Source organism: Ascidiella aspersa, chromosome 4 (assembly GCF_963924565.1).
Source record: "Ascidiella aspersa chromosome 4, kaAscAspe10.2, whole genome shotgun sequence".
NCBI classification, from domain to species: domain Eukaryota; kingdom Metazoa; phylum Chordata; class Ascidiacea; order Phlebobranchia; family Ascidiidae; genus Ascidiella; species Ascidiella aspersa.
This window is the reverse complement of record NC_139450.1, coordinates 6,940,189-7,221,950: the sequence shown is the minus strand read 5'-3', so window position 1 is coordinate 7,221,950 and position 281,762 is coordinate 6,940,189. Positions and strand designations below refer to the sequence as shown.

The 281,762-nt window shown below is 38.9% G+C and overlaps 13 protein-coding genes across 16 annotated transcripts; 10 read left to right on the top strand and 3 right to left on the bottom strand.

Annotated features, from left to right (window-relative positions):
• Positions 1 to 4,522: 4,522 nt before the first annotated feature.
• Positions 4,523 to 14,974, top strand: LOC146146922 (uncharacterized). Its single transcript, XM_083387775.1, has 3 exons — positions 4,523 to 5,773; positions 9,358 to 9,465; positions 13,677 to 14,974. The coding sequence occupies exons 1-3, from the start codon at positions 4,655 to 4,657 to the stop codon at positions 13,887 to 13,889; spliced, it is 1,440 nt and encodes a 479-aa protein (XP_083243901.1). The 5' UTR covers positions 4,523 to 4,654; the 3' UTR covers positions 13,890 to 14,974.
• A 4,106-nt stretch (positions 14,975 to 19,080) lies between these two features.
• Positions 19,081 to 27,702, top strand: LOC146146921 (dynein regulatory complex protein 9-like). Its single transcript, XM_083387524.1, has 10 exons — positions 19,081 to 19,252; positions 20,274 to 20,366; positions 20,830 to 20,927; positions 21,219 to 21,356; positions 21,874 to 21,997; positions 22,580 to 22,699; positions 23,513 to 23,587; positions 25,350 to 25,466; positions 26,381 to 26,497; positions 27,320 to 27,702. The coding sequence occupies exons 1-10, from the start codon at positions 19,124 to 19,126 to the stop codon at positions 27,434 to 27,436; spliced, it is 1,128 nt and encodes a 375-aa protein (XP_083243650.1). The 5' UTR covers positions 19,081 to 19,123; the 3' UTR covers positions 27,437 to 27,702.
• Positions 27,703 to 28,700: 998 nt separating this feature from the next.
• LOC146146919 (kelch-like protein 7) lies at positions 28,701 to 46,279 on the top strand. 2 transcript variants are annotated; one of them, XM_083387595.1, is made up of 12 exons: positions 39,529 to 39,667; positions 39,992 to 40,115; positions 40,297 to 40,447; positions 40,543 to 40,760; positions 41,422 to 41,565; positions 41,680 to 41,770; positions 43,236 to 43,321; positions 43,433 to 43,634; positions 44,408 to 44,551; positions 44,891 to 45,052; positions 45,160 to 45,292; positions 45,756 to 46,279. In XM_083387595.1, the coding sequence occupies exons 1-12, from the start codon at positions 39,591 to 39,593 to the stop codon at positions 45,859 to 45,861; spliced, it is 1,638 nt and encodes a 545-aa protein (XP_083243721.1). In that variant the 5' UTR covers positions 39,529 to 39,590; the 3' UTR covers positions 45,862 to 46,279. The 2 variants fall into 2 exon arrangements, with proteins under 2 accessions (XP_083243722.1, XP_083243721.1); XM_083387596.1 differs by lacking the exons at positions 39,529 to 39,667; positions 39,992 to 40,115; positions 40,297 to 40,447 and adding exons at positions 28,701 to 28,820; positions 29,003 to 29,153.
• LOC146146920 (kelch-like protein 7) lies at positions 29,275 to 35,765 on the top strand. Its single transcript, XM_083386751.1, has 8 exons — positions 29,275 to 29,466; positions 29,862 to 30,005; positions 30,540 to 30,627; positions 30,935 to 31,020; positions 32,047 to 32,248; positions 32,627 to 32,770; positions 35,029 to 35,161; positions 35,660 to 35,765. Exons 1-8 carry the CDS (start codon positions 29,275 to 29,277, stop codon positions 35,763 to 35,765), a joined length of 1,095 nt encoding a protein of 364 aa, XP_083242877.1.
• Positions 46,280 to 55,224: 8,945 nt separating the features above from the next.
• Positions 55,225 to 56,619, top strand: LOC146146918 (putative MFS-type transporter C09D4.1). Its single transcript, XM_083387873.1, has one exon. It carries the CDS (start codon positions 55,225 to 55,227, stop codon positions 56,617 to 56,619), a length of 1,395 nt encoding a protein of 464 aa, XP_083243999.1.
• A 6,492-nt stretch (positions 56,620 to 63,111) lies between these two features.
• On the top strand, positions 63,112 to 64,506 carry LOC146146917 (putative MFS-type transporter C09D4.1). The gene has a single exon (XM_083387871.1). The coding sequence runs from the start codon at positions 63,112 to 63,114 to the stop codon at positions 64,504 to 64,506; it is 1,395 nt and encodes a 464-aa protein (XP_083243997.1).
• A 5,524-nt stretch (positions 64,507 to 70,030) lies between these two features.
• LOC146146916 (putative MFS-type transporter C09D4.1) lies at positions 70,031 to 71,425 on the top strand. Its single transcript, XM_083387870.1, has one exon. It carries the CDS (start codon positions 70,031 to 70,033, stop codon positions 71,423 to 71,425), a length of 1,395 nt encoding a protein of 464 aa, XP_083243996.1.
• A 5,273-nt stretch (positions 71,426 to 76,698) lies between these two features.
• On the bottom strand, positions 76,699 to 136,173 carry LOC146146915 (uncharacterized). Its single transcript, XM_083386617.1, has 7 exons — positions 135,892 to 136,173; positions 127,652 to 127,741; positions 102,107 to 103,571; positions 93,127 to 93,691; positions 92,017 to 92,163; positions 88,735 to 89,215; positions 76,699 to 77,627 (listed from the first exon to the last, which is right to left on the bottom strand). The coding sequence occupies exons 1-7, from the start codon at positions 136,049 to 136,051 to the stop codon at positions 76,735 to 76,737; spliced, it is 3,801 nt and encodes a 1,266-aa protein (XP_083242743.1). The 5' UTR covers positions 136,052 to 136,173; the 3' UTR covers positions 76,699 to 76,734.
• A 14,849-nt stretch (positions 136,174 to 151,022) lies between these two features.
• LOC146146913 (regulator of nonsense transcripts 2-like) lies at positions 151,023 to 241,825 on the top strand. Its single transcript, XM_083388577.1, has 29 exons — positions 151,023 to 151,116; positions 151,297 to 151,358; positions 151,909 to 152,070; positions 152,635 to 152,715; positions 153,462 to 153,614; positions 154,799 to 154,852; positions 210,482 to 210,651; positions 213,333 to 213,375; positions 215,282 to 215,400; positions 217,195 to 217,300; positions 218,481 to 218,520; positions 219,088 to 219,239; positions 219,772 to 219,890; positions 222,850 to 223,040; positions 223,961 to 224,064; positions 224,687 to 224,881; positions 225,253 to 225,366; positions 226,022 to 226,240; positions 227,154 to 227,279; positions 227,923 to 228,084; positions 231,930 to 232,117; positions 233,566 to 233,656; positions 234,597 to 234,840; positions 235,725 to 235,915; positions 236,664 to 236,789; positions 238,749 to 238,864; positions 239,427 to 239,630; positions 240,654 to 240,749; positions 241,666 to 241,825. The coding sequence occupies exons 1-29, from the start codon at positions 151,062 to 151,064 to the stop codon at positions 241,670 to 241,672; spliced, it is 3,690 nt and encodes a 1,229-aa protein (XP_083244703.1). The 5' UTR covers positions 151,023 to 151,061; the 3' UTR covers positions 241,673 to 241,825.
• On the bottom strand, positions 161,272 to 197,255 carry LOC146146914 (uncharacterized). Of its 3 annotated transcripts, XM_083388578.1 has the most exons (16): positions 196,661 to 197,255; positions 188,281 to 188,412; positions 187,799 to 187,942; positions 185,827 to 185,950; positions 183,034 to 183,188; positions 182,129 to 182,303; positions 175,440 to 175,562; positions 173,436 to 173,558; positions 171,931 to 172,020; positions 171,117 to 171,338; positions 170,617 to 170,746; positions 168,361 to 168,516; positions 167,209 to 167,396; positions 164,366 to 164,495; positions 163,499 to 163,786; positions 161,272 to 161,765 (listed from the first exon to the last, which is right to left on the bottom strand). In XM_083388578.1, the coding sequence occupies exons 1-16, from the start codon at positions 197,023 to 197,025 to the stop codon at positions 161,551 to 161,553; spliced, it is 2,760 nt and encodes a 919-aa protein (XP_083244704.1). In that variant the 5' UTR covers positions 197,026 to 197,255; the 3' UTR covers positions 161,272 to 161,550. The 3 variants fall into 3 exon arrangements, with proteins under 3 accessions (XP_083244704.1, XP_083244705.1, XP_083244706.1); XM_083388579.1 differs by lacking the exon at positions 173,436 to 173,558; XM_083388580.1 differs by lacking the exons at positions 173,436 to 173,558; positions 175,440 to 175,562.
• Positions 241,826 to 256,864: 15,039 nt separating the features above from the next.
• Positions 256,865 to 257,952, bottom strand: LOC146146912 (methyltransferase-like protein 27). Its single transcript, XM_083387869.1, has 4 exons — positions 257,730 to 257,952; positions 257,408 to 257,525; positions 257,206 to 257,320; positions 256,865 to 257,071 (listed from the first exon to the last, which is right to left on the bottom strand). The coding sequence occupies exons 1-4, from the start codon at positions 257,950 to 257,952 to the stop codon at positions 256,865 to 256,867; spliced, it is 663 nt and encodes a 220-aa protein (XP_083243995.1).
• A 5,263-nt stretch (positions 257,953 to 263,215) lies between these two features.
• Positions 263,216 to 265,662, top strand: LOC146146911 (methyltransferase-like protein 27). The gene is made up of 4 exons (XM_083387868.1): positions 263,216 to 263,441; positions 263,791 to 263,908; positions 264,561 to 264,675; positions 265,459 to 265,662. The coding sequence occupies exons 1-4, from the start codon at positions 263,216 to 263,218 to the stop codon at positions 265,660 to 265,662; spliced, it is 663 nt and encodes a 220-aa protein (XP_083243994.1).
• Positions 265,663 to 272,804: 7,142 nt separating this feature from the next.
• On the top strand, positions 272,805 to 274,337 carry LOC146146910 (methyltransferase-like protein 27). The gene is made up of 4 exons (XM_083387867.1): positions 272,805 to 273,027; positions 273,244 to 273,361; positions 273,448 to 273,562; positions 274,131 to 274,337. Exons 1-4 carry the CDS (start codon positions 272,805 to 272,807, stop codon positions 274,335 to 274,337), a joined length of 663 nt encoding a protein of 220 aa, XP_083243993.1.
• The last annotated feature ends 7,425 nt before the right edge of the window (positions 274,338 to 281,762 follow it).

The window sequence follows — 281,762 nt, the reverse complement described above, 5'->3', positions numbered from 1 at the left end:
CGTCCGATTGTAAGGAATAACTCAATACCAAAAAAGTCTGAATTAGCCTACAATAAAATTGTTTCACTTGCAAAAATTGAGATCTATAACAATCTTATTGAGCAATATTTTATTTTAACCAAGTTATTTCATAAAATGCTCAAGTCAAACTTTTATCCAAAAGGCTCGAATCAACATCATTTTGGTCAACAGATTAAAGTCAAATCACGTATTTGGAAAACTCAAGTCAACACTGGAATAATATATCGCAACGTAATCAACACCGCAAATGACTTTGCGCGTTGTTTATTTCGCACCAAAATGAGCCAGCAACCGCCTGAGGCTAGCGCGCTTTCGCCTTCCAGCGGTTCAAAATGCGTCGAAACGCCACGGTTTCTTTCTCAAAACCCGCCAAATATACAGTCGAAAATACGAACCGGTTCCCCGGTTCCGCGAATATGGGCGCGCGGCCCGAAAGAGTTTTACAACCGCCCAGCGCCTTGTTGTTTTGCCGAAAAGGCGAACGCACGCGCGAGATCGTCGTTTGAGGGACGCCTTTTTTCAAGACGGTTTCCGTGCTCTGAATCATCGCCCGGGCTCCGCCGTCTAAGCTTTTTTCCCCCGATAGCTCGCCCCGGCTCGCGGCAGGCGGTGAAAAGAGCGGGAAAGCGTGGCGTTCCCTCCCCCTCCGATTGTGGCCCACTTCACGCAGGCCAGCCCTCGAAGAAATCCCGCCAAAAGGACGAGTTTCAAACTCGGTTCGGCTAAACAGTTGTTGCCCCTTGAACGTTTGGCGTTTGCCCATGCTTATCGTTGAGAATAGACTGGACGTTTTCGCGTTGAACTTTACAGCTCGGATGACCACCTTGGTCGATTTGATTTTGGTGAGATTATAGGGTGAGTAATCTAGGCGCTTGGTAAATCCGCAACATCAAAAAAACGCGGGAGAAAAGGACGCATTTTAGCCTTATCGCCTACGAATCGATACATTTTCGCACGAAATCAAAGTCAATCGACCGCACGCGATAAACTTCGCCGAAACTTGTTATTGATTAATTTGCCATACAGCGGGCGACGAGCGCACGTGCTTCGTCGTTTCGACAAAACATAGGCCAAGTTCGTAAAGCAGGGTGTTTTGCGGCATACTATACTCCACGCGTGGGTCACGAGAGTAAACGCGGCCAGTTCAATTGGCCGGCACCATTCTAGTCTCGCCCCATCCAACGCCATTTTGCTCCAGGTATCGTGCTACCGGCGCTAGCTGCTTTTGGATCTCAATCTATACGCACGAAGCGGGTCTGAGAAGTGCCACAATTTAGTAAAGTTGAGCTGAAAATGTGGTTCCGGCCGCTTTTAAAGAGGCTTTTAAACCGGCCTGTCCCATAGGCCAAATGAGTACGTCTCTAAGAGAGGCCATCACCGCCAGTCGCCCGCCGCCCGATTTTTGATGATTTCATCGGCTCCTGCCCGACAAATCGACCGACAGGACATTCTGATGTTTTGCGTCACCTAAACTAACAAGCGGCCGCGCGGGCAAATTCGCTCCGATCGAGGAGCACTGGTAGCAACTTAACTGAAAGGAATAAACTCCTGGGAAGCAGTTTAGCCGGAATGAACCCAACAACACGCAGCAGAAGATGGTTTTGTTTACTATTGTCAGAGGCAGGTTATTGCGGACGAGTTATGGCCGCGCTGGAGAACACGTGGGCGCGAAAATGTGTTCCGCCCATGCTCAGAATGCCTAGGTGTAGCTCAGTTCGTTGTGCCTGGTTGTTTGTTTCGGTTGCGCGAGTGTTGTGTTGTTTTGGGATTGGATGTCGTCCGGTGAAGGAAAATTGCCCGGCTATTACTTTTAATACCTATAGGAACGCACAAAAGAATGTCGTTAGGCTGACAGAAGGCAATGTGTTGTATACGACTTTTTACTTTAGTGATCACGAATATTTATATGTTTCGGTTAATAGCCGTATTGTTGTTATTCAAAAACTGAAAACAAGTGGCACTGTTGAATATTTATCAGATACAGTTTTGGTTATGTAACAAGCTTGACAAGTCGTTAGACCAGGTTTAGGACGATGCAGTTTTGCTGGTTTTCCTTAAAACTGACACAGCGAAGGACCAAGAATTGTGCTTTCACATTGAAATAACCACAAACAACAGGTTTAAACTACAACTGTATTGAGGCGACGTTTGGTTGCCAGCAAACCTATCCAGTGCCAGTGTGCGCCACCATTTTGTGCCCTTGTCTATGGCAGTTCCTGTATCGGCCAGCAGATATGGCGTAACGTACACAAAACAGCCCGTTCAATCGGCCTTCGTATAGCCAGTTGATCTTTTCTCCTTAGTGGCCCGAAAGCGAAATGAAGTGCCTTGGCTTTTGACGGGTGCTGTAGCTTTGATGATTCAACATCCCAGCTGACGAAATTCAACCGCGGCCTGTACTGCTTGGCTCGGTAACAGCGATTAGCGTTTCTATCCCGTTCAGGACACTGTAAGTGATTCACTGAAAGTCTGTCGTTTCAAGTAAATAAAAATCAAACGCGTTCGACTCCTAAATCTAATCGGTCATTTTGATTTGCCTTTCTGTGCAACCCAAAAATTAGCCTAATCTAGGTTTCCGGATAACAGAAAACACTTTGGAAAAAAACTTTGGAAAATATTTAGTTCTATTTTCGAAATGTAGGTGTGTAGCGCTTATTTTGGTAGTCTAAAACCACATATCCACGTGCATAACCAGTTTATTTAAATGTTTCAACTGTTCCGCCATTTTTTTTTGCCAACCTTGCCAGGCATGTAAAATATTCTGCCAACTTAATGGGTCTAAAAAAAGTTTAAACGCCTGTCTTGTTAACAGTCTATGTCCCCATGGACCCAGTTTAGTTGCAAAATCGATTTTTTTTCTAGTTTGGTTTTATACTAAAAAGATATTGCTATATTAAAATGAACTGATTTAAAAAAAACGTATATTAGGAACATATTCGGTGTGTCGTCTCAGGCTGTATGTTCACCTTATTCCATTGTTAAAGAAATTAATTCAACAATAAGTTGTAATTGGTAATTATGTGAACAACCTTTTAAAAGTCCAACAAAGAAAAATGTTTGGTGACTGTTTGGCTTTCATTAGTTAAAATTAAAAGAGTTGAAACGTTAAGTTGCTAAATATGGTGTTTATTGGACAAAAAAAATATTTTCCTGGCGTGATAAAAACGTGTATTTAGAAATTCAAAGCCTTTTACCGCTATCTGAATGTTACATTAAAAATAATGCCTGTATCTATTCTTGAAAACGTATGAGATATTTTTACCTTATCATATAAACATTTTGATGTTGTAATAATTGCCTTACAAGGCTTACTTACATTGACAATGGTAGCCAACAACTGATAGAAATAAACAACAGTTTTTTTGCGGATTTTAACTTTAAAATATCTTCTATAGAACAATAACGACCTCTCTCCATCAACTGAAATAGAACAAATGTGAAACGTCTCATATCAAGCATGTATTGCTGAAATAATTTCTATATCATTACATTTGATCTGGGTAAATATTCTGGTTTAGCATTTGATCTGATTTGGACGGATATTAACTTCAATAGACATGTACTTTAAAGAACAATAACGAGCGCTCTTTATCAACTAAAATAAAACATACTTAAAACTTCCCAAATAAAGCATGCGTTGCTGAAATAATATTCTATACGGTAATACATTTGGGTTAGTAAAAAATGGTCCATAGCCTTAAATATCAGCCTAAATTATGCGTGTGTGTGTGTGTGTGTGTGTATGCGTGTGTGTGTGTATGTGTGTGTGTGTGTGTGTGAACTTCATGGATTAAAACAAATCCATGAATAATGCAAAACAGATGATTCATATTTTCGCAGAACCCTCCCAGCAAAACCGAATTTTATCGATGCACGCACTATTTTTATACTGCATGTAAAAATCACCGCTGCCTGAAAATATATTACAGCCGGAGGCCTACTTTATCATTTTTTTCAATTGTGGCATTGTACAGCGAACAAACAATTAATAGAAAAATCTGTGTGACGTCAAATTCGTTTCTTAGCCTCTGTTGAACTCGTCTGTAAGAAAATGCGGTTATGCCTGAAACTGTGAATCATTCGCCGAATACACTATTATGGGAAGTTATTGTTCCGCCTGTCAGACAAACTTCCAGAGTGACCCACCTCACGATTTCCCTGTAGCGCAGTTAAGATATTTAATCAACAATGCATATATGTGGCATATGCATTATAGGTATATAATCCAACTCTATCGATTTGAAGCGAGAATCGAGTTACCATTTGCAATTTCGCATTTACCTTCATGCAAATGTAATATTTAAAATGTAAAGCAGTTGATGTCTTTACCGATTGCTCTAACTTCTTACTGTATATTACAGTTTACAATACACGATTATAGTTTGGTGAAGCTCATTATGATATGAGGTAACTAAAACCTAAACAAGGATTGTATAAGTTTAACAAGTAATTCGTTCGGTATTAATTACCGTCTGGTCGACAGTTTACAGAATTAGGAAAAGCTGCCTAACGGTATCATCATAACGCGGAAACCCACATTTGCACGCGAGAAAACGGCGCATTGCCGGGGCCATGTTATTAGGCACGACTTTGCACGGGAGGCGTCGCGGGATTTAGTGAGCGTCGTGATGCTATGGGTGTCAAACTGGATTCGATAGATCACACCGTGGCGGCCTCCTACCAAAAGTCGAGCCGCCAACTGTACGGCATCGAAGAGGTACAGCACCAAACAGGCGACAGACTGAACAGCAGAAGGCAGCAGCAACAGCATCACCACCATCTCCACCAGCAGCAGCAATATCAGCAACAGCAGCAGCTCCCGATAGCTAATGCGGATGTAGCCTATACGAGCTTGCGCGGGGGCGGGCGCCTGCCGGCCAGTGCGCTGACTCAAGAGCCCGCGAGCAGGAATTCGTGCAGCAGGGTAGCCTTCGAGCAACACCAGATGGAGCCTGGCGACTTCGGCAGCCAAGAGCCAGTCGCCTTCCACCACCAGCAGCAACAGCAGGCGTCAGCACTCCACGCCTGCATAAGTGCGAGCGTCAGCAGTAGACAACAACACCAGCAGCAGCACGACGAATACGCAATGGACGCGCGCCCTTCCTCGACTGCTTTGGAATACCAGGACTTGACGCAGTACAGCGACGCGGGAGCCCGGCTTCACGCGCACTGTGAGCAGCAAAGCAGCGGCACCGCCAAAGGTTTCCCGCACATTGTCCTGTCGTCGCGCGCCCGCCCTATGCACGACGACTGGGCGCTTCACCAGCACCAGCAGCACCACAACCAGCACCAGCACCAGCACCAGCTTCACCAGCTGCCGCCTGGGCATTTCTTCGACGAGCGCGATGACAAGGCAAAGGACGAAGGCGGCAGCAGCAGCAGCAGCTACGTTACAGGTCATCACAATGAAGGACACGCCGCCGATATGGACGCTTACAGCGCAACCTCGCTGCTACAGCAGTACAGAAAGCACCACGGCGCGATGCAGACGGGCGAGTCTTCTTCAGACGTTGCTAGCTTCCCGGCCGAGTATCACAGCCCGGGTCTTCTGCCCGCCGTGGCCGGCTACGGAGTATATCCAGGCCTGCTCAAGCAGCGTCAGTACCACGGCGCCGCGAAGCCGGAGAGCCCCTCGGAGCGCTTGCCCAACATCTGGGACCGCAAGTCCAGCGTCCTGCCGTCAAGCAGCAGCGCGGCCATGCGACTGGACCGCGACTCTTACCTCAAACCGCCCCCGGTCGACCTGGACGACGTAAGTACACTTTGCCATTACTTATTAGGTACAGTGCTAATTCAAATTTTGGGAGCTTAATGTGCAACAACAGTTTACTTTATGATTCGTTTGATGCCAGGCAACGTACGATTGATTCATTTACAGACTGAACACTTTGTGTCCTCGACAAGTTCATTTTGTCCATACCTCCGCTTAAGTCTACGATTGTTGCTTGAGATAACATCTATATCTGTGTGATATTTGCTATCATTCAAAATAAGTATAAACGCAGCCAAAATTATCAGCAACCATTATGGGCATAAAATGGGGAGAAACTTGAAAGCCACGGTGTGCTGTCTTGTCTATTGTTATCCACCAAAAACGTAATATTGGGCGAGTATGTCCTTCGGACCAAACATCTTATTTTTGTATGCGCTTAATAAAATTAAAGAAAAACGCCGCAAGAGACAATTCAATTTTTGGCAGAAATGATTACCTTTTTTATTCAAAATTATTAACAAGACTAGAGCATATTTTTGGTTCTTAACGCAATGGTGACTTAATTTTTCTCAGAGGTTTTCTAAATCTTATTCGGTCGCTGTAAATGTAGGGGTATTATCCAAGTACAACTGTAGTGTTTTTTAAATACGGCTGATGGGACAATAAAACAGAAACAGCTGGATGAATACAAGGAAAGAATTCCCCGTCTGGCGTCGCCGTATCTTACCAGGAAGCATTCTAGTCTATAACGCCATTATATTATCTTGGCGTATAAGCAGCAAGCAAGCAAGCAAGCGCAATAACATCAGAAGCATCAGCCCAACTGAAGCGGCTTCCGGCTTTGCCAACGCGTGGGCCCTGGCTCAGTGAAACGAACAATGTAGGATTGTATTGTTGCCTATCCACAGTCCGGGAATCCCGCTTTGCGAGTCCCTGAACAGAGATGCAAGTCGAACCCCGGACGCAGTTTCCTTGAAAATCTGCGCACGGCTATATGTAATTATACTAATCACCAACAGTGTATTTTGATATTCATACATCGCTGTAGACCAGGGGTTCTTGAACCTTTTTTCAACGCGGGCCCTTAATAAAAATATATTGTTTGTATTGACCAGGGGCGGCATGATTTTTTTCAGCTTACGTAATAAATCGACCTTATGAAACAAGTAGACCTGGATAACCTGCTGTTTTCCGTCCAAATTATGTAAAAATGAAACGTCTAAATACATCCAGTGCTAACACTTTTTTTTTAATTAACCTCTTGTTTTTTTTTTTGAAAAATTCAACCCTTTAAAATAATTCACTAATAATTTAATTGGGCCTTTAAAAAAAAACAGTTCATGTACCCCCAAGTAGGTTTTATTTTAGAATAATGAAAAAATAGTCTAAATGGTTTGTCGAGGCCAGTTTTTCTCTCTTCCTTTCTTTGATGTCTGTCACCCATTTTTAATCTTTTACATGGTTCAACGTGTTTTTGTAACAACGTGATTTTCCCAGCGAGTGTTTCAAACTGCATGTTGATGATTCAATCACTTTTGGTGACTAATACTCTTAATTCCCCATTAATACAGTCTTGAGAGACTTGCAATTGACAGGGATTATGTGTTAACGCAGAAAGGGTTTTTAATCATTTATTTTTTTATTGTTTTCATTAATCTTTAATCTTAGTGATTTTCAATTTTTTTTCACCAGACGGACCCCGCTTCTTTAAAAAGGGATGGAGCCCTAACCCACGGGTTTATAAATTCGAAATTGTTTAAATGCTACAATAAATATTCGCTCACAAATCCAAATCAAAACTCATACAAATAATAATTAACCATAATAAGTAGTTAACATTTATAAATCATTTTATTCGAAATATATTGCCCTTGAGACTTAATCACAGACCCCCAGGAATTCGTGGATCCCAGTTTTCAGGATGCAATAAGATCCAATGTCTTGCCGAACACACCAGTAAAGAAGAATACTTTTATTATTTTTTTTCCTTTTTGTGCAGAATATTGCACTATTAAATAGCAAACAGTAATTCGAAAGTAAAACTTGGCTCGGTAATATTAAACGAATAAAAACATTTTACAACATTTCAAAACCAATTTTTCTCCGCTTATTCAACATGTTTTTTTGTTTCCATCAATCACAAATTTGGACACTTTGGCAGTGATTTTCGATCGTACTTGCTTTGCCTCGACATTTATTAATTTTTTGGCAGAAGTAAGAATTTAATGTGGGGCGGAAAACAATTCCCAAACTAAAGAACAGTACAATTTTGTTATTATATGAAGCAGGTGTATAGCATCTTTAAAAATAAAACTGCTTTTGGCATGTACAATCAACAAAAAATAATTTATAATAAATTACATCAAATAAATTAAACCGTGTGTTCAGGATATTCTATAATTTACCTGAACTTAACTGGAAATAGCCCAGTAGAAAATTTATCACCACATAGAAGTGCTATGCGGCTGACCAATGGGGAAAGGGCGTGTCCAACAACTTATTTTTAGTTGGAATGCCCGTCCATCATGTCTAAAGCCTGTCGTTTGCCTAAATATAGAAGAGATGTGTTCTGATTTTAAGCCAATAACCTTAATTATTCACCAAAGGCAAATCTTTAGAATTTAAGATTTCGTAACCCGTTCACCAGACTTAATCGCCAAAACGCATTCTGTTTGGACTAATAAAAAGCTCTGTTGTCACCGAACTTTGGCAATTATGTAGAGTGCATGAATGTACCGACTAAGAGCTATTTACAGTAACTTTTATGATGTATTTGCTTATGTAAGAGAATTATTTTCTATGCGAAGCAACGCTACTCGCACCAAAGTGTTAAATGCTAAATGGCCTGTTCTGCGATTACCTCTGCAGTCAGCAGTTGGATTGTCTGTAGCTATTTAAGACCGCTTTCCGCTTGTAAACCAACTTCTTCTTTGTTAACGTCTTGTGCTGTTCGCAACTTTGACATTTGCAAGTAGCATCTCCTATATGCTAACTTGTCCGCTGACTATAGTTTAAACTGGGTGTTCGCTTATCAAATAATACAATTATTAATCACTAGAAGCATTGTGGTTGGCTAACGAGTTATAGGCACTCAACCTTCAAGTCAACTTAAAATTGAGTCAGGAGTTCAATAACTAAACTCGTGCCCCACAATTAGACAATTATAGTTGTCCAATTCGACAATTTAGAGCGAAATTTTGCTTTTTTTTCCAATATAGTTTTTAAATTCTTTGTTTGTTCAAGTTTCAGCTTAAAAGATTGTCGACTGATTAAAGGCAATTCTACTTCAGATTTTCGTTTAATTTCTAATTTCTGCTAATTTGCTAATTCTTACTTATAATCTAATTTGCTAATTCAAACCTATAATCTAATCAATAACCGACAAAGCTTTAAATTAGAGTCGACTTTTCAATTTTTAGTTTAATGTAGGCCTATAGATTCTATTTTCAGTTATATATTATTTTTGACCAAGTACAGCGGGTTTCTTTTGTCCACTTGTTTTCCGTCTACTTTGTTTTTTGCTATTTTTGTTACCCTTGTCCATGCGAACCCAAAAATATTTTAGGGTTTGGTGCAAAAAAAAAGTTTAAGAACCCCTATAATAGATGCTTGGTATGTTGCAGCTGTCCGATGACGAACGGGAACGGATGCGCGTGAAACGGGAAAGGAACCGAGTTGCAGCCGCCAAGTGCCGAAACAGGAGGAGAGAGCTACTGGAAAGACTAGAGAAGGTTCGTATAGGCCCGACATTTTTAGACTTGATAAGAACTTAGCCATAAAAGTAAAATTACTGAAATTAAGTTTCGAAAACGATTTGCTTTGCTGAACAATTTTCCAATTTCGCTCCACACAATAAATAAAAGTTAAAAAAGGACTAGGTCGCTTTTTTCAAGGTACATTGTGTACAAACATCCAATTTATAATGCAATAAATGCCTTGATATACAGGTTCACGAGAGTCGATGCATGCCATGCCGCACTGGCAATAATTCTTTGGGCAAAAATGGCAAAAAGAACTTTAAAAGCAAGTCTGGTCGCTTCTCATATATTTAATTAGTTTTGGGGGCATTTTCACTCAAGCATTATTCCAGAATAGCGCAGCGCTTTTCAAACGGTGCGCTATTGAATGTTTCCCGTTGCACAGATGAATTTTTTTTTAAATATGAAACATATATTTGCCTTAATTTCCAGAGGTCAAAATGGTTAGACAACAAGTGGTAAAAGTTTGTTCAAAATATAGAACAAGATGGGTACTTACCTGGTATATTGAAGTGTAATGTTGCTGGTCAAATGTTGTAAGTGCGTTGTTGTGTGATTAAGGGGTGGTGCTGTGACGTTCGCAATTAGTTAGGCGAGAAAATCAGGTATTTTTTAAATGGTCGGGCTAAAATCACCATTGCTGTCCACGTATTGCAAACTTTTTTAAAGTATTTTGTTCGTGTGGTAGACGTGAGTTTGAAACGAAACGCCTGTATTTATCACCATAGAAACTATGGTGATAACTAATTGGTTATTTGTATTTTAATACCTGAATAGAGAAAAGCTATGTGGTTCGACAAACCATCTTTTTATTGAGGCTAAATTAGGAATAATTATATACGTAAGAGTTCTGTTAAACCAAGCAAATCATGTCAAACGAAGCTACGGTTTAACAACAATGCTCATGGTTAAACAAATTAGCTTTTTTTTTTAAATCATAGCAGTATCATTTACATTAATGTGACAAAAACTGGTTTTCTAGCGTTATTTAAAAGCGTACAAAAGTAGTTATTTAATTTAGATTATTGTTTAACTAAATTGCAAAAATAGGCTACGCTTTTTACAAAGTGAATATAGTTTTTTATAAGTTTGACGTCAACCTTAAATGTCCCCCAAAATGTCATTTTTACCAAAAAAAATTCTTTACACACTATACGATCTCTTCAAGGCATGTCTATATTCGCATTCACTTGGAATTTTCTACTGATTTAGGTTATTGTCGCAAAGCAGTTTAGAAACTAAGATTGTCAGTTCAGGGCTATAGCTTGAGAACTTCAAAACGATTTAAATTTAACCAGGGTTCTATGTTCCTTAAAGGAAGTGACGTACATTAGGCGTCTTCCCAAACCGTATAAACGTGAGACACTTCTAGGGTGGCTATAACAATGGACGATTCTATTTAGGCCAACAAAATTGAGACAATCGTGCCCGCCTCTGAATAGGCTTTGGACCATTTTTCTCTTGTTAAGCGGGGAATCTAAAACAAAGAATTGTATAAGTTGTCATTTCAAAACCTTAGTAAAAAACTTTAGTCAATATGTCGATCATTAGACAGTTCCAATTAATTATGTTTACGTTGTTTGAAAGGTAAAGTTTTATCAATCAAGTCCAATCAAACTCGTTTCGCTCGGGTTATAAAGGTTTTTGGTTTATGCAACAAGCACACGCGTAAACGGTTAATTACCTGTACTGTTAGCAAACATCAAAACTAAAGGCCTTTGTATTTTTCCTTTTTTGGCTTGACGGCATTCCAACTATCAATAGGATATTTTTATTTGTCCATTTGCCAACCTACGTCCAGACTTAAAATTTAGATAACTTTACTTGGGTATTTAAATTATATTTCTAATCTTTTTTGTGGTTGTAAAAGGCCGGTGTACTATAAATTTCAGTTCCAATCTAAATTCGAGTTTAACCCAAATCTTTGTTTGGAACTACTCGGAATTTACAGTTTAAACGTCGTTAGGCTATTCTTAAAAAATCTAATATTAACACGGGAATGTTTGCCATCGACATTCTCATAAGAATAAATTGTTAAATTAATTGTGAAATACTATTTAAATGAAATGCTAGTTCAAATTCCAGTTGAGTTTCTATTTTTCAACCTTTGGGCAAAGCTAATTCCAAACTAATTTGGAAAAAAGTGAAATGCCAGTTTTAATTCTAACCTAATTTTTCATGTTGTCGCAGTCTGCCTGAATGACTAACACGAAATCGCTGTTTAAAGATTCTTTTTTGTTAACGCTTGATGAATCATTTCGCTGTATGAATACACAATGGCTTTAATGTGAACAAAGGCTTTTTATAACAAACACTGTTCAGTTTTTCTCAAAAAGTAAACAAACACTTCATGGTAATGGCTTGAAATTTACTTTTTTATCAGCAATTACTGGCGTTGCATTCCGGTACAGTACAGTTATATAGCCTACTTATTTATCAACCAGCAATTATTTATCCATCAATCTAAAAATAACAACCTAAAAAGGCACTGTGATAGTAAAAAACTCTAATGGTCATTTAGTCATTGTTCCCCAAACATTAAAAAATATGAGGTAAATTAATAACCTTGATGGACCGCGTTTGTGAATCAATTTTGTTTTTTGATGCACTAAAAGTTTGTTTTTTATGGCAAGTATATATATTTCCACTCAAACAAGCGAATTCACTTTTCGACGCTTCTTGATTAGACCACGATTTTTGGGCTCAACCCACGCTGCCGCTAACTTTAACCATGGAACAATTCTTACGCTTACACCGGAAAAATCAATAAAGTCTATTCAGAGCGTATACCGACCGCTGCTCGCTCAAATCGAAGACAACTGCTAAATATATACTTGCTAACAGTACACCGGTGCACATAATAATAGAAAGAGGCGATCTACAGTAGTTTTCTTGAGTATGGACACTGACATAGTTGGATTTCGGCCATGTTTGTAGTTTAAACGAAAAAGTTTATTCAAGTTTTAAAATTCTACATTAAAAAAATATCAATATAATAACTAATGAGGTACAAAATATATTTTTAACTCTTGAAATCAGGGGTTACCAAACTTCAGCTTGCCGGTTTAATTTTTCCGGCCAGCGGTATATTATCTAAATAAGAATATTATTAGTTTATTTGACAGCAACGTTTGGCAAATACAAAACTAAACTAAACTTTGATGAAATTTCAAACGAAACTAAAATTTCATGTAGCTTACTTTAGATGTTTTTTATAAATATTTTTTTATTCTTGCTTTGTTTAACGATAATTATCCAGGTTTTCAATAACAAATTTTATATCAGGCCCGCGACCTTTAAATTTACTTTAACGGGCCCTTCATGAACGAAACCTGCCAAATAAAATTACGATGAAATTGCGATTTCGAAATCGTTTTTCATCTCATCGTTTTTTATCTTAAATCTAAAACAGTAATTTTTTCTACTTTAAAGAATTTCCCAAATTAAAAGTAATTCTAACTTTTAACTTAACAAGTAAAAAGCCGCTTACAAAATGGCGCTTTCTTTTGTTGTGTCGCACCTTGTTTGATTTCCGAACTTTGTCCTGTTGACATAAGTTGGACAAGGCAAACTTGTACAGCAGGGGTTCCTAAACTTTTTTTACCGTGGACCCCTAATTTTTTTTTGCTTCACGTGGACTATGGTGGTCAATTTTTTTTTAATGACGTCATAAATTAATGTCACAACAGAAATATACTTCATAAATCAGCAGGTTTCGGTCCACAAAATGTAAAAATATAATGTAGTCTAAGCAAATCCGGTACAAAACGTTTTATTTTCAATTAAATTATTTCTTTGAAACAATGATTGTTTCTTACACTATATTTCAATTTGGCTTCCTCGGAACCCCTATAACTTGTTCACGTACCCCCAAGTGGTCCATGGACCCCAGTTTAGGAACCCCTGCTCTAGCACTTCTTTGAACGGTAATTTGTTGGGAAGTTTGAATTAAACTTAATACTTATACACGTGTGTAGCTTGAAAAGAAACTACCCCCAAGTAGTCCATGGACCCCAATTTAAAAAAACCTGCTCTAGCATTTCTTTGAACGGTAATTTGTTGGTAAGTTTGAATTCAACTTAGTACTTACACGTGTGTAGCTTGGAAAGCAGCAGCAACCCGCAAGTGGTTCATGGACCCCAGTTTCCCTGTTGTACAGTAGTTTTCTTGCTTTTTTGCGCCAGGAAGCCGAAGTGCTGGAAAGGGAGCAGGAGGTGCTGCGCGACAGCGTCAAAAAGCTACAGGCGCAAAAGCGAAAGCTCGGCAACCTGTTGGACGAACACGAGGCTAGCTGCCCCACCGCCCCCGGCCCCAAGAGTACGGACAACAACCCCACCTCGGCCCCCAACCAAGACCAAAGCCCGTCGAAAGCCGCTACTGAGACAACGGTCGCGTAGCTTTTTGGCTTTCTCCCCTTGTTTGGCCGTGTTTGACTTGACGTGGCGCACCATTGTTGCGCCTGCTTTATGACGTCATCAGCGTGTGGGTTCCGGTCGAGATCGCGCCATGAAAACTCGTCAGAGGGCGCTGCGGCGCGGATCAAAGCTTCCACGCAGCGTCGCCTGGGAGTTCAGGAAGTCAGGAATTTTGCGGTGTGCTGGATTTTAGGGTAAAGTGATCATCGAAAGTTACTAATCGCATACACGGCAAAATACACAGATGCAGTGGTTTTTTCAAACTTTCAACCTTGCGGTTCCCAGTTTTGTTTTCGTAAATTTATGAGGACCCTATCAGTTTTTGAAACGAGGACTGCAAAAACTAATCGCGCTACTAAACTCACTATAAAACATTCAAAATATTACTTACTTTAAAGACTGATTAGGTCCTCAAAAAATTTTAAAATATTACTCAATGGGGCGGATTACATTCTGGTATTCTGCTAACATAGTTTATCAATTGATGAATTCGAAAGAAGTTGTGTCGACCTACTGAGACTTTCACACAGACCCGCGAACCCCAGTTTAAGAACCACTGCTTCAATGCATTTATTACTTTCTCTCTTTCTGACCTTCCACCATCCCACGAGAGTTTGTCGCACCTTATTAAATAAACTGGCTGAGTAACAACTTTTCATTTTTGTGCAGTATCGTTATTTATAAGATTTTTTTTTGTCAAACTTTATTTTTCCAACATCCCTGATTGTGTGTTTTTTGTCTATTAGTCCTACAGTAATATTTCGCCTTAAATCCCTCTTACCCAAATAGACCTAGGTAGATGCTCCTTTTCGCAAAAGTTATATTTCATACGTGCAACTGGTATATGCTAGAAAATTGTTTAGCAAAGTTTAGCCCAAATGGTTACACCCTACGCATTTCTCACGTCAAATCGTTCCTGTAGCTACATCCTATTGAATTTATTCGCATAGCTTTTTAAGTAGCCACTGTTACGCCAACATTGCAATTATTGAGGCGTAATGTACCGTATTGTAATCATGGAATGCCTTAAGTTTCAATGAATCAGGCCGAAACTTGATTTTCGAACATTTTTAAACTCACCATAACATTGTAGGCTATCTCCGTCAAAGAATGGCTGGTAAATATCAAAATGTTTTACATGGCTTATCGCCAGTAATAATTAAAGCATTAAAGGCAAACTTGGGGAAATTAATATAAAAAGGTGAAGCATACTCTTTTTTCATTCCTAATTATCCTGCAAAGATTTTGTTAGTCGTTCTTGTCTTAATCCTATCCACTCTCTAAACGTTTTTCATCGTTGCGGTTAATTTGTTATAGTTTAATTAATTTCGGTTTGTTTTTTTGTTCCTCTGAAAAGAGAACGTTGTCCGTTGTTATGATGCTTCCACACCTGCCTTACACAAGTCAGGAATTTTAATTACGCCACCCCAAAGTTGATCACACTTTTCCGAATAGTCTTCGCCTTTGGTAAAAGCAGTTAAACCTGACAAATTGGGCTTAGTCAAACCGATGACGTCATCAGCAACTCACCTAGTCGTAGACTGATTTCTGGGATTGTTGATCATTCACCCTTTTGTTCATCAGCGTGAGGGTACATACTGAACTCTGTTCGCTGCTTCAAGAAACTTGCGAAGAGTAAAAGTTTTTTTTTAATGTTCACATATTAAACAGCTGTTGCTTTAAACTTTTCCCATCAGGATGTTTCCCAGGTTAAAGTTACCGATAATTCCTGACGCTAAAAGTACCACTGCTGAATCGTGGTTACCTGTTAAATGCATTCCAAAAACTCTAAAAAACTAACTATTTGCATCGCACCAAAAATATGTTACTGTCAATTTTTGTATTATGTGTTTTTATTACTGTTTTAAATTTATTAAAAATCGCTGATTTTTAAAAGTTCATCAAACCTAAAACTCGCGACTGTACAATATGCAAACATTTGCTTCGACAAGTAACAACTGGTATACGTGGTTATACGTCTTTCATCTGTAGTGTAGCATTCCAGGCTTGTTCATGGTGCCGATATAACACAGCTAACAAAATACGCTTAAAAGTATATTATGATAGAATGTAGAGGCAAACTGTCAAATAATTTTCACTTTTTACCGAGGCTGACAAACGTTTTGACACAGCACTACCCACATTCGGTACAGTGCTTCCATTCTCCAAAATTCGTGAAACCGCACATACGTTTTTTATTTAATTTTTGACCGATGATAGCAGAGTATCGCTGACACCTATAATATGCACTTATGCGAGCCTATATTCAGTTCGGCAACACGCGTTTTGTTTGTACAAAATTCGATGATCAGAATTGTGAATTTTTTTACATCCAACTTTGTCACCCAAGGGCCACTGTATACGTTCGTATCGACTGCAAGTTTTTGCGCAACCGTGTGTGTATTTAATTTGACCTGTGTCGAAATTTTTAGCAATCCAAGAGTCGAAATGCTGTTTCGCTTGTACTACGTCGCGCACTAAAAACGACTTCAATCTAAGTCTTGGTTGAATAAAATGAGCAAAATCTTCAAATGATGCTTTGATATTTGAACAAGGTATGAGGCGAATACTCTCGTAAGGGGGTGGATTGTTTATATAGACACTTCGTTAATATATACAACTAAAGGGTAATTTTTTTTATAAATGTTCAATAAATCTAGATTTGTCCGTAAAAATACTCCCGTTCCCCCAAAAAATATATATCCAAATGGCGACTTCGAACAGTTAGATAAACCTTAAGACGACAATTGTGCTTACTCATATTACACAACTGAAAAGGAAGTTCGGACAAACAAGAAAACACTATTAAATCAGCAAAACAAATTGTGAAAATCTTAATCAGAAACACCTCGTCATAGACTACCGGAAAATGAAATCATTAAGGTCAATTACAGGTTATAATGAAATCACAGCTTATATTAAAAATATAGTAGAATCCTTATTTCGAGTGGCGTTAAACTAAACCCAAACAGCTTTTTAGTTATTTCTTACTGTAATCAAGTTTTTTTTAAACATGAATATTTGCGGACTTTAGACAGTTACGTTTCTTGCTTCAACCATTTGCATTTTAAAACGTTTTTTTTTAAATTAAAATTGGTAAAAATAAAAAAAAAACAGGCTACCCAAAAATACTTAAAGCTGTTTTAAAACTAAGATAACACAAAAAGCTAATAACTGGCTGGCGCTATCCCAGTTAGTTAAAGCAGGGTGTGAAGCGTAACGGGCGCTCTCTAGCAGCAACGAGTGGAGAATAAAAATATTGACAAAATCGTGACGTATCATGGTTCTTTTTATTCCTAGCGCAATTACACGGGCCACGTAATAGATAAAACCTCTAAAAACCTTGAAATAGCAACACAAAACGTTCTAAACACCCAAAGTAACCTTAACATCTGAAATCGTTCATCGCGGTGTGTTTGCCGCTAGTTCACTATTGCATTTGCGACTTGGTCGATACATAAACAGGGATTCAATTTCAAAAGTACAATGCATGCTTTCGGGTAGCGAAAGATTCACGGTGATCAGATCAGTCTCAAGTATCTCAGAATGATAAGAGGGATAACCAACAATATCAAAGAATAAATGAAAAGTGTCTACCCAAAAAAAAAGCAATTTTTCCAGCGTATAACCTTTCGGAAAACGTTTCAAAAAAAGATTTTTTTTCTGATTTAGCTACGTCATAAAGTTACGTTTTTTTGTTTGAAAACGACGGAAAGTACTCGCGTGCTGAGTGAACTATGACTTTGTATAGTTTAAGCTTCCCTTTCAATTTAGAAGGTGCGATGTGACACCTGGCACCTGTGGGGTAAATCAGTGCTCCGCCAACTTTTTCCACTTGCGGCACACCAACAGAGCTAAAACAATTTGGCGGCACACCTACGAAATGTATGTAGACCGACAATATACAATATCACCAAATATCGTATAGGCACTATAGGAAGCCAATAGAAAAACCAACGATTTATGATGAAACGCGTCCAAGCAAACGAACATTTTACGTACCATGACATTAGGCCTTTTTTGTCTGGCATTGCGGTTTTGTAGACTTTTTAAAATTTCTGAAGCCGGACAAAGTCATGAAAATTGTCCTCCCTTGTAGAAGCTGATTAGAGAACGGAGGGCTTTCAATAATATTCGTAAAATTAAACCTGACATTGGTGCTTTGTACTATTTTTGCTTAATTTATTGTTCGAAACAGCTGCCAAGACTAATTACACTCACATAATGCTAACAATATATTTACAATTATGTTCTATGGGTTTCGAACGTTTGGTAATCCCCCTTTTCACTTTGGCGTAAAGTTTAAAAACATTTGTTGCATGTTTGTACTCTTGATAATTCCAGGTAGTTGAGTTTGTAAAACAATATTTTGATATTTAAGTTCCGGTGATAGAAGGTGACAAAGGGGTAAAAAAAGTTTTACACGTCTGGATTTTGCATAAGATCAAAATACTTGCCTTGATGAGATATACATTTTTGCGTTGATTCGACTGACTATTAAAAAAATACCCTTAAAGGGCAAGTAACACACCTCCGGGAACGTCGCGGCACACCTGGCATGGTCTTGCGACACACCGGTTGCGGAGCACTGGGCTAAATGGCTAACTAACACACTCATAAACGAAGGGGAAATTACATAATTATCAACATTTATCCATGAGTTGCAACTATAGTTTTAAACCTACTTTATTGACACCTTAAACACTGCATGCGTCATCCGGCCAAAGTTTGATGTTTGAGCTTAAGAATTGGTTGTGTATGTCGATCTGCCTTTCTGTGGACAAAATTATTGGTGTACTGAGAAGATTGTCGAATTTATACCGCATTTTTTAAACTGATTTTATCACAATTTAACCGACATTAGTTTATAAATTTGTAATTCGGTCTGCTGTTTTATTTCAAAAATTGTGTACGCCGCTACGCAGTCAAATACAATTATAACGTTTTTTTTAACAGTCCAAAGATATTCTTTTTTTACCCCCAACCTTTACCAATTAAATGCATTGTATGTGGTATTATAGGCTATCATTAAATGCAAAGACCCGAATGAAAAATCTGTTTCAATATAGCGCCAGTGGTGGTACGAATCTTTTGTCATAACGACATAAGACGCTTTGTAACAACTTAAGTTACTATATTGATAAGACCCCCTTTTATATTATAAACGCTAAATTATAAATGTTTTTTTGTTATAGACTTTTTGATAAGGTTTAATAATGAATGCTGGCTTTGAGCATTCAGCCGCGGTAAATTTTGCCTCGGTTTTAGAGGATACCGTTTACCAGTTGTCGATTTTAGGCAGCATTCTGCCTGTTTCATTTCAAGCCAGAAGTGATGCTAAGCAAGTAAGTCGTACATTAAACACTGTATTTTTAACCTTACAGATTGTTCAGTGCTAAAAAGGGGAACGTTTAGATTTAAATTCAAATTGACGACTAATTTGGTTTCATTTTAATTGTTGTTTTTGTGCACTGAATGTAATTATGTTTACATGTTGGAAGTATCTTTTTAAACTTAAAATATAACAAGCTGTACCCGGATAACCAAGTGATTTAAATCAATATATATTCATGACTGGTAATATGTGTACTTCTAGATAAATAGCCTATAGGCACTTCCTGGTTAACTTAGCAATTCGGCGCTGCTCTAGAATCCTACCTGATGTTTTCGTTCAAGGGTTCCTATTGCTAACATTTGTCTGTTAGGCTGCGAGTTAGGGTTGGTCAAGTATTATTATATTTATTCTCCGATATTTATTTTAACTTGCAATTTCATTTTTAACAACTTGATTTGTTGCTGTAAAAAAGATGCACCAGTAATTGAAATAAATTGGGTAATAAATCAATTAAAAAATAAAAAACATTACCATCTTATAATAAACATTACCATCGGTTCCCAAATGCTAACCGCAACCCTACCCAAAGTCAATCTATAATCACTAAATTGGGAACCAAAGCATTCTGGGTAAATAGCCAATTCCAGCTTAAAATGTTACCGACATATATTTAGAAAAGCGTTTACTAACTATTAGTAGATATGTTATTTTTTTACAAACATGGAATTACAACAACAGGTTTATAAATAACAGGCCAGCTGGAAAGTATGGCAGATCTCAATAAAGTTTAGGGTTAATTTGGTTATGCAAATGTTGTAAATAATACAAAACAGAAAACTCTTTACAGGGTTGTAAACACCAAAGGTGTATAGAAGCAGACCTCAGGAAGTGTTTACTTTAGGTTTATTGCAAATGTAGATGATTGCCAAAAGTTTTCCTAAATTAAAAGAGGTCATTCTAAAAAGTTTGGGAAGCCATGTTATAACTAATATATTATAGCAGTCCGTTGTTAATTGTACCTGTTCTGACAGCTTGTTGGTGGAAACATTTCATCTGCTCTTGAGAGTCAACAAAACCTGGAGTTGAAATTGGAACAAAATCTAATTGATCATCTTGACAGTAAGGTAAACCATTAAAGTGTAAAATAGTTAACCTATCTTCCGATTTGGTACCTCAGGTTTTAAATTAACCACACTTGAATAGAAATTTTACCTTAACATTGTATTTAGTGTATTTAACAATTGGTTGCGCTCTGTGCAAATGCCTAACTTGGCTACTTTGATAAACAGGGATAATTAGGCAAATTCTGGTATCATGTTTGATGTTGTATACCAGTAATCACCAATGGTATATCACTTATTTATCCTAAGTCAACCATAATTCTGTGAGACAGACAAATTTTACTAATAAAAAGCAAGTATATCAGTGTTTGCAGTAAAAACATTAATTTTCGATAATATGCCCCTTGTTTATACCACTAAAATTGATGATAAGGCTAACTCAAAATATTATTGCATATAAACATACTTTAAAGTATGAGTTGGCTAAAACATTTTGTTTGCAAAAATGTCATTTGTGTTTTCGCAGACAATAGGTGGCCTCGTTACAAGCAACAAACTAGTCGACCAATCGATGCGACAAAGTCCCCTCACGAAAGATAACTTGTTTAAAGTCCAAGAGGACAGGTAATATGGAATGGTAGTAACAAATGCTTTATATATGCCTTTATATATTTATTATGAACTAACTCAAGTTCCATTCAAAAAAACATAAGTTGTCTTTTAAATCCATTTAAAAAGGCAATTACACACTATTTGTAAGGGTAACAACTTACAAACAGTTTTAGATGTTCTGTCATTTTACAAATGATGCAGTCTTTCATCTCCTAATTGAAAATTTAAAGTTCATTTTATGTTATCTAAAAATATGTGTAAGTTAAATTATATATATATAGTAATATTTTTGTCTCGATGCAGAAAATTCTGTGAAGATATTTTGGTTGAATTAAAAGATAACTTTCTGTCATCGAGACCGCGTCATGACTTTTCGTCACTGAAAAGAGCTGTACAGACTGAGAAGGAAAAGAAGCTGTCACTTCAAAACACCATTATTAAGTGTGTAAAACGCTATTTTTTTTTTATATATTTTTTGTAATAAATTTTAATTAGAATCATGTTATCACTGAAAATACAGTAAACTCATATTACTCACTCTTTTTTAAGTAGTAACCACAAATGTTATTTTGTGTATTACTAGGATTGCTAAAATTCTAGGATCACAAGCATAACACTGATCATAATCTAAATGAGCATTTTAAATTGAAATACTTTTATTTAGTAGTGCTTGCAAGACAAAACAATACACGGCCAACCTAAATCAAACGTATTGGGAAAGCAAGGACTGAGAAAGCTAAATAGTTTTCTATCAGGCATTTTTGCAAAAAAAAGCTCATAGCTAGAAGACGGAAAATTAAGGTCCTAGCTAAATAGGCCTTAATACACCCCCTAAAACTTGTTCACGGACCCCCAGGGGGTCCATGGACCCCAGTTTAAGAACCCCTGAACTAGATGGAAGCACATTAAAATATAAGAATATGCTAACTGTGGAGAATAATATCAAAATATTTTTCAGAGAGGAACAGGGAAGACGAAAAATCAAGCAGCTCCAGCGAGAACTGCTGGACATCAAGAAAGAAAAGGAACTCCAGATCCAGCAGCGAAACGAAATGATCGCCCATCTCAAGGACCAATTGCAGGTATTTTGCAACGAAAAATGACATTAACAAAGCTTCCACTGAAGAAAAACTTCGTAGTAAGCACTTAATTTTGTTCACGGTGTACCGCTTCCTGTAGAATTGCAATATTACGATTTGAAAAAATCGCCTTGGCTTTTATAATAAAACCCAGGTAGGACTTTTATATTTTTGTGAAAAATGTACTCCGTAACTGTGTTGCTGTTTTCTGGAACGGAAACTAGTAAAAACTGCCAATGAAGAAAAAATCGAATATTTTAGCAAAATAATATAAACGGGTGTATTTTTAGTTTAAAGTTTACAAAATCCGTTGTTTAGGCCTAAGGACACCAAACACTTTAGAAAATCCTAATTTTGCTTTTTTTGGCAAAAATTTAATTGTTTTTTTTATAAAAATTAAAGGATAAAATAATGAATAATTTTGACTATTTACGCTCTGGTGGGGATTTTTATCCCAAAAGTGCCATATTTAGAGCACCAAAAACTGCTGTCAAAACTTCTAGCACTGAAGTGTGCCCCCGAACTGTTTATCCGCTTTAAAACGGCGGAATTCTGTTTCAAACGTTTTTCGCGCGCGGCTTTTAGGAAATGAAGGCCAAGAGCAACATGGAGGGCAAGTACGTGAAGAAAAACGCCGAAAACCAGGTCCATCAAAACCAGCAGAGGTGTATGCTCAACGAACAGAGCACAAAGGAACACGTCGAGGTACCTAAATCTATAGTAGGCTATACGCTTCTAGCCGCATGCTTGCTGTCGAAGGCCTTTTATGCAGCAAAATATGATTTAATCAAGTATTTCTTAACTGTGGTTACTGCCTCCTTGGGGGGTCATGGAGCCATATTCCAGGGGGCATGAGCATATGCTATAATTTTAATTGTTAGCTAGTTAAACCCAAATTTCTGGTATTCATAAGGACCTCGTCTCGTAAACCCTTGTGACGTTCCTTTACATATTTTTATCAAACGTATTCGGACACAACACAAAGATACTTTACGTTTATTACAGGCTAATAAGAAAATTGAAAAAATATATTTTATTAGCATCTATATTCACTATAGTGTGCATTTAAGTCTTACATGCTTAACACGTATGTCTTTATATTTGTTATATAAATAGATTATTTTTAACTTGCAAGAACTTCTTCGGAGCACTCGAGAAATGAGGTTTAGCCTCCAAAGGTTCAAATATAGTTTGAAACTTGATGATATTTTTTTCAGGTAATGCAAAAACAACATGCTTTGGAAACAATTGTTTAAGTTTAGTGAAGAATACTTTTGTTCGGAAAAACTTTGTTTTAATTACAAATTTTACTTCGCTTTCTTCAAGTATAGATTCTTCCGAATAACAACTATCTTTGTTCTTTACATAGCGACATGTAGATACAACCCACAGTTGGCACGACTCAACTGTTTCAAGCTCTGCGTAAAATATATACTTTAATGCGCTTGCAATTTATTGTTTAAATCATCCGTATAACAAATCCATCTTAACTGCGACTAAAAATATAAAATTATGTAGAACTTGAGACGAAGCATCGACGAAGAAGTCAAGACCCACGTCGAGGTCGAAGATTACCTCAAAAAGCATCAGAAGGTAGGTTGTCTATGCGGAATCTTTTTTTCTAAAATTATATTGGAATTGTTCCTAGCTCACTGACATTGAATCAGTGCACACTACTCACTAAAAAAACAGAAATTGAACTTAAAAGGGGCAGAATTATTGGTTTTTTAAAATGCTTTTACTTTTGTTGTTTATTTGTTGTTGTAAAACTTATTCAGTAAAGCAGACTTTAAAATAGAGTTGGCCAAAATTATAATTGGTACCGAGTATTTATGGAAAGCAACGATGCTGATTTTTTCGAACCAAAGTATAGTTTCGGTGATGCTCCAAAAACTAGAAAAATAGGTATGTTAGCAAAACGGAAGGCACAATGATTATCTCACATCTAAACTTCATATTATTTATTGTTCGATGGATTCCTTTGTTTATTTGACCGATCTGTATATTATATCACCGATTGGACCAATATTTTCATGGCAAATTATATCACCGATTGGACGAATATTGGATATTTTTATCGAGTTGAAATCAATACCCCATAAAGGATGTAGTCTAGACAATTTTGTTTAGCGGTCTTACTTCGACGGTTGGTCATCAACCTGTCTGACTTTTTGGTGATTAACAGCGGCCTTTACCCTTGTTTTTCCTAAATTTCGTGGAACACTACAAAATCTTTGAACCGTACCGTAGTCGTAGTTGGAGTGTAGCACGGAATTTAAGAAACAACCCGTCTTTGTATTTTTCATGGTTTTCTATATTGAGCTATTTACCGGCCATAAATATGAACCCGGGTCCGACTGCCGATTTTGTCGAGAACCTAGTTCGGTTCCGACTCTACAGCCTGTATTCAACCAATTTACGTAACGCAAATAAGGTGGATATTCAGCAATCCAATCGTAGCGGTGTCATACTCACCCACCCACCTACAATACATGGTTGAAAAATCGTTCCCCAAATGCTATTCCGCCTTTACAATCTACAGTTGGCGGCCATATCAGTTTTAAAATTTAGATGCGCACGTCGGAGGTCAGGCTCGGGTAGTCTTACGTGGTCTTACTAGAGTCCCGAGTCCGACTACAGCCAAACAAACCGACTCCATCGAGTCCCGAGTCCCCGAGCCAGTGATTCTCAACCTTTTATGGCGTACGGCACCCCTCAAAAATAATTAAATAGATCCAGACTGAAATTTTTGTGATAAATATTTTCCTGAAATGTCAAGGAACTGGAACAACACAATCAACTTAGAGCATGCAGGAAAATGCCATTTGATATAATGGTCTCCATTCGTACACAAATAGTTTTATCTAGCAGAAGCTTACTAATTGAGCAAAAATCAGATTTTTAGAAATACTCGAATACCTATCGTCACCCTTGAGCATTAGAAATGGCACACCAGGGCGCCGCTGCACCCCGATTGACACCAACTGGCCTAACCAGTCGCACGGTTTAGCTCAGGGGTTCTTAAACTTTTTTTACCGCAGACCCCTAAATCTTCTTTCATCTTGTGTGGACCACTGTAGGCAAAAAATTTAACAAAATGACGTCATAAATTAACGCACAATACAAATAGACTTCATAAATTTGCTGATTTTGGTCCGAAAATGTGAAAGTGAAATGGAATCTAAATACATTCAGTGCAAAACCGTATTATTTTTGATTAAGTTGTTTTCTTTAAATATCAGATTACTTCTTAAATATACACTAATATTTCAATTATACCTTCATGGACCCCCTAAAACTAGTTTACGGACCCCCAAGGTGTCCATGGACCCCAATATAAGAACCCCTGGTTTAGATCCTGGAGGACAAGGTGGAAGACTGGATGGAGAAGTACGACAAGGACACGGAGGCCAAAGCACATGAGCTTAACGTTCTGAAAACATCCAAGGCCAACGACCTGGAAAGACTGCAGGTGATTCATCTGGCGTCGGCGGTTGGACTGAAATCTGGGCATGACTCATAGAGAAGAATTAATCATTTATGGCTCGGACACAAAACATCTACAGGGTTCGGACCTAAGCAGCCAGACAAGCCTAGTTTGCTAGTTCAACTACAGTAATATAATTAGGGCAATATGGTGTAAATTATGAAATGGCTTGTTGGAACTAATTTTAATTATATTTTAATTTCCGTTTATACCAAATTTGCTATTGTGTCCAACGGCGTTCTTCAGTTGCCCGTTCAGAGAATAATTTTCAGCCTGCTGTTGAATTATTAGGCCTAAAAAATGCAACCTTGATGAACTAATTTTTACCAATTACAAAAATAAAATGCGATGTAGCCACAAAATTCATGAAATTAAAAGTAATAGTTTAAATTTTAGCCTAATTTCGAGTTTCGCTGATTCGAATTCTAGTAAAATCTAATTTCGGCAAATCGAAATGCTTTAATTTGAATAACAATCTAATTTAGAAAAGCTGAACTAAAATCTAGATGTCCAAATCTGGTTGGGAAAAATACATCTCTATGATAAAGATAAACAGTCCTTAAGTAAAAATACGAGTTTCACGGATCTGATTATTTTTATTTTTTAAGGGTAAATTTATTATCGATCCAACACTTTTGTTGTTGTTTTTATAAGAAAGTTAGACTGGTGAAATTCACAAAATGTAGAAAATGTTATTATGATAGCATACAGATGTAAAAATCCAAAAATCGCGCAACATCAATTAGAAACTAACGAAAACAAAAGTAAAAACCAACACGTTGAAGATACACCAACCTCCAACCCACACAGATGTATTATGTTTACGATTAAGTAAATAAACTGTCTGAATAAGCTTGGGCGTTAAGGATGCTAAAAATTCCTCTTGTCAAATCCTACAGGAGCTGACCCGGAAGTACGCCGAGTACGAGCAGGTGGTAGTTGAGGATCGCATCGAGAAGGAGAAGGAGCGGAGAAAGAGAGAGCAGGAGGAAATAGAGCTCTTGTCCGCCGTCAGGGTCAGTATAGAGCGGCCGATGTATTGCTGTCTAAGTGTGCGTATGTGTGCGCGTGTGTGCGCGTGTGTGCGCGCGAGTTCGCATGCTTTCTCTTCCATGCTTTCTGGTGTGAGCGAATTATACAGCCATATAATGAAAAAGTGTTTGAATTCGTTTTCGCTTATATGTACGTTCGTTTCTGCTATAGGTATATCTCATAGTATTCGATCAATAGAAAAGTCAACTGAATTTGTGCATTTCAGCCTTGTATTGTGATCCCCATTAGCGTTTTCTACCCTGAAATGTAGGTTTATTAATATTTCATATCTAATTGTGATAATGATATATTATGTTAAAAAAGCTCCGTCAAGCAAAAGTGAATGTTGGCCTTATAGCCTTTAATCATGCTATTGAACTTTTCAATTAGGTCGTTTTTACTTACTTGGCGTAGTATTCGCGTAATTTTGTATCGGTTCGGCCGACGTACTATTAGTCCAAATATCGGGTGTCGCTAACGGAATCCAATTACAAATATCGGACATCCATAGTTTGTGCGTCTGTTCGTGCTGGTATGTGTGTGGACGCATATAAATGAATGTATACTCATTTTTATGACTATATAATATACTCGAACCAGTTAAAAAGGTAACCGAAATTTGGGTAATATAGTTATAAATTATTTAAATTGTGTATATTGAAACATGGTGTTTCCTTTTAAAGCAAGTTATCAGAGCACAGTTTTGTAATGCCAAACAAGTTACAAATAGGCCTAACTTTAAAGCTCTGTTGTGTTTACACTGCTGGCCTTTTAGTCTTATAATTCCACTTTGATTATTTTAACAGCTCCAGTCGTGGTGGCGAGGTACCATGGTCACCAAGCAAATCGGCCCCTTCAGTAAAAAGAAGAAGAAGGGGGGCAAAAAGGGAAAGAAGGGGGGCAAGAAAGGAAAGAAGAAATAAACTGCGTTTTTAAACTTATATGCTTGTCATTTCAATATATATATGTTCCGCTTTTGTGTAGATTTAAATAAAATAAGGTAAAACAAAGTTTGGGCATTGTTAAGGCAAATCAATACTAAACACAATAACCATTTTCAATTTTTAGTTACCTTATATTTATTTTTTTCTATGATTAAATTTGTGATTTAGTCTGCAATTTGTTATTGGTGCAAAAAAGTAAACACTAGCTTTGCCAATTTGCAATTAAAAAAAATGAAGTAAGTGTTTTTTTTGTTTTTTTTGTTTGTTTGCAGTCACTATTTGATAATGGTTCAAAGCTCTGCCAAAATCGTTGCGAAAAATTGCATTTTAAAGTAATTCACAAACTCAGTAAGATAGACCACATTTAAAGGCTGTATTAAACTATACATAACACAAAATGGTAGCGCAAACTAAGGTTAAGAGTGTCTGCTTGGTGAGACGTATGCTAAACAGCGCGATCCTGTAAAGGCTAATGTTACGCTTGAATAGTTCGATATTGCCTGACGCTTGCGAAAAGAGGAACTAAACTTACAACTTGATTGTTATGTGCTTTGAGCAAATAACCGAGCACATACAGCAAGTAAAATGCTGGTAAAGCGATGAGCAACGTATAGTGCGTGATTGGTGTATTGTTTAAGCAACACATTATTGTTAAAAAGGCAGGTTAAGTATTACTATTAATTTAAGGCAGGTTAAGTATTACTATTAATACACTTTCGCAGAAATACAGTAGAACCAAATAACGAATTGTGCCATCAAGATATTATTATCTCTCTTAAGTTATAAGTTGTGTAATTAGTACTACAACGAACCTGCAACCCCATCAAAATCAGCCACTATGACAACTGCAGCAAGTAACATTGGCGCAAAAGATGAATTGTCATTTGGTGATCAGGTTGTGAAGATGTTTAACAGGTAAGCTGTGTTGATGGTGGGCTTTTGTGTATGTTAACTTGATGATGAGTCATATTTTCATTGCACGCTTGTACGTATTTTCCTACCTGCAATTTGAAACCGTTCTGCGAAGTATTATTAGGTAGGCAACCTATCATATGACACCATTTGGTTTATAAGTGTAGCACTTTATATAAAAGTTTATACGGACTTACTCGCCAACACTTAAACTCGTTGAGTGACCTGCAGTTTCAGAAACCCTGCCCCAAGATATAGTATTTTACTTCTATGTAATTCTAGTTTTTCCACAAATGATAAACTTTTTGGTTTGCTTTTCATGTGAAGTGATCGATACGATAAGCGGTTGTTCTGTGACGTAACAATCCAAGCGAGAGAAAAGCGCTTCGCCGTTCACAGAGCAATGCTTGGACTGAGATCGAAATTCTTCGAGAAGTTATTCACTTCTGAGGTGGTTGGCGAAACAAGAAAGGAATTTTTCGAAAAAAATGAAGTTTATATATTTTGTAAACTTAGTAAATAATGCTATTCATTACAGAAATATTACATTGCACTAAAATGTTCACTGTCTTTGGTATTGTTCATTATTTACATAACTCCAACGTAATACTGTTTTTTTTTTTTTTTTTTCAGATGAAAGAAAAGTTCGCCGCAGTGGTGAAAATCGACATGGACGACGATAGATTGGAGAGAATTCTCGATTATGCTTACACTGGTGTCATGGATTTTTCGGGCGGTAACGCCACGGATATTCTTGAGGACGCTGAATACACAGAGCTTCTAGGTTGATTTTTTAAAAGTTTACGTTGTCTTATCATCTATTTTAAAAGTTTTAAACCTGTTAGATTCTGGACTTAAAGCACACTTTCGTTTATTTAGACCTAAAAACCGAATGTGAGACATCCATGTTCGAATCTGTTGACGTGGATAATTGCCTGAAACTTCGGTCTTACGCTCTGCGCTACAACCTCACCCAAGTTGCCGATAAAAGCACCCGAGTTATCGAGGACAACTTTGCTGAGATCGTGGAACAAGAAGACTTCAAACAACTAAAAGTCGACGAAATGTCTGCCATTATCGATCTGGAGAAAGTAAAGGTAATCCAACATACAGCACCTAAAGAGCATTAGTCATTATATCTTTATTCAGTCTTGATATTGATTTAAAATTTGCAATCGACAGTCAAATCAGAACTTAATTGGTTTTAACCGTTCACATAGACGTCTCGTTATAGCGTAACTTTGTGACGTCATTTCTGAAAATAAAAAAACAATTGTCGTTCCGCTAAGAAAATTATTCTACTTTTACCCCTGCACCTTTATAAGTTCGAATAGTACTAGTTAAACATAGTGTACTCATGTCTAATTTTCTTCAAAAAAGTTCATAGCATAAAATAAATGCACTATAACAACGCGACTGTCAGTTAATACTTTGACTTAATTTGCAATAAAAATAAGAGATTCATTCGAGTTAACACACAACACTCTTTCAGTTTCAAGGAGAAGTCGTTTACACTGGAATCGTCCGGTGGGTGAACCACAACACGACAAGCCGAAAACAACTGTTTGCTGCTCTTTTCGCTAGACTTGACCTTTCCACTTTGTCGGGAGAAGTTATGCGAATAGCTGCAACAGAGGTGACTATATGCAGTATAGGCGCTGCTTAAAAGTTAACTATATATTATTCATTGGCCTGCCGTATTTTTTAAAGCCGCAAAAAATTTCGCCCCAAACAATGACGAAAGGTATACAAATGGCGTTTTACTTTCAAATAATTTTTTACGTCTTGTTTGATCATAAAACCTATCAGGGCTACAGAAAAGTAAAATATCCCCCAAAATTGGCAGATTAACAATACGAATATTTGTTTGTTTTCTAATTTTTTCTTTAGGAAGCAATAATAAAACAAACGATTAGAATTCATTTTTGGTGGCTTAAAGTCACCTACTTAGGTATCTTGCCTAGAAAAGTCACACAAAAATATATTTGTTTAAAAGGTAAAGAATAAACACACAATGCTGAAAAGGAAGATATATGGTAATTTTTCATTTTCATCGGAGGACCATTCATTATTTTTTCATTTTCATCGGTGGACCATTCATTTTGTTTTTGGAAAATAGAACAAATCCTAAAGAGGACATATTTCAAACCTAATATTATGTTTTTCACAGGATTTGGTGCGCGAAGACCTCCAATGCACCAAGGCGCTATTGGACGCAACCATATGCTTTGTTCCGCAAAATTACAACGATTTGAAAGGTAAAAGCGTAACTATAGGCCTTGATAACCTGTTGACATCATATAACCCACCAGTAAGAATGACTGTATAAACTACAGACTGCGGTGTCTAATAAACGTTTATATTTGACCATCAATTCCGAAGCAGGGTTTAGTTTAATATGAAGCTTCGTTTTGAGTCATTCTCGTAATTTTACCATTTGTGAAGGAATATGATTTAAATAAAGCAATAGATTATACCAAATATTTTATTACAATTAGACAAACCGACAAAATCATCCGAACCGTTAATGCATGTAAATCATCATGTATAAATATTTCTGTTAAGGATGCATTCTGGCCATTGGAGGGGAAGGTGTCCCGAAACAGTGTGCCAAATATGACATCACAACGGGGAGCCGCGAAGTTTTGGCGGTAAAAATGCTGAAAATATTGTCAGGATAATTTATTGCTACGGAGTTTAAAAAAAACTCCAGTCTAGAGTCTACTCTAGATTAAAAAACTCAAGTCTGGACTCTAGATTGACGGTTTAATCATGTTACTGGAGTACTCTTCATTCGATAAGTTTCTGCTTGTATGCCTGTTTCTGTGGGGTGCACCAAGGTATAACCGGATTTTTTTCCTGCGCTTCTAAATTTATTTTTCCATTAGTGAGTGGAATTACTACGAGAAAGTGCATTTTAAATTTACGCGATAATTGAGGATTTAATAAGTGAAAATATCTAGTATCTACAAATCGTATAACCTTGAAAGCAATTAAAACAAACTTCTACAGGCTACCAAAGCGGAATCAATCCGCTCAGGACCTATATTTTATAATTGTATAAACATATGAATGTTTGTTCTTGCCATTGTGGGACACGAGATAATTTGTTGAAACTTATAATAGTTTATTCAACAGAAAGGCGTTTTAATTGACGCTTTCCTTTAGACTCCTTTCAAGGTTGCGTATCTATTTCGCGAGCCAGCCACAAGACGTACTGGTGATTATAATTGTATTAGTCGATAAATGAACAAACAGTTTCAAACTTTTTTTTTTTGCTTCTTAGCCTTGTTTAGCACTCTTCGGTATTATAATTAAATATGGCCTTGTCTGAAAAAAGCGACCCTAGATGACCTCATAATAACTTCATAATAACTGAGCTGCATCTTACTTTAGGCGTTTATACAGCGAGATTAACAAAATAATTTTATTCGCATCTATAGGCTATAAGAATTACCATACTTTCGTTGAAGTACCAGCTATGTTTAACATGTGAATGTACAACATGACAAAATATAAATTTTGTTCGATAGCATCTCAACAGCCACCGAGTTGCACGAAGTTCGGTGAAATAAAAAATTGACATAAAAATTTTATTCGCATCTACACTAAACATTATCATATTTCAGTTGAAGTATACCAGTTTAGGTTGCAACCGAATATAATTTGTTCGACAGCAACTTAACAGCAACCGAGTAGCCGCAAGTTCAGTGAAATGTGGTAACAAGATCATAACCTGTGGTGGTGCGGATGGGGTAAGGTGGTCAGCAAAAGCTTCAAACAAATGCGAAGTCCTAGATTTATCCGATACAATTGGGTGGGCACCGAGACCAGACATGCCAGAAACTCGAAAACTCGCTGCTGCTACAATGTTTAATGGTAGGCCAAATAGCAAATGAAACCGCAATCTTTCATGTCAGACTAAGTATTACTTAGTATGATTTGTATAACTTTTGGTCTAGGAGGAGTTGCGCGTGTTATTGAATAGGTTAAATAACCTTTACTTCATTTACCCTGTTACTTCTAAATTATTCAAGTTAGAACAATCGTGTATAGAACTAGCCTTTCCCGCACGTGTCAAATTATTTGACGTTATTACGCCTTTAACTTAACAAATGTAGAGATTTAGGTTTTAAATGTAACAAGTGTATATTGCTGTTGCTTTTATAATATTCCCAGTCAAAGAAAAATAGTCGCACTCAATATTTTGTCAGATTAGAGCAAATTATGTTTTAAAATCAAATCTGTTTTTTACAGGAATGATGTACGTGTCCGGTGGTCGAGATGTCGATGGCAAAGATTTATCGACGTGTTCAATTTATAGCATCGCCAACAACATTTGGAGGAGTGGACCTAGGTTGCTTTGTACTAAGCGTAGTCACGCAATGGTCGCTCTTAATGGTAAGCAGGGTAAAGGGTAGGTTCCCGCATGATTTGTTTTACTTTTGAGTAAAAGTGAGCCTTGTTTGCTTTCATAGTTTGCCAACTTGTTTTTCAGCTTTTTTTGATAATAGTACATGCAATCAGAATTTTCTTTCGAATAACAGAACCTGCCTGAATCCGAACGATGAAAACAAACGATTCTGGGTGCATATCAATGATAAAGACTAAACTAAGTACAGAACCTAGTAAACCGGAAATTAGTTTGTTTAGATCAGAGGTTCTCAACCAGTGGGCCATTGCTCACTGGTGGGCCATAAGAACATTTGAGGTCGGCCACAGACCAATTTAAAAAAGCTAGATTTAGTTTGTATTGTGTAACTATATTTAATTTTACAGGAATAATGGCTTGGGGAGCAATTAAAAAGGAGTTTAAATTTATACTTCAGCCACAAGCATCTTGCTAATGCACGGTTGAATAAATAATCTGCTTTGAAATATGTTCTCCTGTGTTTTGTTCTAGACCTATTTTACAGTTTTTTCTTTCATAAAAATTTATTGGGCCACAGAATTTTTTGGCAACGTACATGGGCCACGAAAGAAAAACGGTTGAGAACCACTGGTTTAGATCTTGTATTATGATAAATATAATTCGCTATTAAAAGCATTATCAGTGTCTTAATTGGAATGAATCTTTATTGCATGCATGTTGATTAAAGTTGCGACATGTTTAAATTACCTAGGCCACACTATGCACGGATCTGTAATGTAGCTTTGCGAAAAAAGTCGAGTAGATCTAAATCATCTCAATTAAGACGTTTCAATACGAGCTTGTATTATCTTCAGTTAATGTAAATTACCTTTTATGGAGTAAGTTAACTATCTCAGACGCAAATTTCTGCTCAGGCGAATTTGGCCGAAGCAATATAAATATTGCGCAACTAACTTGCAATAGTGGATATGCACTAAGTAAATCAAATGTTCATAGTATGTTAAAAACCTGAATTCATATAAAATTAAACAATTTTCGCAGACGCACTTTTCTGCCTGGGTGGATTTGGCGGAGACGATATGAACATGCGCTATGCCAATGATAGCTGGACGACCATTGCCTAAATGAAAACGACAAGGGGCGGTTTAGCTGCTGTTGCGTTCGAACGATGGATTTACGCTATTGGTGGCAATGATGGCAAGTATATCAGTTGACGTTAAAATTCAGTTATAACCTTATAATACACATCAATTGGAGTCTTCTCGAATGCTATGAAGCCTGCGTTTCTTCGGTGTAAAACAGTGATCGGCAAACTTTTTTTGTCGCGGCCCTAAGTACTTTTTTTAGAGCTATTAAATACCCACTATGTACAACCACTACGAAAACAGTGGCGCATTCAGGATATTTGTTTTTGAGGTGAAATATTACACGGCGCGAGGTGAAAAGAAGTGAAATATTACACGGCGCCTTGATGCCTAAAACGCTGCCATGCCATATGTAAAACAAACTAGAAAACGAGAATATACGCGCTAAGCGCGAAAATTTTGCATGTAGTTAAAGTTGCAAGAAATATAGTTCGACAGGCTCTCAGGACCGCATTTAGCACGGGGTCGGCAACGCTGATACGTATAAAGTTTCTAAGCCACACGAAATGTTTAAATTAACTTACCGCTACATCAGGCGGCCCACAACTGCATGATAACACTAATCTATTCAAAAGTAACTCGCGGCCCGCTAAAATGGCTCTGCGGCCCACAGTTTCCCGACCAGTGGTATAAAGCAATGTTTCTTAGCCCATGAGTCGCGACGCATTAAAACTTCCATACCGATAAGGAGACATGGCTAATATGAATTAAATTCGAAGGTATTAATGTTATTGCCTGATTTGTGTATTGTTCACCTTAAGCTTGCAAAATGTTTAGTGACGAGCATTTGATCGTCAAAGCTTCGCTATTATAGTGACCTTTAGCAATATGGCCGCCACGAAAACAGGTGGAGAAGCACTGGTTTAATAAAGGATGGTGACTAATGACTCGCTTTTGGGAAACTGCTCAAGAGTGAGTAGTAGTTTATGAAAACCCTAATGAGACTTTTATTAAGTATGCCATTAGTTGATCATTGCCACTTTTAATCGCTATAGTGGGGAACACAACGAACATACATATGGTATTTTGTATCACAATTTACTAGTTTATCAAAACAAGTCAAATACACGTTTATATCTATTTTTGCTCGGTTTCATCAAGTAACATTTAATTGAATTGTTTTTTTTTATGCATATGCGTAGGATCCAAAGACCTTGCTTCTGTTGAACGTTACGACCCCACTACGGACACGTGGTCCAATGTTCGACCAATGAATGTGGTGAGAAGCTACCACGGAGCTTTTGCCTTCCGAGGAAAAATCTATGTGGTTGCGGGGTTGGTAACAGTTTAGTACACTTATACGGCAATTGTTTTTTAACAGCATGAATCAGGGGTTCTTAACCTTTTTGTATCTTTTGTCCGTTTAACAAAGATAAATATCAGATTACTCCCAATATATAAAGTGGTGCTTATTTATTCAAAAAACGAAGGAACAAATTACATTAGTTATAATTAGTGAGACGGCTGCCATTGTTTTTTGACAATGAACTGTTTCGTTCTGTATATTTGATATGCAGAGAAGCCGCTTCGCATAGGTTAGTTGAAGAAAACGGAACCAGAATATTCAGAGCTTGAATACCTCTCCTTGGATTTACCCCCTGAAACGAGGAAATTTGCCCCTAGGGTAAATTTTCCCCAGGTTAAGAAAGGCTGACATAAATCAAAAACAAGATCAATATTATTTTTTACAGTGAACGAAAATCACATTACATCTGGGGAATAGAAGAAGCCAATAAGGTGTTAAACCTATGTTATTTATCCATTTTTTTATAGAGATGGCAAAAAATCGGTTGAGGTTTACGATCCCAAAGAAGAAACATGGACAACCTGCTTGGATCTAGAAGCTGTCAGCAACGACTGCAATTTCGTGGTTGTTTGATTCTCTTTGTGTTGTGCGGGGTTTAAAGACTGGAGGCGGGAATTCATAACAGGAACGTGATTGGCCAGGATGGGAGAAACTGAGGGACGACATTCCGCCAGGAACCACCACGGTTTTTTACCCTAATTTTATTTAGGTTAAGACAAGTAATTATATATCGTTATATCGATTTTTGTCGTTTATAGTTACTGTATAGCAATTACTTTAATCAATAGGTTTACTATTAACTGTTCTCTATGGTTCGTTAAAGTGGTTTAAATATGCTAGGATGACTACTTTATACACTGTCCATTGTCCAGGTGCCTTTACGTCCCTCTTGTCTCCTTTTTATTTCTTGCGCTTTTGTATATTTTGAGGCACCAGAACTACAAAAAAAATTGACAAGAATAATTAATCAAGCCAGGCTTGGGGTTGCTGTTTGATAATTTTTGGTCAGGTCGTCAACTTCACAAACTGGACTATAAGTTTAAAATGAGTGCCCAATTGACTTTGCATAATGTCTTTGGTAACTCAACTATGCCCTTAGAAAATGTTTTGTTTGATGCACAGCTTTATATACTTCAAGTATTTGTCTGTAACTCAACTTAACTATTCACATTAATGATGTCATTTCTTTGCACTATTTCTGTACTTCAATAATATTATGTATTTACTATACTGTAGTTTTTGAGCATATCACTCTAAGCCTAAAGTTACGGCGAATTCATATAGATTTCTAGCTAACAATCGAATACGTCAGGTTGGTTAACAAAAAAAAACGGGGTAAAAGTTTAAATGAATGATATGGATTTGATTGCGGCTCAAAAAGTTTAAAAACCCCGAATATAATACAAAAGTGTCACCTGTTTACTCCGCACAGTGAATTGACTTATTTTATTTATACTCTTTCGACTTATTTTGTAAAGGTCATTACAATTTAAAATTCGCTGCATACAATCTGACGAAAAACAGCTGCAAACCAAGTAATTTTTGCGGTCATAATTGTTTGTTGTCATTTTGCGGATAACGTGGGCTTTCTCACATAACCATGTAACATCGTCATGCTAGATCATAAAAACAAAAACTTTTTTGTTAGCCAGTATTTGCTAATTAAAGCCAGGACATGCACTGTTTAAAGAGACAACTTTTTAAGTTGTATATATATATATATAGAAATTGAGCAAGTTTAATCATCACTATAGAGCAATTCGTTTTAACCTGGCAAAAGAGTCAAAATTTTGTCCAAATTATTTTTAATTTAAAATAGTTTACAAAATGCACAAACATTGTTTACATAAACAACAAAAACTGTAGTTAGTTTTTTTGTAATGGTTGTTCAGTTTACAATGTTATCAAAATTTATTTTCAGATTACAAACAACGACGTTTTAATCAAATTATATGTTCGTTAGAGCAATATACGGTAACGCAAGCTGACAGAATTAACACCACAGGCCTAGTTTATCTCCTTTGGCTCAGCTCGAACTTCGTTTTTGCTTCAGATAGTTGTGCAACGCTGAATTGGATAAATGTATTGAACACTATTTGCCGTGTTTTTTTTTCGGTGTAGTGCTTGGCAATTATCCGATCTCCTATTTCGATAACATGCTAGTTAATATTTTTTCTTTGTTAGTTTTTTGCTGTTTGTCTTTTTAATATGCCAAAAATACTTCAAGAGTTTTACATAAACCCGACAAAAATACTGATTTGGGTTGCATTGGTCGCCAGTAAAACACCAAAAACAATTACTGAAGAGGGCGTGACATTAAATTTGAGCCAACCTATAGCGCTTACCACCAGTTATTCATTTTCTAAAAAAAGTAGGCTTCAGTAATTTAACTTTTAGCCAGTAAAGAGTTTTACTGAGATTAATTCTATAATCTATAACGTAGCAATATTTGTATGTGACACATTCGAAAGCTTGTGTGGCGTTTGTTAAACAAATTTAAGCAATATTGTGCTTTGGAAACTAGGTTGTACCAGTGCTGTAATGTTAAATCAATGATTTGATTTGAGCAAGGCTTAAATAATCCTGAACACAAAATGGAAGCAAACTGATGTATAACGTCTCTGCTTGGTGAAACCATGTGTTCAGCCTGATAGTCATTTCCTTTGTAGGCAACTGTTACGCTTGATTGGTTTCATATAGCCCGACGCTTGCGGAAAGAGGAACTATATTTACATGTTACAACTTGATATGTGATTTAAACAAAGAAGCGAGCACAAACAACAAGTAAAGTGCTGGTAAATCGACAGGCAACGTATAACAAGCGAATGTCCAACGTTTTGTAGTACAATATAAAATCTGTTGTTTAAAACAGGTGGTTTATAAAAAGTTTGTTTCGCAGAGAATAGTCTGAGACATCAAGCAGTTTACCAAAAGTATTCTTCCTATTAAGTTGTGTAATTACTCGGGCTGCAAATGCGCAAGCTTTTTCAATTTAGTCACTATGACAACTGCAGCAGGTGATATTGACGCAAAGGATGATTTTTCATTTGGTGATCAGGTAGTGAAAATGTTTTATAGGTAAGCTAAATATTGATAATAATTGTCATTTGTTGTTAATTACATGCGGAAAACAGAGGTTCTACAACACGCTTGTGTACAATGTTAACTTTTTTAGGAATAACGTCACAAAGTTAAGTCATAACACTTGTTCTGCAGCAACCTCGTGAACAAAACAAAAGCGTAATCCCAGTCCAAGTGCGCACAGAGCGAAAACATTTACTTTCAAAGGGGGCCACGGTGTAAAAAAGTTAGGAAACCTCTGCTGTAGAGTCATAACATTTCCAATTTACGTTTTATCCTGGTCGTAATGTATTCCCGTTCAACTAAGTATGTAAAGGTGTGTGACTTGCAAATGACGTCATCCTAAGTACCTTTTCCCGCAATTATGTGGCTATAAATCATTAGCTAAACTGGCTTTTGTACAGATTACGTAAAATTGTAACGCACATTTTTATATAACATTTTTTCCGTTTTGTTATGAATTATACCTGGGGATGATGATAAATGTTGTTAATTTTTTCAGAATCGGGAAATTTATGGTTGGATAATTAGGGATGTACGATAGTATCATGCTTCAACGCCGCGTAACTGTTTTTTTTTTCGCCTAACTGTTTTTTGTTTAGTACAAATGTACCTTTTTGGTGTCTATCTTTATATGTCATAAACTATATTTTTTAAGATTATTGGTGCAAAAAAGTAAACACTAGCTTTGCCAATTTGCAATTAAAAAAATGAAGTAAGTGTTTTTTTTTTTTTGTTTGTTTGTTTGCAGTCACTATTTGATAATGGTTCAAAGCTCTGCCAAAATCGTTGCGAAAAATTGCATTTTAAAGTAGTTCACAAACTCAGTAAGATAGACCACATTTAAAGGCTGTATTAAACTATACATAACACAAAATGGTAGCGCAAACTAAGGTTAAGAGTGTCTGCTTGGTGAGACGTATGCTAAACAGCGCGATCCTGTAAAGGCTAATGTTACGCTTGAATAGTTCGATATTGCCTGACGCTTGCGAAAAGAGGAACTAAACTTACAACTTGATTGTTATGTGCTTTGAGCAAATAACCGAGCACATACAGCAAGTAAAATGCTGGTAAAGCGACGAGCAACGTATAGTGCGTGATTGGTGTATTGTTTAAGCAACACATTATTGTCAAAAAGGAAGGTTAAGTATTACTATTAATTTAAGGCAGGTTAAGTATTACTATTAATACACTTTCGCAGAAATACAGTAGAACCAAATACCGAATTGTGCCATCAAGATATTATTATATCTCTTAAGTTATAAGTTGTGTAATTAGTACTACAACGAACCTGCAACCCTATCAAAATCAGCCACTATGACAACTGCAGCAAGTAACATTGGCGCAAAAGATGAATTGTCATTTGGCGATCAGGTTGTGAAGATGTTTAACAGGTAAGCTGTGTTGATGGTGGGCTTTTGTGTATGTTAACTTGATGATGAGTCATATTTTCATTGTACGCTTGTACGTATTTTCCTACCTGCAATTTGAAACCGTTCTGCGAAGTATTATTAGGTAGGCAACCTATCATATGACACCATTTGGTTTATAAGTGTAGCACTTTATATAAAAGTTTATACGGACTTACTCGCCAACACTTAAACTCGTTGAGTGACCTGCAGTTTCAGAAGCCCTGCCCCAAGATATAGTATTTTACTTCTATGTAATTCTAGTTTTTCCACAAATGATAAACTTTTTGGTTTGCTTTTCATGTGAAGTGATCGATGCGATAAGCGGTTGTTCTGTGACGTAACAATCCAAGCGAGAGAAAAGCGCTTCGCCGTTCACAGAGCAATGCTTGGACTGAGATCGAAATTCTTCGAGAAGTTATTCACTTCTGAGGTGGTTGGCGAAACAAGAAAGGAATTTTTCGAAAAAAATGAAGTTTATATATTTTGTAAACTTAGTAAATAATGCTATTCATTACAGAAATATTACATTGCACTAAAATGTTCACTGTCTTTGGTATTGTTCATTATTTACATAACTCCAACGTAATACTGTTTTGTTTGTTTTTTTTCAGATGAAAGAAAAGTTCGCCGCAGTGGTGAAAATCGACATGGACGACGATAGATTGGAGAGAATTCTCGATTATGCTTACACTGGTGTCGTGGATTTTTCGGGCGGTAACGCCACGGATATTCTTGACGACGCTGAATACACAGAGCTTCTAGGTTGGTTTTTCAAAAGTTTACGTCGTCTTATCATCTATTTTGAAAGTTTTAAACCTGTTATATTCTGGACTTAAAGCACACTTTCGTTTATTTAGACCTAAAAACCGAATGTGAGACATACATGTTCGAATCTGTGGACGTCGATAATTGCCTGAAACTTCGGTCTTACGCTCTGCGCTACAACCTAACTCAAGTTGCCGATAAAAGCAACCGAGTTATTGAGGACAACTTTGCTGAGATCGTGCAACAAGAAGACTTCAAACAACTGAAAGTTGACGAAATGTCTGCCATTATTAAGAGGGAAAGAGTGAAGGTAACTTTCTCATGCCATTAAATAAATAAGAATGAGTGATAACTTTAAAACGTAAGTGAAAATGCTGGATTTGTTATAGCAAAATCTGTATATAGATTTTCCAATAAATATAATTAAATTAGTGTTTCGCTTGAACGATTTCGCAAATTATGATAAAAAATTAGACAATAAACAACTTTTGCCATTGAGCAAACAACAAATTCCACTTTACCATAAAAAGCGCTCGCCTTGGTGTTAATCTACAACTTATTTGAATCTTACTAGAAGTCATTGACAGAGAAAATGCAAGAAACTGACAAGACATCGAATTTTACATTTTCAGTTACGTATGAGCACAAAATGGAACTTCGAAAAAAGCCGTATCTCCAGATATAGAAAGTATTTGGGTAAAATAAATAAGTCATATGTTTTAAAAAGTCTTGGTTTTTTCTACGCCATTCAAACTTTAAGCATCTCAAACCATAGTTTACCTGTTCTGGAGAACTGACATGGACGGGCCGTTCGTCGGTCGTTTTGAAAACTAAAAACGGCGGCTTTTTCCAGGCAGGAATTTCTGAAACTTTGTGTGGGTGATGTATACAAACCCCAAATTACACAAATCAGTTGAGAAACACTCATTTCCATTTTTTCTCAGACAAAGTAAAAATAGGGATACTTATAGTTTCAAGGAGAAGAAGTTTACACTGGCATCACCCAATGGGTCAAACACAATCCCACGGATCGGAGAGAACTATTTGCTCAGCTCTTTCTCCAACTAGACCTTGCGTCGTTTTCCAGTGACTACCTGAGAGCGGCAGCAAAAGAGGTAACGAAACAGTTCAGTTATTTTTATTCCAAATCAAAGCTTTTATTTCGGAAAAATAGTAGGCCTATGTGGGCAGGGTTTAAACCAAATTATATTACTATACCATTTTCTTAGGATTTGGTGCGGGAAGAGGTTCAGTGTAGCAATGCACTGTTGGACACAACGATGCAATGCTACATATCACATAAAGACAGCAATACGCAAGGTATTTATCATGCTATAGGTGTGGGTGGTTGGTAGGGATGCTCAAAGTAGAATATCGAATTCAATTCTGTCGTTTATTTCGGGTAATTGGAACCGATATAATTTAATGTTTTACCGCTGATTGTTTGCGCCTAATTGTACCAACGCGTGCGGTAAGTTGGCATGTCGCTGCGGCGACCAATTTATAGTGCTTGCTTTAATGTAACCTGGTAGTGCAGTGTCAGCGTTTTTTCGGGCGACCAATTACTTCGCGTCTGGCGATAACGTTCGTCTAATAATTAAGTGTCAATCAAGCGTTATTGGGCGAGCGACTAACGTGTAATGTCAGGAGCAGAGTTCGCAATTTCCCTAAATGCGTTAAGTTGCAAAAGTAATACGTGCTGGCCATCGAGAAAATGCGCTATAGGGTTACTTAAGGTCAACTTTAGGCCAATATTCAGCGAGGTTATGCAGTTATGCACAGCGTAAATTGTCAAGTATTTGTTATGTCAATAGTAACTTTGTATTCTTTGCAGTACATTATTTGACTGCATAACAGATCAATTAGTCAAAAAAGAAGCACTAAGACCCAACAATGCTTTTAAACACTGTACCGAATTGCTAAAGAGTTCTGTGTGCAGCGTTGAATTGTACTCACTATTGGCAAAAATATAAGTTTTGGCAACAACCTAAACAGTGGACATGTATTACAGTTTACACAACTGCTTTAAATGACAGTTGTTAAGAATGTAAAACATTTTTTATTATAATGTACACATGTTAGCAAATTGTTTGGGCGATTTATTGCTGTGATTGTGGGCCCTCTAGGGTAGAAAAAGATTAATCCATTCCCCAAACAAAATCGAGGTTAAATAATTTAATAAAAATATACTAGGATTCGCTATTCTGGATTCGTTATTCTAGATTCGAAACCTATTATTCTAGAATACCTTGGTATTCTACTTTGAACATCCCTAGTGGTTGGTTTAGACGCTGTGGTAAATAAACGGTCATTACATGCACCACAACGTACTGCTTTTTTTTTATCCTAAAAAAGAGCCGTCTTATTTTGGTGATATGTGTTGTTGCGAGAGCTATGGGTGCTTGATTGATTCTGTTAGTGTCGCATGTATGTTGAACAGACAGCCTGCCAAGCGAAGGCCTATGAGTTTACTCTCAATATATCAGGCAAATAAGTTTTATTTGTCCTAAAACGCAATATAATTAACGCACTAAAGTTGTGCCTTTCACGTAAGTTTACTTTCGGGGTTTAACGAATAAATGAATAACAGATCTTTTATTGGTTCCAAGCGGCAACTTAACATTAAAAATGTCCTAGCGCAGACGATTCTGAAACCTTATCACCTTGCCCCAAAGATGTTTTGCGTTACATTTTAAGCTTTTGTTTTATAGTTTATGTAAGTTTTACCAACGCCCCGCTGACGAAGTTTAATTAATTTCATTGGAAACTGCCTTATTTTTTTCAGTTGATTTTCTAACAATTGGAGGTGAGGGTGCAGCGAAACTATTTGTCAAGCATCACGTTAGGAGCGGAATAATTGAGATAATGCCGGTAAACTTTACATAACGCTACAATGCTGGAAATTAAGTACCACTTGGGGAACAACTTATCAGTGTATAATTTTTTCTCTTATTTCGTATGATTCATGCTTCTCCGCGACAGCAACTCAACGTGAATCGGATTGCATCAACTTCTGTAAAATGTGGAAACAAGGTAGTAATCTTTGGGGGTGCGGATGGAACCAACCAAGGTGCAAAGGCCACACAAAAATGTGAAATCCTTGACATTGCAAGCGGAACAAACTGGATACCAGCAGCTGATATGCCCGAGGCTCGAAAATTTTCAGCATCCTCAATTTTGGATGGTAATTGTTAAAAATTTTTAAATTAGCGCTTTTAGTCGGTAGTTGTAATTGCCGTTAGCTAAATTACGTATTTATGTTGTTTAATCCTAATTTTTTTGGTGCTTTAAATTAGCTTTTAATCGAGGTTCGCTAAAAAGTAAATTTAGTTATGCTCTTTTGGCTGATTCACTCTCGTTTTGTGGTTGCCGATGAAAAATAATCCAGCAGAAAATAATCGCATTTGAGCAAGACACGGATTTGAAAACGACTAACCTGCAGTGGGATTCTATCTCGCAACCTTTAACCGAGCGCAGAAGTCTTCATTTCGTTTGTTTACGTGTTTAACTATTTAAGATCCGAGTTTTGTGTAAACTGTCTGTGATTTGCTATTAACTGGGTTTAAATTTTTCGAAACGAAGTACCATCGCGCACCATTCCCCGCAGATGAGTTTGAAAACTACTGCTCTAGCGACTAAATTGTACAAGAAATATTTTTGTGTCCTGTCTAAAGAAGACACCTTATAGAAAGTGATGGAATCATTATAAACATGTATTATTTGTTATATTCAGAATCAAGAAACTCATATAGTCATCGATAACAGCATAGGTCAGTTTTTTTCTCTTCTGACTCAAGCTTTACAAAAGTTGAAGTCATATTTCCAATAAACAGATTTTTATTGAATGTTACAATACGGTACTATTATCCTTTATCAGGAACAAGCCATATTAAAGAAACAATTACAAAATTGGATTACTAGCGATATTGAAAATAAATTACCTCTGTTTTTGAGCAGGTATAATATACGTAACCGGTGGTCAGGATTTGAATAACAAAAGTTTGTCGACTATTGCCATGTATGACATCAACCTCGATTCCTGGAGTAAAGGACCGGACATGTTGTTCAGAAGATGTGTTCATGCCATGGTCAATTTTAATGGTCAGAAAATATTTTTTCACTTATTCTCCTCTATGTTGTATTTTTTTAGGCTGTCAGAAAGGCATTCCGTCCTACATAAAATGGTTCTTGTTGTGAACAGATTTAAGACCTTTTATAATAGTTTTACTAAACACCTAATTACTAATTGTTACTTTTTACTTGCGAGGTCTAAAAAGTTTCTCAATCAGGTATTTAACAGAGAAAAAGCTAAAGATCACCAAAGGTATAAAGGGCGGTAACATCAAAAATCATACTACATGACTTAAGCCGTTTCTATAGGGATAAATCGATCGTGTTGTTCAATAAAAATTGTATTTCACCTGAGTTCAAACATATTAGGTACACTTTACTGCCTTGGTGGATTTGACGACAAGGATCTTAATACGTGTGAGCGTTACACAAACAACCGATGGACGGCTGTTGCACCCATGATTGAGAAGCGCCGTGGATTATCTGCCGTTGTGTTTAAAAGATGGATTTACGCAATTGGTGGCTATACTGGCAAGTATACCTGGTTAAAAATCAATTGTTGTTCATTGAAATGTTTTATAGATCACGTTCATGGTTTAGTGTTTTGTTTATTTTTAATGTTTGTTTCCGTTTAATAGTATCAAAGCACCTAGCTTCCGTTGAACGTTACGACCCCAAGGTAGACCAGTGGTCGCAAGTGCGGACAATGAATGAGGCACGCTTTTGCCCCGGAGCTTTTGTAACACACGGAAAAATCTACGTGGTCGGGGGGTGAGTTAAACAAGGCCAGGAGGTTCTTAATCTCTTTGCCCTCGGGATATTAGATCTTGTGAAGTGTGTCGCAATACTTTAATGCAGTGGTTCTCAACCTTTTGATGGCTTCCAGGACCCCTCAGAAATATTAACTATATTGCGGCACCCCTACGAGATTTTTTCGTAGGTAAATCACTAGAATGTCACAATAAAATAACTTGAACAACACACATGAACTCTGCAAAACGTAGGAAGTTTGAAGTGGATTCATTTCATTTTAATCTTACACAAAAAATTGTAAGAGTTGAAAAGCAGCAAATTAATATTTTTTTATAAGAAAACTAAATTCAGGTTGATTCGAAAACTAAACATTTAAGTACTGAACACAAGCAAATATGAATCTAAATAATTAGCAAAATTGTTCATGAATCAAACAATTTTTATTGCTCTAAAATATATTCGACTTGTATACCTTGTGTAGGATGAGTAAGAAATCAGTGGAAGTTTACCACGAACAAGTTGACACGTGGACAACCTGCTTTGACTTGCAAGCTATAAAAAACTTCTGCAATGTTTTGGCTATTTAAACACCGCGGGGAAAATTCGCTCTCTTCATTGTTCTTTAAAAAGGTTTTTATGATAAGCCACGAAATAAGTCCTATTTTTTTTCTTCCGCAACAATAAACTGAGCCCTACCGAAGCACGAAAGTTGGCAACAGTATCTTTTTATAAATGTAATTGGTTGTTGAACTGTATTTTGACAAAAAATGGACAAATTTTTATTATTCATTTAATCTTTTTGGTTTAGTGATTGGTAGTTTTTACAATAGTTTAGGTTACAACTACCAGCAGTGACTAATGTATAATTTTAACAGTGGTTTATATACGCTTGTGATTTTTGCGATATTTTTTTGCTGTTTATTCAAAAAGTTAGTTTCATGCGTGCTTGCAAACTATGATTTTAACTGCACAAATAAAAAACTTTTCGCGATTCGCGCAAAATTTATTTGGCTTTGTGGCATGTCTAAGACCACTTTGGGGAGTAGGCTATGTCTAGCACAAAAGCGCTGTGGATAGTTTAGGCAGTGTAGCTTTGTATTGCAATTACAACGAAATTAAAATGACATTTGTGCCAAGTTACGATAGCTATCGGATAATCCAGCGTTATTTACTATGAATCCGGTCTTAAAACTTGCTTTCAGGTAAATCATATAATATAATAAATCCAGAATATGGAATGCTAGTATATTTTTAATTAACTATTTACCTTCTATTTTTCGGTGGAATAATTTATATATGAAAAAAAACAGCACTAAAGGTTACATAGGCGCCAGACATAGGTGTATATAGAGCAGGGTTTGTCAATCGTGGCCCTCGGGCCTCGGCCCCCTTGGGGGGGGGGGGGGGGGCACGGAGCGGTCATTGGGGGGCCACGGACATAACTCTGTAGCTATAGGTATTAGAAAAACAAAGTGTCACTGTGTTCGATATTTGCAAGTTAAATTAAATGGGTCATTTTTATTATGACTGTAAAACTTTGTTGTAACGTCTCGTAACATTTTTTTCCGACACGTTCTTTGACGCGTCAGTAGGAATGTTTAAAGTACAATATTGGATTCGTTTTATTGCGAAATACGCTTAAACGAACGTTCGCCATTGGCAAGTTTGGATAAAGGCCTGTCGCTATGGCTAAAAAATTACTTATCTGCTTATGTAGCCAAGTAGTGCCGAGCCAGCGATTTTTCAGGACGCCTAATCATTAGGTTTGCGTCCAATGCTGTTGGGCTAGCAACTAACGTGTAGCTCAGTGGTCGGCAAACTGTGGGCCGCGAGTTACTTTTGAATAGTTAGGTGTTATCACATAGTTGTGGGCCGCGTGATAGCCGTACATTCATTGCACTGTATTTTTAAAGTTGGTGCGGCTAATTATTTTTATATTGTATTCCAAATGTGGCTCTGAGAGTGCCAGTCAAACTATATTTTTTGCCAACTTTAACTATGTGAACGCAAAAATTTTCGTCGCGCTACGCGCGTAGCCTTTGTTCTTCGTTTTATAGTATTATTATGGCTTGCCGATGTTTTTGGTATTAAGGCGCCATGTAATACCTCACCTTTTCTTGGTGTTAACAACCTAACGCTATGTGAACTTAGACTCTCTCCAGCTAACAACATGCAATTTTTACAAAAATATATATAGTTGTATTTTTTTATTCAACTTTGTAATATAGGTATTGTATCATGAGTAAAATTTATTCCAATTTTTAAACAAGATTAACATATTGACTATTATGTCTTCCTTTTATGTGTTTCGTGCGAACTTTTGGGTGCCTTTTTAACTGTGGAGATGATTTTTTTGCGGTTTGTGCGATAAACTTGGTTTTGTTGTATAATACCACACCGATTACTTCGTTAACAACACGTCCCTTAAATTACTTGAACCATACGGCGTTACTTACGAAATGTAAGGATTTTTGTGCACTTTGAGAAGTTTTATGTTTAAACCTCTTCATACAAAGGGCGATATTTTGTGATTTCTTGCATCGTGTGAATTACAACTGTGGGCGTTAAAGAAAACTCATAAAACGAAAGTATGGTGCAGGGTTACGCAAAGTCAATTTTAGACATCTTCTTGAGATCAAGCAATATTACAAATTTTCTGCATTTTCAAGGACGCCGCAAGACGGTTCAAAGACGCCAAATTTAATTTGAAACGTGATTTCCTGTTTTAAACCAAAACAAAACCCTTTTTCTGCCAAGACCTGTTCAATGGAATATGAAGATTGGTGTGAGCCATTTGCAATAATCCGGCTTCAGAACGCTGATTTTTGAATAGTTTGTACATTTTTCTTTAAACATTTTAAATCGCAGTGTTAAAATCGGTAATATTATCTTATTTCAAAGGTAAGCGAGGATAAGCAGACCGATATACCAGTGAAAAGCTGATAGGCAAAACCAATTGTTTTACAGTAAACCATGTTTTACCTTTTACAGTAAAGTATGTTCATTGTTCATATACTGCAGATTAATATTTACAGTAAAGTATGTTCATTAAGAATACATTTTAAGTTACATAAAACTGGAAAATAGATTAGTAATGCTTTCTTGCCATTGTTTAATATAAAAATTACAAGGTTTCTGGGTTTTTTAAGAAAAACGTACAGTGCGTGTGAGGGGAAGTCCCAGATTTTAGCAATTTCAGTGTGCTAAGTTTGCGGTGTCTGCGGAGCCCCTAAATGTTGTCCAATTGTTTTGAAAACTTACGAAACTCATTTTTATGTGACACATAATGGGAAATCAAGCAGGAAGCACAAATTTTCAAAAAAAAGTTAAATCTGAACAACCCTAATGTTCATGTACTGAAGATTTTTTTTACAAGAAAGCATGTTTCATATACTGCAGAGATTAGTTTTGTAAATAATCAACTGTTTATAAAGCTATCGAAACATGTTGGACAAAATGGAGAATGGAGGCAGGAAACTTTACACAAGAAGATGGTTCTTTCTGATCGGGATCGCATTTTACGAGTTATATGGGGCCATCTCCTTCGTCAGTTTTGGGCAAATCAGCAATTTTTATTCGCAGTTCTTCGGCGTTGATTATACGATTGTGGATTGGCTTACAAATGTACGCAACATCAGTGCCGCTTCGTTCACCATGCCGTTGGCGTGGTTCATAGTTAAAGGCAAAGTGCAACTGAGAATGATGGTTCTTTTGATGATTTTGTCAAGCACATTAGGTGTGCTGTTTGTAACAGCCGGCCTTTTCAACCCTTCGCTGATTGCTCTGATATTTGTCGGACAGATTTTGTTAGGATTTGGTAAAATTTTCAATGTAGGTTTGCCTGCAGCATTTGCAGTACTGTGGTTTCCAGATAACCAGGTGGGCACTGCAATAGCCATCACCATGATCGGCTTTAATTTCGGTAGTATATTTTTTTACCTGCTGCCGCCAAGTATTTTGTTTTTGTCAGATACAAGTGCAAATGCTTCTTCGTATAGGTTGAGTGAAGCGACTTTGGAAAACGGCCGTAAATATCTTCAGATAATGTACGGGGCTGCTTCAGCCGTTTCTTGTATTCTTGGGTTGTTTTTTTACATTTTTATGACGGACAGGCCACCTACAGCTCCTACGGTAGCACAAGAAAGAAAACAACAAAACATTCAGGGCTTAAGGACAACAGAAATGTTCTTTAAAGAAACCAAAAATTTGTTCTCAAACTGGTCTTACAACACTATGATATTTGTCTTTGGTGTTTCCTATCAGCTGGTAATTCTTGAAAATCTTATGATGTCGGAGATAATTCACAGTTTGGACTTGTACCACCTTTCCTATTTACCTTCGGATATTGTCAGTGGTATCGTCATGTCTTTATGGTGCGCAGGTAACATACTCGGCCTGATGATATGTGGAAAACTTGTAGACAACTGTAAGCGCTACAAGGCTTTTCTAATAGTCGCCCTCCTTCTTAACTTTCTCGCAACAGTTGGTTTGGCTTTGGGCGTATATACAGCTCAACCAGTCGTTGTCTTTGTAACCAATTCCTTGTTTGGATTTTTTACTGGCTTTATAGATATTTCATCGATGGAGATCATAACGCAACTGACGTATCCTATTGACGAAACATTAGTTAATACATGGGCGACTGGATTAATCTCTGTAATATCAGTCCTTCTAGGTGTTTTCGGAAGGTTAGTTTATGACAAGTTTTGCGGCGTTGGGCTACTGGTGTTTATTAGCGTGATGCTTTTAATTTGTGCAATTGTGACATGCTTTATTTCGCCGAAAAACAAACGAATAGCTGCCGAGCAGAATGATTTGCCATGTACGGCATTGACGCCTCTCGTACCAAACCAATTTAAAACATCAGGTTAATATTGTCCATTCGCAAACGTGATTACAACCGAATTTTGGTGTATTTATTAATAATCACGCCTTACGCTCTAATAGTTTGCTTAAATTGTAAAAAGTTACTGCCAATTATGCACCATAAAGTAAATGTAACTATATATATTAATCGTTTAGACATTCGATATTAAATGAGAACACCGAGAAAATCTACAACTCACGGATTTGAGTTCATACTTTTCGTAGAAAAGCTTGCGACAGTTATATTGATTTATTCCTGACATATTCCATCGGCCAAGCTGTATTCGCGGAAGTGTAATGTCATCAATCGTTTTGTGAAGTCTGTTGAACATGCTACGATAAACTGAATTTAATTTGCAGAGCAAGGCCTATCCTTTTGCGTAAAGGCTTAGGTACCGAACAACCCTTGTAGAAAGTCAGTCCCCTCTTAATTCCGCACGTTAAACGTTTCTAACTTCGCTAATAAAGGCATTAATTTCCGTCCATTGCATTTCGGGTTTAACTTTCTCTTGAGTGCTTATTACAGTTTATTACCTTCAGAACCTTTGCAAATTTAACGAAAGTCGAGTGCTAGAATTGGCATAAATCAGTGGTGCTTCAACGTTTCGTTAAAAGTTTACGTGGCGGATTCCCTGCAGTTTAAGTGGTTCGCTTACTTTTAGAAACACCACCTTGAAAACGATTATAAAAACGGCAATGCATAAATACTGCTCTAAAATATCAACACAAACACAAAAAAGTGAATAATATGCACAAATATGAGGTGGGTTTACCTTTGCAGTTTTCAATATTCCTATTTTGGGTTGGGGACTAAAATTTTTAATCCGCGAATCACACAAAACCCCCTGACGGAGTTCAGTTGGATAACCACTGAGTTGTTCACTTTGAATCTGGAAGAACTGAACCAGAACCGTGATTTTATGAATTGGTTTGAACCATTTTTTCCGAACCGTAACCTGAACTTTTTTTTGTAAGAATTTGTCAAAACTGGAACTGAACCGAAAATTTTAAAAGAACCAGAGCCTTAACCGAAACTCAACCTGTCAAATAAAATAACATGACGTCACAATTGTATTTTATAGAGTCAATATCTCGTTTTCGAAATTTAAATATTCAATAAATGAAACGTTTCTTTTTAATTTTTCGAAATTTGACTAATGAGCTTGTTTTTAATGCGTATGATTAGATGTAATACGAGTTACAATTCAATTTTTTTCTAAATCTTTTACCAACATATTTAGGTTAAAAGCAACTCATATTGTATCCGAACCAGAACAAACTAAACTCAGTCGAACCAGAGCTGAACTGGATTCCAAACAAATTCTTAAACCCGTCGCGAACCTGAATCGGAAAAGTTAAACGATTTGATTCTCTGTTTCGAATCATATTTTGATTCGTCCTAGACATTAAGAAAAACACATTTTTATTTGATATATTTCCTGTGATAAGAACCGGAGTTGCATTGCGTCACTATCAGAGACAGCTGGTGACTGTGAATTTGAATTGACTTAAGTATCAGTCAAGTTAAATATACAAAAATTAACTCCAAGTTAAGTTTCAAAAATTAACCAGTCAAGGCCCAGTCCAAGTCATCAGTTTCCCAAGTCAAGTCCCAGTTCAAGAAATATTGCAAGTCAACCTTAATTCAGGTAAGTAACATCACAATAAAATTTTAACTATTACAATTGATAACATAGCGCGATTGTGAATAATAACTCAAATAAAAATATCAAAAACGCAACATATAGCAAGAAAATAGTTTTACATACAAAAATTCGAATAGATGGCTGAATTTTATTAAAAAATAATGAATGAAAACAATTAATTTACGCAATGTTATTTAAAAAAACTAGTAAACTGAAAAGTAGTTTCAGTTAAAAAACTCAAGCAATCTTCTTTGGTCCGATCCGAGATTTAGGTGCTATAACTATAGGAAGAAAGCGAATTGCGGTTAGGTTTGAACTCACAACCGTGGTCAAAGCAAAAGCGTAACAGGACCAAAGCAACGCAAAACAATGGAAACAAACCACGAGAACGTTTTTAGACGGCATTACAACTATTAGGTATTAGTCCTATTTTCGTCTTATTCCGACGTTGATAATGTTCTTATTTTGGTCTTATGGCAGTCCTCTTATTTTAACCCCAAAATAAAGAACAAAAAAATAACTAACATTCACTATTATTTGACGTAGTAAGCAAGTAGTGGGGGATTGCGTCAGACTGTTTGCCTGATGAAGATATTACGCTAACCGTAACATATTTTAAAGCGTGTTATGCCAGCAGATTGACACGAACATGTTGCCACGTAATCTGCAAAAGTGATAAAGATTGGACAGTTTGAACGTTTAAAAATAATACATACTTCTGTATGGACTTTGATTTTCTTACTAAGTCTTACCACAGCCCTCAACCATTATGCTCCAAAGTAGTGGTAAAGGCTGGATATGTTTGGAATTTCGAAGATATTTCTTGATCAGGTAGTAATAAACCGTTGCGACCAGCAGGAATATGGTTACAGATTGAGGAAGCAATATTTGTAGGTTTATTGGGTCTCCAATGCGTTGGCTACTGATACAAGCTAAAAGGTGTAAAGCTAATGTTAATGTTTCCTACAGGTCTTACATCGTACGATTACAACTTCCTTTGCCTTGTTACATATGCGACTTGGCCAAACTCTACATATCCTAGTGCTTTTTTATGTTAGTGCAAGTTACATACAGTGTCAAAGACAATAGACTTTTGAGCAGAGGGCCGTGAGAAATTTAGTTTTTATCGTCACATAAGAAGTATGATTTAACATTTTCAAACAGGTTTTCTCAGAGAAACTCACTGTTTCATTCAAACTCTTGCGCGGTTGTTCGTCTAAAAATGCACCCTGGTGGTTAATTGTGCCCAACCCCAAATGATTCAAACGTTGGATGACAAATATAGCGTAATTTACAGATATCGATCAAATAATAACTAACAGATTACGTTGGCAATAAGTTAGAAAGTGCAAACATACGTTTAAAAGGTTTACGTTGGAAATGTGTTTATTTCAAGTTAGTTCTGATCACATTATCAAGAAAAAATAAATTCGTGCGAAGCGCAAAAAAGATTGCTAGATTAAAGTTACGAATCTTTTATTTTCATATTTAAGGGAATATTCTGCAATCTACACCAGCTTGCTCTTCAACCTTTTTTGGTTTGGCGAACCCTTAAAGTTTTTGTGACACACTCATGCACCTTGTCCACTTGAAAGGTAAACTGAGGTAAAAAGCAACATAAAAAAATCATTATATTTAACAATATTATCATGTCACTTAAACCGAGCGGAGCTGCCGAAGTTGCAAACACCGTCGGTGAGAGTTCGATTATGGCTGCAGACTACTTGCAAGTACTATTGCATGTCGTAAAACAGCATTCGGTGTTAAATATTAATATTTCATTAAAAGTTTGTGACCCATATTTTGATGCCCCTAGGGTGCATCGTGTACACCGGTTGAAGAGCACTGTTCAACACCACCAGATAAGCGTTATGTACTGACAGGATGCAAGTAATGCTGCTATGATTGTTACTGGACTTGCCCACTTAGCATGTATAGCTCACTTAATAGAGCAACGGTCCCAGGATAGCTAAGGTCGTGCGTTCAAACCTCACAGAAGGTTGGCTGTTTTCTAGCGTGGCCTTGCTGATATAAATATACCTGATTCGGTTAGTTAGTTGAAGACATACGGTGTAAATATTATATATGTATACGTCGTTGCATTTTGTCATAAAAACACTTCACCGTTGGGCTAGATCACCGTTGTAGACATGTATGTATAAACTAAAGTTTTACACTAGCAAAACATGAAAACAATCCGGAAAAATAAATAAGCGTTTAGACTGAGAATCATTTTAGATCAGGGGATTTTAACCTTTTATGTATGTTTTACCCCTTTAAAACAGATATGTTTATTGTTTATTGTTTGGAAAGTAGATTCCCAGGGAGCAGCGAAAGACCGTTAGGTCATCAAAGTCAGCCGCTCCCAAGATCAAAGTCAGCCGCTCCCAGATGAATATCAGGTTTACCCCAATATATAAATTGAGCTCATTAATTGAAAAACAACGAAAGTACCAAATTACATTAGTTGTATATTCAATGCGACGACTGTCCTTGGTTTATGGCAGCGAGTTTTTCTATGTCTGGTAAAGTACTAGATAATGCACAACGAATATCAGATTCAACATGAAGACGGTTTAGTGCTTTATGTTAGTAAGCAATGGTGTGAGGCCGTAGCCACATTCGCATAGTTAAGTTAAAGAAAACGGAACCAGAATATTCATAGCTTGAATACCTATTCTTGGTAAATTTACCCCAGGTTAAGAAAGGCTGTTTTAGATATTTTGTTATCCCGGTAACTGCAAAAAATGCAAAAAATCCTCATTGTGTAATAAAAAATAACCAAAAATGAGCTGTTTCGTCGAATCTAGATTACTTCTCCAAATCTACAAACTATTTGACCCAATTAATCAACTAAAAATAATTTTAGCGGTCCACAAATATTCCACCATATGCTGTACCACCTTTACAATTTACAGTTTGCGTCCATTTTAAGTTCGATTGTGGTATTGCGCAATGCGCATGCGCACTTTGGACGATATCGACGACAGAAAAAAAACGACCTTGATTCTCGAGTTCCGAGGCCGACTTCGAGTCCGCAGCAATAAATGTATAACAAAGCAAATTCTATTTTTTTAGTTTTTTTCAACATTTCATTGGAGCACTTGACGCAATTTCGTTTGATTTTGATATAGATTAAAAATACTTTCGTAAAAAGTTCAAACCCTTTTTTTTTTTTTTAAGTTTTCCTACGTTATTTCCATTTCGAGCTTGGCCGAATTCATAGATTTTTTTTCATTAAAAGCTCTTTTCAAAACAAGCTGTTGATGCAAATGTTTGAAATTTTTTTTCAGCTTTTTTGAGGTAAGTGAAGCGTTGTGGTTATTTTAATCGTACCTGGGTTTTGGATGGTTTTTAGTTCGAAAATACCTACAAGCGAAACGTGTATAATTGCCCTTTACATTGTTATGACAGATCAAATAGAAACGTATAGTTGATATGGCAAAGTCGGAACTGGAAAACCTTGTTACGGGGAAAGCAAAAAATGAAGCACTTTCAACCAACAACTATAAAATCAAGTCATACAAGATGCGGTGGTTTGCCCTCTTCAATGTCACACTTACAATTATATTTCGTGGTTTCAACCAGGCCTGCTACGGATCGATTAACAGTATTTTGAGCAAGCACTTTAACGTCGCACCATGGCAGATCGACTGGTTCATTTTGTGTCAATCCGTCGTGTTCATTCTTCTTGCTCTTCCAATGTCTTTTTTAACCTCCAGAATGAAGCTAAAGACTGTCAACTTACTGATGACTGGTTGTCTAGCCGGTGGTATGCTGATTACGTCGGTTGCCTTTTTGATTTCCAATGGCTTTCTACTAGTTATTGTGGGTGAGCTGATTGCTGGAATGTGCAACCTTCTTTCGTCGTCTATAATCGGAGAAGTAGCCAACAGTTGGTTTCCCACAAACGAGAGATCAACAACCGTAGGGCTTATGTCAGTGTCGAAAAGTTTTGGAGAGGCAATTGGTGGCATTATACCACCACTGCTCGTCAATACTGATCAATCCGTTTTAGAAGTTGGCGGAAGAATGGCGGGACTTCTGGCAGGGTCATCTTCGTTTCTCATTATCTTGATGATCTTAGTCGCCGTATTTCTTCCAAATCGCCCGCCCTTACCACCCAGCTACGCCCAGGCAAAAATGCTAAAACAACAAGTTCAACAGCTGAAGCCAAAATATTTCTTAGAAGTTTTGAAAGAGTTGTTCAGTCAACGCGCATTCGTGGTACTGTGGATAAGTTTCGCTTTGGCTAACCCTGTGTTGCGCAATTTTACCATATTGCTTTCATCTATGTTGCATGCTGAATTTCCAAACGATTTAGATATCAATCGAAAGTCAGGATACGTGATTATGACAGCCTGGATTCTCTCGGCGGTTGGTGGAATTTCGATCGGACCCGTTTTGTCAAAAACAAGGAAGTTTAAAATAAATGCAGTGGCAGCAACAAGTATACTAAGTTTTGCTACCCTTTTGGCGTTAATTGGAGCGGCAACATCTGTCTTAAAGGTGATTTTCGCAGGCGTTATAATGGCGGGCTTGGTCAATGGGATGGCTGCCACCTGCATATTTGAACTTATTCTTGAAGTTACGTACCCGAGACCCCCTCTTCAAGCTGCAATGATAAACATGACTGCATCTGGAGCAACCAGATTTATTTATCCACTCATTGGAAGAGTACTTTTAAGCTATTTTAATGCCGCTGCTTCCATCGCCTTACCACTTACGCTGACTGCCATTACCAGTGTCCTGATGTGGTCAACAAAGATTCCGACCAATAGGTCGGATGCCGAAAAGGATGAAAAGAAACGTGTGTTACAGGAGCCAGATTAAACAAATTTGTATATTTCGTATAGTGTATATAAAATTCGAAACCCAACTATCCAATTTCATTATTTTCCTATCAAGCAATATTTTGCATGCTTTAAAAAACATCTATTGTGCAAACAATCAATCTTTCTTTTTCACCTCTTCCATCGTGTGAATTCACATTAAAACGTATACATTCAGGGCATTAGAGTATCTCGGCTGGGTGTGTAATATTCTGTGCAAATTTTGTGGCTATTCCATATGCTGTGCAAATTTAAAACGCGACTATTCTATATACTGGAAAAATATGGAGAAAGTTAAGTGTTGTTGTAATTGTGCCTCTTTGTGTCGGTTCCTCATCCTTCAATGGATGCATACGAGTGCCACTAAAAACGAAAACAGTCTATCTTGTTAGTAGCGTGGGTAATTGCCAGCGAGTGGAACCGGTTCAGTTCCTGTTTCGGTTTGGAGGAATTTAAAAGTTCCGGTTCAGCTCCGGTTCAACAATCGTTATTTCAAAACCGGTTCATAAAGTTCCGGTTCGGATACAATATAAGTTGCGTTGAATCTAAAAATATTTGTCAATAAATGTAGAGAATAATCTTTAAATTGTAAGTGATTTAATCTAAGTTACGTGACGTACTAAAGAACAGCATCTCATTATTGGAATATCTGAAAAATAAAAAGCAACATTTTATTTAATCAATATTCTTATTTTTTTTCATAAAATTTCGAACATAGCATAACTTGACTCTGTAAAATACAAGTTGTGACGTCATGCTGGAGTGAACGCTTTTTTGACAGGTTCGGGTTCGGTTCAGGTTCAAGTTCTTTAAAATATTCGATTCAGTTACGGTTCGGCTCCTTAAAATCTAACAAAAAACGGTTCAGGTTCGGTTACGGTTCGGAAAAAATTGACCCCAAACCGGTTTACAAAGTTCCGCTTCGGTTCCGGTTCGACTCCCTGGTAATTGCTGACATTAGTTTATAAAGATTTGTGATTGCCAATTACAAATTATTGGTTACATAGCAGGTTATTTGTTGATACATTAAGAATTTGATTTTAAATGGATGTAATTCAACCCATATGCCTGTTTGCATCTTAATCCTAGGTTTTAAGTTTAAAACGTTTTAAAGCAAAACACACACGTGAATAGCTATACTTCATTTACAACTATTTTCACTCCAAGTGACGATTCCCATGCGAAACAAAGCTTGTATACAATTTATTTACACCTAATATACGATAAAAAAATGTAAAACCGTTATTCCGGACGTTTTTCGTTGAATAGCAGTACGCTAATAACACTAAAACAAATTAGGTTTAATATTAGATTTTCGCTTTATATTGATCAAGTTGAAAATAGTTTGGCACTTTAGGTGATGTCGATTGTTAAAAAGTAGCGTTGTTAACTGCCGCTGCATTTCAGCTAAATAACTAATTTGTTTCATTACTTTAATTTCTTAAAAAAATTTTCATTTCGTTAACTACTGAACATCCTTTTTTTAAATATTTTTAATTCCAGTTTAACAACTGAAAAAACATTCAAATAGACAGTGTAATCTATAATAGAAAATCTATTTTTTTGGCTTAATTGTTTACGTTGACGGAATTTTACTTTCAGTTTTACGAGGATCACAGTACCGAAATAATACCAACAGGATGCAAGTAATGGTGTCATAATTGTTCTGTTATCTCAGTAGCTGCGAAAAAACGCAAAAAACCTACTAAAACATATTCCTAATGGCGTAATAAAACATGTGGAACAATAAAATTCGTTATCATAAATAATGAGGTTTTGGAGTGACTGAGTCGTTTTAGCATAATTTAGTTTACCTGTTTTAGTAAACTTGAAATGTGATTTTTTTGTTGCAGTCAAGCTCATAAGTTAAGTGGTTCCTGGATTGGGAGAACTCCGGAGAATAACAGAGTGATTTCTGAACGAATTATTTACTTTCATAATTGTTGCAATACCATGTTGTTTATGTAAATCAGGGGTGTCCAACAAGCGGCACGCGTGCCAAATGTGGCACGCGACCAAATAAAAAATGGCACGCAAGCCCCCCTAAACTAGTTTATTTGTTATTGCAGCCAATTGTAAAAAAATACCTAATGTTTTATACAGTAAATTGCCATTGTTTATTCAGAATATAAAACAATCGCTGCAATCACGACAACTAACAATTACTTTTAATGCTATAACATTATATTGTAGTGGAGGCTAGCATTCACATAACTATATAAAGTTTGGTGTGAAGAAACAAAACGTCAGCTCACCGACGGACATTTAGATGCAGTAATGCGCACTGCTAGCTACGCGTTTTTTTATTTGTAAAAAAACGCTTTTATTATTAGAAAGAATTATATTACTAAGCTTTGGCACGGGATGAAGTTGTAGGATAAAAATTGGCACGCCGGCATGTTTGAGTAGGACACTCCTGATGTAAATGAATAACTGAGTCCATAATAACCATTTTACTCGAAGACAACTTAGTAAGTGTTCAGTAAGATTTTTGTTACATTCTACTTAACAAGAGAAATATTAAATTACTGGATTATTGTAGGTTTTTTATGGGTTTGTGAAAGACTAACTAAAAACAGCAACAATTGTGGCGTGTGTGTGCAAACACTAATTCCCAGGGTGACTATAAGGCGTCGAAGTCAGGTAAAAAATCAACTCGCAATTTCGAAGTGTGATATAGATTGAGTTCGAAATTATAATTCGAAAAGACCTACAAGCGAAACGTGAATTAATGCCCAACATATTGTTATGGCAGATCAAATAGAAACATATAGTTGATATGACAAATTCAGAACAGAAAAAACGTGTCCAAGTGATGACAACATACGAAGAAAATGTTGCTGGCAACAATATAATCAAGTCATACAAGATACGGTGGTTTGCCCTGTCCAATGTCGTATTTACAATTTTATTTCGTGGTTTTAATCAGGCCTGCTACGGGTCGATTAACAATGTTTTAAGCAAGCACTTCAACGTCGCACCATGGCAGATCGACTGGTTCATTTTGTCTCAATCCGTCGTGTATGTCCTTCTTTCACTTCCAATGTCTTTTTTAACCTCCAGAATGAAGCTAAAGACTGTCAATTTACTGATGACTGGTTCTCTAGCCGGTGGTATGCTGATTACGTCGGTTGCCTTTTTGATTCCCAACGGGTTTCCACTTGTTATTGTTGGTGGCCTAATTGCTGGATTGTGCAACATTCTTTCTTTGTCTATTATCGGAGAAGTAGCCAACAGTTGGTTTCCCATAAACGAGAGATCAACAACCGTAGGGCTTATGTCAGTTTCGAAAGGTTTTGGAGAGGCGATTGGTGGCATTATACCACCACTGATCGTCAATATTGACCAATCTTTTTTAGAAGTTGGCGGACGAATGGCGGGAATTTTATCAGGGTCGTCTTTATTTCTCATTATCTTGATGATCTTAGTCGCCTTGTTTGTTCCAAATCGCCCACCCTTACCACCCAGCTACGCCCAGGCAAAAATGCTAAAACATCAAGTTGAACAGCTGAAACCCAGGGACTTCATATTAATTCTAACAGAACTGTTTAGTCAACGCGCATTCGTGGTGCTGTGGATAGGTTTCGCTTTGGTCAACCCAGTGTTACGCAATTTTACCGTATTGCTTTCATCTATGTTGCACGCAGAATTTCCAAACGATTCAGACATCAATCGAAAGTCAGGATACGTGATTATGACAGCCTGGATTCTCTCAGCGGTTGGTGGAATTTCGATCGGACCCGTTTTGTCAAAAACAAGGAAGTTTAAAATAAATGCAGTGGCAGCAACAAGTATACTAAGTTTTGCTACCCTTTTGGCGTTAATTGGAGCGGCAACATCAGTCTTAAATGTGATTTCTGCAGGCGTTCTAATGGCGGGCTTGTTCAATGGGATGGCTGCCACCTGCATATATGAACTTATTTTTGAAGTTACCTACCCGAGACCGCCTCTTCAAGCTACAATGATAAACATGACTGCAGTTGGAGTAACCAGGTTCTTTTATCCGCTGATTGGAAGAATTTTTTTGAGCTATTTTAATGCGGCTGCTTCCATCGCCTTACCACTTACTCTGACTGCCTTTACTAGTATCCTGTTGTTGACAACAAAGATTCCGACAAACAGATCAGATGCCGAAAAGGATGAAAGGAAACGTTTGTTACAGGAGCCAGATTAAATAACGTTGTATTTTTACGTATAATGTATTTATAATTCGGAACCCTACTATATAATTTCGCTAATTTGCTATGAAGCACTGTTTTGAATGTTTTGTAAAACATTGTCTGTTGTGCAAGCAACGAATATTCAAATTGTATAAAAAAGTATAAATATGGTTCCACTAACATTTAATTATTGTACTTGATGAGCAACATTATTTCCGACAACCTTTAGATTATATCGACTTATACCAGTATTGCGTATATCTAACAAGTATCCTTTTACATCATTGAGATTCTGACAAATACTGTATCAGCGTTTAATTTGATTTGTGCTTGCAAATTACAAGAAATACTTCATTGTTTTGAAAATACCCCTGATTGGCGATGCATTAAAATGAAACAGATGTTGGTAAACCGCAAAGTTGATTGATAGGCCAATAAATCTAAGTAAACAAAAGCCTAAACCTCAAACTTATCGCAACACAAGGTTTTATGTTGTTTTATTACAACAAATATGCCAGGAACTTCCACATAAGCCCCCCTCCCCCCCAAAAAAAAAAAAATCGTTTTCTGAAACGATCGAAAGTAGCACAATTTGCATGCTGAAGCACACAATGCCAAAAGCGACAGCATGCAAAGTATTTAGTCTAAGAATGATCTTTATAAATATTGGATGAAATTTCTGTTTACGTTCTAGAGCAGCGGATACCCAACATTAAAATCAATTTTACTTCGCAGTCTCGCGCAATAAAAATACTCCAAAAGTAAAACTCGACTACAGAACTATAAAGACCCGACAAAATACAGAAACACACAAGTTGTCTGGGTGGTCGCCGTGTACCAATTGTTAAAAGAAAAAACAAACAATATTTGCCAAAACTTAGAATTAGAAGAAGAAAGAACAGCCACCAGTCTAGAAGATGTGGTAATGAAGTTTGTTTCAGTAAATCAGTCATGATTATGGAGCCATGAATATAATACTTTTAATTAATGACTGAAGCGTAGCTAAGTTCAATGTACAAAGGAGCGGCCGTAAATAAAACTCTACATTTGAATTTGAATTTTCTTCAAAAACATTATTTCCCCACTTTAAGAACTCATAGAATACCAAAATAAAATAAAAACATACTTAAAATTGCTTCTATATAGCATATATCTTTTTAATCTACAGTATATTAAGATCACTCCAGTTGAAAAATGAAGTATTCGCTTTCTACTTTTTTTTAGGAGTTCATGTAAGGTCAATATACACAAAATATTTTTCTTCTTTAGGAAAAACATTCATTCTAACTTATATAAACTCTGGTTTATGTCTAATGTACCGAAATTGGAGGGTCGCGTAGGATTTCGAAAACTGGAAAAGGGTTCGCGACAACAAACAAGGTTGCGAACCGCTGGTATATATCCATAATTCATAATTAAGCAATAACTTAGCGTCTTAGCGTATTGCTGTAGTTTTGCATATTTATTTTAATCTTTGATTTGATCACAATTTTTTTGAACTTGTGTGATCTGTATTATATGTTTCCCGTAGGCCTTATATTATACTTTTACAGCTTCCTTTGGGTTGTGACATTTGTCATTCGATTAAGTTGTACGTCTATAATTGCTTTTCTTATTTTGTATCAGTACATTTCGAACAAGTGCCGCTGAGGTTCTTTGAAAAATACTTTGATGGGCATTATAAGTTATGTATAGGTTAACATTATTACTTTTAAGTTACTCATAGAGTGAAAGACAGTAGACCTTTTTGAGGGTACAGTGACAAATTTACGTTTTACTATTGATGGAAGTCAGCAACCAGGTAATTACGTTGAAAAAATGTGGTCACATTACTAAGTCAATATAGATTCGTGTGAAGCGAAAAAACTAAACTATATTGACTATTTTTTTAGTTCGAAGGGTTAAGTCTTTGTGTCGACTATTAGTAATAAAATTCAAATGAATAGGATAATTTGTATAATTTCTTTTGTGCAAATTGTAAATGATCTAAAATTGTTCATAGAACATTACGTCTATTACCAAGAAACGATGAAATATTTAAATCCCTACTTAAAATAATTTCAGAAAGTTTAGTTATTCCAAATCCAATCCCAAGAGAGCCGTTTTCCTGTTTAAGTAATAAAACTTATTCGATGGAAGAATTAAATTCTTTGACAGAAATAGGAATGTTTTTGGGGAGCTCGTTACTATAAAAAATATATTACCTTCAAATATAATTTGTCTGTTGTAGTCAACCCAGACTATAGCGCAGTGGTGCTCAACCTGAGTAAGCAAATCTGCTTTAATATTTTAAACATTATCTTAAAAGGCAATAGAAAATACATACACGTAATATGGCAAAGTCGGAATTGGAAAAGCTTGTTCCGGCGATGTCAAGCAATGAGGCACTTTCGGCTGAAAACAATATAATCAAGTCATACAAGATGCGTTGGTTTGCCCTCTCCAATGTCGTATTAACAATTTTATTTCGTGGGTTTAACCAGGCCTGCTACGGGTCGATTAACAATGTTTTAAGCAAGCACTTCAACGTTGCACCATGGCAGATCGACTGGTTCATATTGTCTCAATCCGTCGTGTTCATACTTCTTGCTCTTCCAATGTCTTTTTTAACCTCCAGAATGAAGCTGAAGACTGTCAATTTACTGATGACTGGTTCTCTAGCCGGTGGTATGCTGATTACGTCGGTTGCCTTTTTGATTCCGAACGGCTTTCCACTAGTTATTGTGGGTGAGCTGATTGCTGGAATGTGCAACATTCTTTCGTCGTCTATTATCGGAGACATAGCAAACAGTTGGTTTCCCACAAACGAGAGATCAACAACAGTAGGGGCGATGTCAGTGTCCAGAAGTTTTGGAGAGGCGATTGGTGGCATTATACCACCACTGATCGTCAATATTGATCAATCCTTCTTCGAAGTTGGCGGAAGAATGGCGGGACTTTTAACAGGGTCATCTTTGTTTCTCATTATCTTGATGATATTAGTCGCCGTGTTTCTTCCAAATAGACCACCCTTACCACCCAGCTACGCCCAGGCCAAAATGCTAGAACAACAAGTTCAACATCTGAAACCCAGGGACTTCATATTAATTCTAAAGGAACTGTTTAGTCAACGCGCATTCGTGGTACTGTGGATAGGTTTCGCTTTGGTCAACCCAGTTTTGCGCAATTTTACCGTATTGCTTTCATCTATGTTGCATGCTGAATTTCCAAACGATTCAGACATCAATCGAAAGTCAGGATACGTGATTATGACAGCCTGGATTCTATCAGCGGTTGGTGGGATTTCAATCGGACCCGTTTTATCGAAAACAAGAAAGTTTAAAATTTCTGCAGTTGTGGCCACAAGTTCGATTAGTCTTGCTACCCTGATGGCGTTAATTGGAGCGGTAACGTCAGTCTTAAAATTGATCGTTGCAGGCATTATAATGACTGGCATATTTAATGGAATGGCTACCACCTGCATATATGAACTTATTCTTGAAATTACGTACCCGAGACCCCCTCTTCTAACTACAATGATAACCGTGACTGCACTTGGAGTAACCAGATTTCTTTATCCGCTGATTGGAAGAATATTTTTGAGCTATTTTAATGCGGCTGCTTCCATTGCCTTACCACTTACTCTTACTGCCTTTACTAGTATCTTGTTGTTGACAACAAAGATTCCGACAAACAGATCGGATGCCGAAAAGGATGAAAGGAAACGTTTGTTACAGGAGCCAGACTAAAACGGATTTGTGGGTTTAACTGTTATTTGTGTGTTTAAGTCTTTATTTATACCTTAGAACTCTATAATTTTATTGTTGTAATATGTAGCATGCTTTTGTAATGCATTTGTTCTTTGCTTAAACAAGGAGTTTTCAAATCTATTCTATTTAGTTTGTTTTTTAGTTTATTGCTAATAATCGTACAAGTGTAACAATCATAATTCATTGCAGTTTAATGTTTTGTTTTTTGACAAGGGCGTGACTTAAAATTGGCTTGCATGACTTGTCTGGGGACCGATGACTTGGACTGTGCCTTGACTTTCTATTTATTTAAAAAAAACTTGACTCGGACTTCGGGTATTTTACAAATGACTTGACTGGGAATCAATTCAAAATGTCAAAAATGGGTCCATCCAAAAGTTATGACTTGAATACGGTACTTTCCTGAAACTTATATTAGCCTAAATATACTTGCTATAATAAAATTGTGGTGACCTAGGAATTGCTAGGCTTATATTAACTGCGTTTTAGGTAAACATGAAGCGCAACACAACAGAGCCACAAACAAACAAAGTGAGGATTAAGCAATAACATAAATATCATGAAGAAAGGCAACACAACACAAATTCACCTCAAACCTTCTCTTATATTTTAGAAAGTGAAAGGCCGTTTTTTAGGTCTAATTTAACACTTTATTGTTGAAGTCCCTGGTGGCACACAATAGTGCTAACTTCGAAAATACATTTTTCTTTTTTTTTCTTTTAAGGTTTCTAAAAGTAATTTTTTTTTCATTCTTTAGTATGTTTTACAGGAAATTGAGGAAGCCTTTAAGCCAACAGTGCCTTGCATAAAATGTCACAACATTGTCATCGTTTGCTAAATTTAACTGATAATTGCGTTTTTTCGAGGTATTATAGGCCTATGCGTAAATATTTAACGTTTTTGCAATATGATTATTATATTTTGGGCAACACGTTGTTATCCGATCTCAACATAATGTATAATTCTTGCGATTTGTCAAAAGTTTCACATGGTTTTATAAAGTTGTGGAAGTTATGGCCATTACAACTTGTAAACAAACATCCCTTTGGTAAAAGAATTGTTTTTGGTAATGTGAGAACCATTTAAATTTGCCTAGTAATGCGCTGCTTATCTTATGTAAATCTAATTCTAGGTAGAATGTTTTCTCGTTTTGCTAAAAGTTTCCTATTTGTGCACGGGATCGCGCGGGAATAACGTATTTTAGGAATTGAAATTACTCTGTTTGGAAGGTGACGTTACGACCTCGCTTAATAACGCCATGTCTAAATTTCTAACCCCTTTCCCTAACGAAAATCCTGGTTCCGCCCTGGCTGCAATGTAGGATATATCGAAAGCATTCAAGAGTTCATCAATGCAACTTCGATAAACAAGTCAGACGTTGTGCTTTATTATATGATAACGCTACAAAAGGTATGAGCAAAAATAGTTTTAACTAGCATTTGATTATCGCACTGAAGCAGTAACATTAACTGTGCTACATCCTCAATTTGGTTATATTAACTTAGATCAAACGTATTTTTCCGCGATTTATCTGTATGAGCTTTGATAGTCTTACTAGAGTTCATACTTTTGAATATATACTTGTTAGAGACCAATTTAAAAAAATGTTTTAACGTTTTTATAAAACCATGACTGAAGATGCATTAAAGAGCTGTGATAACAAGAACTTGACTAAGCAATATAAATGGTTCACGGCATTATAATATGCCTGTTAAAATTTACAGTGCAATGTGATTTTTAGACTACGCCATTATGTATTTAGCCTAAAATTCTTACGTTCAAATAGTGGATGCCAGCACCTTCAGAACACACTGGTCGGTAATAAGAGGATCTTTCGTTTAGGTGCTCTGGCTAGCGTGACTCAGATGCAAAAAGCTTATTTAATAAAACAAGATGGAAAAAATAATTGAGTTGGTAGTGCGACAATGTAATGAATTAAGCGTTTAGACTATTATAGAAGAATAATTTAGGCCAGTGGTCGGCAAACTTTTTTTGTCGCGGCCCAAAGCACTCTTTTCAGAGCTATTAAAGGCCCACTACGTAAAACCACTACGAAAACAGTGGCGGATTCAGGATATTTGATTTTAAGGTGAAATATTACACGCCGCCTAGAAAACATAGGCCTACTTTAAAAATATATTCGCGCATGGCGCTAAAAACTTTGCGTTCACAAATAATTAAAGTTGGCAAAAATATAGGTCGGCAGGCTCTCAGGACCATATTTGGCACGGGGGTCTAAGCCACGCCACACGTTTAGAATAAGGTGCAATAAATGTACGGCCAACAAGCGGCCCACAACTACATAATAACACTAAGCTATTTAAAAGTAACTCGCGGTCCACTTAAATTGGTTTGGCGGCCCACAGTTTGCCGACCACTGGTTTAGGCCGACGAGGAAAATCTTAAGAGCTATACCCTGTGATTAACTGTAAGCGGCCATAGTACCCAGGAAGTCGAAAGTTAAAGATACCCATGAGAGACAGACTTACTGTGCATGCTATACAAACTATAAATTCAACGACATTTCAGTTAACAGAAAAAAATGTGATTAAGGCAACAACAATATCGCGAATGATAAAACCAAATATGGCCCGTTCTTTAAAAAACGGTAATTTTTTGTTGTTTAGCGTTTTTAATAGTTAACTGCCCGTTTTTATAAGCAACTACCCATTTAAGATGTTTAACCCTTTTTGATATTTCATTTTTGCGCCTTACACTAAACATTGAAACGTAACTGGAACTTTATAACCCGTTTCTTGAAAAAGTTTGGTCAAACCGGAGTTGCATCGGAATTTTTAGAATGCTCCTAACCCAACCCGGATCGGAACCAGATTTTAAAAATATTGAACACGAACGAAGTTCCTGATATACGCAGAACAAGTTTTTTAAATTTAAAAAAATAAAGGTCCCTTGAAAAAAACCTAACTCAAAAACTTAGAACTAATTTTATTAGTTAAGTTTACTTGAAAAAAAGTTAATTCATTTACCCTATTCTGGATTGGTTTTAGGACTAAAAGCGTGTAAATCGAGGCCTCCTAAACTGCTTCATGAACCCCACTTGGGAAGCATATATTTTAAAATATCGATAAATTACGTTTGTTAATAATTAACAACCGGTTACAGGCTAATTTAAATAGCCCTTTTCTAAAATTTTAATCTTTGATTTTAAGAAAGATTCTTAAGATTCTTTTAAATGCATTTTTATATATTTTTTCTGGCGGATTAATCCGTAAAGGGTTTTAAGCCAATTTTAATGCTTCCTAAAGGTTTTCTATTGTCCTATTACAACTTCCTTTGTATCGTGAGTTAAACCATTCGTCTCAATTAGTGAAATTATATGTACATTTTATATTCAGTGCAGTTACAGCGTGGACGACAGTAGACCTACAAACAAAAGGCAGTTACAAAGTTATATATTTTTTTTGTTAAAAATACATAATCTAAAGTTTTACATCAACAACTCAAATAAACTGACTGATTTATTTAAGAAGCCTACTTATATAAGTGTTAAAATAAAAAGCTACAGCCTGGTTAGTGTCGATGACACTGCGCAACAGCAACTTTTAAACGGAGATGCGGAGATGTGATGCAAGTTTTAAACAGAGATGTGATAGATCTGTTTAAAGTGTTTTCGGCGCTTATTCCGAAAATGCCCTTATTTTTTTCTAGCACATCAGGTTTTAAATGTATGGCTGTATTGTTGACATTGGCACATTGCGAACTGTAACGTAATCCAACTTTGATGTGATTTACGTACCAATCTATATGGTTTTACTGAAAATATATAAAAGATCTTTTATTAATATTTTTGTAATTAAATCGTTAATTGTCATACGTTAAAACAGCTTCCGAGCTGACTATAAATGTATTTTAAACATGTAGTCTGTAGCACTACAGAACAAAAAATCAAAATAAATAAATGTTAGGCAATGCCAGATTTTAGTCAGTAATATTGTTACTCGTTGTTTTTCAAATTTGGGTGACCAAAGTATCATTCCAGATATCAGTAATTTGACAATTGTACTTCAAAGTTGAAGATGTTGGTGAATTGAGTTAATAAGAAGAAAACGAAAGTTCAAAAACAATTCTGTTTTCCAGACCGATTTAAACAGCCTTACTAAAGACATGTCCCTTTCAAAGGAGAAGTCAGAACTGCGTCTATTAGGATTAAAATAAAACAACTTACATGCGAGTGATAAGACATTACGGAATTGGACCTACAGTAGACAGACCTTTGTGCTACAACAGTCGTGCTACCAAATGCATTACTTGCAAAGAGATTTATAGGCATATTATTGGTGAACCGTAAGATGCTCATAACACAAACGTTACGCCCCTTCAAAAATTTTCTTGCTCGATAAATAGGAAAGTGGAGTTCTATGTTTAGCACTCCTCTACATTAAGTTTTCCATACTAAGCTAAGCAAAATGAAAGGAATCTTGAAGGGCCGATATATTAGTAAATTCTAAAGGATGCACATTGTAAAAAGGTACAATTGCGCGCTTGGCGGGCATTTAGTGACTGTGTGCTAACTTTTTTATAAAATGTAAATTGCATTATTTCACGGTAGTTGTTGATGATCTAGTAAGGTTTATACGTTTTTGGGTTATGCCTGTCACTCAAAATATATTTTCTGTACTCTTACTTAAACTTCTTTCCAGAGAACCTTCAGTTAGTGACGAACAAAAACGACATTTTAAGCTATGAAATCCCGTCACCAAGGATTTTAGGAGGGAATCATTGAAAATGCCCGATAGAAGTTCTATAGTGATGACCTAAGTTTTGTTAAAAAAAAATAGTTAATTATATGTTAAACGGTTTAAGGGCCATGTAGGATTGTTGTTAATGCGTTTTTGTTTTCGGGAAATTAAAATATCTTAAAAATGTTATGTGCTAGAGCACGATTTTCCAACTTTTTACACCATGGGCCCCCTTTGAAAATTTTGAAAAATCGATGGCCCCCCTATTTTTTTTTAACCTTTTAAATATACAGGTTGGAACCACTGTGCTAGAGAAAACTAAAGGCGCGGTTAAATCGAAACCAGTGTAAAAAATACATCTAATATTAAACACTCACATTCCTGTTTAAATAAAAGTTAAATTTTATTGACCAATGTAATTTGCACCGGGTTTCTAGGATTCTAGGAAATTTTATTAAACTCGATAGGCACCTATACTTAACATGAAAAATATTAATAAGCCATGCTTTAGGAGATTATTGTAAATTCATGCATAACTATTATCGACACTAACTGGGACAGGACAGGTATGTGCAAATATGAATGCCTGCAAACCACACTTATTCTATGATTTTTGAGTGTGGAACAGGTATGAAGCATGTTTCTGCTTATATTTTAAGGTGTTTGAAGCGTTGTGTTCTTTAAAATAGTGCCTGTGGTTTAATAACGTTTTTAGTTTGCAATTTTGTGCTTTAGAGACACATGCTTAATACTCAACATTTTATTTTGTCAGGTACTATAAACGAATTATGGGTATATGCGATATGACAAAGTCGGAACCGGAAAACCTTGTTACAGTGAAGGCAAAAAGTGAAGAACTTCCATCCAACAACTATAAAATCAAGTCATACAAGATACGGTGGTTTGCCCTCTTCAATGTCACACTTACAATTATATTTCGTGGTTTCAATCAGGCCTGCTACGGGTCGATTAACAATGTTTTAAGCAAGCATTTTAACGTCGCACCATGGCAGATCGACTGGTTCATTTTGTCTCAATCTGTCGCGTTCTTTCTTCTTGCTCTTCCAATGTCTTTTTCAACTTCCAGAATGAAGCTGAAGACTGTCAATTTAATGATGACTGGTTGTCTAGCCGGTGGTATGCTGATTACGTCGGTTGCCTTTTTGATTCCGAACAGCTTTCCACTAGTTATTGTGGGTGAGCTGATTGCTGGAATGTGCAATATTCTTTCGATATCAATAATCGGAGAAGTAGCCAACAGTTGGTTTCCCCCAAACGAGAGATCAACAGCAGTAGCGTTCATGTATGTTTCGATAAGTGTTGGAGAGGCGATAGGTGGTTCTGTACCACCACTACTCGTCAACAGTAATCAAACATTTTTTGAAGTTGGCGAAAGAATGGCGGGACTTCTAACAGGGTCATCTTTGTTTCTTATCATCTTGATGATATTTGTCGCCGTGTTTCTTCCAAATCGACCACCCTTACCACCAAGCTACGCCATGGCCAAAATGCTAGAACAACAAGTTGAACAGTTAAAGCCCGTAGATTTCCTACGGGATATAAAGCAGTTATTCAGTCAACGCGCGTTTGTGGTACTGTGGATAGGTTACGCTTTCGTGAGTCCTGTGTTGCGCAATTTCACGATCTTGCTTTCATCTATATTGCATGCAGAATTTCCAAACGATTCAGACATCAATCAAAAGTCAGGATACGTGATTACGACAGCTTGGTTCTTTTTGGCGGTTGGTGGAATTTCGATCGGACCGGTTTTATCAAAAACAAGGAAGTTTAAAACAATTGCAGTTGCAGCCACAAGTTTTCAAAGTCTTGCTACCCTGACAGCGTTAATTGGAGCGGTAACGTCAGTCTTAAATGTGATTTCTGCAGGCGTTCTAATGGCGGGCATGGCCAATGGAATGATTATTACCTCGATATATGAACTTATTCTTGAAATGACGTACCCGAGATCACCTCTTCAAGCTACAATGATAACCGTGACTGCACTTGCATTAACCAGGTTTCTTTATCCTCTGGTTGGAAGATTACTTTTAAGCTATTTTAATGCGGCTGCTTCCATTGCCTTACCATTTATGCTGACTGCCATTACCAGTGTCCTGATGATGTCAACAAAGTTTCCGACAAATAGGTCAGATGCCGAAAACGATGAAAGAAAACGTTTGTTACAGGAGCCAGACTAAACGAGTTTTTACGTTTCACTAAACTCGATTTGAAATTTACACAACCATTTAGATTCACTGTTGAGCTATAAAGTATTGTGTTGCATACTTTTGTAATACATTGTCCTTGCAAACAACCAATTTTGAATGATAAATTTACATTGAACCTGTAAACCTACATTTCCAATATACAGTGATGTACCCTGGTTTTGAAATGGCAAATCCTTAGGCCATAGCAGGAAACTTTCAAATGTATGTGTATGAGCTAACCGACGTCTCAAAATATATTCTTATATTTTGGGCACTCACGCAATTTTTATGAGAAATGTACATTAAAATACAAAAACCGCTACACAATCAACAAAAAGTGAAAACTCGCCATAACAAAATATATGAGTCTTTTACTATTCAAAAATGGAATATGGTAAAACAATCAGAAATCGACACGATTTGTTAAGCTTAATTATTCGTTTAACAAAACCAATCCAAATCAAACTGTGATGCTCACAAAACATAATTTAGCGGTGCATGGATGGAACATTTTTGTCTTGTCTTTGTTGCCAACGGACTACGGCCTTAAGACCGAAATTCGAACACCAACGTCGGAATAAAAACACATTTTGAAATAGGACTTAAATTGAACAGTCGTACAAACGTCTAAATAGACCTAAACCCGTCGGAATAAGGCCTTAATGGCCACAATGAGACGTATATAACCTTTTTTCCTATAATCAACAACCGCGACCTTGCTTTTATAACTAATTCCCCTAACCCTATTTCAAACCCAATTATTATCCGGTGCCAAAATAAGAGCTACCTAACGGCACCATTCAAACCAGGGCGCCCCAACGTCGACACTAGAACCGTCAGTGCCAGACGGGATCACCCAATAGTCCCATGTGCTCTCCCTACAATTGTAAGCCTTATTTCGTCCATTTAAGCCTTATTACAAAGTATATAGGACCTGTTATACCACAGGTATAGGATTAAGATCAAAAATCGCTTCAGGACGGTTTTAGGTCCTAATGTGTTGTGCTTATTACAACGTGTTTGGCTTTATGATGTTGTTGGAAGAAATACTATGGTAGGATATTACAGATTTTTTTCCCTTTAGATATTGTTACTTTGTTGGTCTTGTTGTGTCAAACTGTTGTCCTCGTATCTCTGGTTTACTTTGAAATGTATTTAGGACGCCCATTTTAATGAGTTTCAAACTGGATAAATAATTTACTATCTTGCAATATTTTTCTTGTTTAAAATGTGATGGGCCGCCATTACAGTACTAAGTAAACAAAATGGGCCTGTCAAGCGAAACACGAAAGCAACACTTCAATTAAGACTAAAAGGCTCTACAGATTACGCGTCTATTTCATTCTAAAGGGAACTATAAAATGTTATTTATTTCCTTTTCTACACAATAATTGTTCCCTCGTACCTAGCGGCGTTATAAAATCTTTGTCGCGCAACAAAAATCTAATTTTTCAACCTGCTTCTTTTAAATGGAATTTTTTCAACCTGCTTCTTTTGAATCGAATTTTTTCAACCTGCTTCTTTTGTTGGCGAAATGAGTTGCTTAGGACATTGCATTTATCTTCATCTGAGGTATACCCAATTTTGTTACACTTCCAGCCAATTTGAAACTCGACAGATTCGGTTAATTTGGTTTTATGTTTTCATTCGACTAGTTATTGAACCGAAACCAAGCTTCTCCCACAAGCGATCTATCGCAGCTCCAACTGACAAGCAAACAAAAACTATAAACTTACATTAATCCCAACATTGTCCACACTCTTTAAAACTCCAATATAATATAATAAAAAAGGTTTGAAGGTTGAAAAGCCCATGGAACGAAGTAAAGACCAGTCATGAGCAATTGCCATAAATAGGATTTTTACGCCACTTTCTCCTTTATAGCGTACGTCAGTGCTTTTCAACCTTTTTGTCGGAGTGGAACCCTATAAAAACATTCCACTGGCTCGAGGAATCACAGTTCAATAATTTCACTGGAGGAACCCCAGTGTAATAAAAACACCTCCATTAGCTAAAGAATTTAGAAATTGCGGAACCCCTGGACTGTACAAGCGGAACTCTAAGGTTCCGCGGAACCCTGGTTGAAAACCACTGGCGTACGTATAGTCGCGTTTTAAATCGTCTAAAATGGAAATGTATCTTCCGGCAAACGGCCCACGCGATTCGTCAAAATATAAAAACAAACAATCAAATCGCTGTATACTATAGGGTTCCTCTTTTTCCCGGATTTTTTCACTCCCGGGAAACGGGTTTAAACGTTTTTTTTCAAATCCCGGGAATCCCGGCGAAAAAAATAAAACCTAATTAGGTCATTATGATGTTTAAAATTATTTTATATTAGCTTGAAACATTTAATTAAGCTCATTTATGTTCTGTAGTATTGCTTCTACAATCTTACAAGGTATCCTCGTGTTAAAGGCTGCACCCTTGTTTTTATCTAAAAAAGCGCATTTTACTGGTAGAATACATTTAATTAGAATTTTCCGCTGGTAAGCGCAAATAAAGCAACTCAGGTAACTACTAAAATAGGATTGGTAATATTTTTTTCCTTTTATCAGTCAAAAAAGACAATTTTTTTTTAATTTTGCTAGGGACCTATGTTACCGACTAACCGGGATTATAAAAAAAAGATTCGGGAAGGTTAATTCGAGGGAAGTTCCAGGAATTTCCCGTCGAAACATTCCCGAAGAGGAATCCTACTTTGTACTAAGTTAAAGTTGAAACGGGCGTGCGACTGAAACACAAAGAAAGAAAAACGTCTGAAATTGAAAAAAACGTCAAAGGATCGGTCACTTAACACAGCTACAAAAACCTAATGAAATTTTGTAAACGATGGGTGCGATGGTGGTTCAACGACACAAGCACCGCCTAAATGTTCCTGTTTGCTATTCTGAAAATCTTGCATGTCATAAAGTTAAGTGGGCTGGCCTTTAGCCCAACCTGTCGCTTCTTAATAGGAGCTATTTTTTATTTCTCGTCCGCCTTTCTACTTTGTTGCGTAAGTGCAATAAAATATAAAAAATGTTCCTGTTTGCTTGTTACGTTGTTTTTCCCAACGCCCTCATCGGATGTATGAAGATACGTATCGAGCAATGGCGTTTTAACTCTTTAGTTTGTTTTTTCGCATGGTGAGAAATCGTTCAGAAATGTAACATATAAAGCTCATAGTTAAAATTGAGTAAAAAGAGGATCAGGCGTTTTGTTTAGAAGGAAAATATATTTCGCCAAGTGGCGCCGTCAGTTTCCTTAATTCGAATGAAAATGACGATGCCACTTGGCGAAATATATCTTCCTTTTAAACAAAACGTCTGATCCTGTTTTAAACTATGAGTTTTATTTATACGCGTCAACGGAAGAGTGATCGACTGGCTTAAACCTGCCGCCGATGGTCTTGGATTCTATAAAGATACACCCTAACGTTGAAATGTAACATACATCTTTATAAAAGCGCCTTTTATCTCCTAAAACTGCATTACCGTTGTATATTTGTGCACGAGACTTGTTTTCTGGCATCACGTTTTTACCACGCACCCTCAAAACAAAATTACTGCTTCCTTGATTTTTGTAGTACAGACTTTAGAAACTTTGACAGCGTGGCGACATTTACAGAGTGGGCCAAAAGTGGGCTTACAGTTATAAAAAGTAGGGTTTGGTTCTAAAAGTAAATTTATTGTTTTGGGTTTATTCTCATACACCTTGTTCTTCACAACACCCACAAAAAAAAGAAATCCATTGGTGTCAGGTCAGGTGAGCGTGGTGGCCATTCAATGCTACCTCAAAAAAATTAATAAAGTTCTGTAAGCCTATTTTGGCCCACCCTGTATTTACGAAGTCCTGCAATGTGAACGCGAATTGCTTTCCTGCGTTGGTCGTTTTCATTTATTGCGGATAATCGCGCCATGATCCACATTGGGCGGCGACAAAGCGGAGGAAGGCACACACAGTCCCGTCCGGCGACGCCAAGCAAAAGAGAGACGCCCAGGTTCGTTTTGCACGAACACAGCAACGAAGGGCGATTCGGGGGCGAAGGAAAAAACTTAACAAGAACGTCGAAAAAAAAAACAACGACAACGTACGACACATGACATCACGCGCACCGAACTATACACACGAACAAAACGGGACTCGACACAAAAAAAGGGGACCAGGTTTAGCTTCGGGATTGCAATGCGGCGCGTACAACTTAAACGAATTGAAAGCACGGTATTACCAGGAGATCTTTTTGATTAATATTATGTGGAAACAACGATTTATATATTAAAGTACGGTGTGTTTAGGGTCGTTTAGGCTATCGGGCTTTCGTAACCGACACACGCGCGTTGTCCTGTCGCCTTTGCTTCAAAAACATAAAACCACTCGAGACCAAATTCAGTCCGTTTTAATCTGGATCAAAATGGACATCCGATTAAGCGCCTTGTACACCTGCACCGGTCGCGGCATCTGTGCAGAGACGTCCGGTAATGTGTATCGCCGGCCGATTAGGAGGTGCCATCAAAGTCAAAAAAGGCCGTTGGCCGCTTTGGAGCCGAAAGCCTGTATCGAACAAACTTAAAATCTTTAGCATTTTAAAGCCGCAGTAAATGTTATAAGGTGTTAACACAATCTTAAGGGGCGACGTCGTCTCTGGCAAAAAACGTCCCGTACAATTCCGAGCCGGGTTTAGCCCCCATTTGGTCCCTGGATGCAAGCGGCCAGAAAAGCAGCGCGAGAAAGCGAAAAAACAGAAGGTCGAAAATGTGGAACTGTGGCGATTCGCAAAACAACAACAACAACAACAACAACAACGAATATAACCGACATACGAAAGCGTAAAAGCAGCAAAAGTAGAAAAATCTGGGTTGCCACGAATGGCGACATCTCAGGGTCCTGCGGAACGCAACCATCATGGCACTGAATAATTCCGCGTTTAATGCAATCGCGGTATAATTTAATTCCAACGGTGCCACGATTAAAAACGCCAAAAATGTTAAAAACCAAATGTTTTCGCGATGCTGCTACCACTCGGAGCGAAACCAAATTAAGACCCTTGTGTTAATAGTTCACCCCTGCGAATGGTAGGTCGTTTTTCTGTTTCGACACGAACTCCCATTTCGCGAAATAAAACCGCGAGGGTGGCGACCTCTAGCAGAAAGTTTCAGTGCAGTCCCGGGTCGAACCGAAACAAATGCCAGAACACATCTTCATCTTCTTCACGGCAACCGTTCCTTTTCGGGGCCAGGTAAATTGAATCCATTCAGCGTAACGCTCTGACGCCATCAGCTCTAACGTCATTAACTCTGACGTCATTAACTCTGACGTCATCAGCTCTGCACCGTCACGGGCACAGTGGCGCCCCCTTCCGACGAAACGCGCCCGTCGCGCGACATCTGGCGGGGAGGAGAGGGCCGCGACGCAGACCCCGATGAGCTTTGGGGCGAATGGGGGCCGGGGCTGGGGGGGTACGACCCGGGGCCGATGGCGTATGGGGGCGGCGCGTGCTTGGCGCCTAGGGGTGAGGGGGGCAGGCCTCGTGGGGCATCCTGGTCGGGCGGAACCTTGGCGTCCCTTTGAAGCGGCGAGTGTACGCTGTAGTTGATCGCGGTGGCGCCGGGCGCTTGGTACATTACCCTCCCTTTGGCATCCTGCTGAAATGCGCCCGAGTAAGAATGCATATCGAGCTTGCCAGGAGGTGATGAGCGATCGCTTCTTCCGCTGCTCGAAGTGCTGCTGTACGTTCTGGAGGCAGCAGCTGGCGGTTGCGGCGGCCCAGATTCAGCAGCGGACTCCGGGTATACGATACCCCGCGCCTTCACCATCTTACCACCGGTTGGTAGCGGCTTGGCGGCCAGCGCGGGGTGCATGGCGATCCTGCCGTCGCCCAAGTGAGAAAACATGCCCGGATAGGTGCCGGACACTGTCGGAGGCGGCGGTGGAGGTGGTGGAGGGGCAGGGTCGCTTCTGTGAGCGACTTCGCCGCTGTTGCTCGTAGCGCTGTTAATGTTGTTGGTCGAGTCGGGCGACTTGCTGCTCTTGAGTCGGCTCCACAGATCGCCGCCCAGCGCCATCTGGAAGTGGTCGTCCACAGAGCCTGTGATGCTGACCTTGTTGTTGGCTGACGAAGATACGGAAGACGCCGGAGGGTGCTCGGGCTCTTTCTTGTACTTTCCACCCAAAGAGCGACGGAAATGCTCCTCGATGTCCGGGGCGTTGGCGTCTGCGCGAAAAGGGTTAAATTTTAAGACGCTGCAGTTTGGTGGTTCTTAACCGTTTGTGTGTCGTTTGCCACTGCCAAGCATTAAAACGGATATCGATAAGCCCTTTGCACAATTTGTAAAGTTAAGTTCAAAATCAATAAATAAATAAAACAACATGAAACAAGATAACAATGAACAATAAAACTAAAATCTTCGAAAGGGTGATAAACCCTACTTTTTACATCTCATAACATTGTCAAAACTGCCCCCTTAAAATTAGCATATACCTCTTTGGGGGTAATCACCCTCAGGAGAAAATAGATAATCAGCGATGTAAAAGTAAAACTCGAACGCCACGATCTTGTTGGCCTTTTTTTTTAATTTTAAACCGCCGTCAACTAGCGAACACGCGTGAAATTGTTTTCACTTCAGCTGCAGTGAGCTGCGCTGGGCGTAAAAATCGCCCCAAACGTAACGTGTTTCTATAGCTGCACTGGGCTTGAGTTTAGCAAAGCGTGAAAATCGCTCCGAAGCATATTTTTAAGCTAGCTGCAGCTGCTGCACGGGGCTTGAGTTTAGCAAAGCTTGAAACTCTCGTCACAGTAGAATTTAAATGCAAATTACGCTTTGCTCAGCTCAGTGCAGCTGTAGTGTAAACGGGCCTTTAGACTGAGGAAGATAAGGGGTTAATGCGATCAACGAGACCTCACCACCTTATTATAGGCAATAAATTATGAGCTAGAGACAGCAATCCCTTGGCGATTTTCAGAAAGGTCTGTTGACACCCGTTCGAATTGGACACTTCTCCAGTATTCTGATTTGGCAGACTATCATTATCCGCTTAATGCTGTCGGTGGAAACCAATCTTAACTTGGAACAAGCAAAGAATATCGACTGACGGCGTTATTGTGGGACTTCAGCGTTGCGACTAAAGCAAGTCAGCTGTTGCAATAAACTAAACGTGGCTAAACTTGTTTTTGCAAACAACTTGGCTTCCCATACTGAACCTTGGCCACCCAAATTATGACCAGTCTACGCAAAAAAAAATTGACGACGTTATATTTTGTTTTGGCCTCGAAAAGAAATTCCTTTGAGTTCTACTAACCTTTGCTCTAATGTTAAGCTTTTTGATAAAATTTGTTGATGTACAATAAGAGTGCACTACATCGATAGATGTTTTGCTTATTTTCGGCATTATGCACTTTCGATGTGCGTTGTTTTAATTTCGTTTTGTAACATGACAGTAAACCACTCAGCCAAAACGCAAGTAGGGAGTGCATTCATGTTTTCCTTAGGGTGTCGTAAGATAAAAACGTTAATCGCCACCTACCAGTGAGAAACAAGAAAACACACTCTTAGTTCACATCGCTTTCGAATTGAAAATCAACTTACACACAAATGCACGCGCACTACACACAAATGCACGCGCACTACACACACATGCACACACACTACACACAAATGCACGCGCACTACACACAAATGCACGCGCACTACACACACATGCACGCGCACTACACACAAATGCACGCGCACTACACACACATGCACACACACTACACACAAATGCACGCGCGCTACACACAAATGCACGCGCACTACACACAAATGCACGCGCACTACACACACATGCACACACACTACACACAAATGCACGCGCGCTACACACAAATGCACGCGCACTACACACTACACACAAATGCACGCGCACTACACACACGGTCATTATCAGGGTCTTAAAAGATAAGCTAGGAGTCAAGGCGAGGCATTGTGTGGGGGGATTAAGTCGGTGGTTGGGATGGGCGGATTGTATATCTTCACAAACAGGGAGGCTGTGCTTTAAGGAAAGGTGGCGGTTTGTTTCAAAAGAAGCGGGTTAACTTTCGCCCGTTTGTAAACCGCACTTGGCGCTGGCGTTTTGTCGACAGCGATACTGGGGTCGTGGTTTAATCGGACCCCCAAAGGTTAGGGTTCAACCCCCTTTTTAAACACCCCCCCCCACCTTTATTATGGACCCTGTCAGGGTTAACCTGGTCGTGAGTGCTCCCAGCGACAAAAGCACAGGCGCCAGACTATTTACGGGCAAACTAAGGAAAGGCTAAGTAGTTTGCGGAAGGCTAAGTTTACGGGCCATTTTTGGCCACGAATATGCGGCTGTTTCTACACCTGTGCCAGTTTCCATGGCCTATATATTTTTTTTTCTTTTTTGAATTTTTGTTAACCCAAATCCGGTTCAGGTCGCGAACTTAAAAAAGACTAATCTTAAATGATCGAAGACAAGTATAGTAGAACTTTAAGTTACAACTTTAATTGATGTCGAGCCACCAAAAATCTACTGTCGTTTGATTCACCAAAAAAAAAACTTTTTACGGGAAACAAAAATTGCACCAAGGGAAACAGTTGACAAAAGGGAGCCGGCCGTAAAAGGCGGCCACGCGAATGGGCCAAAAAAGGTGCCGGGAACACCTGAAACCGGGCGAGGGCGTGGGAGGGTAGACATGAGAAACAGACACGGGCCAGGGACTTGAACTTGGCGGTTCGCCTTTTATTGGCCTCCTTTTTGATGGCGGCGTCAGGTCGTTTAAGGTTCCCTCGGCTTGTTTTTGCGATTTTCCCACAAAACGGGACCGAAGGGCGGGTTTACAGTAAACACGAAGCCCATGTAGGGAGGGTGGGTAACGCGTTGAGTGAAAGAGCACCGCAGTGTGAAGCTCCTGCCTATTCGCCAACACCGGATACGTCGAAAACGAACTTGGGGCATTATGACCCAAAGTGGCAAAGTGATTGTTGCAATAATAAAACTTCGAGAAGGGTCTCTCAAAGTTTTTTCTCTCGCAAACTTGGGTCTGATTTTAGGGAATTTTTCTTATACTTTTGGTGATTGCAGTTTATTTTAGCACCACTTGATTTGCGATTACTGATTATACTAATAGAATGAAAGAAAGCATTACAAAATATTTGTTAAGGTTGCAATGAAGTTTTTGTAAAAAAAAAACGATTAGGAGCATGTTGTTTTGTTACAATAAGTTTCCACATATGACAACCTAGGTGTAGCGGCATGAAATGGCTGAACATCAGCAAAATCTTCCTAAGCTTTATCCCATATAACTTATGACAAAAATTGGGGCGCTTAGGTCGACTTAGTTATAAGTTCAGGTTAGGAGAAACGTTGTCCAATGCGCTGCGAAAGTTTCAAAAGCTCAGAGCAACCTTGAAGCACTCTTAGCTAGTTTGCCGTGTAAGAGGAAAGGGTTGTTTGCCCTGATAACAGCGGTGCTCATTCAAGCGCGACCGATGACGACGGTCGCCCGATGGTCCGATGAGCGCAGCGTAAATTTGCGAAAAAAATACCCACGCAAACAAAAAAGCGCTCCATATAAGGGCACGGGAGTTGTAGCGAGAGCGCGCTTTGACGATTGATCTCACATGAGATATAAGGCAATAGCGCGGCGATAAAAATAGACTTGGTCCTCGCGGTAGCCAAGTACAGTGCCAGTCGTTTGTATCGAGCCGAGACGCTAGAAACTACTTGGCCTTGAAGTTGCTGCCAAGAACAACCGAACACGGATGGATGCGTAGCGTCACGGCCGAGCACACACGGGTCAAGCTGCCTCAACGAAGAAGGGAAAGCATTGGAGGCAAGCTTACACCACTTCTCTGTAAAAAGAACTACCGCGTTTGTTATGAGTGCTCATTAGCCTAAAGACCTTAGTAAGAGCGGTATGGGTACTCGTTATTTCAACCCGTTTTCCAATCGTCAAAATAAATGCCACAATGAAAATGTAGACAACTAGTTTACTTTTTGATGATAATCGCGTTTTGTAATGGAATGAGATCTTAGTTCTCGTTAGTCTTACGTTTGAAAACATCCGCTTTGTCTGCTGCCCGCTAAATAGCTATAATATATGTAGTAAGAATATCATCTGAAAATGAAAAAAAATAAAAAAAATTTCATTGAAAATGAATAAAGAGATATTCAAAACGACCAAAATGCTACCTATGTCTGTATGCGCTTTGGTATTCTTACTACGTCTCACTACAATCTCCAAGCTATAGCAAAAAATATGGAACGCAAATCCTTAAAACATCTGACAGCCTTTTTCTCCCTTACATCAAGTGGCACAGAATACCCACGTCAACGCGAATATGCGAACTATTATTTTAATTGTTTATTAAGAAATATATGCTTGTTTTACAAATGTCAATTTGCTTATCTTCTCTACATATGGTTAAATCACAAACCTTATAAGACCGAAAAACAACTCTAGTCAAAATCACAAAATACTGCAGTCAGGCCAGAAGTTGCATCAATATATCTTGCATATTGCGGCCAGAAATGTGGATGCGACTTTCAGCGTAAATACAGTATTATGTGTTTCGAAATAAGGTTTGTATTTAAACCAATGCGTCTTTTTGGCCCAAGCGAAAGTGATCAAATTGCCGCGACTGACATAACCTTATTCCAACGACTAATATAATTAAATCGAGCCAGCGAAGTGGCAAGTTTAACTGATCAAACGCTCTGCAACGATTTCCGCAGCTCCGTATCGAGCGCCGCCAATTTAGAGAGTCGGGTTTTAATTCCAATTAAAAACGAGGAAGGCGTTCGACGGAGAGGCACGCCAGAGCGAAGGGGGCTTTTCGCGGAGAGCGCGAAACTATACGTTTACGCAATTAAGGCGCCTGACTATCAGGTCTCGATACGTTGCGGGCGGTAAAGTGCGGCTATATACCGGGGCCGTCCGAAATCGGCGTAACCAGAAGGACAGAAGCCACAAGCCATTACCCGCGCACACACGCGTGCACGCGCACGAGACGCTCCAGCAGCAAAGGAAAACGTTCCGAAAATAGCGGCGTCGTCGCCGGACCAATCGAACGGGTAGAGAGGGTTTTCGCTACATCACTGAAAGGATGGCGATGTGCGGTCGCCTAAGATGTGGTGACCGTGTCTGCGGGGAACTCAGGGAGGCCAACTGCGCCGAGCACTGAAGAACGGCTAGATTGTGAGGCCACTGTTGACTAGATTTCCCGTTTTTAACTACGCTGTTCTTCTTAACAGAGTGTAAATCAAATTCTCAAAAGAGTGTTTGAAAATGGATGCGTTTGTCTTATTCTGAAAATGACATTGGGTGGCACTTTATCATTTCGACGTTGAAGAAGCACGGTTGTGCGAAAGCTTGTCGAGAATTGAATACAATTTGTCTTTATATAGTGCCGCCTGATTATCCCAACAGAGTGTTAATCACATTGCCGAAATTTTCCTCTTTGAATCTGTTGTTTTGTCAATCGCCGCAAGAACACAGCGTACAAAAACAACAAAAAAACAACAGCTGGCTGTTGCCTAGTAACCGTCTAGTGTAAACATACAATATGTCACGGTAGATACCTTTATATAAACTTCTTTTTAAACTCAATACTCAATATTAAAATCCAGCACGCTAAAACACATCAAGAGTTAATCCGTACCTAGCTCTTAAAGATAGAACGCTTCTTTTCTACATTACACACGTTAAAATTTACACGTGACAAGATAAAAATAATCTAAAAATTATATTTTCTCTACGGAGTTTCGTGGGGTAAATTCACGTTCGTCTATTCATTTTAGGGGAAATCAAGGTTTTCTTTGTTGTTTATCGCCTGCTTTTAATAAAAAAAGAACACAAAAATAAGAACACAGCGGAAAGAGGACGCTTTCCCACATGCAAGCCCTGCGAAAACGGGTCCGGGCCGAGCGAGCGGCTAGGTGGCGGCGACGTCTAGACGCGCAGCGAAAGAGACAGGTCGCCGAGGCGTGGGGGCGGAAGCTACCAGTTTGAAATACAATCACGGCACGATTGGCAGCGGCGGGCGGCCCGTACCGTAAGTGGGATCGCGCACAGCTGCGCCGCGGCGGCCTGGCGCGCTGCCAGGACGCGAAAAGCGCGACTCCTAATTCGGGGCAAGACGCGGCCGGCGGGCTGCGAGGCAATCTGCTTAATTTGTTTATGGAAAAAACGAGCACGGGTTTGGGGCGGAGAAGTTTTGTGCAGGTGATTTGGACGCAAGACGTCGTCTCAACTGACTGATAAGGTGCGAAGCTGGCCACACAGTTTAGTGGAAACTAAAGCCTTTACACTGGACTAGCGAACAAGCAGGCTTAATTGTCCAGCAGCAAAGCGTCAATAACCTAATGCTGACAGTCGTTATAAACGCGGGCAAGACGATAAGCCTCAGTAATGCCTTTTTTCAAATTACACTCAATCCGTTATTGCAATTAGGATGTCCGATACTTGACGTTTTATTTCGATACCGATAATCTAGTAAAAGTATCGCGATCCGATCCGATATTAAATGACGTCATTACTATGTTTAAACAGCAAATTAGACAAAATTGAAACGTTAAAAGGTCATTTTCCCGATTTATTAGACCCAAACTTGCTTTTGTGTTAAAAGTTCAGTTACATCCAACCTACTTTTTCTAAAAGATTACCTTTCACATTAAAATTGCGTTGCGTCACAAATCATGGATTAAATTCTTGTATTAATTAGGTATCGGATAGGCACTGCACCGATACCGCGCTAGTATCGGACCTGTACCGAAATTTTCATTGGGTATCGGCTCCCATTAGATATTATCTGACATCCTGGATTCTATTTTGTGTTTTGTAGTTTACGCCAGAGACCCGTAGGCGTGAAATTAGCAGCATCAGCCTTGTTGACACGAATTAGTCACCGTTGAGGGTGGCAAGGGTCACACATTTCACACACAGACCGATCTATTTCGGGAACTGCTGTTGACCTCGGATAAACACGACAGGCAAAAGAAACGAAAGCCGAAGGCAAATAACCGCAGAACGATTGCGTAACGCTCAGGCTTATAGGTAAATTTACACGGGCCAGGTCCGCTTAAAAAGGCAACCTTTTCAACCATTATTTCCACATTTGTACAGTTTAAAAGACCGTTTGGAACAACAGGCACTTTCCTGGAGTGCTGAGCTGTCAGAACCGCTAAAATGCAGTGGAGTGTGAAAAGCGGCCAAGATGTAGGGTTGAGTGTGTAAACTACTATAGGGGTCCTAGAAAAAAATACCCGGATCTTAAACCAAGGGGGCCATTGGCTACGCCGCTTGCCAACAGCGTAATCCGCAAGTTCATTATGTAATTTTCCTTACCGCTCACGTTCGAGCGGTATGTCGTACAATACATACGCGGGTGGCCCAAGTAAGATACGCTTTGGGCGGCTGCGGCTTTAATTTGGCAAAGCGTCAGTCAAATGCCATCGACTGTAGTGTACAAGTAACCGTCTAATGGCGATTGGCAAGTATGTCATGAGAAAGCGCTTCTATAGATGATGGAGTGGTTGGCTGCTCGCAATGGTTCGGTTTTTGAGGACGAGGCTTTTGTTATTGTAGAGGAGCGTCGCTAACACTTCCCAACATCGATTTTACAAGTAAACTGGGCCAGTGGTTCTAACCTTTTCTACAATATGCAGCCTATAAAAAAAAATTCAAAAAAATTCAACGGTTAATGTGAATGACACAGATATTTGTAATTTTTCTGCTACCGAAACCTTTCGTTGTGTAGCGTCATCCAACATTTTGACATAGGCTGCATATTTAAGAATATTTTAGGAAAAAGTCGGGATCAAAATTTACCTGATTAGGAAAATGACATTCTTCTTGAAATCTATTTCAACGAAAAGTTAATATTTATTAATAAGCAATAGTTAAGACAGCTGTTGGCCGTGCCTGTAAATACAACCTCGGCAGATTGTATGTTTTGCAAAAAATAAAAAATACGTATACGTGCGATTGAAAATTACTAATAAAAATGTTTTAAAACACGTTTTAAGGGTGAAAATGTTGGCGCCGTATTTAACAGAGTGTTCAAACGTGGTGACACAAAAAAGGGTTGACTTGTATTTTTAAAGACACTTAGCCACGTCGCCCAAGAAAAGCACACACACATAGAAAAAGGCGTCAACGCACAACTCCGCTACCTATGCCACTTTTGACAGGCTGTAATTTCCACAGCGCACGGTTTTGTAGCGGGCAACGTTGGCGTGCAAAAATCGCTCTGGCTTCCAGGAAGAGCGTCGCCGCTTTGACGAAAATCGCCAACATGAAAGAGCGTGTTGCCTCGTATCTGCCGCTATATTGCCGGCGACACCTCCCGTCCCGTTTCCCCCTTAAGACCACCCGCATCGGCAACACGCAGCGCTCGAATCCCATTTCCACCGGCGCCCTATTCATCAAAGGGGCGTGCGGCGAAAGACTGTTGCAATAAAAAGGCACGCCCGAGCGGTCGCACTTTCGCCGCCTAGTTTCGAGCGCTCGTTTCCGGCAAAAAATGCCGACGAGCCTCGATGTCAAAAACCCGGGTGGCGATTTGCCGGCGACCGAAGGCGCCCTTTCAACCCCGGCGTGACTCATCGGCGGCTTTTAAGTGCGCATGACGTCACAAAAGGTGCGCGCGCGTTGCAAACAGAGTGGCGCGATTCGATAGAGGCCAATGGAGAGCGGCGGCAAACACCGGCGACTGGGAGGCAAATATTTTTCCAAAGCCTTTTTTTGACAGGTTTTTTCGCGAAGAAAGCCGGCGGCGGGAAATTGACTGTTGAGAGCGCGAGACGCAACCATAGAGAGAGTGAATCCGGTCACAATAGGAGCGCGAGTTTAAAGTCAAATCCGAAGCGTGCTCTGGCCAAGAGCGGTCCGGATTAAGTTCTTATTTTCCCCTTTTTTTCCTGAAAGCAAATCGCAGGATTTGACCGGGCCCGCTTAATCCTAGAGTGAAGGGATGTCATTGTGCGACGAGAAAGCGACGAAATGACTTGTTTGCGCGCCCCAGAAAATAACAACGGTCTTTGGGCGCAACGCGATTAGGTAGGTTTAGGTAAGTGCGTCGCTAAACGTGGGCAATTTTAACAGAGGTACGCGCTTCCTTTTTGCGTCTCGTCTTTAATTGCACGCCCCTTTGACAAATTTCTTTTAGACTGCTTTAAACCGCCTTTTGCTTTTTTCTACCAGCAACAAATACGCAAAATAAAGTCAAAGTGCGGATTTTAAGATGTCACTACTAATAAAGGTTCACTGCGCTGAGAGATGTGCTGGCACAAACAACACACTTCGCATTCACTCTGCGTAGTGCTTTCCGCGCTCCATGGTGTATTTTACACAACCGGCCAACACAACATGGGATGACGGGTAGAAAAAATCACCAGGCCGCGGCGACCGAATTTAAACGGCAATTCACAGGTAAAGGAAACGAATTGTCACCCGTGACATCCTGTTCTGAGAAAAACACACGCAGCGGCGTAGCATCAGGCCACAATTGAGGGCTCTTTTGTAGGTCGTAACGAGTGGTCTTAACGGTAGAGAGGCGTCCATGGATTAGTTGTATTGGGATATGCTCGCGCAGGGCCTTATTTTTTTACCTAGTTGAAAATTCACCACGGATCGATTTAACAGGACCATGGCTGTATATCAATGGTTCTTTAACATTTTTTGCTAGTGGCACACTAAGCAAACGAAAAAGATTGGCGGCATACTTAGTACAAACAATAGTGTTATTGTGTGATAACTTGACCATCGCCACTTATAGACGGCAAGATAGTAGGTATATACAATAATTAATAATGTACAATGCGTATATCAGTCTAACATGCGTGCCGGTATGCCTATTTGTTATACGAAAAAGCTAATTTTTGAAATTACAAAACAATCGGCACCATTAAGTATCTCTTATAGGTAACTAAACTAGTTTGCCGCGGCATACAGTTTGACAATAACAATTTTGGGAATTGTAGAGGTTTTAAAATTGGATTGGTAGGACTGAGTGAAAAATAGAAATCAAGTTGAGTTAAAGCGATGTTTTTAAATTTTGTTCTTTAGCGGAGTTCCAATCGTAAGCTCTGCAATTTAGGCTGCAGCATTATCGTCCCACACACACAGAGAACAAACACCGTCATGGTGGCACAGCATAAAACCATGTAGCTAATATTATACAAATGCGTCGAAAATTGCACCACTCGTGGCAAATCAGGCACGCGATGCAGCAACGTACACACACAGCCCGAGGGTGTCAATAAACTATTGCAACACAACTCAAGAGATTACAACAAACCGACATGCGTTTTAGATATTAGACCAGAATTAGGAAGTAGCAGCGTATCGCCCCACCTCGCTAATTCTATCCAGACAGTTAAAATTATATAGTTGCCTGAGTATGCCAAACACACCACACACACAAAAGCCAGCCCGTGGCGCAATTCGCAAACAACCGGGTTCGTTTCGAAACGCGAAACGCGAAACGCAGTCGACGAAGACTCCCCTTCCCGCTTTGGTGTTTCAACAGACAACACACAACGCCTATAGGCTTGGCTGCGTTTGGCATAAGCCAGCAACAGCAGTGTGGGAGGAAAGCCGCTGTAGACTGCTTTATCTGAGTCCGGGACGTGTACTTGATACTGCGCAGGCGGCCGTAAATCCTGTTGCCAGAGCCGACTGAGCGTGGGCAGAAAGATTATAAGACGGGCTTGATATATGCGGCTCGCTTGCTGTCACTGTGTATAAGCGGTAACCTGTGGCGTTTTTTACCGAGTGTGTAAGCAAATCCGTTTGCGTTGGTGGGAAATTTCGCGCGTTAAAGTTTTTTTTTTTTTTTCTATGGTCATCTTACTACCGCGACGGCGCAGGAAAACGTAAAACAAACAAAAGTCGTGTTGGCTGCTGTTTGACCTTCTGATCCATCCAGAAGCGTTTGAGCAAGGTGCAAAACTAGGTCGAATTCGCCGTTAAAATTCGCATTAAAAGCCGTATACATACCCTACATTTACAAATATCCTTACGATTAAGGACATAAAAAGAAAAAAAGGGTCATGCACATAACCCGTTTTGTTTAAATATGAAGAGATGACCTGGCTCGCAATCCATTCATAAACAAACAACACCAGAACGATGGTTCTATTTTGATAACACTTTTGCTTTCTTTGATAAAAATAGCATCTCATTTGATTGCCAGACTTTTTGCCGAATATATCGGGTTTACTAGCACAATAAAATGTCAATTGCCGGACATTCCTATCCCAGGACTGAAAATTTGACAACCACTGAATTAAAGTGACAGAGGACGTCTCCTGATCCTTACCCGAGTTTACTTCTCTCTTTCTCTTCCCACCGGAGGTCGCCGCTGCCTCCTTGGCGGCCGCCATCCGCTCCAAGTCCTCATCGGCCGACTTCCTCTTGAGTCGGAGAGCGCGCTCCTCTTCGGAGGACCTCGGAGCAGAGGAGGAGGAGGACTTGTAAAGAGGGAGGTTGCTGGAGCGACGGTGAGGAGCAGGAGGAACTGGACTCGCCTCTCTCTTGATGCTCCTTGTGTCTAAGTGATCCTGGTAGGCCGGAGGAGTCCTCGCGCCAACGTATGCCCCGCCGGCGTAGGGGGCAAACTGGAGGGCGTAGGGCAACTTGGCCGCCTTGCCCGGTGCCGACGAAACCGGGGAATCCCGGGCGCTGGCCGGCATCTTGGCGCCGTTGGAACCCGGGCCGGGGTGCAGGTGGGGCCGGATTGCGAGCGAGGGGTTGGCACCCACCGGACTGGTGTGCTCCCGGTCGTTTCGGTCGGCGATGACCTGCGGAAAAATACGAGGTGATGTTTTTGATTTTAAGAAATGAGAAAAAGCTTCAATAAAAAATACTAAAACTATTATATTCGATATAGCGAACTTTAGTATTTCCATTGAAGCTATTAAAAATATTGTGTTCCAAAGAGACAAAGCTATTTTACAACACAGTGATCATCACACTCTTATGGCCCGAGGTTGTTTGCTTAATCAGGCTAAAATGAAGTTTGGAACATAATGATTTGAGGTTGTAATAAGACATAGAATATCAAAGCCCATACAGAACTTCAGGTAACATTTTTAACGTTTCAAACAACTCTTGATTCATTTTGAACATTTAAAGCTAAAATAACGTTAATAATTAGGTTTATTAACAGAAATGTCGGGTGCAAATCTTAGCCTTGCAAAAATGTGAACTTCACCACATTTTATAAAGCCATCTTTTTTTATATTCTGTTAGAATCAATTGAATACAACATAAACTGTTTAATCCAGCACAAAAAGTCCGGGGACTCCAGTTTGGTGAATTTCCGTGATTTAACGAACGTCTATCAGTTATTTTCATTCACAAACTTGACTTAGTAACCTTTAGCTAGGCTTAAAGAGAGATTTGGTGACGGGGGACGCGTGGTTAAAACACCTCGTCTGGTATAGGTCTTTCTATCGAGGTCCAGGAATACCTTTGTTACACACAAATGTAAATGACTTGACGCAAATGCAATAAAAGAGTCCGCGTCAGCGCGAAGAGTTAAGCTGGAATGTTTACAATTCTGCTTCCTGTGCGGTTCTTCGTCGCAGGCTGTATCGTATGAATCACACCTGGCCCTATAGAGACAACTGGCCCGTCGCCTCATGAATAAATAATAAGACTGTACCAGCTTGCCAGGGATTTATTCCAGTCTTAACATCAGAGCAATCCTATAGACTTGAATTAGTGTGATCAGAAACTATCCTATGTTAGGGCTACTGTGAGTTTTAGGCTGGTGTACGATATATCCGATGCGTGGTAATGCTCATACAAACTAAAGCTTTTCCGCGAGGGACAACTTCTTCAAAAGGTGCTTTGAAAACATCATTGTAGATTAAAATGGATGATAAAATGACACAATGGTTTTAGGCCAGTTCCAGTTTGCATTGCACTATTTAACACTAGGGTTAATTTTGAAAAGACAAATGGACTCATTGTGAAAAGCACCCGGGATTAATGTCCCAAAAAACCCAAAAGTCTAAAAAAAATCTGCGGTCAAATCGGTATGTAAATTAGATAGCCCTTCTGAGTGTTTCCTTCGAGCAGTAACGTTTTGCAATATTTGGAACAACAGAAAAGGTCGCCCGGCTCGAAAGACCTATAAGAAAAACCGCAGTCGAAAAGATCGTCTGCATTTTCATAAATGCGATGTCAGGTTCAGCCGCCAAATCAACGCCCACGCGATTATCGTAAGGCAGACCGCAGATTTTGTCATAATTTGGAGCTACGTGCGGTGCTCTATTCCAATGACTCGACTTGACGTCGTTTTGGTAAAGTGACTTGACTTGACTTTTTAGTATTTTGTACAAATAACTTGACTTAATGGTAAGTGATTCCATTCACCATTTTTTTATCATTTTTTTTTATTTTTTTTTTATGGTTATTGATTTCAATTGTTGTACGTAAAACAATTGGCTTTTAACATAGTTAAGTTTTTTGATAATTTTAGTTTAGTTATTGCTTATAAAAGATGGTTTTACAAATTTTATAGAGTAACGTTTTACTTTTTTATCATTGACTTGACTTGTAGTTGACTTGCTCTAGAAATCACTTGACTGGGTTTATTGACTTGGGCCGTTCATGACTTTGACTGAGCTAGACTTGTAATTTTAGAAAAAAACTTGACTTGAGATGTTCTACAAATTTGGCAGGCAGCAAAAGGGGTACGACAGCCGTACCTAAATACCCATTTTCGCAACCCTCATACCAACGTTGATGTAACCATTGGAGGTGTATTACAGTGATTCCAGATCTTTTATGGCATACGACACACCCCAGATATAATAAACAGGTTACGGCACACCTACCAGCATTTCTATTAGGTGGTTTACTGTAAGGTCACTATAAACAGGAACAACACAATGAACTCCACACACGTCGGAAAATGATAATTGGATCTATTCCATTCTAAACGTACACAAGAAAAGGCTTACCGATAGAGTTAAAATTGTTATTTTAAAGCGTCCAAAAATCTTACGGCACTTTCGGGCATTGTAAATCACACCCGGTTAGAAATATATAAACAATGCGATATAGTCGACTTGAAGAGATAGAAGAAGATAACTAAGGAAAACAACTGCCAAAACAGTCGTATTCGAAGTGACCAATATTGCCGCAATATCTTATTGTTGAGATCTCGCAATAGACAAACCAGCCCGCACTTAGTAAACCAAGCAAAAAACAGAAAAACGCCAGTTCAGTGGTTCTCAACCGGGGTGCCGCGGAACTCTAGGGTGCCATATTTAACGCTCAAGGGTGACGAGAGATATTTCAAATTCTTTAGGATTCCCATTTTTGCTTTATGGGTAAGCCTCTAAATTTTTGTGTACGATAAAAGTGCAATTAATTAAAAACTTACCTTGTTGCACACTTAATGTGCTGATTCAATCTCGTTTAGTGTAACGTTAGAGCTAACCACATAGTAAAAATACGAGCAAGGGTGCCGCAAACTATGTGTAATTTCTGTAGGGTGCCGCGAGCCAAAAAAGGTTGCGAAACACTGCGCCAGTACAACGTGGGCCACACTAAAAGGTTACGCGTGCCACAAAAACCCGATACTAACCTGCTGAGCGGTCGTGGGTGTAGCGTGGGCAATCACCGATTGGCGGAAGGCGGCCTGCTGCTGTTGCTGCTGCTGCTGGGGCATCATCAGGGCGATTGCGTAAGGGTGGATTCCAGTAAGACGCGAGTATTCGGCCAGGGCCGCCGCCTGCGTCAAAGCCACGTGTTTAGTTGGGTTAAGTAGCGCTGCGACTCATAGTCGGCCTATATAGTCCTTGCATTGGTTTTAGCAATCCAGCAAACCTATATTTAGCAAAACATATGAAAAATATGAACATTTATTTTTATAAACATTAATATTCAGGCATAATAAACACCTAATTGTTGAGCTTTCACGCTGATTTTTTCACAATATAAACTACAAGGCATATTCTTCAAAAACGAGCTATCGAAAACCGAGGCGTTCGTAAAACGATCAGGCGCCATTGTAAAACCAAGGCAGGTATAACAAATAAGTTTTGGACAAGTAAGGTAGTTATAGCGGTAATTCTGTAGGCCTTAGGTTCTTAATCTGTCCGTTGCGACGCCCTGGTGGGTCGTTTAAATTTTCCAAAGGGCGTCGCCTTAATTATTACGTTTCGCATCTAAACTCAATGCGGTAATGAAAGGTATATTATAAAATATATATTATTATCCCATGATTGCTGTTTTTTTTAAAGCATGCTGTTTTTTTTATAAAATATATATTATTATCCCATATATATTATTAGCCAATATATTATATTATTATCCTCATGACACATGTATTCTAACTAATTGACGAGAAAATTGCAGCGATAATTTTAATTCTTTGTGGCAAACGAAATAAGTGACAATTTTGAAATTACCATCGGTTTAGCTGGGTTACTGTTCCACTGCCATTAGGTTATGCAGGCTGAAGTTAAGTGAAAAAAACAAAAATATTTTGAGACATTTTATAAATGAGAAAAAAAAGCAAATATTTGTTCAGAGAAAAATGAGAGAAAGCCAGGAAGTCGGAAAATGTGTGGCAATCGAATCTAACAATTAAACTGTTAACGTAAACAGGTAAAACTGTTGGAGGCAAGTAAATAAAAACTATCAGCAAACGGTTAGAGGCAAGGGCATTTAAAAAGTACAAATATATACTCACGTCAGTCGGGGCCGGGGCACGGTACATTGCGGCAGCAGGCGCCGTGGAATAAGTGGGAGGAACAAAGCCAGCTACTGACGCCTTGGCGGCGGCCGACGACGCTTCGCTTTGGCGCAGGTAAGACTGCAGCGCGTAAGGTGAGGACAGACTTCCAATTCCTTGGGGGAACAGATAGGGGTGCGTTTGGGCCATTAGGGCCACTTGGGCCTCTTTTTCCGCGTGCCCCAGGCCCGGTTTCGAGCCCGGCGGCGCCAGGTACGGGTTGGCGGTCTGGCTGTGCCGCTGTCCGCCGCGCGAAAGAGGGCTTGAGCTTCGTCGGTGCGTCGGCGGGGATTTGGTGCTTCGATTCCCGTCGGATTGTTGAAGACTCGGGCTCCGGGACTTAATGTCGCCGAAGCCTTCGTGCGATCGCTTTTTGGCCGGCTTGTCCTGGGGAAGTCCCCGGAGGGGCGAACGCTCCCTGGAGACTCGGCGCCGGTCCGTGTAGGGGGAGGGAGAGCGGCGGTCGGTACGGTCGTGGGGTCCCTTGTATGGTGAACTGTACAAGTCCAACGGGTTGCGAGGTCTGCGAAATAATGGATTTTTTTTATTTTTTTTTCTAAAAGAAAGTAAAGAAACATTATATACGGATCTGTTCGTAAGTTTAATGGTGAAAATAACGGCCCAAATATCACTGATGATGGCATGAGCATTTGCCGAAACATTTGAACAATAAAGCATGTCGCTTTTTACGTCTATTAGGGCCGTTATTTTCACCATTGAAGTTAAGAAAGTAAATGTAAAAGAAGTGTAAAGGTGTAGTGGCGTATTCTTCCCATTGACGAAAAAGTAGGTCGGGGATGCCTGAAGTGTCAGTATTGTTCGAGCCCAGTCCTCAGGACATCCATTCTCCCAAAGGGAGACGGTGCCGCCACTTGGAGGTAGGGCTAGAGTTGAACTGCGCATCGGCAGAAGGTTAACATTTTTACCTTTTTGTTCATGGTGTAGACCGTGTAGGTAATGTGTCAGTGTAAATATTAATAATAGTTGTAGTATTTCTACTTGGTCGATACTAGGGTGGTTTCGGTGCCGATTACATACGAAATTAATACAGGAATTTCAGCCATGATTTGCAAACTAATTCAACAATTCTCCCTTAAAAGGTAAATTAGTGTAAAAACAATTGGTTAACATCTGAGTCAACTTTTTTTAACTTGTCAACCCCCGGCAAATTTTTACTTCAAAACTTGGACCGAGTGCCGTTGGACGTTTCGATTTCATCTATTTTGATTTTTTAGCATAGTTTTGACGTCTTTTGGTATCGGATCGGACAGATGTTGATTGCTCTCTCTTGTTGCTCTCTCTCTCTCTTTTTTTTTTTTTTTTTTTTTTTTGATTTTTTTGATGTTGCTCTCTCTCGCAAGAATCTGATTTTGTTTTAACTGTCTGTTTGTTTTGCGGGTCCACCTTCCGTTTGCTTTGTTGTTCTATTGATATATATTACTTTGCATGTTTACACAAAATATCAGTTATCGGTATTGGAATAAAATGTTAACCATCGGACCTCCAAACAAGGAAGTGTTTAAAGGGCGCTATAATAGGCAACGCGTTAATCTAATGAGTATAACTATTCTGGTTAACCCGGCATTGTTTTCTATTAGTAGTACGTTGGTTAATATTTCACTAGAGCAGGCCGAAAAATGTATCAATTTTGAATCAAATATTAAATATAGGTACAGTTTTTTTAGAAACTGCTAATAGTAACTTTTGACCGTCAGAACAGTGAAGAAACCGGCCAAGCACAAGACGTTAACGCGCTGTTGTCGGTATGACGTCAAAGAATGTGGCATTGACGTCATCGGTCGGAAAACGCGCGCGGAATGACTGTCGAGGCGAAGGCGAACAGCAGAACGCCAAGATAATCGCCAGGCCGTCAATCAAAGTGTGTTTGTTTTCTGACGGCAAAGAAACGCTAGCGTCAAAACAGTGAAGAAAAACGGCTGAAGTCGTAAAGTCGCGTCGCGATGCTTCCAGGTTGACTTTTTACTTTGTATCGCGTGGTGGGAGGCTGGCGTTTTTAATCGGCGTAAGCAAAACAGCAAACGACCTACAGCTGCGTCGTCACTTCTCAAAACAGACAGGGAGGTGCTAGGAAGTGGTGTGTGGTACCGCCTTGTTTAAATCTCTAAATATATATTTTTTGGGTGTGCTTAAGCTGGCCAGCCTATACAGGCCTGTTTTGCAAAGCGCCGATGGCCCTGTTTAAAAGCTTTTGCAAGCCATGCCGAAAGCCTCTAACAAATTTCGGCTAACGTCGCGATTAGGACAAATGGCAAACGAAAAGGTTACGGGAGGCGTAATTAAAAATTTCCAAAGCATCAGTGGTCTATTTTAACCGTGATCTTTGATGGCAAAACGCGCCAATGTTCGAAAAAATTAAGGTGGTGTGTTTTACCATATGGTTTGAAATAAACAGCTTAATTAACAGTTTAAAAGGGGCTAGTGGTCCAATTTCCAACGCGATTTTGCCATGAAAAAACAAAACTAATTTTAACGAGAACTTTCAATTTAATTTTTTTAATTTCGCACGTTTTCCCTGATTTTTCCAACAGTCAATTATTGTTTAAAATGTACTACGCATCGCCGTTCGATTTTTGACACATAAACCGGTGCGATTTGGAAAATACTGCGCTCGTTAACCCAGCCGACGCCGGGTTGATACAGCTGCGTGGTTGCCGAGAAATCTTCCCGGAATCACGCCGGTTTTCTTTCCATAATAAAACGTGCTGTGTTCAGCTACTAGACTCAACCGCGGGCTATTTGATGGATTCCGTGCTTACAAACGAGTTGCACTTTTTTGCGTCGCACAGCGCCCATTCTACAGCGTGCGCATGAAAAAAAGGAGCGCTTTGATTTGCGCCTGTTTAGCGATGTTTGTGCAGAAAGCGCTGCGCGTTGTAAAAGGTGACACTGTGTAAACGCATTAAAACAACTTTTAGGGGATTATATGTCGAGGTTTAGACCTATTTTCGCACAAAAACGTGCAGTTGAATTTTAGCAAATTGAATTTCACAAATCAAGCATTTTGACGAGTGGTGTTTAACTGTATATATGTATATCGACTAAATTTTAACAGCCAATGGTGAAACCCATCGGTCTTAACTCTTAACGCATTAAACAGACAATTTAACTATTTTTTTAGATTTGATGTGTTAAGTTTTGTCGAAATTACAATAACTAAGCTGCTAAACTTCAAACGCAACACTTGGAAAACGCAAACACATTTCAGACCTAAAAGGTTTGCCAGGATTTCGTAAAGAAGGTTGATGATCAGTTTTAACGCATAAAAAAAATAATTCAAAAAACATCTCGGATCTGAAGCTAAGTTTCAACAGACACATTTTAACTGCAAGAGTTTATTCCTACGGACAGAAAGACTATTACAACACGTGCCGGGTCAACAGTCGAAAACCCGTGCCACATTTTTTCCAGCAAAAAAAAGCTTCACCGTCATTTCTACGAAGGCGACCGATGCGTCCTTTAAGCGTTAAGCCGATTCGGCCGCTAAACGTTAGCTGGCCCGACGCCGACGACCGTACAGGAGGCTGCAGCAAGCGGCTGGGCGAAAAAGGTCGAAGCCAATACCCCGGGGGCACATTTAGCGCTGGCGTAATTTCCCGATCGTCGATGATCGAGCGAGATAAGCCGACGCGGAGATTCCGTCGCCGTTGAACGCCGCAAAAAATACGCTCATGTACGCAAAACTCACAACTTCCGCGCATTAATCCAGTACATGGCGGCGAGCGAAAGCTGTACGCCAGCATAAGGCGCTTTACTCATAGCAAAGGCGCAGAACCGAAGGTGTGTTGGACATATACGCGAACCAAGCGACTGGGGCTTGTTTGTGAAACTTTGACGATCTTTGCAGCTGCTACAGCGCACCGTGCTGTCGGACAGGTGTCCCGCATTATGCCTGCCAAGTCGTCATCGGAGCTTTTTTGCGCACGAAGCAAGCAAAACAAACAGCGGCGCTCGGGTTGGTCTTGCATCCCGCTGCTAGCACTGATGCTTATCTTGGCACCTCTCTATATTAAGCCAGGGCTTGTTATCTACGGGAGATTGCGCATTTTCTTTAATCTGCTTATAGAATTTTGGGTGGGAACAAAATCAGGGTTGGTGAAGTTTACAAAAATATTTATACACACAGCACACTAATCTATGCGAGTTTAAAATACGCTATAGCCATAGGCACCTAGTTTTCCCAATCCTTCTGATTTATTCACTTGTTTTTCCACGCCTGGGTCTGTTGGAATTGAGAAGTCTTTTAGACTTTAACTAGAAGTTTTTCCAGGCATTTTTTTCGGTGGAAGGTAAATCGGGATTGGTAAAGTTTACAAAAATATTTATACACCGCCATTCGTTTGTCGTTTTTTTGTCATGTTTTCTGTTATTTATCTAATTCTACACATGGAGGCTGCCGAGAAATTTGTTTTGCGATTTCAAAAGGGTGCAGAAAGGGTGAAAGGACAAGAACCACTTCTCAAAGCCGTGATTTGGCGGGCGACTAACAGCGATATAAGGACACGGTTTCGACTATATTTCGCACTTCACTTCTCTTCTGGAAATGGAAACAGGTGTAGGGGGAAGGCAACCGCCAATCGCCACCACCCAGGTCACTATTAAGGGCGGATGCCGCGGTATCCTCTGATAAAGTTGCTTGACGCCCCAGCGGCCTATTTCTACTTTCTCTCGCTCGACCAATAAACAACCGAAACTGATTTTTTTTTAATTTTTTAGTTGGAAGATCAACGTTAAAGTTTTTTTTTTAATATCCTCCCACAATGGGGGCTAGGTGGAGGTTTTAAATATAATGAAGGTTATTAGTTCGGAGTTCACAAATTTTCGATTTTTTTTACGAATTTTTCTTTTATTGAACTTCTAAATAAGACGCTAACCTAGAGGCGCAATTTGTTTTCTTTCAAGTTACACCTTGTTTAGATTTTATTTAAGATTCCCCAAATAAGGAATCCCAAAAAGGTTTAACACTGCCAATCTATTGATTTGGACGTCTCATAACTATAAGCAAGCTATATGGTACTCAGGCGAAGTTAATTTTCGCACTTTTCACAACGTATTAAATAACATTAGTGGCAACTTACGGCAAGAGGAATTTCACAAACAAAACTGGAAAATTAGTCAAGGGTTTTTCGTCAATCAAATCAAATCCATTTCGCTTTATATCGATTCCATAAACTCCAAATGCTCGGTAAAAAACGTGTGTTTGCATTTAGATCACAAGAATGGAGCGGCGTTTTTCTTTTTTCTTTCGTTTTTCATGGTCTCTGCGTATCGGAGATGCGGCATTTCAAATATGTGGTTAACCTGGACAAAAAACGGCTACTTTCCTGGAGATAAACACCTTCGAAGGCTATTTCTCACCAGGGCTCATGCGTATCAAGAGCACGACTTGCGCTAGTCGTTTCAAGGCCCGTGCGCCGGAATTTGGGCGCGTTTAAGCGAAAGTGCTGTTGAGAAACGCTCGCAATCTTATCGGGATTAAATTGCGGGCTTTGTTGTTATCGGAAAACTTTTCGAATATTTTGAAACTCTGCACAGGAATTTGCTTTCGGCCGCGTGAAAAAGCGCCGGCGTGTTTCAGACCTACGCAACTCTCGCACAGGATCGAAAAATATTTTCGAAGCGCGCATTCGCACATTTGTCTCTGCCTGGAACAAACTATTTTTTTTTATCTGTTTATTAGTTTTTTTGCCGCATCTTGGATAGCATTTTTTTCGTTTTTTTCCACCCTTTGACCTGCATTCTTTATTTTTGGAATTTTTCCCCCAAACCTCGCCCAGCATTGCTGCATTTCTTTGCTTAGCCAGCAGTTTGGAAATCGTAGAATGTTTTTACTCTTTCCGCGGCACAAACCCGACACGGCAATCAGCCATTCATCTAATTCTAACCTTGACACAGTGGTTATATCTCCCGATCGGGTAAAAAATCCCAAAGAACAGATGAGCGTAACGCTAATCGCCAGGCTACTGTAAACAAGCCGGGGGGGGCATGACCGGGGCGCGGCCAGGCCCGCCAAGAATGCCGGGGGACCTTAAGTCATGGCGGTCGCGGCTCGGGTTGGAGGAATGTTAATCGGCCTTCCCTCTCTCTCAATCGCGATTTGTTGGAGGTATTCTTTCAGCGTCTTGAAAAAAACGCAGGGATGGACAGGTAATAGTAGATGGGCACTGCTTACCGCGCATTAAGGCATTGCTGGAATGCTGGTCGACGAATACGGTTCGATTTCGCACAAATGTCGGAGCTAACAGCGTTTTGCCATTGTTTACTTTAGAGCAAAAACAGTTTGGCCCGGTTTCACTTTGACTCAGTCAAACACTTGGCTATACTCAATTATATTGAATAAGTTTAAATTAAACGTTGGAGCAGAATTATGTGGGTTGGAAGATGTAGTTACTCGTAAAATGCTTTGATAATATAACATGCGATTTAGGGGTTTGGAATTCATTTTAAGTTGAAATAAGTGTATTAAACAGGCGATGTTTTAAAAAATTATAATGAAATTAACGCGAGCAAACTGCGAACCCATACGAAAGCTTTACTATATCACGAAAAAAAAATAGTAAAAATCGACTGTTTTTTGAGCATATCGATCGGATTTGCGCTGGTGTTGCCTTTGCCGTTGCAAGATCGCCGTGATTCGACACAGCAAAGCCAGGTAACGATAAACAGTGTGCGATTACGGGCTGAGCACTCGGTCGATTGCGCCAAGCCCTCAGGCCTCGTGTTTCGCAAACACAATCGACAGCGAACGGTACAGTCGAATTGCATGGCCACGATCTGAGAAGCTTGCAATAACGCGTGGCGGCGAAAGTGACCTACTTTCGGCTGAGGTACAGCACACTAATTTAAGCGAGTTAAAATGTGCGGTATATTTTACACTTTTTCCTAATTTTAAACGACTTGTTTTTCCACGCCCAAGTCAGTTAGAATTGGGCAGTCTTTTAGACTACAACAAGTTTTTTTTGGCACTGGACAGGCAGCGTTGACGATTTTTAAAAAGCGACATAATACCATCTTAAAAAAAGTAAACTTTTTTTCTCCAAGGCTTGACTGTTTTAAAACCAGCTGCCCCTTTTCTAGCCGACCAAAAATAGCGCCACAGAAAAAAAAAACGAGACACGCCGTTTTTAAAGTGGCCATTTAAACCGCCCAGGTCGTGGAAAATTACAAGTGGTGGTTGAAAAAGGATGGCCTGTTGCTCTTTTGTAGTGGTAAAGCCAAAAAAATCGTTGCGAACATACCGGCCCGTTTTAACTAGCCATCAAAAACGGATGGTGAAAATACGCTAGTTATGGATGAGAAAATGTAACACGTTGCCACGACTGGCCTACATGGATTCTGCTGCGCCTCAGTAAAATAAAGCTGTGGCAGCGCGAATAACCACGGCCCAACATGCCAGAATGGCATTCTGCGCGAATTCCGCCTTGGCAATCCACAAAAGGACCTTGTCAAAACAGGGCGCGGGCGGCGAAACAACAAGCTTTCGAAGCGCGACAAAACAACGAAGCGAGCAGCGGCCTGCTCAAGACGTAAAAGTTACTCCCGAGGACAGGAGGACCAAACGGTCGCTCTGTAAACAAGTGGCCCAAGGATGAAGTGAGATAAAACCGGCGCGCCGACGCGGAACCGCGATGCCTACTGCTGCTGGCGTATACACGCTTTAATCAGTTGCCGTATCGCGAAAGCCGCGGCCTTCAGCGTAAAGCCGCTAGTGCTGCTTTTTTCGTCGAAGGCCGCGCAAAGTCCGTAAACAGGCTCTGTCACCGGCCAAGTCGACCGGAACTGGCTCGGAACAATGCAAGCCATTGATGACCGACAATGGCGGCGCGGCGTTGCGTCAGCGCTTTGCACGCGCGCCCGGCGCTGGTTTGTTGCCAAAACCCTACGCTTTTTCACTCAGATTTCGAATAGGACGCGCATACTGCGAGCTTCGAGGAATTGACAAGGCCCGGTTCTGCGCCTTGCAATTCATCTATTTGCGGCGGCGCGCGTAAAATGACCTGGACTTGTTTTTGGCCGTTTTGCAAATTACTCCCAGCTGCTTGTAGTTCAATGTTGTAAACAAGTCATTTTAAAATAACTCTAGTCCAAGTAAGTATTTTTGAACAATTAACAAGTCACGTCCCAGTCCAGTCATAATTAATTCCAAGTCCATGTCATGAAAATTGCATGTTAAGCTATTAAAATTGGGTAAATTCGCCCGATTATGAACAATACACTAACTAAAAAATACCAAAAACGCAATAGAAGGCAAGCAAATTGCTTTATGTACAAAAATATGGATAAATAAACCAATTTTACGAAAAATGTTACTGAAAACACTTAATTTCAACCTAAGTGCATTCAAGTCAAGTCATTGACTCAAGTCATTACAACGCCGACTGTACACTGCAAGCTGATTGCTCGGCGTGTAATCAACGGAAAAACTATAACACAAAACGCCATTATCCGTTCGCGAGACGAAAATGCGAAACGAGCAAAGCAACTAAGTGAGTTCGTAAAAGCAATGAGTTTTCAGAACAAAACTGAGCGCTCTATAACAAGTAATTTACGCATATTTTAAACCTTGAGCTTAGTGGATTTTAAGCCGGACAAAATGTGTGAACGCTTCGAACCATGTTTTTCCTATTCACTTCAACTTTAATATTTATTTTAATTTTTACAGTAACACGGTGTTACGCATTACTGCCCAGGCTTTTCTACTTGTCCTATAAGGAACTACACAAACTCCAGACAACATGCTAATATCAATAGATAGACATCGACCTTATGGTGTAAACAAAGTAGAACTTCATCAGGTCAGCTGGTATCTGCTGCCGAAACGTCGGTTTATACTTCGTTTTCACAAGAAGAGCGATTTCAATCTATTGATATGTTGCCTGGTGGAGCTAACTCTATTTGTAACATACTAACATAAAAATACCTTTGAGCAAGCGCCATAAGTCTTCGTCGCGCCTCGTCGCCATTCATTATGTCGTGGCTGTTCGGGTACCCAGATGGCCTGGCCGGTTCCTGGTGAGGGGATGGTCCCCCGGTGCCGTTCTTGTGCGCCGCGGCCATGTTCGGGGTAGAAGCTTTGCGCTCGGGAACGGGCGACTTGCTCAAGGCCGGGTTAGCCAGGTACGAGGGCAAGTAGGCCAGGGGGTAGCCGGGAATCGGCCCCGACTTTTTAGGGGCGTCGGGGGAGATCGAGCGTCGCGGCGCCGGGGAAGAGGACGACTGGGGGGACGACATCCCCTTTATTTTAAGCGCCTCGCTGTTCAGTGCCTCCTGGTACTTCAGCAGGAAGTCGACAGAGTATCCAGGCATTGCTGGCATGCCACTCGCAGCCGCTGCTGGTAGATGCTGGCTTGCCGCGGCCGCCGCTGCTGCTGCGTCCTTCGCCACAGCGGCGGCGTCCAGGCCTGGCGCGCAGAAGCTCTTGAAGTAGGGGTTTGCTAGGAGGTGAGCCGGCGTTTGGGCGAAGCCTGGCTGTAGGCTCTCATACAGCCGCTTCTCGTGCTCACTCAGACCGCCAAGGGCGCCCGGAAGCTGGCCTTGAAGCACGTTGGCGGCGCCGTACGCGGCCAGCTGCTGCGGCAGAAACATGGATAGGTCGGCCAGGCCGAATCCGGGTTGCTGTGCGCCCGACGCAGCTTGCCGCGCGCCCATCAGATAGCCCGGGTTAGCGGCGGCCGCCAGCGGGTACATGTAGCCTTGAAGTCCAGCTGGCAGAAAACCGGCGCTCGATGACGCGACGTTGGCCGGCGATCCTGGCGAATGCTGCTGTTGCTGCGGATTTTGCTGTTGTTTTTCGGCCTCGCCGCCGATAAGGTGCCCCTGCTGCCTCGCTAGGGTTTCAGCAAGGCCGGGATCAAAGGCGGGGTACATCATTGGGTGAATGAAGGGCAACATGGGGTTGGCGGGGTTGATGTGGGTGAGTGGGTGGCCCGCTACGCTCGCAAGCGAGGTCAGGGGGTGAGGTAGGACCATTGTCCTTTGCTGCTGGTCGCCGTCCATGGCCGCGTGGGGCGACTGGAGCCGCTTGCCGGGCGACAGGGGCGGCGAATCAGGGGTACGGTTCCTGGCGCCGGCGCCGTAGGCCGAGGCCAGGAGCTGCCGGTCGTCGGAGTAGAGTCTTTGCTGGGGAAGGCGCGGGTGCGGGTGGTGGTGACTTAGGCCGTTGTTGTTGTTTGTGGCGTGCTGGTGACTTGCAGGAATCGACAGGAGCGTTTCGTCGCTGGCCACGCGATCGTTCAGACGCATTCTTTCCGGGTTTGGCCTGGGATGGAGGTGTTGTTGCTGTTGCTGGTAATGGTGCTGTTGCTGCTGCTGGCTGTGGTGGTTCAGAGGGGCTTGACTGCTGCTTTTCGTGTGGCTGTTACTCGATACGGCGGCGCCCTGATCATCTGCGCGAAAACAGTTTTGCGTTTCAGGCATTTGTTTGGTGTTTTCTGGTAAAAGTCAGAGTTCGCCGCGATTTAAGACCGTTTCATAAATTGCAAGCAGTTTAACTGCTTTTGGTTCGTTAGTGTGGTAAACAAAAAAGTTAATGTATAATAACACAAACACTGATAAAAACTTGTAGTAGGCTGTAGCTGCCCTACGTCCGTGCTTTAAAGGCTGTGTTCACACGAAAGCCTAGCTTAAACAAAGTTAGCTAAATAAATGGCTTTGTAGTTGCAATGCATTTTCTGTAACATTACTAAGCTATGCTGGCCAACAAACGACTGCACACAAACTGGACGCAGCATTTTGACCTTTCACTATTTTAGTTTAGATTTGCACTTTAACCATTCTGCGCCAATCTCTCTTTCATTGGAATGAAGATTTCTAAGAGCGTACCTTGAGTGCAACAATTTCGAAAGCGAAAACACACATGGGACTTCAAACAAACAAATAAAGGAAACAACTGAGCGCAAAAATAAACACGCGTGCTAACATTTTTGCATTTACGTCGCGTGTATTCGGCTCTTTTGAAGTATAGGGCCACGCGAACTAAACAACTGGCCCGGCATGTTCGTGGTTTTTGCAACACGGCGGCGCCTTAAGGATCGATAGGCGGCGGAATTTGACAGGAGTCGTGCGACGGCCAGATGTTGTTTTTGACCTTTCTCAACGGCTCCCGAAAGTGGTAACGTGATTTGCAAAAAACGTCGCAGCAAAAAATCCTAAACTTTTCGCAAAACTAAACAACAAGCATAACGACGACACCAAAAGCATTACAACTGTATGCTTCAGCGTTTATCAGAGCGTGGTTAACCGAAGGCTGATCAAGTTAGTTGTTGCTGGAAGACGGTTTCGCGATTTCGATTTAACGGATGACATAAAATAGGAAATGAGATGCTGCACTTTTAAGGGTTTTTGTAACTTTACATTGGGCGATATGTGCATCAAACAACACGAGTTGGCAATTTAAAGAATGTGCTTCAAAAATACCGCTACATTAGCTTCACATTTTTAAGCGTCATTTTGCTAAACAGCAGTTTTAATCATCCAACAAGATAAAACCTCTTAACACGCATCTATCCTGCGAAAATCGCAGGCAATCGGGTTGTCCATTAAACTAAACCCTCGCCCAGTCACTTAAACGGCGACAAGGGCGTCTGAAAACGGCCGGAAAATCGCAAGGCAGCCAGGCTTCGGGTTTCAATTCGCGCCCCACGACCTAGAATTTCCCGGAGCCAAGGCGTCGGCAAAATTTTAAAGTGGTTGCGACAGAAGATCGGCGTTTGGCGCGCGCGCTTTTGTTTCCCTTAGCGCTGCTGAGGCCGCGCGGTCGCGTTTGTTTTTTAAAGACGCGTCGCGAGATATTGGAACGACCCCGGTGGCCCGACTTTGTTTTGGTACAGTTGACTGGGAAGCAGTCGGCAATCTATGGGGATTTTGAGCAGAAAAAAAGGGTGGTTTGTTGTGCAGTTGGGGTTAAAGTGGACTGGAAGGGCTAAAAATGCGATGTTTTTTTCGCGCTGATTTTTTAACGCAAAGCCCGCAAAAAAATGATACTTTTTTAGAGTAAGACCAAAATTAGTTGTACTGCAAAACTTGATTTTTCGCGAAAGATACCTTTTAAATCACGCGCATGACCTTGAACACGAATACTAAAGCGTTCCGTTAATGTGCAACTACAAGAAAAAAATATGATGTTAGTATACTAACGAGATGCTGTTTATTTTATGGCGAAAAAATAATTTTAAAACGCGGAGAATGTAACACGGTCGGTATAAAATTATGTCGCCAATGGGAGTTTAAGTTTTACAATAGACGCCGGGCGCGTGTGACCGATCTAAAAACAAAGCTAGGACCAGGTTAGCAGCTTCCTTCTAACACGGAAGTTGTCATTTCCCGCGCCTGCGCAAAAAATGCTCCCACAGGGAGGGCTGCAACGAGGGGAGGAAGGGGGATTAGCGAAGTGTGACGTCACAAGAGGCCGCTGCCTCTCGGGTTCGAGTCGACGAGGGGACGGCCTTTGTTTTGACTTGAAATCGAATTATTTTCGCACGCTCTTAGCGCGCCGAGCACTCGACACACCTGTCCACTCGATTCCTCCATCCTGTGCGCGCACTTGACTCGCCGCCAAAAACGGCCGCGACATCGACTCGATCGATCGTCAAACCGCGGGGATTCGAAGCGCAAATCCCGGCAAAACCCCAGTTCCGCCTAAACTGCCATGGAAAGCCGCACGACACTAGGAAACGCGATTTTTTAAAACGGCGAGCTGGAGAAGCATTGGTGTTTTAAAAAAAGCGTTTAACATCGAAATGACACTGCGTCGGTTGCTCACTATGATAAAACACAACTGTAATAAGACGTACGTTCGACGCTTGAACCTGGCTACGATTTTGATTTGCTTTGCTTTAACAATATATCAGCAAACAACTAAAATTCAAGCAACCTAATCCGAGAGTAAATTTAACTGACATGGCTGCGCCAAATCTTCGTTTCCCAGTCTGAGCTAACTTGTAATCAAAACCGCAGTAAATCCAGGAAAGAAAACGCAGTAGGAAAAAAAACGTGATGGCAACGCCAAGAAAACTCAGCTGACTGTAAAGCGAGGTGCAACATCCAGAGATCCCAAACTGAACTTTAAAACTGTACAAAACCGAACGCTGAAAATAGATACCTGGCTGACAAATAAAACAAGGCGAAAACTCGTCAAAGGCTAATAGTAACTGCCGACTAGTCGACTGCTAGCAGGCTGAAAAGCGGCGACGGGCGAACTGCTCTCCAGTCGCCGCCTCGGCTTTTTCGAGTCGGTCTCGCAAGGAGTGTGTTCCGCACACACAGCCCCGCTTGTAAACAGCGGCGGGCGCTGCGGAAACGGCCCGAGCGCGGCGGCACACCCACGAAGCTCGCGCGCGTGTGTGTATGTGCGCGAGCGCGCCCGCACGCAGCCTCGGCGAGGACTGAACTGGGCTGGGCCCAGGCTAAACCGCTTAGCCAAGAGAGCGGCGCGCGTAGCCGGCGGGCTCTTAGAGGAGATTGCAGTGACAAGGCTGAAGTTGGCGCGGGCGAAATTGAAGGTGCAAATGACGGGTTGGCGGGCCAGAGAACGGTGCGATCAATACACTTATAACCGGGGAATATCCGCGCCTGCCGGTGCAACGCCCGACGCTACTTGCTACTTAACCAGAGCAGGGCGGCGAACACGCGCACGAATTGGGATAAAACCAGCTCAAAAGCGGCATTATTTTGTAACGCTTGGGCGATGTACAAAAAGCTTCTGTCATTTTATTTACCACAGAAAGTTATTTCGAATTGCACCTTTCCCGACATTGACTTTCACATATTTCCCTATCCTGTAGTCTCTGGTCTACACAGCCACGTAATGGATTGCCTGTTTTTTACTACACGAGTTTCTATAGAACTTTACAGCAGGAATCGACCATTTCAATTTTTTACTTTAAAGGACTCAAGGCTTTGTGGGTTTAATTGTTAAACCTTTTTATGTGATTGACTGTCCATTTCGAACAATCACACTAAAGCTGGCGTATGGCAACACACTTGTTTAAAACCTAAGTCGCTATTGTAAAGACGACCTTACAGATAAACGACTTTGTCCAGAGAGTCGACCGCATTCATAGTACAGATGGCTGAATGCGCTGCAGTGGACAAACCTAGAACAAACGCCCCTATTCATATGCTGGCAGACCGCGCGAGATTTGTCGGTCTCGCCAGTTGGATATGGCAAAGTACAACTGAAACTGGACGGATTGACGCGCATGTACGATTTCTGTCAGTAGTGTTGTAATGACCAAGTAAATGTGACTTTTTTCAAATGACTTGACTTGATTTACGTCTTTTGCGCAAAATTACTTGACTTGAGTTAATTTTTTACACAAATGACTCGACTTAACTTAAATCCTTATAGAACAAATAACTTGGATTAAAATAAAGTGTTTTCATTTAAGCATTTTTTTTACTAATTCTAGAGCTAGCTGCCACCCATTATCTGTAAAATTTCTGCTGAGCCCCGAAATACGTTTTTTCACTACTACGATTCACATGTCTTCGTATTGCTTTTACGTTGTTCTTTTTTTCTTTGAGAAATTTCGCTCAGAGCTAATCCCAACAAATCCAACCGTGTGAACTACTGCAATCGGCGACCCAAACCAAATCAAACGGCAGTCCAAATTTCAGTGCGATAAAAACACTGGTATAATCCATAGGTTCTAGACATGGCGGCACGCTGCCCTTGCATTTCTCAAAACGTCTATTGATCGTAGTTGGCGCGCGCCCTAAGCGATTAGGCCAACGCCCCAGCCGAAAACAGCACACAGTAGCTCGCCCGTCAGATCGACACAGTCAGCCAGGCGATTTGCGAGTGAGGTCACGTGCGCAGGAAAAAGCCGAGTGACAGTTATCTGGAGAGACGTGACTTGCAAGCGAGCGGGTAAAGTGGGTAAGGCGTCTCTTGTGGCTTTGGTCGGAAGCGCTTGGGGACTGAGATAACTGTGACAGAGGGGAGGGGGCCGGGCCGCGTCACGAAGTGTCCCCGGGCCTGACAGCTTATGATTGAAAACTCGGCGTCGACTAATGCGCGCCCGCCCATGCTCTGGCGTAAACAAGATCCCTGGGTGGTTGTTTGCGGCATTTTCATGGAACTAGCTTTTATAACTATTTTTACACCCCCGTGTATAGGTTTGGAGTACTTTTTCAACCACGACAGTGTAAGTACAGTGGGGGTTCATTTTTAACGCTCACCCCCTAAAAATATTTTTTGTCCGCCTGAAATAATGTCGGCATGCAATGTTTAGAGAGGATGCCATCAACTGACGTTATAAAGCAGAAGAAGAAACCTGCTTGCTTGCTATATCAAATGTAAAGCTTGAATAAAGTCAAAGTAAATTTACTAGGAAGATGGCACCAAAGCTGATTTCAATTGAACCACACTTTTTTTTGAAAAATTCATACCACTGTTGTAATTATATATGAATATTTTTCAATTAAGCCTTCATATGGACCCGCTAAAACTAGTCCATGACTGGATGCTTTAAAAACAGATTGCTCCCTCGCCAAGTAAAAGTGAGGTAGTTTTTTTTAGCAATCCAGTATCTTTAAAACATTTACCTACCAAGTTTTAATTGGGCTTTTTTCCCAACCCCCTTTGACCGCTTCCAAATCTGCCTAAACCTTTTTTTTTTATTTTTATTCGCTTTGGAGCAGCCTGTGTAAGCAGGTCTGTCGAGCGGCAGTTAAGGTCAAAGTGCCTGTCAGATTTGCGCAGAAATTTAAGCGCTTTTTTGCGTAACGACGAAGAACGAGGTAGACAAGAAAAGCTGTGATTGATTTTGTCTTCAAAAAAGAAATGGTTAGCGAAATTCCGCAACTTTAAAAGTAGTTCTCCCTATCTGAAGACAAACTTACACTCTTGTCAAAAGCAATCACAAATTTAACGTCACTCTTATTTAAGTAGCTGACTTCGATATTCTTGTTTAGGACTAATCTGTTTCAATTTGCCCGAAACTTAAAGTGGTTTTCGGCAGTGGTGTTTAAATGTAAGACAAACTTAAAAAAACAAATCAAGTTTAAAACAACAGTGTGTAAACATACACTATCGTGACCCGGCCATTCTAACAAGCTGCAAGGTCACTCTAAAACAAAACTACCAAACGACAGGCCTGAAGACTCGTGGAGGTCTCGCTAAAATCAGAGCGCCTTAATCAGAAAAAAAACGCATTATCAGTTTTTTAAGACGCAGCTCCTAACAATAGTGATAACAAATCGAAGAAACAAGCACGATTTGACAGCATCAATTCTCAAAACGACCTGCGGCCTGCGATTTCGTTTCTCGGGTCTCTCCCAATATAAACTCGTCCCGTCGATCAGTCGCTGGCCCAAAATCAAACCGGCGACCCGGGTGGTGGCCAGCAATCGCGCCCGCAAATGACGCTACTCCTGCTAAATTTAAATTGCAAGAAAATAGAACAGGAAGGACTGACGAAATTGCGGCAGGCCCGCCGAATCGATTCGTTGAAATATTTCGGGCCAAAATCGACTTTGGGATCATCGATTTTAAAAGACTTCGAACAGTCGACGTCGGCTCCAGCCTACAGTGATGATCAACTAAGAGAGAAGTTGTGATTAGAGCGTTTTGCGCCGGTTAGAATCATTCCACATTATTTTCGGTACAGTAACAAAACCAGTCGACACAATTGAAATTGCCAACTGGTAGAATAAAATTAATAACACTTAACCCAACCGAACCCAAACGCTAACCCGCACCGCCCTAGCCCAAATAACTTGCGCTGATTCAATAGTTATTTGAACGCTGCGCTGGGAATAAGCCCAAACTCGGGTGGGCATAAATACATTTTAGTCTGGGGGTTTATAGTATGTTTATAGCATTGCAAACATTATTTGGGTTAGGGTGTGGTTTAGTATTTGCAGTCGGGTGGGTAAAGTATAATTTTATTATATTTATTCTCCCATATATATTTCTCCCATGCAATTTCAATTTTCGGTACTAAACCTTTCGTTGCTGTAAAAATGCGGTACAATACTAAATCTGACTGCCAATAGGAAACCTTGTGAAAGACTATATTCAAGTTATTCGGGTTTACGAGGTTTTTAATGAAAATTATAACCGTTTATTAAGCCTTTCGTTTCAGTTGGAGGTGGTTCAAGCAACGGCTGCAATGCCACAATGCATTTTTTTTTATTTTGCGTTTTGCCATCTTCGTTCGCTTTTCCGAAAAAATTATATCGATAGACAAACAATTTCCGTTTTCTCTCACGAAGCACAATTTGACACACACAAAGCGATTTTTTGTCTGCATAGCTAACCACTATACAGTATTGAAATGCAATTCACTGAAATCTTATTACATTTGACTCGAATGACACCCACAACAACTGGCAAAAGAACAAATAAGTCTGCAACGGTCAGAAGTAATAATTGGTTTGTTCCAGGAAAGGCAAATCGGCGTATTTTTAGTTCATTCACACATCCGTAAGCCCATTGTATGTAAATTTCGCCATGATGAGGCTTGAATTTGAGGCATGACGTGCTCATTTAAATTTGATCGACACCGCCGAACATTATAATATAAATTAAAACTGCCCTGACGGTATTGGAAATCATGTCTGATAAGAGCGTTCTAATTTCACGCAAAAGTAGAAAAGAGAAAAGGACAAAGGTTGTTTAAAATTCGCACTGAACGCACGATAAACAACCGAGCACTATAGTTGCAATTGACAACAAACGAACTGGCATAGCTACTATATTTGTAGTAAGATGTTGATATATAAAGACGTTTTATATATTAGCGTTACAACCGCCCGCTATCTCAAGTCACGTTTAGCTGAGCATCCCAACTCCCAACTACCACAAAAAACAAAAATAGTAAGACCTTTTTTCATGAACTGACAAACATTGTAATCGTTGATTTCCAGTCTCTTAAGTGCAGTGAACTTAAAACAGTGTTTCTAGGGTTGACGACATGAGAAGAGCGACAACACTTATGACAAAAGGGCTTAGGAAACGTTTGTAAATCTGCGTCGTCTCGCTTACAAAATGTAATCGATAAAGTACAAGACGGCAACAAAAGTAAAAAAAAATGTTTTTGTGCAATTATTATCTCGGTGTGATATTGTCATAAAATTCTATCTTTATCCGACAATTAAACGTATAGAGGAGACATTAAACTTTTTCAAAAATTGCTGCAATAACAACTTCATTGGGGCACTCTCGACATGCAGTTTTTAAAATTACGTAATAAATTGATGTCATAGAACAAGCAGACCTAAAAAAACAGCTGTTTTTGACCAACAAACAGGAAAAAAATAAAATGAAGTCGAAATATATTTAAAGGCGCCAAAGCGATTTTCAATTAAACACTTTTCTTGAAAAAGCCATTCTATTTTTTAAATTAGACAGCAAGATGTATTTTAGACATTCATAGAACCCCAAAACCAATCCACGTACCCTCAAGGGACGGACCGACGTTTAAGATAAGAACCCCTGGTTTAGCCGCTGGAATATGCACACATCACGTAACGTCGTAACGCGCACTGCCATCTATTTACGACAAGTGGCTCGACATGAACAAAACAGCAGTCAGCATCAGGTCGCAGTTACGTCAGAGTCAAGTGCGAGAGCTGATTGGGGACAGACGGACCTTTAGGCGACCCCCTCCCCCCAATCGACGGTTGGATCGGGTTTAGCCAGCTGCCAGCGCGCCACTTCAAGAGTGGAAAACAGGCGCGGATGTGTAGAGCGGGGTTACTGCGCTACTGCGGTCGCTTTTTGAAGCAGCTGAATGGGCCAGGCCAATGTGGTGGCCGGATACACAAGCTATAAGCTCCTCAATTCTGCTTTCTTTTTGACAGAGTTACGGGCATTTAGAAATATCAAGCGACAGTTGTAAAAGTTTGGATATGGGTGGGGCAAGTTTGACCACATATGGGGACGCGATAACATTTGTGGATTTTTACCGGGACACGCATAAAGGGTTGTGAACATATATGGGGACACGGCAAATTTGTGGATTTTTAACAGGACACAAATAATAGGGTGTGAACTAAAGTGCTCAATTTTGTTTGGTGTTATTTCAATTGGCTGAAATGTCTTACGCTTTATTGGATCTTTTTGTTTGGATATTTAAAGGTTGTGGACCTTCGAATGGTACAACAACAAAAAAAGTCGGGATATCACTAAAATTAAATAGTTATTTCGCGAAACACAAGTCGACCGCAATAGCATAAATAAAAAAATATACGAGTTTAATTGATATCAGCCAAACCTTTGTATTTCACTCAAGAGTTTTCTCAAATTTTGGAGCAATTTTGCTCAGAACTAATTTAAGAAATCCAAACATGTGAACTACTGCAGACATCTACCCAAACTGATCAAAAGGAGACACGATCTTCACGAACATTCTGCCTATAGGTTTCACACAGCCTATAGGCGCATAGGGCGCGTCTGAGGCGTTATGAAAAGAGCGCTGCTATTTGCATCCTTGCAAAACGCAATTGCATCATTTGCATCGGGGAGATAGGGAACTCGAAAATGCCATTAAAACTGCATCTCAGACAAGGAAATTGCACCAAAATGAGTGAACCACTCGCAGTGAGACAGATTCTTATCCGCTAAAAGCAATAAACGGCTGCGAAATGGAATCTATATCGGTCCGCCATCCAGCAGGCCTGGAAGCATTTAAAGTAAAACAAATTAGCCGAAGGCAAAAATTACCTTTAAATGTCGATATAAATAAGTATTTCCTAAAACAACAGTAAAAAAAAGTATTTCCTAAAACACAGTAAAAAAAGACACGTTTGATGCACTAAATAATTTTCTTAAAAAAATGTGGTACATTTTTTTCAGTTTCTGAGGAATTGCAAAGCTGAGCACGTCCGCATTAAATATGAATAAATTGCGTCAGATAAGTGTCATGAGTGGCGGACCGCGCGATACGTAGTTGCGTCGAATTCGTTTGCGTAAAAGGAGGCGGTCTATAACGTTGTTCGTTTAAAAGCGGAAGCAAGTTTGCACACAGCTGCTTCTCCAGTTAATTTATTTCGGTGAAACGACTGTGAAAATTCGCCATATCGCTCACGAAAAACCTTCATTATCTGCTGTTTGAAAGTCGCAAAATGTTGGTGTGACCAAAAAGCTTAATAAAAGCATTAGGATAAACACTAAAGCATCGTCCTAAAAGTCGTATCTTTTGTGGTAATATATCTTTTGGTCTCCTTTTTAATATTTTCTCCAATGTACAAAATACACCATTCGCAAAATTCTACAGAAAAGAAAGAACTAAACAATTAACAAAAGCACATGTCACGCTGCATAAATCTGAAAAATGATGGTCTTTTGCATTTTAGGCTTTTAAACTAACACCGCCTTACCAAAAGTGCCTGTGTCGTAAACTTACACCAACATGTGCGATCAAAAAGCGGCGCGTTTTCTACCCAAGTCGTAAAACTGCAGCACAGCCCTGTTCCTCTGCGCTAACCAGAACAAGATCGCCAATCTCGCGGTCCTCCTATTTTTTTCCGCGTCGTCCTTATGACGCGTGTGCCCTTCCGCGTCACAACACCACAAAAAACAAGGGTGGCAATATCGGTGGCAGTGTAATCTGGCAGAAGAGGCCGCTATTAACAGGGATTAGGACGGATCGCGACGCATTAGGGTCTGACGTTTAGAAGGCCGATCAGACACGCACGTGCCCAGGTCGCGCCTTACACGTCCGCTAAACGAAGAGTCGTGTTTTTACACGAGAATTTTTGCGCCGTCCAACGCGGCACGTGGCGCTTTGTAGCAGCAAAAGGGCCGTTTTTGTTGTTAAGGAAGGGTGTCCACGAACTTTTGCGGCTATGAACAATACTGCTTAAAAAGTTTAGGAACCCCTGGCGGTTGATACTAATATAAAATATATAAATATTATGATCTTTTAAGTGTCTGACAACTCTGACCTGAATTTCTAGCTTGGTTCTAGTATTCTGGTGCTCCTGCTATGCGACAAATAATTTTATTTCCAAGTTTTTCGGAAACACTAAGACCCGCATTTAAATTACACGTTTTTTGAATGTAGATGTGACGCAAGAATGTTTCATTTACAGACGCCGCGAAACGGCGTTTGACACGGATCTGTAAGCACTTAAACGACAAGTCGATCTACTTGACCTTTTTGGCTTTGCAATTCGTCATTATCAAAAGTACAGTGACTTTGTAAAAGCTTACCGAGATAAATCAGCATTTTCCTAGCTCACATAATTCACCTTAAACCACTAAACGCTGGGATACAAAGACGCACATCTAACCGAGTTTTGATGAGTCACGCACCCCCTTTGAGGGCGCACAGGATTACCCCGTCCCAGGGGCTTAGTCGAACCGTGACGTCACAGCTGAACGAACGTCCTTCTAGTCGGGGCTTTCGAAAACTCTCGACCCGTCGCCGCCGCGGCGCTACAAGTTTACGAGTGCGAAAAACGAAACGGGTGACGTCATTTTAAATAAAAAAAATAACAATTGTGTTTGAAGATGCGGAATTGGTGTTTTCACAGCTTTTAAATAAGTCACCAACTACATATTTTCATATTTATTTTAAAATTACCCACATACATTCAATTTATGTTTTTAGCAGGTTTGAAAACAGTGATGATAACAATGTCTATAACCGTCGCCTACTGAAGTGGGACATTTTTAGCTTGCTGCACAGCAAAAAGCAAAACAAAAATATAAAAACTGCAATTTCATATTTGGGTACACTATGCACGGATCTGTAATTAGCTTGATAATGAATTGCAAAGCCTAATAGTTCAAGTAGATCGACATCATACATTAACTGAAGATGATACAAGCCCGGCCCCGTATTGAAACGTCTTTATCAAGATCATTTCGACCGACACGACCTTTTTGGCTTTGCAATTCATTACCAAGCTACAATTTCATAACTTGTCAATCGTCCTTAATACACGCGAGTCACCAGGTAAACCTCTTAATATCCTCAGTTATCAAATGGATATTGTGCAATTGAGTCTTGCATAAATATTTGTAATACAAATGGGTGATTTTCCAAATTAACAAAAAGGTGCGCGGCACACTTGAGATTCTCTCTGGGCACATTGAGTGTTTCTAGCGGTCGAAGTGTTGCTAATGTGTTTCGCAGGGGGGATTTTTTAAAACAAAAATTCTCGCAGGAGGGATTTTTTAAAACAAAAAACGTGATTTTGTCAAAAAAGCGCCATGGTTAACTTTTAAATTAGGTTCGATTTAAGAAAACGCTAAACATGCGGACAACTTTGAAATAACACACATTTTTTTATTGATACACCAATATAATGTTTTATTTAAGTTTACTAAGAAAATAAACATTTTTAAGATTTACGATTATGCCAATGAACGCTGTAAGCTTTTCACTGTTTTTAAAAGTTGTTTATTATAAAAGATAACATTTAATTTTATGCCGAGAATCGTAGCAACGATGGCGTAAACGTTTACAATAGATATTCGGTTGAGCAATTAAACACGTTTCACCAGATAAACGAAACGGTTTCCTAAACGTGACCCGTTCTTAAACATTTTCACTTTAAATGGCTGGATATGATAATTTAACGTCCGGCCGTTGTATCGTCTTTAGTTCATCGGCGTGCCGTCAAAAATAATGATCTCAAAAGAGCTAAAGTCTAGATGACGAATCGCTGCTGTAAATGCCGGCGAACTGTTTTCAGTTGGCGGACTCGACAAACAACGGGTGACGCAACACGTTACGTCACTGTTTAACATCAGCCAAGGGTTGATAAGACGAGGTCGTTGAACTTATAAAGCAGTCAAAGGAATACAGACGTAATAAAGCGCAAACTTTACGCGTTACGGTTTCACGACACGCAGTTGGGAAAAATATGAATCGCAGAAGAAATACAAGAGCACGTACTTCATTAGTTAAGATTACGTTAAAATGGGCAAAAAAATGTAACGTTTTAAACGCTACGCAAAAAATCCTTGCTTCTGTAAATAGTCTACAAAATTTCTGGCACGCTTAACCGCAACCATCAAACCTTCAAAAAAGCAAAGCCTTAACTGCATTGCATTGGAAGAGTGAAAGGCGCCGGACACGTACTATAAATATATCTGTATTCCGATATTTGTCTAGTCGATTAAATCTTTACAGTCCCTTAAACGAGATATAAAACTTTTGGGAGCTGTGCGATTGCTTTGAAGCCCTGAAGTAAAAAAACGGAAGGGCCTACATACCCGGACACTAAAGTAGTTCCAATCGACATATTATCACTTAAAGAGCGATCCGGCCAAATAGCCGCACTTTCTGAGACTATTTACCCGGCAAACAAAGTAATTTCAATCGATTTCGAAATAATGCATGGGGATTATCCAAAACTCGGGAAAGTCTAATACCACAAACACCCAAGCCAAAACGCTTATTCAAATCCTAACCTAAATCACTGCATATGCTCATTTTAATATGGAACTGATAATGCCAGTATAGGCGAAATATATATTCCTTTAAATCATGTCTGATCCTGGTCTTAGTCGGCTTTTAAAACTTTGTGTTTTATTGTATGTTGGTTGACTACATAGCCACGTACGGGTGCAAGCGTAAAAGAGCGATTCGGGCAAATGGCCACTTCCTAAAATTAATCTGTTCGTTACAAAGACGTTTACTTCGAAACTTTCGGCTCAAGTTCCCGAACAGCAGGTAAGGTAAGGTAAGGTAAGGTAAGGTAAGGAGAAAAGCGGCTTAAACGAAAGGTTCCGCGCTCGTATAAAGCGAATGACGAAAGCGAAAGCTAACTGTTCCCAAAGCTTCAATTGTTACTATTGGGTTACAAATAAAATAAAAAAGGGAAAGTCTTATTGTAACCCACAGGATCTTCCCTTATTTTATCGAAGCGAATCCGCTCTCTGCGGGAGCAGTCAAACCATGACGTGGCCGCTTTTATTAATAGCGCTTTTCATTGTGGGTTGGGCCCGGAGTGTGTAAAGAAAACAATGGCCGAGAGAACCGTGGAGAAAAAGGAACGAGTCATAATTTGTATACAAGAGTTGTTCTCCTTTCCTGTCAAACAGCTGGGCCAAACACCCAAGTGTTTGTTTTGGTGGCTTCGTAAAAGTTTGACAGCAATTTAAATGGCTTGGCGTAATTTCCCGCCTATGCTCAGCTTAGCTTATTGCACATCTACACCGGAGTTTTTTAATGCAAAATTTGGCCGTCGTCTGATTTGGTTAGGTCGCCGACTGTAAAGCTTTTAAACAGAAAGATTTATTAAGATTGCTAATGTATTATGCTCTGTTAATAAAAATATAGCTACGCTTTTCTACACCATTATGTTGTTTAAGGCCATGTTTTTCCATCTTTGTTGAGCAACGGAATATTTTACGCATAGAAATAAACAACACAATAACAATTTATTTATTCAGTTTATCTTAGTGCAATATCTGCGCCTGTTTGAATGAGCACAAAACTGGTATTGTATTTTGCTAAAGCAGCAAGATGCCCATTGTCCACGCATTTCCAATCATGAATAATTATTACACCAAAATAAATAGGGCAAATCACTATGGAACATTTAAATTTGTGGTGTATAAATTAATTGCATAAAACAAAAGCTACTTTGTCCATTATGTAAACCAGCAATTTTCGACCGTAGGAATATTAGTCATAATCCTAGCGGACCACCGGTTAAAAAACACAGGTTTAAGGAACACTGCTCTACATCACGTTTTTCATAGCCTGAATGACGTAATTCCGAAGCGCGTATCTTGCAGAAATAATCGCTGACGTTTATGAAGTCTAAGGTTTCACCACCATTAACGCACAACGCACGAGGTCGTCAGGCGAATGGTACCTCGCGAGCCGGATGTATCCAATTCATCTGCGTTTCCTGCATATTGCGTTGCAATGTGAATATGATACTTGAGGCTTGCGACGCCTACGCAACCTACATCGACAGTATATATACGGACATTCGGACACGCGCGTGGGTTTGTGCATGTGTTTGGTCTTTAATTCACAATGGGTAATTCCAAGGCAAGAGTCAATTCATCTTTGGCGTACAAGCGAAATAAACTGTTCATTGCAAATATAAATAGAGTAAATTGAGGTTGTTAATTGGGTTTGGCTTTGCGTTTGGTCTTTAATTCACAACAGTAATTCCAAGGCAAGAGTCAATTCATCTTTGGCGTACAAGCCAAATAAACCTTACCTTGCGAATATAAATAGATTAAGTTGAGGTTGGTAACCAGGATTACGACACTAATGCTACCGGGGTTTTGGTGCCTACATAGTGCGACAAAAAATTGTAAGGTTTTTTTAATTTACATTAGGCATAAACTTCTAGCAAAAACCTTTGCGCAGCTTTTGGAAAAGGGTTGACGTTTTAAAATCCATCTTGAACCAGCAGTGGCGGATCTGCTTAAAAATAGAACCATGGCGCAATTTTGCGGCACAGGTAAAGTGAAAGAAACACCAATGCGGTCGGCCAACAAATCCTGCCGAATCCTTTTAGGCCCGAAATTGTAAAATTTTGTTTTGTCGCTGCTCGTTAAAGCGGGGAGGCCGCAGATAACAACAGCAGCCACTACAGCAAGTGCCCGACTTGGCTCAGTCTCTTTTATCGCGCAAAAAAATAGCGCCAAAGGGCGCTCGGTCGGCTAAAAGCGGCAAACGGCGCCCGAGAAACGCTTCGACGGCCGTCATAATCGGCGTAGAGGCGCGCCGACTGCAATTTTCGGCTCGGTCGCGCGCAACTTGCTTGTTGCATCACAATGGGCGCGCGCGCTCTCGGACGGAACGTGAGCTGGCGCGGCGCCAGGAGGCAAACAACCGCCGAACAGCGAACGCGCCGCGCGGCTGCTGCGAGACTAGTGCTTGAGGCTGCTGCTATTTGGATCGCGATCCTGTCCTAGAGATGTTGCAACGTGAAAAAAGGCTTCCTGTTTACGATTCTTTTTTGCAAATTTTTCGACTTTTTTTCTTTTTTAACTTCAAAAAACAACCAGATTAATCTTTTTTATCGACTTGCTTTCACGATTTCGTACAAATTTGCCGTATTCCTCTTTAAAATATTGTTTTTTTTAAAATGGGTTTTGACCGTCCACTTCGGGTTTCTTCAAATAAGTTATCGTCATTTATTTTATTTGGGGGGAATTGTGGAGAGTAGGTTTATTTTCCGAGCAAATTCCCGAGAAAATATATATGAGTCTAGGAATAAACTGTTAGCCCTGACCTGTCACAACCCAAAGCATCGATTGACGTATTAACTTAAAAGGAGGCAATAATCCAAGTAATTTTATCGACTTGTGATGGTTCTTTTTCATCGTGGGCGACGTGCGAGTTAATTTTATTCGGTTGGAACACCCAAATAAGGCCGTAGAAGAAATATACTGACAAACGTTAATTAGGAGGCGAAATTATCTTGGTTTTCGTGAATTTTTAAGAACATCTGTTTATTGCAATTATTTTTCAAATTGACGGTTAGTTTTTCACCGAGAGAAAAAAAATATGTAAAAAGCAAAGCGTAAAAAAATTGTCATAATAGTCCAGAGGTACCCTTGAAGGCATATATATTAAGATATGGCTTAAAGGTTAGAATGTTTCCTTTCCCGGTAAGATTATATTAGTAGATCACTTAAAATCAGAGAGTTTATATTGTTATTTACAAACGCGTTTCAAGGCGCCACATTCGATAGCAGATAGAGAATTTCGTAGGCCATAAACTGTACCAGTATCAGTAGATCAAAAATGGCAATGTCTTTCATATGTATAGGCAAAAAATGCGGTCAATAAATCCTAGCCAGTCGAGGTGTGGGCTCGGTCGGTGTAGTGGTGTACGCCCGTAACGTGCAAAAGCGGAAATGTAAGTTGTTGAATTCGTGTTTTACACTCTCTCATTTACATGAGCCACTGCCTTGCAGTCAGGACTCAGAAAGTACACATAAAACGGCCGACAGCAACTCCTAATTTTCTTGTTTTGTTAGTGCCTTTGTAACTTTTAACAACCCTTTGTAAATTTTACAAAGTTTAAGAAGTAAAAAACGATATTTTTTCCTTAAGTTCCAGAGAAAGTGCGACAGGTTGCAATAACACATACGGTAAGTATTGAAGTGGCATTAATTTAATTGTTGTTGGATCTTAGCCAGTGGTTTTTAAACTGTTGGCATCAAGAGATTCTAAATGTGCCGCGAAACGGTATGTAATTCTGGAAAATAACCCCTTCGTGTTACGATTAGATATGCAGGGTAAGCATGCGAGACTACAAAAGTTATTTTGTAACGGATAAATAAATAAGTGAAAATTTTATGGCATTTACCTTTTGCCTTGCCGTGTGATGCGGGTTAAGTTATAATTGTAGTGAAATGTAGAAATTGTGCCTCAATATATTTAAAGTGCGTCAAAGGCTAAAATGTACAGAACCAAAATGCACAAACAAAAAAAAATAAATTGTTGATTTTCCTTATTTCCCCCTTTTTTTTATCAAAAAATAACATTCGCAGGTTTACAGAAAGCCCGAAAACGAAAAATTAAATAATTGTATTTACCTCATTTCCCCCCTTTTTTGCAAAAAATCGACATTCGCAGGTTACAGAAAGCCCGAAATTCAGACAACCACAGGCTCACGTATAAAACAGTCGCTGCAACACACTCTAAAGTCCAAACGCAGCCTGGCGTCTGCAGCCGATACGAAGCGCTTGTACACGCGGTTTGCAAGAAGCGAAAAAAAATCGTGTGTTTTGCTCGAATCCGGTTTCAGTCGCTAGCAACGGCATAGCGCGACACGCAAGCCGTCCCGGGGTCAATTAGGCTAAGGTTTCGCTCGAAATGCAACTGACGGAAACCTGAAACGCGCCCCGATGACATTTAACTGGCTCGGGGTTACGACTGGGGTGTTTCGTTTCGCAGGATTTTTTCACCTTTCGCCCAGACGCCGCGTGAATTCGATTGCCGTGATTTGGCCCGGGTTTTCTGCCTTATCGTGCGACAATAAGATCGAGGAAGTGTGCTCAAGTGTGGCGCGAAAATTAGGTTGGGACCAAGTAGTGTTAACGTTTTCATTGCTCGGTGCAAAAACGTGACTTGGCAAAGCGAAAAGCGCAAGAAAATTACTGCTAGCGGAGATCTTTACTCATATCAAGTCGAACGACGAGTAAAGCGAATTAATCGACGAGCACCAACAAACGTTATAAGTTAATTTGTTTATACCATTGGTGTCGTATGTTGCGGAAGGAATAAATAAATAAAAGAAGGAAACAATGAATACAGCACAAGACATAATTTTTTTTTGTAGAAGAATTCTCTTGTTTTTGAGTAAGTTTTATGTTGTCGAACCCGCGGCTAATCGACAAAACCACTTTTTGAAAAGTAAACGATGGATTAGATACCGATGGGCCCTGGGGTAATTTGCGCGGTCAGGCGAGTAAAAAGGCGAAACCCGCGACAAGATCCATCTTCGTTGATCCAATGCGCGCCCATTACCTAACTAAGACGATATTTCAGAAATCCTACCCAGGTAGAAGGGTCTTTGAAAAGTTTTGCCTCCAGCATTACTTAAATAATTTGATATGATCAGCCGGGTGATCAATTATTGAGAACCACTATCTGACATTCTGACCGCCAAAGCTCTGAGCCATTTAACCTATCGGGGACACATAATTTGGAAGCCGATCGATGTCACTCTTGTAGACAGATGCCGATAGGCGATTTTTTTAATACAGCTGAGATCCAGCAGTAACTTTATTTATTTCAAGATATATTAGAAATACATTCCGTTTACCTACCTACCGATACCTGTATATCGGTAGTAGTGCAATATCGGCCGATATTATAGATCTATCAGGACATTGCAGCAAGTCCGGCTTAACATGCCAGACAACTCAATATTCACAAACTAGAAGCAATTCACTACAATCCTGTAAGGCAGGTCGCCGCAAAAGGTTACACCACATTCCGCAGACTGTGCAAGGCAAAGGGCACCCGAGCATGGTGGCGCGTGACTTGTTACGTCATAATAGTAGCGCCATTGTTCAGGGAGCGCGTGGGCGTTGAGGGGGCAAGTGGTGGTGTGATGATGCAAGATTAGAACATAGGTCGGCCGTGTTACCTGCGGGCGTATGTAGCACAATAACGGTAGAATCCGGTTGTTTTCCGAGATATGTAACTTGCAGCCCCGATTAGAGAAACCGAAAAAAGGTGTTTTTTCTGAAATGAAACTTTTTTTGTCGCGTCCCAACTAGTGTGTTTTTCACAGCCGCTTAATAGCAGCTGTTACACATTTTATTTAATCTCAATTTGTCGGTAAAATGCCAGATGTTAAACGTAAATCTTTCGTTTACTGCCATCTTGGCTGCAAAAAGACCAAATCTTTTCATACAAAAAGTGCAGTACACTTAGATAAATTCGTAACCCCACAGTAGACTAATATAGGCTTCCCTTGCATCTGGCAGCTATTTGCGTGCCACAGGTTGAGACCAACTATATGTCATACGGCATTTAGCTGTTCTATTAACCATGCTAGGTTTTGTTCTGTCTATTAAAAAAGTCTCTAAGCGCTATGCAATGTTTTTGTACAAGCTAGTTAAAGCCATTTCGACTTTAACAGTGTTGTTGAATTGGCCTAAAGCTTTTGGGTAAAATACCTTGACTTGACTTAAATCTTTTGGACAAATGGCTTGACCTGGACTTCAGTCATTGTGTCGAATAACGTAGATTAGGTGTTTTCTTTTAATATATTGTAATTTAATTGGGTTAACTATCTCAAATTTGCACGTAAAACAATTTGATTGCTATAGGTTGCATTGTTGCTATTTTTTTTAGTTTAGATGTTGCTCATAATAAACGGACGAACTTATGAATTTTAATGGTTATTAATATGTTAATGATTTTATCTGGAACTTGCTTTAATTATGACTTGACTTGGGCAATTGATAACTTGGACCGGGACTTTGCTGGTTATTTTTGCAAAAATACTTGGCTTGAACTAAATCTATTATTCAGATTACTTGATTGTAATTGTAAGACTTAAGTCATTTCAAAATGACTTGTTCAATGACCTTGAACAGCGTTTAACCGGATGAACTCTTTAAACCGTTTAATATCCGGAACGGGTGTTGCTTCCGGGTCTGGGCGCCAATTATCCGAGCTAGTACAACGATCCTATACCGCTGGCGAACACGGCCGGGCAGGCTGACGCGTATAGCACCTCGAACAAAAGGGCATAGGTCCAGTTCATTCGGTGGGAACGCCAACCGGACCACGGAAACAAAACGAGCGATGGGCGTTAATTGGCGGGCGGGGGACTCGCAATTCGCGCTTCGTTGAAAGTTAGCTGGTTCAGGGCGTGTTCTGGTGGTTTTAACCCAAGTGTAAGCAATTACGACGTCACGCGTTAAGCCGCTATTAGTAGCGGGTGCGACGGTGTGCCACTCGACGCAGGGTATTACTTACATACAAAGCGGGCGGGTTACTTTCTACAAATCATATTTGTTGCTGCTTTTTCCAGGGACATGAAAAGGGAGTAATGGAGTCCTTTTGGGATACCGCAGATATAGCGATAAGCAACCTACATGCGTATGTGCAATGCTGCTAACGTAACTTACAACATCGGAAAAAAAGCAGGTTCCACGGCCCTACAGTCAGCCTCATCGGCCACATATTTGACCTTGGTATCAGCGCTCAAGGTCACGCACCCCAGCTATTATTATTTATGCCAACTGGTTAACCTAAAATTGAATTATTCTTTATGACTTCAAAGATATCCGAGAAAAACTGCTTTTCGCCGCTCAAGTCAAAAAAAATTTTTCGCCGCTCAAGTCATTTGAGTTTGGGGTGGGGAAGGGAAAAGTTGGTAGACCCTAGAGCAAAACCAAACGTTAAAAATCAAGATCTTTTTGGTTATTTTTTAAATTCAGAGTGGCATTTATTTGGATGTTTTCGTTATAAACAGCAATAAAGTCATATTTTGCAAATTTAGCGTTACAAGAAGGATAATTTTGATGGTTAATAAATACTTGGGAACAAATTTCTCTTCAACCATTGGGAATTACTACTCGACATTGCTTACTGATGTAAGCTCTGCTGAGCTGAAGTGTAACTAAACGCGATCAATTTTACCGTTGAACAGCTCTCGACCTAAATATGAGCATGACGTTAATCACTCCTTATTCAGATGTGATCTTGCGAGGCTGACTCGTCTTGAGAAAATATCGCAGACTGACAGAAGCAAGTGTATTTCGCAGAACCGACGGCTTTATTACTTCGAACGCCATAAGTAAGCGGTAAAGATTCGCGCTGGAATTCAGTAATTGTAATACTTTTGAGCAAAAGCAGCGAGTTTTTGCAAATAAACCATTATTCCGCGTGCGTTGATCTATGCTAACAAGGCTCTGTACCGCCAACGTGCGGTGGTAGGGGTTTAGTAAGTTTTCCGCGAGGTGGGATAAAACGCCAGCTAAAAGTAAAATAACACTGCAACATGTAAGATATTTAACTGAAAGCTGATTTTCGATACAAGGGCCAAGTTTGTTCTGCACAATTATGGAATAGTTTCAAATTAGAGAGCAGAAAATAAAATGTATTTCGGCAAGAAATGGTAATTTTTATTATACGACAAAGTTTAAAGAAATATTTGTAGTTTATATTAGAGAGCACTATTAGAGGATTGACTATACTCGATTCTAGGGCTGGCAAACTGGGAATGTAACACACTTGTCACATTTTTTGTTTGCTCAATACGACGTCTAACGATTTACTTCCATACATACAAGTCTCACAACAGTTACAAGTACATGTTTAACATTACAAAACCGCCGGCGGGGATTTGCACCTTGCTATTTATGGGTATTGAATTTTGTATATTGAAATTTTAACTAGGTGACAGAAAGACAAGCGCTGCAATGCAAACACAAAACTTGACTCTGTTGGTTAAAACAAAACCCTTAATAGGGACAGTCTGGACGCCTATTTACCCGTTGATGTCAAAGCCTTAGACAGTATTGTAACCTTAACTGTGCGGGCTGCAAAAAACATCTGTCAAAATAAAACGAATTCGCGATCAGAAAATTGAAAATATATTGGCACACGGGGATGGGTGCATAGTGAAAACAAACCTTCAGACTTATGCACAGCTGGGTTTATATTAAAGGTCTCTTCGAAAACAATAAAATGCTGGAAGCCTGTTGAAAACACTGTAATCAGCCATTTAAAAATTAGACTACTTCCTATTCCGACCTTGTTATTGCATTTGTAATAGTGATTTGCTTTCGAGACAGATGGGCAAACTTGCAGTAAGTGAAGGCTAAGGTTTTGCACCTAAAGTTATGCCGTTTGATATGTGAAACTTGTGACAATGTTCGGCCAGAACAGAACCGGCACCATCAGTCAAATCGTAATCTTTTAAACCATGCGTGACAGATCGCTTGACTTAACAGGGTCAGATAGACAAAAGCCCGTCGCCCAAGGCAAGACGGTTTAGCGGCCCGGAACGACAACAATGGCAAAGACGTCGCCCCGCGCAAGTTCTGGCAATCATTTCGACGGTGTACCGGGCCTGGGGAGGGGGGATCATACCGTGGCAAGCCCCTCAATGCTGCTTTCCTAAGTACAATAAAAAATTGTACTCTGTGCCACATGCGTTTTTGTAGTCGAGTATAGCCGAGTTTAACCCGAATGATTAGAAGAATTTTTGCAGACACTATATCCCAGTTTTTAATACGTGCGCCATTTTTTATAGTTGTTTAAATCAGGGTTTCCCAAATTATTTTGGACCACGGACCACTATTTGTGAATCTATTTTTTCGCGGACCGCAATACAAAGCAAAAAATAAATAAAAACAAATTTTATATATTTACAAAACTGCCAACATCAATGGGACGAATGGGATTGCTTCTCTCTGCTTAAATCATTAATTTATCATAAATTCAAAGCGCAACACGTAAGAATTACGATACTGGATAGCAAACGCTTTCGAGATCAAAGTTGTGAATAACTGCGGCAATTTAATTATTTTTGAAAGAGTACACATGCTGTACAACGGGGGTCGGCAACCTTTTTCTAGTCGTGGGCCAAAACCAAACTCAAAAAGGTCTCTGCGGGCCGCACAAAATGTTAACTAAGAATTACGTTATTAAAATGTTAGAACAACTGTTATCAGGCGGGCTTCGGATATGTTTTTGCACTTAAAATCGTGTTTAGTTACTTTTTAGGAGGCAGTAAAGTGTTGGCGCAAAGCGGGACAAAAAGCATATGTTAGGTTCAAAATTCGAGTCCACACTTCGTTATTCATATTGAAAAGTGTAATAAAACCACTTTGAGAAAACGCGATAACCTTAATGGTTAATCTAGTTCAGTGTTTGTCAACATACTGTATTCAAGACCGGGCGCACCTGGCGAGCGAAGCGAGAGCGATTTTTTAGGGGGTATACGGGCATTTCTTTCAAATTTCTTGCAATATTTATTACATTTCTAAAATTAAAAATAAAAAAATTATGTCCAATATTTTTGAACACGTTTTCCGTTGGAACGCGACGCACTTTGGCACTAGGCAGTCAGTTTTCCTCAGCGCAAGAAGCGCTAATCTATTTCAAATGACAGCATCATAACGTGATGCCTGATGTATAAAGATCGTTAACGCAAAGCGCGAAAAATTTTCGCACTTACATAGTTAAAATAGTCAAAAAGTATGAGAAATGGACTCGTGTTTAGTTGGTAGGATAAATTACATAAATTACGGGCCGTAAGTTGTCGACCCCTGCTGTACAATATATATGTGTAACTTTTTAATTATCATATCGCCACGGACCACCTGTGCAGTCGTCGCGGAACACCAGTGGTCCGCGGACCACAGTTTGGGAAACCCTGGTTTAAATATGTATAGCCGCTTGAAACGCGCTGTTTTCCTTTTCTATTTCGTATTCATGCAAATATCGCACACGAAGCACGAAAACAACGTTAGAAGGGAGCCATTACCCATAAAGGGACATTTGATCGCCAGTCTCAGTCAACTGGGGGGGAATAAAATCCAGGCTTTAAAAATATTCGTAGGACAGGGGTGCAAACAAACAACAGAATACCACATGTTATACTTCTTTCCCGTTTCAAAACGGGTAAAACTACAATGTTTTTGGGAGGAAATTTCTCTTTAACAGCGGTAATAACTTACCATGGCCATAATTGGATACTTACTGCCAACCTGCACTCAGGGACGCCGAAGCGATTTCAGGGCAAGGGCGGCGACTTTTTTGGTAAGCAACATAGACCGCAGGCGAGTTTAGAGAGCCGAAATATTGGGGGGTCCGTGGGTACTCCCCCGAAAAAATTTTTGCGGCCACGCCCTCTAGATTGGCTTAAAATGGTAACAATTTAACAAAACTTTTAGTACTCGGCTTGAGCCAAGTTTCTCATAAAAAAAATGCGTGTACAACACTGCTTCATGATTTCCGTCGCATAATATTTAACGTTGTGAAAGCAATATATCATTTTTCATGAAAAGGGCTTTTGCAAATTACGATTCGTCTATGTAAAAACGGCCACCTACCTTTAGTTGTTTTTAGGATTGCGTGTCGTTCCTTAAGCCTCGTTGAATCCAGGCTTCTGGACTGCCTTTCATAGTCGCCACCGTTGTGTCCTAAAAAACAAGAGCGCACAATTGATATGGTTGAAAAAAACTCAGGCGGAATCCAGTTCTTCGAATGGCTATGATGGATATGAAACGACAGATATTTCCTTTAGGTGGACGATTTAGTTTTTCCCACGGCTAACTTATTTAGGAGTTGTTAAAAGATTCGACCATTATCACTTTTTGGAACGATGTCGATGACCGATTTTTTACGTTTTTGCCAATCGTTACCTGATTTACATATATCTGGGATATGGTAAAAATTTCAATGTAATTAAATAAAATCGAAATCAACCTAGCATGACGCAAAACAAAACTAAAAAATTGTTGGTCTTTAGGGAAAAATGTAGTAAAATGTCGACCCGAATTTAGCGATAACGATATATCAATAGAAACTATTGCTAGTTGTTAGCGGTAAAATATATCGGTCTATGTTTTGTTTTTAGGTTAACACATCAGAGGCGTCCTTGTTATAAATTAAGCTAACAACTAGCAGGCACGTAAACAAAAAGTCGATCAGCAGAATTCCAAAAAAAGCCATCGTCGGCAAAACATACATCTAAGATATTATACTTGAAACTATTTCGTGACTGGCGGGCTAATAAATGAATCAGGTTTATTATTAAAAACATGAAGAGATTTATTTTAAATGACTAAATGACCATACCACTTAACGCATTACATCTTAGTGTGAAAAACAAATGGGTTTAGGCAAATACCAAAGCCATATGTGGAAATGTGTTATTTCACCTACCTACTAAACTCGTCATGTCATTTACCGAAAAGCTGAGAATGATTCGCGTTCAAGTGCTTCGTGGAGAAAAAAACCTATAGCTTTAAAATCGAAATTTCGACTTTGGTTGGACCTCTTCAGACTGAGAGGCGCTTGGCCGCGAATTGTTTTCGTTTGTCTCGCTTCGAGCATTTCGTTTTTGGAGGACAAGGTTATTTCGGCGAGCCGAGAAGATCTATGCGCGGATTTTGCTGTTGTGATAAGACGATGAGATACAATATGTACGGTATGCCTCGATATTGAAAAGAAAACCGGGCTTTGAATGAGTTTTCCAGGCTTTTTTTTATTTTTTTTTTAAATTGTGGTAATGGTTTAATGCAAGTTAAAGACTAGGGTATATTGTATAAGCTACTTTTTTGGAGGGTTTACCCTTTGGAAACCGAAAGTGTGTTTACCGTATTGTGTAAACCCTCGAAAATGGCACTTTCTTGTGGCATTTCATGGAATTTTAAGACGTGACAAGTTCAAAGACTTAGAAGACAGGGTATTACAAATCGATTATTTGAATCAGGCAGGCAAGGAAATAATTCAATTAATATTTCATCTGGCGGACTGCAGCACATCATTTGCAATAACAACAAAATATTAGCAAAGGTAGTAAAACAGTGTAATAACACAACCGATCGTTTCGTTCCATAAAAGTTGCACATTTTTTGTTGGTTCTTAAAATAAGAATAAATGTCATGAATTCTATTTAAAAATACCAGCCCAATAAAACAGTCTTTTCCATGTGTATCTAGCGTAGAGGTAAAGAGAAATATCTTACAAAACTCAATAACCAAAATGTCATTCAATCGCTCGCAGCTAAATAAGACATTAAAACTTTTGCATTCAACAGTAATGTCATCTTTCGTTTAGTTCAGAAACCAGTGCAGCCTAAATCACATACAAACGTTAAGAAACTGCCTCAAATTAAAATAATAGGGATTAGAGATGTCCAGTAATATATAATAATATCGGATCGGAGCCGATACCTGATGCCACGATAATATCGGATCGGAGCCTAAACCTGATGTCATGTGGTAGTATCGGTACTCGTCCGAAAAATCCGTTTGAAGGTTTTTATTTCAGTTGTTTTTCTTGTTTGGGCACATCAGTGAATTCATTCAGTATCGGATCGGATCGGATCGGATCGCATCGTGATACTTTTAGATTTAGTCCAAAATATCGGGTCTCGTTATCAGAATAAAATGCCAAATATTGGTCATCCCTAATAGCGATCTTTTCGTTTCGCCTAAACACACACATAGTCACGTGTAACGTAACTCTGAGACAATGATAAGTAAATTAAAGTGCAACAGGATAGTAAGTAAAAATCAAGCTTTTACAACTCGGACAAAATCAAGGTAAGCCATGGGCAACTTAGGCACTTTAAAGAACTGCTGCGTCAAGCGAGGCTTAAACGTTTCGGGATAGGCATATTGCAGACTTGGATATCCTTTTCCAAAGCGGAAAGTTCGCTTCCCGAAACCCGACCTATCAGTGTCGTGCGTGCAGCGGACAACCGGCATTCTTGTCGACTTGAATCAGTAGAGTTTGGACCGCAGTTATATAACTGGGAATTAAGGCTAATTAAGCGGGAATTAGAGTTTCGCAGTTATATAAAGTCCGTCTTTTGATCGTTAATCGTCCGTTAACTTTTGACGCCATTAATTGGAGTGTTGCTCTATGTCATGCGGTAAAAGTGTTGGCGATATGAATTATAGTCATCTTCGATCGGACTCTAGCCATAAGACCGAAATAAGAACAACATTCACGACGGAATAAAACCTATCTCGGAATCAGACCAAAATAGGACTAATAACTATAATAGACATAATACCAAAATCAGAGTACCGGTAAGTCCTAAACAGGCGAGAACAAGAACTAGTGGCCAGAATAAGGCATGTTTACCCAACCCAAAACCCTACCCCTAAGTACATCACTAACTCCCCTACCCACTAAAATTTACGGAAACCACGAATCGACTTGAGCTTCTCGAAATCAATTTGATTTAAGAATCCATTTGATTTAAGATTATCAAATTTAAAAGTGCCAGAAAGTGGACGAGTGGCGGACATTTAGACACACATTTTAAATTTTGATCGAGTATAATCATTGGATATGATATTCCAATAACCTTGAAAAATATAGACTGATGGGCTCCAGGAGACGATTGGCGTCTAAAACTTGTAAAAAAATTACCAGTTTAGCGATACGTGAAAACAGTCGCCCGACCTTTGCCGAACGCGAGGTGGCAATTACACAGCGTCGGGGCCAGCAGGCCAGGTACGCTGCTTAAACGGTTCTGGCATGCCAGGAATGCCGGCGGTTATGCCCAGCAGTTTGCCTGACGCGCCAGCGCAATTTCGACAGGTTTTGGTGACGCTGAACTGCTAGGCATTAAGCTATCGACAGCACAGAGACGTGGATATTTTTGCTGCTATTTTCCAGTGGATACTTAACGCAATTGGGAACGAGCCTTAGTTCAAAATAAGTCTGGCCGGGCGTTTTAGCGGAAACACACAATAAGACATACAAAGCAACAAGAGCTAAATTAAAGTAATCTACAAAACAGCAGCATTAAGACCAACAAAATAACAAAGCCAAGTCAAGTTTCGGGGGCGTACCAAAGACCGAAAAAATGGCCACAAATTTCTACCAGTCATATACCATTTCACATTGTCGCTGAAATTAACCGTCTAGCTTCAAGGCGTCACTATTCTTGATGAGTCAATTTATTTCCTTTCCGCAGCCTTCTGATGTGTTAGACCGGTATTGCTGACAGATTGGCTATAATTGGCATTGTATAGTTTTCCAAATCAACTTAAAACGAATTAAATACGTCTAAGCATTTAATTGTATTGATAACAGTTGTTCTGTGTACTGATGACGATTTAAAATATTTAAATGATTTAAACCTATATAAATGTCGATTGTGGCTGTGACTGAAAGAAGACTTGGCTAAAAACAAGTTTAAAGTTGAACTGTACTTTAAATCACAAAGATTAGCTTTTAACTAAATCGTTATTCGTGGCAAAATTTACCGGTGTACAACTGGTCCGGATACGTTGTAAAAAGAAAAATGCCATAACCATTCCAGATGAATACATTGGTGTTTATGCGAGCGTTTACAGTCACTTTGAAAGAACTTAACCCTGTTAAAAAGTTCAGCAAGCCTATTGAGCTTAAGTGGTAGAATCAAGAATAGAAAAAGCTGCGCCTGAAAAACGATTACTCGTATTAAACACCGGCCTGTTCCAGCCAGTAGCTCCTAATCTTTTTAGCCATCGGCGCCCTTCACCAAAGATAAGTAGATTGAGTCACAATCATTTTTCCCGAGTGGTTTACAGTGAAAAGTAAACAAACGAAACACCACCAAGCCACGACTGTGCACTATGCAGGGATATAAGTTCGATTAACTTTACTCAAATAGTACACAAACTTTTTTTTTTCAAGAAGCTTACCAATAAAGCAAAATAATTATTATGTAATAATTTAAAATACCGCTTGGCATGCTTGGAAATTATACATGGCACCCCAAGGTGCAGCGCAACCCAGTTGTAATCGCTGGTATAATTTATAGACACGCTATTGTTTGCCAAGCAATCTTGGCACGGTTGAACAAAGTTCAAAACAACACGCTAATAATGGTTTCACGCGGCGTCGGTCAATCATCTTTGGACTCTAGTTAAATATATATATTACATAATTTTTAACCTGGGTGAGATTGCCTATGGTATATAGTGTGACAAAATTAGGAGTTAAATGTGTATTAAAGTTTGTTAGGTTGTATAACCCCTTATATTTAAACTTTAAGTGGTGATTATTGCACAAACATTTCGATATTTTAAAAATAGAACAAAAGCACTCTTCAGCAAAACAGTTTCCTCCCACTTTGAATGCAGTTGCCCTTATATGAAAAGCTAGAAATAGATCTATGAATGGCCCATTCGAGTGATTTTGACAACATATAATTTAGCGCAATGCTGAAACGGCAAATGGCAATGACTAAACATTATCAATAATTAAAAGCAGCATTTTGCTACCTTTTTTCGAAAAGTGTAACATCGAAGCTATGGCAATGGAATTCTCTTTGAATTTTTTATCAACGAACAAAGCATAAAATGTTAGCTATTATGATATGATCCAATGTATTCCTATTGCTTCCGCAATTTAACGCCAAATCTGGGATACAACTTTACAGCAAACAAGTTTATAGTTTACTACAACGTCTGTTACGTGTCTATAATAAACATAGTTAAGCACTGTGTCAACAATAGAGATACAAACAGCACAAATCATTTTGAAAGACAAGAAGTCTGAAATGATAATTATACCACTGAAATCTGCAAAGGTATTAGATTTCTAGGAATTTTTGCGTAACAAACACCTAAAATTGAACACGGGTAAAGCAAACGCTTTATGTGTAAAAATTAGGAAATCAAGGAACAAAACACTATTCCAAAGAACTTTTTTATGTGTCAAATCCATTAAGTTAAACAACTAAAGTTTAAGTCAAGTGACGGAAGTGTACAGAAATATGTAGTTACAACCCTGTCCATCACCGTATTCAATTGGAAGTTATGCGAAAAACATAAGCGGATAAGGCCGTCCTTAATTGGTTTGACAGCCAAGCACTTTCTTATTACCGAACGAACGATTTGCGATTCCGACAAGTAAGCAATTTATTCGCATTTCCGCGTCAAGATGGGGCGGCGAGTCGATTACAAGGAATTCCCATTAGGGTTGCGTGTCTAAACAATCCAGTGCGCGAAGTAGTGCATTAAAAAGTAGTAGTGTGTGCATGCTAACTCTAAAGACAGCCGGGACCATTAAGGTGCAAATGTGACGGAAAAAAAGCTGTTGTTGAATAAAAAGTGAAGACAGCTGCCTATTAATCGAAACCATATTGTAAGCTGGTCGCTGGCCTAGCTTGGCCAAAGCGGGTCGAGAGGAATTTAAAAGCTGCTCGCCCAGTGCTGGGAAATTATGCAGCCGTCAGCATGACGCGGAATTATCGATGACCGAACGGCATGTGATGCAATTTCGATTCCACGTCACGTTGTAAACAACATTTACACAGTTGGGTGAGCACGGTTAGAATTCGGCGCTCTGCTAAAGAAAAATGGACACAGAGCGGATTAAACAAAATGCATGTAGTCGTCCTTAACGATAAACTCGTTAAATAAATTGAATGAACGCGCATGTAAAACACCAATTTTTTTCATGTATACGGTGATCGCTTCCTTTCTGACATTACGTTGTCAGTTTTTTTACTTGTTACAACCAAATAGCTTGCCTATACTCTTGGACAAAACAACCAGTATAGGATAAACTAGAAATACTTCTTTCCCAAAACGATTTAAACTACATTTTTGTCATTTTTCAAATAGCATCACAATTACAAAAGTTCGAATTCGAAATACACTTTAAAAAATCAGGTATAATTCACCAACAATTTAGGTAAAATCAAAATTAATTTCCAACGGAGTTTTTAAGGCAAAATTTTAACGTCATGATTTGGGCGTTTTTTGTCAAACCTTTGCTGAATTCTTGTTTTGACTGAAAGGGTGAAAAGCGCAAACAAAGTAGCAGTTTTGTAAAGAACGAAAATTAGTTTTCATTAAGCAAAAACTTACAATATGAAGTGGACATATAAGGTGACCAATGTATAAAAAAACATAAAAGGGAGATCAAATAAAATGTACTACACTACTACATACTATTTACAATAATGTAACCGACCCCAAACCAATTATAAAACCAACGGGCACTTTTAAACATTAAGAAATCGTCTACACTCGTTTGAAACGCGGTGAACATGATGTAAACAAAAGACCGGCCGTGTTTATTGTAAAAAAAGCCAAGTGCGGACAGCTGGAAATTGCGATGCAACTTGATTTATTATCGTCGCAAGTGAGTTGGTGGCGACTGTTGTTGGCCTATTGGAAATTTTAGCAAATTAAAATTGCAACCCTAGAGTTTTCCACGGCACACTTAATTCTACTGATCATGAGTCACGCAAATTTGTGCCAATCTCTTCGATTGCCAAGTGACGCAACCAATTCGCAGCACTGCCAAAATTTTAAGGTTTTGACGCAAGCGTTCGTTTGATAATGTCGTTTCGAGTAATTTCCGGCGGTAGGTCTTTAGGTCACACGAAAGGGTTGAGATAGGGGGGCGGGGTGCTTAGGGGTCCTTCCAGCGCTCTATGGGGGTTTTAGAACCCACCATAACCTTGTGACTGAAAAAATAGTAGAAACCGGGACCGGAAAGAAATGTTGCACTAAGCGCCGAATGAATCATCAATTTAAAAGTAGTAGTCACGCCTGATTTGTGTCACGGGATACCACTCGAGCAAAATCGGGTGGCAAAATTTCCCCGCCTTGCGCAAATTCAAAAATGGACCAGTGATGCAATCTCTATAGCTATCAAATCTGTTGTTTGCTGCTACTGTCGTTGACAAAACGTTTTGGAGTTCATTGGTAATTCGGTTTAGCAACTGGTAAATTGCGGTTCAGGGGAGTTTATTTGTTTTTGCGCGCACTAAATTCGACTTTCCGAGAAAAAATACCGGAAATTTGAAAAGACTGCGATTGGTTTACAATCGCTCGTCACGTGGACAATTAATAATAATACCAGTCGTTGTAGAGTTGTCTTTCTTAAGGCAGGATCAACCTATAACATGACAGGGCGGTATGGACCTAAATGCAATCTATACTGTTCTCTGTCGCTGTCCTATAACTACCTATTGTATCTATTTTAAGTTTTTACGTTGCACGATATAAAAGCTGATCTTGAGTGTAGTAATAAAGTTTGGCAACGATTAAGGCGTTTCTTTTCCAAAAGAGCACGTTTTGTTTGTGCAGCGCATTCACGGCTTAATATAACAAATTATTTTTACCTTCAAAACAAAAAAAAACTAATTAGCAGTACGATACGATATGCCATCGAATTAGATTTCAAAAAAGAATTTTATTTTCGGTAAATATAAGTAGTGTACAAACAGACTGTTTAACGGGCTGTTCAAGGGTAGCAACAATAAGGGTATAATATTGCAAAAGGCCAAAATCCTACTAATGCTGTCCTAGCGTTTCAAATTATGCGCGCAAAGTTAGAAAAAAACATTGTGCCATACGGTGACCTAGAAATCCGTACTAACACAGAACGCCTTGACCCGCAACACAAAAGTAACACTCGAGGAAAGAAAATACTAAAAAAATCCTGTTTGGCTAACTGCGTGGGGTACAACAAGTTGGAAGGCTCGGCAGCCGAATTCCGCTTATACGTCTAAATCTAAACGGATTAGAATCGCAATCGAGGTAAATTTTGCTCCCATGAAGGTTCGGACGCTATAGCAATTCGAAAATTTGAAACCGCATACCGGGAATGGCGTCTCCATTTTCCTTGACTGGGTGCTGTTGTTTGCCAGTCGACTGCTGCTGTTGCTGTAGGGCATGTGCTCGCCGTTGCTCGAATCCATTTTGTTGCTGATTTTCGACGAAGTGCGCCGCCTTTGTGAGGACGTCGAGGGCCGATTCCATCCTAATAAGTCTTCTTCTATAACTAATACTTTTTCTTTGATCGCCGCGCGCGCGTCTAGCGTTTCAGCGGGGCTCGCTGTGAACGTCGGCTGCACATTTTTCCTTCTCGGTTATAGCTTTTCTTTCAAAGTATCAGTTTTAACAACAAAACAACCTATTAAGTAGACGATCTGAAAAATAGAAGGGCATTGGTTAGACCAGCTAGACCAGACCTGGGCAAACTAAGGCCCGACAAGAAATATAATCAGACCAGCAGAGCATCTTAAATAAAACTAGGTTAGGCAAAAATAAGTCTTAACATTTTTGTATTGATTTTAAAATTATTTATTGACTGCATTATACTCGTGTAAGGCGTCCTCACCTATTCCTATACTCTTACCAGCTTGTCAAAACAAAGATAAAGATTCTTTTAAACTTAATCACACGTTGCATTACGGGTATTTCAGATCCTTTTGTGACCCGACCCGTCAAGATATTTTCTGTTTCTCGTGTGGCACGCTGTCAAAAATAATTGCCAACCCCTGGGCTAGACACACATAACGCTATCCAGGTGGACAAGTAACTTGAAGAGTCCTTAGTTTATGACGTAACTTTGTGACGTTCGCCTATTTTTAAATCTTTTCTTTAATAACTAACGTTGCTGAAATGTTCTTGATAGCAAAAAACACCGACGTTTTTTTTAAACACAATACACGGGTTTTCTTAGTATTTGAAATACAAAATCCGAAGCCATAATTTTCGATTAACTTAGTGTTTTTTGTTTACAAACACTTCGGTAATACTGCATGCCCAACATCAGGGTAAAAAATCTAATAAACATAAGCAAAAAATACAACTTGATTGTTTTGCACTGGTAATGGCATAAAATATTTACGGCTTTAGTATTTTGATTGAAAGAAGGGCTGTTTCTTAAAACTAGATTTTCCTTTGTAGCGTCATTTTATTATAAATTCCACAGTTAAAAAAACACGAAAACCAGTCGTTCCTAGGTGATAAAAGCACCAAAAATCTGGCTCGCGCTCATTTAAAACGGTCACTCAGCGCTGAATTTAACCGTAAGTATACAACTCGAACTCCTGGAACGCACCTGTTTAAACCAAATTACTTGGGCGTATGTTGTTAGTCGAAAAGCGTTCATTAATTATACACTATCAATTTAATATAGAAATTAAACATTGAAAAACTATTATGTGTAAATTAACAGTCAAATTTCATCTTCAAAAATGGTTCGTATAAATACTGGAGAGTCAAATGCACGCAAGTTTTTTTTTTTTTTTTTTTTTTTTTTTTTTTTAATTTGTAAAACTGAATTTCAGGTATCTCGTTTATATCACTTCATATTCAAAAAGCAAATATTTTTTTAAGTGTGACCTCGAAAGGAAAAAACTTAAAACCTATGATTCTATTAGTTCAAAACAAGTGTGTTGTTTTGAGGTAGTCTACAAGCGCAACATTTGAAGAGTTTTAAAAGCTGACAGAAAGAGTTAGGCCATACCAGACATGAGAAAGTTTGGCAACTTTTGGTAAAATGTGCATTTCACCCAGCTTTCAGAGTCAAAAAATCAAATTAGAAAAGTAAAACGCCTAAATCGAGCGACCCCAATGGTAAATCGGTGTACTGGTTAACCACTAAAACGGCACAAATACTACGCCTCGCATGCAGCAAACGGTACTTAAAAGAAACAGAATTTCTTCGTATCTCGGTTCATCGCAAACCGAGCGGTTATTCGCACTGGTGACGTGTGATTTGCCATATTTGGCCGGGACTGTTTGACAGCCACTGCTGTAAATTCGAGCACAATTTCATCACTGCTATCAGCCAGGCTCGCACAGTGGCAGTGAAATCCAGCACCCAAAGGATGGGCGTGATTTTTCTCTCGAGGAAGTAATGCAATAAGTAACGGACCGCTTTTTTATTAGGTTACACAGAAACACCGTGGTTTCGAAAAGGCATTGCGAGTCTGCTGTAAACAAGGTTTAGGCAACACAGAAATGAACGATTAAAGTGCGTTTTTCGCTTTTTGCGCACTAAAGGTACATCTTAAAAGTGTGACTGTGGATTTGAACCTATGGCAATTTACAAGGCCCATTCAAGTCCGAACTATTCTAAAGACAGAAGCGTTTTACCAAACGATCGAAACAGTGTGTACAACCGTTTTGCACTCTTTAGTCAAGTGAGCCTCTTACAATGTACTCGATTTGCGACGGCCCTTATCCCTGTAAAAAATAACGCTTTTGTACTTGGCAATGCTAAGGTATGGTGAAAAGGACAAACATAAACTGTTATAATGAACCTCCTATTGGACAATCCTGGTAAATCTAAAAAACACTGTTTTTTAAGTTTTTTGAAAATGTGCTAATCTGTGTTCCGTAGTATCTGCCAGGTAACTTACACAAGACTGCAGTAAAGTCACGCTCCAAAAACCCTATTGACTCGAATACGAAAATTGATAGCCGTGCTATTGCATTGCTCAATACAGATCTACCATATTTAGAAGTTATGTTTTAGTTATATAAAGTTAGGAGACACAAACGCAGACAAATCACTTCGCATGCCGTAACACGCTTCTAGCACCATTCTTACAAACGTTCCTCAGTGAAAGCCCTTTTATTTCTTGCCATGTAATTCGAGCTGTTTACTTTATCAGGTCTATTTTCTCATTTCTCACAAAACAGTTGTACTTTTATTAACGCTGAACTCGCGCTCAAAGGCAAAACCATGACAGTCAAAGCTGCAGGTAAATAAGGACAGAGCGCGGCACGCTAGGCACGTGTTGACTCCAAAAGGCTTGCGCGGTGGAGAAAATGTTGACATCTTTTCACGGATTCCGCTTGCAGACAAAAGAAATCGGCCCCTCCCTGGTGCCAGGCAAGGAAACGCTAAAAAACAAGGCGCTACCGACGACTGGCACACAAGTACAAGTGGCTACGGGTCGGCACAATGGCTGGCCGCTGTGTGCAATCGAGCATGGCGGTAATTAAGTATCTCGAAAAGGCTCGAGCAAGGAAAGGTGCTGAAGTGCTGTTCTGTTTACGCAGCCCCTTTGTGTTCGATGGTTATAATGGAGCAGCAGTCGACAGCTACTTGGGTTAGTGTGTACTGGGTCTTGCCTTGCATTTTGGATCGTCGTCATTTTGTCGGGCTAGTTTCTATTACAAATTAACCCGGCTTCCGGGCTGATGGCTGAATATTAATCAAGTCTTTTGAGCCCTTGGCACCGCTCTTTGTGTGCCCAGCATTCTGCAAGGCAATAAGGTTTGGTGCAAAGCGAGTTGCTCTTATACATGGATCTGCGCATATAGTGAATCGACTAATTTAACTAAAATACTTGTAACATAACATATGTTTACTAAATTTTGTTTGGATATCCCTAGATTCTGTTGGGACTTCTGCATAATTTAACTATCATTTAAGTTTCATAACGTTTTTATAAATTCGCTTATGGGTCTAGGTTTTTAAATTTACTCTTTCACATGCCACAAAGATAAAAGTTGGCTTTTACACCTTTAGACTTGGATATATTAAAATATTTTTCTGAAAATATGTACTTAAGAATTAGCTTTAGACCATAAATGATATTGCTGATAAATTACCAAAAAGTGTTTACCCCGGAAGAAATTCCAACAACATGAACTTAAAAAACAATTACATTGCAATGATAGGTACTAAGAAAAACGTATCTTACTATACATAACAAAATACTTAAAATACAAACAAGACAGGCAAACATATTTTAAGCTAGACAACCAACTGTCTCGTAGGGTGGCTGTTAAATATTTATGTTACACAACCTGGGGATTATTACGAAAATCCCTACAACTTGTTGTCAGCTGTATTCAGCTTAGTAGGCCTAATCGATAAATAATTCATCATCTAACCCACTGACAGACCTTTGATACTGTGCTAGGATGCTGCAGAAGAGCTACTGGTTCGCCCTGACATGTCTTAAAAAGCAGGGTTTTTGCCAGGGAGTTTTACACCGCTAAGCTTAGCCTGACTCTGTAATAACAACAGTTCCCAGTCGCAAAACCGCGCAAAATTTAACTGGAAACGGCGATAAACAAGAGCGAGTATAGACGACGCAGCCCGGGGCATCGCCACATGCCTTGCACACATGACTTTGCAGTAAGCTGGAACGCTGCGCTCGACATGCTTGCCGCGCACATGTGTGCTTCGTCGCCCTCTCATTATAAGCAGGAACTGTGTTGCAATGCTGCGGCTGCACTTTTGTCATTTTCGCCTGGCCCTGGCGCATGTGTCATTGAGCGAGTTTTTGGCGGCTGCTGCTGCTAGATACAGCAGGCAGCGGGAGCACGCCTAGGCCGCCAACAGGATGTGCGCTGACTAAGGATCTCAAAGCCCTTGCTGTCAATCCGGCTGACGTCACTGCGTTGTAAAAGCTTAATAGTGCCCCGGCCGCGCAAGTTTATTGTCAGATTACAGGCGGCGCCGAAAAAATCCTGGACACCACTGCGCCGACTGGGAAATGGCGTTCGTTTTTTTGGAGCATTTTGACTTACAATCGCTTTTGGACTTGTGCGTTTGGCTTGTACTGCAAAATAAACTGCTTATCTGATTCAGGTGTTCCACCATTTACACTGTAATTGTTCAGCTTGCTACAAAATGTGAAGACGAGCTTATCAGTACATCGTTTTAAATAAAGATGAATTAATTTATTGATTTGAAAGGTGAGAAAATATTATAAACATAGCGTAAAACATTAGCTATTCTGAAGAAATATAATCTACCTGTTTAAGTTACTTTAAAAGTCAGAACCAATGTGACTTTAAAAGTAGAACCAATGTTTTTAACTAAATCTCATCTAGATTAAACAAATATTATGAACTTATCAAACTGTTTAATTAAATGTAAACTTGTATTTACCAAAATTTCAACTACAACAATTGTCAACCATTTCTTACTATATATTACTGTAAGATAACACATATTTGCCAAATGTTAATTATTGAATTAAGATGTTATCAAATTCCTAAACCATTTGTCTTTAAAAGTTGCAATAACATTGACCAACATATCACAACTATTACAATTAAGTGTTATTAACAACTCTTTCAATTATTTTACTTTAATGTTAACTGTTGCATGAAAATGTTATTAAGATCTTAAGCTATCTGACTTTAAACGTACAAACAATGCATTTACCAAAATCACAATTTTAACAATCAAATGTCATCAAATTCCTTCAGAAATAGTGCCAAAATTTATTAACTGCTGTTTCTGTATAAAGGCTTGCCCATCACATTCTACAAGTGGCCCATATGGTGAATGTGAAAGTTAAACTTTGTTGACTAACACAATAAAACTCCCCCTGCTAGCCAACAATGACTCACAAGATACTCGGGTTCTTAAAGTAGTTGTGCTAGTCATATTTGTAATGGGAATCATATTTACTAGATTAGTCGAGCTGAAATTACTTACACTTAAACCTTTCAGCACAAGGTAACAACTAGCCCTATGAAACCATATAAAAGTACAAAATAAAGGAGCACCTTTTTGTATATTAATCAACACTGAATGTTCAAATTTTGTTTTGGTACAATAGGTGAAACTGCCTTTTCTTGTTTCACCTGAAAGTTAGCTGGACTGCATATATTTTGTACGTTAAAGAAACCACAAATGAACTGATCCTACCAAACTGCCAAGCTACAGAAATCTTTGATTGACTGTAGGTTTAAGGAAATCCAGGCAACAGGGCTCAACAAAATACAAAGTAAGTCACTTGATCTGAAATATCAGCTCTTTGTCTTTGTCGACATACGCAACCCATGTGCGCCAGGTATTGACTCGCACACAACTGGTTCCCTTGTTTGGCCAGCACGGCTGTTTAACTTTGGCTCAGGCGCCGGGAAAAGACAAACACAGGCTGTAGCGTAACGGGCGAAGGCAGGTCGTTCAAACACGGCGGTTTTCAGCATCGATAACACCCTTCTACGGCACACAGCGCCACATTTTGCACGCCTGCTTTTGGCAGGAGCCGAGTGCTGTCGTCGGCGGCTGCGAAAAGCTCCAGATAGCTCGATTTATAAAAGGATTGTCGCGGCAACAAAAGAGAAACGTTCCACATAAAAAGGCGAGCGGCTCCTCTTACGTTATTGGATTTCCAGTTACGCCGCCTTGATTGGTTTCACAATCCGTCGGCAAACGAAGCCAATCGAAATAAAACAACAATGAAAACTCCGGGAAACTGTTTGCAGCTAGTCGTCGTCCATACGCATTGACGCACGGCAGGCTGCACAAGAACGCTAACTTTCTGGTTTTCGTCTTCAGTTTTGTACAAAATGGACGATTGTAAGTTTGCGCTGACGATAGTTAAAAAATAAATTTATTGTCTTCGACAATTCGGTAGGGAAATTAACTGGTCGAAAATACCCTTTAAAAATTACCTGATTAAAAATGCGCATGTCGTTTCATAAAATCACGCAAACCTATTCAAAATTTGTATGGCGGCTGAATATAATTTCAAAGTGTATGCCACTTTAAAACGTAACACAAATGATTTCAAATACGGTTTGTATTAACTGTCTAAAGCACTTTAAAGATAACAACAAAAGTAGTACAATCCTTTCCAAACACTGCGAATTAGCGCCAGTTCGCCTATTGAGGTGTCACTTTACAACCGACTGTAATTAGCTGGCTGGTTGGCTGCTTTAGTTCATTCATCACACAGAGAAACAGCGAAACCTCAGCATGTTTTAGAGATTACGGCTGTGCTATTTGTAGACTGGGCGAAACAACACACCGTAGGTAGCGTTAGTTCCTTCCCTACTTGATGGTAAAATAAAAAAAAAAAACTTTCTACACTTATCCATGAATCGATAAATTTAAAAGTTTTTCAGGTCAAAGACGCATGACTTGACGTTAAAATGCACTAAAAATCTTTTTTTGGCATGCCGTTATTTCACATTTACTGCACAAAAGACAAGACGTTTCGCGAGTACCTACGTAGATTAATGAATAAATTTAGTTTTAAAGCTTATATATATATACTAAAAAAAAACAAAAAAAAAACAACAAATCGGCTATGCTAACCATTTTTCTTGGACAAACATTTTTCATATCATGGTATGTATGTACATTAAACCTGTGCGGGGTCCTCTGTATGTGCGGGGTCCCCCTTTGGGTGTGGGGTCCTCTGCACCTGCTTTACTTTATTCCTTAAAAAATATTGTAATAAAATCATATCAGTTGTTCTACGTTTTTTTCTGAAAATATTCCGCCATGGATAAAATCCAACCAAGCGACACTTTCTGGTTCTGCTGCCAATAAAAATGGGTTTCATACCCAGTGGAGAACACACCTGGGCCAGCGCCGTCGCTCTCTAAACACAAATAGTATCCGAACGCAGCAGCACGCGCGTAAACACTATTCCGTTCCGAGCAAAATCACTCTCAGCTCGCTTCCCCTATAAACAAAAGTCACAGTAGGCCGTTATGACGTCACAGTTATTAATGGCGGACTGCGCGCACGTTGTTTGCTGCTGCTTTTGCTGTTTCTGGGAGCGTTTTTGGCGCGCACAGGAGATGATCTCAAGCCTTCAAAACCACACGACGCAATCGCGTACACGAAAATCGATTTCTGCTGTGGTTAGCTGGGAGCTAGGTACAACTTTGGCCTGTTATCGCATACTTAACACGCAAAGTGAGATGATTAAGTTATGGAGGTGTATAATTTTCATTTCTGGGATATTTCTGCAGCAAGGGTGCGCTTTTAAAATTAGCAAACTACAAGTTAAAATATAGCGCACGGCACCTAGACAAAGGATACTGAGAAAACATTGTTCAGTGGGTATAAATAACCACTAACAATATTAGTACTTTGGTACATTAGTAGTCTGTCTGGGTTGTACAAAGCCGATTTTATTGCAAGTTAAACATGATTTTTAATACAGTAATTTGGTAAAATAAAGGCCTCATTTTTTAATTTTATTCGCTTTGCTTTTTTAACAGGTTCCTACACCACGAGGCTAAGAGTACTGGGTGCTAAAATTGACCCATCATTTCACCAGTACAAACCTTTACAACTTTAGTGCCCATAGAGCAAAGATTAACATTTCTCAAGTACCCATTTCAGTGAAAACCTACTATGCAGGGATATATAGTATTTTTCTAATAAATTAACAGTATTTTGTTTGGGGAAACTCTAAATCCATATTAGTCAACTCCAAACTAGAACTTGGGGCGCGCGCACAACTAAGACTTGCATTACTGGTGTGCGGTTTGCACAACACCAGCACCCTGCCTTCGATCTTATCAGGCTGTCAATTTGAACTCCAAACAGAACAAATATTCCTGACACACTTTGTGCAAAACTACAACTTCATAACCTGACATTTGCCTTTAATACATGGCAAGCCATTAGGTAAATATCCAAGTATTATCAGTTTCCAAATGGATGATATGCGGGGACAGTTTAGAATCTCTCTCAAGCGCACATTTTAAGAATTACTGCTATAAATGCAGTTGACACCAATTTCTCCAACCAAGCACTCTCTCCATAAAGGTACTGCTTTTAAAGCGACAAATGGGTAAGTAATACAACCCCAGTCAAATAAGTGAGTCTGGGCAATTCGCCGGCACTGCGAACTTACCGTGTTGCAACCTGTTGGCGAAATCGCACACCAGCAGTGAAAAATCGTGCTAATTTACTGATCTATTGTCTGTCGCCTAACATTAGCAGAATCCGGTAGAATTCGAGGAAAGCAGCAACTGCGGGGATTCTGCTGCAGTCGAAACCGGGTGTAATTTATATTCATTTTTGTTTAGACAAACGAATGCTGCTGGCAATGCGGTTTTTCAGTGTTGTCTCGGGCAATAGGGTTACCATTTGGACGTTCAAATATTTCAACGAGCCTCTGACAATTGACCACATAACGGTTTGTAAGAAAAAGCAATCTACATGCCGTAAATCTTAAGAGAATGAAGAGAACTGGGGCATGGCGTTAATCTTTCAGCGGTTGGAACCTTAATTACACAGCTGGAATATATAAAAGTAGCCTCGGGCTCTGAACAAATTTAACATGATAATAAATCATAAATATTACCGGTAAACACAAGTGCTGTCTGTTGCGCAATTTAAGATCGCCTCGCTTTCTTTTAGACTTAAAATCGCCCAACGTCGATTTCCCCGTAAGGATTATATCGCAATTGGTGTTTCGTTGCCGCCGAATAGAAGCAAGGCAAAGCTTCGGCGAACAGGGAATCTAAGAAGAAACGCCCCGTAAAAGTCTGGCTGTCGAAAACAACAGGCTCGACCGAAACACTTGACTAAACCGCAACTCAAGCACTTACAAGGCCCATTTTCACCAAGTTGTGTCGGAATGACGTTGCCCGCCAGGAATTTTGACTAGTTAAAAATAATTAATATTTGGACAGAAACAATTTCTCCGCTTAAGTTTGCCCGCGTTGCGATATCCCGTAAACATCAGCTGCACAATTAAAACACATCGATTTTTGTTTTCTGTACAGGATATCCGCCAGTTATTTGTTGTTCCAGGGAAATAACAACCCAATGCAAAATTCTTATGACCGGCTGGTCAAAAAGTAACTACAGTTTTTGAAAACTTTTTACTGAAAATACAGTAGGCAAAATTTTACAGTTCCTATTTCAATAATATCGTGATTGCAGCAATTTGACCTTGAAGGAAACGTTTAATTAGCTTTGATAAGCGGTACGTTTTTAGTTGACGACGTCGTTCAATATGGATTTTCGCATATAGCGTGCAGCGATCGTTTTTGGCAACTGTCACTTTCACGGCCAACGCCTCTTCTTTACTCGTCTGGGCCTTATAAGGCACAAATGCTGTCGAACTAATACGATTTGCTAACTGGTGCAAATCTCATTCAAGCCTGCTAAAAATTCGATTAACAAACACACTTTTTACGCATAACTTTTGCTCGAAAAATTACAAAACTCACTTTTTAAACAATAAAACCAATTTTAACCACGGTTCGCAATGAAGATGTCACTGCTCTCGTTTTGATAGTTTAAATATTTAAAAAACCGAGACGCCTACTTAGGCTAAGTCTGCTATTAAAGTAGGCCTATAACTAAAAACCTATCCTTCTAACCTAGAACTGCGGCAATGTTACCACGCTGAGTTACAAACAACTCTCTTCGTACAGCGCAAGCAGAAAAACAACAGGCAATCCCCCGCCAGTCTGCTGACGATTGGTATCTCGCAAATCGCACGGTTGCCTGAGCACGGTGCGCCGACGCGCTCGACCTGCGTCCCATTCCGGGCGTTCTTTCCCCGGCCGCCTTATTTGTCGACTGAGGAATGTACGCTACCGTACCAGGGCTGCGATTACCTACTGCTGGCTCTCTTAACTAGGACTATACTTTTAACTAATCTTTGTAAATTGCCGTATTCGTCTTATTCTAAATAAGGTAATCCGGAGGGTGACAATTTTTGTTTATAGTGTAACCCGAATACGCTAATTTATTTTGTTTTGCTGGTTTATATCAATTTGCATTACAACGAGGGATTGTGGATTTTGAGTCTCCGACCCTTGCCTCATCAGTTCAGTTCCGGACTTTCGGCAGTTATCGTTCTTCCGCTATTAAAAATGCTTTTTGCGCCGTTGAATGCTCAGCGACCGTACCCTGACGTTTCGGCGGCAAAGCGACACGTGTCCAAGCCGCTACGCTGTCTACTGACGGAACTATTTGCGTTTTCTCTTTTCTTGGCGAAAATCGCACTTTAATTTTAACAGTTTTGGCTTAAAAATTTACAGCCAGAAATTTCAAGTTTTTCCTGTAAAACCCCGTTTAAACTGTAAGGTCTTGTGTCAAATTTTGTTGGCCTGACATTCCAAAAAGTTCAGCAATTCGCGTTGTCGTCTGACGTAATAAATCCAAGTCTTGGAAAGCTGTTTCCTTCAGCCCCGAACAAAATAATTCCGAATTTCCTTCTTTATTGAAATTCGATGATAAAAATTTGATATACTTTTTCTATAACACTATAAAAATGGGAACCAACTGAATTGGGCTAGCATCGAACACTTTCTTCAACATGTCATAAAAATGCCTTTAAGACTGGCAGATCTGTGCTGCGCTTCAGTTCTGTAAATCCTGTATTGCCGCAGCTGCGTCCGGTAAAACGCCCACGTAAAACACAACTCAACTTAACGTGATTTGACAAAGAGTAAAAAGTCCACTCAGCTGCGCTGCGCTACACTTGTCTTTTAGGCCTGGAAACTGCTGCTTCGATCGAATTCGAATTAAGGAAGGTATAGTGGCGACTGATTTCGCCGCAGGCCACTCGAGATTGCATCAAGAACAAACCTGAATACATCGTCGCCAGATGATGTGGCCAAAAAGGCGGCCAGCGGCAAGAGTGACACTGTGCAGTCTTTTGTACACAAATTCGACGTTTTTGGTAGTTTGTAAAGAAACGCTGTTCACAACTTTCACTTTTACGGCTAGATATGCTGATTGCTGAGCCGTCTTTGAAATTAACTTGAAAAGTTTTTTGATTAATTCGTTTGTACACCTAGAATAGTTAATGTGTGGTATACCTTAAACAATTCTAGTAAGAGATTTAAGGCACTCCAAAACCCATATATGTGCTCTATTTTTCAAGTTATGACTTGTAGTCTGTGACTGTTAATTTTGCTGACAACAGTGTATAAAAACCAAGACAAGAACATGATAACAAAGCCTCATTTTCCCCACACTTCTTAATATGTTTATAATCATTAATTATTGCTGATACAATTTAACTTTAAAGAAATAACGCATTAAATCATAGTTTATTTTCCATTCATACTAGAATCTAAATTCTAACCATAATCATGGCACTTACAGTGTGTAAAAAACAAGTTTGGTATTTCAAATTCAATTAAACTTTATGTTAAATTTGTGTTTTCCTTAAAATTGTAAAAAGAGTACAAAATATAAAAAATACAATCTTATAATTAAGATCACTATATTTTATCAATTCAAATGTATTGAATAAATATACAAGTGCAAATGTAATTATTAAAAGAAATAACTACAATGTGAACAGTATACAGTTATACTCATACTTCATTATTTTCTGCATAAAAAGGCAAAATTAAACTGAAAGCTGATTAATTATATATGCACACAAATCTTCTCATTAAACTGGTTTAACTTTTGGTGACAAATCCATGTGCTTTCATACCTGGAAAGTTGTTGTCTACCATGAAATAGACTTTTCTACCACACTAAATAGACTTTTTTAAGACTGCAATTTATCAATAAATATTACAAGTTCAAAATATAGGCAATGGTTAACAGTTTTGTAAACAAGTCATTTTGCAATGAATCAAGTCCCAGTCAAGTCATTCATAAAACAACTCAAGTATGAAATGAGAAAAACAACATACAGAAAGCAAATTGTTTTATGTGCACAAATTTGAATAAATAGGTCAATTTTATAAAAAAATACTTCAAGAAACCACTTCATTTCAACCCAAGTAATTTGTCCAAATAACTTAAAAATCAGTCCATGTGTCCTAAGTCAAGTCATTTAAAAACATTGACTTAGATCATTATAACACTGATGGTTAACAAGTTTTATTCGTTAGCTAAAAAAACAATAAACTTCTATTACACTTTGCTATTCTTTCAATGAGTGTTATCATCATCAAAAAATCATTCCTTCAAACATGGATTGCTCTTACGCTGTTGCTAAAAGTGCTGAATTGGTTGAAACACGTGGATCGGGGGCTGTAGTCTGGCATGAAATTCACTAGCTCGGTGCGATAAATCTAGTACATCGTAAAACGTCATATGACAACTACTTTCACATCGTTTAACCAACGACATACCACATTGTTTTTGTCAAATTGATTCATAAAACCATGTACCTCAATATGGTACTAGCACTGTCAACACATAGACGACACGACATTTATAAAACGACACTTTGTTTACGTCTGAAAATTTTCGTACAAGGCAGATTGAACACAAGTTTTTTCAAGAAACAATCTCGTTTGCGCCCTCTTTCGACAAGTTGTATTTCGTAGGTTTTAATATTTCGTAGGTAACTAAATACATCATAAAGAAAGTTTTCTGTTCAATATTGTTTAGTAAAACTGAGTTATCTAAAATAAGCTGTACTATAGTTTTGCCATCCTACGATGAACCAGCAACCAAGCATAATAAGCACTGTACACGTTTCGTTATTCTGTTAACAAATACTGCTGTTGAAGACTTCTTATTACCTGGTGCCAATAAACGAAACAATATTCGTCCAAAATGTGACAACTAACTTTGTTATTTTTCTGATGTGAAGTATTTTATGAGATTAAATCAACGAAAGGTTTTCTGCTAAATGCCTAATAAAAATAATACAGAGCATTGGAGCGAGACGAGTGATCATTTAATGACGTCAGACACAACAACATGCAATTGCAAAATTTAATGCAAGGCAAAACAAATACAAAGGTGAATCTAGTGACGTAAGTTTCTTCGGAAAAGTCAGACGTCCAGACCTAAACAATTCCTGAAATCGTCTGTTCATTTTACATATTACCCTGTTGTCCCTGTATTCTTGTAACAGTGCACTAGAACCAAGGTGTCGCTTATTAAACTATATATGATTTGGTAATGTAATTTAGCGAAAAAAAATACGTCTTATATTAAATTATTTTTATTAATACTTCACCTTAATTAAACTTACTCATGATTCTAGGAGTGAACGATAACTGTAAAGTTTCATCTTTTAGGGAATGAATTTGTATGTTTTAATAGTTTTGCAATTTTCTCATAATAATTAATAATAATAAAACCCCAAAATATTGTTATTAACACAAAAAAAATCTGTAGCATTTGTATTGCACCTGGTTTGAAAGTTAAGCCTGTGCGGGGCATTTATCCCTTGTGCATTAGTCTGGTAAGTATGGCAGATCCTGACGAGATCTTGCAGGTGCACAACCGAAAACATTACAAACTTAACAGAATATTTATTATGTAAATTCTACTGTTTAACACCAAACTTAAAAATGTAACATCCTGAAGAATGTTTTTGAGAATTTTATAAATGTTTAGACCTTATCTATCAATTTCCCAAGTGACAATCTGCATTTCGCAATACTTTTCAGCATGATATTGGGTGTGCAGTGCCAAATTTTTAGATGTGCATTTGTGCAATTTGGATTTTAAGTACATGTAGTACACCTGTTGTTTGGAATCACAAAAAATCATTTATTATTATTGTTTATGTGTGTAATTTATGACTGCACAAAAATAAAGAAAAATTGGTTATGCACCAGCCACAAAATGCAAACTTGCCCATGTGCTATCAGTAAGATAATTTTGTGCTTGAGGTTTCTTCGTTTATCCTATGAAACAAATATGACATCTTGCATGTAGAAACACAATTAGTATCACATTCCCAACTATAATATATGGTATGCAATACATTTGAAGCTGCTAAATGCTTGCTGGAAGGTATATTTTTGCAAATTTTTATGATGTTGACTGTAATTCAAGTCATACATAATGTTGACTATAAAATCATTAAATAAAAAAACTGATAATGCTTTTAATGTGAGTTATGCTTCTTACTCTGTGTTGATGCCCCCAAATTTTTCTGTGGGACATCAATTCAGATTTTTGAAATGCCATTATACAAAAGGTTTGATTAAAGGTTGAATTGAAGGTTGACCCCGAGTTGAAGTTTGACATCGTATTAACAACGCTGTACCTGTGCAATATCTGAGATTAATGCTCTAAACAATTAAAAAAAAATGCGTTCAACCTTTTATGAGTTATGCTTTCATTTACTTCTCAGCCACATTAACTGAAGATTATACAAGTTTGTATTAAAACGTCTTAAATAAGATGATTTTGATTTACTTGAACTTTTTGGCTTTTGAAATTATATAATTGAAACACTATATATATATGTATATGTATGCTATCTTGAATTTAGGGCATGTGCCTACATTTCCATTTGTTTGTTCTATGTTTAGGTTTTGATTATAGTGTTGACAGTGGTGGTTTATTTTGTTAAAACAAATGGATACAGAAGGAGATACAAAGATTGAAGGTGTACAGAAAATGCATACTGAGGGTTTGTTTGACTTATATTTTAAGCATTTAGGTTCCGGTGTTTTTTTAAATCGTTAATAAACATGCGACTTTCTGTTATATATATGTAAAATATAAAGTTTTACTGACCTAACATTATGCTGTAAACTGCCCTTTATTTAGACGTTGGTTTTAGTCTCATATCAGTGCATATTTTATATAGAAGGCGGTGATACAAGTCTTGCGTCAGCCGCTCAAGACGAAGAACAACTTGCCAAGGAGAAGGTAATTAAACTCAGAAATATATATGTATGGATGTGTGATATGTAGAATTCAGCTGATTTAAACAGTGTCTTTTAGAGATTTTTGAAATCCCTAAAAATCTCAAATCTCAAAATATGCTATTCTGTTGACTTTATTTGAGGAATTCCTAATAATTCTGTACAAAAAAAACAGGCTGAATCCTGTAAATGCTCCATAGGGCACTGTCATAATTTCCATAAACTATTAATGTTTTCCATAAACTATTAAATACCCAATGCCTATAGTAATAATTGCCCTATGTTTGAATTTACAGCTTCATATAACTCTGCCATCTGCCATGTAGTTATTGCAATAAAATAAAATGTGAAAATAATAACTTTGTTAAAATATTCTTTTTTTTATTACATTTTTATGGTAATTGTTTTTTTGGCTGTTTTGAGTAACTAAAAATTTTGCATTGAAGATATTTGTTTATATGTATTTTTATCAAGCTGAACTATGTTCAGATAATGCCAAAATAATGTCGTACATACCCATCATGTGATTTTGATTTACTATTTTTTTCTTCTAGGAACAAGCATTACAACTAATTGTTGAGATAAAGAAAAGAAATGAACAGAAATCCAGTATTCGGATTGAGTATCAAAATGCAGCGACAAAGCGTCCAGATGAAGTTTTCTTCAGGAAACTGGATTCAAGTTTAAAAAAGAACACATCTTTTGTCAAAAAACTGGTACACTTATATGTTAGCACAAAAATAATATTGGTGTTCTACAGAGCCAAATACTAAATGCGATCTTTATAAACTACCGGTATAGAACCCTCGGTATTGTATTTTGCTCAGATCATTAGTTGCTATGCAGTATACATATTGCACATAGTTTTGATGTCCTAATTGGATTTCTAACGACATCCCATTACTCACCTTAATCCTAAACAGGGGCAAAATATTGGGTTTCAAAACCGCTGCATGCAAGGGGTGCCGTTAAAACTAGGGCGCCCAATTGTTGATGCCGAACGGTTGACAATTTTATATCTTATTCTGTTGTGGTTATTATTGCGTATTTGGCGTTCTTATTTTAATGGTGTTAATACTATGTTAATGTAGATTCTTTGCTATAAACTTCCCTCTTTGTAGATCTTATTGTGTATTTCCTGCATAAGGTCTCAGTAAATAATTTTCTGTGAATATAAGCAAGGCCATTTGGTTATGATTTTCAAGTAAATTACAAAATAGATGTAATTTGTAAAAGCTGCCGTAAAGACAATAATCAAGCATATAATGATTTTTCTTTAGGGCAAGTTAACAGAGCAACAACGCACTGCACTGTCAAACGAATTTCAGTCTCTCAATTTGACAAGATACATCCAAGAAGTTGTAAGTTTTCATTTATTTTATAATTTTCTAATATTGTTTTAATCTAAGGCGCAGTCAAACTCGGGACTCAATAGAGTTTGGTTTGTTTTGCTAGAGTCTGACTCCGGACTTGAGTAAGACTACCCCCGAGCATGCACAGTATCAATTTACTGATAAGGCCGCAACTTGTAATTTTGGATAGCATGGTATGGTAGAACATTTTACTTGTCATGGGTGGATGAATTATATGACACCCTTGTGAGTAAATTGCTGAATATCCACCATAATTTTGTTCAGTAAACGGGTGAAATACGGCTGTAGTGTAGGACCCGGACTTTGGGACTCATTGCACATTTGGCCGGACGCTGACTCAAGTTAATTTATTTGTCAGAGTTCGACTTGGGTTATTTTTAACCGACTCCACATCCCTGATTTCAGGTTAGAAAATTACCATCTCGTCATGAACTTGTACGACTCATTGAAACTCATTGATTTTTAAATGTTTAATTGTCAGTTTAAAATTATTCCGGCCGCAGAGACGTTTCTGAGGTTGGTTTTGGCCCGCGACTATAGGAAAAGGTTGGCCACCCCTGGGTTAGAGCATTAATTAGATAGTTAGGTATTGTAACTTATTACCAGCCCGTCAATGCTTCATAAAAGTATAATAATGCTGTAATCGGCGGAAATGTTCGATAGAACAAATGCGTAAACGCAGTTTCGTAGATCGATTCCTATTTTGAAATTTCTTCTTATTTTTCGTCCTGCAGGTGTCCACTCTGATTGACGCTAAGCTGAAGATGAGCGACGTATCGTGCGCCATCCACATGTGCTCTCTGATGCACAAACGCTACCAGGACTTTACGCCCCAACTCTTTCAGGCCTTCAAGCGCGTCTGCCTCTCCAGGATCGAAGACAAATCGGTTGGTCGTCTGTGTGTTATTTTGCCACCGTGCGGACGTGATTAGCAGCATCGCCCGTCCGCTGGGTGCTGCTAAAGAATGTCATTTTAAACTTAGAGCTGATTTAAAGCGTATTAGTTTTCCTAGTGTTACTGAAATTAAGACATATCTGAAAATGTTCTTTAATTGCAAACTGATTATGTAAAATATAAAGACATCTCCTCGCCCTTTAACGTAAATGACAACAATGACTTCAAATTGTAGCAATATACTTTAGACTTTCTTGTCTGAGTCAAAATCAGTCATTTTTAAGTTCTAGTCATCAATAGAGAAATATATTATTTCCAATCCGGCATCATCAGTCTATTTTAATTCAAATTAATCTTGTTTAGCTTATGTGGTCCATGCTGTTTTCGTCTCGTTATTGTCGTTATTACCTATTCAATCGATAGTAATATTCAATCAGTAGACGAAATGGCTAAATAAAGCAAACAAACGTATCTAGATTAGCGCTCCTTAACCCGTGGGCTGTGCACTTTTGATTAAGTGCTATTTCTATTTTCTTCCAGCAAATTAAAGCTTTTACCTGTTCAAACATACAATTAATTTTATTGTAATTTACTTCTATACAATTTGTCGTCAATTCCTTCCTACCAGAACCGCTCTTAGTGGTGAAGTTATACAGGTTTCGAATGAGGCTAGCATTAGGAATATTATTTGTTTTACTTGTTCAGCCGCTGCGCCTTTTTGTGGGTCCTCAACTGGCTGAAAGTAAGTTCTTGTTCGTGGCCTGCCGCCCATTTTGTGCCAACGATTAATACTTATTTTCCCGTACGCATTGCGCTCCGCTAGCTGTCGCCAAAGTACCAAAAAAAGTTTACGCAAACTTGCAATCGCTTGTTACATTATAACTTAACAAGTTATAATTTTTAATCACAATTTTTTTAAATCACTTGTTAAGTTATTAAGAACAACAACAAAAAATTAAAATTTATTTTCTTATTAATTGTAGGTGACCCAGTATATTTTTGCCTACATTCGTGCATTTTTATACCAAAACGAACTATATAGCAACTTGACGCCTTTGATCACAAGTGTGAAATTGCGTTTCGGCACAAGACTGTGAGGCATATATATTGCTAAATTTTCCATATGTATTTTTGTTTTTCTTGTCGTGTTAAGTTATTCAACTTGTATTTTTGCAGCTCTTTTTGACCAACATCAGCAAAGTGAGGACCGACCTGCGCTTCTTGGCAGAGGTGAGTTGCATGTTTGTTTGTTGTGTTGCAGTTCATGGTTTAGATTATTAAACAGTGTTTGACAGGACAGTGGTTAGTCGTAAGACGGGAGCAGGTTGTAGCTTGAAAATTGTATTTTTTGTGAGTTGAAAACAATAGTTTAGTTTACCATACGTGCTATGTGGACTACTTGGCATTTTTAACTTCCAATTTGTTATGTTGGATGTAGTACATTATCTTGATTTAAAAATTGCAGGATACCTTCTACAGGTTCATATTTTCATTCAGGGTATTCAGACATGCTGATTTAGCCATGTTTTCTGTAATATTAATTGCTTGGAATTCATAAATATTTGTTGCAAGGCCTAATGTCGTTTAAAACAGCTTTTCTTGTGATTATGTTTGTTCTGTAGCGTTTATTGAAAATCGATGTTGTCTTGAGGATAATTTTTTTTGCTTTCTTAATCGACCATGTTACTGTGAAATGCAGTTTGGTACACTGGTTTCGCGTATTGTCTACACTTTGATGTTGAAGGTTGTTTTGTTGCTTAAAAAAATACACCCCGCATTTTCATAGTCCTGTGTTTCTCAACCTACGGGTCGCGCCAAAACAGGGTTGGCCCTTATTTGGTTGAGTCGACGATTGCAGAAGTTTACCTTCTGGTTAGATTAAATGAGGTTTATTCTGGGCAAGATTTCTCAAATGCTTGATAGAAGTGCAGAATAACTTGTATTAATTAAATTTAAACTAATTTATGCCAATATCTTATGTTTTGTTTGCTTAAAGAAGTTTAGTGAAAAGAATTGGGTCGCCAAAACCTCGTTCTAATATATACGTTTAGTTTTTGCCTCGCCAAAATAAACGTGGAAAAATACAAGAAAATTGGTTTGGACGAAGAATCCCAAGTCTTATACCATCTCCCAGATGCACCGAAAATGGCCAAGAGCCGTTTGCCGATCCGTTTGATGCCTTTGCCCGAACTTCCGTGTGGGCCAAAACTTCGACTTCCGTCGCGGTTCACCGAAAACCAAGTGCGCAATTTGCCCGCATTGCTCGCTCTATCGAAGCGAACGTAAATCGCTTGACTTTGGTCTGAGGCCTTGCCAGCTTCAAGGGTCATTACACCACTTGACGGCGAGACTGTAAACATGCGTTCTTTCGCCAAAAGGAACTTGCCCCTGTACGTTATGTGTAAGCGCGTTTTGCCGTCGGGATTTGCTCCGGATAAAAGTGGCTCGAGGGTAATTCTGCCCCTGTTAAAGTGCCGGCAGTCGAAAAGTTTAATTAAAAACTGCCGAAGCATTTTAGCGGCCTGTTTTTTTTTTAGTGTAGCCTATCTTAATTATTCACCGAAAACTTTTTGACTTTAAGTTTTGGTGTCACCCGGACTGGCACGCAACTGTCTATAGTTTTAATCGAAATGCTTGACTATTAACGCGGACAATTTAATTTTGAATGCCGTGTTTTCTTGTTTTAATAAACTTCCAATACTTTTTCTCTGTCAGTTGATTTCTCGCTAAAATTAATTAGCTTTACCACGATCGTCAACTTTACCTCATTTGTTTTTTCTAAAAAGAAAAAGTTTGAAAACGTTAAAGTTATTGTGCAAAGGGCAACTAAAGAAGAACGTTCCTGCGGAAGCCTGTTAATTTTTTCCATCAAAGGTTCACACAACCTTTTTGCTGTCGCGACCCCCTTTTCAGTTTTCGAAAACCTACGCGACCCCCCAGGCCCCTAATTGTGGTGTTCCCACACAAAACTAGATAATAAGCGGTTTGGCAGTATGTTAACATTTCTAGACGGTGTGTTTGAAAAACATTGTTGCAAAAGTTGGCAAGAAAGTGTGGATTTACACCAAAAGCTTGCACAAGTAACTTAAGTTAGTTACGTTTTAAGTTATGTTTGAGGGTTTATTTCCACTTTTGGGACTTTTTTGGCACGAAGAAGAAAAAGGCATTGTGAGGAACAACGTTTTTCACATTATGCTTTTTTGTCATGTCTATTTTTGCGCGCGCTAACGTTCACAGTAAGCACTGTATGCCTATTTAGGATGGCACCATTGAGTTTGCAAAACAGACAGAGGAAATTTGCTCTGTGAATACGTTTGTTTACGGTGGCTGGCAATTATCTTGACACGCGCACTTGATAAAGGAAACGAAAGTCGGTCCTGCAACTTGCGACCGTTGCTGTTTTTGTTTTGTTATCGAAGCAAGGCGTTTCAAAGTAACAGCTAATGGACTTTTTGCCGGCATTTCTATTCAAGCCGAAACCACCGTCACGAGCCATTTTCGAAGTAATGGCGTAATGGTCGATATAATTGGCTTTGCTGACGGTAGCAGGCATCGTTGTCCTCATTTGCTCTATCAAGATTCAATTTAGCTTGATAATAAATTGCAAAGCCAAAAAAGGTCGAGTAGATTGACATCATCTTGATTAAGTAGTTTCGATACGATCTACTCGACCTTTTTATCTTTGCAATTTATTATCAAACTACATTACAGATCCGTGCATAGTGTACCCAAGATTCGATTTATTTTTTAGTATCTTGCAAACATTGAAATAAGAGAGGATAAGAAACGTCAAATAATATTAGTAGCTTAACAGCTGGACGTAACTCAACTTCTTAACGCTAAAGAAAAATTTGTCCCTTGAACGTTTAAATTAATTCTATTATGTTTGGTTTGGAACTGTCATGGCGTCATTTGATATCTGAAAGGAGCGCTATAAGTTTTGTCACAAATAGCAGGCTTCGGTATCGGTTAGAGGTCGACCGATATCTATTTTTTTGGACCGATACTGATACCCGATTTTTTACATTTTTCAACCCATACCGATACCGATTTTTTTTATATACCTCAGAAATGTTCAAAACTTCAATTATCAAAAAAAAATCCTAATAATGTTTTAGTTTATAAACCTTTATTAATTATTAAACTATTATTTTGCATATTAACTTGACCTGATGCTAAAACCAAATTTTTTTAATAAAAATATTGATAAGTTGTTTGTTGTACAGGAAAAACGATATCATTTTTTGGTACTAAAATATCGACAAAAGTATCGGCCTACATTTACCGATACCGATATATCGGTAGAAGCCAAATATCGGCCGATATTATCGGCAAACCGATATATCGGACTATCTCTAGTATCGGTATCGTTATCAAAGTCAAAATGTCAAGTATCGAACATCTCTAATCACTTTGCCGTGTACTATAAACGTTGACAAAGCAGTTCTTTTTTATTAAGTACAAACACTTTTCTCAAAAGTTCGCCGCAAGCAAAACACGTTTCCACCGAAACCAATAAATTGTCAAATCAGCACCTTGTGACGTAATTACCCCCAGTTTAAGAATCGCAGATTCAAACCAATCCCGCTGCATTCACGTAAACGCAATTCCACGAAGGACCGTCATCGTTTATCACGATTTCTGACAACTTTCTGGCGGTTCGGCCGAGATTCGCTTGTTCTGTAGCGCCCGCTGTTTTGTTTTCATCGCTGAAATGCTGAGGTCGCCCGTAGCAGACCCGTACGGCCTCGCGTTGACAGAAATAGGAAGACGGATCTGACTGTGTATGAGAATTCTTTCCTGGTAATTTACGGCGCTGCGTTGCGACTTGTCTTTGAAGCGAAGTATCGATGTGCTTTTGTTATTCAGCTAGTTTTCGGCGATCAATCGTTCGCATTAAACAGTCGACGGCAAAATATTCCCGCGCTTAGGGTTTTACGAATAGAATCAGGCCGACTCCGATTCTTTGTTTTACAAAGAAATAGTAGTGAGAATGCGAAAACTTAAACTGTCCGATATTTCTTCGAAAAGTTTACTTTAAACAAATGAATTGCTTGATAACTGCATCTGATGGTCGCATTTTAAGACTTGTAACGTTACAAGTGGGTGGTCTGAAAATGGAACGTATATTAGTACGACATTTTTGGCATGATATAACTACAACAAAACATATGGCCAACCCTACTTGATCACCCTTGCAAATTGTATCTCCTTTGAGTCTAAATAATACTTATAATTTTCATTCAGTGGTATTAATATAATACTTCAGAAATATTCAGGGATTTTTACATAACTACACTCATAATAAGGCGATTTTATCATTGTTGCACCTACGTCGTTTAATATAGTATGCCAATAATACCCTTAAATTCATACCCTTTCGGTATTATTACTCTTCAGTATTTCCTATTTCGTGGGCCTTGTGTGTAAATAATCACCTGCCCTAGAAAGCAGACGCTCAAACCGACGAAAAAACGTTGCGCGTTCCGGATCGTAATATTTCGGCGGCGATGAATTCCCCACGATACCAACTATTCGACCCTGTCACAGCTCCGGGGCCAATTGAACGTGAAGGACCGTGACCCGCCGATCGGTTATCACGCCACGATGCCCCTATAGCGTTTACCACCTTTTGCTGGCTGTTGGGACGGACAAATTTCCAGCTACTACTGTATTTTGTATTGCGTAACTGGTTTTATGGGGCAGTATTTTCAGACCGGCATGGTATGTTACCATTCATTTAAAAACATTTTATGTGTATTGTCTATGGAACAGGGTTCTTTCTCTACGAGCATTTGGACCAATCTTCTTCAAAACTGGTATAAATTTCGCAATAAGGATTTTAAAATTGAAAAACACGAAACACAACTGGAGTTGCAAAACATTAAACAAAATTATTGCATTTTATGTACGCGTCAGTAATTTATGACGGCAACTGAAATGAAAAAGCCTTCATCAATCTCCATAGGATTTCTCCTCACACGTTTTTGAATAAATCATGACTTTATCGAATCGATAATTCGGTGTCGTTATGTGAAATGTTTTCTAAAACAAAAAAAAATACATGGAAATTATTGCGACGTAAATGTGAGTGTATATCGGGTTGCTTTTGAGTTCAGATACCTTTGACTTTATGATTAATATCGTCTGATTGAGTTTCCTTTAAGGCTGAAGTTGATTTGCGAGTGTTTCATCTCTTCGAGTGGCACTTAACTATGAGCGAGAACTTCGCAAAGTGTCAGAGCCTTAACATTAAAAACAAGGCATGAGTTATGGTTACACGCTCGTTTAGTTTTACAGACGTATATTCGTAAAGTGGAACACTCAAAACGCCAAACAAGATACTTCCTTCATGCTAAATATGATCTAAAATTTCATCTTGTGGTGTAAAACTGAGATTTAGCATAACGGGAATGTTCGTAGAGCTCCGGAAATTTTATCTATTTTTGATGTGCACCCTTGACTAAGGGTGCTTATTTTTCCTGAGGTTTGGCGAACACACAAAATCCGAAACCAGCCAAACATTACGCAAGCCATTACAGTTAATTATATAGTTGACAAGTCGGTAAAACACATCGAAATTAGGGGACTGGCGTGTATAAAGTGTCAAAGCGTGTGGCCAGTGTTTTTTTCTGAGTTTCAAAAAGTCTGGGCCACTTGATTTTATTTTGATTGATTGCGTTCAAGATCGCTCTGGTGTGAATTACACGATTTTACTCTTTAATACAGTGTTTTGTTTTCTAACATTAATAATAATAGTCCACGACGAGAAGAGAATCAGAATCAAAATGTTTATTAACTAAAAAAGGCCGCTTATTCATTTTTCTGATATATCAAGTAACATACCTATTTTGCCTGTCTCGCTGATAAACAATTTAGCTATTCAAGGCATAGATGAACTTGCATTCCACATATCCGCCAGCACCAGGTTTAATTATTATCTTTAATTGGTGACCATTGGCATTGATTTGTGAACTTACTATATAATGTAAAATGGTTAAACTAGTGAATGGTTATGACTTTTTATGTTCATTTTCCGCCACTTTCCGAACTAATGCATTACTCATCATTTTCATGTTTCGATTACTAACAGATACGATTCGCTAATTAAACAGCGCTATTTTTTCCAAAAAGGCAACCTAAACAACAACATTAGGAAGTGTCGTAACGTGCTGAAAACGATTTATTTTGAAGATAAAGCGAATTCACGTTTTTGGCATTGCAAATAAACAGTAACCGAAAAATATGCCGATCAGGTTTTGTGGACAAATTCGTACAAATGCCATTTGGACTTAAAAGTACAAACTTGCCGCATTACTTCAACAGGGAATTACAAGATACGTTAACTCTGTACGTATTGAACTTTATACTTAATACTCGATGTTTTTTAAAAACAGCTTTTCCCATATACCCCTGCGTTACATTAACAATAAATATATCTCATATTATACTTGAAATAAAACTTTTTATAATATAGATAAGCGCATTAAGATTGTAGCTCATCGTGATAGTGAAAATACAGATATTTCAATTTCTCAACTTATGTTGCTTCGCCTATTTATAACTGATTCGTAACTGACAGCTGTCGATTTTATGATTGAAATATATCTTTGCGCATTCATAACCGATTCGAATATTACCTAAGGTGCTGTTTGAAAAACACAAAAATCTCAAGAAAACCTCTGCAAACAAAACAAAAGTGATAAACAACGCGCAGCCTTTTTCCAGTGACGTGTCCCGCATTTTCCCAGGGTTCGTGGTTCGATTTCTCGTCGCGACACGAGTCGAATTTTGCGCACAACAGCAGCAGCAGCAAAAGAAGCATAGGTCTTTTGCGCGCGCGCCCACGTGTTGCCTTCACACTCAAGGTCGACCCAAGGGCAGCGTCATATAGTCTCGCAGTAGCCAAGTACCAGCACGCGGCACGGTCATCTGCTATTTCTCTTGTAGATGCGCCTCAGTGCCTTGCTCGACCCTGCGCCGCCTTTGCTAGCGTTGTTGTTTTTGCGCCTGTTGATATTGTTGTTGTTGCTATTGCTGTTGCGATTGTTCTTGTTGTTATTGTTGGTGGTGGTTGCTTGTGCGGTTTCTCTTACGCGACTTGTCCTGGTGTCTCTTTCTTGTGAGTCGTCGGCCGCGTCGCCTGCAATGCATTTTGTGAGATTGTAGCTGTAGAAATGATTATTATGCCTACATACGATGAGTACGATACCCCATAGTCACATCAATCGTGAAATAACAACATTTGATAATTTTTATTTAAACTTGGGCCATTACAATGTTTAAAGCTCAAGTGAAATGCAAAACAACGCTATTCTGTTAGAAGCAAGTCTTTATCACAAAATGTATCTAGTCAATCTAGTAAAATCAACAGTTTGTTTTTTAAAAGCGCATTTTTATTTTATTTTTTTATGTTTTAAAGATCTCGCTAGTACAACGTGTTAGAAATATACGCTTTAATTACCAGTTTAGAAGATAGCCGTTTCATGTCAAACTGAGTGCTAAAAGCTAGGTTTTTGGAACGAAACTCTTACAATACAACTATAGGTAAACGACGATTTTTCTTTGAAAAAAGACAAATGCTTTTCCACTTAACATTGACTTTTCACACAACACGTCCGTCTGAGTGTTCACTCTTTCACGGAGGTGATTTAGCCCTTTGTGCGGTCCAGATGTGTCACTGTTAAGCCAGTCCTCAAACGTCAATATTGACTTTGAATCAAATCGATTGCCGGGGTGTCGCGATTTGTCTCTTTGTCTGCCCTTATCGTAAATCTGGGCGAGGCCTTGCGCGTGAAATCACTGGTAAATATTTTCCCGGGAAAACGCGGTTCGGCTAAATTAAGGCCTGCGAAACTTAAAGCCGCGACTGTGTTTAATCGTCGGCGAAAAGTATATTTGCAAATGATGATCCCTTCCATGCCTGTCATAGTATACGCACACGGAATTACAAAAGAGAAAGGGCTGGCATGTTTTCACAACCATTTTCGTTGGTTTATTTGGACATGTTTAGTTTGTATTATGTGAACTTCCTTTAAATTGTATTCTTAGTTGCTAAAAATGCTTTATTGTGCTAAAAACTATTAATGAAGGCTATATGACTACACCCAAAGAAATGCCATTTCCCATGCAAACCTTAATATTCTACAGTTTATATTTATGGTCACTTGGTTGCTTTACTTTCACATGTCAGCAGAGCGTAACATATATGCAAGAAAATTAGTTGTTTTTAAACATGTTACATGACACATAAACAAGCAGAAAATTGTGAACAGAGACCCGCTTGAGTGCTGTAGCAAAAAGTAAACGATCCTCCAGCGCAGTTTTGTTTGTATAATAATTTTAATATTTAATTTGTCGTTTGATTTGTTCGGCCTTATTTCTGGACTGATATCTGAACAATTCTCCTTGTTTGTTGTAACTCGAGGGTTTTGTTTTGCATTACAGTTTTGATTTTCTGCTGAAAAAAAAAAAAATTATAGTTGTAACACTCTATACTTGATATGTTTGGTCGGAGCAACATGCGAAACAGGTGCTAACAGAGACACTGCCTTGAGATATCGCATTTAAATTTGCGGCAGTAAAATATGTTGTTTTATAGGAGCAATAGATTGTTTTACTAAGAGAAGCCTCTTTCTAGAAGGTAAGCCGAGTTTTTGTTACATGAGAATTGCGGGATTAATTTTTTTTATAATCACGGTCTATCCACGAAGCCAGCAAATCCTGCCTCTTTCCGGCGTCGCTTTCCTGCGTATTAGTTTAGATTTTGTGCAGAAAAAATTAAAAAATCTAGTTCTTGCACTCTATACCTAATTCGTCCTGTTTAACCACAAAAACCGCGCCGGTTGACCCTTGACCCTTGACCCCGTTTCTTACCGGCGTCGCTTTCCTGCGTGTCGCCGCCATCGGATCCATCGGCGTTGCCGTTCGTATCGCCGATAGTCGAGAATGGACTTTCAATGAGCGCTTCTCTGGGAATGATCTGCAGTGAAACCTTGCGCAATGGGAACTGGTTGCTTCTCCAGCGCATCCACTCAAAATCGGGGATCATGTAGCTGTACTTGTTCGGCGCCTCGGCCTTTTTGCTGTTGGCGCCGTCACGCGGGTCGCCTGGGTACGGCCCGTTCGGGTTTGCCTGGCCGCAGTCCCGCGGGAACCACCAGCCTGCCGGGACAAGAAACACTCGGTCATATATGTTACGTCGGTTGTTTCACTTGGTCATTATGCGTTGTTTTGCCCGCAATTTGATTAGGAGACGGGCCCAAAATGATTACATATACGCTAAGCAAATTATTTTAGAACCAGGGAGCTTTTTTAGAATCAGAGAGGCGGTGAATAATTCGTTCGTTAAACGGTGTAGGTTGTTCACTTGATCAGATTAGGAATTATTCGTAAAATGAAAAGGTGGATTATTTTAGTTTTTTGTTACTCTTCCAGACGGCAAAACATTATTTGGTCAGTATAGCGTTGCAAATACCGTAAAAATGTTGGTTATAGTTTTGTGCTGAATGTTTGTTCGTTAAATATAGCTTTCTGGACGTTGAAAAGCTAGAAATACCTGTGTGTACGGATTTAAACTTTTTTTGGCAATTTATTTTTTTTAGGTTTAATTGAGGACAATGACATAATGTGTAACCTTATGCAAATTGAAGTATAGGACACTCTGGCAAATTAAAAAGAAAATAATTTTACTTCCTATATGGTACGCCATATTATAAAAAAAAGTTTAACTAAGATATGCACCTGCTTGTCTTCGCGACGTGCAGTCTGAATTGCGTGTGATGGTATTTTCCCTGCTCTGTCTTCTCGCCCTGAACGGGACCTCGTTACTCCCAGTCAGAGAATCCCCCGCATTTCCACTGTATCCGCTCACCTTGAAAACAAAAAAATAAATTATGTTGGTTTGCGAAATTACAAGGGTTAAGTGTCGATGCGAAACTCTGCTTGATTTCGACATTTACTGAGGTCAAGTTTTTGCGAAGCCACGTAAACTGACGAAAAAAGCCAAAAACATGAGTGGAAAGTGGAAGGTTATCGACACGCACTTGCAAGAATGCATAACGTGCCCTTTTTCGGGCAAAGCCGTTCGCCAGTTCTCTGCAGCACCTGTCCGTGGGCTCGTATTTCGTGGACTCGTCAAATTTTGACGAGCGCAAAAGCAAACTGTTGACTTGGGCCGACCGAAAACCGCATTTCCATTGCACCCAGTCGGGATTTTAAACCACAGCCAAAGCCTAAGAGCACTGTACGCATGTGGAAGGTTCAGGCTAAGTCATACTCGGATTAACACGTTCGCTCATATTGAGTGTCACGGCCTGAATAGCGGCTTTGACTCGACGGTGGTCTTTTGTCGTGCGAGAGACAGTATGGCATATTACGCGCGGTAAATTTACAGGTTGCTGCTTTCCTTGGGATTTTTGCCTCCGACCCCGATTGCGTTCCAGTGCCTTCCCGCCAAAGATCTTCGGCTTGAATGCTCAGCCAAAACCACGCCAGTGACGTCATTTGCCGAAATGTCGTAGTGTTACAATGAAAAATAACATTCCCGGCGTGAATATCGCAGAATTTGGTGTCAAAAAATTCGCTTTGAATCTTTCGCGGCCACAAATTATGGAATAGGTCGCCGACTGCGCTGCTGATGTTCGGTTGTTGTCTTTTGACGAGTTCCGTGTTTAAAAGCTTGCGACGAAATACGCTTTCCCTTTCCTACAAAGGCGTTTGTCAATGTAAGAGGGTTTTTCCAATATCCCGCTGACCCTTAAAGTCACGCCTCAATGCGAAACCGCAGGGTCTTACTACTATATTTTAAACTTTAGAGCAGTGGACCCCTAGTGTGCCATTTCTAATTCTCAAGGGTACCTGGAGATATTTCAGAATCTTTAAGAATCTGGTTTTTGCTCAACTCTTACAATTTTTTGTGTAAGATAAGAGTGGATAAATGCAATAACTTCATACGTTGTATATATTTGATGTGTATTGCCCCAGTTCCATTTACTGCGACATTATAGTGAATTACCGCAATCTATTTATTATTGCTGGGGGGTGCCGCAAGCCATAAAAGGCTGATAAACACTGCTTTAGAGCCTCGCGAATAATTGTTTGTTTTTCAGTAAGGCGTATTACTTGATCGAGGCTTTCGCTTTTTACCATTTCGTTCATTTCGCTGCAACCGCCTCTTTTTTTCCGCGGCCTTGTAGTCAACAAGACTTATATATATTGAAATTCGGCGCCCACCAAGCTTGAGCTTGCCTCGTTATTGTCGCGGTTTGTCTACATCGCGACGACATACGCCGGTGCATTTTGGCACTAGCCGACCAATTCGCAGCCAAAATCCCCTATACTCGTCGCTAGTCGTTTGGCTACGGCCGGGATGTCAGCAATTATTCCTCACCTTGCCTTCCGAAAGCTCGACACGCGTGTCAAGGCCGATGCCAAATGGCCGGCTCGACGACCGAGCTATTTGTCGCTCGGAAAAGGCTTTTTTTGTGCGCGCGTGTTTACGAATGGAAAATACGACGGCGCTGCCATTCGCCCTTCCAGCCGCCAGCTATTGAGCGGCCCTTAAACCTCGCGCCAACACCTTATTTGCTATTGCAAGGCCAAACCACCGCTAGCTTGTTTTTCTCGCAACGTTCACCGCGAGTCAAAACAGGTAATCGCGTCCCTACGGCCTGCTGTCAATTAATTATTATCAGTCGCAACGCCGCTGTTGCTTTTTTGGCGCTGCACCCAAAATATGACGTCATCTCTGTGGCCCAACGGCGCCGGAACCCAAGGCCGCCTGTCCGTTGGCGCAGCACTCGAATCTGTAAGGGCCCGCAGCGTCTCGAACGAAACCTGTACTATACTCTATAGACATGAGCGATGGGCAAACGGTCGTGAGAATCGCGCGCATGGCGAAATGCTGTTATATCAACACCAACTTAAGCCCTTGAAATGCGAACCCAGTACGACACTTGGTCCCGATCACGCAACAGTTGCAACGCGTATGTAATCGTTCAGTTCGCGATCTTGCGATCAAGCGATCAAGCTCAAACTTGCTTGGTGTTGCTTATAGAGTGTTACGTATACATCAATCCGGCAGAGCTTGGGTAGTTTTGAGCTTGATTTCAATCCAGGCTCCCGTGTTAACTGTAAAAGCGAGGTCGCAATGGTTGGCTTGGCGCAGGTCACCCGGTTAAATCCAGCCCCTGGGGTAAGTTTGATCTCGCGATACAGACCACCCCTATGGGTGTAAGTCTTTGTCGTTGTATACTGTAATGCTGTGCTTTTTCCGTCATTTTCAACTCGCGGTAAAAGGGTAACATGAGCCTGATCGCAGTGAGCAACAAAGGAACTATTGTGTGTCGTGAATATGCACTTGAAGAAGTTCATAGTTTCACCTGGTGAATTTATATAACGAAAAATAAAATGAAAATATTTTTTTTATTCATTCCAAACCTGAAACCTCTTTAACCGTTACAAAACTTAACAAAACAACTTGTTCTTTTAAAGATTAGCCGATTTTTCGTCGTTGGCACCCTTGTTTAGACAACAGAGTCTATATTCCCGGGGTCGCCCGTTCGAACCGCACCGCCGCCACTTACCATCAGAACGTAGTGCTGTCCGTATACCATGAAGCGGTCGTAGTTGGCGTATCGCTGGTGTCCCGCCCAGTCCTCCAGCAAAATTCTTATGCTGTAAATCCTGCCGTGTGTCAGCCACCTTATCATGTCCAAGCCAAGCCAATATTCGCCGAAAATGCTGCCGAAGCCCTTCTCGTAGTCGTTGACCCCTTAAAATGTAACATATCACGTTTTGCCTTGAAACGTAACAATTGCGCCTTGAAACGTAACAATTGCGCCTTGAAACGTAACAATTACGCTTTGAAGCGTTACAATTTTGCCTCGGAACGTCACTATTACACATTGAAGCGTATTACACTTTTAATTATCGCAGATTGTTTCATTCAAATTCTTTCGACTGGATTTAGGTTTCCGCGCAACTGGATTTGTTTACATTTTTGTTTGTCATATTTTGTTAAATCTGCAAAAATCAGCTAATTTAGTTATTCCTGATTCAAAATCCAATTGGGCTCAATGGAGAATTTTACAGACGCTTAATTTAGAAATAAACCATTAATTGTCTTTTAGGGAGGGTCGAAAATATTAAATAACATTTTCTTTCGAAATGTTGAAACGTTCTTTACCTATGGCACTACTATAATGTCGTTTCACTTATGTTTTTTACAAACAAGGCAAATCAGAAAACGTAACCAATTTGCTGGCGGAAGACAGACTCATGTCGAAAAGCAATTCAAGGCCAATCTGGGTTATTAACAAATTATTTGTGAATGTGTAGCCTTGAGTATTGATGTCTGATAACAATGGAACTAAAATATATGTGCGCTGCTATTAACTTTGCAAAAAATAATATATAACAAATATATTAAATGAAACCACTTTTAATAGTTTAAGGTGCATGGAAAGCTTTAAAAACATTTTTTTGCGTTTGAACACGACTTTAGTTTTATAATTAACATGTAACTGGTGTATGAAATAGGATGTTCATCCGAAGGTCAACTGATGTACGTTGCATTCAATGTTAAATTATATCTCGTAAGAAATGAGAAAAAAAATATTTTGGGACAAATCACAACAAAAAAAATTACTCCAACACCAAACGGCATGTTTTCGTCACAAAACGTCTTTACACGTCATGGTTAAACATCAATCGGGGCTATGAGAAGCAAACCATACCTTTGTTAAACTCCTGTGTTCCGTCGCTTCGTCGCTGAATGATCGTCCAGCCACCGACTGCCGTCATGTTGCAGTAGACAGGCTTGAGCTGCATGTCCTTTACGATTGTGTACACGCCGCTGTGCGTCTGTCCGCTCATCCAGAGGTCGTGACAGTCTGCAGCAGGTCAAGGGTCAGGCGGTTATATTTGTAACTATATTGGGCGCTTCAGTGCCCCCGTTCGAATGAAGTTTTTGGCCTTTTTACCTAGAGGTTTGTCAACGGATGATATTGAATTTAATTTGTATTCGCCGGTTGGAAATTTCATGTTACATAACTGTTTTTACCAATGATTTAACCCGTGCTCTTCTATTTCTATGCGTTTGCGTAATTCTCTTAGCACCCGCCTAGATTGTTTACAGGAGCATTGAATGAATATCTAGGGTGTTTGTTTGACGCACTTCTATAACCAGTTTTATAGTTGCTCAAGCTTCTATTGTTATAAATTTTCACTAATAGATTATGAGTGCAACGATGTCACGTAATATGATGTACATAAACAAATTAAGTCCGGTAGGTCTTATAACAACTTTTTGGCAATCGCTAGTTGGGCGAGTGTGTGTAAATCGGAGAATTGGCCCCGAATTAACGAGTGGACGATTCGAAATCTTAACTTTGAATGTGCCGCGAAACCATTTTTAATTTTGCAAAACAAGCTATTAGTGTTGCAAATAGGCAAGTCGGTTAGCATGTTAAACTTGAATTCACATTATCTATATATAATGTCTGGCACGGTGTTTACCAGTTGCCTTGTTCTGTCTAGTTTTCAACCAATAAAGTAACGGCCGCATTTCTCTAATTCGAAATTGAATTAAATGAGCCGGCTTCAGACTTCTTCGAGTGCGTTCACCTTTTAATTGAGATTTTTTAATTAAAATGGCAAAGAATACCATTGGTAAAAATGAAAGCAGCCTACTTTAAATGTGGCCGCTTGAGCCGGTCAACAGTTCAAAAACTTAGTCTGAAATGAGTGTTGACCTCTTTTTACCCTCAATCCGCCCTTATGTTAAAAAAATCCCGTTTCTTTACTTGCTGAGATAAAAGTCGTTGGCCCATGGGAAGCAATGCCTTGGTGTTATGCTATAAAACCACCCAAGGCAGATTTCGCAGCACTATACGTAAGCGAAAAAAAACTTGCGGTAATGTACTCTTCGAACGTTTCCTGCAAGGCGCTCCACGATAGCGATAACAATTTTACCGCCGAAAATTCTGCTTTCCCTTGCTTTTCTGTTGCCAGGCTTTCCATTACGAAGCCAGCGTATCGTTTGCGTAAAGGTGAACAGGCGTTCTTGGCAGGGTCGGGCTGACCTAACGCGTGCAAAGTGCACGAGGAGCGTCTATAAAAAGAAATCGACTCGACTTGCGCGTCCCACGCTATTTTTGGCGCCCGGTGTAATTCAGGTCGATTTGTCCTCGCAAATAAGCCAACGAGATCCCTGCTGGTTGGCCGATCGTCGTTGTGGCGAATTCGCGCCCGCAAACCGCACCCTGAACCGTCGAGATTGATTGCGTCATCACGAAATCAGGGCTTGTTTTTTGTTTTTGCTTTATCTATACGAGCGTGTGGGTGACTATCGCTGTCGATCTGCTGTTTCGCCCATTTCGCTTCCCAATAAGGCGGCGCCGTTCTGCTTGTTTACGGTGTGAGCCTAAGAAATGACGCCCTACTTTGAAAGCAACGTAGAAATTTCCATATATGCGCCCCTATTTTTTTATACGTGCACGACCTTTTCTATTTCATGCCAAACAAAGGACACCTTTCTTTAAATAACGCTACAAAAAAGCCCCCTTTGTTTTGTGTCTAATTTCCATGAAAATCGCCTTACAGTAAAAGCGAACAAAAGTCACATTTCGTGGATATTTGACACACATGACGTTTTATCTATAAAAAACTTCCCATAAGAACACCTTTTTGGAACAGTTTACTGATAAAAATATAGAACGTTTACAAAAAAATTCTGCTCAACATAACCGTTGTACTTTTAAAAAATGTTTCGATGTACACGCCTTTTTGTCATATTTTACAAAGAAAACATAAGTCTTTTATAAAACACTTATCCTATAATCCTGTAGCCTTTCTCTTTACTAACGACAACAGCCTAAAAATAAACTTGATTTACCTCTTCCCCAAAATCCCTATATATTCACGCTTTTCGATTTACATTTTACCTTGAAACCAACACGAAAAGTCGGACAGTTATTACGCTTGTTTAATACCTCGGTTTTGCTCCAGTGGCTTCTGAAGCGAAACCTGCTTTGCGAATCCGATAACTGCCTCCATCAGCTTTTGTGTCATCTGATGTTGGTAGTCGAAGTGCGCGTGGTATATGCTTTCTTGACGGTCGAACTGAAACGACAAGGCAAGGTTAATTTAAGCGAGATCACTTCTAAGCTTGTTAGTTTACTGTGACTGGTTTATGTCGTGTTGTACTCAAAAAAGAAAATATCTTTCTTTCGATGCGTTTAACCCAGGGGTCCTTAAACTGGGGTCCATGGACCCATTGGGGGGGAACTAGTTTTAGAGGGTCCATGAGGCCCTAATTGAAATATTAGTGTATATTTGAAAAGTAATAATTTTTTCAAAGAAAAGTGTTTAATTAAATATAAAACGTTTTAGGACTGAATGTATATTTAAACTCCATTGCGCTTTCACATTTTGAAAAACTGGTCAAACTCGAACCGGAAAGAGCCCAAAGAATAGTACATATAGAGCTCACCTTGTTCAGCAGCTGGTTGATGGTCTCGTTCTGGCTGCGTATATCGCGGGCCTGCTGGTTGATGATCTCGAAATAATTGGCGGTGGTCATGGACAGCGCCCGAACGTCCTCGGCCACGCTGTTCACAACGCTCGACACGTTGTTCAGCTTGCGACCGTGTTGATGTAACGAGCGCGACATGCGGTCCAGGCGATCCTGGAATCCGGTTTCCGCGATGGCCGCCTGTGTTTATGTGTTCGGAAAAGATACGGTTATTTGGGAATGCCTGATACTTCCTATATTTATTGCGTATTTCTTATGATGACATGAAAGGCAAAAAAATTACTTTTATGAAGGCAAAAATTCGGCCATCTGATACTGAAAGCCATCCGATACAGTGGTTCACAGGATATGTTTTCTATGTTATCAAGCCAGTGTAGTTATTAAGCGTTAAAAAGTTGAGTAACCTTCTATTAAAATTTGCTATTTTGTAAGAAATTTACCTTTCAAGGATGTCAGAAATGCATAAAAATTGTTTAGCACTCTAACATCAATATTTGACCTACACTTTCTTCAAATTAGTGTGAACTTTTAGTATTTTTCCGTAGGATAAAGGTATTTATCATTATTTTGCTTATTTCAATATATCCTCTAAAAATTAAAGTTACTAAATGTTGCGTGATTTTCACTGTATATAATAGTGATAAATTGGGTTGATCCTCGCATAAGTTTATTTTTTTGCAAGCATTTGAAATAAAGCATTTGCCAAATTAAATGTTAACATCGCACCTAATTGCCTTAAACATTAATTTTCGTATCGCACAAGAACACTCACCAGCAAATCCTGCGAAGTTGGAGCCAGCCTTGTAATTGTGATTGGCTTAAATCCATCCAAATCAAGGCTAGACGTGATTGAGTTTTGAGCCTGAGAAATAAAATTGCTGTTTCAAGGTTGACGTCAGCTTAAGAAGCAGGTCTCCATGCTTGTGATTTTTATTAAGCTAACATTTATACGGCCTTCGCGTTTCCCATGTCGAACTTCATTCAGTGCGTGACGTTTTGACGTTATATATTTACACGGCCAAGTTTGAGTGACGTACTTTTTGCTATTGGGTTCGATTGGTATATGTCGAGTCATTTCTGCATTAAGGTTGATCAATTATTATCGCATGCCTGTTTCGACGTTGAAAAAGTCTGTATGATAAAAGCTAGCGAAAAAATACTGCCGAACGATTGAAGCGATGTGCTTTGTGTTTTTTTTAGCTTTACCAGAAGTTGACAAGATTAGTTTATAAAGGCGTACAAAACTACTGTTAAAATGTTTTGCATTCCGTAACATTGCTGTTTGCACGGATATCCACCCCCCCCCCCCCCCATCTTCCATTCAAGCTCTTTTACCCATGACCCTAAATAACCCCAGTGGCGCGGGGTTCGACCCCAAATGACCCCCGCCATATACGTATCGTCCCGTCTCGAGCCGCTAGTGGCAAACATTTCCCCGAATTTCGTTCCGGCCAAACGGAAGCTTCGCGAGAGAGATACGCCATAGTCTTTGTTCTGTGCGTTGACAAACAAGTAAAGTCCTGTGTGTGCCCTGCTGATAAGGCCCCTTTGCGACTTTGAAGGCTGTGGCGTTTATGGCGCGGGCCCCTATAGACGCTTCAAGTGTGTGCCGACAACAGGCACTTAACCAAAGTGAGCCCCTGTTCGCCTAAATGAAAAAGAGCCGCTTCCGATGCCAGCGTAATTGCTTCAGGGCGGAACTCGTAAATAAAGCCTTTGCTGTTTTATCGCGGAGAGTTTGACGGATCGATATACGTTTGTTGGCGCGTGTCGGCCTGAACGCTGCTGTCAACAGCTTTTGTATGTTCAAGTTTTGTACGTTCAACAGCATTTGTATGTTCGACTCGCCATTGGTTTGAGTACGATGGCCTATCGGGCTGTGGCATCAACAAAATCGCTTTTGTTGTTTGTCGATAAAATCTTTTGCGCGGTAACTTCAAGAAGCACTTTTTTCCACCCTGGTATATGTCTACCTCCCATCATAAACTCCATTTTATTTGAAAAAACAAATTTCAAAATTTGTAAAATAATTGACCGAAAACAATTCGGACCGAATCTTTAAAAGGCGCCGGCATTTTCTTTCCAAGCCTATTTTTCCGCCAGTAACATCTTATTTCAAGTGTTTGTAAAAAAAAATTGACCCTCTATCAAATTCAAAACGCCCAGGCCGTTCCTTTTTCCACCCTACGTGAAAGCCGATAAGTGTGCGACAAGAGAGACTTTTGCCAATCGAGCTAAGTCTAGCGTCGATAGCTTATCATCCTTTCGAGTGTTAACCTGCTCGCTCGTCGACTGGTTGACGCTGCCCCCTGATCCCTTTGTGACATCAGTGACGTCATCTGCGTCATGCGATTTCGGCCTGCTTCGAGTGTTGAGGTACGTCGCTATTTTCTCGATGTTCTGCAATTGAAACAGCCATGCAATCGAGAAGCCTTTTGTTAATCACGAAATGCCGCACTCCGAACTGAATTCAACATTCGCCCAATGAAAACCTCGCGTTTAATGTTCTAAATTGGATGATTAAAAACTAAACGTTCATGATTATGAGTACCGCTTTTTTTGCAGTGGTGCATTCTAAGTTTATTAGCGCAGTTTTTTTAAGGCTAGCTTTATTTCAAGCCACTCGTTTTGGTTAATTTGCTTTTTTCATTGTTATTTCAATGAACACCTCTTTTCTAAAAGCCTAACTTTTATCTGTTCATATTTTCCTGAGTTGCTGCAAATGGATTGAACTTTGTGGCCAACGTCAGCAAAATTACGAAATAAATTGAAAAATGTTAACACAAAGTAGTTGCCCACCCCTGGTTAAGTGAACTTATGTGATTTTCGATGAAATGTTTTTAGTGCTCATATAATTGAAAGCCGCAGTGAAAACGGTTTGAAATCCAACCGACAAAACCACTGGACTTTTTTAATTTACAGTTCGCATTTATAGAAAGGTTGCAATTCTAATCTGTATGACCTTAAACGCGAGGTTATAATACCTGGTCTATTTCGCTATCCCAAAACACATAAATAAAGTGATCGGCGAACAGGTGTAAATGTGACATGTCAAGTGGGCCTTGCCTGATGTTAAACGGCGCTTTGCCTTGATTCTAAACACGCTTGAGCCGTTTCGTACGGCGTTCGCGGCATGTCATTAATAAACCATGCAACGATTAGCGGTTAGGCCAGGTGATCGCGTTTTTTCCTAAGCTGTTTATGCTCTATAGGCCCGACATGGATTTGCTATCACAGACAGGTGCGGATAAATCTCGGTAAATATACCTTGGTGTGATTTGGCAACAAAAGTTCTTGTAATTTTTGCTGCACCTTTGCTCGTATGACTTGGTCGGCAACCTTTTTTCCCGCGAATAATCTGAGATTTTCAACTTTTATGTTCTACACACCCATTTATGTTCTACAGACCCAAAGACGGTTGCTAATAAAAGCAAGTCTATTTGTGCGGAATATTTTCTTCATTGGTAGAAATAAGGCAAACAAAACTGCGAAAATCGTTGCCAGCATTGCAATTTTACAATTCTAAATTAGATTAGAATTTTTAAATGCAGTTTAATCCCTTAGCCAACCCCAGAAAACAATTATAACGACGTGTTCGATTTGTGTGACATCCCACGCACACACGCGCACACATGATTGGAAAACCGAAAGATGAATATGGTAACAACACGAAAATGTTTGTGGTGAAGAAGACATGCTGTCGAAAATGAAAGCGACCGCGTTTTCACGGCTGCTCTGCCATGCCATGCTGATTATTCTGCAGTAAGCGCACACGTCCAAACAGGAACAAACCACTGATTTACGAAAGCAAATAGCAATTTTAAAATTGTGTTTTTTTTGTTTTTTTTAGTTAAAACCGATAATAATACCATTATAAGCGGAACAAATTGTCTTCAATATCTAATAAAATAACCAGCTTTGATATTATGCCACAACAGTTTGCAAAACTTCTAGAAAGCTGTATAGTAAGAATAGCAAACCCCATACAGAAGTAAACAGCATTCGGTATGGGCTTTGATACTCTTCTAAACAGCTGTTTTTAGTCAAGTTAACGAACGCGTTTATAGAGTCCGCAATTTCATGCCAGCGATAGGGCTGGCCGATAATATCGAATCGATACCACGTAATAAATCGATTCGCTATCGAATAGCCATCCCAGTATCGGACGAATACCGATACTAAACCACTTGTCATCGGGTATCGGGCACCTGATCCGATATTATCGAACATTCAGCAGTCGCGAAAACAGGCGGACTTGCGTTTTTGTTTTCATTCTCTTACCCTTTCCAGTAGCGCCATCCTTGTCTCGAAACGACGCTCGGTGATGGCCGCGTGTTGCAGGGAACGATTGAGACGCGCCACCAGGCTTTGAAGGTCGGCAATGCTGGAGAGCCGCGACCGCGCCTGCGACGAACAATCGGGGTCACGCGTCGGTCGCTTGTTACGTCACCCGGCCTTTTTCGCGCCTTGCAGCCCTACCTGATACCCCTAGCCCTCAGACCGTGTCAGGGGGGTCCAGTTAAAGTGCCAAAATTTTGGAGTTCGGAACGCTTAAATTAGAGTTTTGATTGTAAAGCCTAGAAAAATGTAAAAAAATAGTTAGTTGGGCTTTAAATATTGACGAAAGAATGGTCATCTTGTGGAAGAAGTGTAACAATATTACAAAAACTGGGATTTCTGAAAGTTTTAAGTGTACTTCTAATTCTGTTAACCTACATTCGGATAGTTTACAAAAAATGTTTTTTGCAACTAACCACTTTGAATGTTAATATTACAAAAGAGTGGAAAAAGGATTTGAAAAAGGAAAAATAAGAAGTTTTTCCAGTCATATTACCTTGCAGTTATGGATTTAGGTATAATAGGGTGGAAATAGCGGCAGTCTCAAATTAAGAATATGTTGTATAGCCATGCAAATTAGCTACAATAGTTAAAAAAAGAATTGGCAGGAAAAAGGCCGGGCCGTTATAAAGTACTTAAAATAGGTATGTATGTCTCGCTACAAGAACAGGATGGAAAAAGGCTGCCGGGCATTGTAGCCCCACGGAAAGCAAGCCTAGCTCACATACAAGTCTAAAATCTTGTCGTTTAAGTTTCAGATAAGGCGTTTCTGTTTTCATGCGTTCGAGTTTTGCGGTTGTCGGGTTTCAAAGCTCGCCTATACGCTTGCCACCGCTAAATTGGACTCAAAGCACCCAGGTTAACGCTGCTGTGATCCCCAGGCCTGTTCTTTGTGCCACAACCGTTTAAACGGCCGCTCTTTTGCAGATAGGGCGATAGATAGGCCGTCTGACGCCTCTGATCGTCTTGCTTTGCTTGCTTGAAAGCGTCACCCGTCTTATTTAGTTTTCACTTCCGCCGTTATGTGCTATTTTATCTTGACTTGACAGAATTCCGGTCGGCGCGCGTCACAATTATCCCTAAATAATCTTATCAGGCGAAGTCGCTTTCGAAAACACTTAATGCCCAAAAAAGAACTAAAGGGAATAAAGCTGTCTAGACTTCGACTCTTTGCAAATTTCGTTTAAGTATATAAATCTACATATGCGCTATAAATGCAGAATTTCGAACTGTGTATTGCTTTAAAAACATTCTCAAATTAACGTGACGAGGTTGTCTGTTGTCTGAACTGGGATTTTTGTCAGCGGATTAATAATTTAATCTAATTGATGATCTGAAATGATCAAAACGCCGCTGATTAGCTGACAGGCATCTTGATAAGCCGAGGAAAAACTATTGAAGGATTAACTTGTGGTCGAATTTACGGAATTTGTCTCTACCAGAACTTATTACCAGATATTATTTACACGGTTCGATCCGAATTTTCGACGTTAAAAATAACTTTTTTTAATAGATATAAAGTTAATGATTATTAACCCTGATGAGGTCAGCTGGTATCTGCTCCCGAAACGTCGGTTTATACTTCGTTTACACCAGAAGAGCGATTTCTATCTATTGAAATGTTGCCTGGTGGCGCTATCTCTATGACTCTTTTTGTTAATGATTAAAATATTTTACGCTTGTTTGCACGCAAATACTGCTGAAAAAATTTGCGCTGATAAACCCAAATTTCCTAGAAACGACGAAAAATTTTACTTCACTTTGCCCACAAAGCCCAAAATGTCCGTGATCGGGGAATGTTTTCGCAGAGCCAGTGACCCATTGACAGCCGGGCAACTGGCCTTGCAATCTATCTGAATTGTTCAGAGGACCACCGTGCATTTCTCGGCTACAACTCTCGTCGGAAACAGCGACTTTGATCCAATGCAAACGACCGCACGCGCGACAGACCGCCACACCGTCAGATCCTGACGAATCACGGCCCGTGATACGCGTGAGAAAGTTCCCATGAGCGCTTCCCTTTCACAGTCGTGAGTGATTGGCGTCGTGTCATCGCCAAGTGTGAGCTTCGCCTCGCTCAAACCTCTATAACTCCCGCCAGTCAACTTGTTTGATCCCTCCAACGCCGCTGCTCGTCACCGTTAGTTAATATTTACGAGCCGTCAATTTTTCGCCGCTCTCATCCAGTATACTCCCGGATCATCCGACCACCCACGGCGAGAGAAAGCGAGAGTGTTTTTTTTGTTGTTTCGTGTCGGAATCCGTGTCCGACCGCCCTCCGAAACCAGATTTTTGGGCGTGTTTGTGTAGTTTCCATGTGCGCTTGGTCGTTTCCCGAATTCCTTTTGTCGAATGTGGCCTAACGTCGAAGTTACACCTTCCGCAAATAACATGCCGCTTCCAAGAAACAGGTTATAGACGAATTTCTTACACCGGGTGTGGCCTTTAGCGACACATTTGTGGTACCACCGCGTTCGACAAATGGGTTTAGATGTCCGCAGATCCAAGGGTGTATCTCTTTGAAAAAATTCGAACATCATTGGTGGAATTCCTGTGAGAACTAGTTGTGTGATGCTTTGGGTCTCTGACCCATGTTCACCGTCTCCGTGGTTGTTTGTTATTCTTTCCGAGGCTTTGCCAAAGCCCTCGTTCGCATTCTATTTCGCGCCGGGGTGCGCCGGCAAAACAGCAATCTGAAACCCCGGCACTTGAAACGTTATGTTCCGCAAAGCATACAAGCTCAGTATTTGCACTTCCCGCTGACAGTTATTAATGAACCTTTGCCCAAAAGACCACTGTTGCTTCTTGTACCTCGTTGCCCTACGCATCACGCTGTCAGCTCAATATGTGGAACTGCGCGCCCCTGTTGATTTTATCAGCTGTAATAAGGGCCCGCCGTTTTGTCAGAGCAATTAGTTTTACTTAGCATAACCCATCGTCCGATATTGGGGTTTTAGTAGATTCCCTGCCAATTACGAGGGGCTAAATCATATAAGCGAAGTCCCTCACGCGGTTATAAACGTTTTTAAACTCCCAGCAGACCGGCGATTTATGGTCTGGATTAGGCAGCCTCGTTATACAAGGGGCATCCTCTTTTCCCATCTAATTACTTTACACTTCATCAACCTAAAAGACCCTTAATTTCGTCCAACTTGCAAGGGGCGGCTAAATCAGGATGATTCGCTCAGGATTCCAATGAGTTGTGTGTTTATGTAACGTCACTCAGTGCTCGCCAGAGCCCCAGGCTCCACAAGACAAGAGCCGCGTTTGTGCCAAGGCCGAGGTTAATTGCTGTTTGACCTTCTTGGCGGCCGTTTGAGGCGCCACACCTGTTAGGGTCCGTTGGCGCGGAAAACCAGTCGGCGGAGGTTGCTTTAAGTTCCGCCACGAATAAACGTCAGCTTCCAGAAATCGAGTTGACGTCAGTCGCGTAACCCTATACACTAAACCCTTAACTAAATCAACTTTGATGTGGGTTAGTAAGTGACCTGCCACACAAATAAGTAAACTATGTAATGATGGTGTGTAACTTCGGCGGTCTGTATGAGTGTAGTTATTCATATTGGTCCGCTACAATGGTAACATATTTATTGCAAAAAAGTGTTATCCTTTCAAGTTACGTACCGTCGTGTCGTTTAGATTGCTTCTCAATACAGAAAGGCAATGTCTTGCTTAAACGGCTGGCAATATCTTAATTGAAACTGTTGTTAACACCCGCACATAAAAATCACAAGAACTCCTTTTAAAGCTGGAATTTGGTTGAGAACTTGACATCAGAAATTTACGATGGCAAACGCTTTTCCCAGAACTCTTTTTTCTCGCTGGACGTTCGCTAGTGTTGTGTTTTAGTCTATATTGTTTTTTTTACAATTGCAAGTTTTTTTCGCGGCCACAAGTAGCATTCCATCAATACCCTAAGTGTAACAACCATGTAAAGTATACTTATTCTGACTATAGATATGCGAAATTTGAGTTGCACGTAACTTCAACAAATGTGCAAAAGGAAATGTTAATGTTCTATTTATCATTGTTCATCCTGAAGGATCGCGTAAAGTTTTTTAAGTGAAAAGGGGCCGCAAATAACAAGTTTGTGAAGTTCTGGTTTTTGTTTTGGGCCACGACCTATACTTCGGGCCACGACCTATACATGGAGCAATCTGATAGAAATCGCACATTTTCAGACAGCTTTTCGACGCTTCCTTATTTGAAGATCTGCGCTGGTTGCACGCCTACTAGTCAACAATCCGCAGCTAAACCCATCGGCTAAAGCCACAAACTATGCCGGATCGGCCACGTTATGCGGCTTTTCATAAACTGCCGGCACGCTTTACACGCTTTTTCTCCTTCAAATGGAAGTACATATACGTTACACTTTCGTGTGTTTATCAAAACAGTTATTTATATGCTTATATTAAGACAGGAAAGTCTGAAGATTATACACCTCTCGTTAGTGTTGAAAGTTGAGCGAAAACCACCCAACGGGGGACCGTAGAAAATACAGGCCGAAAACTCAAACAGGTCGTTTTCTCGCAATAACCTCAAAGCCTCAATTTACAGACAAGACAGGCAAGCGCGGTAAAACTGCTTTTTAAAGCCCCACCGGATTATCTTGTAATCTCTGGCGCGGCGCATGGGTTGCCATCCATCAAAGGCAAGGGGGATAGGCCGGGGCAAGCGGACCGCACGACCAACAGCAAATACACCAACCGCTTGTTGACCCAGTTAAGTCCCGCCCCTCTTTCTGGTTATTTTGTGAAGTGGAGCTTCTGGTGGCGGCTTTACCCTTTTCATTACGAAGACTTAGGTTGTGCACTGTTTTTTGCCTGATAAACGCTTATCGAAAGCTTGCAATATAGAGGACAATGCATAGCTGAGAATTATTAAGGCACATTAACGGCTACCTGAACAAGGTTATACTGCCTTTATTTAAGTTGCTGTTCGACTGCTGTTTATTTGTTTTTATGAAAAAAACAACCGTTTTCCCACCATGGTCTGTCGCCCTGTGCAACGAATCGCTTTCAGCAAACGCCTGGTATTTGTGAATGGGATTTAAATCGAATCCGGTCGGGCGTCTCATCTCGCCGCTCGAGCAAACAGTCTGGAGAAATATTTATTTGCACATCTGTCGGGTGTCGTGCGGTCGCCTTCTCTCGACAGCCGTCACACAGGAGGTCTTCTTCCCACTTTTGGCATATTGCTGCGATTGTGTAGGGGCAAGGAAATGACGGTGGCGATCCCGGTTATTTTAAAAGCTCGCAAACCTTAAGACGGCAAATTAACGTGAGCGTTTTATTGTGTGTGCGTGCTTGCGCGTTTTGGTATTTCTAACGCGTCGCTTCTACCCTTGACGTGCGTATACCTGGCACAAATTAACCCGTTTTGCCCTGATTCGTGTTATTTATTGCACTGGGGGTTATTTTTAACAATAGGTTTTTGCCAGTGCCAGATTCTTGTGATACCATAATGTCATAAATACCATGATGTTTTAATCTTCATAAATACCATAATGTTTTAAGAACTTGTTTGTAAAATCTTGCAGCTACTATACTGTGTTATTACGTGTAAATCAGGAGCGAGATTAATTAAAAAGTTATCATTTTCCGTATGTCTAACGCCGCCAAGTTTATAATATAAAAAATGTGTTGATGTCTTGAAAAGTTCAAGGGCAGGGTGCAAATATCAGAAAGCTGTCAACTACTATAAGCGGTAAGGACATTAAGCGACGGCTAACTTTTTCGTCGTGATTGCAAAAAAAAAAAAAAAAAAAAAACTAGCCACCTGGTTTACTATCAATGATGGAAGGACCTTCAGCAAAGCAACCACAGCCTCACACGCACCCTACCCCGCTGTAGGTGAACATAGGTGGGCGATTACGCTAGTACTACAGCCCGGGGAACCGCCGGCGCATATTCAGATAAATCATTTGCCAGTAAAGGGCACGTCCGCCCGTCCAGTGGCCCGCAGGTCAAATACACTGAGTCCGCTGTTGCTTTTGCTTTGATAACAGAGCGCCGTCCCCGGTGCATTATGTAACTCGTGTCAACACCGAATGGCTTTAAGTTGCTTGCTTGCCTCTGTTTAGTCACCGAGCAAAGAGCATCGACCCATTTCGTTCGTGACTATTTCGTTTTTGCGGATTGGCCCGGTTTAGCCCAATATCCCCACTGTTAAGTTTTCAAAAAGTTCAATTGTTCAATTTAGATTGATATCGATTTGCTACGGTATTTTACTATTGATTTTAATATTGTTAAACAAAGAATAATTTGGCTTTCAGGAATATGCCATTTATTCAACGCTTCAGTTTATTGAGTAACAGAACTCGTGGCATTTAGGCGGAATTTTTTGCTTATAAAATACTAATCGTTGTTTTGGAGAAACTGACTGATTGCGACAGTGTATTCAATTTACAATTTAAATTTTAACAAAAAGCCTTTGTCGTCAGTTCGACTCAAGCCCGTGTTTCCTCAGTTTGTTTAGCCTTGCCAATACACTTTGTTTTTCTTTTGCAATGTTTTCCGTAGCCATATTTCAGCGTGCGTCCATAAATCTCCGTTTCAGCGAAAAACAAAAGCGCGCGCTGTTTGAATTCGCATCATTCAAAAAATTTACCCAATCAAAAACAAACAATCTACCTCGGTTAGTTTCCCGCTGCTTCCCTTAGCCTTGCCGTCCAATCCCAGCTGCTCAATGATGTCGGTGATTCGCTCTATATCGCGCTGTTGCTGTAGATAGGTGGCGTTTATAGCGGCCACGTTGCTCTGCTGTTGGTTGAAGGCTCGGTCGTGCTGCAGTAGCATGTCGCCGTGCCTGGGTTTATAATACTTTGTTGGTTTTCTTAAGCACCGGTAGTGTTGTCTACAAGTCGTGTTGAAGTACCAAGTGAAATGACGCAATTTAAAGTTGAGACCGTTAGTACAATAACATCAGTCCAAGTTAGGATTTGTAGAATAACGGTGAATCGAAATAAAGTCTATCGCGAAATAACGTAAGTCCCGGTCAAGTCATTTGCAAAATAACACAGTTCCAAGTAAAATTTTAACATTAAACTAAAAAGTTAGTGCTTTAAAATTGTTTAAGTCGTCTAATCCTTAACAATCAGTTGATTTAGTAAGTTTGGCGCAAAGTTATTATATTGAATATATATTTTAGCGAAAAAAATATTTAATCAAGACATGTAAGTTTAAGTCATTTGTCCGAGTGACTTGAAAGTCTACGTCAAGTCAATTGGCTCAGTGACGTTAGTGGACGTCAATCCGTTGGTCTCATTCACTAAAATACAAGTTTGTGTTGCTTGTCTCGATGACTCAAGTCTAAAATTAAGACATTTGCCTCTATGACTAAAGTCTAAATATAAGTTGATTTGCCTCACTGGCTCAAGTCTTAAGTTAAGTTATTTGCCTCACTGACTCAAGTTAAATTATTTGCCTAAATGACCCAAGTCTAAAGTTAAGTTATTTGCCGAAATGACTTGAGCTGCACATGATTTGTTAAAAAGGCGATCGGCGATCAGTCGTTCCTAGACACGGCCTATACTTACGAGAACATGGTTGTTTGTATCTGGCTGAGGATGGTGTTTTGCTGGTTGATATCCTCCCTGAACATGGTGTGCAGTCTGCTCTGGATCTGGTTCAAGCTCATCGCCATCGACTTCTTTTCCATGCGGATGCTGCGTAGATCTTGCTCCAAATCACCCTTTGGAAGAGATCAAACACGTTTTAGAGCTAAAGCGATGTCACCTTTTGGGCCATTTATCTTTGTTTGAACTTACAGTGGCCATTCCTTAACTGTAAAAAAGTGCATTTCATATTTTGGAGTTTTCGCCACACTAAAAAATGAAAAAATATGCACCGAAATCTTCCTAAAAAGCAATATTTTCATAACTTGACAATCTCTCCCAATACACTGCATGACAATAGGTATATACTTTAAAACCATTAGATTTTTTTTAATAGATAACGTTTATGTAGTTTCGCATGTTTTTTACTCACCTATATTCCTATTCGCAACAAATTTTTTTTTTCGTACAATAAGTTTTTCGGCACACCGATGTGCCGCAGCACACAGTTTAGAGAACCGCTGCTCTACAGAGCCGCAAGTTACAAGTAAGATTTCCATTCATAATCATATTGGGAGTTAAATATCAAGGAAGAAAGTGTAGAACTTAATTTTAAAGGTTTTGAGTCCAAGTTTATATTAGTAGCTAAACATTCGTTTTATTCTAGCCATTATTTTAGACCTTTTCTACAAGAGAAGGTATATATCTCACTGAAATGGTGTTTTGCTTCGACCGGCATAAAGCAAAACAGAAACTGTGTCGAGTCGCTCTGTATTCCGGCGCATTGGCAACACAAAAGCGCGCTAAAACAACTGAGGCGTTGTAATCGCCCTTCGAGTCAATCAAAGAGCACTCGAAACCGCACGAGATCGGTCGTTGAAGCGCCACGATACGACGCAACAGCAATGCCCGCGTCGGACAAAACTGTTTGCGTTGGTAGAGCAACACGGCAAAGGCCACTTTGTCTTAAACCCGCAGTGTTTTCACGACTGAAACCGCAGCCGCTTCCTCGCGGTCCACGCGCTGTCCTTGGGTCTCGTCTCGCAGCGATTTGTTGGCAATTGTCGTGCCTAAGCGCGGTTAAATGGCTGGAGGCGCGCTATAGCTGCTCGCGACACATTTTGTTTCCCGTATCGTTTTTTGTATTAAAAGGCAGTTCAGGGCAATTTAAATTCCTCAACACAAGCGCATACGCCATACAGATCTGCATGACCACTTAGTATTTTACACTAGCACCCACACAATTTTTTTGACTTGATTTGAACTATGTTTTACATTGTTGTTTAATTTTAAACTTCTCTTTGCTTTTTCTAAATAGCTTAAAATATGCGAATTTTGCGTATTACGATGCGGTAACTCTTGTGTTGTAAACCTGCCAGTTAATAAATTTAAGACCATTAGGTAGAGAACCCTTAAATGGAATCTATCTGCTTTCTTTTGTATGAGCAGCCCTAAAATCACATTGTGTGTTAACGACCACACTTAATGCGGCAATTTGAATTTTAAATTTGCATTTCTGACAATGGGCCTTTGTGTCGTCGTCAAAGCGACCTTATGGTGATTTCGGGGATGAAGCGTTTTGTAAGCCGCACCAAACCGCTGACGGTAAATTTACGAACGAATTCGGGGCAAGTGATATGACCTTTTAAACTTCCCTTTTAGTTAAGAAATGTGTATTAAGATTAAATATTGATAAACATGTACGCTGAAATAGTTTGGTGGAAAACACATACATCAAATTTAACAATTGGCACTCAAGGTTGCCACGACAACCCGGTTGGGAACCATTGCATTATCAACTGTTTTAAAACGACACTCGTGTGTCTCATTAAAACGTTAAACACTGGGACGCCGCCTAATTTGTTCGCTTTTCAAATTACTTAAGTTTGGCATTATGTGTCTAGACTGGGAGTCGAGTGTTATCGTCCTAAATATTTACCGATTTAGTTGGTTAAGTGTCACGTTTTAAAAGCATCACTAGGATTAATATTTTATTGACGTTGACCGCGACTTAGCTGATGTCTTACGCCGCTTGTTTCTTTATAACGAAACCTAATTCTCCTTCGGAAATTACAAAAAATGTTTTATTGAACTTGGCGCCAGTTTTATAATGTCTACTGTTCGACCCGTTTCAATCAATACTTAAATTATGGTCGAATGCCAAACATACAATAATGTATACGATGGAAGCTTACATATTCCGTTTAAATTAATGTGTAAGAATAAAAACATCGTCTTAGTCGAACATCCACTAAACAGATTCACACAAATTTTGCACCAATAGCTTTTATTTTTCAGCTGAACGCGATTGAAAAACCTCGACAATTGCACGTAAACACATTTTTAATAACTAACATTTGAAGCCCCAACAGGTAAACGAAGTGCTTTAGAATTTAGATGCGCAATTTTTCGACAATTATGCACGGCTAAATCGAGCACCTGTTGTAGTTTTCCCTATAGCTGGAAATAGCTTTTTGCAATTGAAATACCATATAGTCCGCTCGCTTCGTTTAAGATACAAGGGAATCATTGCAAAAGGGTGAATTTTCTTTATGCCCTTCCTCTGAAGCATTGTAGGGTTTAAACGGTTTAAATTCATGGTGTTGCAGCCGTCGCATCGTAAAACCTTGATGTGTAACTTTATAATATTTCTTAAATTTTGAATTGGTGCTCAAATAAAAATGCTTTTGCGTTTCAATTAACGCTTCCAAGGTGGTGTGCGTTCGTATGATAGGACACTGTGTGATAAATGTACTTCTCCAAATTACATCTCACCTGCATACGCGACACTCTTCGTGTGTTGTTCATCGCCATGCCCACCACCTCGAAGTAGCGTCTGTCCTGTATGTCCTGGTGGTTCTCGATCTGGTCCATTTTCTGCTCCATGTTTTGCAGGTGGCTGCGGGCAAAACACGCAAAATTACTTCAAAAAAAGAACAAAAAGCAGATTTTTGCATTTTTACGGATGTTCAGCTGTCGCGTTTTTACGACCCTATGACAACTTGATATATTTACTAAGAAAGTTAGGTCGCAAAAATATCAAGTAAATGGACATCTTCTTAATAAAGATTTGAAAACGCAAAGTGCTTATCGAAACGTCTTGAAAAAGATGTCGATTTACTCGACCTTTTTGGCTCTGACATTATTAAGTAATGTTTAGAAAAATTCTAAAAAAAAAAAGGTTTGAATCTGTACAGTAACGCCACCAGCTTTGCAGTAATGCTCTAAATGCAATTTTTAAACTTAGCGTCAGAATAACAAAATTTGTCGGCCAATTTTTGCATCACATATACATATTTTTGATAAGTTTACGCATCTGAACAGTTGGCCTACTCACACCTTACATAACTTATGACCTGTGGTTCTCTGGTGTCCCGTCGTTTTGCACAAGTCGCTTAATGTGTTCGCAATTCACAACGACTCGCTAAGTTTCGTCGATCTTAATACTGTATTGCCAACACCAGCGTATCGCAGCAATCTTTGCTAATGATCGCGCCCGGACGTGGATTAGCAGCGCTTCTTGTTTATTTACCTATTTACATCCCATTAGAGCTCATAACCGGTCGACTATAGCTCCTTTGCTTTGCGGCGACGTTTGTCCTTTTTTCAAACAACCAGTCGAGCTGAACTTTAATTTAATCAGGCCTTTTACGTAATTCGAAAGGCAAGCGCGATTAGATATCCAAAGTCAAAATTGGGTTAATTAAACCAACCTATACACTACTTTACCGTTCTGAAAAAAACTTATTTTCTTATTAACATAATTCAAGGCCAACCTAAGATCGACATACCTCTTTCTGTAACTAATAGACAACACTGATAAAATGGATGCTAAAATGTTTCATTGTTCTAAAGCCCGTCAGCCAAAACGTTTAACTAATATAATGACTACAGGGTTGTCCGATACCCGATATTTCTTTCCGATACCCGATATTTTGAGCAAAAAGTATCGCGATCCGGTGCGATCCGATACCATATAACTTCATGACAATGGGATCAAATAATCAAAATTGATTAAATAGAAAAGTACAATGGCAAAGATTTCCAGGGTATTAGACCGAAATTTTTTTTTTTTTTTTCAGGGAGCATATTCATCTTCTGTTTATTAAAGTAATGTTTTTTGGAAATTTTTCTTTAAAGACAGAAAACCATAGGTTGGATCGCAAAGCATGGCAGTTATGCATAATTTAATTTTGTATCCGATCGAACACCCAGTATCGGACAAGTATCGATAATACTACTTGTCATCGGGTATCGGCTTCGATCCGATATTATCGGACATCCCCAATGGTGACTATTCTATTGCGTCTTGAGATTGCTGAGAATTCGATTATGTGAAAGGTTGGTTTGGGGTTTTACTAATTTTTAAAGTATTTTTTCAAACTGTGTGCCACGAGACCATTTTCAGTGGGCCAAACTATAGGTACGAAGTCATTTCTCATATTTTGTTGCTACTTTTAAAGAAGCAGCATACTCACCTATATTTTTAGATGAGTATGCTGCCTCTTCAATAGTAGCAACAAAATATGGTAAATATAGTAAATAAGTTTCAAGAAAAAAACGTGGGGTATTGGCCCCGATCCGATAATATGGGTTATCCTAGTGGCGACTATAAGTGGAAATCATTGCGTCTTGGATGCCGTCGGCGTCAAGCAACTGAACATAAACCGATTCGGCGCAGACTCGACTCTTTGCTTCACTTCGAACATCTCGGAATAGACACAGGCAAACAAAACCCAAAACTCACATGTCGTACTGCTGCTTCTGTCTTTGGAAGGTGTTGCGTAGGATGGTGATGTTGTTCGCCATTCCACCGCACGTTCTCCTAAGCGACCCGAGGCCTTCTTTCGACTCGAGAATCCCGCTCCAAACTCGCCGAAACTCGGCCAAACTGCGAGTAGATTAAATTAGGCTGCGAAGCCGTTTTTATGCGCGCTAAGTTATGGGGGTTATTAATTAAGTGCCGTGGAAAGCGTGTTACAAATTAAAATGTTGTTTTTTTGAGTAAGTCCCGAGTTATAGCTCCACCAGGCAACATATCAATAGATTAAGCTCGGTCTTCTGGTGTAAACGAAGTATAAGCCGGCGTTAAAAAAAATCAATCGCTTCACCAGAACATTCGGAAACACCAGAAGAACGATTTCTATCTATTCAAATATCATATATTCGGCGACCCGCATAGTTAGGTATTTTGCGCGAATCGAATATTTTTTCGGGCGGCTAACTTACACTTTTTGTCGTTCCTTGCTCTGTTGAAGCCTTATCCCGTTCACCTTGGACTGCGCGACGTTGTTGGAAACGTGACTTAGGATCTTTTCCAACCTCCTTGCCAGCTCTGTCTTGTTGCCGTTCTTCTCGTACCTGTGCAACGCAGCGAAGTTTATCAATAACGTTTAGTTTGCTGTTGTTGTTTATTCAGCCCGTCTATTCGTTATATTCGCAATTTCGACGTACTTGCGGGTTTAAGCGGAAAATGTTCAACCCGGATGCCTCTTAAGTTTTAGTGATTTTCTTGCTGTTTGGTGTTAAGAGGTTTAAACTATATAAAAAATGTTTGGCTTTACGTAATTTTAGAAACTTTAAGTTTTTTTGTTTGCATCTAAGCTGAAAAGTTTTCAACCCTGAACGTCTCTCACATGTTTAGGAATTTTTACCGGTGTTCATCAGCAAATTTTTTTTGTATATTTTTCGTACAACACAAAATATGGGTGTGTTGTGTTGCTAATGATTTTTCGTTAAAAAAAATTCTGGTTTGAAATAGTGAAGCGCCGCCAGCTCAACCGTTTTCCCCTTTTAAAAAACAAGATCCCGGTAAAAATGTGCACAATAATGACCCGTCAACAACAGAATAGGTTAGCTGAACGTATTGAGAACTTAGCGAAAGCAAAAGCGCCTATTTTGACCCTATAGGCAGGTATTCTTGCGTGTGCGCGCCCCTTTGGCAGTCAGGCGTGAAATTTTTTGATGCTGTTGACGTCAAACATGTCGTGAATCACCACTGCGACTTGTTTTCGTCCAGTCTGTGGTTTTGTAACCCAATGTTTTGTTTGGATTCGCTCGTTGCACATCTTTGCATTTTTGCCAATCCGCGCTGCTCACTCTGTAAACTTGTGCGTCGCAACCTTTCGGTCTTCCTTTGTAACCATGGCTTTATAAGGTTAGGATGTCCGATAATATCGGTTCAGAGCCGATACCCGATGCCAAGTGGGTGTCTCGGTACTCGTCCGATGTTGGTATGAACACTAATCTTATACGAAAGTAATGTAGAAATTTTAGCCGTGATTTGCGATCCAACGAAGTGATTTCTAACTTGAGCTAAATTATATAAAAGTAGTGGATTAACAACTGGTGGCTGAACTGAACCTTTTTAACGCTAAAACAAAGTTCGGTCGAATAATTTGTAGATTATTGCTTTTGAACGTTTTTATTATATCTATTTTACTTATTTCAGCATAGTAATGACGTCATTTGGCATCGGATTGGATCGCGAGACTTAACGTCAAAAATATCGGGTTGTCAGTTTTGGAATAAAATGTCAAGTATCAGGCATTCCTACCTGAAGTTCCTACAACGCACGCGAATCTGGCACGCGTAACTCATAAATAAATTAAGAAAAACCGAATAATAAAACAACAGCGGAAAATAAAATCTGCAGCCGTAACCGTAATGCAATACTTTAAAGTCATCTAAACGTCATTACGAGTGTGTACGGTTGAATGTGGAATGCGTTTTAGAAAACCTAAGCATTTGTGTATTGCAACAGAATCATTTCTGTAACCTTTATATGTATGAAAAACATGAACGTTACTGTCTACATGGGTGGGTATTTGAGATCGTCGACCAAAATATTGAAAGAGAATCATTAAGTTTTCGACATTTTACCTCTAGGCAAGTTACGCTATTCTTCAACTAATATGAAACGCTGCAGTTTTAAAAAAGGTGTTGTCGAGGTAAAAACACAGACTTGCAAGCTTCAAACTTCTGTTGACGTGCGAATAAGGCAGCAAACTCCTAAAAAAGTCATGCTATGGTTTCGCTTTTTTGCGGCGCCGCCGACCTATTTCCTTGAGGCTGTGAACGTGACCAAGATAACGCGTGCAATTTGCCAAAGCAATAGCAAATAGCTCTTTCGTTGCTGCTTCGTTTGAACCCACGCCACAACCAAAGTTCATGTGGCAATAAACCCGGTCCTTTTTTTACAGCGGTTAGCTGGTTTCTAATTGTTCCAAAGTTGGGTGAAAAAATAAAATTCGAATGCTTTTATTAAAAAAACACCCGTTGAACAATGCAACCAATTTTGTTGCAATACGCTTGATAAGACATATACTTTCGTTGTCGCTGTATAGGCCGTCTTATTATTTAAATGGCTTCTTCTAAATTAAGCGTGAAATCAGTCTGAAGATCTTAGGAGATATTTAAACTTTAAATATGGGCTGTCAGCGAAAGTAATTGCTCAGTTGAAAATGCGCAAGCCACAACCCACGCTTTGCAGGTCACATATTACCTGATACAATAAACCACCGACGCAAGGTATACGCTGTAAACCCACTCTATCCAGTGGATTTCGCTATGAAAGGGGATCGAAAATGCTGCTTAGCAGTAAGCTCAGCTAACAAGGCACGTTGTCTTAATCAGAAGAGCTCGCCCACTTTGTTATTGCCGAGAAGGCGAAAATAACGGCAAAACTGGACAGAATCGCGCATTTTTTCTCAATGCCGAGATCTCGCCAGGGATTAAGGCGATTTTTCGAACTGTTACCTAGTTTGGTTGGCACGCCATCGCGTACACACCTCGGCTAAATAGCTGGCCGACCTTGCCGTGTCGCAAATTGCGTTGGCGGCTTTTCCACGAAGCTGTAAGCACCCGCGGCGGGCCTTCTTACAAATAGTCTAGCGGGCTGTTTGTTTGGCCGCCGCTGCAAAACAGGGTTGCCAGTAAGAATTTTTTAACGCCAAAATTAAAAATTCAGACTTTTATGAACCTCCGGTCAAACTAACACAAAAAAATAAAATTGCCAAAAAAATCGCAAAAAGAGTTCTTTTTTGACGTAAGTTTTTATTTTTTACTTTGGCCATCTGGCAACCCAGCTGCAAAAGCGCTAAACTATAGCTTCTCATTTCAAAATTTACCTATCCTGTCGAGGTGTGATTTTTAAGAAACTCATTTACCGGATGAATTTAGGTAATCACTTAAATTAGGGAAAACAACCATTAGACAAAAAAATCCTAATCAGTTTTCACCCGTTGTAATTTTAAAGTCCTGATTGTTCCATATGATTAAACAGCTGCAGTAAAAGTTTGTTTTGGTTTTTGCTTTAAATTTGTGTTTTGTTAAATTTGCCAATCGCACGGATTGTCTTTGAGAGGGTGTAAATGTCACAAATTTAATTATTGTAGCCCCTTTGTGCAGAACTAATGCATTAGGCCGCGGGAGCTGCCGTTCGGGTCACCTATTTTACCCGAACTGCATTTTTTTAATTTTAAGTTCGAAAAATCTCACGCCCGTAACGCCGGGTTGTCTGCTTGTAATAAACCTTGTTTTTTTATTACATTTTTCTTGCAAAATTTGAAACAACGCATGTTTATCTTTAATAGTCAATGCGTGTTTGCAACTTAACCTACTTTTCTGCGCCGCAACCTTTCAAGAGCGAGGCTCAACCTTTCAAGAGTAGCGTTTGTGGCGTTAGGCCAAATACGTCTATTGGCGGGCTTGTTTTACCACCAGCAACCGCAAGTAAGCGACTTAAAAGGGCCCCAAGTTTGTGGCATTCGCGCGTGCAATTGCCATTTAGCCTTTTGGCTGCCGTTTTGTAGACATAAGCCATCCAAGTGGCAACTAACTTAACTAGTTCTTGCCTAAAACCAACTAAACTATTTATCTATCCGCAGTATAGCCCTAATGGGACAACGACAACGTTATAAACTAGGTTTTGACAACTTTGTGGTAATCAGTTACTGTTAAAATTTCAACATGCTAAATAAAATTTAATAATTCGTCTCATAGTTTGTAAACTAACAAAAATTAACTACAATCCTAACTTACCATGGCCAATCATTCTTACTATACACTAAATGGCATAGGTTTATCAACATTTTTTTTTCATTTATAGCTAATCAATTGTGTGTATTTATGTATTCTATGCCTTAAAAATGCGTAAAGGTAATTTTCCAAAAAAATTATTTTGCATCTCACAATATTGGTTCGTTGCAAAGACAAAAAACATGTTTTTAGTTCGCAATTCGCGAATAAATAAAATTGCTCATTTGATCATAACTCGTTGCAGTAAAGAACAACTCGCTTTGTGACGATAGCTTAATAACCTTCTGAAAAGTCGTAACTAACATAAAACTAAAAATAATCACGGATCCATCGTCACCCGTGAACAGGCCAATAAACTGGGAAATGGCGGTGGTTGGGGAACCATTAATCTACGTCGGTGACATTAACGGCCTCTAATTAAATTTCGGGACCGAGGGTGTATTTTTTATTGTTCCTGTCGCCATTTGCTGCGCAAAGTTTGCGGTTGAACTTTGGCGTAAATCGGTTTTAAAGGTCTTCTGACGCGCCTGATATATGAGGCAAGTTTTTATTAATTTTTATATTTAAGTGTTTGCTTTTTGCTGATAATTGCGCGTTAAATTGCCGGCTTTATACAAACTTTACCGTCGCCCTCTCAAGCACAGTGCTCTTATTGCGCTTCTGTTTAAAAGTGTATAACCTTTTGTCACAAGGTTGTATTTATTTGGCCTGTTTATGTTTCGTTTAAAACAACTTTTTGAAAAAATAAGTGGGGAATATTTTTATTAAGATCTGAGCGAGAAACGTCATCGTCAGACAAAAGCTTCAAAACGCATGCAAGTGTAGATTCTGCTGTAGATTCAATAGTAGAAAAGACTTAGTTTTCCAGCTTTTTTGATAGAGCTAAAGAAAATGATGACTAACAGTACCAAAGGTAACAGCCTTCCTGATTTCGTTAGTTTTACAATGAAATCAACTTCGAAAAATATAACCAGAAGACTTAGGCTTCTTTTTGCCGAAACACCGTGTAGTGCTATTAACGTTAAACGCTCAGTATGTGATATCTTTGTATTGCGACTAGGATCCCTGAGAACGGACAAAAACCCACACGTGAGTCGGGCAAAAAATTGGGCTGCCGAAACGCGCTGATTACCAATGTTGATGTTCAGTTCACAGCAGCAGCTATAGGAGCAAATGCACAGCCGCGAATCGCTCTAAAATTCCGCTCTTGCCGCTGCCGTGTGGTTTCGCACACAACCACAGAACCATACACGCGACATTTTCCGACTCGGGCCTGGCAAGCTCCTACACAAGCAAAGCCCCTTTCCCGAAACACGCTGGGAACGCCGCCGCTGCAAATCCTGTCGCTTCTGGGAAAGCGCCGTTTCCCACAAGAAAGTCGCGAAATCAAAGTGTTCGGTATGTTGTCACGCAGCTGCCGGTGTAACCCGTAAGCGTTTATTTGTGTTTTACCGACTGGAAACGTGTAGGATTTTTTTTGAGAAGGGCAACCGTGTTTTACGTTCACCTTTTCAAAAAAAAGGCTGATTTTTGGCCGCGGGTCTGGAAACCCAACGTACAAGCTGCTTATTTGTGTTTTTCCAAGTGGAACGCTGCTTGGTGCATCTGTCACCCCCTTTTCTTGGTGTTATGAGAATTGTCAGGGGCGAAATAAGCCTTTTACACCCAGACGCTGACAACTTAACTCAGCCGAGTAACTTATCTTTTGTAGTTCTTCTCTAGAGTGTTAGTGTGTTTTGTGCCTTACTCGACACAGTAAGAAGTGTTTTTTCGTTCACTCGACCCAAACAAACACGTACTTCACCAAAAAACGAGTATTTTTCGCGGACTCAAATCAATAAAATCTACTTTGCTTTTCGGGAAGTGTTTTGCACAGTTTTCAATTCTAAAAAGTTCAATCATTTGATAAATAAACATAGCGGTGCGTTTGGAGTCGAATGTTTAAGAACTGCCCAAAATACAATGGAGCAATAAAACCGTTCGGTTAACGAAAGTTTCCGATTCCACGAGAACACCTCCCAAACAAGCAAGATGTGCTATAAGGTTCTTGCACCTGTCAGCAGCCGTCGAAAAAAACTTTACACCAGTCGCCCCTTTTCGCAAAAGCTGGATTTTTGCGCCGCGGTCGACGCGGTCGGAAAAGCACCGGGGTGTGTCGGATCGTCCGCGCGAAGATTCGACCGGATAAACGTCGTGACTCACCGCAATCGATGCTGGCTTGAGGCTCGTCAGCAGTTTACCACTCTCTTTAGCCGCCTGTTTGAACTTGCGCGCGCAATTTACCATTTTGCAACGCTGTGTTTGATATAATTGCTTTTTGAAGGGGTACACGGCGTTTGGTATAAGTACATTACATTGCGCTGTCTGTTTTCTGCGCAATTTCGCAATTCAAGCAGGTTTTCAATTTTTAAATGTATTTGAATTGATTTGCGTATTAAGAAATCTTTAAAACTTTATTTTTTTTATAAATGTCTTTGAATTGGTTTTATTTGCAACTTAAGGTATGTTTTCAAAAAAGTGTCGTAGTATAACAAACTTTTAAACCATTGTGTTGACTATGACATTTAAACTGTTTTATTTTTGAAATATATACACCGTCGACTGGTAAAAAATTAGGTCTTTGCAAATTATGATTTTTTAATCCAAATTTGTTTAATAAAATGTGTAGCAACCCAGTCAGGGACGTTGCAACCGAAAATTCCGTTCTTTTTCGCCCTGGTTTTTTTGTATTACCTTAAAAACACAGCGCTGTGCTGTTTACAGGCCAGGCTGCGTGCGGCGGTGTAGGGTATCGGCCCATGCACCCTCATGTACCCCTGCCCCCATCCCCTACACCCCTAAGTCGCCCCTTCAAACCGACGAAGCGCGGCGTCGGGCGCAATTCGGGCTTAAGTAATGCGACAGAAATAGACATTAGATAGCCAGGGCGTAAAAGGACCGGCGGTACCTGCCTGACCTTTCGACAACGTGCCCAGCTTATTTCCCGGGCAGCTATCAGTTCGACAGGCTGATGAATGTGCCTTTGACGGGACACACCTACGTGTTGCTGGTGCCTATATCGTCTTCTACACGATTTGCCAGGAGCAGCTATATTGTCGTTTGATTGATCGATTAATTGCGACGCAATTGGAATTGTTGTTTTCGCTTCGGTTCAACAGGCGAAAGTTCGATCCAGGCAATACACGTCTTGAACAAGTGCACCGAAATAGGTCACCTTGAACTTAAAATTGCGATATTTCCAGAAATCTACCTAATAATGCAAAAGGCTTGAATCAATCATAATGCGTTATCAATAAAACGCAAGTTTTGAAAGCAGTATTCACGCTTATAGCCAAAAGTTAACTCAGACCTAGGTTTTTGCACGAAACAAATGACAAAAACACTAAATATTGTTCGAATTGGGCCTTAAATGTTGACTTTTCTTGTTTTGCTTTGGAAGCTGCATTCATGTCCATGCATCAGATTTCCAGAACATTCATTCACGTGCAAAAAACGCTTGACCTCGCCAAAAAAACAAGCCAAACGCCAGTTTGACAACCTTCTGATCTCAAAACCAAGATGCCCGTCCACTATTGAAAACGGTTTCCCACTGTCAAAAAGGGCATCCAGCCTCGGCCGGACATTTATTTGCATTCCTATAATTCGCTTATAAACGGTGAAGTGGCGAGGTGACGACGGGCCCGTATTTGCCTAGTAGTGTGCTATGTGCCGGGGTGCGTGTGCTTTCTTATACGCCGAGATTGTACTCCCGAGGTGTATAATAGGTGTTGAGTGAAGCGCCACCGCCCGAGTTGGATTTCCGCTTGTAAAGTATAAAGTCGTCCATTCGGCGTGACACGTAAGCGAATCTGTTCGTGACTTACGTAGCGCCGCTGTCCGTGGAAAGAATGCGTTTGGAATGATTGACGTATTGTGGCGCACACCTGTTGACATGTTTGGCTGAATATAGATTGTTGATTGAAAGCCGCAAGCTAATTTGAGAATATCTCCTGGCAAGACTCGAATGCTGTTTTCTTTCAGCTTTGCAAATGCGTGTATCGGCCAATTATTCTGTTGCTACTGAGGTTTGATACTTATTATTATCATTTACCTTTAACAATACTAGTAGCTACCGTACTACCACTACGAACAAAATTGACGAGAAAAACTGCTTTCTGTTACGCAGCCTTACTTACTGTTTAAAGGGTGGCATGTTTCAGATGAATAGGCCTAAATCTCTCAGAAAATTCCTGATAAAATCCCGACCACATTTGGTAAATGAAATGTCCTTGTATTTCTTATCGTTAAAAAAATTATAAAAAACACGACTTTTAACCCAAAACCGAAACCTCCGCCCATTTTGGCACCGAGCTGAATAAATGCCAAAAAATACACCCGGTTCGGGCTAAAACAGACCAAGCCTTTCCTTAACGTATATATCTTATTTTAATTAACAAATAAATACAACGCTTAACCCAAAAGCGAAACCTCCGCCCATCTTCTCGGCACCAAACTGATATCATAAAAAGAACAAAAAAAAATCCACCCTTAAAACAGATCGCCTGTTGACCAGTGGCGCGGGCATTTTTACCTCTTCATGGCCGACACGATGCTCTGCTTGACGAACTTTTGGTAGCGCTGCTTTCCCTTGCGCCGGTGTGCGTAATGCGACGTGCGGCTCACAGTACTGTGTGGAAAAGTGTAGCGAGGCTCGGGCCTAATCGTCTGCCTGTTCACAGTGAACGAGCGAGCCAGCAAATCGCTCGGTGCTGAGAAGCCGTAATGCTGGTAGTAGCGTCTCTGGTTGCCGCTGGTAACCGTGTAGCGCGGCCGGCGCCGCAAGTGGGCGCCACTTGCCGGACTTGTGACGTCACTGCTTCCTGGGACCGCTTCCGGCTCCGCGGCGCTAGCAGCGGCGAAAATTACCATCAGGAGATGCAGAGCTTTCGTTCGCATGTTTTCACGCGCGTTGTTTTTTCACCTTGGTCTTTTGATGTTTTTTGATGCTTCTATGTCAGGCACCAGATACAGCGACTCTTTGTTTTTTTTTTATCCTTTTTAGCTCCGCTTTTAAGTTAAAGCTCCATCGTCGACGATTAGATCATATATCCTTTTTAGCAGGTTTTAAATACAAGTCCAGGCAGTTTGATTACGCTTTGCTTTATGCCAATATCTAACCTGTAGAAATGAACCTGAAAAAAGAGCGTGATAGGAAAAATATGGACAAGTTTTTCTTCATGTTTTCGTGAACAATTACGAAAAAAGAATACTCTAAAATTGTCACTGCAAACGCCTCAAGGTTACCAAGTTTTTTTTTTAACTGCAGTTTTCCCGATACAAACGCAAAACGGCCCCAACACGGCCCCAACAGCCAGTTCAGTTGGTTAATTTAAAAACAGTCGGCCTCATATTCATTGCTACAATACTAAAAAACGGCACGAAAAAGTCTGATAAAAAGGACTTACTACACAAGCTCTGTTGTGAAAGAACGCCCGACTATACGACATTAAGAGAAGCGACTTGGCGTATTTTCCAGTCGCAATGCAAATTGGCTCGCACTAAACACACGCGTTTTCCGGCGCTTTGTCGGCCCAGGAATTCACGAGGCAGTTTGGCGGCGATTTGATGCCGAATTGCCGCCTAAAATCATCGCACCTGTCCGCTTGACTGGCAGCATAGGAAACCGGAATTTCCTGCGACCTACACTTTATTGTCCCTTCGCTGCCAGTGCCAGGACGTTTCCTTGCGCCGCCAAAGCGCCTTACCTTGGAATAAACATAACGCCTTGTGACATTTTCGTGCTCGCTTCCGATATGCTACATATAGCTTTTCCATAGGTGAGCCCAATTTCCAGCGTCTCTTTTCCGTTTGTAAAAACGCATTTGAAGAAGTATTTGTTGGAGTCAACTGTTGTAGTGGATAGTATGGGGAGGTGGCCGTGGCCTCGTAATTTCCCTCTATTTCGACGTCCGATATTTTAGGAACAAACTGAATTCTAATATTCCCCTTGATTTAAACTAACAAAGTCAGTCACTGACAGGTAAATTACGTACTAGCCACGATATTGAGCCATTACTTGCACTAATCGCAAATAATTAAGTAACGTTCAACACTCAAAACTCAACTCATCATTTTCTAACCAATGTGTGGAAATCACTGTTTTGGTTTTTGCGTTGTATTGAATGCCTGCCCCTTAAACTAAAATACCGTCATCTATTTATCTAACTTTACCATACGACTCGGAACTATTTAAAACACGGGACTTCATCGCATAGGGTCACTAAAACAACCAAATTCTGTCGTCACTTGAAAAACAAACTAGCTTTAACCTACTGTTCCATACGTTTCACGAAAACAAACTGTCAAGACAAAGCGCATATTGGCCGTTATGTTTGATTCCACTTGCACCCCAAGTTCGGTTAATGCGATTGCTCGTTCACCACTAAACCACTTAAACACACAGCAATCTTTGAACCGTGTACTTCTACATGCGGCCTAGTTCTCAGATTCGCCACTTATTCCTGTGCACACCCAGTATCACCACATCTGGGCATGAAAGGCAACCTTTACCTGTCCCTGAACAAATAGCGCAGGGGGTAATTACGTTTCGAATTATCCCCGCACACAATGGACCCTCTATCTACTCCAGCATACGGCTTTTGAATCTCCCTGCATCGAGTTTTCTGCACTACGTAACACTGACCCTGGCCCTGACTATATATCCACTTTCAATGCGAGACGCTCTTTGTTGCGGGCATAATGCTAATCGCGATAGAACTACCCACCTATTTGCCTTCGCCATCGTGAGTTATTTTAAGGCGGCCTTTTTCGCCTCTGTGGACGCCGCACCCCGCAGTACACAAACCTGGTCATTACGCCAACTCACTGATGCTATATCTGTATGTGCTGTGCTGTTCTGTGCTTTTAGGCTTTTTATACCGCGTTGGCCCGACTTCATATGTTTGTAATCCTTATAAACGACGGGTTTTGTGCACGCCAGTTCTCTAAAACCACGACAAAACTAACCTCCCTTCCTTCGAACCGGTCAAGTTGTACGCCCCATAATGCATTAAAAACCGCCGTGCCAGGCAGACATTGACAACTGAACGTTTTTTCAGCTTTTTCAAATTAGCTTAGAATTAGATTTACCGAACTTGCAAAACTAGTATTTATACCTTTAATCATTTCACAACCAATTCAGATGATTGGCATATTTTCCATAAAAATATAACTGGCAAACATTTATACGCCAAGATCGACACTTTTCAGGCTGTTCACTTCACCTTTATGTCTAAAAACTTGTTCCGACTGAGGAATTAAGTAACTCCAATGGACAAAGTAAAATACCATTTTCATTAAATCGGAAATTCCATTCGAACTAAAATTAGAACAAATAAGCAATCCACAAATCAAATACAATTCGCAGCAAATCGCTATAATTCGTATAAACAAGATTTATCTAACTGTCAATGTCTGGCGCGCAGGTCTGTGCCGCCCCTGTTTACTCTGTCATAGATCTGCTTTCCCTCCAATCAAAAAGGCGTCGGGCGTCGAAACTCGGGGGGGGGGGGGGTATTTAACCGCTTATCGATACACCGGCGCTGCCATTTCGCCTGGGTAAATCACACTCACCCAAAGTACAGGCGCAGCAGCGCTCAGCCGTGCTATATTGTCTTACGGTCGCCTGCAGTCCACAGCCCCGGCCTTAATGCGAAGGCAAATATTATCCGAGTTGCTTGCGCTCTGTGGCTGGGACGTCGCGGCCGCTTTGTTCCTTTGCTCGGTTTGTGTTTGCGGCTTTGTAAAGTTCCGCCGCTGACGAAAACTATCGAAGCGAACTTCGCTTTCGAATGGCTGGCGTCGGCCGCTGTCATTACTGGCCTGATGTGAGGTTAATGGCTTGTGGGGTAATGATCTACGATTGGCCAGTTGGGCTCTAGGCCTTACTGGTAAAGTTGACTATAGCCTTAGTACAAAAAGGTCTGTGGATTTTTTCATATGGTTACTTGTTTGCAATGTTTTGTTCTTTCTAAATTTCGTTGACTTACATGAGAAAGGCAGCAAAACACGAAAATATAGTACAACCTGAAGCGTACATACTCAATGTCCAATGTCTTTAATCCTGATCAGGCTGACTGGTTTCGGCAAGCCTTTTCAAAGGCATCTTGTATACGATCTCGCTTTTACATATTTTACAGATTGTGTTTGTTTTCCAACATGGCCCGTTAGTGAGTTTATTTGCAGCACTAAGAAAATCAAGTCGTCTCAAGTTTGCTCCAACATTCCCTAGAGATATATCCGTCGGTTAACTTTGCATCTCCCAATCGTCTTCAGTTGTAAACTCACGACTCGTGCGATTCAGTTGCGCTAAAACTTCCGTTTGTCATATTTCTTCGATCAAACAGCCGTAAAGCGACTCAACTGCGAGGCTACAGGAATTTATAGCGCGTTTCCGTCGGCAGTTCGCCGTTGTGAGACCCAGGCTCAAGACTGAACTTTGCTTACTGCGCCCGCCACCCCTGCTATGCACACAAGGCTGTTAGTGAAGGCGGGTCGTTTAACAGTTGCTCTCCTGGACTGGGGCTTCGCGTTGCTGTTCCAGCACTTGGCGGAATTTTAAACGTGGAAACAAAAGCTTGAGCTTTTCCTATACTACAAGTTTACAACGGCGATTGTGCGTTAACTGTGTAAATAGTAGGACTGTCATTGAAACTTACTCTATACACGTTTTTGCTAGCCAATCATAGTTGTTTATATCTCACTAAAGCCTAAGAGTAACCTGGGTTTGTCTTATAGCAAGACAAGGAATGATCTCCCAATCTTTCATATTACTGAATGTTTAGATACAAACCTCGTGAAACGACTTCAATGCATTAAAACCGGCGTTGAGACACACTTTGCTTCACTTACTTACTCCTATACAAAATAAGCCCGGAAAACTCCACCATTTTCAGTCAATGTGTAAAGGTGGTTTTACATCAAGTACTAACGAGCACTTTAACGTGCAACTTACTTTCAGGTCGAGCCACGACCGCGAGCCTCGATCCAATAATAAAACGTCCCTCGAGCGTTGCTGGCCCCATTCTCCCACAAAGCCAGCACATATGTCAGCAGCGCTCAAACTTCGCGGCCGTGTACCTTTTTTTTGCGGCCCGTGTACCTTTTTTTTCAACCGCGATTTTAGCCTATTCTTTATCTGGTTTGCAAGGCCACTTCAAAAACCTGTCCTCTGCCCACCTAAAAAAAGTGTATTGTCGTTTCTAGCAAAATTGTTTCAATTGAAACGTACAAAGGTAATGTTTTCCAGGTTATAAAGCGACGAATTGTTTCAGTTTTATAGGAAGCCTCATTTTGGTCTTTAGTTAAAAAAGTGGGTTGGATTTATTTTCTAAAAAATAATCTTCTAAAGCCGATAACTTTACGTTTGGTTTTCTTGTAATACGCAAACTCGTTGTCGTTGTCAATAATTAATAATGGTAATTGCGTTTCTTGTTTTTTTTGAGAATCAGGGAGATAGTCTTACTGAGGCAGAACATTAGCGCTAAGATTCAATATACCAAAACTCACGCTAATTTGTTATTTGCGATAAAAATAAGGTCGTAAAATTGGTGTCCCCGAGTATCGTAAAAGGTTCCAAACCATGATTGAAATGCCCACGTTAGTTTAATATCGGATCAACGCTAATACCATCCTAGTGTCCAAAATAGCAGCGATACCATTACGTGGTATAGGGTAGCTTCCATATAATCGGACATCTCTATTTTTAAGTAGTGATATCGTAGGGAAAGGTGTATATATCGAACCGACCACTTGAACTGGCTTTTTAAGGGGACCTGGCCTCCTGTCAGTCTGTCAGCGCCGCTTTTTCGCAAGCCTCCCTATCGGCCCTTAACATCGTTGTTTCTTCACGCGCCGGAGAAGAGACGACATATTCCCGCCACTTACTGGAAGATATGCGCGATTGCTGCAAGCCGCCAAACAAATTTCGCCGATAACTGGCTTTATTTACAGCGTGCCCTCCTGACAAATTTAAGACTTAATCAGGAGTTTATGAACACTTTAAACTGTAGAGCATAATGGTTGGAGGTTGTAGTTCGACGTAGTAAGATATATCAAAGCCCATGCAGAAATATAGGTATCATTTTAAACGTTTCGAATATCTCTTTGTTAATTTTCAACATAGTTTCAACGTACAAAATGATACCTACTTCTGTATGGGCTTTGATATTCTTATTACGACTTCAAACTGTGGTTTAGCAGATGTCTGGGCGAATTGCAAACTCTATATTACTCTTTTGGACATTTCACGCACCTTTTTGTTTTTCATTCTTTCCCAATGCCTAATAAATTTTTGAGCCGTCCTTATTTTTAAAGTATGAACTGTAGAGACCCATGTGCAGTTCGTCTCGTTAACTAAGACTGGAAAGCAATGTTTGTTGAAGTTCAAATATAATTTTACGAATAATAATTTCCCAGCGTTTATGCAAAAGGAAATTTGCAAAAAAATCTCGTTTTAAAGGTTGAAGTCAGTGTATGAAAGTACCAGCACTGTGATAAATATAAAAACAAATAGAGCCTCGAAACCTTTGATCTCATCTTAAGCCATTTTTTTGCTGTTTTCCTACGGATGGAACCTGAATAGCCGTCGTTAAATCCATAAAAACGATCAGCAATAATCCTCGACACGAAAGCTAAAATGTTCCAAATTCGCAAAACGAAAGTCATCCCCCCACAAATGTTAGGCATTACTCACTTCGAGCCCCAAACAAACTAAACCTTTGCACAGCAGCAGCTCAAAACTATCATTTCAAACACAAAATAACAACAATCAACAGCTAAAACCTTAAGTTGGATAGCTGTTAGTATTGAAACTTAAAGAAGAACCACACAGCAGCAAATGCAGAGACCACTACTCAGAACATATCAGCACACAACAACTGCTGCACTCGCTGGCCTGCTTCCGTCGTGCTACGACCGGTGGTTCGCTCCGTAAAGCGTTGTTTAACGTCTATAAATCGGCCTTACGAAGGTCAACGCACATTAAACGTCAGGCGGCAGTGAAGGCGCTGCTCATACGGCCTCAAGCCTCGAACTGCGTTTCAGTTTGAGACGCGAGCGCCTTCTTCTCTTTTACGGCCTTCTTTCTTTTTCACTATTTTTCTTTCTCTCTCTTTTTCCTTGACCGCAACAGCTCAGAAATGGCGCATAACTTTTAAAAACACCTGAAAACGATTAGTAGTTTAGCGTCTTAAAACACCGAAATAACCCTTTAATAATTCTACAATAGGGTTGCTTAAGTTTGAAATCGCCTTCGCGTAAATTTCAGTGCTTTTTGTTGTTCTTAAAACTGACGACGACATTTTATTTGGCAAATAAACAGTATAGCCGGGATAAGCCCGTATATATGGGGCCCCCGAATTAACCTAAAAGCATTTTATTTCGAAAAAAGACAGTCATACTAACACAAACACGTAGCTTTCTGTCTAACGTGAGTAGGGTACTGCAACACATCGCATTAAACAAAAAAAGGCAAAGCATGTGAATGTCTTCATTACAGATATCAAGACATTTGGGCCAAAATGTATCCGCCTGGTGTTTTACTTAGTTCATTAGGCACTCAGTTGTAAACTGTTGCGGCGTTTTAACAATTTGTTGCCATTTTAAGTGCTGCGCTTTGCAGGTAAATTTCCTGAAGATCGAAATACTGTTTCTTTGAAGTTCCATGTCTGTAATTCCAAGTTTTCTCATTAAAAAATCCGCTTTTATTGGAATCTGTTTGTTTCCCAAAGCGTGTGTCGCGTTTATTTTTCTGATGTGATCTGCACAACCTACAAGTTCTACAACACCCGTGAATTTCGTGCCCACGCTTTGTCAGTTGTCACATCCTCAAGTCACACGAATTTCGAGCCACAAAAGGGTTAAAGCCGGGCGACGGTCTTCGGTACAAGGACAAACAGAAATGGCGAGAGCGCACACACAGGGACGCTATTGTTTTCGCCGTTTGTCTTCGTGTAACGTATGGTGACTTGTTGTTCATCTGGCCTTCGGGCTTTCACCAGTATAACTCTCGCTATACGCTCTACTGGCGAGAATTATGGTCACCGAGAGACGCAGTTATTTTTTTTAAGTCCACCTGACAATGCAACCGGCACCTTTTTCATAGAGTTGCGAAAATTGGAAAGTAAACGAAAATTTGGGCAAATAATATTGACAATACCTATGCAACATGCGACCTTTTTCATAGATTTGCCAAAATTAAAAAGCTAAATTTTGGGCAGATGCTATTGAACGGCCACGCGAAACAATCAGGGGGAAAATGCGTTTTTTGCTGAAAAAACGAACCAATAGTACCTCGTAAATAGACCACGTTGACATGGACACAATTATCGCCGACACCGTAAACTTGTCTCCCCTCAACGAGAGGCCAACTTAACAAATAAGTTTTGAAAAAGGGTTTGATTGGCAAACCTGGTTGACAAATCACATTTATTCAATACATAATCACCAATAAGTTAATGCGTCCCGGACTAACAAAATAATTTGAACAGATAAGGGAATCAATCGTATAAATATTGTAACAATGGGGAATTTAAATTTATTAATAATATTCCTGACATCACGTTAACCCAAATCCCAACTTAAAAATGAAGCAATATTTTATGAACTATGAACGCTGGGCGAAAAATCAGAACACAATTGCAGAACATTCGTGACATAGGCGATTCGGGCAAATATCCATTTCCTTTAATTAATTGGTTAAATACTTTTGGCCGTAAACTTTGTTACGGTGAGTCTGTTCTGCCCTGCTAAACAGTATACGCTTTCCAAACTGTATGGACGGTAAATTCGGAATGTCAAAAATTGAAAAAAGGTCAATTTGCAATTCTGTTCGTTGCGTTGTGACCGTCAATTACAAATGTATGAAGGGCGGAGGGAGTTTAATATTTTTGTCGCATGCCAGCAGTTTTTTGCATAACGATGGGCTGATTTTGCGCTTTCAGCAGCGTTTTCCCGCTTGACAAATTGCTCCAGTTTTCCATCAATAACGTTCAACGCTTAATCACGACGAATTGGAAACCTTTCATCGGGCGTTGGTTTCATTCTGGTTAGGGTTTTTGCACTGGAAGCAAATTGTTATTCTGTCAAGTCAGCGTTCGACTGAGCAATAAGGCAATTAGGCAATTTCAAATGAATGATGTTCTTCGATAATTGGGCACATTTGTTGCTGTAAAAAGGCAGTTTATATTGTCAGCAATTAACTTTTAAAATGTAGCTATCGTAGGGTATTTTTTATCTCAAACTAATGGGAAAATTTAAAAGAAAAAAATTCTATAAAATTTTGTCTTTTTGCAAACGACCGTTTTTTTTAAAGTAATGAACCTTAAAAATGTAAAACTAGAACGAAATCTGTGATAGAGAATGCTTGAATCGAGTCGGACGTGGAACAAATTTCAATCCTAAATAGAATCGAGTTTTACTGTGGCTTACTGTAAGACTTTCACAACAAGTGCATTTTCTCGAAATTGGGAAAAGCTAAACTACTTTTTAGAAGCCTCCGCTATTTGTTACCTTTTTAACTAATATACTAACTAACTATGCTCAACACTCTGCAGCTAACGTTTGCAGAAAAATTCAATTGCAAAGCAATGTAGAACTAACTGTCTTAGTCACAATTTGTCCCGACTTTGGTCCTAGAGTTTACTGAAAACCGTATTTCAGCTAAAAAAGCTGGGATTTTAAACCGTCTTTGCGTGTGCTTTATCCCATGCAGTTTGGTTGCTACTATAGGTCGTCGTTGTGATAATACCAACGCCATCACTTTGCCTTTTTCGCGCTGCCTTGTCGACTGGTCTCGGTGATGACGCAAGGCCATAACAATGTCGATGCCATGTTGCCGGCGTTGCTGACATAATAGGCTCAACCGCCTTCCCCTACCGCAGGAATCGAAATTCAACCATTTGCAGCATCGGCGGTAATTTCGAGCCATGCGATGCCTTCTTTAGATGGCCTAACAGACCTGGGCGAACTTGGCGTGCCGAGATTGTTTTTGGGCAATATCTCCGAAAGTTGTGCCGCTAATAAGCTGAAATTTTCACACAAACCCTGTGTTGACTTTAGCAATCCAGCAATTACGCCAAAAATATTACAGTGCGGATTAAAAACTGCGCATTCGAGCAACATGAAGTATTTTGATCCTGCGAGTGTCGACACCTGCCGTAGCCCTACCGACAAACTTTCGGGCCTTATAAAAAATTTTGAGAATATATTGGCACATTTCGAAAAATTTACCCAAGTGGGTTGTTTGTTTTCCCTATTTTTGAAATCTGTTAGCGATGTGGACTGCTGCTCTTAGATGGCCTAGCGCTAGACGCTAAGTTTTTTTGGTAATTTATTTATTTTTTTGAACGCAAGCAAATACAAACAAAACGGATTTGTCTGTATCAAGTGATACACAGCGACCGTAACACGATATTTGTTTGAACATGCTCATAAAGTCTAGTATTTTCGCGGTTCGGCAATGCGGAAACGACCACCTATTCGAACTTCATAAGCGTTGTTAAAAACAACGTTAAACAAGATTGTGGTTTACCTAACTACAAAACTCCGGACACGTGTACTTTCGATAAGCCCGTCTAGGTCTAGGTATATAGTTAAAATGTCGCGTTAGAGTTTGCAGGTGATCAAGTAGTTTTCACTAGACCAGTAATTCTTATCCTTTCAGAGCTTACGGAACCCCTCAAAAATAATAAATAGATTTTCAGCACCCCGACTAGAATTTTCGTTGATTGTTTTACTGAAATGTCATTATAAATGGAACTGGAACAACACAATCAACTTAAAACATGTAGGAAAATGTCATTTGATATAATGTTCTCTAATCGTACACTAGTTGTATCAAGAAGCTTACCAATTGAGCAAATTTTAGATTCTTAAATCTTCTCAAATACCCTCGACACCCTACCTAGAGCATTAGAAATTGCACACCAGGGCGCCGCGGCACCCCGGCTGAGAACCACTGCACTAGACACTTGACTTGGCCTGCTAAAAAGTAAATCCTTACCATTACTTTGAGGTTCGTACTTATTTTTGGACGGTGTGAATCTTACCACAGATATTGAACAGTTCGATTGGATTGGCAATGTCATGCGTCTTGACTTAGCAAATCAGCAAACAAACTCCTCATAAGGCCACACACCCGAGTTCGTGTGCTTCACGGTTTAGAATGCCCAGGAGACCGAGTTGTTCGTTTGCTAGTTAAAAGCGTGTTTCTCATCAACGTTTTTTACCCTATTGATTTCCGACACTTTAGCACCTCTGGTGGTAGTTGTTTTAACGAGGTTCGTTTCACCGGTTTATATGCCATACGCTGGCACGCCGCAGCTTTGTGTAAAGTATCATTATTTGTTAGATTTTTTCGGTTATCCCAAATGCTTCGAATGCTACATGTTTTCGAAATCAATTATTCTTTATTTGGAAAATTCTGCTTTTAAAAGTGTCTGATAATTTTTCGATTTCGTTTTACCAGCAGCAAAGTATAGAGCATATTTTGAATCCTCAATTTACAAGCGAAAACAATTATATGTTAGGCTAACAAAAATATGATTAAATGGCTTGTTTTTTTGCTAATTTCCTTTCTAAAGCGGCTATTGAAAACGCACCCTATGGTTTACCATTACTTCGGAGCAAAATATCAAAATTCCAACAACATACAGCAGGGTAAAACCTGCGGTTAGTCCGCAGTGGATGTTTATAAAACAAACTATTCACCAGTAATTTTGACTGTCGTAATTTGCTTTATTTCTACCAGTAATTTTGACTGTCGTAATTTTGCTTTATTTTCTATTTGCTTTGTTATTGCCAAGTATTTAGGCGATGAAAACTAAACCGCGAAAAAGACAACACTCAGTCGCTTGTTGAAGGTTAAACAAAAAATAACTCACTGACTGTGGTTTATTTGATTTGCCCTTTAAGCAACTCGTCCCAACCGCATGATGCGCCCACATAGACCACACAACAGAATGTGCCCGTTGTTTGGGCTCTACAGTGCAGGTGTGAGCAGATGTAACTCGACGCCATTGTGCGGCGCTTAATGCGCGTTAGACGGCGCCGTTTGCGGTTGGTCGCTTTTCCGACGCTTCTTAATGCATTGCAAGTGGCCCCACGTGTGGTTTTTCCCTGTTGCTCTAACCTGTCGACAGTGTCAGAGGTTTGGGTCTCAGTAATGGAAACAAATGCGTTTCTTTTTGACGAGGATTACTTCCATGTTCGTCACACTTTCAACGTGACTGGCCCGAGGAAATCTTCAGGTTGGGCTCTTTGACTTCAAATACGCGCAAAGGTTGTCTGAAATCAATTTTATAGAAGTTTTTCTTTTGGTTGAACGGTATCTGTTCGACTGTGCAGTTCTTGAAATTTTGATTTTATGTGTTTAGGGGGAGTTTCTATCATCGACAATTTTCGATTGGCATGTAAAACAAAGCTTTATTTCTACCCGTCGCCTTAAAATTGTAAGTTATAAACACCGGAGCCTTTTAAACCCTTTTTAGCGTTGAATTTGAACCCTCTCCCCTATCAAAAAATGTGTGAAAAACGAAAAAATAAAATCTTGGTCGTTCAATTTAGCCCCTCCCGCCCGAAAAAAAGAAATGTGTGAAAAAACAAGAAAAAAAGTTTGGGCGTTGAATCAAGTCCCAGCAAGCCGTCTCCGTTAAAAAGAAAGCTTCAAAATGTGCATAGCTAAATAGATAAAAAAAAAACGAAATGGCTGGAATGCGACACAATATTTCGAATTCATCCTCCCGCGAATATTCAAGTTATAGTCGTGAGCGGGCGGCGCAATCATGACTGCCGTACACGTTTATCTGTAAAAACCCAAAAAGAAGCGCGTGTTAAACTCGATTCCCGGGTCTGCGATGTCGGCGTGCTCCGACAGCCACAGGAAATTAGATTAGCGCTCGCCAGACGCTAACATTCCTGTACACAAGTATAGCGCCTGTAAAGGAGGCTGGCCTCTGACTGGAAAGCAACACTAGCAACTCCAGGCGGGAGGTATAGGAGGTCTTCACACCATCCAATGTCCCAAGGCACGACCTCTTGTATTTGGCCGTACACGATTCTGATTAAACTATTTTGTTGCTTGTTTGTCCTGGTGTGTGACGCGCGTATGTCTGTCTCGCCCTCCCTGGGCCGATGCGTTCGCGGTCTTCTGCGGTTTAGCTGTTCACAGGGAAGTCTTTACATGTTTTAAAGTATTTGGATGTCTTTAAATTGACTTGCGTATTGAAAGGCTTCTCACGCGCGCCAGACGCCAACATTCCTCTACACAAGTATAGCGCCTGGGTAGGAGGATAACTGAAAAGCAGCCTTAACTCCAGGCCAGACTTGGACAACTAGATAATTCTAGTTTTTTAATTCATTGAATTAGAGCAAAATGCGGCTAATTCTAATTCTAATCTAATTTATGAATTGCCTGTGTGCTCTAATTCTAGTTCTAATCTAATTCGGATTTTTCCAAAACTGCTACTTTGTCCAACGGCATTTTTAGTCACTCAGTTGAAACACAGAATTTCAATTAAAACTTTTTGGTTGGTACGACTTGTGTGTAATTTTTACAGTCTAAAAAGCATAAAAAGGCTTAAAAATTAGCACACACATATTTACCATTCACATTCTTATAAGAATACTTTGCGATTAAATTAAATTGGTTGTAAAAACTAAATGTGATTCTAGTTCAAATTCTAGTTGAAATATGTTTTTTTGGGAATTCGATAATTCTAATTCTAATATAATTTGAAAAACTCAAAACAATCTAATTCTAATTCTAATCTAATTTAGAAAAACTAAAATGCTCTAATTTTAATTCTAATCTAATTTTAAAAAACTAAAATAAATCTATTTGTCCAAGTCTGCTCCAGGCGGGAGGGCGGTCTTTATACCACCCAACGTCTCACGGCACGACTCCTCGTATTTGGTCGTACACGATTCTGATTAAACTTGTTTGTTGTCTGTTTGTCCTGATGTGTGACGCGCGTATGTCTGTCTCACCCCCCCCCTGGGACCGATGTTTACAGTCTACCGCGCTTTGGCTGTTCACATGGTTGCAACAGAGTCCTTAAGTAATTGTAAATTAGTTGGATGTCTTTGAATTGATTTGCGTATTAAAAAGTCTTAAAAACCCTACTTTTTAATCTTTGCATTTATTTTGTGTGTGGCTTGAGGTATTTGTCCAGAAAGTGCGGTAGTACAACAATTTTTTTCATTAATTTTTTTCAATCCTTAACTTTCAAATTCCAAGCTAAATTTCCTTTACGTTTGTCCAACCGAAAACGAACCTATGAAAACGCTTAAGGATCGCTATCTGTATGTACCACTTGTCCAGCACTATTTTCATTCACAAATTTTTGTCGTACAGCTGACTGTGTGCGGCATCCTCAGCGACAAGGAGGGACTTACCCTAATCCACAACCAGCTGTGTGCCATCCTGAGCTGCGAGCGAGACAGGCAAGAGGTCTTCTCCCTCATCATCAGCTTTTGCAAGCACAACGGCGAGGACCTGGCCGGCCTGGTGCCGCGCAAGAACAGGTACGCGGTTCTGAAGGTCGGTGGTTCGAATCCCGCCGAATGCCGTGTATCTTTTTTTGGCAATTCTGACCGAAATTTAGCTTGAACATTAACTTTTTAAATAGATAGAAATCGCTCGGTTAACCGTTAAGAGGTCAGCTTGGTATCTGCTGCCGAAACGTCGGTTTATACTTCGCTTACACCAGAAGAGCGAATTCTATCTATTAATATGTTGCATGGTGGAGCTAACTCATTGAGTTTTTCAGTTGGGTGCCTTCGGTGTACCTGTTAGAAATGTTAAGTAGTTTTATAAATTAGTTTTAGACAATTTATTATCATTTTTCATCGTTCTTGGCCTTTTTTCATAGACACTAAACGGCTGTGAACCCTAAGTGTTAATGGAATCTTTCGTTACTTTTGTTTTATATTTCGCCATTTAGGGTGCACCCAGGCCAAGTATTTTTTGTGTGGTTCGAGTCGAAATACAAATAATGAAGCGATTTCTTTAATTTGACGGCTGCCTGTACGTTTACGAGTTTCGGTTCTCAAATGTAGATTAAACAAGATCAAATGGATTATAGGTATATCGCCCCTACATATGTGAAACGTTATGCTAGTTAGTAGTTATACAATGGTAAGACTAAGGTAAAAATAGAACGTGATGGTATCCCAGTGTATTACGATGGCCAAGTTATGTGCTTGCAGCATGTTACCAAACTTGGTACATAATGCCTATACGAGCAGATGGCATTTCTGCTCAGTGCAATCAGGTCTACACCGCCCGCTTACTCCAAGCGCAAATACGAAAACGGCCACACGCGGGCGGGAGTTATCAGTCGGTGCCAATCAGTTTTGCCCACAGCCGACGCGCCAATCGGAACCCCATGCCAGACGGTTAACCACAGCTAGACGCAAACAGTCTTCTGCTGCTATAATTAATTCTGCATACACGACCACTTCGTAAAGCGCCAGCCTCCGTTTTTATAAAAACGCGTTTTCGTGTTTTTTTCTCCGGCATTTGTTATTTACTTTGAATGGTTTCAAGCCGGGTTAAAGTCTTCTAACTTCTGCATGTAAACCGAGCAGCAGCTCTTGTTCTATTAGATGATCGCATATGGCTTGATACACGAATTTCATCAAATATATTATGCAATGCATGTATTTTGCTTAGCAGTGTAAAAAAGATATAACATTTAATGGAAAGATACCGTTTTCAAGTAACGCATACGGTGATTTATGCATTTCGTTGATGACGTCTTCTCTATAAAATCTAATTTAAGAAAAAGAGCCAGTTTCTCACTGGCATTAAGATGGATATTTCGCCCGGCGTTCATGGAATTATTTAAGGGGCTTACTATTGTCAAATTAAATAGTTTGCATTTTGTTTTATATTTATGACATTATCCGTTATTGTGTGGCCAGCATAACCGCAGATATCTACTGTTCGGTGTGAAGGCCGCGGAGGAAAGATTTTAACCAAGCTTAAAGCCTGGCAAATTTGTCGGATTCGGCTGCCGCCAACCTTAAAATTTGCACATAAACAGCATAGAAAAATTAAAGCGTTGCACATCAGACGGCCACGTTAGTTGTTTTACTTGTTTTGAATTGTGTTAATAAGAATTTATTTTCGTTGGCTAAATCCGAGTCCCATGTAAGTGTCACTTTAACCTGTCTTTTCAGAACCAAGGTTTGTGTAACTTTTGGTAAATTAATATGAAGAAACTCATTGTCCCTTATTCAATTTTCGCCCTTTTTTCGTAACCATCTTTTTATTTGCAATAACTCTACCGTTACGCGACCTTTTACATTGTAAATAAATGGCACATTCCTTAAAAGGGGGTCCACGAAAATTTAAAACGAAAATTTCGTAATGTTCCAGAAGAAATTTGCGTGACCGACGAGGGCTGTCACTAGCTGTCGTTCCCGGCTCTATCTTGGCAAGCAAGCTCGCGTTTTGGCGGCTTTTGCTCGGTAAAGTCAACAGAACACTGTCAGATCGCTCGTTTGATTGACGGCGCCATATCTTGTTTTGTCTGGACACGGCCCAGAACGCGATTGTACGCATCTCGAAAGTAAACTGTGTGGTTTCAATTACGCCGCGTGCTTTTACTTAAAATTTCCTGGAATTCCGACACAAATATAGATTGCCTTTATGCATTTGTGGATTTAGCACCCCTGAAAGTTCGACAATTAGGGATTTCGAAACCGTTTTGTCGAATCTTAATGGCTAATAAAAATAGACACCTGCTTTATGCAGTGTGCTATATAAGTTTGACGTCGGTGCAAAGCAAAACACAACAGAAATATTTTTGCACGCAATTAAATCCTACGCGTTAAATACGACAACACTTTTTTTTGCTCAATTTTTAAAATGCACGCTTTTACGTTTTTTTCATAAAGTTTTCCCAAAAATGTCGGCGCTGCTATACTGTTGATCTGCAAAAGTGGTTTAACAAAAACAAACACTGTTCGGTAGCCTATTCAATCAGGCTGAAAATAACTGATCTCAGAGGTGTGCTTTGGCCTGCTTTCAAATCTTCACAGCTAACCCCGTGTTAATACCCTTTGCGTAAACACCCCAAGAGACAACTGAGTGAAGTCTGAAAACCCACACTGAACTGCTTTCCCTATACAAGGCCGAGGCTGTGTGTTGCTTTTGCAGCTGTGCAATCCTCCTAATGCTGTTGTTTTTACTCTGACAGAATCCTCGTTGATAAGTTCGGCTTGGAGCTGCCAAAAAGCGAGGTAAGAGAATCCGCCTGACCCCATGATGTTGGTCTTGTAAGTATGCGGGATGTGAAAGGGTGAACCATCCCTACTCTATGACAGATTGTGATTCGTTTCATGGGTTGGATGTGTGATTTTTTCACACACCAGTAGTATTTCGCTATTTTTTTCTTTTAATCTTCCTATGAATCTGTATGTGTGGTGTAGGACTGTTTAGAATTCGGTATAATCTACACGCGATAAAACACCAAAATATATCTTATAATTGTTAAACCGTTTCTACATTTAAAAAAATTGCTAGTTACTATGGGTGTTGCTCAAATCTGTAAATGTACACTGTAAGTGAAGTTGAAACTGAAAGAAAAAAAATGGAAACCTTGCTCATAACAGTTAGTAGATGGAAAGAGCAAGATAGTTTTCACACAACTTTGCCCATTTTCTGAACATAAATGACTGAACAATTGTAATTATTTCAAGCAACTTTCACATTCGATTGTGGCTACTACTGTAGATTATTGTTGAAAATCGTGTACGATAACGAGAAATTTGTTCGCTTACCCCCACAATTCCTCTTTCGTACCACTGGGGCTACCCGAACCCCAGTTTATGTGCCCCTGGTCTTGAAGGATTTCCAACGATATTTTCCCGTACGTTGACAAAGCAGTTTGTAAAAAAATATTTACTGTAAAAAACAACCTAAAAAAAGCGTAACGAAAAAAATCGCATCGGTGGATTCGAGATTTATTTTTGAAGTCTTTGAACAAAACTAAAACCGCGTTTCCCGAAAGGTCGCTCGTAAACTGTGTTCTTGCTTTATTCCCTTTTGTCCCGGTCCCAGCCTTTCAAGTCCAAGACCGTGAAACCCTTCACACCGAACAGGGGGTTGTGCTGTCCCCCCCAAAAAAAAACGAATCCGCATCCACGCGCAAAAATGTATGTCGTGCGGTCACAGGCAGAAACAACAAGCTCGGGAACACCACCCTTTGTTTGGTGTTCCTTCTCACGCATACGCCGCTCGTCAATTGGCCGTGAATTCGTCGCCCACTGATCCAAACAAGTGTAAAAAATCGATTAGTAGCGTGCGGTATGATGGAACGGGTGCTGTGCTGTTTTGGGATATTTTATCGCCTTCGTGTTCACCCCCTAGCTAAGACCTTTACTTGCTGAATAAACGTGTAACACTTGGGTCTCTTTAGAACAGTGCTCTCGATTATTTTTTACCAAAATGAATGTTTTTCTAACACCTTTGGTTATAAGGCAGTTTTTCTCCACCCATTGGTCGCGACTCAAAATTTGGTCAATCATTTCTTAGTCGGATGTTAAATCATTGTAAAACTGAATGTTGGTGCTTTATTGTTTCGGCACACTTTATTGCCTTCACGTTGAACCCCCAGCAAAGACCTTTACTCGCTGAATAAACGTATAACACTTTGGGCTCTTTAGAAGAGTCCTTCGTGATATTTTTTCTGCCAAAAAATGATATTTTTTAACACCGTTCGTTTGATTAAGGCAGTTCTTCTCAAACCATAGTTCGCGACTCTAAATTTTGTCGCAACTTAAGAATTTGGCTGGGTTGCCGAATCTAATAGCTTTATATAGTTAGTTCTAGAAAGATTGATTGTTAGCAAGATTTCTGCAAAGTTTCTTTGCACAACCAACACGAAGACCTGACCAATATTCGCCAAATTCGAACTTATTTGTCTATTTTGTTATGTTTGTTCGCTTTTAAAAGCGTCCAGTGAAAATAAGTTGGTCACCAATGCTTTGCTGTTCTACGTAAACGTTTAATTGGGTCGCCGCGAAAAAAGGGGAAGAAGAAAGGAATAAAAAATCTCGCTTTCCGGGTGAATTAATTTCTTTAAAAGCCAATCGGTTCTAATTTTTAAACCGACGTTATAAAACTGTTTACAACTGCGATTTTAAGATCATTTCCAAAGAGAAGCAGAAGATCTTCCACAATCTGCTGCTTGATTACTGGAACACTGCCAGGGAACGATTGGAGGCCATGCACAAGGAACTGAGGTCGACAGAGTACAGGAACAGGTGATTGGTGTTTTAGGAAGTGTATCTATTCGATCCGTGGTTTCAAGTCTTTTGTTCTAGCAACGCCCTTTTTAGTTTTCAGAAACTTATGCCAATTCCAAACATGTGTTTGGACTCCAGCCGTAACATCGAGATAAGAACAACCTTAATGTCGAAATAAACCTCAATGTCGGAATAAGATCAAAATTGGACCAATTCAGACCAAGGTCAGAATCAGGCCTATACAACACTTTACCTAACCCCAAACCCCACTCATAAGTACAACACTAACTCCCCTAATAATTTAAACCATAACCCATTTTCTAACCTAATTTATTACCCACCCATAACCCAAAACAGGCCCAAAACAGCGGCGCACTAATGGCGCCATTTAAATTAGGACTCCCAAACGTCTAGAACGGCCAAATGCCAGACCCCCACTAGAACGGCCAATGCCAGACCCATGGCCCCCAACTGCCTACAGTTTCTGGAGTTATTTTGGCCATAAACCAGAGTTAATTAAAATCTTAATAAACTTTGCAAAAAAGCTGCCACTCTGGACCGATTTTTCCCAATTTTTTCAGTATATGGCAAGATGATTATGCTGAAATATGTGCTTTGGCAATTGACTGAAATCAAGCGCAATGGTGTGACTTCACAAGTCTTCAGGCATTTTTTGTCGTTTATTTTACCCAGACTGCGCCCGCGTAAAATTCGTAGTTGAGCATGAAACAAAATCGTCATACTTTTTTAAATCTCTGTAGAGCAAAGGAAACAAAACAGGCAGATTTGAGCTTTGTTTGAGGCATGTATATAACCAGCCGGACTTCACATTTTATCGAGTGGTTGTTTGGCATCCGTTAAACACAATCGAGTTGAACGTTTTGAAGCGGACCTTGGGATTATGCAAAGCAAAATGCGTGCTTTTTGTCGATTCGACTTTTGCCCTATCGCGAAAAAAAACGCGCCTAATCCCGCCCGGAGCTATTAGAAGCGGAAGCCATTTGCCCGCTATCTCGCTGTTTTATCTGCGCCCGACCACAGGAATTGATTTATCAGCCACGCCAAAACAAGGCAAGGTCTTGTAGCAATATATCAAGACTCGGGTGCGGCGACAAAGACCTTTTTTGTCGGCGTTGGCATGTTAAGTTGCCCGGGTATTGACTTTCCTCACGACAAAGGAGAATTTACTGGTCGTGCGGCGGAAACTTGGTCGCCTGTGCTCAATAATAATTGGTTTTATGTCATATTTTGCTATATATGTAGGCAGTGTGCTTACTGTGTAGCTTGTTTATTTCGCTACACCTAGTCAATTTTTTCGACATATATGGTTGTGTTCACCAAGTTTCGCCAAGCATTTCCAATTAATCGCACTCGATTAATTTTGCTCTTTGCCACAAAATCTTATTTACGTTTGTTTGTGTAGCTGTTTAAAAATAACGTCTGTTGTATGCGAGTAGGCCTACACACACATTGCACACATTGATAACATATGTGTAAACATACCACCGCATACACATACATACACACACACACTTCCAAACACTTATAATCACACCAGCATTAACGCATTAGAAAACACATGCATACAAACACAGAATCACTGACATTCACATATATAGACACACAAACACACCAACATACACATCACTAAATATACAATTCCTCACACACTCACACGCAGACACTCACACTAAAAGATTAAGGAAAAAAGCACATCGAGCACCCCAAAACATACAAGCACATATAGTCATACACTTATGAGCAGATACACAGAAAAAAAAGTGAATATAACCACAACCTTTGACTTTTCAGGCAAATCTTGCAGAACAAAGGCGAGCTGCACGAGGAGCGGAGTAGGGTATTCACCGAGAAGCAGAACGCCTACGAGAAGATGCTCTCCAACTGCAACTCGCTTGCCGTAAGTTGTCCTGTTTGCCTGCAGTTTTCGATTCATCAGGGTGCTATTGAACTAATGGATAACTGAAAGACTATGTGCTATCTGTTTTTCCTCTGATTTTAACTTTGTTCGTGACAAAAACATCCGTTTAGCAAACTAAAACTATCGTTACTCGTTGTAAAAATTAGGCTTTTGTGTTGTATTTTCACTTTTCTATGGTTTGGACTTTTTTGTCGCATTACTTTTAAGTTAGGATGGTTGTGTTTCATATTTAAATTTTTGTTATTTTTTTATGAATATTTTTCAATTCCCAAGACATCTTGAACTTAAACCATTTTCTGGCCGAGCAGTACTGCAATTATAAACGTTTTTTTCCCCGACTGTTTTTGTTTTTCATTAAATATATTGTCATCGAGGTCCTATGTACTACGCAGTAATTTCACAAGTGCGACTTGCCGGTGTCCTGGAGAAAAAAGTAATTTCAAAATTTACTTTGATAAATTAATGGCCTTTGACACCTCGACTGGCAATTTTTCACCCCCTTGGAGTGTTTGCCAGGCAAATATTATTGGTGTTGGCACTTGGCATGGGGTATTCCGTGGCCGCCTGGTATAATATACATGCCAAAGGGTGAACTCGAAGACCCTTTCAATGATTTTCCTTGTTGGTTTTAGTTGCGTTATGCATCTTGCTAGAAAAAATTGTTATCAATGTGGGCTTAACCTGGTCTTTTATATTGGTCGTCTATACTCTATATATCGTTTACTGTTAATTTTCTGCTGTAGTAGGCTATATTTTGATATGCCTTTGAAAACATTTTATAGTCCATTAAACAAAGTCCTCAAAACACTGCACATAACAGTATATTGCTTAAAGCATTGGAAAAACTAACTATTGCAACAAATTACAAAATGTTTTATAATTGTATTCTCTAGCTTTAATTGGATTCTCTAAATTACGTTTGTATAACTAATGTTATAAGCAACGACTGCCGCTCTTGCCATTGTTTGGATGGTCGCAACAATTCATGTCGCATAACTAGATACGTTGTTTAGTTGTTTATTTTTCGTTTTTCATTTTTCAACTTATCAGTCTTGGATTTAGATTTTGCTGATTCTGATGCCAATTCTGTTTTGAATTCAAACTAGCGTCATATAAAAATAATAGAAAACTCAAAATTTGTTTTGTTTTTTTCTTATAGGATCTTCTTGATGTTGAAGTCCCGGATTTGCCTGAGTCAGGTTTGATTTCTATTCATTTTTTATATTTATTCCCAAGTGAACTGTGAATATGTTTTTTTAATTAAACCCTGAAAACACTTTTAAGTTGGGCCTAAGCTATTATGTCTGTCGGTAGCACGTATCCTAGCACGTAAAAATTAATCAAATTATGGTACTATTAATCAAATTACTATTTAAAAATCAAATTATGATTAAATAAAATATGGTATCTCAATAAAATTATTTAAATTATAGTACTCTAGCGATTTTAAGTTTGAAGATGTTAAACGTGCATTTTTAAATGGTTCATTTTTTTTTCAGAGCAATTTTTAACAAATTAAAAAGCAGGAAATACATATTTTTTGTCTTTTTTTTTTTTTTTTTTTGTATGTAAAAATGAGGAAAACGCAAAACAAATTAGAGCAAATTGATTACGAAAACATCTTTTAATCCATTCACGCTCCATCTAAAGTGTTTTTTACTTGTATTTATGTTTGAAAAAACCTATAACCTGTAAAGTACAGCTCTTTAGGCGTTTCGCGCAGTACATTGGAAGCGCTCGCTAACTCGCTCGCTGATTGGTTACAGATCTGGGCGTGTCCGATCACGTGTCGTCAGTGAACATCTGCGATCCGGCCAATCACAGCATCGAGCTTGTGGGTGAGCAGTCGATCTGGGAAGACGAGGACCAGAAGTCGTTCTACACCAACCTGCTCGATCTGAAAGCTATTGTGCCCGCTGTGAGCTGTTTGTTGTTTTTTTTTCAGGCTTAACTGTTTTTGTTTTTGCTCCCAACCCTTTATTTTTCTTTTTCTCAAACTTTTTTCTTGGTGCTAATTTTTTTTTTCTTGCTCTTAAACTTTTTTTTATTCCTCCAAACATTTTTCTTTGACCCAAACTTTTGTTTTCTTGCTTCCAAACTTATTTTTTCGTTCTCCCAAAATTATTTTTTCTTACGGCCAAACTTTTTTGTCTTACTGCTAAACTCTTTTTTCTTGGAATCAAACCTTTTTCTTGGTCTCCAATTTTTTTCCCCAAACTTTTTCTATCTTTTGGGGAGCGGGAGCGGGTTGTTTCTAACCGACTTTCCCTGCTCAAAAGTACTAAAATATATTTAAAAAAACTTACAAGTTGAACCTTGTTAAAATTGGCCAAGAGAGATTACCTCATTATAGGCGACACTTAGCTTGTGGCAATATCGAGATAAACTATATTATTTATCCCTTGGAGGTCTTTTGTAAATCCTCATCCCGATTTTCTCCTCATCGCCAGATTCTCTACAAGGACACAGGAGGCAAGCAGAAGAGTGATCAAGGATACTCCCGACGTCCGAGACCCGACTCGCAATCCGGGAACGTCAAACCGATCGGGCCCAAGATCAAAGGAAAAGGGTAAATGTGGGGTTAAGGGACCATTCCGACCCTCTAGGACAGCCTTTCTTAACCATGGGTAAATTTACCCCAGGGGTAAATTTTCTCATTTTAGGGGTTAAATCAAAATATCCACATCAGTTGACGGGACTCATTTTCCTTGTTTATCTACTATACTTTACCAAAAATTGAACAACTCGTTGCCAAAAAGCAAGGGCAGCCATCGCATTGAATATAACTAATGTAATTTGTTACCTTAGTTTTTAAATAAATGAGCACCATTTTATATATTAGGGGTAAATCTAATATTCATCTTTTTTAAAAGGGTAAAACATACAAAAAAGGTTAAGAACCCCTCTAGGTCAGTGGTTAAACCTTTTGTAGAACCCCTACTGCCTTAAGTTTTCGGTCAGTGTCAAGTAAGGAAAAACACCACTTCAAAAAAAGCTCGAACACAAGGGTTCTTGTCATATTATTGCAGATTTTGTTTTACTCACCGTGATTTGATTAGGTTTGGCACCCGAACTTTTTGGATTACGGAACCGTTTCGAACCTCAAGGTCTAGGTCTAGGACGTTTATTTTTAAACTGTGTGCCTCGAGAGGTTCTCAATTGTATTGCTGGGCATTTTGTAATTTGAAAATAAACTAATCATCTTGGATGCCGGTCCGAAACAATATGCAAAACACTATGAAGCATAACTGCCAGGTTTCATTTTCCAATGCCATTTAAAAGCTCACGAATGAAAGATATTTTGGAAAATACTCTAAAACCGCAAAATTAGAAGATACAGCAATATATTGCGTCAATTGTTTTGAGCATTTAATCATAAAACTCACTTTCTTTTCTCATGCGTCATTTGTCGATATACATTTTTTCCTTTGTGCCGCCAACTTTTTTCGCTCCAGTAGTGTGTCCACGTGAAAAAATTCGCGGAGCACGGATTTAGACACCCGAGATTGATATTGGATTTACTTATTGCCTTGCAGTAAGGAGCAGCAAGGGTCATTGTTGAGCTATAGTTGTGATGTTTTGTAGAAAGTGTGGCGGGAATTTTGATTTTAATTAGCAAGCTGAAAGAGCCGGAGAACCGTTGTTCTGGGACTTTATCTGGTTGGCATAAATCGGAAATAACATTCCAAAACCAAAAAGCTGCACAACTTTATTTTTTTACATTTTTATGATCCGACCAGTTTTTCTGTTTTTATTTTATACCTTATTTTTTGTTTTTTTTTATTGACGAGCTTTAGATTGGCTTGCCGTCAACTATACAATGCACATTCCGAATGATTGGTACTTACATAAGTGTCTGGTTGGCATTATGAGATCTTTGTTGTTTTTTAACGGGAAAATAATCTTCAAGGTAAATAAAATTGATTGCAACCCAGGCGTTAAATCTCTCTTTTGTGCTTTCTTACCCCATAATCACCCCCTTTGTTCCTGAAATCCCTACTTTGAATCAATCACTTTCTCATTCACTGATCTAAGTGAACTTTTTGTTCCAATCCTTGCCTTAAATCTGCCCCTTTTTGTAATCCAAATGTTAAACATTCCACTTTTAAATACCGTGAACCGAAATCACTTTAATTTGTTGTCCTAAAACAGAAATAAATTTCCCTTGTTTCCATCTGTAAATAATAAAGCCTTAATTCTTTTCCATGTTTTTATCCTATTTCAAATTTTTTGTCCCTTTTTCGGCCCCAAAGCTTAAAAAACCATCATGGTAATGATTGCACCGCTATATTTTATATTTTATAGATTTGATGATGGATGGGGTCAGGCTTGGACAACTAGATAATGCTAGGTTTATAATTTAATAAATTAGAGCAAAATCTAATTTCTAAGTTGGTTGTGTTCTTTAATTCTTGTTCTAACCAAATTTGGATTTTACCAGAAGTGCTCGGAACTCCATGTAGGTCATTTTTAGGTTTTAAAAAAGCATAGGCTATGCTAAAATATATTAAAATCAGCACACAAATATTTACTATTCATATTTTTAAGATAATAAATTGCAATTTGAATTAAATTGTATTTAAATAATTCAGAATGTAATTCTAGTTCAAATTCTAATTCAAATTCTGTTTTTCAAGAATTGTGTAATTCTAATTCTAATCTAATTTGAGAAAACTAAATTGATGTAATTTTAATTCTGATGTATATTAGAAAAACTGAAGCATTCTCATTTTAAATCTCATCTAATTTTAAAAGGCTAGTATAAATCTAGCGTGCACTATACGGTATACACATATCTGTAATGTAGCTTGATAATTAATTGCAAAGCCACAAAGGTCGAGTAGATCGTCCACATCTTAATTAAGACGTTTTGACACATAAACTGAAGATGATGCAAGTTCGTATCGAAACGTCTTAATCAAGATGATGTCAATCTACTCGACCATTTTGGCTTAGCAATTCATTATCAAAATTAATTTAGTGTTCCAAGTCTGGATGGGGTCTTCTAATTTTACAAGGCAGCGAAATGGATCCTCCAAATGAAAACGCTTAAGATTCAAGATCCATTTTTTGGTGCATCTTTGCAAACATTGAAAAAACGAGAAAAAAATAACACAAGGACTCAGGACAGCGAAAGGACCTTACAGTTATCGAGTCGAGCTGCCAACTAAAAATTAATAGATTTAGTGGCAATATTAAACGTAACAATAATTGGAAATAAAAAGGCGTAAATAGACAATACACATTTTAACGATTTAAAATAAATTTAAAAAAACGACTGAACAGTGGAAAAACTAGCAAGACGTTCAAGAACAAATCTTCCGCCTTGTTTTCAGCGAAGAAATCATAGTCTACTTCCGTAATTACATTAGAAATTTATAAGTTTTCACCACGAGTAAAAAAGTAATTCTACCGTGATATTTTAAATTATATTGTTTTTAAGATACATGGGGTCCTCTTTTTTACAAGGCAGCAAAATGGATCCTCCAGTAAAAGCGTTTAAGAACAAATCTGCTCCTTGTTTTCAGCGAGCTAGCGGCGGAAGAGATGGACGAGGACCTCACCGATCTTGAGATCGCCGATCTCGACCAGGATGCTCTGGTGGCGGTCCAGGAGGCTGCGGAGGCGAGGGAGGTTGCCACTCCTCTTGATCCTTCTAAGGAAGATGCTGCAGAGTCGGAGGAGGAAGGTGAAAAGGAGGAACTCAGCCACGAAGATGGTGAGCCTGTTTATTGTAAATGTCTTCCTGGTGGCCGACTTCTTCTGCTGCTGCTGGACTCAACCCCTGCTCTGGAATTCACTACACGATACCATGTAAAGCCACGCCTGTTAAATGTGGTCAGTTTGATTAATTAGACCAGTGTATCCCAAGCTGTGTGCCGCAGCGTTTGATTATACGCTGTTATTTGTTGTATCAGGGAAAGCGATTGTGCCTCAAAGCTATACATATTCGTTGAATTGGGCCTGAGCTTTTTAACTCGTTTTTGTCTATGTACCACTATTTTCTGTTTGAACCGATAGTTGTTTGACAGGTAACAAAATAGATGTACGTATGATCTTTTAATCAACATGATGATGTTTAGAGCTGATGACCAAAATTAACCCTTGATTAAAAAATCCTGTTACACCCTTAGTTGAGATAAATAATCCAATTCATTAAACAGTTGTTCAAGACATCCTTATTTAGAAAACAATTGTTCAATACATCCTATTTAGACGCCTTGCTTTTGAATAACGTATTGTTACTTATAGTTGTGTATGTGTAGATAAATTACGTCGGGCTTACCAACAATACCGATAGGCAACAAAAAAGTGAGTTGTAGTAGTTCGTCTTTGAATATTCACAGCAGTACGAGCTGTTTCTGCAGCTCATTTGGCGTATCTGTCCAAATAAAAGTAGAAGTATTACTTTATTGGATCCCAATAGTTCAAGGTTGTAATCCGGCGTAAATAAAAACTCAAGTCTCGTAGAAAAATAGGGAGCTTTGTTTACTTTTTTCAAGAAACGTTTTGTTCGCGTTTTTTTGCTTGTCACTTTGCAAAAATAAAATTATGGTTGTTTCTTTCGAACTTCGTACATCTTGAACAGGAGCCGGGAAGTAGATTTAATCTCCCTAAAAGTCGGACTGTGTTGCGTAGATACGGAAGAGGACGACGTTAACATCGGAGCCAGCACCAAGCTGATCATGGACAACTTCATCGCTGCCCTCAAGAACTGCGTTAACAGGGAGCTCGTCGATAGGGTGGGTGAAACATTAAATCGCTGATATCAGTGTTAAACAGTGGGTTTACGATTTTGAGTAAAAAAGTAGCACAGTGATGGCATTCTTTGTAGCACAGCGCTTTTTATCATTTGCTGTGCGCTTTTCACCATAATTTGATTTTGTTTGTTTTGGAGCTGCCGGTTTCGTATTAGGAGTAAGTTAAGTTCCACGTATTTTAGGGGTTATTTTTTGTCGGCCACACATTCTGGTGTACCAAAACAATTTATTTTTAAATTTCACTTTACGTTGGGAAAACAAATCATAAATTTGGGCGCAGAACAAGCACTTTGCGCGGTCTACAGTCATAAGACCGAAATTAGGACAAGATTAACGTCAGAACAAAAAACAGTTCGGAGAAAGCCAAAAAAGGACCAATATATGATAGTCGGAATAACGTCTTGATCGGAATAAGACCTAAATAGTCAGAATACAGTTGATTATGTTGTTAATGATCCATTTTTAGTGACATTTCAGTAAAATACTCAACTAAAATTTCAGTCGGGGTGCCGAACATCTATGTAATATTTTAGAGGGGTGCCGTAAGCCATAAAAGGTTGGGAATCACTGCACTGTTCAGTAACTTTTCTTTCTCCATCCTCAGGCAGCGCAGGACTTCTGCATGAACATTAACACCAAGACCAACCGCAAGAAGCTTGCCCGAGCCCTTTTCAATGTGCATCGATCTCGACTCGATCTGCTTCCCTTCTACTCGCGACTCGCCGCCACCCTCTACTCGTGCGTGCCCGACGTCGCCGATCATCTCGCGCTCATGCTGCTCAGGGACTTCCGCTTTCACGTGAGTCGTGATTTGGTGTGTGCGCCACGGTGAGCTTTCACGCGAGTGCTTTACAATTCTGTTTTACTTCAGTGCTACCTTTCATGTAAGGGTTTCACGGTGATTGTTTTATCCAATATCTAGATTTCCGTGAATGCATCACGATGTGCATTCACGCGATTGATTTATAAATGCTTCCACGAGTCACCCTTGTGTAAGCTTTCAGTATATTTCGCCAAAATCCACATTGGTGCGAGTGATGGGGTGCATCTAAAATATTTCAGGATCGCACGGATCGTTTATGTATCCTGTATATTTAAGATGCATCGCGAGTGATTTACGATCCTCAGTTTGCGTCAATATTACTTATGAAAGTTTACAATTTGTTCCAGGTGCGGAAGAAGGATCAGATTCACATCGAGAGTAAGGTGAAGACGGTACGCTTCATCGGCGAAATGACCAAGTTCGAGATGATTCCTTCGACTGACACTCTTAACGCCCTTAAGGTAATTTTTATAAACAATTCCACACATGAAACATCGCATTACGGATTTAAATCTTTGAAGCCATGAGTTTCTCAAACCACTTCAAACTTTGCTCTACTTTTCTCAAAACCTCGTTTGTTTAACTAAAATACATGTTTAATACCAAAAAAAATTTTTGTCAAAATTACTTGACGTAAACTGAGATCAAAAGACTTTGTTAATATTGTTTTACGAACGTTTTTTCATTAAATTAGGTTATTTGTCTAAAGTTTCGCACATAAAACAATTCGCTTGCTATAAATTGCATTTTCGTTGTTTTTAGGTAATCGAAATCAAGTCATTTTGCCCGAAATACTTAATGTTAAGTCATTTGTCCATATGACTCAAGTGGACTTAAAGAGTCATGTCATTTGTCCTTAGAACTTGAGTCACACCACGACATCTGAAAACACTGACTCAAGTGGACTTAGAGTCAAGTCATTTGTCCCTAGGACTTAAGTTATGTAACGATATCTGAAAACACAGACTTAATTTGACTTAGAATTAGTCTATATCATTTGTCGCAAGGACTTAAGTCAAGTTAACACATCTGAAAACACTGACTTAGACTTGGAGTCAAGGCATAGACTTAAGTCACACTTTTACAACACCCCGTTTATCTTCTACACTCCCTCAGATGCTGATCCTCGAGTTTTCGCCGCACGCGATTGAAATGGCTTGTGCTCTCCTGGAGACCAGCGGACGCTTCCTACTCCGATCCAAATCCTCCCACTTGAGGGCGCGCGTCCTCCTGGAGCAGCTCATCCGGAAGCGCGTTGCCAAGGCGATCGACCCGCGCTACGCGACGCTCATCGACAACGCGCGCTATACTTGCGACCCGCCAAAGTCGGACGCCGTGAGTCTTTAAAGTGGATTTTCGATTTTTTTATGGTTAATATGCCGCGCTATGAACTTGTTGGTCTTAGTCTAAAGGTCAGCGAAACAATTTCGTTATCGCAACTTACGTTTCTCGGATTTTTTAAGAGTGAAATATATTTAAGTATTTTTGTGAATTTTTTTCGATTAAAGCTTTTTTTTAATCGTGCACTAGATTTCTACGGTTCTTCTGATCTTTGTTTCGATTCACGTTTTTTCTAATTTGATAACCGTTTTTTGTAATCATTTTGACTTTTTTTGTAATCATTTTTAATTAGGAAAATTATAAAACAGACCGACTCCACTTATAAGCAAAACCATCTTCCCGCTTGTTTGTGTTAAAAATACAAACAGGTTTTTCCCAACTTTCGATGAACATTCAAGTTAGTGGCTTTAAATTGTTAAGCACCTCAGCAACCTTAGCTTTGCCTTGATTGCATGAGAGTCTTAATAGACCTATAACCTAGTGATTACATCATTTTTGCAGGTGGACAAACTTATATTTCTCGGGTTTTTTAGGAGTGAAATTTATTTGGGTGTTTTGTGATCTTCGGTTAAAGTTTTTTTTTAACTCGTGCACTAGGTTTCTACTGTTCTCTGATCTTTTTTAGCATCGCATTTATTTCTAATTTGCTAATCGTGTCCACTTTTTGTAATTATATTAGCTTTTGGTTTCAGTAATTAGGAAGACTATAAAAAAACGACCGCCTTTAGTTTATATAAGCATCTTCGCGCTTGTTTGTGTTCAAAATACAAACAGGTTTGCCCAAACGTCCCATGTATGTTTATATCATTGGGTTTGAATTGTTAAGCAGGCTAGCTACCGTAGCCTTGCCTTGATTACATTATAGTCTTAATGTACCTATAACCTGGTGATTACATCATTTATATAGGTTGTGTATAAACCGCGGCCGCCCATGCACGAGTACATTCGCAAGCTGCTCTTTCGCGATCTTAGCAAGAGCTCGGTGGAGAAAGTGCTTCGGCAGATGCGGAAACTCCCCTGGGGAACCCCCGAGGTACGTAAACAGAGCGAGTTTTTAAACTGATCTATGGTGTGGTTATATTATTCGGCCGAATTATTGTAAAAAAGGAAACATAAAAGTTGAAAATAAATAGCGATTAGTAAGTTTACAAAAAAGCAAACATGTCGTTTTGTTAAGTAGGTTTCCAAACTTAGCTACAACTGACAAACTTTTTGGTAATGGAGTAATAAGAGTATAACCACCGTATTTGAGGATCATTTGGAAAATATGCCACGGGGCCAGAAGAAATCAACGGCTAGGCGGGATCTGATCCGGAGGCTCTAATATGACAATATGCTGATTCCCAAACTCATTGATTCTCAACCTTTTATGGCTTACTGTCCCCTCTAAAAAAAATAATAAATATATTTTCGCCACCCCGAATGGAGTTTTCGTTAAGTATTTTACTGAAATGTCACAATTAAAAACCTAAAATGTTGGAAAACGTCATTTGATATATTGATCTCTAATCGAACTCAAATAGTAGTATCAAGAAGCTTACCAATTGAGCATAAATCAGATTTTTAAAAATTCTCAAATTCCTATCGGTGCCCTTAAGCATTAGAAATGGAACACGAGAACCCCGGTTGAGAACCACTGCCTAAACTAAACTAACAATCGACGTTTGATCTTGTAGATTTACAGATACACGCTCAAATGCCTGTCGCAAAGCTGGAGCATCAAGTTCAACAACGTGCACTGCCTCGCCAGTCTCGTCGCCGGTCTGGTCTCCTACCGTGATGACGTCGGCCACGTCATCGTTGACGACACACTCGAGGACATCCGGGTCGGCATGGAGGTAATGACGTCATTCCTGGCTTTGCCGCTCCGTTTGCTCCGTTTGAAGTTTTATTGCGAATACTGCCGCTCGCTCTTGTATAATAATTGTCTTAAGTAGTTAAATGACTTAAACATTTTGAAAATTACTTTTGATCATCAAGGCTTTTTTGGTAAGTCTCATGTCAAGCTTGTAAAATAAATGTGTTTTTTTGGTGGGTTTTCAACAGGTGCAAATTGGTAAAAAAAAATCGTAAAATAGTCTTCTTCATATGAAAGGTAAAATCGACCATTTTAGTCAGCCTCTTATAAGAGTGCAATACATTTATATTTGACAACTCAATACTTGCAGGTGCAAATTTCAGTTCAATATCAAACCTGTCACATTTAAAATGTAACTTTCGCCTGTTTTGGAGGATAGCGTTGCGTTTCGACCAAGAGAACAACTCAGAAAAGGCCAAGTGCGTCACTTGCCAGAATCCACTGTCGCTTACTTTAAGTAGGTGTCGAATAGGCAGCAATCCGATGATAGCTGGCGCATTGATGTGGTATGTTGTCGGACGTCCGTTGGAAGAGGCGTCTTGGCGCTTCTAAAGGAAGTGCTGCTTCCAGCTGTTTCTGGCGTAGCCATCTTAAAGTTGGCGTTGGGAGCCGTCCGGATGCGGCATTTCGACACCAAATGTTTCTCGGTGTACGCCAACAATGACACGTCGTTGGCATTGAAGCAGTCACGACATCTTTCCATCCGTTTTGGCCTAATGATAAAATTCTATTTGCTAGGCCCTGTTAGAAAGTATTATTTTAAAGTTAAGTGAACTATAGATGCACAAGTCTGTATCGTAGCTTGATGATAAATCTCAAAGCAAAAAAAGTAGAGTAAAATAACATCATCTTGATAAAGTCGTTTCGATACCTGTAACTTCATCAGTTAATGTGGTCAAACTTTCAACCACAACTTTTATCATCATCAGTAAAATTATGTTAAAGCCCGTTTAGCCGGTTTATACTCTACTCTGCGGTGGTTAAACTATGGAACAAATCTGTAATGCAGCCATGAGTTTATTTTCGATGCAATAACAGACACTTAAATAAATCTTTAAGCCAACACACCAGTCCACGCAATGCGCTGATTTGTGGCATTTTTATTGTTCCCAGGTGTCTGTGTCCGATACTTTTAGATCGCAGTAATCGGCACCTGACGATGTGGTTTTGTTGTAACTTGGTTAATAATAATTAGAGATAGACCGATATATCGGTATCGGTAAATGTAGGCCGATATTTTTGTAAGAAAATATAATACAATTTTTCCTGTACAACAAACAACTCACCCAATTTTTGATCAAAATAATATGTTTTTTGGCATCACGCCAAGTTAATATGCAAAATAACAGTTTAATTAATAATTAAGGAGTACAAACTAAAACGTTATTTGGATTTTATTTTCAATTAATTCAAGTTTTGAACATTTCCTAATTATATAAAAAAAATCGGTATCGGGTATCGGTTGACAATACTGTAAAAAATCGGTATCGGTCGATCTCTATTAATAATAATAATAATAATAGGCCGACATAGGTGCTCGTCTTATACTCTAATCATTTCAACCTTTAGTTGCGATTCAACGCAGCATTTCCGGCTTATAAGTTAAACTTAAAATAAAATGATAAATTACCGATCGAGGATAAGCTTTCTCACGCTTCAGCAAGTTTTACCAGTTTACCTAAAAAAACATTACTTTACCAGTATAAATTTCTTATTTTGCGTTATTAACCATACAGGAATGCCTCCATTTTTTTGTTAATCGAGGTCGGAAAGTCGTACCTTTATCAAAAAATCATAGGTGTATCCATCTCGAACATCACGAGACTTCAGCTATTTATTGTCAAAAAACACTCCTTCGCGTTTGAGCTTAGGATGGCTCGACACTGCAATAATATCAAAAGGACGTTTCCTGCTTCAGAAAGGCGCCAGTTTGTAAACCTTCAAATAGCGATTGCGATGACAGGTTGGCCTCGTATGCAGTCCATATGATCTCGTTTTGGAAAGTTCCTCTTGCTATTTCGGGCGTCGCAAGCGCATCTGTGTGTTCATTGTTACGCAATAGCGCCGTCATTGTTACGCAATTATACACAAAGTTGGCCGCCTTTCGATCTGCAAGGAGGCAACTTGGTTTTTCAATTGGCTACTTGAATACCGGCTGATGCAAGGGGAAATGGTAGCAGGGATTAACAAAGCGAGTGAACGCTGTTTTTATTAAATATAATTATAGGATTTCGAAACCTTTTATCGTGGCAACCCAAATGCTAAGCGTAAATATTAAAAAAAAAAAAAAAAAAAAAAAAAATATGTTCTGGATACTTAATTTTTTCACTGAACCTTTTCAACGTTAGATAAGTAGCATAAAAAGGTAGTTTACGTAAATGAGCCATGTCTGCAATTTTCTGAAATTTTGGACAAACCTTGCTCAGATCCAATCTTACCAAATCTAACTTTGTAAACTACTACAACCGGCGAAAAAATATTGAGGTCGCGACCCATAGGATGAGAAATACTGGCATATTTAAATTGAATCTTGAAGCTGCCGAAGTGTAGTAGTTCTCAATTAACCAGCGTTAGATTTGTGCAGTTAATTGACCTGTCAACCCCACCCCAAAATAAGAAATTTACACCTTGATTTTCGGTGTTCCGATAAAGTATGACTATTAACCTCATTAACTGGTAAATAGTACATGTTGTTTGAAAATACCATTAAGAAAACCTATTCCTCGAGTAATTAAACACCAACGAACTATAAGATGTATAGCGTATGTCACGAAACGAAAATATAGGTTTAAGATGTATTTTGTGTTCAACTAGAATGGTGTGACCGTTTTCCAGTTTTCGCAGCATATCTAAACCATCCATTTAACATCTCCCACCCTGCATCGCATATAACTTCCGTATTACCTAGAATTGACTGGCCATTTTCAACTTTTTAATATCAACAAATGTTAATCTTCTTCGCAGATAAACCCAACCTGTGACCAAAACGTTTTGGTATAATTCTTAATTTGCAATGGCTTCCCCATTATCAACTTATTATCGCAAATAAACCCTCCCTATGCAACGAAAATCGTGTGACCATCATTCCCTTTTTGATGTGATGTGTCAAATACCCAAAAACAATCAGAAAGGTTATTCTGTACTTTTAAACGCAGATAAACCATCGTAAAATCAACCAGAATAGTGTTACCATTGTTTGCTCTTCACAACAGATACACCATACCAAAACAACCAGAATGGTATGACTATTGTCCACTTTTAACGGCAGATAAAATAACCAGAATAATTTGACCATTTTTACATCTCACCACGGGTAAGCCACCCAAAAAATACCAGAATGGCGTGGTCGTCTTCCTCTCCCAACCACAGATAAATCCAAAACAACCAAAATTGTGTGACCATTGTCTACTCTTCACAGCAGGCGAACCATCCATAAAACAACCAGAATGGTTTGGCTATTTCTTTGTTTAGCAACAGATAGGCTATCCCCAAAACAACCAGCATGGTGTAGTCATTTTCTAATTTTAACCGCAGATAAACCAAAATATGCGTGGCAAATTTTTCGCTATTTACAGCAAATAAACCTCCCTAAAACAACTGAATTTTCACCCGCAGATAAACCTAACCAAACCAAATGAAATCGTGCGACCATTTTCTAGTTTCAACCAGAGATTAACAACCTCAAAACCACCAGAATAATATGACAATTTTTTACTATTCACAGCAGATAAACCTCCCCCAAACAACCAGAATGGTATAGCCGTTTTGCACTTTTAACCAGAGATAAACCAACCAGAATGGTGTGATCGTTTTCTGTTTTTGCAGATAAACCACCCCCGCTACAACCAGCGTCGCGTGAGCAGCGTGAAGTTTTTGGGCGAGCTTTACAATTACAGGATGCTCGAGTCTTCGGTGATCTTCAATGTGCTCTACTCGTTTATCACCTTCGGAGTGAGTTACGACCCGAACCGACCGAGTCTACTCGACCCACCTGAGCACTTGATGCGCATCAGGTGAGTGGTCATGACAAATTTGTCGAGGCGATAAAACGACTATAGAGCAGGGGGCGGCAACCTTTTTCTAGTCGCGGGCCAAAACCAAACTCAGAAAGATCTCTGCGGGCCGCACAAAATGATAACTAAGAATTGTGTTATTTTCCTGTTAGAACAACTGTGAATCAGCCGGGCCTCGAGTCGATATTGCATTTAAAATAGTGTTTAATTACGTTTAAGGAGACAGTAAAGTGTTGGCGCAAAGCGCGAAAAAAAAAGTTTGTTTGGTTTAAAATTCGAGTTCACACGTCGTCATCCATACTACTAATGAAAAGGGTAGGCTAATTAAACTACCCTTGGGGAACGCGATAGTATGTAGAAGTTAATCTAACTCAGTGTTTGCTAACCTTTTAAGTCAAGGCTGACATGGCGTTCGAAGCGAGCGCGATTTTTTGGGGGGTACACCGGCATTTCTTTTAAATTTCTTGCAAATTTTATTACATTGCTAAATTAAAAATATGTTAAAAAATATATGTTTAATACTTTGAATACGTTTTCCGTGACGCACTTGGCTGCCTTCCACGGCGCAACGGTAACGAAGCGCTGATCTAGGTGAAAACACAGCATCAAAACGCAAACGAACCGGACCTAGAATATTGATTCGCGCGTAGCGCGAACATTTTTTGCACCTACGTAGTTAAATTAGTCAAAAAAGCATGTGAATTGGACTTGTGTCTAATTTATCAAAGAGGCGGCGGGCCGGATGAATTACGTCGACGGGGCGTAGGTTGCCGACCCCTGCTATAGAGCAAGGGTTCTTAAACTTTTAACGTGGACCCTTATGGTTTTTGGTTCGCATAGTCCAAGGTGGGCATTACGTTTATAGAGATGACGTCATAAAGTGTCGTCATAAAATAATTAGTCTTTACAAATATGTTATTTGAGGTCCGAAAGCGTGATATTGAAATGAAGTTGCAAGCACAAACACGATCAACAAAAAGGCGCCAAAAGTGTTGTTTTCAATTAAACTTTTAATTCATTCCATTTAAGCTTAGATTATAATTAGGCCGTAATTAGCGTAATAAACCCTTAAAACGAGTCCACATGCCCCAAGGGGTTCACGGGCCGCAGTTTAAGAGCCCATGTTGTAGAAAAAGATTTATTTTGTATTGTTTTAACCGCTTTTAAAAGCTTTTTGTGTAACGGCCTAAATATTTAAGGGCGGTTTTATTTGTTTTAAAGAATTTGAAATTTTTGTGAAAATTTTTTTGCCTGCGTCAATCATTGATTAAGATTTTGCATTTTTTCCAGTCCAAAAATTTCCATAATGTTCACAACGCTCTATTTTCTCTATTTAGAGTTTGTACTTAAAACGTTTCAACCGTAGTATCTTTTCACGTGTTTTTTTTTCGCAAATGCCGATTTGGCCGCACCGCCGCGTTGGTATGCTTATTAGCTTTGTTTTGCAGATTGGTTTGCGTTCTTCTGGAGACTTGCGGGCAATACTTCGATCGCGGTTCAAGCAAGAGAAGGCTTGATTACTTTATCGCCTACTTTCAGGTAATCCCTAAAAGAAGCTTTTGGTTGTTTTTTTTTTCTAAAGAAAGTGAAATGTAAAGTAATGGGTTAAGTGGCAGTTTTCTTCCCACTGGCCCAAATGTTGCCGGAAATAACTGATATGTCAGTATTGTTCAGACCCATTCCTCGGACAACCGAACTTCGTTTAAGGAGCCGGTGTCACCACTTGGAGTTAGGGCCATAGTTGAACTATTTTTTTTGCCTTTTTTCGGTATGATGTAAGTTTTAATATCAAAGTAATTCTAATTGTAAATTTTTAATTTTTTTAATTTTTGAATCAAAAAAATTCTTCCAAACTATTTATCACAAGCAAAAATATATCCCCAATACAAGAAACACAAACACATTGTGAAGGACAAACAAAAAACTAAACACTTTATAGCGAACAAAATAACCAAATCTCATTTACTTTGGAGTATATATTTATACACAAAATACCAAAGGTATACTGAAGGTTAAAAATTACCACATAGTTGGTGCAGTTAAACAACCACTCGTATTTGAACCTTACTTGCACGAATATTCTAATTTCAGCTAGCTTTGTGAATAGACTTTCTGAAGAGCTAGTAAGTGGATTATATTCTTTGAAAATTCAACACTGTCTGGTTAGCTTTGTCACGGTTGAACACTGAAATGTTTTTGGGGGTTTGCAGGGAAGGCCTTATACGCAATTAAGTAAACTACGACGTTACTTCATATAAAACGTCGTAATCTATCGGATGTTCATATCGTTTTTTGCGCCTCGTGTTTTAGAACGTGGCCTATTGTGGTTTTTCCTTTTATTTTACTGTTTGTCTAGTATATATATTTTTTCACCTATAGTCGCAATTATATTGCCCTGAAGAAGATTAAAGATCAATTTTACAAATGAAACAATTCGTGGCTGCAACAGCATATTAATTCGTTGTAATTTATCTCACAGAGGTACATCTGGTTCAAGCGCAGTCTTCCCTACTGGTCCGTCCAGTTTTCCAGCAATACCAGCACGAACGCGGAAGGCAACTCCTCCTCGGATGAAGAGAAGAAGTCCCGCTTCCCGATCGAGGTGGAGTACCTTGTGCAGGACACGCTGGAACCGCTCCGGCCCAAGCTCCATTTCGTTTCCTCACTGGAAGAGGCGGCAAGCGGAGTCGCGGAGGTGGAACGGGAAATGCTGGCAAAACTCGGTGAGCAGGAATATTTTTTGTTATTTGGGTGTCAGGAGAGTTTACTCCACTTCATTATACTTAAGAGGTAGAGTCCGCAATACCCATTTCAGGGGTATTTTTTTATTAGAAAACTGATATCGATGTGATCAAAGTTGATAAAATAATGTTTTGGTAATTTTGGAAGTGTCCCTGTGGAAAGTTCTTTATCAAATGGTAAAATTTTCTTTGTGGGCAAAAAATTGATATATGTTTTTTTTTCTCTTTAACGATTCGGCAGTTACTTATCCCCTTTTAAGTGTTTGTTTTTGAACTGCTCTGTTCAAAGGTTTAAATTTTTACTAAAATTACAATTTTGTGAAGTTAACAGTGTCTTTTAATCATTATGGTTCAGCTATATTTATAGTTAAGTGTTGCCAACCTTTATCACAGTCAGTCGTCTCAACCTTCTAAGTTGTTGCAAAAGTGCGTGATTTCCAATTTACCAGTGCGTTACCTTAACATACTTTAACAGACGTTTGGTGAAACCCAGTAAAGGGCGCCTAGATCAGACAAATGTTTTGATTTACAGTATAATACAAGAGCTGGTTAAAGCAGAACAGTCTAGTAATGCAGGTTAGGACACTATATTTGTAGAATGAATTCATTCGAATTATATATACCGGCGAATATTTTAGCATGTATAAATAGTTCCTGGCCTGAATTACTAGCTTTGCTAAACTAATCCGCTACTGATCAGGAATTGAGGTCGAGCATTATATTTTATGTTGTAAGGGCCAGGGTGATTTCCAACATCACATATGCAGTGCAACAAGAACTGGTTATACCGTATTTTTCTCATGCTTTAAAATCGTAAAAGTATGTTAAACAAAATAGTGTGTTTTCAATTATCTTATACCATCCAGAAAAAGTGGTTCCTTCCGACAACATCCACCATCTTGGAGACATCTCGGCTCCGGGAAAAGACAACGGCAATCTGGGATCGATCCCGGAGGCGCAGGAGGAACATGAGGATCAACCGGCCATGGAAGAGGATTACAGCAGTCAGGAGGAGTCCGGAAGCGAAGAGGAAAGATTGGAAGACGACGAAGAACAGGTGGGTGAATGTTGGTATCTTGGTTACGCCTTGAGGCGACCGGCAACAGTTGGACGATATAGATTTTCGTTTCAAAACACAGCAATAAACTACTGTTCTTCTTTGATTTATTCACTGACCGTGAAAGAGTTGATGTGTTTTGCCGCTTGGGTCAAAGATGGTTAAATAAATGCTATCCAGATATCATGCCTTGGTACACTTGGTGTTACTGCCATATATAGGGGTAGGAGATTATCTTGTTGGTTACTGATGTGCAATTAAGGATTTAAATGTTTTTAATAGTGTATAATACAATACATATATATATGTGTGTGTGTGTCTGCATACTAAAACCTTCGCTTTGTTATAAATTCTAATTTTTTTTTGTTCATAAAATTCCTCCTGAACACTTTTTGAATGGAGTTTTGTATAACATTTTCCCCTTTAGAAGGAAAGCAACATGTTAAAAAACAACTCCTCTCCAGGTTTTCTTAATCAATTTTCGTCACTTGTTACGAATCTTTTGTCCATCTATCTAAAACCAAACTTCGGTATTGTATAAGTTTGCATTCTAATTTCCATGAAGCCGTTTACGTTGTTTTCTTGTATGTCTGATAAAATTAGCAGACCAGAATTTGCTTGAAGCGATTTATCCCCATATTCTTGTCTAATGTTGCCACAAAGTGACTTAGGCAACCCACCAATAGCCACCCAGTATTTGGTCTTCTTATTCGTTGGTCGTTAATGATTTTTTTTTGCCAAACGCCAGATAAACGTCGAAGCTGGCGACGCGGGTTTGGGCGAAGACGAAACCTCAAGCCTTACCCCACGCAACGTCAAACACGTGCCCTGTGCAGAGGACGACGACTTTTTGAAGGCCTTCGACTCCATTATGGTGAGTGGAAACAAGCAGCATTTGGCAACTAGATAATACTAGTTGTATAATGCGGCGAATTAGAGCGAGAATGGGCAAACAGTCAGAGACCTCGCGCATAGGTGATCGCAAAGAGAAACACGTTAAGAAATACATTACACTTCGTTGCTTCCTTACTCATCACTTTGTCTAAATTAGTCAGAAATTGAGGTAATTGAAGTACAGATTTTAGATTAACTTTAGTTTTCGCTACTTGGATGATTTGTTTTTTGCTGGCTTATTTTGCAAAACTGAACGCTTGTTACTTTACTTCTAAACTAATAATGAAAACAAAGCCTATATTTTAATCTGGTTGTGTAACTTTTATTTCCGTTTTTAAGTGATCAAATGAAAAAAAGCTGGCTGCTTTTTTTCCACGATCGGTCTTGAAAGTTGATGTCCACTGAAGTCTTTATCAGTTTACAAACAATAAACACAACGATGGTTACAAAACCTTAGTTCCTTAATTCGAATAGAATTACACAAAGTTATCAACATTAATAACAATTAACACATAATAAATATAAAACTTAACTTACACCGCAACAGAATAGATGTTACCACTAACACAGGCGAGTCTCAAATGAAGGACAAACGTACACGTTTAAACAAGACACGGACATGCTCTAGGCAAAGCGCGCCACTAGGAGCAGTGTTTAAATAAAATAAAACACTAAGGTTAACAGGTCTCAATGTATTATGGCTGCGTTTTGATACTGATTACCGTGCTTGGAAGACACCTCATTCGATTTATTTTTAATCAAACCTGATTAAACTAGATAGGTTTCGTGATTTAAAGGACGAATAGAAACAAATTAAATTCACTCATTTCTGACGAGAACCCCATTTGTCCCGTCACTAGGGATGTTCAAAGTAGAATACAAAGGTATTCTAGAATAATAGGATTCGAATCTAGAATAATGAATCCAGAATAGCGAATCCAAGTATATTTTTATTAAATTATTTAACCTCGATTTTGTTTGGGGAATGGATTAATCTTTTTCTACCCTACGATTTGCTAACATGTGTACATTATAATAAAAAATGTTTTACTTTCTTAACAACTGTCATTTAAAGCAGTTGTGTAAACTGTAATACATGTCCACTGTTCAGGTTGTTGCCAAATCTTATATTTTTGCCAATAGTGAGTACAATGCAACACTGCACACAGAACTCTTTAGCAATTCGGTACAGTTTTTAAAAGCATTGTTGGGTCTTAGTGCTTCTTTTTTGACTAATTGATCTGTTATGCAGTCAAATAATGTACTGCAAAGAATACAAAGTTACTATTGACATAACAAATACTTGACAATTTACGCTGTGCATAACTGCATAACCTCGCTGAATATTGGCCTAAAGTTGACCTTAAGTAACCCTATAGCGCATTTTCTCGATGGCCAGCACGTGTTACTTTTGCAACTTAACGCATTTAGGGAAATTGCGAACTCCGCTCCTGACATTGCACGTTAGTCGCTCGCCCAATAACGCTAGATTGACACTTAATTATTAGACGAACGTTATCGCCAGACGCGAAGTAATTGGTCGCCCGAAAAAACGCTGACACTGCACTACCAGGTTACATTAAAGCAAGCACTATAAATTGGTCGCCACAGCGACATGCCAACTTACCGCACGCGTTTGTACAATTAGGCGCAAACAATAGGCGGTAAAACATTAAATTATATCGGTTCCAATTACCCGAAATAAACGACAGAATTGGATTCGATATTCTACTTTAAGCATTCCTACCCGTCACGCAGAATATGTTATTTGTAGAAATAGAATTGTTATTTATAGTAACAAACCAACCTATCATCTTTAATTCACTTGTATGTGTATGCTGGATTTGAAAGAAGAATGGAATATAAAACTACCCGATATGTGTTCTTTCACTTGAAAACTCGCTTGCGCCGCCGATTTTCCTTTTACCCGTTTTCTCAGACTGAGAGCATCCAGGCTCGCAAGCAGACGGTTGTTGTACAACACGACATGACTGTTCCCGTGAACGTGAAGAAAGCAATGGCGAAGGAAAAGGCGCAGTCCAATGAAGCCCTCAAGTAAGATTGGAATTTTTATATTTCTTTAAAATATGGCTCGATATATTTTTTTTACTAAAGTATCTTTACTAAAGCTTTACAGTAGTATTGTGCTTATGTTACGTTTTAGTATTGTAATCCTATTGGAATTGTATTCACGTTAATTAAAACAAAACAGTTTAGTATCGTTACACCGTTGTTGAGCTTTTGTCGTCGTTTAGGACCTTAATTACCCTCTTTCTGAGAAAAGAAAAAAAAATGCTCATTCATTAATCTATGATAAAATCAAACAATAACTTTAATGTTTGCCTTTTGTCAAGTAGTGAAAAAAGGCATCTCAATATCTAAATAATTTTGTTTTAATTTCTATATTTCTGCTCTATATTTCTGATCTAATGCGGCCTTTGCTCTTTTAACCAATGCTACTCGCTTTTCCACTTACAAATCTTCATCTTTCCTCTTAAAGTATGCACACACATATGTATTTTAACAACTGTGATTTTGCTCTGCTTGCATCATTGATTGACAGATCCGGTGGGTCTGCGATTGCTTTCCGTTTACTCTACTCTATCCTCCTCCGCAGATTCGCGCTCCTAACGAAGAAGGGCAACAAGCCGACCTTGCGTCCGCTGCGCATTGCCGTCTCGGAGCAGTTCGCCGCCGGACTTCGGGATCGGAGCCAGGCCGAGGAGCGACGGAAGCAGGAGCTCAAGCAGATCACGCTCTCCATCAACGAGCGACAAGTTGAGGAGGAGCAGAATCAGATTGACACCGCTTACCACTCCAGGTAATACTGAGCTGCAAAATTTTTTTTTATATATGAATTCCTGATTTTTCCGTCGTTCGTTTTTCGCCCTGACGCGTCGTGTTGTGAAACAGTGGTTTTATTACACGATTGCCAAAACGTCTTCTTATTTCTAAAGGTTAAAAAGCTTAATTTACGTTTTTTTATAAGTTTTGTAGTAAAACAAATTGTAAGCTATTGACCGAATCAGCCCTATTGTTTCTTGATGTGACTCATTCATGTTAATCCCCTCCGTTTAGGCCAAATCGACTCAAGTTTATTCTGTCATATAAACGCACATACAAACGTTAGGCCTCAGCATTGATCAGCAAGTGCCGGATACCAACGCAATAAATTAATAAAGCGTCTTTCTGAAGCCTCGGGCTTGTTGGCTTATAGTTTGGACAACTAAGGCTTCCTTCTTTACTTCACCACTAGTTTAGAAAACAAAGCGTATATTTTAACCTGGTTGTGTAACTGTTATCTCCGTTTTTAAGCGGTCAAATAAAAAAAGCTGCTTCTCTTTTTAAACACAATCGGTTTAAATGTCTTATGGCTGCGTTTTGACCATGGTTACTGATTGCCGTGCTATACACGGAAGAAACCTCATTCGATAAATATACAATTAAACCTGATATAACTTGCTAGGTTTCGTAATTTAAAGGACGAAGAGAAACATAATTTCGTTAGAGTAGTCCCATTGTTTCTAAACGCGTCTTCCTGGAGCCTCGGTTTGCAGCGTGTTACTATGAAAAAATGGGTTAGGGTTGGAATTATGAGGAGAGTTAGTCATGTACTTAGGGCTTTGGTTCGGGGTTAGGTAAAGTGTTGCTTAGGCCTGATTCTGACCGTTTAGGACTTATTCCGACGGAGGACTTATTCCGATTTAAACGGTACTCCGACTATTAGATATTAGTGCTATTTTCGTCTTATTCCGAACTGTGTTTTATTCTGACGATGATGTTGTTCTTATTTCGCTCTTATGGCTGGATTTCGTGTAAATATAAATAAAGCACTTATTTGCAGACAACCGCCGGCCAATTTGAACCGCGAGCGACGCCCGAAATATCAGCCCCCGAAGGGTGCCCCCAACGCAGACTTGATATTCAGTTCCAGTGGAAGGTGAGAACGACCTTTTTCTCGTGAAATTGATACCTGGTTGTCAACCTAGTTTGTTTGCGGCATTTCACAAACACGATAAATAAGTTGCGACACCCATACAAGAGTTTTAACTCCGGTTTACTGTGATTCACCATGAGTGAATTGAAAAACACAAAATACATCGATTGTGTACAATGTATGAGAATATATTTGTGATTTGCAATTAAATCGTGTGCACAGACAGTTCTGTCAGGAAGCTTACGAACAAAGCAAAAATTTAAATTAAAAAAAAAAACTGAACATTTTTGGCCCGAGTCCGCGGTTACCCTGGTTTAGTACTGCTCTCAATTCTTTAGGAGCATTTACCTAACTGTCAACAACCAAAATGACGGGTCGTCTGTCTGAAATGCAGCTAAAAGCCAACTACAATTTTTTTTGGCCTTTCAGCTGCATTTCGATTTCACTTTTTATATAATTATAATTCCTTAAAACTGTCTACCTACTGAAATGATTATCTACCGGATGGATATGTCCACCTTAGGGTAGTTTACCAAAGTGTTCAGTGTCACAGTTTATTCGCCGAATTAGTTTTGCATGAGACTAAAAATATCGCAGCAATTCCAAAAAGTAAATAAAACTGCGAAACATTTGAAGCAATGCTTAATGATATGTCGAATTTAATGTTATTAAAGAGCAAACACAAAAATCATACGCAGGGTTTCTCCCTCGAAGATTCCAAAAGAATCATACCTTAAACATGGTCGTGATTGAATATTTAGTTTTTTTATAAAAATATAAAAAAATTGGTTGCATAAATAAACGAAAATTTGGTTGCATAATTTTTAAAGAGTAACTCAAACGATCTTGCGGAAATTTAATTAGTTTGTACCTTTTCCAAACAATATTATCCATATCAATGTTGTATGTTTTGTTTTAGGCGTTAAATTCTAAGATTACCATCACTTGTTCTCCCCGCCTTGCTCACGAAAAGAAAACGCCGCCAAGTGGAAGAAAGCTGTCGGGTCGCAACAAAGTCATTTCTGCAGTATCTGCCTAAGTCGTGCTTAAAATGTTGTGCCGCCGTAACGCTTTAATAAAATGCGTGTAAGTTCGCCTTTGGTTTGTGTTGTTTATAAGGTGCAAGCTAGAAGGGTTATTTTGGGTCTTAACCGCAACTCATTTTACGATCTGGGTGTAGCTTACTAATTAAATTATCCAGATAGAGCAACTTAGATTGTTCGTACAAATGTGTCAGTGTCCAGCCGCTGGCCTAAATTAGTCGCGAGTGATGGAAATTTGATGTATGACATTTTACCTAATATGTAGGAAATTTGATGTATGGCTTGTTACTTAGTATGTAGGAAATTTAATGTATTGCATTTTACCTAGTATCTATTTGACTTTGTTAAACGAAACTGAAGAAATTGGCTCGACATCCCAACGTGCATATTGCCAGATTCAATTCAGTTAGTAAAAGTGAAACCGGAATTCAGTTGGTAAGTAAGCGGAAACGGTCCGAAGCGACGTTTCGGTAAAATATTTTCTTTTTTACTAGGCCATGTCCTTTTATACTATGCTAGCCCGCCATCTCATTCATTAGGGTTAAGTTAGGTTTTCAGTTGCATATTTTTGCACTACATTTAGCGACAGCCTCCGGTTTTGTAAGGTTATCTGTTTCAAACATCTCGTTATGGCGTAACCTTGCGACATGATCTTTGATTGAATTCATGCGTTTCTGCAAAAATATTCTTCTTTCAACTCTGATTCTATTTACGTTCGATAAAATTCGATGCTTTCAACGAACTTAGCTCGCAGTGCGGCACTCAACACGTCTCGTAAGCGAAGCAATCGAAATGTTAAATGTTTCTTTTCAGCAATGAGTGAAATAATAACTTAACTTGACGTGACTCTTTTTGGACAAATAAATAACGTACCTTATTAATTTTAATCAATCGCAGTAACAACCCTAAGAAATGCACCCAATTTTAAACCTTAACGCGCACTGTTAAAAATTGTATTATTTACCTCTTGAACAAGGGTAAATATTTTACATTGGTGACAGGAAAAGTGCTAAAGTTTGGGGGGAAAAAGTGCTAAAGCGGGAATTTTAAAGCAACCAATCAAATCGTTTGTTTCAAACGAACGATAAAAGTCGATGTCGCAACAATTAAACGAATACACTTCTCGGAGCTCCAACTGGTCGTAAGGACAGAAGAATGTAGTTCTGCATCTATTTTACTAAATTAGTATTTATATATATATTCAGTTATCATATATATATATATATTTGTAAGCACCTTTGGTCAAAATTTGAACAAAAATACGACAATATCACCCAAATTCTAGTGTTGTTATGGCTTGGGCTAATTAAGTCTATGACTTAACTTAAGTAACTGTTTGCAAATGACTTGACTAAATTAGGTCTTTCAGACAAATGACTTATGCTGAAACGAAGTTTCTTCATTAAGCTATTTGCACTAAGAAATTGGGTAATTTATCCTAAATATTGCACGTAAAACAAATTTCGTGTTATCGGACTGGAGTAACATTAATTATAAAAGTAAGAACATTAACCAACAGTAAAAACATTATAAAACTCTATCTGCCAAAAAATTAGCACTAGGGTCATTCCATGTCAATGCACCAGGCCATGAAACCCATGGATTCAGATTCTTGAATTTTTTATTGAACTTGGTAGAGTATTCCTTCCTTAGAAAAATGATCTACTTATTTCACTCAGATTATTTCTATATCGGGAGATTTACGATAAAAATAAGGTCGTAAAAGCTACGAAATGCAATTGCTAATCAAAATATTACGCCCCAGAAGGGTAAAAAATTCAACTGTTATTTCTATATTTTTAGGCGAACAATTCATGAAGTTAAGCGATTAGGTGGATTTTAATTTATTGCGAAAATATGTTAAATTGATTTTTGCCAATCCAAAGCTTCTCAGTGTTTTTCCTTTTTCGATTAGCGCCCTTTCTTTCTAGTGCGTAACAACATAACATAAACGAGAACTAGGCTTACCCCTTTTCACACTAACGTGATACTCTCATGATGCATATTCTATCGCGACCGGTAATATTTTAGGAGCTTTGAACACAATTAATTATTAGTGAATCAGATTTAATACTTTATGCTGTAGGCTTCACCGATATCCACACAAACCCCACAATGTTAAGCAAGAAATTATGAGTGACTGTATTTACACATTTGCAGCGCACAAAATTCAAAAAACAGTTAAAACATTAGATTATTTACAAAGCCATTACATATCCATAATATTCAGAGTTGTTTTGCAACAATATCTGCCGATTTATTTTTTTAGTGATAACCATTTTTTAAATTTCTTCATTCGAGTATAATCTCTTTCAAGCAGTGGTAAATATATGAATGGATTTACAGCACTGTCAATGGAAAGCAAAATGCCAGCAATGACAAGGTAAACGTCTTTGAAAATGGAATACCTGCCAGGGCAAGATAAGTGATGAGTGATACATAAAGGAATCCAGCAGCAAAAGTCAGTAAAAAGCAAACGAGAAATACGTTTTTGCAATTTCGTGTCGGAGGATTTATTTTTTGCCTTTGCCACTTTATTGCTGTTCTGAAATATTTTTATGTAAACAACAAGCATGAATATAAATAGCAAATAGTTAATAGTAATCAGAAGTGCCGAATATTGCCAAGAGGAGTCATTTGCAGAGGCGAAAATCCTAGGCATACAAAAAGCAGTTTCTCCGTAGTAACCAAATACCCCTTTAATTGGTTGATTTGGCAACATATCTGTTAGTGGCTTCATGCCAAGAAAGTGATGATAATTTACTTCGCCTTATATTACTGGCTAAAATCATAATTGCTTGTTTAGGGACCTCATTAGTTTTAAAAAATCTTGATGAAAACCAAACATGGGAAATAAAATATCCAGATAAGTAGTTAAACAAAGGGAAACCGCCAAGAGAAAAGCAGACAACCACACACATAAACATGATATGTAAATGCCTTTTAACTCGAATGATTTTGTAATATATGGTTTTAAGACAGTAACACGTCTAAGCGCTGTCATCAAATCCATGGTGCCTGCCGAGGCCAAGGTAGCGATAACAGACATTGTTTCCCAGAATGGAACAGGTTGTGGTGCTACTGTGGGCACGAGTTTAGTAGTTGAAGTTTCTGACTCTCGTTTTAAGGTTGCTTGAAGGTTGCGTGCGTATAACTCGTTAGCCAACCACAAGACGTATAGGTTAATAGAATTGTATTATCTGATAAGCGAACAACCAGTTAAACTATAAAAGGCGGACAGGTTAGCATATAGGAGATGCTACTTGCAATATCAAAGTTGCGAACAGCAAGACGATAACTGAGAAGAAGTCTTTTCATACAAGCGGAAAGCGGTCTTAAGTACACAAATCCCTGAGCTGACAGCACAGAGATAATGCAAGCCAGTAACTACTTAGCACTTTGGAGCGAGTAGGCAATAAATCTGTGGCATAAGCAAATACATCACAAAAGCTACTGTAAACACAATCTCTTAGTCGGTAAATTATAGCCGTGCGCTACACTACGCCACTGTGGGTCATGAAAACAATACTCTCCAGATAACTGTAGGGATTTAATGCTTACTGCAAGAAGGTAAATGCCCATAAGAATATCCGCGAAGGCCAAGCTTAGCAAAAATATATATTGGCTTTTCGCCAAGTTATTATCTTTGTTTTTCTGTTTAGCAATGTCTTTAAGGGTAATGACAACAACCGCTAAATTACCAACGACCGCCAACAATCCCATTAACCAGAGGAAAGCTCTGTAGATAGCGTTGGCGATCATTTCCTTTTGATCTGAAAAAATCGTTGTTCGATTGCTTTTAGTTGGGTATTCGTCACCTCCGTCCGAACATTGAGGATATCCATCTTCAACTAACTTAATATCAACCGACAGAGGATTCGTCTTCACAATCCAATATTCCATCACAAAGATTGTTTACAAACGGAAATCAGTAGGCCTACTTACTGGTTTATTTACTAAACTTCAATAATTTCACCCCATAAACATGTGCGATCAAAACTCCACGATGGAACAGTATTATAAGGTTTTAACCATTTTTCTACCGGTTTTTATATAGCCGACATCGGCCATGAACGCTCATGCTGTCATTTAACTTCCTGACGCGTGTTGCAATTTCGTTCTATGTCTCACGTAATATTGAGAATTAGTAACTACTACCATCTGGCCGATGTCGGCTATATAAAAACCGGTAGAAAAATGGAGCCGGACAAGCTGTTTACAGACTGACATTGTTAACAAGTTGTGGTAAAGGCCTTGCTGGTATGAACAAAAATCTGCTTGAAATGCCTGCATGGTTTTTCGATTTTACTGCTGAGAACAGGTACTTTAACTGCACACGTGTTATTGTTGCCGCCTATAACCTTTTGCTTTCAAAAGAAAAATGTGTTTTCAAAGGAAAATGCAGTCTGATACAAAAGTTGCACAGGATGCCCTTGATCGGTATTTGGCTCTCCTTAATAGTGAAAGTGTCAGTCGAACCATTAGGGGCTACTGCAAATTAGCTCCAAATTATGACAAAAATTCAGCCGATTGTGAGTACGACAAAAATCCTCAACATGGGGCCTTTCTTTGCAGCAAGTACGTAGAGAACGCAAAGCACTCTGTGGTGTTGGACGTCGCGGCAGGTATAGTTCCAAGATGAAACGTGTTGTCAAGGTCCGCAGTTTCTATGCCATACTAAATATGTTTTGAATCAGGTAAACATGATATCAACACCCATTTTTTTTAGTTTCTTGTATTGATATGTATTAAACGTGAAATAGTTCCCAAAAGACATTATAATAATTGCATTTGCAAAAACCCGAAAACTTGAATTTCGAATTTGTTCTTAGGGCCACAATTCAAGTGCTTATCGATGGGGAAATTCCCCTACCGAGAAACAGCTACGATGTGGTGACGTGTGTTGGCGCCCTTGTGCCAAATCACATTCCAGCCTCCGCAGTACAGGTACGGGAAGTTTGGTACCTAGTAATAAAACAACAGGGAAAAATCGGTCGACTGATATTTAAGCGTTGGTTTTATCTAGTGTCGAAATTTAGCCCGATGTCACAGAATTTTATCCGGTGTTGTATGTCACCAAGGAATTGTGACATTTACGTATTGGAATACAAATTATAAGTGGTTGTTTAAATTGAATTTTAGACTTTTTGTGAAACGGCCTAAACTGGAGTTTAATATGTATTATATTTGTGAAACAATGTGCGCAAAAATGTGAGCATTTTTTTTAAATGTGTAAAAATCTGAAAAAAAAGTGCACACTTCTATTGATGTATGGATGACAATATTGATAGTTTTAAAGTCAGAAAAGTTACAGTTAGAAGAGTTAGAGTTGGAGTTAAAAAAGTTAGATTCAGAGTCATATAGTCAGAACTAAGGAGTTGCATTTAAAGTTGAAGAATTTCAGTTAGAGTTAGAGTTAAATGGTTTTGGAAGAAAATTGCTAAAAGAGTTATACAAATAGCTTAAAAAGGACATGGAAAAGGCGTTAGAGGAAGAGTTGGACGGAGAATTGATGCAAGAGTTAAAAGAACAGCTGAAGGAAAAGTTGGTAAAAAATAAAATGTTTGGCAGAGTTTGGAATGTTTAGAAGTAAAGTTGGGATTAGAGTTGGTTTGTTAAATAAAGAGTAGGAAGAAGAGTTGACGGAAGTGTTATAAGATAAGTTGAAGGCAGAGTTGAAGGAAGAGTTGGAGGAAGAGAATGGTTCAGTCACTAAAGCTTTATCATCATCAGTAGACTGGCGGTTAAATACACCTGTTCCAATTAACAAAACGAACAACATGTACCTACTACGCAAATTTTAGTGTATTTTCTAAGAATTGAACTAAAATTTGGTAAAACGCGTAAAACGCGAAAAATACTGCAATAATATATATAAATACTTCCGTAATAAACTTGGTCTGTGCTTTTTCACACGAACTTTACAAAAATGTTTCGACAGTAGATTTCGCTTCTTGCCAGAAATCACCTTTACCGTTCCCTAAAACGTTTACGTTTGATTGGTAGATAACCAACGCCTTCTGAGCTTAACGCTTTTAAGTGTGCCTTGGTACGCATTGACTTAAGCAATATTTCTCAGATATTGGCATACTTGAAAGAACGATGAAATATCTTCTAATAGCAAACTGACCTATATCTTATCGAATGTGAACTTAAGGCTTGCTATACCTATAATTGTTTGTGTCTACTTTTATGCTGGCCGTTTTAATCTTGCGTACATCGCCGCTTTTGCTGCATGAAAAGCGGATGCCTCAAACTTTCGCGTTATTACCCCATCGCCATTTTTCTGTAGTCTCGTGGGTCGGATATTGGATGACCACGTGGAAACGTCAGAATAAAAGAACCACTTGCTCTGTATGATCAACTCTTGTTCCACCATTGATGCCACATCTTCAACATCATTCCAATTATGCTGCTTTATACACTTGTTAAAGTGACTTGACAAAAATGAAAGAATGTCCTCTCTGGTTGGCTTGAAGTGTGGGTTTAGGACAGATAATGCTTGGTTCAATGTTCGCCGAAAATTTCTTAGATTAGGTGGAACTGCAATGTAAGCACGACTCCAATCGCTAATCGAAATGTTGTTTCTTGTGAGTTCGCTAACTATCCCTTGCGCAACATCTTGAACTGCAATGTTTGGCAGGCCATGGCAAATTTCACTGACCAGTCTGTTAAGATCAACATTGCATCTGCTAAGCCAATCGCCCTCATTAAACCTCCAGTGAATCCCAACAAACTTTCTGCCATCCAAATTATTTTCTATGTATAAGCGCGCAGCGTCCACAATACAAGGTGGTGATTTGATTTGTTGCACAACAGTTGTGTACAACTCCAGGTCTGTGCAATTTCGAAAGAAAAATGTGGCAGGCGGCGGGGGTAACCACTTAGCAATTGGAAATTTAATACTACGAAATGGCGAAACAAACACTGCGCACTTCGCCGTCGAGTTATAAAGCTTCCGAAGAGAATTCTCGTCAGGTTCAGCCCAGGATTTCCAACCATACAAAAAGTGGTCACGTGGATAGGTAGGGATATTCGGAAACACGTCGGTTGGTTTGTCTTTTAATCGTATGCTGATAGCCTGAGGGTCGTTGATTATCCGGTGAGGTGGGATTTGCCGAAGGTTCATTCCCGAATTTTCTTCAATTGTTGTAAGGTCGGCCAAACTCACATCCATAGCCTATAAACATGAAAATATGTAAATATGTGAGAAATTGTTAAACAAAAGAAAGTTGGTCTGTTTAGGACTGTTTACAAATTCAATTTAAAAACAATTTGACACTATAAATAGCGTGGGTAATAGCAAAACTTTCCACAGCCAAAAATTGTATCCAACATCTTAACAGGGATGTTTGCGGCCATTGTCATTTAAAAGTGTTTTAAAAATTAGTCGTTTTTGGAACTCAGATTTGTTGCTATCCCTTTCGTATATTTTTATAGAAATTAACACATTAACGAACAAACCAACCTGAAAAGCAACGTCAAATACTCCGTCACAAGTTTGCTGAAAGTTTTCTAATGAGATAGTCGAAAGAAATCGTGACAATCTTTGTATGTTGATTCTTTGATGAGGCGGTATGCAAGATCCTCCGTTTAAATAATGGGTAGCAAACCACGGAATAACAAGGGTCCTTGATAGAAAAGTGTAATTTGAGCGGCCAACAAGTATATTAATTGAATGGAAATGTCAGTTTTGAGAGAGAGTGAACTGAAAAGCTTTCACCCAAATGCATCATTTGGTTTAAAATTTTAGGTTTTTCAAATTTATAAAAGGATTTTCTGTTCAAACAGCTTATTGTAAAAGCAATAAAAGGGCCAATGGACACAAGGTCATTTACTCCATGTCGGACCGCAAGTTATCAGCGTTCCCCGCTAAGCTATAGCCTATACGTGCAGTTGACTACAACAACAACTTAATACGAATGTTTGTATAGATGTATAAAACTATACATGTATAAAAAATAGTACTATAATTACACCACACAACGATAACACATCCTACGGACACCAAACAGGTGCTGTAATGTCTAAATGTCAGTATTGTATTGACTTAAGTCATTGACATAATTTTAGTGAACTTAAGCCACTGTTTTCAAAATACTTGACTTTGCTTACGTTTTTTTGGTAAATTTACTTGACTTGGACTTAAGTCCTTGAGTCAAATTGCCTGGGTTGAAATAAGTGTTTTGAATTACCATTTTATTATCAAAGTTTTGCACGTAGGCTACGTATAACGGGTAGATAGTTGATCTTATTGATCTTATTGCTCATAATTGGCTAGTTTACCAATTTAAGTAGTTTATCGTTTTATTATTATATCATTGATTTGACGACTTAGAGATGACTTGTTCCAATAATGTCTGGGACTTGACTTGGGCATTTAAAGACTTGGACTAGTACTTGACTTATTTATTCGAAAATACTTGACTTGGACTTAAACCATTTCGAAATCAATTGTTTGCTGCTTACCGGTTTAAGCGAATTGCCAAATAGACCGACTGCCAGAAACCATGCAACTGATTGTTGGGACCATAAAGCAATCCGGGATGAAGAAACTTGTTGCCATCCAGCGTTATAAGCGGTTGGTTGTTTATTGGTTCATGTGCTCCATCTTTCGACCACAACGAACAGTTGTCTACTTCTACACCATGTTTTACTGTATGATATACATTGTCCAAGTTTTCTATGAAAGCTTTATTCGAACTGGTTGACCCAAAGTTTACTTTTGCTCTTAGTATTTTGGCAGATTTCCGCCTCCCATTCAGTTCTTCCAACAATAAAAAAGACACAATTAGCGTGACCACTACTAACAACATAGTATACTTAAGCAATTTTCTAATTGCTGTCATATCAAGCGTCTGCAAATAACGTACTTTAGTTATTTTAGTTAACAAAAACAGGTGAAACAGACATTGCTTGAAAAAACTAATAGAGTCAGACTTGGACAATTAGATTCATTTTAGCCTAATAAAAATAGATGGGAATAAAAATGAGATCATTTCAGTTTTTTCAAATTAGATTAGAATTAGAATCAGGTCATTTTAGTTTTCTCAATTTAGATTAGAATTATAGAATTACCAAATTCTTGAAAACCAGAATATAAACTGAAATTTCAACGAGATTTTAATTTAATTTTGAATTATATTTAGTCGTATACAAATAATTAGTTTAAATAGCAGTTTATTCTCAAAAATGGTGTAAATGGCAAATATTCTTGCCAATCGTTATTTGCCTCTAAAAGTCACCTACGGATTCAGGATTTTTGTTATAGGCTAACCAAGTTTTGTAGAATGACATCACAAAGTTACGTCATAATGTGACAATAAAACAATTATCTTTAAATAACCTGTTGTTTTTCAACGTACTTGTGCGCAATTATGCAAGTAAAATTCAGTTTTTCCGCGAGCAACGCGAAAAAATATTTCGTTTATTTGTTCGAATATGACAAAACATGAAATAAAATAATACGTGCAGCATGTTGCACGTAAAAATACTTATATTTGGGGCCCGGTCCAAGGTTTGCAGCAACACACTCGTTCCAGTCGAATGGATTACTCAGTGCCGCCGGCTCTATGTTCGCACTTTTTGAAACAGTTCCAGGTTATTTAGTCTGTAGTCTTTTAGGCCAATACAAATAGACCGGGGGCGGTATTATGAACACACTTTGCTAAGCTGATCGAGCTCGGAATGACGAACGAGTTCGTTAGTTCGATTTTGGATAAAGCAAACTGACTTCTTGGTAACTGAAACTCGCTAAACTCCTCGCTAACTAACAAGCGATTCATACCAGTCGGCAGGGCGGATACAAAAGAGGGAAGCTGTATTTTTTCCTCTTTTCACTCTACGCATAAATGCTAAAAAGTTCGTTTTTAGCGTGAATCTAAATTTTGTTTATAGTAGGTGTTGATTATTTTTATGAAATCGTTTTAGCCCAAGGCGTCATGCGTCCCAACGCAAGTTTAAAAATTACAGTTTTGAAAATTTAATCGATATGAAGGCGTTTGCACTTTGCGCGAATCTATAACATCTTTGTAATGTAGCTGCTTTTGTTTTAAAATGTACAAAGTTACTTTTTACGACATAACGGTTAGATGTAACTTTGTGACGTCACATTTTAACGTAATTTGTGACGTCATCTTTGAAAAAAGTGTCGAAAATCCTAGATCCGCGACTGTTATTCGGTGTCGTCTAACTCGTGTACTGAAAACCCTATTGGGGAAAACTAAAACTGACTACCAATATTATTAAAGTACGAGGTAAGACTGCGCTATGTACATTGTTTACCTATTCGAGATGACACACATTTAAAATTAAATTCTAAAATCCTTATGCTAAAGACAACAATAAAGCAAAATATAAGCTATACATTATAATGCTGAAAAGGAAAACTCTGTTTACTGATGAGTACGCCAGAAGTATCCGTGTTTCAGAAAAAAACGTGTTAATTTCGAAGCTGAATGCAATACTTGAATATGGCACGTTTTTCTCAAACTTAACAATTCTACTTTCGTTTTAGTTGCAGGCAAGAAAATGTCCTTTTTCAAGGTGCTGAAAATATGGTAGCCCTACTCTACAGCCTGTATTTTAACCACTTACGCAACTAAATTAAGGTGGATTTTTCGCAATCCACTCATATTGATGTCATAATTGATCCACCCGCGCGCATTACATGGTTTAAAAATATTTCACCATTTGCTATTACACTTTTACAACTTACATTTTGCCGCCTTAACAGTTTTAAAATTTGATACTGCGCATGCGCACGTCGGACTCGGGACTCGGGTAGTTTTACGCGGTCTTACCCGAGTCCCGAGTTCCGAGTCCGACTCCGACTCCGCAGCCCTGCTTCCCACAGAGTCTTGCAATTGACTTCGCCACCTCAACGTATCCGCTGGCGACACTGGTTTTATCATACGTATCTGCCCACTGGTCGTAAGCTTTCGAAGCCTCTTTGCTGTTTTTGGAACAAAGCACACTATCGAACGCGTCCAAACCATCTTCAACTAACTTAGATCGCGACATTGTGGTACAATTTGAACTTAAAGACAACTGTAAAACAGGCCTAGCCTACCAGAATAAATAACTTAACATGACTTGTAGAAGTAGGACAGGTACATTACAAATGTAAAATATTCCAGGCCACTATATTTCTCTTTTATTCGCTTTAAATGGCAATGTTGGCTCATTCGATTGCCATTTACTTATAGCAGAGATGTTCAACCTTTTACGTTAGCTCTCCCGGAGTTGTAAAATAAATCGAGGCGAACCTTAGGCATGCTGACATTGTGGGTTTTCACCACAGTGAAATAATATTTAATGCAAATAAACTAACGAGAATCGGTACTTGCAGGTACTTACGACACGTACAATTCATTTACCTCTAAACGTGCGCTTTCCAGCTCCGCAAGAGAACAGTATGAGCAACTTCTAAATTTTTAACGACTTCACTGTTTCTTTTATAGCCTACATCAGCCTGAATTTAGTAGTTACTAATTCGTTAGAAAACGCGACACAAAAAACGACTAGGAAATCAGCCATTCGACGAACGAATTTACAACACGCGGAGGGAATCAAAATTATTGAGTGGTACAGCCCGCTACTTGGCTTAACACGAATTTCGCGTCCCAACTGAATTTCACAGTTTGTGGCGGCTAAAGATTCGCAAAACGTTTTTTTGATGAACTTTACGCTAGAATTGGACGATGTGCACGCCAAAAACGACTGTTGATTTATAGCACATTCATCAGGGCCTAACGATTAGGCCGACAATATTTCACGCCAAATGACATCACTGTGGTGGTGCAAGCATTCCACGCCAAGTAATGAAATTCGGCTTCACACAAAGTATATCTCGAACACTAATCCTGTACAATGATTTCTTCCCTAAAAGTTCACAGATTTTTTTCCTAAATCACAATATATATGTAATAATCTTTTAAAAAACCATTGTAGAGTTTTTAGATTCAAGCGTTGTTTCCCAAGATCCATTTTCCAGATTAATTAGGAATTCAACAAATTGCTTGTCACTTGGAAAATATTTTTAGAATAAGGAAATTATTTTGATGAAACTTTTTAGAGTCCAAAACAGCATTCGATTTCTCAAGACAAAGCGAAGACGTTGCAGCTGCAAATTCAACACAACTGCAGTTTTTCTTGTCATTTGGGCTAATTTATCTCTTATCGCGCGTTCACTTACTGAGCGAGCAAGTTTATAATGCTGTCTCGGGGGTTGGAATGATGTTCTGAGCAATGATGCTGAACCAGGCGGCAGTGAATTTACATCGACGTGATGGGTTGGTAAATCGTCAAATCACGACTTTAGCATAAGGATTTTAGAATTTAATTTTAAATGTGTGTCAGTCGACTAGTTATAGCGCAGGCTTACTTTGTACTTTGATAATGTAGGTAGACAAAATAATGTAGGACATAACCAACTACAGTTTTGTTTTAAACAATAGGGTTTTCAGTACACGAGTTAGACGACACCGACTAACAGGCGCGGATCTAAAATTCTTGACATTTTTTTAAAATTACGTCACGAAGTTACGTTAAAATGTGACGTCACAAAGTTACATCTAAGTATCACTTGTAAAAAGGAACCTTAAGAACACCACGCAGTTTTGTTTTTATAATTTCAATTTTTTAAGTTGTCAAAGGTGTTTTTTTTGAGTGTGCGGTGGAACGCACGACGCCTTGGGCAAAATCGATTTTTTTAATTTGTCAAAGAAGCGGCGTGTCGGATGAATTACATCGGCGGGCTGGATCCGGCCCGCGGGCCGCAGATTGCCGAGCCTTGCTTTAAGCTGTAGTGTCAAGTCTCGCATACTTGCCTTCATCTGTAACACGAATTCTGCAACCCAACTGCATTCCACAATTTGTGTCCTTCTCGATTTTTGCTCCTATGGCGCTTTATCTTTCGTGAGTTTATACTTTTTCTCGTTTTTTTTTCATTGTGCCATTCCGGGAGAATAAACCCTCTTCCATCAAACGACCAAGAAATGCACAAAAGTTTTATTTGATTTATACAGAGCCTAGAAAATAAGCGGGCATACTTTTTTTAAATCGTTTGTAGAATGACCTGCTTTAACGCAGTAAACACACGCCACTTTTGGGACATTATGACGTAACACGAACGGCTAGTCGTAAACAAAACAACAAGTTTCGCGCATAAGGAAAGAATATTACATACACTCGTTAGATACTAATTTGTGACAGAGGGGCTGGTCTAGAATCCACAAAGTCGAAAATTATTTGGTTTAGGATGCGCCAACCCTCACCCAAATATTGTACATTGCATTAATAATTATCACAACGCTGTGGTATTAGGCCAGCGCCAAATACAGTTTTCATTAGTCATGTCTGGTACATCTCATCACCTTCTTTTGTCCACTCTGCCTTGTATATAGCGTTGACCAGCACACATAAGCTTAAGTTTCCTGCACTTATATTATGTGTGCCAGGTAAACTGAGGCACTATACAGTCAAAAACATACTTCGGAAAATCAAACTCAAGTAATTCTTGTTTTTTTCAATTTTAAGTTTCAAAAAACGAACAAGTAGCAATAGATTGCTACCGCAAGGAGTAGCCTAAGCCGAAAAATCGGTTGTGCGTCAGAGGTTTACTGGAACATTACGTAATAATGCATATTAGTGCAGTTTGTACACTCAAGCTGGCTTGAATTTCGCGCCATGTAATTAAGACGCTGGAACGGATTACTTTTCAATCCGGATTGAACCTTAATCTAATCTGCCCGCGAAAGGTGCATATAAACGGGCTTAATGTCTTTAGTAATAAAACTTGTCTTTGCCATTTTATTATATAATCCAAAAATTATTCTCATTTGATACAGCATAAATCTAATCCAATAAAATTTCTAAATCTTAAAGTTTGAAAAAAAGTTTTCTATTTAAACAATTTTATTTCTAGGTGTGTTAATCTAATAAAGCTGTACTTCAAAAAACGTAGAAAAGGGTGTGTCCTTTTACAAAACAATGAAACTATGTTTTAGCTGTTATTCAATGTTAGATAAACAATTGTTATTAACTTTGATTCTACAATGATGTTAAAAAACGGTCTTCACTTTACATTAAGTTAATTGTAAAATAAACTTAACCAAATTTAAATTATATATTTGAAGGAAATTCAGGGTACTATATGTAGTCTTGGGAATACTGACGAAATTGAATTAGATAAAAAGACCATGCCCAACTTACAACTTTTCAAAGGGATTTAAGACAATTATCTAAGCCCTTTCAAAGAGATTTAAGACAATTAACTAAGCCATTTGACACAGGGCCCACCTAAGCAGTTGTTTGTGTAAGACCTCGAACAAATATTTTTTTCTAAAATATAACTAAATCCCTTCCAACAGTATAGGCCTATGTGTAACAGGCCCCCACCTATAGGCACTTATAATTGTTAGTGTAATGAATCAAAAGGATATTTTTTCTGGAATATCTTGGTAGCCAACTTCCTTAAGTATTTGTAACTAACCAATATTATTGTATATATGACGTTTATAAAAGTAACCTAAACTAATCACGTTTACTAATACTGTATTCAAAAAATGTTACATACATTTACATTAAATATTGATAAAGAGTCTTCCTTACATACTCAAAATAAAATTTTGGCGTATAATAACCTGAAAATCATTTCCAGTGCACATATTTCTGAACAGGTGATTTAAAAAGTAAAAAACAGTGCATATTGCCAGTTAGCTTAAACACTTGTATTAGGAAAATTGTGAAACAAACAAATAACTTGATAACTAAAATATCACTCAAATGTTTTTTACTAAGTTTCATGGGCATATAAACCTTTACATACATTTTTTTTTTTTTTTAAACGTAATAGCAAACTTTTTTAATGCGCTCTTTGTTATGATTAATCAGCTGTGGTTAAGCTAAAGGAATTGTTTTTAGAAACGCGTCTTAGATAAATAACAGAATCAACCAATATATTTTTACTAGTAGATTGTCTTCGTTGGTGGGCTCATCTTGAATATGACAAGACAAGACTTATTTTGTCGAGGCTTTTACTCGCACGCAAATCATTGAGCAGAGTAAAACAAATTATTTCTCGGCACAACGCTGAAACACATACATGTGAAAATTTGCGTCAACGGTGGATTTAATTTCAAAGCTTTCCAGCATCTCCATTTTGTTTGCTTTAACCATGTTGCCTATTAAAGTCTGGAAATCGTCTGCATACTTTTTGCCTGCTGCTATGTCGTGTGAAACGATAAGGATGCCTCTCGGTCTGATCAATTTTAGACAAGCCTGTCAACAAAGACCAAACAAAAATTAGCCAAACGGGATTCATATAAATATGTATAGTAAATATATAGTGTAATAATTTTGTGTAAAAGTAAATAAATCGTTAATAAATTGGAAAAACAGACTATAGCCTATACCTCTACAACTTGCACTGACAGATGGTTTGGTGCGAATGCTCCAGAACTAACCACAGCGTCGTAGGATTGTTCTGGCAAAGGAATGTCGCCCTCAACTAGATGCTGGATGATACATCTGTAGAAATTAATACTTGCAATACAAAGTCTTACAGGACCCCAATTTAAACAACAGAACATTTTCGTTGGTTTGGTTTGCACACACCTGCAACCTAGATTCTTTTTACTGGCCTTGTAAAGCATTTCCATACTGCCATCCAATATGTCAATGATTCCTTTAAAGTTCTCTGTCCTCCGTAGATTGTCAGCGACGCGTCCCGTTCCTTAAATAATACATGATTTATATGAGACTCATTTGCTCATAACTTGTATTTCTATTCCAGACCACTGACGTTATACTAATAAGAAAATCACCAAGGTACTTTTGGCAAATGAAAACACCGAACAACCTCTGTTTATTAAAAATCGAGAACATTTTAATCAGCAACTATTAGTTGGTTTGTATCGTGAAGGCTCAGTTAAGGTACCTGCTCCGACATCCAACAGTGTAGTCTCTGCTGCATTTTTTACATACTTTCCACAAAGTCTCGCAACTTCTTTTCCTATGTTTTCGAATCCGTCAGCAGCAGTGTGTATGTCGTAGTTGCTGGCTCTCTCATCGTAGGCCCGTGTTGCTTCCTTTGCGTTTTTTAAGCGAAGAATGCCTTTGAAAAGCGAGCAACTTTCCTTGGCTAACTCAGATTTTGACATTTTGAGATTAAAGCAGGCTGAATATATGCGAAACAGTGTTAATCGTATTCGGTAAATAATTCTACACAAAAACTTGTGTAAAACTTTTATATCAATACATTTGGCGTGTACTGTGGTATGATAACAGAAGTAAATTTTTTTATCGAGTCTTTCCATAAAATCATCATCTTTCAAAAGCTTTTTAGTATTTAACGGTTATGAGTAGCATTAGTATAAGGCTATAAACAAAATACAATTATCGGTGCTGGTAATTATGTAAAATAAACATCACTTTGGAATTAGGTCTCAACTATATATCGTCAAAATCTCCTGTAAAATGCAATAAGCTTCTGGTCCACTTAGAATCCGCACCTTTGTTGACCAACAACAACATGTATCTCTTATAACATCGTTGATATAACTGGTATCAGTTAGCAAAGAATAATTAATATCTTTTGTACTAAACTAAACAGAAGTGACATTTTTTTTCGCACTTTTGCACTTTTATGTGGTACACAATGTAGACTGTAGTTTTTCAAATTTTAATTCTGACAACTTGTTTCATTACTGTAAAAAAAATGGTAGAACTCTAGACAAGCGCAATGCTGTAAATTCAAGACATAAAAACTATTTCATGCTCACCAGAGCTTGGTTTTATTCCCTACTAAAGCGTTCAAACAGTTAATAAAGCGCCGTACATTGTTTGGTTACGGCAGGGGTGCAAATAGTGGGTGGCGGCCCGAATTTGGGTTGGGGACCATTAAGTTGGTCGCGAAAACCTTAATTTCAATAGCGGCCATAGAGCCGTCTTACTTTGTTGTCGACTAGAATTGTTGCGCGAAATATAAACACTAAGATCCGTAAAATGTAGTGAGACCTTCTTTTGACCAAGGTGATGGGAAAGAGCGCTTGCAATCCAACACTATTTTGGCCATTATCACGCCAAACTAATCTACTGGGCCGGAATCTGGGTTTACTCCCTAGTATGTGTTTTCAAAAAAACTCTCTTTTATGAACTTTTATCCCGTTTTCTGTAACCAAAGCGTCGTGAGCACGTTGTCAAAATGAATATATGCGACTTAAATCAGATAAATATTGCAGTTTTTGCTGTTTTCACAAATTTTAACGATAGATCAAGTAATTATGAAACGCTTTATGCGAATCTTCACGTGGGTATGCCTTTCCATACGGCTGTGGGACACTATAACGTAATAGAAACGAAACCTATACCTTTGAGGAAATATATTCTTTGTGTGGTCAAGTGTCATCCCTCTTTTAAATGAATAATTTTGCTAACTAAAACCAGATAAAGGCAATCTGTTTGCGCTTGGCTCATAAAGTTAGGCTGGACAAAGCAGGGCTGTTAACGTTCTTTTGGTTAAAATGTCGTTTGGTTTAATTTTGTAACATCATATGTCTTAAAACACAGGTCGGCAACCTACGGCCCGCTGTCCGGATTCGGCCTTCAGTGAAAATCATCCGGCCCGCAAATTTTTTCACGAACTGTACACAAGGCCAAGGTCAATATTTTTAACTCTTTTAACTATACGAAAATGCACAAATTTTTTTACTTTGAATTATATTTGCGTTTTAAGGGAGTCTTCTCAGACGGAAAGTAAGAAATTTTTCGTAGCATAAAACTCTCTAAAATTCAATTTTCTCCAAATTAATTCACTGATGTATTATTTTATGATAAGCATTAACAAAATACGATAAGAAATGGGTTTATATTTTATTTTGTGTGTGCCAAATGCGTCACATCTCCTGTGAATTAAAAGGTTTGCCAATTTAAAACAAACAAACTAAATTTTTTTCGCGCTACGTACGTTGCTTTCTGTTGTAGTATACCTAGACTCGTTTTCAACTGGATCAAACATTTAGGCCCGTCCCTGATTAAGAATTATTATATTAAAGTGCCTAAAGGCCACACACTTGTACTATGGTAAAGTTACTAATACTATGGTAAAGTTACTTGTATTTAATGTAACATAAAGAACACAAACCGGAATTAGTTTTATATTTAAGAAATGAAATGACGTTAATTAGGTTGAACGGAGGTTTAGTTCAGTTTCCAACAATTGACGTGTTAAAATATCGGGTGTATATTTGTCAACATTTGTTTCAGTGGAAACGTGAAACGCCTTTGCTAGACTTGTTTCAGCCGAAAATACAACAGAGAGGAACCCAACTGGGGTAATTGTGTCATTTGCTAGTAAAGACGGCGGTCGTTTTGTTGACCGAGGGAACGTTATGTTGACCAAGGGAATATTTTGCTAACCGAGATACTTTGTGGTTGATCCGAAATGCTGCCAAAATAAAGTTACTTAGGATCCAGATAACAGTCGAACAATTTCTGAGGGCTCGAGTCAAGATGAATCTCTATATTTCACTTTTGAGTTACATATAACTAGTCTTTATTGAAGAGAGCAGGTTTGTCTAATCCAGCTCATAATGTTATGGCGAACGTATGTGCTACAAAAAATCTACCTAGGGTCCAAAGGACATATACAGTAGCCTATAAGTATAAGCGTTGATATATTGAAACTTCGAATTTATAAAATATTTTCATTAAATCAAAATATATATAAATTAAACTACCTTGTCTATGAATGTATTCTATGTCATGTAGGCCAATACATGGCATAACGGCTATGGAAACAACTAAAAGAAAACGGCTTATGAAAAAAGTATTTTAATTCTTAACGTCAGTTCAGAAGCAGATTATTATCAACGTGACAGAAAATTACCATAAATCATGCGAAACAATTTTAAAATTAGTGACAACTTTTGCGGTGTTTCTTTAGCATTGACTTATTTGGCTTAAGTCGCTAGTAAAGGACAAAACTTAATCTGAGAAAGGGTGAAGCCACTTTACTTCGTTAGAACACAGTTTGCGTTGACCTAATCTGTAATTCGTTATATCGTCCTTTTTTCTGTTTTCTTTTAAAACATTGTATTATTGCTGGTTAAGATTTTATCACTGTCTGATGTTAGTATATTATTACAGCAGCATATAATATGTCGGCGTATGGATTAGGCCGCTTTCGTTCGGGTGGAATATAGACTGTCCATACTTAATTTGCCTGTATTATAATACTTCAATAAATACGTTGCAGATAATTAATTAATGAACGATTTAAGGCTTCTGGTTCTGGTGTAGGCTATACGTTGCTTAGTTGCATATCGTTGTAAGTCTTGCTACTGCAAAAAAAACAAAAATCAGCGCAAAAGTGACTGTTTATTCTCGCTAATTACATGTGGCTAATCAGCGTTTGGTTTTCCAAAATTGTGTTTTTTATGTACCAAACGACTATACAACTTAAATTGAGTTACCGGTACGTGATATTAGTAGAACAGTATTGAAACAATGACAACCGTCGTGTGTTTGCAGCTGAAGTCGCAGTTATGGAAATTTTTCTTATTTAATCGTTTAACCATCGCCTAACCTAAAATTTTAAAACGCATATTAGAGCATCTCTAGGACAAGTCTTTGTGGCGAAATCTGCCTTATCACCTTCGTTTTAAGCCGCTTTTACAAGTGTTTGCTTGTCAAACGTTTAGTCTTGCCATTTTAGCTATAGCCAACCGAAAGAAAGTGGACAGCTGAACAGTTGAACAGTAAATAGGTTATCTTAATCAAACCGACTTTGAACAGTTGATATTGTACTGTAGACTGCAGTGGTCTCTAACCTTTTTAATAAGCGACCCCAATCTAAATAGAATCACGACTCGAGCGAATATGTGTAAATTATATACATTTTCAGAGAACTGTGGATATATATGTGCACCAAAATGATCTCTTTTAGGTAATTTTATTTAAATTATGAATTTATTTTTATCACACGAGCAAAAATTTAAATTGTTTTAAGACTAAGTGCGATGGTTTCGCCTGCATTACCATAAGTTTTTGAAAACGCGCCTCTACTTTGCATAAGCATAATCGCCATGCTCTACTTCCAAGCAAATTACGATGTTTCTTTTTTAATATGCTCCGTGCGCTAAATTTCGTTAAACAAATCCATGTGCTTGAAAACGGAAAGCGTAGTTAACTTACAAAATTGGACAGAGTGGGGTAAGTTAGTTGCATAAAAGTCCAAAAGTAAATATTTATTTGCTGAAATCTTTGTAACATATAGCGGCTCACCTATTTTATGTAGAAGAAACAAAAGCTTATCTTTCCTATGTACTCAGTCACACTTATTAGTGTGACGTAATTGCAAAGAAAACAAAATACATAAATCGTACTAAAACAGTAGGAATATGATGAGATATGGCGACCCCAGAAAAATTTAGGCTACACCATTAGGGGTTGGAACCCACAGGTTGGTAACCACTGCTGTAGAGCATCGGTATGTGTTATTCAGCGTGTTTGTTGGGCGTGTTTAGAACGAACCTTTGTTTAAAATCGTTATTTCATACTTCCTTTTCCCGATGTCCTGCTGGCGCAGTCGGCATGCGGACAGCTATTCCCCAAGGCAGTCTCTTGTGCTATTTAACGCGGCTACTGAAAAAACACAACTGGACACAACGATATGAACGTCATTCTTGCTAGAGGTTTTCTAATGCGCTGTGAGTTGTTATATTGTCGGCCTTATCAACTTGAAATCTGATAAGCGTTTTGCGCAATTTCCTTAAATAACTATATAATATTCCATATGCACTGAATATGTTTGAGATAAATGAATCGAACACCCAATTCAATTACGTCTGCCACATAACGTTTTAGGAACTACGGAGTTGGTGACATTTGCCTAACTTTAAAATCTTCACAAGGAAACAAAAACATCTCAAATATTTTAGAAACCAACGACTCGACCATAGCAAATGCTATGTACTGCCCGCATATTTTAAGTGGATTGCCGAAAGTTCTAAACAGATCGAAAACAAGATATGTCCCGAAAATAAATTTTCGGCACATATAATTATTACCAAAACACAAGACATGGGTGCGAGCCACAATGAAAGTAATAATTTCACCTCCGTAAACATGCGCTATCAAAACTACACGATTAAACAGTATTATGAGGTTTTAACGATTTTAACCGGTTTATGTATAGCCAACATTGGCCAGATGTTATTAGTTCCTAATTCGTAATTATACGCGTTCACAGAATGACAGTTTTAACAAGTTGTGATAAACGACTTGCTGGTATGAACAAAAATCCTTGCACTATACTTTAAAATGACTGCATGATTTTCCTATTTTACTGCTGAGATCAGGTACTTTAATTAGACACGTGTCTTTGTTGCCGCCTAAACTTTTGCTGTGTGTTTTCAAAGGAAAATGCAGTCTGATGCGAAAGTTGCACAGGATGCCCTTGATCGGTATTTGGCTCTCCTTAATAGTGGAAGTGTCAGTCGAACCATTAGTGGTTACTGCAAATTAGCTCCAATTTATGACAAAGATTCAGCCGATTGTGAGTACAACAAAAATCCTCAACATGGGGCCTTTCTTTGCAGCAAGTACGTAGAGAACGCAAAGCACTCTGTGGTGTTGGACGTCGCAGCAGGTATAGTTCCAAGATAAACGTTCCAGTCATGGCTTTTAGTTTATTGCGTATGCCATACTTCAACATATTTTTTAATCAAGTAAACATGAAAATTATGTCAGTTCTTTTGTTCCAGTACGTGTTCCTGACTTCAACAATCTCACCCTGACTTAATATAACGATAATTGTTAAGCCCCCCAAAATTCAAAATTAATATGTAAGGCAAACGATAATAGACACGCTATACGTCAAGTAAAGAGGTGGTGTACTTTATTCCAGTAACTTTTTAAATTGGTGTATATCAGGCTTAACTCCTCTTTTGTGTATTTTTTAACGTGATTTGCTCTACATTAATATGTACACTTTACAGGCACAGGACTGCTGGGATACCACCTGCGAACTGTAAAAAATTTTCAAGGGAATATTGACATCCTGGATGGAAGCATCGACATGCTTTACCAAGCAAGCCAAAGAGGCGTTGGATTCAGGTGCGATGTAACCTTTAGATTGATATTTATTAAACGTGAAATAATTCCCAAGAGAAGATAAGGTATCGACAGCCGCCCGCGCTACTGTTTCGAGGTTAGGGCAACGGATCCTGAAAGGAACACGTGTTTCATTACGTCTCTTCGCTAACTAGGGCGATTATTTTTTGACCTGAAAATTTAAAATTTTAACAAATTTTGATCTAAATGAGTTTTTGACAAATTTTTGGCCAATTAGAATTACATTGAATTAAACAACATATTTTTGTTCAAATTACTGTATTAGTGTCTTGGCGTCATCAACCATACGTTTTAAATGTTTTACTGACTACTATAGTCGAACACACATCAGTTATTTTGTTGAATTTATGCAAACTCATGAAAATTTGACATTTTTGCGATTTAAAAAAACAAACAAACAAACAAAACGCTGTTTATTTTAGGAAAATGGTGTGTAAACAATTGAAATGCTATAGTTTTTTTTAATTTTGCAAACGATTTATGGGCATTCTTATCGATTTTGACTTAATTTTTGACAAACTTCAACCTAACATGTAAATTTTTTTTGAAAAAATAAGTTAAAAATAATCGCCCTAATCATTACAAGTCCATTTGCAAACACACGAAAACTTGAATTTCGACCTATTGTTCTTAGGGCCACAATTCAACTGCTTATCGACGGGAAAATCCCTCTACCGAGAAGCAGCTATGATGTGGTAACATGTGTTGGGGCCCTTTTGCCAAATCACATTCCAGCCTCCACCATACAGGTATACGGTTAGTATCATATACCTATAGTAATAAAATCGGTCGACTGATGTTTAGGCGTCGGTTTTATCTAGTGTCGACTTTTAGCCCGATATCACCAAAATTGACCTGCTGCTGTACGTCACAATGAAAAAAGTCGTTGTTAAAAATGGAAAGTCGTTGTTAAAATGGAATTCTGGACTTTTCGCTAAACCGCATAAAAAGGAGTTTAATTGCATTACATGTGGATGTGTGAAGGGGCACCTTAAGCAATAGAGGGTGTGACGCTAATTTGTACAATGTGCGCAAAAAGTTAAAAGTAAAGTTTGGGTTGGAGTTGGAAGAGTTCTATTTAAAGTGAGATTTAGAAGAGATGTGTACAACAATTTGCGAGAAAACCTGGAAGACGAGTTAGAGAAAGCGCTGGAGGAAATCTCGAAGAAAGACTTGGAGAAAGAGTTTAAAAGAGATTTAGAAAAATAGTTGGAGGAAAAGTAGGACAGAGAATTGGAGGAAGAGGTGAAAGAAGAGTTGGAGGGAAGTTTGGGAAATAGTTTGAGGAAGAGCTAAAGGAAGAGAAATGAGTTGGATGAAGAGTTGAAGGAAAGTCGGGGAAATAGTTAAAGGCAATTTGAAGAAAGAAAAGTTAAAAGTAAGTTTTAGAGGGAAAATTCGAGACAGAATTGGAATATGGTACCCGGAGGTTTGAATCACAAAAGCTAAATCGTCACAATAATAGTCTATTTATGGTTTCAAGTTCTGATGACGTTTGACCTTTTTCGAAACGATTTCTCTTTTTGCTTCAGGAGCTATTAGAACTGGTTAAGCCGGGCGGATTTCTCATTTTCAATGACGAAGAGTCTGCTGGCCAAGGATACCTGAAAGAACTGCACGGGATCATGGAACGGCTTCAAAAAGCGGGAAAGATGAAACTAATTGAGGAAACCACCAATCCCCAGACCTCCGTGGGTGGCTTTTTAGTATTTTACGTGTTTGAAAAATGCTGTTGATCCGATCTAACCCATTTTAACACATTGGTTCTCCATGAGCCTGCTGTGCAAGCCCATATCGCAAATCCTCGTGTTTTTTCGTCGTTTTAGTCTGTCAGTTGTAAGCGTTATGTATTGTTGTATCACCACACATAGGAACAAATACTTGTGTTTATGTATGTCATTTATCACACGTAAGCGTGTTTGCACATTGTAATGAGACGTAGAATACGAGAATAAATTGTGAACATGTGAATTTAATTGCGGATTTCCAAAAAAATTTCGGCAAGAAAATGCCATACTTGTAAGCCAGAGGTTCTTAAACTTTTTTTACCGCTGACCACTAAAATTTGTTTTTTGCTTCGTGTAGACCACCGTAGGCAAAAAAAAAATAAAAAATGATTTCATAAATCAAACTATTTTCTTTAAAAAATGAACAGGTCCTACTTTTTAAATATGCAGTAATATTTCAAGTAGGCCTTTATGGAACCACTAAAGCTAGTTCACGGACCCCCAAGTTGTCCATGTACCCCAGCTAAAAATCTCCTGTGTTTTGACGTCTAATGGAACAATCTGCTCTTTATCTTTGTCGAGGTTTATCGGTACGTCGCAAGTGAGACATGTCGCGATAGTTTTTATTAGTAAGAAAGTCATTTTTTTTTTTTGAAATTAGAGCATTTTACTTTTTTTAAATTAGATTAGAATTAGAATTAAATCGTTTTGAGTTTTCTCAAATTAAATTAGAAAATTTATTATTAAGAACTTGAATAGCAAATATGTGTGTGCTAATTTTTATGCCTTTTTATGCTTTTTAGAGTGTAAAAATTACATACAATTAAGTCGTTCCAACCAAAAAATTATAATTGAAATTCTGTGATTGAATCTAGAGACTAAAAATACCGTTGGACAAAGTAGCACTTTTTGGTAAAATCCGAATGAGATTAGAATTAGACCACTCAAGCAATTAACATATTAGATTAGAATTAGAATTAGCCACATTTTGCTCTAATTCAATGAATTGGAAAACTAGAATTATCTAGTTGTCCAAGTCTTGTCTCAAGCGAGCGTCGCCACAATACTCGTAATAACGGTCAAAGCACAATTCACTTTTAAACTGTAGCGGATGAACGCTTAATTGCTTCCTACAATATGTTTAAACTTGCAAAAGTTTGGCAGAGTCATTAAAATATCATGTTGAATGCGACGGTTTTAACAGTATTTAACAGGTAGTCATTTAGTCGATCAATTTCAGACACAAGATTGACAAACAGTTGACCAGCGCCTACGCTGTTTTACAGTGTATAGGCTACCTGTGTTCAATTTAATAACTAATTACCCTTCAAGGCTGAGCAAACTCTTTCTTAAAAAAATTACTATGCCACGCAAATCCTTGTGATAATTTGTTTGAAAGAGTTTTACGTTTTTACATTTTGGATTTATTAACATCGCTTTTTATTAAATAAGAATTTAACAAGCAAACTGTTCGAACACACTGTGAGCTTAAAAATCGTAAATTTTCAAAGCTTAACGTTTTAAGCTTAAAAAACAGCGTGAAACGACCAAACAAGCCTTTGTGTGTACCAACATATAGCTTCGGTCACTTTATGATTGAAACATTAATATTCTTTATAATTTTAAAAATATTTTTGTAAAATTTTAGACCATTTTAAGTATTGTGGTATAATTTTTTTCCTAAAATGTTTTTCGTATGTATATTTATTTCACCTTTAGTTGTTTGGGATAACTCTTTGTGCTGTGCAGCTTCTGGTTACTTTATGCTACTTGGAAAATAACAGCAAACATTGGTCGACCGTTAAAAAAAATTTATTGCTGTTTCAAGAGGATCTCATTTAAGAAGCTAATTATGGCTTTATTTCCTCATTCAGTGGTTGTTAGCGTTTTTACATTTGTAAGCCGGTAAACACACATAAATATATTTACGGACCAGTAAACAGAATTTCGAAGGCACAAGTTTAATGGGAAAACCATCACTAGTATATAATAAACCAGTGCTTCCCAATCAAAGGGTCGCGAAGTATTTCTAAATGTTACAGTTTTCTATTAGATCGGAAAATTATTGCGTTTAATTAGCTTATCATTAAGTATCATTTATGCAACAATATCAGAAATACGTAACAATTAGATGTGCCGTGTCGCATTAACTATTTCACTACGTACGCCAGTAGTAAAGATGTAGGTTTTATGTAACTTTATCCGTTTGGTCATATCTCATTGTGGGTCGCACAAAAAAAACTTGCATTAAAAGTGGGTCGCGAACTGAAAAAAGTTGGGAAGCACCGTAATAAACAACACTATAAAGAAGTAATATATTATTACACAGAATTACTAGGTAGTTTAATCTGGAAGTGTTAGCAAGAAAATAGGAGATAATAGGGCAACAAATTGTTTAATCATAATACTATTGTGAGGCAACGCAATAAAAACTTAACATACGGTACTAAGGAATTGACTTTCGCGGGAAACGCGATTATTTTTTCGGTTTTATGAAGGGAAAAGTTAATACAAAACGTTTAATTTTGTAGACAACCTAACGATTTGAAGTGCGCCTTGGTACGCATTGACTTTAGCAATATTTCTCAGACATTTACATTTAAAATATCAAATATATTCTAAAGCAAATTGACCTATAAATTTTATCACCATTTTACAAAATTTTGCAGAAGTTTTAGTTGTATAAAAATTTGAATGTATTTTGTTTTGCTACTCCAAACTAAACACAGAAATACCAAACGTTTTTCTGAAGTGTCCTTACTTTTGAAGGTATGTCACTTTTTCATTTCCGGTAATAATACACATTTATCAGCGTTCTTCTGTATTGAGCGTACAACAAACAAACATGAAGAAAACGTCAAAGCATACATTAAAGTCATGGCTTAAGGTACACTATCTATATCTTGACTTTTAATAAGCCTGTTAACCTTTAGCCTACCAATCGTCGGTGATGAGATACATGTCATTTAAATTAATTCTTCAGCTCAAGTGGAAGGATAAATAGGCCAAAGCTGTCTATTCCGCAAAATAGCCTTTAGCTGATAACTTTCAGGATAAAACCAACTATTGCCTTATCAGTGCAATACAATGCTTATGTTACTGCTTGATGGGAGAGGATTTAACATATCTGAAGCCTTATTTACCTCCCAAGCGAGACATTTGTGCCAGACATCTCAACATTAGGGCAAAATTAAAAGCTGCTGCACATGGCTTCAGCTTTTATTACCCCATGTTAATTCCTAGCATAAGCCTACATTTTTTCATGGTATATGCAGGAAAATGCAATATCTCAAACTATATAGTCAACCCAGCAAAAGTAATGGCATTTGGACTCAGCGCCCCTGATATACCCTTAAACCGATCTAATATACCATGCCTTTTGAAAAAAAAAATTTGTTGGCTGTATTATTGCTTGGGACGTTAAATTATAATTTTCAGAAAAAAACAAAAGACGACTTGGCCATTGTTGCTTTACTTACTTATTCATTCTAAATAAACATGGCAGGCCAACTTTTGCATAATCACTTACGATAGGCACGATATAGGACGAAAGATTTTGGTGTGCATGTTTTTGAGTTTGCTTATTTATACTGCCATCAAACTGTATTTTTTTTTACATTTTTTATATTTCATTCAGGAAAGGTAGATTGCTATTTTTTTTTTGTGTAACACATTTGTACTATACGCCTGTGCAGCATTAATAATAACATCAAACGACAATACAATACGTATTGTCGTTTGATGTTATTATTTTAAGAGACCGCAAGTGTTTCATTTAAATACCAAAAAATAGCCCTATTTGCTTAAACGAATTATATATTAGGCTACTGGCAGTGCACAATCACAGAATAAATTTTTCAGGTTCTATCTCCTGCAACAAAACAGATTCGCAATCCCGTTCCCATCCGCCAGCTTCCATTTCTTGGTTGTTTGCAGATTCCAACGCCTTCAATGCTCACACTGTCACTGTTCGTCGGTCCTTTGTTTTTTGCCACTTCTCAGCTATCTTTTGTGCATCCTCGTCAGTGAGCTGCTCCGGACCGTTCATCGAAATGTTGATTAGAGCATTCAGGTTGATATCTAGTAGCCTATTTCGTTGCTTGGTTTTAACACGACATAGAGTCGAAAATCCTCGCTCTGACCAGGCGGTTGCTAGAGGAATTGACAATGCAATGCAGCAAAGTCGATGCAGCTCCGGAAACATCAATCTTCCGATAAGCAGCGAGAGATCATCATTCCCATAAAGCTGGCGCTGAGGGGTATCAAGAGGAATCTCATTAGTATCAAAGAATTTTTGCGCAGACGAAGCAACATCAACAGTTGAAGCAACATCAACAGCATTTCTTGTAGTTTTGCGGTCTTGAGCGGCGAAATTGAAAAGTACTTCCACGTCTGGACTAAGCCACGTTCGCAATCCTGGATGTGTTGTAGCTCCTTTACCGTGTCCGTACATGCCAAGGCTAAGCGATGCGCATGGCAGTGCACTGTGTAGGCAATCGGATTTTGTGCAGTCAATTTCTGTGAGAGGGAATTTCGGCGGCCTATCATTGCTGCAGCCCCAGGCCCATCAAAAAATAGGCCCATGGCTAACAATTTAATAGGACCAACCGATGTTATCTTTGTATAAAAAGGTATATTCTATAGCAGCGGTTCCAAAGTTTTAGAGGGTCCGCAAGGAGAATTAGTCTTCAAGTTTTTAAACATCAGTCTACGTTTTAAACATTATACTTGTCATCATTATAGTCTTTAGTTATGCTTTATTTTTCGATTATATACCGTGTTTTATGATGTCTCTCGTGTCATCACAAAGCACCTATTATGCTGTAGCCTACTACAACCCGCTGTCAGCGAATCGTTCGCATTAGTTAAAAAGTTGTTACGTTAGAAAGAATCGCTGCAGCACTAGTGTACTGCAATAGTTTTGGAAACCGCTGTTCTAGAGATATCTCCACGGACTCCAGTAATAAGACCGAGTGAAGAACAACATCAACGTCGAAATTGGAACACGGTTCAGAATAAGACCAAAATAAGACTAATAACTATAATAGTCGTATTACAGTCTAAATTGGAATAAGTCCAAAATCCGTCGGAAATAACCCCACCTCTAAGTACACGACTAACTTCCCTAATAATCCTAATAAACCTTACCGATCAATAACCCAAAACAAGACCAAAAATCCGGTGCTAAAACAGCAATTAGCCTTAACGGCACCGGTGAAACTAGGGCGTTAAAACGAAACGGCCTATGCCTGACCCATGGCCCCCGATCGTCCCATACCCTCTACCAACAGTTCCGGGAACTACTTTAGACATTTAGGCCTTATTCGGATGAATTTAGGGCGTATTCCGGTAGATTTATGCTTATTCAGACGATTTTGATCTTATTCTTTACTACATATTACTGCTTATTTAACTTTATAAAAAAACAAAAAATTGTAATGGAACGGTCTCATACAACTATTGTCCCCTGCAGTAGCAAAATGACTTTGAATAAGGCGATAACTTTGCTTCAGGGTCTAATAATTTTTATCAGACATTAAAGTTCCGATATCAAGAATTTGATGAAAGACGTACACTTTTAAGTGGCTGTCATTACTGAAGAAATTTCAAGAAATAACCTTGCATTAGTATTGCCGAGATAATCGTTAAATGATGTTAAATGAATCTGTTTAATAAGTGAATCAAAAATCGTATCTCATGTTAATTCTGGTTGGAACAAAAAAACATATTAAAAACGACCAATAGGACTCCTACTGCCCTACAGCCCCAGGTCCATGAAAACCTTAATTCGTCCTGCCTGTAAGTAATCTCAAAACAGCCACATTCCACCTTACTGAGAGCTGGCATTGACAGTTGGGGCACAAACTGTCAGTAGATTACTGAAACCTGTCACTGGCATGTATTACTGATAGGTGTCACTAAAAAAAGTTACGATCCTTACTCTAAAACTTTGGTCTTTTTGCTGGTAAAACTTAAAATGAAGTCTATGACAAAATTATTTCGATTTACAGTTTGTCTAACTTGCTATGGTGAATTGGAATGCTATAAAATGCTATGGTGAATTGGAATGCTATAGTGATGAATAAACCCATGATCAGGTTGGCATAAAATAATGTTCCGTCTGGTGGTTTACAGCATGGCGCTGGTCTAGAATTATCCACTTTTTTACAGAAACGAAACGAGTTGTCAGAATTAAAATTGCAAGGAATAAATAAAAATCAGACGAAAAATTATAAAAAAAATTAGTTTGAGTTTATTCCTCCCATAATACTTTGTATATATTTGAGGGGATGACCTGTGGAAAAGAGGCATGGTCTGGTAAATAAAACTTTTTTTATACAACGTACCTGCAAAATTATACCGAAACGCCGTTTCAGCTAACTTTCACTTTTATTATATCTAGACTCGTTTTAAATTACACATTTGCGCACGAGTTCGACTAAATGAAGCAAGTTTCTTTTTATGACGTTTCTTTGTGACCTAATCTTAAAATAGCGGCATGACCACCAAAAAAATATTGATGCACCCATGACAGTCATACAGTAAAACATTAACCACAGAGATATTTAAGGTACTAAGTAAATATTGAATCAGCTATCACACTCAAGTTATTTTAAGTACAGGAGAGCAAACAGTCGGGCTGGATAAGCGCAACGCTTGAATGCAACTTTTACACTAAACGAGTTGCTATAACTATAGTTCAAGTGTATGTATAGTATACAGCATACATTGTGTACTTTATAAAGTTGCGACATTACTATCATTTCCGCTTATCATAAAAGTTATTAATTATTATTAACGATATTATAAGAGACACCTGTTGTTGTGGGTCAACAAAGGCGCGGATTCTAAGTGGGCCAGTAGCTTATACCATTTTACAGGATATTTTTATACTATATGTATAGTTGAGACCTAATTTCAAAGTAATGTTTATTTTACCAGCACCGCAAAATGTATTTTACTAAATTAAATTTTAAGCTATTTGAAGAAGATTTTATGAAAGACTCGGTAAAAATATGTACTTGTACAATTCAGCTGTTATTATGCCACAGTAAGCGCCAAATGTATTGATATAAAAGTTTTACTTAAGTTGTGTGTTGTTAACCGATTAACACTGCCTTCGCACACATTTAGTCTGCCATAGTCTCACAATGTCAAAATCTGAGTTAGCCAAAGAAAGTTGCTCGGTTTTCGTAAGCATACTTCGCTTAAAAAACGCCAAGGAAGCGTCGCAAGCTTACGATGAGTGGGCTAGCAACTACGACAAACATTGTGCTGCTGACGAATTCGAAAAGATAGGAAAAGAAGTTGCGAGACTTTGTGGAAAATATGTCAAAAATTCCGAAGAGACTACACTGTTGGATGTCGGAGCAGGTAACTTAACTAAGTCTGTTGCGATACAAACCAAATAATTGGTTGATGATACAATGCTTTCGCTTTTAAATGAAAAGAGGTTAGGGGGGTAACAGTTTTTGGTTCCCAAAAGTACCTATATTTGATTTTTCTCTTAGTATAACGTTTACTTGTCCGGAGTGAAATTACAAGTTATGAGCAATTGAGTCCTAGCCTATAAATTGCGTTTTATTTAAGGAACGGGACGCGTCGCTGACAATCTACGGAGGGAAGAGAACTTTAAAGGAATCATTGACATATTGGATGGCAGTATGGGAATGCTTTACAAGGCCAGTAAAAAGAATCTAGCTTGCAGGTGTGTGCAAACCAAACCTACAAAATATGCTGTTGTTTTAATTGGAGTCCTGTAAGAATTTCTATTGCAAGTATTAATTTCTACAGATGTATCATCCAGCATCTAGTTGAGGGCGACATTCCTTTGCCAGAACAATCCTACGACGCTGTGGTCAGTTCTGGAGCATTTGCACCAAACCATTTGCCAGTGCAAACTGTAGAGGTATAGAGTGTAGACTGTATAGTCTGATTTTCCAATTTATGAATGATTGATGTACTTTCATATAATGAAAATTATTACAACAGCATCGCCTCGTAAAAAATATACACACAATTTCGTAGAATAACTGCGATCTAGTCACTTAGTCGCTTTTTGAACAACGATAATGTCTCGCATATCATAGCACACGACTTTGCATACTAACCGAATCAGTCGATCAAAAGATACAAGCAAGGCAACCTAGAGAAACAACTTGGCCAATGTTGCTTTACTTACTTATCCATCATGAATAAACATGGCAGGCCCAACTTTTGTATAATCACTTATACGATAGACAAAACAACATATAGGTCGGAAGATTTCCGTAGGCATTCTTTTAGCTTGTGTATATATTATATATTCACCAGCTTAAAAACTGCCCACGGATATCTTTTATATTTCATTCAGGAAAGGTAAATTGCTACCTGTTTTTAATGGAAAATATTACACTGTACACCTGTCGTCTATGAAGCATTAAATGTATACAAAACCGAAGAGTCTCCCGTTTGGTTAATTTGGTTTCTGTTGACAGGCTTGTCTAAAACTGATCAAACCTAACGGCATCCTCATCGTCACTAACGAAATAACAGCAGACAAAAAGTTTGCCGACGATTTTGAGACTTTCACAGGCAACATGGTTCAAGCAAAACGAATGGGGCTGTTGGAGAGCTTTGAAGTGGAAATCACCTTTGGCTACACTTTCCGCTTGTACGTGTTTCAGCGTTGTGCCGAGAAATAATTTATTTTACTCTGCACGATAATTTGCGTGCGAGTAAAATCCTCTCGACAAAGAATTTTTGTTCCTGTCAACTCGAAAATGAGCCAACCAGCAAAACTCTATTAGCAAAAATATTTGAGTTGATTGTGTGATATATAAGAGGTATTTTCTAAAAACAATTCCTACGTTTACCGCAGATGAATAATTATATAAAAGAAAGCAGTCAGATAGGACGATTTTTCGTTAATCTTTTTAAAACTGATTTAAAACCCATCGCATGATATAAATTTCTATATTTAGTGACACGCAGTGCAAACGTCTAAGCATAAGGTAATTTGTTATGACATTTAAAAAAAATGTGTTTGCATTAATATTTAGGCCTCTTACGAAGACCCTACACTATTCGTAACATGACTTTTTGGGTATATGCTGATTACCACATTTATCTTGCATAATCATGGGCTAGTATAGGCTCTTACATGAAGCTAGCAGTTTAACATGTAACAACTTAACGTGTAATAGCGACACCGAGCCCACTGTATGGTAGATTGTTTCATTTTGTTTAACCAGACAAAATTCAGGCAGACTTCGTATATCATGGTGGTTTTTGTAGGTGTAATTAATTATTAACCAAAACAATAATTGCGTTAAGGTTTGCACATTTGTGCAAAGCACTTTTCGCTATACTGCAATTAATATATCTTAACATTCAACATAAAGTTTCATAATAAAATCCAGTTTTGTCATTAGCTTAACATAAAAGATTAGCTTAACATAAAAGATTAATTCCTAATATAATAAGGTTATGGGTCATTACCAGGGGAAGTTCAACTTCCTGCATCAAGGCTTTAAATCAGGAGTCGGCAACCTTTTCTATAGTCGCGGGCCCAAACCAAACTCAGAAAGGTCTCTGCAGGCCGCACAAATTGTTAACTAAGAATTGTGTTATTAATTTTTCGGGACACCTGTGAATTAGGCAGGATTTTTTTGCACTTGAAGACGTGTTTAATAACATTTAAGGAGGCGTGTTGGCGCAAAGCGCGAACAAAAGCGTTAATTTATTTAAGGCTAACATTAGAGTCCACACGTCGTCATCCATACTAATGAAAAGTGTAATAAAAGTACTTAGAAACGCGATATGTTAAATAGTTAATCTAGTTCAGTGTTTGTTATTCTTTTTCAAGTCCGGGCGCACCTGGCGAGCGAAGCAAACGCGATTTGATTTGGTATACCGACATTTCTTTCAAATTTCTCGCAAGTTTTTATTACCGTGCCGAAAATAATAAAAGGTTAAAAAATACATGTCTAATATCTTTGAATATAGTACACTGAAAACCATTGCAGATTCACCGAATCTGTCGATCATTGATGCAAGCAGGGCAGACTAGAAAAACAACTAGCCTGCAGTGAGGTTCGAACTCACGACCTCCAGTCAAGCCGGGACCAACGCTCTACCAACTGAGCTATGCAGGCTCAGAAGGGAACGAGTTGAGAAACAACCATACGCCAATGCTTGCTCACTCTGTTAGTACAAGAAACTTCATATTAAAGGGGATCCACAGTACCATATTATCAAACAATGAAACAAATGTACACACATATGAGTGTTAACAACTGAGATCTAGCCCTTCTGAAGCTGCTTTTTGACCAACGATTACGGCTTACATATCACTAGTACACTGAAAGCCATTGCAGGTTCACCGAATCTGTCGATCATTGATGCAAGCAGGGCAGACTAGAAAAACAACTAGCCTGCAGTGAGGTTCGAACTCACGGCTTCGGTCAAGCCGGGACCGTCGCTCTTTAAAAACGAAACGTTTACGAAAAAACAGTTCTCCGATTTAATATTAGTTGATATTTTCTACAAAGTTTCAGAATTAACGAACTCATATAATAATTAAAGCATTTAACTAATATTTAACGATGTAGTCTAGCAGTTTAACATGTAACAACTTAACGTGCAATAGCGACACCGAGCCCACTGTATGGTAGATTGTTTCATTTTGTTTAACCAGACAAAATTCAGGCAGACTTCGTATATCATGGTGGTTTTTGTAGGTGTAATTAATTATTAACCAAAACAATAATTGCGTTAAGGTTTGCACATTTGTGCAAAGCACTTTTCGCTATACTGCAATTAATATGTCTTAACATTCAACATAAAGTTTCATAATAAAATCCAGTTACAAAGTTTCAGAATTAACGAACTCATATAATAATTAAAGCATTTAACTAATATTTAACGATGTAGTCCCTTGTAGAGAGGAATCTAAATTAATATGGTTTTAACAGCCAACCACTAAATTGTATTACAATGAACATTCCAGTTAACGAATTGGTAGTTTCAACAAAAATCCAGTAGGAAAGGATTTGCCTATGCTAACAAGTTTTAAAATCAGTTCAAAATGTAATGAAATATATCACAGAACAAACGTTCCTAAACATGATGGCCAAAAACACAAAACAACCTTTTAATTTACAAAAAAGTAAAAAATTGATTTATATACAAAAAAACTTATGTTTTGACAATATCACTTTGCTGGCTATTCTGGAGACTCCTGCAATCCTGCACGTTTGTGTCAGCAAGTTTAATAGATTGGAATTGGAACGTAGGCAAGTTTCACGGTAATAAGTTATCAACGCTTTATACCCCCTTTAAACGGCAGGTTTTCGAGTTTTGTCCGTCTAATTTCAAGAAATATGAATTAACTTTGGGAGTGGGCTTTGCTGCAAAGCGTTTCCCAATAATGTGTTGACGTTCGAGCCTGTATTAAACATTTGCCAATCATATTCTTTGTGCATTCTTAATGCGTATATCAATCGATCAAGCAATTGTCGTACATCTATTTTAACACGATTGTGTCACCTTTTGTTGCTGTGTTTGGTATTTAACTGATTCTACATGATAATCATAATCGCGAAGAAAAATGTTTACTGGACATATTTATTGGATATAATATTTATTATCACTGGGTAGCACTTAAATTCACCCATTGGTTAAACTTGCAGTCCATTGATAATGCAATTCAGCTGTTGGTCGCCTAATGGTATTTAGTTGTTTGTCGCCTAAATTCTTCTCTTCATCGTAATATACCTTTGAAATGATTGAAGTGGCAAGCTTGTATTAGGTCAGCGTGTCGTCTTCTAATGACTTACGTGGCCGACCTCGTCTTTTAGGAACGTGGAGTTGCACTGGTTGCGTTAGGTCTACATATGCGGTTTTAAGGCGATCAACAGATATAGTCTGTCGCTGTCCCGCAATGTCTACAACGAAATACTTAGCGTGGCGTTCGTAAACCTTATATGGGCCCTCATAAGGAGGATTTAAAGGGGGGCGGTAACCATCTTTGCGAAAAAAAACATATGCACAACTTAACAATACACGCGGAACATCAACGGGAACATTACGATGCTTGGACATTGGCGTAGGGAGAAAGTTACCAATGGAGTTTCGAAGTGTTTGAAAACTTAGCTGAAACGACGTTTCGGTAAAATAATTTGCATGCTTAGCAGAGAGTTTAAGACTGTTTGTTCTCTAATGTTTTTTTTAGGAAACCAACAAAACCTAAAATACACGATTTTGGCAAGAGATAATGCGGTTTGGCGAAATAATAAGCAAATAATTATAATAAGGAAATTGGTTGAACAATTACCTTAGTTTAAATGCAGCCGTTTGCGTTTTGTGAAGGCTTTTACTTGTATGCAAAGATTGAGCAGAGTAAACCAAACTATCTCTCAGTAGGCTACAACGCTGAAACACATACATGTGAAACTTTGTGTCAACGGTGGATTTAATTTCAAAGCTCTCCAGGAACCCGATTATTTTGCTTCAACTATGTTGCCTATACTTTTTGCCTGGTGCGATGTTGCTCGTAACGATGAGGATGCCGTTAGGTTTGGTCAGTTTTAGACAAGCCTGTCAACAAAGACCAAACAAAATTGGCCAAACGGGATTCGTATTATATATTTATATTTAATATATATTGTAATAATTTTGAGTGTGTAAAAGGAAACAAATCATTTATAAATTGAAAAAAGACTATAGCCCAGTGCTCCGCAACCTTTTTTCACCTACGGCACACCAACAGAGCTAAACAAAAATTGGCGGCACACCTACGAAATATATTAAGATCAACAATACACAAAATGGCAAACATACTAGGCAGCTCATAGATAAAGGAGCGATTAATAATTGAACGCGCCGGAAATTTGATGTATTACATTTTTTTTATGTTTTGATTTTACTATTTTACGGTCTTCCTAAAACAGGGTCGGGAACCTTTTTAGCCAAGAAAGCCATAAAAGCCAAATATTCTTGGTTGTACTTCCATGAGAGCCATATAATATTTTTTAACACCTAGCAAAAAATAGCAAACTGAGCAGGGCCGTTTATTTTGTTTTCATTTAAAGGACAGAACATGATGCAACAAAATGGAATTAGCTATAAGTTTGTACAACTTTGGCTTTTGGATATTAAGAGACACCTTCAAACGGGATAACAGTCTCTAAAAAACAATAGAAGTCGCGCGAAGCGCCGAAAATTTGCTGCTATGTGCAAAAAAAGTAATATAAGGTTAGGAAAGACGCCGTGGCCGCATCCAGTTTTAGTTGAGATCATGCTAAGAAATAATGGCTTAGATTTTTCTGCAAGCAAAATTTCTTCATCAAAAGAGCCATATGGCGTCACAAAAAGAGCCATATATGGCTCGCAAGCCATAGGTTCCCGATGACCCCTGTCCTAAATATTTTAAGACGGCCAATAAGGGACTCCAGCCATAAAACGAAAGTAAAACAACACTATCTCGAGGTAAAACACAGTTCGCAATAAGACCAAAATAATATATAATTGTCGTAAAAACGTCTAAATCGGAAAGTCCCGTGGGAATCAGACCTAAATAGCTAGAATAAGGCCTATACAATATTTTACCTGACCTTAAACCCCACCCCTAATTCCATCACTAACTTGACCTATCTCCAACCATACCTTAATTTCTAACCCAACCCATAACCCACCAATAACACCAAACAGGGGCAAACAAGCCAATGCATATTCAAACTAAAGGAGTCGAAGCGTCAAAACCAAATCATCCGATGCCAGACCAGTGGTCCCCGGTCGTCTAAATACACTCTCAATACAGTTCAAGCGTTATTTTGTCCATTTAGGCCGTATTCCCATGAACTTAGGACTTATTCGACTGATTATAATAATTGAAGAGTGTCCTTAAAAACGCAAGTAAAACACACCTCCAGGAACGTCGCGGCACACCTGGCATGGTCTCGCGGCACACCAGTGTGCGGCGGCACACCGGTTGCGGAGCACTGCAGTATAGCCTATACCTCTACAGTTTGGAATGACAGATGGTTTGGTGTGCTCCAGAACTAACAACAACCTCGTAGGATTGTTCTGGCAAAGGAATGTCGCCCTCATACATCACTTTGAAATTAGGTCTCAACTATATATCGTCAAAATCTCTTGTTAAAGGCGATAAACTGCTGGTCCACTAAGAAAAGAATCCGTGCCTTTGTTAAAACTGAGCGCCCTGGTGTAGACAACAGAAACATCAGCGTGTTTTAATTGCTTTGCTTACATCCTGATTGCATGTGAAACATACATCCTCATCTTCAAACAAGTGTACCGTCCAATTTATTTGCGAATACGGTAAAGAACTTTTCGGACATTAGTTTATAGTTAAATTGGCAACAACTTGTGAAGCAAATTCCTTCAAAATCCTGATCGCATAAGGATGTTTTAGTCTGCATTTCTGCAAATGTTATAGTTTATAGTTACAGGCTTATGGTTTAGCAAGACGCTTTGGAATTTTATTAGTTTTTTTTGCGGATGTAGTTGCCAGCATTAAATTATTGTAAGAGCATCCGCTCTACTCGTGCAATAACTGCGCTTTTTACAAAAGAACAAACGAGATCAAAATATGTTTCTGGGCGGATACGAAAATCCTAACTATTTTGTGGAACGACATTCCAAATTTATTTTTGTATAATAAGGGAATACTTTACACAATATTTTAGATCTTAAACGCAACCAATTTTTTGATGACATTGTTTGTTTAAAATGAAGCTTTTCTTTGAGTAATATGGTCCCACATATATATAGTTGACTACTGCGTTTTTTTCGTATAAAAGCTATTCATAAATTTTGAAATAATTTCAACGAGCTTTTTCTTTGCACAATTTTTCTTTTGCACTGTGGTTTGCCACAAAATAATACGCCTAAAATATGTGTTTAAATTATTATATTTTTCCAAATTTATAAAATTCACTATGCGATCATTATTCGTTTCTCGTGATCTTTAGTGAGACTTTTGTGTTTCATTTTGGATGCTAACTGTGTTATTATGCTTGTCTTGGAAATAATTGTTGTAACGTTTTTATAGACATACAGTATTTCGTCGCTTCGCGCTAAAAATTGCAAAACTAAAATCACTGCTTTGGCCAAGCTTTTATTCGCACATTATTATTTGACGTCGGTAAAAAAGATTATGTATTTGCACAACGCTGGAATACGTACATGTTGAAAACCTCACCAAGCACGCTTTTTATTTCGAAACTCTCCAGCAACGCCAATATTTTCGTTCTAACCAAGTTGTTCATAAAAGTAGTAAAGTCGTCGCAATAGGATTGACCTGCTGTTACCTCGCTGTTAACGATGAAGAAGCCGTTCGGTTTGATTAGTTTCAGACAAGCCTGTTGAAAAACAAACTTTTTTTAAAACAAGACTGTTATCAGAAATAATGGTCGGTTTGAACAAGACATTGAAAAATTTCTGTAATTCGTTAAATGCAATTGGAGGTGTGTTTTGGTCTGTTTGCGTGTGTGTCCTTTTCCACGCAGAAATATCGAGGGTAAATATGAAATGTACAGACAAGCATGTATATCTCTTCTCAACCAGTAAATAATTTATATATTTTTTGATCAGTTTGTGAGAGGCACATATTTGTATGCTCACGACGCCACTTAATAAGGCATCAAATGGCCCATATATAAATAGCAATTAATTTCATATATATTAAAATATAGTAGCTAATATTTTGCGGGATACTTCTATAGATTTCGAACCTGTCTCAATAGAAACATAATACCCTTTTGCCTTTTGTTTTACATTTACAAGGGTCATATTAAATTTATTGCTAGAGGCTGTATACCTCTATAGTTTGCACTGGCAGGTGGTTTGGTAAGAATGCCCCAGAACTGACAACAACATCGTAGGATTGTTCTGGCAAAGGAATATCTCCGTCGACAAAGTGCTGCACGATACATGTGCAGAATTAATATATTGTAAAGACAAATACAAGGATTTTATCTTTCGCGCTTTAAAAATATAATCGTTTACAAAACATATCAACATTCACACACACCTTCAATAACTATAACATTCACACATACCTGCAACCTAGATCTTTTTTGCTTGCCTGGTAAAGCATTTCCATG

Bases quoted from the DNA above. Each gene is read 5' to 3' on its own strand.
- LOC146146922 (XM_083387775.1), top strand. From the start codon at position 4,655: ATGGGTGTCAAACTGGATTCGATAGATCACACCGTGGCGGCCTCCTAC. The intron at 5,774-9,357 runs GTAAGTACACTT...GGTATGTTGCAG, and splicing joins CCCCGGTCGACCTGGACGAC to CTGTCCGATGACGAACGGGA. The intron at 9,466-13,676 runs GTTCGTATAGGC...TTTTTGCGCCAG, and splicing joins TACTGGAAAGACTAGAGAAG to GAAGCCGAAGTGCTGGAAAG.
- LOC146146921 (XM_083387524.1), top strand. From the start codon at position 19,124: ATGAATGCTGGCTTTGAGCATTCAGCCGCGGTAAATTTTGCCTCGGTT. The intron at 22,700-23,512 runs GTACCTAAATCT...AAAATTATGTAG, and splicing joins GCACAAAGGAACACGTCGAG to AACTTGAGACGAAGCATCGA. The intron at 26,498-27,319 runs GTCAGTATAGAG...TTATTTTAACAG, and splicing joins AGCTCTTGTCCGCCGTCAGG to CTCCAGTCGTGGTGGCGAGG.
- LOC146146920 (XM_083386751.1), top strand. From the start codon at position 29,275: ATGTTCGAATCTGTTGACGTGGATAATTGCCTGAAACTTCGGTCTTAC. The intron at 32,771-35,028 runs GTAAGCAGGGTA...GCATATGCGTAG, and splicing joins CGCAATGGTCGCTCTTAATG to GATCCAAAGACCTTGCTTCT. The intron at 35,162-35,659 runs GTTGGTAACAGT...ATTTTTTTATAG, and splicing joins AAAATCTATGTGGTTGCGGG to AGATGGCAAAAAATCGGTTG.
- LOC146146919 (XM_083387595.1), top strand. From the start codon at position 39,591: ATGACAACTGCAGCAAGTAACATTGGCGCAAAAGATGAATTGTCATTT. The intron at 40,448-40,542 runs GTTGGTTTTTCA...TCGTTTATTTAG, and splicing joins TGAATACACAGAGCTTCTAG to ACCTAAAAACCGAATGTGAG. The intron at 41,771-43,235 runs GTATTTATCATG...TATTTTTTTCAG, and splicing joins TAAAGACAGCAATACGCAAG to TTGATTTTCTAACAATTGGA.
- LOC146146918 (XM_083387873.1), top strand. From the start codon at position 55,225: ATGGCAAAGTCGGAACTGGAAAACCTTGTTACGGGGAAAGCAAAAAAT.
- LOC146146917 (XM_083387871.1), top strand. From the start codon at position 63,112: ATGGCAAAGTCGGAATTGGAAAAGCTTGTTCCGGCGATGTCAAGCAAT.
- LOC146146916 (XM_083387870.1), top strand. From the start codon at position 70,031: ATGACAAAGTCGGAACCGGAAAACCTTGTTACAGTGAAGGCAAAAAGT.
- LOC146146915 (XM_083386617.1), bottom strand. From the start codon at position 136,051: ATGGAATCGGCCCTCGACGTCCTCACAAAGGCGGCGCACTTCGTCGAA. The intron at 127,742-135,891 runs GTATGCGGTTTC...CTTGTTTTTTAG, and splicing joins AAATGGAGACGCCATTCCCG to GACACAACGGTGGCGACTAT. The intron at 77,628-88,734 runs GTAAGGATCAGG...CTTTTCGCGCAG, and splicing joins AAAGAGAGAAGTAAACTCGG to ACGCCAACGCCCCGGACATC.
- LOC146146913 (XM_083388577.1), top strand. From the start codon at position 151,062: ATGGATACAGAAGGAGATACAAAGATTGAAGGTGTACAGAAAATGCAT. The intron at 153,615-154,798 runs GTTGGTCGTCTG...GTATTTTTGCAG, and splicing joins CCAGGATCGAAGACAAATCG to CTCTTTTTGACCAACATCAG. The intron at 227,280-227,922 runs GTACGTAAACAG...TTGATCTTGTAG, and splicing joins TCCCCTGGGGAACCCCCGAG to ATTTACAGATACACGCTCAA.
- LOC146146914 (XM_083388578.1), bottom strand. From the start codon at position 197,025: ATGCGAACGAAAGCTCTGCATCTCCTGATGGTAATTTTCGCCGCTGCT. The intron at 187,943-188,280 runs GTAAGTTAGCCG...ATCTACTCGCAG, and splicing joins AGCAAGGAACGACAAAAAGT to TTTGGCCGAGTTTCGGCGAG. The intron at 170,747-171,116 runs GTGAGCTCTATA...TTGTCGTTTCAG, and splicing joins TCAACCAGCTGCTGAACAAG to TTCGACCGTCAAGAAAGCAT.
- LOC146146912 (XM_083387869.1), bottom strand. From the start codon at position 257,952: ATGTCAAAATCTGAGTTAGCCAAGGAAAGTTGCTCGCTTTTCAAAGGC. The intron at 257,526-257,729 runs GTACCTTAACTG...GTATTATTTAAG, and splicing joins ACTGTTGGATGTCGGAGCAG to GAACGGGACGCGTCGCTGAC. The intron at 257,072-257,205 runs GTATAGGCTATA...CTTTGTTGACAG, and splicing joins TGTCAGTGCAAGTTGTAGAG to GCTTGTCTAAAATTGATCAG.
- LOC146146911 (XM_083387868.1), top strand. From the start codon at position 263,216: ATGCAGTCTGATGCGAAAGTTGCACAGGATGCCCTTGATCGGTATTTG. The intron at 263,442-263,790 runs GTATAGTTCCAA...TACACTTTACAG, and splicing joins GGTGTTGGACGTCGCAGCAG to GCACAGGACTGCTGGGATAC. The intron at 264,676-265,458 runs GTATACGGTTAG...TTTTTGCTTCAG, and splicing joins TTCCAGCCTCCACCATACAG to GAGCTATTAGAACTGGTTAA.
- LOC146146910 (XM_083387867.1), top strand. From the start codon at position 272,805: ATGTCAAAATCTGAGTTAGCCAAAGAAAGTTGCTCGGTTTTCGTAAGC. The intron at 273,362-273,447 runs GTGTGTGCAAAC...TAATTTCTACAG, and splicing joins AAAAAGAATCTAGCTTGCAG to ATGTATCATCCAGCATCTAG. The intron at 273,563-274,130 runs GTATAGAGTGTA...TTCTGTTGACAG, and splicing joins TGCCAGTGCAAACTGTAGAG to GCTTGTCTAAAACTGATCAA.